General features: G+C 39.3%; 1 protein-coding gene and 3 pseudogenes across 2 annotated transcripts; all 4 read left to right on the plus strand.

Annotated features, from left to right (window-relative positions):
* Positions 1 to 49,908: 49,908 nt before the first annotated feature.
* LOC100975933 (histone-arginine methyltransferase CARM1-like) lies at positions 49,909 to 157,298 on the plus strand (annotated as a pseudogene).
* Positions 157,299 to 163,550: 6,252 nt separating this feature from the next.
* Positions 163,551 to 166,192, plus strand: LOC100973797 (ATP synthase subunit d, mitochondrial-like; annotated as a pseudogene).
* Positions 166,193 to 187,880: 21,688 nt separating this feature from the next.
* Positions 187,881 to 188,968, plus strand: LOC100973454 (G protein pathway suppressor 2-like; annotated as a pseudogene).
* A 29,804-nt stretch (positions 188,969 to 218,772) lies between these two features.
* PUM3 (pumilio RNA binding family member 3) lies at positions 218,773 to 261,106 on the plus strand. Of its 2 annotated transcripts, none has more exons than XM_008976992.4 (18): positions 218,773 to 221,676; positions 226,734 to 226,833; positions 227,858 to 228,079; positions 231,094 to 231,229; positions 231,828 to 231,903; positions 233,914 to 234,007; positions 234,230 to 234,296; positions 235,315 to 235,489; positions 236,486 to 236,589; positions 238,118 to 238,196; positions 240,460 to 240,558; positions 241,436 to 241,489; positions 245,172 to 245,252; positions 252,911 to 253,053; positions 253,687 to 253,909; positions 254,849 to 254,936; positions 257,364 to 257,454; positions 260,806 to 261,106. In XM_008976992.4, exons 2-18 carry the CDS (start codon positions 226,752 to 226,754, stop codon positions 260,936 to 260,938), a joined length of 1,947 nt encoding a protein of 648 aa, XP_008975240.1. In that variant the 5' UTR covers positions 218,773 to 221,676; positions 226,734 to 226,751; the 3' UTR covers positions 260,939 to 261,106. The 2 variants fall into 2 exon arrangements, with proteins under 2 accessions (XP_008975240.1, XP_008975241.1); XM_008976993.4 differs by having other exon boundaries at positions 221,631 to 221,988.
* The last annotated feature ends 27,252 nt before the right edge of the window (positions 261,107 to 288,358 follow it).

The raw sequence follows: 288,358 nt of genomic DNA on the forward strand, positions 1-288,358 counted from the left end.
ACAATCTGCTGTTGAACCCATGCCCCTGGTCCAGACTCTCCCTTTCCTCATGGTGAATTTCTCATTGGAGAATTCACTGGCTTTTCCTGTCAAAGGAATCTGCCCACCTTCGTCCAGCAAATCATTATGGTAATATAGCATTTCAAAAAGAATAGAGTCTGGGGGTTCAAGGCTTTTCTCTTCAAAATGCATCTTGACCTCTATGCAAACACATCCACTTAATTCTCTACCTTCTCTCCCTATACTTCAAAGCTGGAGGCATCACACTACCTGACTTCAAACTATACTACCAGGCTACAGTAACCAAAACAGCATGGTACTGGTACCAAAACAGAGATATAGATCAATGGAACAGAACAGAGCCCTCAGAAATAACACCGCATATCTACAACAATCTGATCTTTGACAAACCTGAGAAAAACAAGCAATGGGGAAAGGATTCCCTATTTAATAAATGGTGCTGGGAAAACTGGCTAGCCATATGTAGAAAGCTGAAACTGGATCCCTTCCTTACACCTTATACAAAAATTAATTCAAGATGGATTGAAGACTTAAACGTTAGACCTAAAACCATAAAAACCCTAGAAGAAAACCTAGGCATTACCATTCAGGACATAGGCATGGGCAAGGACTTCATGTCTAAAACACCAAAAGCAATGGCAACAAAAGCCAAAATTGACAAATGGGATCTCATTAAACTAAAGAGCTTCTGCACAGCAAAAGAAACTACCATCAGAGTGAACAGGCAACCTACAAAATGGGAGAAAATTTTCGCAACCTACTCATCTGACAAAGGGCTAATATCCAGAATCTACAATGAACTCAAACAAATTTACAAGAAGAAAACAAACAACCCCATCAAAAAGTGGGCAAAGGATATGAACAGACACTTCTCAAAAGAAGACATTTATGCAGCCAAAACACACATGAAAAAATGCTCATCATCACTGGCCATCAGAGAAATGCAAATCAAAACCACAATGAGATACCATCTCACACCAGTTAGAATGGCAATCATTAAAAAGTCAGGAAACAACAGGTGCTGGAGAGGATGTGGAGAAATAGGGACACTTTTACAGTGTTGGTGGGACTGTAAACTAGTTCAACCATTGTGGAAGTCAGTGTGGCGATTCCTCAGGGATCTAGAACTGGAAATACCATTTGACCCAGCCATCCCATTACTGGGTATATACCCAAAGGACTATAAATCATGCTGCTATAAAGACACATGCACACATATGTTTATTGCGGCACTATTCACAATAGCAAAGATTTGGAACCCAGCCAAATGTCCAACAATGATAGACTGGATTAAGAAACTGTGGCACATATACACCATGGAATACTATGCAGCCATAAAAAATGATGAGTTCATGTCCTTTGTAGGGACATGGATGAAATTGGAAACCATCATTCTCAGTAAACTATCGCAAGAACAAAAAACCAAACACCGCATATTCTCACTCATAGGTGGGGACTGAACAATGAGATCACATGGACACAGGAAGGGGAATATCACACTCTGGGGACTGCTGTGGGGTGGGGGGAGGGCGGAGGGATAGCATTGGGAGATATATCTAATGCTAGATGACAAGTTAGTGGGTGCAGTGCACCAGCATGGCACATGTATACATATGTAGCTAACCTGCACAATGTTCACATGTACCCTAAAACTTAAAGTATAAAAAAAAAAAAAAAAAAAGAATGTGGCCTCTGGAGTGAAGCTTCCTGGGTTTAAATCATGGATCCACTAGCAGCTGTGTAATTCCGGGCTGGGAGATTAATCTCTGGATACTTGAGATCCACAGTCTATAAAAAAATGGAGTAACATTTCCCATTTCAGAGGGTTTTCAGGATTACATGAGATTATGTACATGAAGGGTCTTGCACTGTGTTTAGCATAAAGTAAGCACTAAGTAGATGTTATTTATTATTAATTTAAATTGTTTTTTCAAAATAACACATACATGAAATTAAAAATCAAATAGGACTTTAGAGCTTATAATGAAAAATGGAAGTTCTTTGAACCATCACTTCTCCTGAGTTCACTCACTAGAGGCAACCATTTTTAGCTAAACTAGCTGTTTTCTTTTTTTCTAGTGTTGACTCCATTTTCTAAAGAATATGATGATATTTGTTGATTTATCAGTGTTGGACATTCCCTAATGACTCTGGTGGGTGAAAATTCAACACCCTCACAGAATCCTCATAGCCTCACTTCTCTTCCTGCCCCTTTCCAGTATGTTTTTATTGTAATATTTGTGCACTTATGCAGATATCCTTCATTGCAGCTGCGAAATTTCCTATCTTGCAAACATTTTTTGTTTAAAGCTTCGACCTGTGACATGGCTGTCATCAGGATACTTTCCATTATTCATTCCTCATACTGGATATTAGAGAAAAACCTTCTCTCTGTTTTTTCCACTTACTTCTCTGTATTGGTTATTATTACTGGGATGTTCTCCAGCAGTTTCCTAATAAAAGGTTCTTGGGAGGTAAACCATTTGAATTATTTTATGCCTGGAAATATATTATCCTACCTTTGCATGATTGATTGGCTAATTAGGTATAGAAAATTATTTTACCCTATGATTTTAAAGAAATTCTTCAATTTACCTCAAGCCTCCAGGGTCACTATAGAAGTCTGCTGTCACTCTATTTCATTTCTTTCATCTGTGCCCTATTTTCTTTTTTCTTTCTCTGGAGGCTTTTAGGATTTTAATTTTATCTCTGATGCTCTGAACTTCACAACAATTTGCCTTGGTATATGTAATTTTTCATTCACTGATCTAGATACTTGAGGAGTCTTTATCATATGGAGACATGTGTCCTTGATTTCTGAAAAATTCCTGGTTTCTTTGCTAAATTCTTCCCCTCTGCTTTGTCTGTTCATTCATTCTGAATGAATGAATGAACTTCTATTGGTTGAATAATGGAACATCAAAAGTAAGTCTTTAATATTCTTCTCTTTTCTCTCATCTTTTTTTGTCATTTTTCTTCTTGTTCTATTACTTTTTAGGTGATTTTCTTGACTTACCATTTAATTCTTCTATTGAATGTTTTATTTCAGCTACATTTAAAAATTCACTGTTTTTCTTGTGCTTTGTTTCTTTTTCATAGCATTCTGTCGATAGTTTATTAACACAATATTTTTTCCTGATTTCTTAGCTTCTAAAATGCTACCTGACACTTAGCAGGTGCTTAATAAACAACTGTTGAACGAAAAAGGCTTCTATATTAATTATATTAAATTTTCTCTACTGTTTTCTGTTTGATCCTGTCTCCTTGAAGTTCTGTTTCTGCTTTTGCTTTTCTTTTCATTTTGGAGGCTTTCCTCAAAGAGGTAGTATACTTTGGTTGATCATTCATTTTGATGTGAGGTTCTAAGAAGCAGTTTTGAAGTTTTGATTATTGGTATGACTTCTAGGCTTCACTGTAAGGTAATCTGGTGACTAGCTGCCTGTACCAGATTTTTACTGCTGCTTAACAAACTACCCCAATCTTAGTGGCTTAAAATAATACCCCAATATTAGCTCACAGTTTCAGTAAGTCAGAAGTCTAGCAAAATGTAGCTGAATTCTCTGCAGGGTTTCAGAAGGCTGAATTCAATGTTCTGGCTGGATTGAACTCTAGTCTGGAGGTTCTGAGAAAAAAGAAATCTGCTTCCCAGCTCATCTTGTGCTTAGCTGAATTCAGTTCCTTGTGATTATCAGACTGAAGTTCCATTTCCTTTCTGGGTGTTAGCTGGGGTTGCTGTCACCATCTAAATGCCACCCACATTCCTTGTTCCCTCCGTCTTCAAGCCTGCAACAACAAGCTGAATTCTTCTCATGCTTGAAATCTCTGACTTCCTGTATTTAACCTATAGACTCAGATTTAAAGGACTCATGAGTTTACCTCAAACTCACCTAAATAATCTCCCAAACCAAACTAATAACAAAGCCAAACAACCATTTCAGTACTCGTAATTGGTGGCGATATTATTACTATCTGTATTTTGAGATTGACGTATGCTCTTTAAAAGCCCTCTTTCCATCTCTTGTGGTAATCTCATATTTGGCTCAACCTCTTGTCTCAACTCTAAAACCTCTTCCAAATCTTTCTTTTCTGGTTTATTTTTCCATTCTCTTCATTTCTCGTCTGCTATTAACTTTTGGCCCCTTTCAATCCATTTTCAGTTTTTCTTCACTATCATCACTTCAGCAAAAAAACAAACAAAAAAACCTAAAATCTAATCTTAGAAACAAAATTCTGCTTACTAGGTAGAGGAGTGAAAGAAGCTGTGAATATGCAATTTATTACTCTTTTTGTCGCCTCTCATAAAAAACTGTGTAATATGATTAGTATTGATAGCTAATTTTAATATTAGGATTTTTGGGAGTTGAATCATGCATTATGGAAGTTTCTTTCTTTTTGGATTATGGAACAAATCTTTCTTTTCATTCATTTTCTGTGGTTGTTTATTAAAAATAATAACTGCACAGTTATCTATATACTTTAATCCATCTGTATAAGTACTGCCTATGTAATTATTTTTAGTTACCCATTTCTAGGAAATACAGTCCTTAGGTAGACTAACTTCCTATTTCTAGATAGGGAAATATTAAAAGGGTCACTTAGCATAGCGTTTGCATCTATACCGTGTTATTAGGTAATGAATTCTGTTTTGTATAATAATTTATGAATAAAAATATTCTGTAGAACCCCTGTTCTAGACTTTGCCTGATATCTAATATTCTTGGTCAACTAGTGTTGTAGTTTTCCTATGAAGATTGGACTTTTGCATTTGTATAGGCTGAAAGGAAAGGAGTATATATTTAAAAAGTAGAGAAATGTTGGTTAAGAGAAGCAAGGACAATACTCTTGACCTTACCCCGTGGCATTTTCTGTGGTTACTCATCTGCACTTGTAAAATGAGTGAATCCTGGATTTCTTGGTGTGCCTTTGGAAGTTTTGTAAGATGAGACTGAGGGAGAGGGTAGAGTAAGGGGTCTGGAGTCACCATCATTATAATTTTCTTTGAGAGACCTCTGGGCAAATGTGATTTTTCATCAAGGCTCTGGGCTTTCCTGAAGCTGACTAAGTTCTGTGCACATGGACTTTTTCTGCTTGTTCCTTTCCTGCTACTTGGCAGCTCAGGCCTTGCCCTTTGAAGAAGTAGCAGAGTGCTGCTGATGGAAGCAAAGTTCAAAAGTAAAATGATAGTAAATATACAGAGGCAGTCAGCCAGTTGGGCCACCGAAAAGATGAAATGAGATGATTGTGAAAGGGAGTCAGAGTGTTCTGCAAATGTAGTTATTCATAGTTATTCATACTAGTAGAAGCAATAATACAGTCATAGAAAGATAGTTGCCCTGAGCCTCAGCCTAAGACACCTGGGAGAGAGTCCCCACCACTTCATTCTCCATCAGGGTTGTGGCGTGTCTTGTTGCTGGATTTATGTGTGTTCTGCAATAATTTTTAAATCATATTTCATTTTTCTAATGTAAATTTTTTACACTAAAGAAGATACATTTCTCATTTGATAATATATTTTCCCTTAAAATAGCTGCACTTTAATCTTGATTCCATTAGTTACCAGAAATCATTTAGAATGTTTGTTTTATGTATTAACCTGGTTAGTACAGGACAGAAAAAAATATATAACACAAGAAGTTAAATGATTAGCAAAAGACATGGGAAGGGGTTCATTCTTAGGGAGAATTAAAAATGGGAATTAGGCCAGGCATGGTGGCTCACACCTGTATTCCCAGTACTTTGAGAGGTTGGGGTAGGCCGATCACTTGAGCCCAGGAGTTGGAGAGCAGCCCGGGCAACATGGTGAAACCCCATCTCTGCCAAAACAAAAAACAAAAAACAAAAAAAAAACAATTAGCCAGACAGGGCGATGTGTGCCTGTAGTCCAGCTACTCAGGAGGCTGAGGTAGGAGGATGGCTTCAGCACAGGAATGGGAGGTGCAGTGAGCTGTGATCCTGCTACCACACTTCAGAGTAATAGTAATATTGGATGCAGTAATTCCTTAATAAATATGTTTAAGTGAAGTACCAATGAATATCTAATAAACGAAAAAATTAAAAGAATGAGACTGGTGAAATGCCCTAAATGGTAGTTTGTTTTTTGTTTGATTGCTTTTTACCAAATGAAAATAGTTTTCTCATCTTTTTTTCTGATTGTAAAAATAAGTAGTCACTTAGAAATTTCAAACAAGACAGAACTGTATAGAAGGAAAAATTAAAATGACCCCAAATCTCTCCATCAAGAGGGAACCACTGTTGACATTTTGGTCAGTATCTTTTTTATTATTACTATTATACTTTAAGTTCTGGGGTACATGTGCAGAACGTGCAGGTTTGTTACATAGGCAAACATGTGCCATGGTGGTTTGCTGCACCCATCAACCCATCATCCACATTAGGTATTTCTCCTAATGATATCCCTTCCCTAGTCTCCCACCCCCTGACAGGCCCTGGTGTGTGATATTCCTCTCCCTGTGTCCATGTGTTTTCACTGTTCAAGTCCCACTTTGGTGAGTATCTTTTTAAACAGCTTTCTTTTCTTTTCTTTTTTTCCTTTTCGAGACAGAATCTCGCTCTGACGCCCAGGCTGGAGTTCAATCAATGGCTCGATCTCGGCTCACTGCAACCTCCGCCTCCCATATTCAAGCGATTTCCTGCCTCAGCCTCCCGAGTGGCTGGGACTACAGGCACCCACCATCATGTCCGGCTAATTTTTGCATTTTTATAGAGACAGGGTTTCGCCATGTTGGCCAGTCTGGTCTTGAACTCCTGATCTCAGGTGATCCGCCTGCCTCGGCCTCCCAAAATGCTGAGGTTACAGGTGTGAGCCATGGTGCCTGGCCTTAAACAGCTTTCTGTGAAGATAAACACAAAATTAAATTGTTACTAAGATAGATAAATGCTGTCTGCAACCTGAACATGGAGGTATACTGTATTTGATTTAACCAACTGTGTTAAGTGATGGACTCAGCTTCTTTGAATTTTCTAGTAGTAAACAACTCTAAGAACATCCTTGAATATGCATCCATCCACACTTGAAAAAGTAAAGCCTGGAAGAAATAATGATAAGTAGAATGTCTAGCAAAGAATATATAAATTTTAAATTTTGATTCATAAGGGCAGAATACATTCCAGAAATACAGAAATGTACAGTTCCAATAATAGTCATTCACTGTTTTCTTATATCCTCTCCAACATTTGATATTATCAATATATTTTTAAAATTTTAATGAGATAAAAAGACTTCATTTTTAAAATTTATTATTACTGAGATTGTTTTTTCACTGTTTTTGCTATTAGCATTTTTCTAGTTGCTAATGCCTCTTACTAACTTTTATTCTATTTGTATTTTTACTTTTTTGAGACAGGGTTTCATTCTCTTGCCGAGGCTGGAGGGCAGTGCCCAATCACAGCTCACTGCAGCCTCCACCTCCCAAGGCTCAGGTGATCCTCTCACCTCAGCCCCCACGGGCCACCACACTCAGTTATTTTTTGTATTTTTAGTAGAGATGGGGTTTCAATGTGTTGCCCAGGCTGGTCTTGAACTCCTGGGCTCAAAAGATCCACCAGCCTTGGCCTCCCAAAGTGCTGAGATTACAGGAGTGAGCCACTGCACCCAGCCTCTTACTGACTTTTCAATAGGGATGCTTGCTTCTTATTTTTTACAGCTAATCGCATATTGGGAATATTAAGTCTTTATATATGTTGCAAATATTTTCCCAGCTTATCACTGTTTTTCAATTTTGTTTAAAGTATTTAAATTTTTTTTACCTAAGTATATTTTAAATTTTTGAGTAGTTACTTGTATTTTCTGGATTTTTTGGCATGCTTGAAAATACCTTCTCCACCCATATGTTAACAGAGGACAGGGACAGGTGAAAAAAGAGAATAATATATAGACAGACATTTTACAATTTATAAAAATAGGGAAAAAACTCAATTTATATTTTAATCAAATCACAACAAAACAAACAACTCCAAAACAAAAATTCTGAGCCTTTCTGGATAAAGAAAATTGAACCAGATAAATTTTGAAGGTTTTTATCTCTTCTGGGATGGTACCAATACCTGGAGAAATGCTTTTACTGATTCAACAAATATCTGTTAAGTATCAGGCACTGTGCTTTAGTTTTGACTCAGAAAAAAAAGCGTTGATTCTGAAAATAAAGTAAAATTACTACTGCCAGCAAAGAGCTTACAGACTACAATAGTCATGTATGTACAAGGCACAGTAGGAGCCTAGAACCCGCCTCCCTTCTTTATCTTATTCTACTTCTAAAACATAGGAGGAACAGTTGGCAAAATGCTAAAAATTCTAATTTCTTGAAAAATATTTCTTATGATTTCAAGAGAACATACTTAGAAGAGCCCCAAAGTCCCTTCTTCTGCATTTGCATCCACGGTTACTTCCCTGAGAGGAGGCGATGTTGCCTTTGAGACATTGACTGGGCTGTAATACTTAAACCTGTAATCATGTTTGATGCCAGGAAAATGTTTTCAAAACTCTGCACTATTTAACCAGCCAAGACATTTTGTGAAAAGTATTTGTGAATGATTTCATCAAGAGATACTCATTCACTTGAAGTAACAGATGAAAGCATTTGAAAATATTTGGTCATCTTAACTCTGTGTATGTGCGTGTGTGTTGAGTGTGTGTGCATGAAGGTGCATATGCTCACGTGTAGCAGTAGAATTTTACATATAATCATGTTATGAAGTTAATACACTTTCTGTATTTGATTTTATAAGAAAGAATGAAAGGACTTAAGAATCTATCTTGGTAGCCGGGCGCGGTGGCTCATGCCTGTAATCCCAGCACTTTGGGAGGCTGAGGCAGGTGGATCACCTGAGGTCAGGAGTTTGAGACCAGCCTGGCCAACATGGAGAAACCCTGTCTCTACTAAAAATACAAAAAAATTAGCTGGGTGTAGTGGTACATGCCTGTAATCCCAGCTACTTGGGAGACTGAGGCAGGAGAATCACTTGAACCTGGGAGGTGGAGGTTGTGGTGAGCCAAGATCGCGCCACCGCACTGCAGCCTGGGCAACGAGAGCAAAACTCTGTCTCAAAAGAAAAAAAAAAAGAATCTATCTTAAAAATGAATGAAATAATAATAATCCCTTATTATTTTAATAGTTGTTTAGAAATTATTTTACCTTCATTATTCAGTATTCACCAAAGCCTATGAAATAAGCACCAATATTTTCATTTTACATGATTGATTAAAAAATATGACTCAGTGTGATTAGGTAACTGAAGTTCCTGTTTGCTTTCAAAGGTAAAAGTAAAGCCCCAAGATCATTGCTGTTTCTACCACGCTACATCACACTATGCTAAACGCCTGTCTAACCTGTAAAAGGAGGTTTAGCAAGTTAGTTCTCAGCTATCTAAGCTCCGTCTTTATCATGATTTCATCGGCACATTGTGGTAGAAGGAACATGAACTTTGGAGTCAAATACTGTTCAGTTTAGCCTAAAGCTACCTCCTTGTAAATTCAGCCTAAAGGTTTCTCTGGACATAGTGAATTGTAACATAATGGGATGTGTGAACAGACTGTAATCTACTCTTGTACCAATCACCAAGTTTCAGCCAGTCACAGGCGACCAACTATTCAGATAAAACCAAAGCCAAGCTCGAATCAATCCAGCTGTTGCTGCACCTCACTTCGTTCCTTTCTCTGTACATCACTTTGCTATTTTCTGTCAGTAAATCCTGCCCAACCACATCACAGAGCCACAGTGGCTCTGAACCTATTCTAGTTTGGGAGTTGTCTGATTCATGAAGGATTCTTTGCTTAATTAAACACTGTTGGATTTAATTTGTTTAAAGTTTTTCTTTTAACAATACCTAGGTTTGAATTCCAGTTCTGCCACTTACTAGCTGTGCATATTTGGGCCTAAACTCTCTGCCTTGCCTTCACTAGGAACCTTGGCAATGATAACACAATGGAGATTTGTTGTGATAGCTCTGGCAAATAACAGGTGATCGAGAATGTCTTCGAGACATAGACTGAACTCTCCTGGGATGCTGTCAAGAGACACACAATTGACTTGGGCAATGTAAGAATTGTGGGCAATGGGGCCCTGGACATATAGGCAAGAGCCAATAAATAGGAGTCAGTGTTGAGCTTTGCACTGATCCACATGCAGAGAATTGGTATTTGGCCATGATTAGATTTTTCTCATCTCTGATTCTCATATTCACATATGTCTAGGAGGCATTATATCAAGAAGACGGAAGTGGAATCTTGGGAACATGAGAGAAAAGTAGGAATGACACTTGTGAATACTTTTTACGAAGGCCAAAGTGAGTTTATCTAATCCTTTTTTTTTTTTTTTTTTTTTTTTTTTACTCTTTATAGCCAGTGGCGTCTGTGTCTTTAAATGCTTACTCAACAGAGACACTGAATGTTGCTGTGTGTGGAAGGAGTCCATCTTGATTACTCTGGGGTACAGCAGTGCTTTACTGAAGTTTGAGTCTCATGCTGGTAAGTTTTGTGCATATCCAGACCCTCTGTCTTATCCAAAGAAGAATCTCCTGATTCTTCTCACTTTCAGTGGTTACTGATTAGTTGGCTTTTGAAGCATGTTTCCTGTTCTCATGCATTGATGAAATGATTTTAAGCTGGTCTTGGTACTTACTTGATACCATAGCTAGAGAAAAATCAATCTTTTCCTAGAATATGAGAATATTTTTATTCTTTTATTATTATTATTATTATTATAATACTTTGAGTTTTAGGGTACATGTGCACAATGTGCAGGTTAGTTACATATGTATACATGTGCCATGCTGGTGTGCTGCACCCATTAACTCGTCATTTAGCATTAGGTATATCTCCTAATGCTATCCCTCCCCCCTCCCCCCACCCCACAACAGTCCCTTTCCTGTGTCTATGTGTTCTCATTCTTCAATTGCCATCTATGAGTGAGAACATGCGGTGTTTGGTTTTTTGTCCTTGCAATAGTTTACTGAGAATGATGATTTCCAATTTCATCCCTGTCCCTACAAAGGACATGAATTCATCATTTTTTATGGCTGCATAGTATTCCATGGTGTATATGTGCCACATTTTCTTAATCCAGTCTATCATTGTTGGACATTTGGCTTGTTTCCAAGTCTTTGCTATTGTGAATAGTGCCTCAATAAACATATGTGTGCATGTGTCTTTATAGCAGCATGATTTATAGTCCTTTGGGTATATACCCAGTAATGGGATGGCTGGGTCAAATGGTATTTCTAGTTCTAGATCCCTGAGGAATCGCCACACTGACTTCCACAATGGTTGAACTAGTTTACAGTCCCACCAACAGTGTAAAAGTGTTCCTATTTCTCCACATCCTCTCCAGCACCTGTTGTTTCCTGACTTTTTAATGATTGCCATTCTAACTGGTGTGACATGGTATCTCATTGTGGTTTTGATTTGCCTTTCTCTGATTGCCAGTGATGATGAGCATTTTTTCATGTGTGTTTTGGCTGCATAAATGTCTTCTTTTGAGAAGTGTCTGTTCATGTCCTTTGCCCACTTTTTGATGGGGTTGTTTGTTTTTTTCTTGTAAATTTGTTTGAGTTCATTGTAGATCCTGGATATTAGCCCTTTGTCAGATGAGTAGGTTGTGAAAATTTTCTCCCATTTTGTAGGTTGCCTGTTCACTCTGATGGTAGTTTCTTTTGCTGTGCAAAAGCTCTTTAGTTTAATGAGATCCCATTTGTCAATTTTGGCTTTTGTTGCCATTGCTTTTGGTGTTTTAGACATGAAGTCCTTGCCCATGCCTATGTCCTGAATGGTAACGCCTAGGTTTTCTTCTAGGGTTTTTATGGTTTTAGGTCTAACGTTTAAGTCTTCAATCCATCTTGAATTAATTTTTGTGTAAGGTGTAAGGAAGGGATCCAGTTTCAGCTTTCTACATATGGCTAGCCAGTTTTCCCAGCACCATTTATTAAATAGGGAATCCTTTCCCCATTGCTTGTTTTTCTCAGATTTGTCAAAGATCAGATAGTTGTAGATATGCAGCATTATTTCTGAGGGCTCTGTTCTGTTCCATGGATCTATATCTCTGTTTTGGTACCAGTACCATGCTGTTTTGGTTACCGTAGCCTTGTAGTATAGTTTGAAGTCAGGTAGCGTGATGCCTCCAGCTTTGTTCTTTTGGCTTAGGATTGACTTGGCGATGCAGGCTCTTTTTTGGTTCCGTATGAACTTTAAAGTAGTTTTTTCCAGTTCTGTGAAGAAAGTCATTAGTAGCTTGATGGGGATGGCACTGAATCTATAAATTACCTTGGGCAGTATGGCCATTTTCACGATATTGATTCTTCCTACCCACGAGCATGGAATGTTCTTCCATTTGTTTGTATCCTCTTTTATTTCATTGAGCAGTGGTTTGTAGTTCTCCTTGAAGAGGTCCTTCACATCCCTTGTAAGTTGGATTCCTAAGTATTTTATTCTCTTTGAAGCAATTGTGAATGGGAGTTCACTCATGATTTGGCTCTCTGTTTGTCTGTTATTGGTGTATAAGAATGCTTGTGATTTGTGTACATTGATTATGTATCCTGAGACTTTGCTGAAGTTGCTTATCAGCTTAAGGAGATTTTGGGCTGAGACAATGGGGTTTTCTAGATATACAATCATGTCATCTGCAAACAAGGACAATTTGACTTCCTCTTTTCCTAATTGAATAATGTTTTTATTCTTAGCCCTCCTTTTGGTCTTCCTTCATCCTAAGCTGCAGGAGAGACTACCAAAGGTTGTCCAGATCTTCACCACTGTTGTCAATTCTCCTTGAAGATGAGGTTGTTTGCAGAATTGCGACTTTCAGTTTGAGTGTTGGTCAGAATGATTTCATCCTGTTTTTGTCTTTGAATCATTTACTGAGCATTTTTTGACTCTGGGCAATAAAAATCAAGCAACAGAGAAGTAAATTAAAGTGTAACTAGAAGTATTTTAAGAAAGTACTGAACCACCCTCTGAAAGATTTCCAGCCTGATAAAGAAAATTAGAACTAACAGTGCCTTGGGTCAACCTTGGATGGTTGAGTGTCATTTCTTTAACTTAGATATAAGTTGTTCCATCTCACATATGGTGTTAATCCACATGCAGTGTAAAATGCTAGCAATGGTATGGATTCTTCTCTGGTTAACTAAAATATCCAAGGCTCTTTTATTATTAACTATCTTGGGATAAAGAAGTTAAACTGATTTCTAAACTGACTCTGGAGTCAGCCAGAGTGAGGAACTTTCTTTATCATATATCTATCCATACATCTGTCTGTGTATCCATCAGTCTACCTTATCTTTAATCATGAATTTCAGAGTAAATTTTAATAGTCAGCATGTTTCACCCCCGTATATTGTGCATATCATTAATTAGAATTCAAAATTTGTTGATGATTTTTATTTGTTTCTATTGAGGTTAAATTTACAAATTGTCCGTTGAAGTACACAAATCTTAAGATACTATCGTTCCTGAAAATTACCTCATGCCCTTTCCCAGTCATTCCCCACTGCCATTCTGCCAGGGGTAATCATCACTCTTCTGATATTTTTCCCACCATACAGTGGCTTTGTCTTTTCTAGAACTTCCTATAAATGAAATAATTCAATATATACTCTCTTTATTAAGGTCACTCAGCATAGTGTTTTCAGGCTCGTCTGTGTTGTTACAAGTATTAGCAATTTGTTCATCTTTCTTGCTAAGTAATAGTCACAATTTGTTTATTCTCATTTTGATGGATATTGAGGCTGTTTCCAGATTTTGTCTATTATGAATATGGCTGCTATAAATATTCTCATTCCAATATATTTCTATACATATTTTTTTCATTTCTTGAGTCAAAAATCTAAGAGTAAAATTCCTGGGTCATAGAGTAAGTGCATGATGAGTTTTACAGGAAATAGCCAGAATTTTTTTCCAAAGTGGTTATACCATTTTACACTCCCAGCAACAAATAATGAATGAGAGTTCTGGTTGTTCCACGTTCTTGCTAACATTTGGTCTTGCATGAGATATGAGTTATATCTCATTACAGTTTCAATTTACATTTTCCTGATGTCTAATGATGTTAAGCACTTTTTCATGTGCTTATGAGTTCAAATTGTTTGCCTGTTACTAATTGGCTGTGTGTCCATAGAGTAGTTGTTCTGTATATATCCAGGATACCACGCTTGTATCAGATATGTAATTTATGGATGCTTTGTAGTTGCTTATTCATTACCATAATGTTGTCTTATGTTGAGCAGAAGTTTTAAAATTTGAAGTCTAATTAATCATTCTTCTTCTTTGTTTATTGCTCTCTGTGTCCTAAGAACCCTTTGCTACTTTCAATACTGAATGATTTGTCCTATATTTCCTTCTAGAAGTTTCCTAGATTTAGCTTTTATATTTTAGGTATGTAATTCATCTAAATTATTTTTCATATGATATGAAGTATGAGGCCAAGAATTATTTTTAGTTCATACAGATATCCCACTATTCTAATAATGTTTACTGAAAAGATATTTTCAAGTCAAATGACCATATAAAAGTCTTGAACACTTTATTCTGTTCCTTTGATTATCCTTATACCAATATCGCATTGTCTGGATTACCTTTAAAGTAACTCTTGAGGTCAGATAGTCTATGTCCTTGAACTTAGTTCTTCTTTGACATGATTGTTCTGGATCTTTTGGTCCTTTGCATTTCTGTATACATTTATAATTAAGTTGTCAATTTCTACAAAAATGCTTGATCCAATTATATTTGAGATTGATCAATTTGGTGAGAATTGTACTTTTAACAATTTATTGAATGTATTGAGCAATTTATTGAAAAGGCAAAAGAGAGCAACTGTCCCTGACAGTTTCCAAATTATAGATAAAAGTCCAGTATGCTACCATGAAGTTTAATATTTGTTGTATTTTTTTGTGGATGATCTTTCTCAGATTCAGGAAATTCCCTTCTATCCTTAGTTTGCAGAAAGTTTTTATCATTATTAGGCATTGGATTTTGTCAAACTTTTTTAAAACTATTGATATGATAATCTTCTATAACTTTGGTTAATAGCTTTGAATTATGTGCTTTGTGTAGAATTGATATTATTTGTCTGTTAAATGTTTGATAGAATTCACCTGTGAATTTATTGAGGCTTGAAATTTTATTCATGGGAATATTCATGGCAATTCTTTAATAGATATGGGGCTCTTCAGATTTTCTTCTTGTTTCAATTTGATATTTTATATCCTTTCATGGAATTTTCCATTTCATCGAAGATGTCAGATTCATTGGCAAAATTGTTCATAATTTGCATGTTATCCTTTTAATTTTGTAAAATTTGTAATAATTTCTACTATTTGTTTTCTGATAGCTGTTATTAATGTTTCCTCTTTTTTTCTTTGATCAGTGTAGGTAGGGGTTTATCAATTTTATTAGTTTCTCAACAAATCAAATTTGGCTGTATTCGTTTCTCTATAGTTTTTCTATTTTTTATTTCATTGATTTCTAGTCTTATTTTTATTATTTTCTTCATTCTGCATTCTTTGGGCTTACTTTGCTCTTTTGTTACAGCTTCTTATAGTGAAAACCTAGGTCACTAACTTCATTCTTTTACTTTTTCTAATACAATTTCTTAAAACCATTAGGTTTCCACTAAGCATGGATTATCTATATAACCAAATTTTGGTATGTTGCATCATCATTATTATTCAGTTCAAAATATATACTACTTTCTATTGTAATTACTTCTTTGACCCCTGGGATAATGAGAAGTGGTTTAATTTCCATGTACTTGGGAATTTTTCATATATTTTTTGATTATCGAAGCTGGACATTCTAAATGTTGTGCATCAAGTGTCTGGATTTTGTAACCTTCCTTTAAGGAATATTGAGGTTTGCTCAGGTAGGCAGATTACCTAGTATAGGTCAGCTTCATTATTCTGAGGCTTATTTTTAGTTTTGCTATGGCTAAGAAATCTTTATTCCAGGTCTAGTTTAGATATGCTACTAAAGTGTGAACAAACTGTGTTTTCTGATGTATGTCTGAAGTGTTCAAGGTCTTTTCACACTGACTGGTTGGAACTATAAACTTTCTCCATGTTATATTATCTCTGGGAATTGTTCAGCTTAGAAAAATTAGAGCTCCTTAAAGTTATTCTTTTCCCGTAGAGGTTTTTGTCCACTTGCGGAAACTTACCATATATATGTGCTGCTTAGAATTTATCAAGCTAGAAACGTAAGGGGAGCCTCTTGTAGATATTTTGAGCTCCTTTTTGATATAACTCCTTTCTGTTTGATGATCCACTGTGGAAATTCCAGCAGCAGCTTCAGCCTCCCTGAATGCCATTCTTTGTATTTTTAACTCAGCAAGACCATTTTGCTCTATTTCGCTTCCCACACCCTACGCTGAAGTCTGGATAGTGCCTCAAGGCAGAAAACCAAGTTAATCATAGCACTGACCTTATTGGTTTAGCTTCTTTTAAAGATCACAGTTTGGCATGGACTGTTCTCCATTGTGTGACAGCTATTGTTTCACATATTTTGCTTAGTTTTCTTATGGCAATGGGTGGGAAGTTATGGTAGCAGTTAATGTCATGATTATGAGTAGAAGTCCCCCATATTTTTTGAAGAAAAAGAAATTCATACACTTAGAACCCTTTAGATTTGGATGAAAAGCCAGAGTTGATCAACATTTCCATTCCTCTGTATTCTCATTCTGACACACATTCTTGCCCGTTCATGCAATTGAACAGAGTCAGAAACTTCTGCTCTCTGAGCCAGGCAAAACAGTCTTCAACTCAAAATATTTGCAAATGCTTCCTTCCAATTAATGATAGATCAGCCTTTTTGACTTCAATATTCCTATAATGTATGCAAATGACACGTTTCTATTATCTTCAGGAATCTTCCTGTGATCTTAAAGTGTGCCTCCAAAATACTGACCACTGATACGTAGGGCTACCATTACAGACCATATCGAAAAGCCAATTTTTTTTGGATCAAGATTTGTGAAGAATCTCAGATTTTATCCTATTTGCAAGGTAACAAGTTACATAGCCGCTGTTTCATGGTTGCTGACAAAGGACATAGGGATCCTGGTTCAGAGATAAAGACTTTATTACTCAGAGAAAGAGCATTAGCCAGAGTGTCAGCACATTGTCAGTTCTGTGAGCTCCAGTTCCCACAGGCAGATGCAGAGGCCAGGTGGTTACCTATAGATGTAGTCAGTTGCATTATAGGAGAGGACCACTGAACTTGGAGAACCTGCTATTTTATAGCAAGAAGTAAGAAAGCCTGCTGTTTATTCCAGAGGAAGATGTCACTTCATCCCTTGAGGTTGCTTGCTGCATACATAACTCTGAGAAATAGCCCAGACAAAGAGTGGTCGAAGTCTTGCATTCTTGGCATACTCAGCAAGACAGGTATGAACCCCAGTATGAGACTGACGGAGGAACGTCTCCCAACATTTTTGTTCCATGTGGAGGAGGGAAAAGATACTCTTATGTATAGACACAAACACTGAGACAATGGTAGTATAGGAAGCTTAATTCATAGATCAGATCAAACTAGACACAAACACATACATGAACAATCTTTGTAGGAAATACAGACATGGTTGAGGCAATTTAGAATTTCTTCTACAGCTAAGATAAAATGATATTTGTAGTATAAGATATTCCATGGTATACCTCTCTTAATAATTCAATTGTGACAAGCCCCACATCTTGAAAAATTATGCCCCCACCAGCCTGGTTATAGAGAAGTAGGTGCTTCAGTCATTCAAGATATCCTGAAAACTATAGAGAAACAACACTGAATGAGGATAAATACCAGCCTCAGGGCTTTTCACTTATTTGAGGGGACCAGATAGCCATTAGATAAAAATAATTTAAGTAGGCTTGAGACAGAAATACAACCAGGTATTCGGATAGCAATAAACCAGAAATAATTTAGAAACAGACTCAGTGAGAGCAAAATCACTCTCTCGGTTCAGTTAAATGCACCCCAGAAGCCAAGGAAGACAGGCCTAGTTATAAGGGGTTTGTAAGTTGTGCTTCTTGGGCAGTGCAGCTTGGTAAGCCCTGGTGGATCAGTCCATGTGGACATCTTGGTGGGTCCTTTATGTTAAAAGTCAAAAAAATAAAAAACAGTTTTTGAATACTGAGTTTTATCTGCAACAATAAAACATATATGAAGGAATTCTGCCTTCACAACAAATGGCTCCCAGATAAAGAGAGCCATGTTTACTTACATTTATAGGTCAAATATAACATCTTGCAATCCTGATTGGATTACATTTGGGTCAGTTTTAATAAAAGCAAGAAATTCCTATCTTCCGTAATGAAAATCAGGATACGCCTTATCTCAGGATGTGACTTAGAAGTTCCCAGATGGCCCAGATCCCAGGTGGCAGTGGATCTTGATTGTCATTTGTCAGCCTGGGTGTTGACAGAAGGCTGTCTACTTATATCACTGCCTATCAGATACAATCACTGAGTTTTCAAGATGTGTGCTGATTTCCTGGAATAAGAGGATGTGGAGTTTGAAATGCAAGGCTTTTGTTTTATATTTAGAAATGAGTGAACAGCTGCCAAGTATGTGTAACTTGGGTAAAAAATAAATCCACCTTCACTGGGGGGTTGACCTGTGTTGATAATTAGGAGGTGCTACTAGGAAAGAAATGGTCAAATATACAAATATGACAGTGTGAGGACTATTTCTTCCCTCTCTTCCTTCTTCAGAATTGTGACTCAGTGATTTCCAAGCCTGATTTGGTCATATGTCATTATGTCATATGTCAGATAATCTCCAGTAATCTCAAATACTGGTACGAAATCCTAAAAATAAAATATATTTTAATTCAGTGTATTTTGGAAGCAGTGGGAATATTTAATGAGTGTCATAAAAAAAAAGAGTCTCACTCTGTCACCCAGGCTGGAGTGCAAAGGCACAATCTCGCTCAGTGCAACCTCTGCCTCCCGGGTTCAAGTGGTTCTTGTGCCTCAGTCGCCTGAGTAGCTGGGATTACAGGCACGTGCCACCACACCCAGCTAATTTTTGTGTTTTTAGTAGAGATGGGGTTTTATCATGTAGTCCAAACTGGTCTTGAACTCCTGATCTCAGGTGATCCACTTGCCTTGGCCTCCTAAAGTGCTGGGATTATAGGTGTGAGTCACCGCACCTGGCCAAGTGTCAAAAATTTTTTTAAGTTTTTTTTTTTTAAGTTTAATTAATGGACTTACAGTAATATCTGTGAAGCATTGACTATGTACTAACAAGATATCTGCAAGGTTAATTCCTGTTCATCTATCCATTCATCCAGTCATTCAACAAATACTTATTGAGAGTCAGTTATGTGCCAAGTACTTCTTTATGTGCTGAAGATACAGCACTGAAGAAATAGAAGTTCTTACAATTACAAAGCTGACATTTTAAGGAAGGGACACAGACAATAAACAAATAAGCATATAGTGGGTTATGTGCGATAAGTGTGGAAAAGACAAACCAGAATAAGAAACAGAGAATAGCTGGGAATTAAATGAATGTACTATATATAGGTAATTTTGGAGGGGGTAGCCTCATAATAAGATGACATCTAAGTAGAAGACTACAATGGGGATGGGGAGGAGCCGTGTGCATCTGTGCTAAGGGTGGTCCAGACAGAGGGAGCAGAACTACAAAGCCCTTGAAGCAAGATGTGTTCAAAGGATGGAGAAGAAGGCAGGAGACAGGATCAGATTGCTAGAGGCCTGGTCAGGTGAGACACTAGGGACCATAATGAGGACTTTAGCTATGTTTTGAGGAAGATGAGAAGCTTTGGAGAACTTGTAGCAGGGGCTTGACATGGTCTGGGAATTATATCATTTTTATATACTTTTTAAAGGTATGCATTTATACCCTCTCTCACTGTAATTCTCATAGCAGACCCATGAGGTTGGTATATTTCATTATTCCCATTTTTCAGCAAAGACACTAAGGCTCACAAATATTAAGAAAATTGCCTAGGTGACAAAAATAAAATACAAGGCCCCTTCTCTTTCTATGTCCTCCAGACTTCCCCTTCACCTTTCATTGCATTGGCTGCTGCCATCTAACGTAGAAAACTCATGTCATTATATGGGATGATATCAAGAACATGGGAAAACCAACTTTTATCAACATTTCACTAACTGACAAAAACAAATAGAGACACCAGCAGACTTCATTCTGGGGATTTATGAGTCATGGAAAGGTTTCTTCAGGAATTTGAAAAATTTTCAAACTTACAGAACAGTTACATAAACATAACAGAGAACTTATGAATACCCTTTAAATAGATTCATTAATGTGTAGTGTTTTGTCACATTGGGTTTATCTCTTTCCCTGTATGTGTGTGTGCATATATATAATCACATAATTTTATTTCTGAACCTTTTGAGAATAATTTGCATATGACACATTCCTTTACCCTTTGTACTTCATTGGGCATTGCCTGTGAAAAAGAATATTCTCTTACATAATCATAGTCATAGTAGAGTTATCAAATTCAGGAATTTAACATTTATATAATATTTGCTTGATCTATAGCCCATAGACCAATTTCATAAATGGTCCCAATTTATGCCTTTATAGCATATTTTCCCCTCTCCATTACTGGATCTGGCCCAGGACCAAGTCTTGCATTTAGTTGTCATGTTTCTTTAGTCTCCTTTAATTTGAAACAGTTCTTCAGCCTTTTCTTTCTTTTATGACATTGAGATATTCAAAGAATATGGACCAGTTATGTTATAGAATATTCCCCATTTGTGTTTCTTTTCTGGTTTCCTCATGAAAAGATTAGTTTACACATCCCCAGGCAGAAAACTACCCAAGTTCTATTGTGTCCTTCTCAGGATATCACATCAGGGAGCACCGAAGCCCATCTACCCCTCATTGGTTTTGATCACCAGATCAGGATGTTTTCCAGTTCCTCCACTGCAAAGTTACTCTTCTTTCCCTGTTAGCCATAACTCATAAGCAATCTGTGCAAAAGCACTTTGAGATCCCACAAATATCCTGTTCCTCGTCATATAGCCTCCTACCTCAAATTTAGTATCCAATTGTTATCCATTGCTTTGGAAAGACAGTTGATCTTTTTGTGTGTTAGCCTTGTATCCTGCAACCTTGCTAAGTCACTTAGTTCTTACATGATTTTTTGGATAGATTCCTAGAAGTTTCTACATAAGTGGTTATATCAGCTGTGATTAGAGACAGTTTTACTTTCTTCCTATCCTGTCTGTATGTCTTGCCTTCCTTCCTTTTTTTTCTTTTTTTTGCCTTATTGCATCAGCTAGGTGCTCTAGTACAATGTACAATGTTGTATAGAAGACAGTGAACATCCTTGCCTCGTTCATGAACTCAAGAGTATTTACTTTTCCTCATGTTAGCTGTAGATTTTTTTTTAAATAGATGCCCTTTATTAAGCTGAAAAAGGTCTATTCTATTTCTAATTTGCCGAGAGTTTCTACTTTGAATGTATGTTTCATGAAATGCTTTTTCTGAATCTACAGAGATGATTATATCATTTTTATTTTAGTCTGTTAATATATGGATTTTTCAATGCTAAAACAACCTTGAATTTCTGAGTGAAACCTCATTGTCATTGTCATGATGTATGACCCTTTTAACATATTGCTAGATTAAGTTTGCTAGAATTTTATAAATGATTTTTGTGTCTGTGTTTATTTGGTATTGCTTTGTAGTTTTCTTAATGCCTTTGTGGGGCTTGGGTATCAGAGTAATATTGGCCTTATAAAATGAGCTGGGACATGCTCCCTAATCTTTGGGGAACTGTATAGAATTGGTGTCATTTCTTCAAATATCTCATGTTTCATATTGATAATAGGTCTTATCTTTTTATTTTCTTGATTAGCCTAACAAGAGGCTTATCAATTTTGTTGATCTTTTCAATGAAACAGCTTTTGGTTTCATTCATTTTTCTCTATTTTGCCCATTTTCTATTTTATTGATTCTTTCTCTCATCTTTGTTATTTTCTTTTCTCTGATTACTTTGTTTCTCTGATTACACTTCTCTAACTTAAGCTTAGATTGTTAAATTCTTTCCTTTGTTGTAATGCACTCCGTTAATGCTGGACATTTCTTTCTACACTCTGCTCTGGCAACATCTCCTAAATTTGGGTATGTTGTGGTTTCCTTGCTATGCAGTTCAATATATTTTCTAATTTTTATTGTTATTTTCTCTTTGACCTATGGATTTATTTTTTGATCCATGGATTATTTGGGGATGTTTAATTTCCAATCATTTGGGGATTTTCCAGATATCTCTTGGTTATGATTTCTAGTTGAATTCTTTCTTGATCTGGGAAAATGCTCTGTACGATATTAATGGTTTCACATTTGTTGGAGTCTGTTTTATGGCCCACAATATGGTCCATGTTGGTGAATGTTCCATGAGCACTCAAAAAGAATGTGTGTTTTGTTCTTGTTGGGTGGCGTTTTCTCTAAATATCAGTTGGGTCAAGTTGGTTGATCCCTAATGGTTCTTGGTCTACTTGTTCTATTAATTATTGAGGGAGGAGAATTGGGATTACAATCTATAACTGTTTATGTTTTATGTCCCTTTCCCATATCATAGATGATATTTCATTGAGTATATGTGAAGTTATGCTTCAGACGATTACAAAAGAAGGCAAAAAGTAAAAACTCCAACTTTCTACCAGTTGTTTTTCAATTTTTTTCTTCTAGCAGCTGTTTTTCTATTTTTTTCTCTTATAGGGAAAAGTCATACTTCATTTAAACCCAGCTGGAGCATGACTGCTCTATGCCTCTCTGCTCTCAGTATTTATTATAGCAACCGTCTTCTCTGGTCCCTGTTTCCTGCTGAGCAAGTGCACAAAATATGCATTCTACTGAAAGATTTATGGGTAAAATAACATGATGTCTGGAATTAGCTTTAAAATGTACAGCCAAAAAAAAAAAAATTCCCCAAAAGGCATGGCAGTACAGATGAATTAAGATGAAAAAAATCTTAACAAATTTTAAATCTTGGGAATAGGATTCTGTATATTAATCTAAATATGTACATTTGAGATTTTTCATAACAAAAGTTGAAAAAACTCATAATGTTTGAAAAGTTCACAAAAACATGACTTGGGGTATGAGGAGCTACAAAGAAAGGATGTCACTCATCTACAAGTTGATTAATCTGCTGGTCGTCTAAAGTGTAATGATCAAAAGTATTGGAGCTGCCTTGAAATACTCTCTTAACAATTACAGTAGCAAGAGCAGGAGGCTGGGGTGGCTGACTAGTGGAACTTGAGAATCTTTATAGTTTGGAATTTGCTGCATTTGACTATTAGCTTCCAGGTGAAGTAGAACATAGTTATTTGTTATAGGACACAATGTGCTCAGCATTAACATTTGTATCCCCCTCTTTCTTCTTCAAAATGCATTCAAATCTCTCAGCTCTCTTAGGAGCATGAAAGGAATAAATATCATTTAATAAATTAACACAAAAGAAAATGTGCTGGCAGCGTGCCGTGGCTCACGCCTTTGATCCCAGCACTCTGAGAAGCCAAGATGGGAGAATTGCTTGAGGCTGGGAGTTTGAGACCAGCCTGGGCAACACAGGCAGACCCTGACTGTACCAAAAAAAAAAAAATTAAAAGTGATCCGGGCATAGTGGTAGTCCCCTATGCCCCAAATATAATGTGTATATATATTAAATATATTATATATTATATATTTTACATATATAATAAATTATTTATATTATATATTATATATTTTACATATATAATAAATTATTTATATTATATATTATATATGTTAAATATATAATATATTATTTATATTATATATTATATGTAACATATAATATATATTATTTATATTATATATTATATGTAACATATATAATATATATTTATATTATATATTATATGTAACATATATAATATATATTTATATTATATATTATATGTAACATATAATATATATTTATATTATATATTATATGTAACATATAATATATATTTATATTATATATTATATGTAACATATATAATATATATTTATATTATATATTATATGTAACATATATAATATATATTTATATTATATATTATATGTAACATATATAATATATATTTATATTATATATTATATGTAACATATATAATATATATTTATATTATATGTAACATATATAATATATATTTATATTATATATTATATGTAACATATATAATATATATTTTATATGTAACATATTATATATTATTCATAATATATATGTTACATATAATATAATTTATATTATATATTATATGTAACATATAATATATATTATTTACATTATATATTACATGTAACATATATTATATATTATTTACATTATATATTACATGTAACATATATAATATATATTATTTATATTATATATTATATATGTAACATATAATATATATTATTCATGTTACATATAATATATATTATTCATAATATATAATACATAATGTATAATATATATTATTCATATTATATATTATACGTAACGTATAATATATATTGTTCATAATATATATTATATGTAACGTATAATATATATTATTCATATTATATGTAACGTATAATATATATTATTCATATTATATATTATATGTAACATATTATATTATTTATATTATATATTATATTACATATTTTATATATAAAAATAACATATATAATATAACATATATGTTACATATATAATATATGTTATATATGTTACATATATAAATTACATATGGGGCATAGGGGAATACCACTATGCCTAGCTCATTTTTAATTTTATATATATATATATAGAGAGAGAGAGAGAGACAGACAGACAGACAGAGAGACAGACAGACAGACAGAGACAGAGTCTCACTCTGTTGCCCAGGCTGGAGTGCAATAGTGTGATCTTGTCTCACTGCAACCACCACCTCTGGGGCATAAGTGATTCTCCTGCCTCAGCCTCCTGAGTAACTGGGATTAGAGGCACCTGCCACCACACTTGGCTAATTTTTGTATACTTAGTAGAAATGGAGGCTTTACCACGTTGGCCAAACTGGTTTCGAACTCCTGACCTAAGTGATCCGCCCACATCAGCCTCCCAAAGTGTTGGGATTACAGGTGTGAGCCACTGCACCTGGCTGGCAATATATTTTACAACAACAAAAAAATATATATTTATACACATATATATATGTATGTCTTTTGATCTGATTTCTAGGAATTTAACCTAAATATATTCATAAATGAGCAAAATGAAATTTAAGAAACTATTAACATTAAATCATTATTCGTAATAGCAATATACTGAAAACAACAAAAGTGTTCATCTTCAGGCAATGGGTGGTTTGGAATACCATACAGCTATTTAAAAAATTTTTACTTATGAAAAGAACTTCTAGTTCAATTAAAATTTTCTGTTCTTGGCTAAAATTAAAGCAAGTTTATTAAGAAAGCAAAGGAATAATAAAAAAAAGTCTAATCCATAGGCAGAGCAGCGGCATGAGCTGCTTGACTGAGTATACTTATAGTTACTTCTTGAGTATATGCTAAACGGGGTGGATTATTCATGAGTTTTCTGGGAAAGGGGTGGATATTTCCTGGAACTGAGGGTCCTTCTCTTTTTTAGACTTAACTAGGGGACACTGTTTATACTGTCTGTTACTCAGTTTAAGAAATATTTTTTCAGTGTTTAGAACTCCCAGCCCTTCAGGTACTGTGCTGGGTGCTAAGGATGTAATATTTTATTTTATTGATTTTCCATTTTTTGAGCACTTTGTCACCAGATAAGTGCCTCCCACAACTCTCTCAACTTCTCTTTGTAAGAGAAACCTCCCTATGCTTCCCAGATAAGGTAGTGATACCTCCAAACCAGTTTGATTCATGGAATCTCAGGAGATTATATTGCATCCTATGGGCCCACTGACCATGTATGAAGAGGCAGTGTGCTATATTAAACCCACCTTGGGGAAGGAAACTCTTTATTAATAATTTATTGATGAGACAATATATTGTTTGTCCACTTATAGAATTTCCATATTGGGAAATTTCCATATTGTGCCCTCCAATGTAGCTTTTTACAACCCTCCCTACTTTCTAAAGATACACATACTTGGCCTTCTTCACCTATTTATGGCACCTGTGTGACCGTGAAGGACTTGAGTATGCCACCCCTTTCCAGGGTAGACCATGGAAGAACAGGCAAGGACTAATCTGTGTGCTCAAGGACTATCATAGTCCACATGGCACCTTGTCCAAATTGGGAAGAAAAAAACCAACCTTCTTTAAGACAGGTTTTTTCTTTCTTCTGTCATAAAGTTATGATATACTGATTTTGTTAGAAAAATGAATTCTCTGCCATTTGCTAAAGAATTTATAATAAATAAATCTGTGATGCTTTTGATAAAAAAAAACATGGTCCCAGGGTTGTGCAATGCACATCCTGCACATCTGTACATGGCTGTCTTGTATATTTAAATTAAGTAAGGTCTGTATTTCATAAGGAAACTTATGGAAAACTTACAGGCTTTCCTGGGCATTCCATTAAGTGATCTGAGTTTGGAGCAGATCATTAAAAGAACAAGGAAGATCACAGAGTGACAGTAAGATCACCCTTATCTCATTTTCTCTTTGGTTAAGAGAAAACACCTTGTTCTTTCTAACAGGCAGCTTTTCAGCTCAAACTCTGTTCTGGACCAGTCTTGGGGGTAGGAGGAGCAAAATCCAGGGAGGAATGGTTGAATGGGAGAAGGAAACCAAAGTGGAGGAGATTTTTGAGAGGTAATGTCAAGGAGGTAAAGAGTTTTTTCCATTTGGTTTGTGGCCGCTAGACTTTCTTGCCCATACAGAACTGACCCTGGGAAGCTGTTCTTTCTGGGCCTGAAAATGACTTCTCTCATTAGTGATTAATGTTACCTATTCAGGGGTCTTAAGAGAGATGGCCCTTCGACTTTCATGTTCTCAGCTCAACATTCATTTATTCCTTTTCTAATTTTTCTTTATTCATCTTTTTCCTTTTATTTATACAATAACTGTTTTTGAGCACCTACTAAGAAAAGGCACTATTACAGATCCCTGTTCTCATGGACAGACCATGTTCTAAACAGAGCTTCTGCCCAAGCTACAGATCCCTGTTCTCATGGACAGACCATGTTCTAAACAGAGCTTCTGCCCAAGCTACAGATCCCTGTTCTCATGGACAGACCATGTTCTAAACAGAGCTTCTGCCCACGCAGCTGCTTCAGAGAACCCCTCTCAACTGGACAACTGGAGTTACATTTTAGTTTGTTCCGATTCCATGTTAAAGTTTATTTTTCATTATTATATTTGAGATAAAAATAAGGCTAATATATCACTGTTAGCATTTTGGTTTAATTATTTTCAGCATTTTTGTTTTGTATCCATTTATGAATAGTTGTGATCATTATTTAAATGTTATTTTATATTCACCATCTTCATTTAGTGCTCTATAATAAGAATATTTTCATGTTTGTTAGACTTTATGACTTCAAAAATATATAAATAATATTCCACATGAGAATTCCTGTAATTTGCTTAACCAATCGCCTATAGTAGAACATTTAAATAGTTTCTGCTTTTTTCTATCATAAATAACATTTTTTCTATTATAATTAGTAGTAGCAACTTTGAAAATTATAAATAAATAGACGTCTTTGGGTGGGTAGCTTTTGGATGGTTTCATTCAGATCAATCCTAAGAGGTTGGACAACTCTGCCAAACGATATGAACTTCTTGTTTTTTGCTCTGCTACATGCTGCCAAATTGCTTCCCAAAACACATGTTCTGTTTTGTGATTTATGATGATTCCAGCAGTGTTTGAATGTATCATTTCACTGAAACCTCATAAAAATTGGACATTGGAAGTTTTTAAATACTGCCTAATTCAGTTGTTCTAAAAAAAAAAAAGTAGATCCTTTAAATTTGTATTCTTTATATTCTATTGATGTGAAATTGAGGAGGATTTTGTTAACATACCAGAATTTGATCTTGGGACGCTGGGTGGCATCATCTCTCTGCCATCGTGAAACCATCTACTCAGGCAGTGGCGGTCATCAGAGCTGTTCATGGGCATTCATTCTTGTCTCCTTCTTCTAGTCACATGATGAGATTACACTTCCCCACTCCCTCAAGTTAGGCGCGGACATATGGCTTGCTTTGTCTAATGAGTGTGAGTGAGAGCACCGTGTCATTTCTGGCTGAAGATTTTACACATCATTGTGAGAATCACCATGTTCCTGTTTTCTTGCGTCCATGATCCCAGGCACTTTCTAGCCTGGGTTTTTGGGTGAGGATAACATGAAGCAAAGGCCCTACAGTGGTCTGTGATGGACAGGCAGAATAACTGAGAAGTAAATTTGTTCTAGGCCACTGAGATTTGAAGATTGTGTGTTACAAAGCACAGCCACCTGTCCTGACTGATTTGGCCAACATGAACAGTTCAGTTGCCTGCATTGCCATGCCACAGCACTAGGGTGCCAGGCCGTTGCAACACTACAGAGCACTGCAGCAGATCTTGGAGTCAGGTGCTTTTCCAAACAAGGAAAGAGTTCAGTGGTATTTATGTATAATCCATTCAATTCCAAGCAACAAAGTGGGTGACAACACTATGCCATCTGCCAGCTCAAATTATTTTTGTCATCTCAGATTAAAAATTCTGTTTTAATATTCAGCAGGGAAATGACTTAATGCTGGTTGGCTTCGGGCAACTTTTTAAAAATGGCTTTTCTTTTACAACAGGCCCATAAAAGCTAATAAAAAGAGCCAGCATGTATTGATCATTCGTTATGCTTCAGGGGTCATGCCAAGCATCCTGCCAACATAATCCCCTTCATTTCTTTTCAAAAGGTCATGGGGTCAGTGCTATAATCATTGCTGGTTTACAGATGAAGAGGGAGGCTCAGAGTCAGTATCTCTTGTCAAGGTCATTTGCTGGTTAATGGAAGTGCCAGGATTTGAACAAAGCCACTTGTAATTCCAGGGGCTGTGTAGCAGCCACTGCACAATAGGGGACACACTGGTTCTTCTGAAGCTTTCTCAAGGCCTCTTGTGTGGCCCATTTGATTCTGCCAGGTTGTTGTCCTTTGCTGCTATCTTCTTTCCCTATTTCCTGCCTTTGCTACATTGGCACCAAGACTTTTTTCCTATGCATGATTTCATCCATCCAACACTCACCAAACGGAAACCATGCAGATGCTAGAGACACAAAAATCAATAGAACCTAGTTCCTGCCCTCTAGGAGCTTACACTCCAACCAACAGAAATACAACATAAGCCATACATGCAAGCCGCAGAAGTACATGTTAAAATAACCAAAAGAAACAGGTGACCTTCATTTAACTAATATATTTCATTTAACCCAGTATCTCTAAAGTGTTATCATTTAAATATGAAAGCAGTATAGAAAATTATTAATGAGACATTTTACATTGTTTTTCTTTTTACTATGTTTTTGAAATCTAGTACATTTTATTTTGTACTTAACACCCCATGTGAATTTTGACTAGCCCCATTTCAAGGGCTCCGTCACCTCCTGTGACTACTGGCTATCGTAGTGCTCAGTGCAGGTCTTGAGGGAAAGATAAAGGCATAGATGGTTATTTCAAAGTAATGGGGAGAGTGATGGGACAGAAGTCCAGCGGGCATTGTGAGACCACAGCAAAGGGACACTTAGCCCAACCTGGAACTCCAGGGAAGCTTCCAGAGGAAGACACCTGGGCTGAGTAAAAGCAGAATGAGGCTCAGTCATGAAGGGCCTTGTAGGAGGAGCCAAGGAGTGTGATTTTCTGTGCATGACCCTCTTCAGCTTCACAGTGTTCTTCCATGTACACTAGGACATTTGGGAAGAGCAGCGGCCCTCAAAGTAGGCATTTGTGGTGACCAAGACTGCTAGTTGTCTCCCCGTTCTATTCTCTCCTTCCACACTAACAGAAGTCCTATATTTTTAGGTGTGGCAATGGGTGGAGTTAAAAATCTGCACCTCCCAGTGAGCCTTGCAAGTAAAGACAGTAGCTAAAGTTGGGTAGGGTTTCTGCAAAATTTCCTTAACACAGGCTAACTCAGAGAAAAGGTGTGTCATTTCTTCATTGCCTCTTCCTGCTGCTTGCTGCCGGGAATGTAGACATGATTTCCAGAGCTGCAGCAGTCACTTCGTGACTTCCAGGCACACTCAGGTGGAAAGTGTGCTCTAAGCACATCAGAGAAGTATGCCTTTGCCTTGTCCTTCCTTGTGTCTGCGTAACTGTGGAACTGCTGAACTGTCTAATTCTGGACTTCTGTTATGAGAGAGAAAAATAAATTACTAATTCATGTAATCTACTATAATTTTGGGGAGCTTTTTGTTGTTATATGCATACAAATCTAATCTTGACTCATATACAATACATAACTCACAAATGAGCTAATATTAACTATATTAACTCATTTTATAGGGAAGTTCATAATATTAACTATCTTAGCTCATTTTGCAGGGAAGTTCACCAAAAATCTGAAAAATTAAGTGACCAAACAATAATCATACAAGGAGTAGTAGTGTCAGAGGTAAAACTCAAGCCTGGGGCTTCTGGCCCCCAAAGCCTGTGTTTTACTTATTGTACCATTTTGTTTTCCAAGGAGGTGGTTTCTGCTACTCTCTTCCCTCTATTACTGCACATTTTCAGGATAGCTGTGCAGAACAGTGGCCATAGAGTACCAGATCACCATGAGTTACCCTCCTGTATGGAGCATCTGGTATGAACTAGTGTAGTGGCCACTTTGTCCCAGCCCCTACTAGGACATGCGTGGCCTTTGGCTTGACCATCGGCAGGAGGTCCATAAAATATCGGGGCAATCATGCGACCATCTCTTCCCCTTTCCTGAGCCCCCAAACCCTGGCCTTCAGGGTTCCCTTCTGCTTCCACTGGGTTATCTTGGCTGAGCAGAGAGAAGGTTCAACTGAGCCCTTCTCATCCTGCGGGTACTGGATTGTGCAGGCACCTGGCTTGTACCTCTCTCTCCCTTCCTGCTATCTGCCTCCTGGCTATGGCATTCCTCAATTACCATCCCTAGCACAGGGTGATAATACTCAAATCTGTCAATTCTGCAACTTGTCAGCTGCTCTACAGAGGGCTTGGTGGGAAAGGAGGTTGCTGACTCAAAGCTAAACGTAATTTTATATCATCTGCAGAACTCAGTCAACCGCAAGACACATATTGCTTGCAAGTTGACCACATCAGTCAATGGTTTATTGAGCATCTTCATTGACCTTCAGAACTACCATTAGCTCTATCCTCGCTGCCAAGAAATGGCCTGAGCCAACTGCCTGGTGCTGCCTGCCTCACTGGTTTCAGGTGCGGTCAGGCTGTAGCCATGGCCTTTGGGATAGGATGTAAGTAAGCTGACCTGGCACTCGTCACTCCAGGATTTCTCTAGCCTTGCATGTCAATCTGTCTTCACTTTTGGACAGAGGAGCATGTCTGCCTCTTAGTGCGTCTGGACCTAGAGCAGGGATGAAAATTTTTTTTCTGTAAAGGGTCAGACAGTAAATACTTTAGGCTCCATGGGCCATGGGCTTAGTTGCAACCACTCAGCTCTGTCATTGTAGCATGAAGGCAGCCATAGACAATATGCGTACAAATGAATGTGGCTGTGCTACCGTAACACTTTATTTATGGACACTGAAATTTGAATTTCATATGATTTTCATTTGTCACAGAATATTATTCTTACTTTGATTTTTTAAACCATGTAAAAAACATGAAAACTATTCTTGACTAATATGCTATACAGAAAGAGACAAGGGGCTGGATTTGGCCTGTGGGCTGTAATTTGCCAATCCCTGATCTAGAAGCAGAGGAATATGGTGGTTAAAAGGGATGGCCTTTTGCAAAGCCTGTGGATGTCTGCAATCAGCTGTGTAACTTAACGTCTGCTGCCTCATCTTTCTAATCTTCAGTGTCCTCATTTGTGAGATGGGAATAGTTCCAATACATACTACAGAGGGCTACTGGTTGATTAAATGAGATAATCCAGCTACTCTGGAGGATCTCCTGAGCCCAGGAGTTCAAGGCTGCAGTGAGCTGTGATTGTGCCACTGCACTGCAGCCTCGGTGACAGAGCAAGACCCTGTCTCAAAAAAAAGAAAGAAAAAGATGTATATCACTCAGGACACTGTGAGGCTCCACTGTGGACCCAGTGGTGAGCGAGGCACTCTAGGAGATCAAAAAATGAACCAGACACAGCTGCACACTCCCCAGGAACGTGGTGTCTAGCAGGGAGGTGGCCGTGTGCCCCAATAATTGTCACGCATGGCAGAGTGAGCTTGTCTGCAAGAGAGGCACAGCAGTGACAATTTGTCATCTCACTGTGTGCAGTACTGCTTCCTAGGGTTTTGGAATGCTCAGGGTGTTTGCTCAAAGAGACAGCAGACCCACCTGGGACTGCCACACAAGCTCAGTCCTTGCACTTCTGCTAATCTCCTACAGCCCACAACTGTGCTGCAGCATTCTCAATCCAGCATCACCATTGCCTTTGCCAGCACCCCTTGCCCTTTCATCTGCTCACAGTCCCTTGGCAGCCACGGGGGTAGAACTTCCACTTTCCATCATTTGTAATGTAGTCCAGTTCAGCTTATGGCAGATAGCACCTTGTCACTGATGAATTTCTATTAAATAGAAGGTATTCTAATAAAATGCATACAGTTTTTTGATAAGTCATTTACCAGTGAGGTGAGAAATATGGTAATCTATGTTTTTATGTGTTAGCATTATTTTAACTTCTACTTAGAAATGAATCATACCCTTACCTCTTTCTGTAAGATAACTTATTTCACCCAATCTGGCCACCAACCAGAATCCTAACTGGGCTATCACCTGGGGACCACCTAGACTATGTTCCTGTCTTTAGTTATAGAATTTTTAAGCTCAGCCCTTAAAGACGAAGATAACAAAGTGACTTCTTGTAAATTACTGGAACCTCCATATGGTTTTAACAGCATACAGTTCTCCAAATTGTTTTCTGTTATATTATGTATAAATCATAGGACATACTTCTGAGACTAAAATAATAAAAAGTGATATTCAGATGCTAACAGCTAATCTCACTTCCAGAAAGAATTGATAAATCCTATAATAACAGCACTGATAAATTCAGTTTGTTTGTCTCCTGAAGTCTTCCTGGATCAACATTACCCACGAATTCTTTCATGTGCTGTCTGCTCATGTCCTGTGCTGTTGCATGCCCCATTCACCTCTCAGGATCTTGAATCAGGGATTTTATAACAATCGCAGAGCTTTTTTATGTGTCTTCGACTGTAGTTACTCAAGTTCATGCTTTTAAAGTAGTGATCTCTCCATTCTTCCTTTTTGCAAACCCTTTAGGAGAGTTCTTTTCTTCCAATACACTTTTAAAATGCTGCTGCAGCTACCAGTTACCCTGGGAATTACTTCTCTCATTTTTGCACTGTTATAGTTTCTTTCTGCTCTGTCCACTCTTTGATCTACCTTCTGCTGTGATGGCAGGAAGGGTGTTTGAGGTTATTCTAGGATGTTGAAGTATGAAAGGAGCTTCCAAGTTGGGTATGACATGAAAAGCTTGTCTGCACAGGGCTGCTGTGTAACATAATTCCAAGGAACACTATTCTCTTCATAGCCTATGTGGGTGTTGTAAACTGGAGTTGTACAGTGCACAATCTGTATGGTGATATCCAGCTGCCCTGGGATCCCAAGGGACAGGACTCATTTGAGACCATGATGAGTACTCTGTATTCTATTGGCTTACTCATGAAGAAAAAGGAGGAAGAGGAAGAGGAGGAGGAGGAGTATGCAGATAGAGAGGATAAAAGAATAGCAGTACTTTGATGGAGCTTCTTTTGTGCTAGGCACTCCGCCAAGCGCTTTATATATATATGTGATGGTTAATACTGAGTGTCAACTTGATTGGATTGAAGGATGCAAAGTATTGTTCCTGGGTGTGTCTGTGAGGCTGTTGCCAAAGAAGATTAACCTCTGAGTCAGTAGACTGGGAGAGGCAGACCCACCCTCATTCTGGGTGGGCACCATCCAATCAGCCGACAGCATAAAAGCAGGCATGGAAAGAGCAGACTTGCTGAGTCTTCGGGCCTCCATCCTTCTCCCATGCTGAATGCATCCTGCCTTCAAACATCGGACTCCAAGTTATTCAGCTTTTGGACTCTTGGGCTTACACCAGTGATTTGCCAGGGGCTCTTGGACCTTCGACCGCAGACTGAAGGCTGCACTGTCAGCTTCCCTACTTTTGAGGTTTTGGGATTCAGACAGGCTTCCTTGCCCCTCAATTTGCAGACAGCCTATTGCAGACACAATCACAATCACCTTGTGATTGTGTGAGTCAATAAAATCTCCTTCATATATACATCTATCCTATTAGTCCTGTCTCTCTACAGAACCTTTACTAATACAATATGTTAAATTTTAATTACTAAATAGGTGGCTGGTTGTGGTGGCGCACACCTGTATTCCAGCCCTTTGGGAGGCTGAGTTGGGAGAATCACTTCAGCTCGGGAGTTTGAGATCAGCCTGGGCAACATAATGAGACCTCATCTCTACTAAAAAATAAAAAATAAAAATAATTAGCTGGGTGTGATGGCACATGCTTGTAATCCCAGCTACTCTGGAAGCTGAGGCAGGAGGAGTGCTTGAGCACAGGAGGCCAAGGTTGCAATGAGCCCTGATGGTGCCACTGCACTCCAGCCTGGATGACAGAATGAGACTCCTGTCTCAATAAATAAACTAATTAATTAATTAATAGGGGATTTTTTTCTTATTCATCATGGGAATGGTTGGTTTTCTGGAGTACACCAGTTACTGACCTTGGTAATGGTGAACAACCCAGAAACAGGCTTCCTTCCCTCATGTAGGCTGCAACCTAATGAATTTTGATGGAAGTGATCATAAAGTCAGCTATGCTATTCATGGCAGGACCAAAGTTCAGCACAAAGAAAACTGCTAAAATTGCCATCAGACCCTTCTCAAAAACCCACACAGGCTACCAGTTGCATAAAATGACAAATCCAACCTTACATTTAACATTACATCACCAGCTGGACTTTCTGTTTAGCCTTTATTTTTTTCTGTAACTCTGCATCTCAGTTCTTTCACACTGGAAAATCAGGCTACACCTTTGCCTGCATAGTAACTCCAAATTTCCCCGCTGGAAGCTTTGCCTCAAGCCCTTGCCCTCCTTCCTCCTTTCTGCCTATCCAAATGTCTCCTTCTTCCTTTGGTTCACAGTTCACCTCCTCTAAGCAGCCTTCCCTGATGGAATACACAGAGCTCCGTCCCCTGGATCTTTGAATACAAATTATTCTAAAAACATTTTGTGTGTAACAATGTATTGCTTTGCAGTAGTTCTCGTGTGTGTCCGTTTCTTCTGTCTCTCTCTCTCTCTCCTCTCTCTCTCCTCGTCACATATTCCTTGATGGGGGAAGTCTCATTTCTAATTTTGTTTGTAGCCGTCCTCCATATCCCCTACTCCTGTGCCTAGCACACAGCAGGTGATCAATAAATATTTTTAGTAAGGAGCTGACTCACCGCCAGCACTCTGGCCCCCTTGGCTCAGGTTGTTCTGAGGCATGCAGCCTTCCAAGAAAAGCTGGCTTTCTTGGCTTCCTTCCATAGTGCTGGTATGAATTTCAATGCTAGATCTTCAAAGAAAAAACTCAGAAAAGGCCATCCTACCCTGGGGTAATTGTGAAAGAAACAGATCCCCAGTAGAGACCTAGGGGCCACTTGGATAAAATTCACACCTATGTCCATTTTCCTTTATCAAAATGAAACAGAATTTCCAACCTAAATTAACACTCATTTAAGTTCTTACTATATGATATCTATATGGGTGTGTGCATGCACACATGTACTCATGTATAAATAGGTATTAACATATAACACACGTACATATAATATGTATGCATGTGGATTTTATCTATCTGTCTACCTAGCAAGAGAGAGAGAGAGAGTCTGAGCTCTCTGCCTCTGCACTGAATACTTCTATACTATACCTCTTAGAATTAATTTATGTATTTGTTTGTGTGTGTTGTGTGTGTGTGTACATGTGTATATGTACCTGTGTATAGACAACACAGGGAACAATTTAAGGTGCAGTATTATATAAACATGGTGTTCTTGTTGCTTTACGGTAATAAATCACACATTGTATAATTGATAGATACCTGCTTTATAAGTACAGGAGGAGTTCAGCTAGAGTATTTTTCATAAATTTCTGGCAACACTTTACCAGCCCAGAATAATAGATAACTAGTTTTCAAATAATTATCTCCAAAGAAAAAACGTCTGCAGTTACACAGAGAAATTTTCACTGTCTTGATTTTGTAAAATTTGGGATCAGAAAACCTTTCCCTGTCTAGCCAATCTTTCTGGTTGGAGCTGAAGCCACTTCCCTGTTAGTTACGTTACATGAATATGTTACATCTTAATTTTGTGTGTATCTTTTCTTCTCAGCCATCGTCAACTGATTCACTAACAGCTTATTCCCAGGTAGAACATGCCCCTCAGTGTTGTCCTAGGTTTCAGAATTTCCCACTTTCTGGAATGCAGATATTGGTGCTGGAATGAACAGTGGCCTGGCTGGTTTGTCTCAGAGCAAACTGTGTCTGTATTTCTCTTCCATCTGTATGATGGAGATCATAATATCTCTTGGCAATGGGGATTGGATTAAGTGGCACTATGAATGTGAAAATGGTACTAAATGGAGCACTTCCTGAGTGCGTGTTTGCTTTTGACCCTGGCTGAGACTGGCAGCAGGAAGTATCTCCTCTCCACTCCCGATTGTTCTTTTGTGTTTCCCCTTGTGCTCCTTTCCCCCAGCCTCCTCCTCTTCACTTTGGTTCCTGGGCAGCTGCTACTGTGAAGACAGTGCAGCTCCCATCTGCTTTCAGCATATGGGACCAAGGCTGTTGCTTCCAAAGTCCTCATGTTTGCTGTTCAGATCAGGGTGGGTTATTGTGTGGAAAGTGAGGCAGAAAAATTGCAGCATGATTTAATCAGTCTCTGTTAAAGCTTCATGTAGTATTGATGGGATAATTGATCAGTCTTTCTACCTATCTGTTCATCTATCCATCCGTCCATTCATCCATCTATCCATCCATGTATCCATCTCCTAACTTTTACCACAGAAAGTTTGAGTTTCCTCACACATCTCTATAGTAAAATATAAACAGATAAAGTTCAAAATTAGAGAACATATAGAAAGCACAGAAGTCTGAGGCCAAGAGCAAATTAAAACACAAATCTGCATATTAGAGGACTCATAAGTATTACTGCCAACCCATGATTTTGACTCTGGGCATCTTGACATTCAAGCAAAAAGGGAAACACTGTGAATTTACATGATCTCCAGAGTCCGTAAAAGATAGAGCAGTGGCAGGAGGGCAGAATATGTCAAACAAAGCTTCTTTTGGCATTTGGATCTGAAGAAAATTTTTATATGGGTTCCCAATAGGACTTGGAATATGCCTTCATACCAGAGTGTCAAGGATTCTAGACTCAACAGTCACTCAATAGCTACATTCTCAATAAGATTTAAAATATCCCTTTTTATCAAAGTATCAAAAAATTATAGATTTGACACTCATTCTAGAGCTGGATTGCAGTTAAAGCTGAAGGTAAGCCGTATATATACAAAGATCTGCTGGTTGTGGTTATAAAAATATTGAATGATAACCAATATCCCTGGATTGAATCCTCCTGGCTTTCAGTCCATGTTATCCCCTCTTCTGTGTAAGGAAAGTGCAGATGGATGTCAACCAGGAAGCACTAATTTAACTATTGCTGGATCTATTAGTTGCTTGTCATAGAGTAGATGGTTGATCACTCTGTTAGGGAAGGATGATAAAGCGGTGGGTGGCATAGGCATCCTCTCTGAGTGGAATCACTCTTCAATATAGATGCCATACTCCAGGATCCCATGGATCATTAGTAATTATACAGGAAGGGTGGGGAAATGAATGGTTTGAGAAAAATTCGTTTTCATAGCTGAAATCAGTCAACAGTACCATATTCATATAAAAATATGTTGTTTGGGAATGATAGTGACTGACTCACCAGAACTTATCTGATAGCTCTAGATTTAAGTTTGAACCTGCCCTAATGAGTGTCTGCACAAAATGACCAATTAAGGTCATTGCCAAGAAACACAACTACTTCTCTTACACATGTAAAATAAAACTGTCAATTGATTGAAATAAGCATACAATACTATGTTTGTCTATCATTTTTCTTAGTTTTTATGATTTCGTGGTACTCAAAAATAGAAGGGAAGTACTTGATATTTTAAGTTGCAGACTTTTTGTCCATGAAGTTTTGTAATGGGGCCTTGAGTATACGGGAGGCACAGACCCAAATGCCTATACAGCCCAAGCAAGTCATGGAAATGCATGAAGTGGGCTGGTTGCAAAGAAGAGAGAATGGGGCAACTATGGCAACTGGAGATCTCATATCCATTCAAAAGGTTGCAGTAGCTACTTCCCTCATGTCAGTTGTTGCTACACAGTAATTCAGACCCTAGTGTGCCCTGTCATACTATTTAAGGTAGAAATCCTTGTTTCCTGCCACATTCTTCTGAGTTTTAAAACATATCATGGCCAAATTAAATATTCCTACAGACCAGATTTAGCCTCTGCTCATTTTGCACCCAGTTGACTATCAATATAAATATGAAAGAGAAAACAAGATAAAAGCAAAGAGATTGAGCTAAGAAGACAGATGCACATCACGCTTTTAGCCAATTATAGATTCACTTCACTGAGAACTACAGTGGGTACATTTTGCTCTCTAAAAAAATGAATACAAGATGAATTTCTTGAATAGGATTAGGTAGCACAACCATGCAGAATTATTGTTAAATGCATGTTTGAATGGGAAGAGAGCTAGATCTTAAAAATTGCATTGCAAAACTAACAAAGCAGTTACTTGTCATCCAAACTGGTCTTTTTATGTGATTTGAAATCTCAAGTCTTCCAGGTACAAAATACTTTCTTTCCTCTGTCTTGTACCAGCTATAGCATTTCTCAACTGAGTTTGTAAGTGTTTTTGTCTCATTCATTTATGGATAATATATAAAGGGAAAGCCCAGAGAGATTTTGAAGTCTACGTATTATGCAAAGTTTTCTCTTGGCAAAATAAAGTGCCCAAGCATTATGTAGTGAAGGTACAGACTGCTGTTTCAGTTTTTTAAACTGAATACTATATAGGATTACACTAATGCTTCTCCAAAGTTATTTGTTAGGGGAATGGAGGGAGTATGGCATAAGCAATCATGAAAATGTTCATTTCAGTTGTCAAATGTCATTTTTTAAACAGTGTAAATCTAATCAAATTGGAAATGTGCCTTTATGCCACCTGTCTGGTGTTTACCTGTGCTGCTTTACTTGCTGGGAGGCATGCAGAGGCCTCAGGAAGCTATGAGAACTAATTGAATAATAGCTCATGCTACAACATAAATAAATTAGTCCCTCTGTGAATACATGTTAAATGCTCCAGAGGGTGCATTCTGGCCTTACTTAGTGAGTGAAGGTACCATTTATCTTTCTACAAGTCTGGTGACCTTCAGATGACTAGGAGGTTGTCTGAAATTCCATCTTCATCCCAGGTAATATTAATATGGGGTGGTCTTCACTGGATTGGTTAAAGCACAGTGGTAGAAATAGGCCTAATTGCAAATAGACTGATTCACCTCTAGCGTTCAGAAAAGCATGGTGCAGATTTTAAAAGCACATGAAATGAGTAAGACATTAAAATATATAAAATTTTTAGTAAAAACAAATGAAAATAATACACTCTCAGCAAACTCTAGTGTCTGGCAATGACCCAGGAAAAAAATACATTATTGTAAATTGGGGGAATTTCTGTTTTAATCAAAGCTACCTATACAAAGTAGCTCAAGTCAAAAAGAAAAAGTTATCGAAGTGAAATGTCTCCTGGAATTTAAGGCATTCAGGCCCAGACAGTGTCCTGGTACCATGGTGGGGAAGGAGGTATATCGTCTCCAGCTTTCAAGTATTGCATGGTCTCCTCATAATCATCTTTCTGTTTCCCCATCTCTCTCAGTTGTGAGTGGCTACCTCCCCCAAAATTACATGAACTTATAGGCAGGACGACTCAAATCATTTATCATCCAAATCATGAATCTTTTGAATATGAAAGGCAGTAGGATTGATTATTTCTCCAGGACAGCAGGTATAAACTGAGATGTTCCGGGTGAACCAAGACATAGGATTGCCTGACTACCACCAACAACATTAGAGCCTCAGAACCTGTCCCTCTTTGGTTACAGTGCCTTAGTCTTTTGCTTCAGGCTGAGTTACCCTCTGGTCAACAGCTCATTCTTAATCTACTGGTTGGCTATGGGGTCCAATGGTGTAAACAGAACATCAGAAGCTTGGAGCAGGGCCAGCTATTCTTAGTGAGTGTGGACAGAGAAACAGTGCTGGCAACTGTGGCAGTGTCAGAGACTCAACATGTTATATAACCAGAAATTTTCCACCAATTGGCTTGTAGTAGCCTGTCACAACAACCACCTGCTGCTGGAAGCAAAATCGGGGTTTAAGCTAATGCAAGTTTCAAGATTTCAGAAGCTGATGAGCTGAGTGGGTGTTTTCCATGACTCACCTTCCTCCCATTTGCCCCTGAAGCACGCAGATTTTCTCAGTCCTGTTTCCTTTCTTTTAGCTTAGTCTATAATGTTTCTACCTCTTTTTCAGTAGTAGTTAACTGTGATTTTGCTTACCTTTAATATATGCTCCTTTCTTCTGATAATGGAAGCCCAGTCTTCCTTTTGGGTTAGATAAGGCTGGCTCAAGGCTAGTCCATTGGCATTGATCCCCTGGCCACAGAAATGGATTCAGAGATGGGTCTTTAATTTAACATGGTTCAACAAGACTCAATATGGGGCTTTTGTTGGAACACTTTGGAGGGACTGAGGTTGCTGAGCTTGTAGCACTGTTGTTTTAGAGTTGCTGGTAATCATCTTGTTCTATGAGGGGGAAGCCTGCCTAACGGGGAGGCAAAAACAGAGAAATGCAGAGCAAGAAAACAAGAAAAAACGAAAAAGAGCAAGAGAGTGACTGCACACACAAGTGAGAGAACAAGTCCTAAGAACAGCACAGGAGAGCTTGAAAATAACTATTCTTGAAAATGGAACTTTAATCCTGTATTTTTCGGTTTTTTGAGCCATAAAGCTCCTATTCAAGTTATACGTAGTTGAGTTTTCCACCACTTGTTAATAAAAGAGTTTTCACAGATATACCTTAGAATCTTGGTTCTGTTCTGGTTCAGTCAATTATTCCTCTATTTAAGGCTGACCTCCTGTTCCATCTGTTTATTGGAGACCATGAAGTTCTTACATCTTGAGCCTTCTTTGTTGATGGGTAGAGCATCAGGGCAAGTCTACCAGGATTCTACAGGGATTAGGGATCTCACTCAATGTTCAAACAAATGAACAAACTGCCCTTGCCTTTATAAATGTTTAACATTACTATTTTACTAATGTTTAGGTCACTACTTGTCATCTCAATAAGTGTTCTTTGGTTTTGAAGATATGCATGAAGATCATCTCTGATTTGAAAAAACATGATCTCAATTGTTTTGCCATAAGATTCTTGACAGTTAAAGATTTGACTAATACACAGAATACTCCCAACAATAGTCCTACCCAGTGCTTTGCACCAATCTTTTGGTTGGACAAAAATAGTGTTAGGTTAGTGTTACACAACTTATGAACTGTAGGCTTGGTTGTTAATTGTAAGGCTTTGAGTGAAGAGGAAACCCAAATAATATATTCAGTTTCTTAGAACTTATAAGTAACTTTGTTTTAAGAGAGTTTGATTCGATGGCTGCTTTTGCTGACAAATTCTTTTTAAAGAGGAGAAAAAAAGCACTAAAAGGGGGAAATTAGCTTGAAGATTGATGAAGTTGTGCATTTTTCTAGTTTTTCCATGTATCAATAGGAACATACAGTGTCTTATAATAATGCTATTTATGTTGGGCACTCAGAGAATCTGCTTTATATCTAAACGCTTTTTGCTCCTTTACTAAGTAAACAAACCCTTGTATAAAGTGTAAGAAGGGCCACCCTTATGTTGAATTTCACTCAGCAGCAGAGTCCCCTGTCTATATATACATTTGGAATGTATTCATTTTCCTATACTACTTCAACTCTTACCACCTGAGATATCTGTACCTTTCTCTGGAAAAACACACACAGCATATCTGTATAGGAAATTTCCTAAAATTTGGTTTGTGTTTATCTAACTTTGAGGGTTGGGATGAAGAAGGTTTGGGAACTGTCTTATGCAAATGTGTCCCTATCCATTGAAAAAAAGAGAAGCAAAAATATATTGTCATATTTAGGAGTTTAGGTAATAAATGGATTTTGACTTGAAAAATATGATGGATCAGATAATTTGGTTTTGCTACTGAGACACTAACTCAAAGAACTTTATGATTAGACTTTTTAAGTAAATAGATGGAGCCCAAATATTTAAGTTTACACACCTATGATTAGGGAAGAAATAAGTAAATGAGAAAATAAACTCCTTATTCTGAGGTAATTGCTTTAGAAGGCGTGAACCAGTCAAGAGGTAGAAGTCGAAATGGATCAGAAAAGGAGAAACAGGATGAGGAGGAAAAATAGAAAGAAGAATAAAAAAGGAGGAGGAGGAGGAAAAGAAGAAAAAGGAGTAGGAAGAAGAAGAAAAGAAGAGATGAGGAAGAAGAAGAGGTAGAAGAAGAAGGAGAGGAGCAGAAGCAGGAGAAAAGAAGAAGAGGAAAGGAAGGAAGAAAAAGAATGCTGTCATGAATTCATTTACTTATGCAGTCAATGATATTTATTGCACACTTACTATGTGCCAGGTATCAGAACTTCATCTAGGATTTGATGGTGAATGAATCTTTGTACTCTCTAAATCTTTTAAGCTTACATTCCATGGAGCAAGATAGAAAAAACTAAGTAACTAGACAAAATAGTAATTATTATCCTATATGTTATACAAAGAACTAATAAGAGGCAGACACAGAGAAAAAGACCAGTATTCCAGCTGTAGATATCACATCCATCCTGCTTGAATGATGTTCTGAGTGTAATTCCACTTCTCTCAGCACTGACCAGGTCAGGAGATCGAGACCATCCTGGTTAACACGTTGAAATCCCGTCTCTACTAAAAATACAAAAACAAAATTAGCCGGGCCTGGTGGCGGACGCCTGTAGTCCCAGCTGCTCGGGAGGCTGAGGTGGGAGAACGGTGTGAACCCGGGAGGCAGAGCTTGCAGTGAGCCGAGATCACACCACTGCACTCCAGCCTGGGCGACAGAGCCAGACTCCGTCTCAAAAAAAAAAAAAAAAATGGGGGAAGAAGAATTAAATGAAGCAAGTGGTTAGTGTTGCTCTCTTCTTTGTACACTGATTAAAATGGTATCTTTTTCTTCCTTGAGTGTCCAGTAAAGAGAGCTTAATTGGGGAAGCTCAATCTGATGGACTAGAGAGAACTGAAATGAGCTGTCGGCAAATTCTTCCAGATAGCCCAGAATCAGTTTTGCAGCAATGTCTAGAGTTTGACATTATTTTATAAAAATCCACACCATGACTATTCTATTGTCAGTTGTATATTTTCTGGTATAATGTTGGGACATGTGGCCAGAACAGCTGGGGTAGTCAGACAGGTATTACCCCTTCCTGGCACGGAAAGAAGCTAGTGTCTTGGTAAATAAACTCTTTGTATGGAAAGCACCACAGACAGTGTGACTTGTAAATAGCAGCTATTTAAGAGAAGCAAGCAAACAAAAACAGATCCCTTCAATCTGGTCTTTTAGGAGTAGCAGAACAGAAAGAAAATGGTACATCTGAGTAGTCTGTATTGATTCGTGAGTAGAAATACATACTAAAATTGAAAAGTAATGATTTGTTATGGAGAAGCCTAAATCAAGCCTGAGAAGGGAAGGAAAGTAATTGGAATCATGGCTGTAGCATGGAGCTGTTATGTCCTTGGTAAAATATCTACATGATAGAGAAAATTACATCTGTGTATTTGTGATCAAAAAAATTACAAGACACAATGCTTTACAGCCTGAGAGTTTATAATAGTCATTCCACCAGGTCATTCCTTTTAGAAACAGTGTGGGTAGATGTGTCCTTTGAAAGGAGTTCTCATTTTACTCATGATGTGTGCTCTAGACATAGGAACTGGGCTTTTACGAATAACTGAGGGCAGTTCCCCAGCCTTATATACTCAGCCCACTGCCCTCAGGCTTCTAGACAATATCCCCATAGGGACCTCTTTATTCCAGAGCAGCAATTCTAATCCATGTCTTCCCACCTCTCTACCCTGAGCAGCTGAAGGAGCCACTGTGCAAATGTGGACATCCATTTTGACTTTCTTATACTCTAAATAGCTGGCCTTTCTTCCCTCTCCTCTGGTAAACATTCCAGCTCTACAGAATTAACAGCGTTCTTCAAACAAATGGTACCTGCAGATCAAAAGCCTCCTCCACATCAAAAAAAAAAAAAAAAAAAAAAAAAAGCACTCCTTGCCAAAATCTTCTCCAAAGGCAAAATTACCTGCTGGATTTAAGGAGCCCTTCACTTCTCTTACCCCAAATTCTGTCCGCCAGTTTGGAGAACTGAGGAGGAGAGGAGGATAGGCTATCACTGCTCCTTTCCTTTTCGGTTCTCCAAAGTCGCTGAGGAGAGGGGAGAAATCAACAATTAAGTTTCTTTTCCTTTTTACAGAGGTTTTTTTATTTATTAATTTTTTTGACTCTTTACACACCGTGTGGAAACATAGACACTTTTCTTTATTTATACACATTTATTTAACCATTAAAATAAAAGTGAGGGTAAATTGTAAAAAAACAAAAACAAAAACAAAAACCTTTTGACAGAATTCCCCACGGGGAGGAATTAGCTGATGATGGTTCCTGGACTGGCCAGGATATTCCTGATTTTCTAAATCCCATGAATCCCATAAATACATCTTAAACTTGTCAAACAAGAGGCTGCGATTTTTGGTTTGTTAAATGTGGCCCCTGTATTAAGATTATAAATAGCTGTGACTGTAGTGTCTGCCGTGGACTGAATTGTGTCCCGTCCAGATTCACATGTTGAAATCCTAACCCCAGTGTGGCTGTATTTGGAGTAAGGAAGCAATTAAGTTGAAACGAGGTCATGAGGTGGAGCCTTGGTTCTGCAGAATTCATGTCCTTATAAAAAGAGACATCAGAGAGCTCAATAGCTTGCTGTCTCTGCCATGCGAGGATGCAGTGGAAAAGGCAGAAAACTGCAAGCCAGGAAGGGAACCCTTGCCAGGAACCTAACCATCTGGCACCTTGACCTTGGACTTCCCAGTCTCCAAAACTTTGAGAAAATAAATTTCTGTTGTTTAAGCCACCCAATCTGTGGCATTTTATTATGGCAGCCTAAGCAGACTAACACTGTTAATAATATAATAAAATTGGATTTTTAAAATATCAAACACAATAGAACTGACACATCCAGCTCAGTACTTACTTTGTAGGCTATTTACGTAGTGCATGGATGCTCGTGTAACACAAAACTTTGTTGGAGCTTCTCTTTTACATTTTCTTTTTGGAGATAATTGGCGAGCCATACAAGACCAGCTGCGTAACTTTATAGTCAAAATCTTGTTTTTTAACCAAAAATGATATTTTTCAACTTGCCATATATCCTATTAACTTAATTGGGCAGCCATTATTTTGGGTTGTATTAAGGTCTCAAATTTTCCCCAAAGGATAGAGACTTGCAACTGTTGAGAATATTCAAAAGATTATTTGTTAAACAAATTAATTTACCGTAGGCTTTGAAAGCCCAAGCAACAGAGACTCAAAGAACTCACAGATGGGTGACAAAAACCACTGCTGGCAATCTCTGAGAACTCAGAGAGAATTGGAGAGGTGCCAGGAAACTAGAGCTGGGTAAATATTGTCCAATATCTTTTTAAAAGAGAAAAACGCAAATATAGGAAATTGTAGCTTAACAGACTTGATATTTTTGACTCCCAATCAAATTTTATAAGCAAATAGTTGGGTCCAGAATTTAAGGGAACATAGTCAAAAAACATTGTTGAAATTAAGATAAATTAAGATCTACTTAGTCTCTGATGTTGCCTCTGAGAACAAATTGGAGAAATGAGCAAAATGACATGACAATTAAAGAGCTTTGAAGCTTTATGTGTAGTTGAGTGAATCTCTATGAAAAGTGTTGACACAGAAAAAAGCTGACAGTGTATTGTTAATAGTGAAAAAGCAGGTTGTAAACCAATGGAGTACAATACTATTGTTGTATATATTATAGAGATAGATGTGAAAATGTAAAGAAAAATTCCTGGGAAAATCCCCAAATGTTATCAGTGATTATATCTGGGAATTATTTTTCCTTTTTGACTTTTCTGCATTTCTAAATTTTATACGGTTAAGTAAGAGACAAATTTTTTCAATTGCAAAAGAAAATGGTTAAGGCCGGGTGTGGTGGCTCACACCTGTAATCCCAGCACTTTGGGAGGCTGAGAAGGATGGATCATTTGAGGTCAGGAGTTCAAGACCAGCCTGTCCAACATGGTGAAACCCTGTCTCTACTAAAAATACAAAAATTAGCCAGGCGGTAGTGGCACACACCCATAATCCCAGCTACTTGGGAGGCTGAAGCAGGAGAATTGCTTGAACCTAGGAGGCAGAGGTTGTGGTGAGCTGAGATCGTGCCACTGCACTCCAGTCTGGGGGACAGAGTGAGACCGTATCTCAAAAAAAAAAAAAAAAAAAAAAAAAAAAAAAAACAGAAAAGAAAAGAAAAGGTCAAAAGAAAAAATATAATGTGAGAACAGAAATATCAACCAATACACTGATTTTTATGTGTAGGAAGATGCTGTGAAGAAATGGCATTGCTTTTACTGTAATAGGATATTCTTACTATATGAATGTTGCCATACTTTATTGGCTGAAACTCTCTTGTTACCAGAATCACCGGGAATACAGATTCTGGGTTTTATCATTCTGATACAATAGACTTGGAGTGAGGCTTGGAAATTTAGCCACAGGGAATTGGTCAAATTATGGCACATTACTGAGTTGAAATCATATATCCATTAGCAATGAGGTGGAGAAGACTAGTTAATGGCCTAGGACGTTATTCATAGCATCTTAAATAAAAAGTGCTGGTTATAAAATAATACAATGTAATTTTATAAGTAAGAGGAATTTTTACATACACACAAAGGTACCCAGAATGTTAAGCATAATTAGTCACTTGTATAATGGAATTATTCTTTTTATTGTATTCTTTTTGATTTGTGGCATTTTTCTAAATTTTTTATACTTTTCATTTGTTGGTTTTGTAGTTATTTTTAAACCATCATTTGCATCCTTTCCTTTATAGGGATATAACTGCAAAAGATAGAGTTGAGAGAAATTTTATAATGAAGATACATTTTTAACCAAAGAATCCTTCTGTTTTCGTTTAAAAAAATCCACATGGAAACATTAGCTAGGTGAGGTTAATTATTTGGGATGAGCCCTTACAAACTGGTGAAATAGTGATTGTTCAGGGTATACTGTAAATTTAATCCTGATCTACATTTCCACCTAGAACTGCTCCCTTTATCCCTTTCCTGGTCCTTTGGAGGAGATGGCATTCCCTTGTGCAGGAGGGGCAGTGGTTATATGTGTTTGCATGTTTATTTTCCAACAAGGTCTTTTTTCAAACTATCTGTCCTTACATGGGATGGACCCAGGGCCTTACAGGGCTGCTTCTCAAATTAAATAGTTTCACCAAGTTCATTAGTCATTTTTCCAAATGTATTGAATTTACATTTCAGACTTATTTATTGGGATGGCTGCTACATTAGCACTGTGTTCTAGAGACTAGCGATAAATGAGGCTTAAACTTCTGCTACGGTTTAAGTGTCACCTGCAAAACTCATATTAAAATTTAATTGCCGTTGTGACAGTATTAATAAGTGTGACTTTGGCTAGGCATGGTGGCTCATGCCTATAAACCCAGCACTTTGGGAAACCGAGGTGGGTGGATCATCTGAGGTCAGGAGTTCAAGACCAGCCTGGCCAACATGGTGAAAACCCATCTCTACTAAAAACACAAAAATTAGCTGGGCATGGTGGTAGGCGCTTGTAATCCCAGCTACTTGGGAGGCTGAGGCAGGAGAATTGCTTGAAACCAGGAGGTGGAGGTTGCAGTGAGCTGAGATGGTGCCATTGCACTCTATCCTGAGTGACAAGAGTGAACTTCGACTCAAAAAAATAAATAAAAAAAAGAAGTATGACTTTTAAGAAGTGAGTAAGCCGTGAGGGCTCCACTCGCATGAAATGGTTAATGTCAACAGAGTGGGTTGTTATAAAAGTGGCCCTCTCTGTCTCTTGCTCTTGCACTTGCTTGCCCTCTGCCTTCTGCCGTGGAAAGACACAGCAAGAAGGTCCTCACCAGATGTAGTTCCTCAGCCTTGGACTTCCCAGACTCCAGAACTGTAAGAAATTAATTACTGTTGTTTATAAATTACCCAGTCTGTGGTATTCTGATATAGCAACACAAAATGGACTAAGACACCCCCTAAACAGTTTCCCAAAAACTTGATTTATGTAGAGAAATGGAGATTTTTTTTAAAAAAACTATAAGTTCAGTATAACATGAATGATGATGGTAAGCTTAGAACATGAGGTTGGAGGGATATTTGTCATCCTTGGCTCCACAGGAGAATTTACTCTGGAGGCTTTTTTAAAAATAGAGATGCCTTGTCTCTACCACTAGAACATTTAATTACTAGATGTAGGGTGAGGGCCCATTATCCATAGGTTAAAAACACTTCCCAGGTGATTCGGATCTAGAGCTGAGTTTGAGATCCACTCTATTACAGCAACTAATTTTGTCTATGATGTTCCAGAATATAGCAGTGAAGAAATGCTAGTTGAATAGAATCTGGGAGGATGAATAGAAGTTTGACATCAAAAGATAATCTAACAGAAAAAAATAGGGGGATTCAAAATCAAGATGCCTGGCCAGGACTGGGTTGATGTGGGAATTTGTAAGTGTTCAGCATGGTGGAAGCATGGAGGTCATAGGGCAGGTCTCCTGTGTGCAGGAAGAGAGCACAGAGAGGGTTCTGGAAAGTGCATACAGGTTACTGGACAAGATCATCTAGAACACTAGGTTGGGTCTAGAATGTGAGGGGCCAGAGCTTATCATGAACCAAGAGTGTGTGGGCATTAGGGATCCAGCCAAGGCTGTAATATAAGGGAGAGACCGGGTCACAGTGCCTGTGGTGGAGTGGAAAGAGGCCACAGACAGTAGAGACTACTGGGCAGTATTCAGGAGACATCTCTGAGGCAGAAGTCACAGGAACTGGCCACTGTGAACACTGTGTTATCTATCAGCAATATCACTTCTGGAATTTTTTGAGCTTTCACTTCTATATTCTTTTCTCAAATGACAGAGCATTTCTTTGTATTCACATATCCCCAGTTATTTTACCTTTTCTCTATAAATCTAGATAATACTAAATGAGAGAGAAAAAACTGTCATGACAATAGAATGAGATTACATGAATGTATATATAAAATATATGTGAGTATATGTATGTATATATTCTATTTTTTGGTATTCACATATATGTTTTTTTTTCTTATCATCAACAATCACCTTCCCTAGAGCACTTTCTGAGTATAAATCTACGAGCTTTGTAAGCACAGCACTGGGAGAATTTCTGGAGCCCAGTCTCTGCCTGTGTTTCTTTGTGCTCTCTCACTTGACATTTCTGAATGCAAATATGTCTGACAAGTGTAAATAAGGGTGTCACAGCTCGGAATAGTACCCATTTCCACCTTGCCATCTCTTATCATGTATGTGTTCAGGGATGAATGTGCCATTTTCATCTTCTAATATTTTCACAGTTGGAATTTTTTACAAAGTGCAATGGTGAGCTCTATGGTTTCCAAGGTGAAGAAATGGATCTACTTTTTATCCTTGCAGAATTCAGTGCATTTGCAAATACTTTGAAAATATGCCAAAATAAAAAAAAGGAATACTCAGTGTTCAGCCAGCGGACAGAAGAAGCGTCTGCTGCACAGTACTTCCAGGTCAGGAGGGTTATCCTGGGTGGAATAAATTGATTTGTTTCAAGGTGTGCCTCTGAACACATCTAGGCAGGGTGGGTGGAGAGGAGATAATTAATATTCTGTTGCAGTGGTTCTCAAAATGTGGTCACCAGGCCAGCAGCATCAGCCTTACATAGATTTATATCCCCGTTCTGCCACTTATTACATTGTCAGGACTTGGGCAAGTTGCTGGATCTTTCTGAGCCTCAGCTTCCTCATCTGAGGAACATAATTCACCTGATTGTCATGATGCTTTAATTTAATTAGATGAAACTGTGAAGCACTTAGCATGGTACCTGGGCCATAGAAAGCTCCACAAAATGGTGGCAATTACAACAATATTTCTTACCAGCGTTCAGCGCTGGATTTATATGCACCACATCACCCAACTGGCTTGCCTCTGTTTCCATCAGGATTACCACAATCATTGCCTTCTGCCCCACTTCCACCTCCACCAGGATTTCTATCCAAGTTCTGTTTTCCTGTCGAGGCTAATGGGGCTCATCAGGGCAGGCCATCCCTTTTGGTCCTGGCTATTTTCTCTCTTGACTCTTTTCTTTTTTTTTTGACAGAGTCTCGCTCTTTTGCCTAGGCTGGATCACACTTGTGTGATTATAGCTCACTGCAGCCTCCAACTCTTGGGCTCAAGCGATCCTCCTACTTTAACCTCCCGAAGTTCTGGGATTGCAGGTGTCAACCATCCCAACTTGTCTATTATTCTCAATTTTTGCTCTCTCACAACCTCTGATTTAGGAAGGGACCTTGAGTACTTATCTCATCAATATCTAGGTCCAAATCTATTGAATCTATGTAGTCAGAAGTCTGGGATCTACTTAGAATTCTATGCTTTACATATAGGGCCAACGTGGCCAGGTCACAATGTCTCTCAGAGCCTCAGCTTCTCTGTTTGTGAAAGATCATGTCTTCCCTGACCAAAGTGCCTGTCAGAACCAGATGCTGATGATCGTGCTGACTTTGTGGGTTGTTTACTCCCCCTCTTTTCTCTTTCCCTTATAGTTTTATGGCTGCATTTCTCAACAGCAGAACATGATGCAAGATTTTGTGAGGACAGCCACTTACCACAGAGCCATCCTCCAGAATCACATTGACTTTAGAGACAAGGTAATGCCGGCAGCAGGTTATGAATCTCATGCATTTCAGAAATCTTTTCAAGACCAGAATCAAAATGAAGCTTTAGTAGAATTACCATATGACCCAACAATTCCCCTCCTAGCTATACACCCAAAAGAATTGAAACAGGCATTCAAACAAATACTTGTACACAAATGTTCATAACAGCGCTATTCAAAATAGCCAGAAAGTGGAAACAATCCAAATGCCCATCAACTGATGAATATATAAGCAAAATGTGGTATATTTACACATGGAATATTATGAGTATTATTCACATTTGTATTATTCATAAGAAGGGATGCAGTGCTGATACATGCATCACCATGGATGAACCCCAAAAAAATGCTGAGTGAAAGAAGTCAGTCACAAAAGATCATGTGATTCCATTTATGTGAAGCATCAGAATAGATAAATTTATAGAGATAGAAAGTGCTCTAGTGGTTGCCAGGGATGAGGGAGAAAGGGAAATAGGAAGTGACTGCTTAATGGGGACAGAATTTCCTTTTGGGGTGATAAAAATATCTTATAACCAGATAAAGGTAATGGTCGCCCAATGTAATGAACGTATTAAATGACACCATACTGTATACTTTAAAATAGTTAATGGTTAATTTGATGTTATGTGAATTTATCTCACTAAAATTATTAACCTTTGAGTGCCAGGAACTCGAGAGACTGAATGCACTGTTTTGGTGCATCGAACAGTTTAGGAGCTTTATTGCTACATAATAAATAGCTCTTCATGAGACATTCTATTTCAATTTTTTCATAGACTCCACAAGTACATGCGTTTATTTCCTTAATGAAATGGATATGAATGATGAATGGTTGCCAGCACATTATACACCTGTTGTCCAGGGTTATTCTACCTGTTAAAGAGACAAACTGTTCAGAACACTCAACAGCTTATCTCTCAGGCAACAGTACTAATCCAAAGACTCGGCAGTATGGGATCTAGTTTCATATTTTCTCCTTAACTAGCTGTGTGATCTTAGGCAAAATGCTGAAGTTCTCTAAGCCTCACAGTCTAGTCTACTGATATAACAATTGTAGATCCATGGTCCTTTAGCTTTGCAGCATTACTTCCCAGGAAGGTTGTGGTAGAATATTGAAATAATTATTCCAATAATCATGCCTCCCTGTATCCACACATACATAGTCATGTAGCTGCTTCTGTCATCAAGAGCATTCTAATTTTTTGGCCCTTATCTCTGTGCTGGCTTTGTGACTTGCTTTGACCAATAGAATATGACAGTGGTGATGTTGTGTGAGTTCCAGAGCCTAGGCCCTAATGAGCCTTATAGCTTTTGCTCTCCATTTCTTGGAACCCAGTGATTACCATACTGTGAAGGAGTCTAGCCTGCTAGAGTTCAGAGGTCACAGGGAGAACTGAAGCACCTCAGCCAACAGCCATCACCAACAACTGCCAGACCTGTGAGCGAGGCCATCTTGGGTCTTCCAGTCCAACCGACCCTCCTGCTGGATGCAGAGGAATGAACAAATCCAAGCAAGACCAGGAGAGAAACTGCCCAGCCCTCCCACAGAATTGAGAGAATTCATAAATTGTTTCTGGTTTAAGTCACTAAATATTCTTGCATCTTTCCCTCTGTTTTCACTAACTATTGTTGCATAACAGTAGTTATAGTTGTATACAATGCAATTATACAACCGCATACAAGTATATACAACTGTATAGTATTATTATACAACAATATTTAATGAAAACAGAGGGAAAGATGCGTGAAAGGTAGTGATAAATAGGCCCCCAGCTAGAAGCTGGTTTGCACATGGCTTTCTATTCTTTGTCATGTCCATTCTGCTATTGAGCCCATCAGTGAAGTTTTTATTTTGGTTATCATATTTTTCAGTGCCAAAATTTCCATTTGGCACTTTGTTATATCATCTGTTTCTTGGCTGACACTTTCTATTTTCCATTGGTTTTAGTGGTATTCATGATTGCCGGTTGGAACTTTTTAAATAATAGCTGCTTTAAAAGTCTTTGTCAGATTGTTCTGACCTCTATGTCATGGCAGTGTTAGTTTCAGCTGATTATCTTTTCCCATAGGAATTGAGGTTTTCCCAATTCTTCTTGATTGGGTTTGGGCTGCAAGTTCCTTCCCCATAGTTGGTCTTCTGAGGGCTATGTTTCCTATGTCAGTTCATTTTTCAAAGCCTTGGTGGTGCTATTTGGATCTGTCCTCTGTGTATGTCACCCAGTGGTCAGCCTGGCACCTGGGCAGAGTTCTCAAAGTTTTGGTATGCTAATTAGTACCAGATCCATGCATGCACAGGCTGAGGATGACCCCAGGAATTTATAAAAGAAACTGTATGGAGCTGCTTTGCCAAGCTCCTTCCTCTCTGTGATACTTTTTGGTTCCCTGTGACCACTTTTCAGTCTCTTGCCAACAAGTTTACTCTGCCATGTACTTCCATGACTTTGCCTGCATATTGGCCAAGCAGAGAGAGACCGAGAGAGAAAAAAAAGCACTGGGGGTCAGCCCAGGCTTGGGAATGACAGCTCCACTGAATGGGGAGAAAGGTTTCCTTCCCTTATAGTTTTGGTTAATGCAGGCTGATGTTGCCAATACCACAAGATTCTTGGGGACGGGAGTGTGGAAGAAGGAAGGAAAAGGAAGGGAAATAGAGGGAAGAGAGGAGGGGGAGAAGAGAGAAACACAGAGAATTTTCACACCCTGACTATTAGAAATTTACTTTTCTGCTGCTAAAGCCAGAACTACAGGGTGTCTCAGGAGCTCTCTTTGTACCCTGGTGCTCATTTCTGCTGTGTGGACTTTAGGCCAGGGTTTACTGGGGGAAGAAAGGAGTTAACTCACTGTTGGTTGGGTAATATTTCAAATCCCAGTCTTATTTCCTGATATGGTTTGGCTGTGTCCCTACCCAAATCTCATCTTGAATTGTAGTTCCCATAATCCCCACATGTCCTGGGAGGGACCCAGTGGAGGTAATTTAATCATGAGGTGGCTACCCTCATGCTGTTCTTGGGATAGTGAATGAATTATCATGAGATGTGATGGTTTTATAAGAGGCTTTTCCCCTTTTGCTCGGCACTTCTCCTTCCTGCCATCATGTGAAGAAGGATGTGTTTGCTTCCCCTTCTGCCATGATTACAAGTTTCCTGAGGCCTCCCTAGCCATGTTGAATTGTGAGTCAATTAAACCTCTTTCCTTTGTAAATTACCCAGTCTCAGGTATGTCTTTAGTAGCAGCGTGAGAACGGACTAATGCATTTCCTAATCTGCCTGACGTTCTTAACTCTTCGGAGTCCTCAAGTAGTTGCTCTAGGCATTCTGTCCAGGTGTTACAGCTGTATTCAATTCAGTGCGAGAGAGAGAGAGAGAGAGAGAGAGAAAGAGAGGGTGAAGTGGGCCTCGTCCAACCCACCTAGGACTGGACTCTATCTAAAAGCCACCTCTATGTGCTCTGATGGGTGAGAGTAATGGGTAAAAGGCAAAGGTGAGACCAGAAATGGCGGGGTTTAGCCAAAGAGTCTTATATATCATACGTCTTGAGGTGCCCAGCAAACAACCTTACTTTGCCAGTGGGACAAGCCTGTTAACAGTTACGAAGTAAACATTCCCAGTGAAGAGGATCTGCTAGGATAGATGGGCAGGATGAAGACTAAGGAGAAAAACTAGTTCATTTTTGAGCTTATCTGGCCTTTAAGGTTGTAAGTAAGCAATCTTGTCAACCTAAGGTAGGTTTTTTCCAATTAAAATAAAATTTAGCTCTGAATTGCTGATTTCTTCTTCACGGTTTGAGCATGTTTCCTGGAGGTATTAGTTTTATTTAGGGAATATTCTCTTTCTGTATAGGGACTTAGTTTTAATCTACAATCTATTTGCTATGTTATCTATGATCTATTTTAAATTCTGGTTACAATTTTAAAGACCACTCCCTAAACTACTAATGACACTGATAACTTACATTATAAAAGTCTTTCACAGACTTTTCACATGGATCGTATCACTTGGCTATTTCATTTTTGTATCTTTTCATCTATAACAATGAAGATATTGGGCTAGATTATCTTTAAGGTCACTCCCAGCTCTAACTTCCTTTGATTTTACAAAATACCCTTTCCCTGCCTGCCTGAAATAGTTTCATCTGCCAATGAAATGAAATAGGCATCCATCTGTTAGGGGTTATGAAGGTGATAATTAATCACATGGTTGATAATTAATTATATCCCTTTCCTTCTTTGAGTTCTGAACCAATTTAGAAATAGACACAGATGTCATGAAGAAATCACAATATCAATGTTATTGTTGCTGTTTGGAGAACAGGGTTCAGACCTATTGCCAAATGCAGTTTCCTAAATCTTCTGCTCCGAAACCGAACTTTTCCACTCACTTACATGCTGAACTACTGGTCTCCCAAACAAATCCAGAGCCTGCCCCATAAGGTTCTCACATGGGGGACTCAAGGGCACACACTTGGTTTGGAGTGGGCAGGCCGACCCCTCCCAAGCGCATGCGCTATGCTTGCTCCATCCTATTTCCCAGTGTCACCATCAAGGTGAATCATTCCTGCTAAGGGGAAAAAAGAGGGAGGGTAAATGACCACTCTTAATTCCATTACCGCCCTCTCCTGGGAGTAAATATTTCCTCCATTCTGAAAATGAAGGAGAAAACTGACCCACTTTAGTGTCCCAGGAATCCTCTGGTTCTGAACAAACCAGGATGGTTGGGACCCCTCACTCCAAATCCACCAAATCCATCACAAATGCAAAATCTTTTTTAGTCCTTTTTTTGTTTGCTTACATCATACTGAAAAGCATTCTGGAATAACGCCTGGGGGTCTGTGGAGGATGCTCCTTTTTCACTAAATCCTTGTATTCTTCCTCATTGAAATTGACTATTTAAAAGGGCATTGAAATTGACTGCCTAAAAGCACAGGGGTTTAGAATGATCAATAACAATAGCTATTATTTATTGAGGAGCTTAGTATGGGCAAGCACCATGCTAAGGGCTTTCCACACACCGTTTCTTTTAATCTTCATCACAACTTTATGAGATAAATACTAATATTATTGCCCTTTTACAGATGAGAGAATAAGGGCCCAGGAAGGTTGATAATTTACCTGATTTTATACAACTAGAAATAAAAAGGCCAGAGTAAGACCCACTTAGTCTAACTTTGGAGCCTGTACACATAATCCCTGAAAGGCATTGCCCATGGGAAGGTTGGCTAAAATTGCTAAGGAAGATTTTTGTTTCTCCAGGCCTAAGGATGGGATAAAAACATTTTGGTTACTTAAACATTCCCATGAATACATGAGGTTGCCTTGCACAACGGTTACATTCATGAGTTCTGGAGCCGGAGAGCTGAGTTGAAACTCCTGCTTGACCACTTACCATATACCTGCCATAGACCTTTGTCCTGTTTGTCTTGAGATCTTGGGCAGGTTGTCTACAGTTTCTGGGCTTTGGCTTCTTTGTCTATAAAAGTAGGAAAATGATAAGAGTAGTAGCTACTTTCTAGAGCTCTTACAAGTTCAAGATGATATAGTGTCTATGAACTCTATATTAGCAAGGATTGTTATTATTGATGGTCACGGGTTTCCACCTCTGCTATAACTTTAAAGCTTCCAAATCTTGATTTTTCATTCTGCCTCCTCCATGTAGTTTTAATGAAAATCATTTCTTGGCCAGAGCACACTGCTGGCTGAGAACTCCATTTGGAATCCTTCCAGGAAACTGACCCCACTAGAATCCAACCCATCTCCCCTTCTTGGAGTTTCTGTTAATTGCCATCTGGCTATTTTTAGTTTCTTTAAGTGTGCACTGGGCACAAGCAGGGAAAGTCCATCCTGCTGAGGGTTTGGGGCTGTGTGAGCTGTGGGGTTTTAATTTGAAAATGTTTTGACACTTCATTTGTCAGGGCACCAGTTGCTGGAAACTTGTGAGAGTGAGCAGGAGCTGAGAGCTTATTATTTTTTTAAATCAGTGTTTTCACAGAGGAGAGAATCCCCAGTTGCAACAGCTGCTTAGTGCATCCAAATGTGAGTTTGGCTTAGGCAGAAGGGATTTAGGGATTTGAAAGCTTAAAAGAAAACATAAATAACAACAAACATGGAAAGCAACCTGTTCAGACTGTCAGCTGATATTCAGATTTGCAGAGCCTGAGCTTTGGTTCTTCTGATGTGAGTTTTCTGTGGTGTGGGCTTATCATCAGTTTGGTCAAAGGCCTTTGAGTCCATTTCTAATTCTGTTCTGAAATGATCCCTCACTTTAACACACCGCACACACTAATGAGGCCTGACCTTCATCACTGACTGGAATAAAGGCTATAGCCTAGATCTGCCACATAGGGCTGTCTGTAAGTGCTTGCTTCCCTCCATTTCTACTGACCCTCTACTTCTTGACCAGCATAGATGTTAACCCTGTGGTGGCAGAATCCTTGTACAGAGCCTGTGGGTAGGAGTAGAAAGAAAAGGAAATTACTTATGATTCCTGCTAGGGGCTTCACATATCCTATCTAATTTAATATTTGCGTGTTAGTCAAGGTTCTTAGTTGCCAACATCAGAAACTAATTCTATTAATTTAAGGTGGGGTGAGAGGATTTCTTTAAATGTTACAGGAACATCAGATAATGAGTCTTAGAAGCTAAGTATCTGGAATAATTTTCAAAATCATGTTGCAGAATTGATCTCAGGAAGACAGCAATGCAGCCAGACATAGACACTGCAACGTGCACAGCTTTCACTAAATACCAATCTTGAGTGTTGTCCTAAGAACTTTGCCTCTGATGCTCTAGGGTCTGGAGGTTACTGTGACCTCACCATAGTGGACTCCATATAGTCCCTACATCTTCACCGTCTGAGCTCACATGCAAAGCGCGTCTTCCTGGCAGAGCCTGGCTCATGCTTGTGCTTTAGCTGACACCTTTGCTTCCCTAGCAAGAGGCTGGTGCTGCCTTAGAATGTGGGGCATTCCCCAAACATAGGAAGGGAGTTCTGACGCTGAGAGGCACCAAAGAATGGCAAATGCCCACTGCACTGTACAACAAACAAATGCAATACATATTGTTAGGCTAATAGTATAGACAAAGAGATTGGAGCTACAGAAAGCTAACTAACTTGCTTTAGCGTAAACAACTGCTATGTGGCAGAGCTACATGCAAACTCAGGTCTGTCTGTATGCAAAGACTGTACTGCAGGATGATTTTAGGGGTGACAGAAAGTCATTTGTTTTGTGTTCTAGGTTGATAAACTGACATTTCACTATGTGATTTTTGGAATGTGAGGGGAGCAGGCTGTGATGGTAAAAAACAGTATCTGCTTACATATATATATATATATATATATATATATATATATATAATTTTTTTCTATAGCTTGGGATTTTAAGTCTGATTCAGTTTTCCAGGGCTACCATAACAAATTACCACAAAGTTAGTAGCTAAGTGCAACTGAAATTTGTTCTCTCATTGTTCTGGAGGCTAGAAGTCTGAAATCAAGATGTCTGCAGGGCCATGCTCCCTCTTAAGGCTTTAGGAGAGGATCCTTCCTTACCTCTTCCTGGCTTCTGCTGGTTGCTGGCAGTCTTTGGTGCTCCTTGGCTTATAGATGCATCATTCCAAGTGCTGCCTCTGTTGTTACATGGCATTCTCCCAGTACGTGTTCCTGTGTAAATTTCTCTCCTCTCATAGTGACACCAGCCATATGGGATTTAGGGCCCACCCTAATTCATTATAACCTTATCTTAACTTGGTTACATCTGTAAAGACCCTATTTCCACATAAGGTCACATTCTCAGGTTCTGGATAGACATGAATTTTGGGGAGGTAGACACTATTCAGTGCAGTATAGAGACTAGTTTCATTAAGTTAGATATCACAGTAACTCATTTCTGAGACTAATTCTCTGTAATAAAGGTAAAGAGAAAGTGATAGAAAATGAGTCTAGGTTTAACTGATCTCTTTGGTCCCTTAAGCCCAAAGGGGACCCTCTGAACAGATCTCCTGCCTGTGAGTGAAGCAGGAGTATATCTGTGCCAGCATCCTGAGCTTGAGTAGATTTGCTTCCTGAAAGGTTACTAGAGAAAGATGCCAGAGTCAGCAAAAGGAAATGCTTTCATTTGGTATGAAAGCAAAGTGCAGCTCTCCAGGAGAGCCAAGAAGACTGTGAATAAGCATTGGTCACAGACTGATTTTTAGGGTAATTGTGAAAAAGGAAGCTGAGGGCTTTAGGGTACAATGCAATAGGTGGCTTTCTAACCAAGATATTTGCACTCAAAGCACATCTCTGGTCCTTTCAAGATGGCGACATGTGACCTTGATCTTTTTGAGGTTAATTTTAAATTGCGGTAAAAACACTTAATCACATGGTGGCTGGAAAAATTTAGTAAGCAACTTCTTGGAGAGTCTCAGCACAGCTCTGGAATGCTGCACACACAACCGGGGAATCAGAATCAGAAATCATGAAATCATCGGACCCTCAAAGATACAGCTTATCCAGGCTTGTGAGTCAGGGCTATGCTGCTGTAACAATCAACTCCTAAATGTCAGCGGCTTAATCCAACAGAGCTTTATTTCTCTAATCTGTATCATTCTCACTCCAGGACCCAGGTTGATGGAACAGCCTCCACGAAAAGCACTACTAGTTCCTGTTGTAGAGGAAAGGAGGACCTAGCACATCACACAGCTAGTTCTTAAATCTTCCACCTGAAAATGGCCAGTGTTACTTATAACTACATTACGTTGGCCAAAGCAAGTCATATGGTCACTCCTAATTTCAACAAAGCAGGGAAATGCAAATCTACATCTGCCCATAAGAAGAAACAGAAATATTTGGTAAATGGCACTATATATTACCTTTGCAAACTCATTAAGGTAGGGACAGGTTGATAAGGTGATATTCTCAGTGCACCAGCTGTGCGTGGGAGGGGGTTAGAAAAAAGAGGCACTTGATGGATTAATACTTCACTTATAGGATTTCATTGAAATTAACTTCTGCCTGGTGGATTGCCTAGCCACTGAACACAAAGCATTTTAGAAAGTTCCTAGAGTTGAATTTCCAACACTTTCACTCTTCCTCTAAGACAGTGCCATGAAGTGCCAATTTGGGGCAACTACTGACTTTCTAAAGGCTTATATAGAAGGCTCTGTATGACATAGTGATATCTAATATAGATGACTTTGTTTTAACGTCTGCTTGCAGGCTAAGAATGTAAGTAAATAAAGAGGATAAAATCATTAAAAAGCAGTTCAATTGGATGAAGCAACCAACTAATAAGCTCTTTAAAATATTGTATTTTCATCCCTTGGTATCCGTGGGAGGTTCTAGGATACACACATACCCCCCAAATTAAAATTTGTGGGTGCTCAAGTTTCTTGTATAAAATGGCATGATATTTGCATACAATCTATGCACATCCTCCTGTATGCTTTAAGTCATCTCTAGATTAATATCTAATACAGTGTAAATGCTATATGAATAATTTTTACTGTATTTTTATTTGTATTATTTTAATTGTTGTATTGTTATTTTTATGGGGTGTTTTGTTTTTACTATTTTCGATGTATTGGTTGAATCCTTGGATGCAGAACTCACAGATGCTGAGGGCTGAGTGTACTAGACCCTGGTCTTTTTTGGCACTGAACCAGAAAAATTCTGATGAATTTACAGCTTCTGCCTAAATCCTCTTTTCACTTAATTTCCTGAGTCTGTAGTATTGGCATGTCCACTTTAACTTCAGAGTGGTGGCTTAGCTTTGGAATTGAGAAGTTCCAGAAACCCAGAAAAAGACAGAATCACAGGGAAATGTCAATAAACATGTTGATTTTCCTGTAACTACCGCCAGCTTCTTAGCCTAGATTCCCTAAATTGCAGAGCATGAGGCAAAGGCTTCTGGGCTGGCACTTTATCAGGGAGTATTAATCTCAGGAAAACAGGAGTAGGAGAAAGGAGAGTGAGGCAGAGAAGGAGGGAGAGCAAGTGGAAGGCACTACATTACTGAGCAGGCCACAGCTTTATGAAAAACTGATTGCTTGGTGTCATAGGACATCTTCAAAGGGGCGACATGAAGCTACTTCTTCATCCTCAAATAGTTCTTCCAAGGGGAGAAAGGGAAAATGATTTATTCATTAGCTGCCATCTCCCATTGGTCAAAGTATTCCCTCACTGGGTATTAACTCCCTTACACTTCAAGGGTACACATGCATGAGCGTCAAGTAGGTGCTGCAGTGCTTTCTCTGCCTTGACAGAAACAAGGGAATTCCACTATAGGAAGCACATGGCACAAACGAATTGTGCACTGTTTTTTGTGCTAATGAACGATATGAGGACCTAGAAGAAACCATTGCAACAAGTTCCTCAGGCAGTAGTGAATATAGCAGCAACAGCAGCAGCAGCAGCAGCAGCCATAAAACCCAGCTCCAGGATTCAAAGATCAGTGCAAGCGATTTCTAGGACCCCTCTGCTAAATAGCAAGGCAAGTGTTCTCTTCTGGCATGAGGCAAAACCAGAAGGCATTATAACCAGCCACTCAAGCCAGGAACCTAGGAGTCAATCTATACTTTTAGTCTCCTTTCAAGTCTAAATCCCTTAGATTCAATGGTCTCAGCATTTCTGCAACCTTTTCACTTCTCCTGTCCCACAGCAAGTCCCTAGCTCTCATTCTTATTGTATCTTTCCTGGAGTATTGCAAAAGTTTTGCAACTACTTTTCCTGCTTGTACCAGTTAAGATATCTTTGACTCGAAATAGGAAAAATCCCTACTGGAATTGGCTAAAACAGTCAAAGGTAATGCGACTTCATGGTGTTTTAATCCATGAAGTCACATTACCTTTGACTGTTTTAACCAATTACTTTGAGCTTTGAGCATCACATCCAAATTTAACCACATTCAGGAAATAGGAGGCATCTTTTCTGTGCGTCTCTTTAAGAGGGAGGAAATCTTTCCCAAGAAGTCTTTCTCAGTAGACTCATAAGGAAAGTCATATCACATCTCCAAGCCTAAACCCATCACTGGCAACAGGAATAGAACCACTTACGATTGCCCTAAACCAATCAAGATCCCCTCCCTGGATCTGCAGATGGTTAACCACATACAGGAGGGTAAATAATAAAACTGAAGTTCTGATTGGAAGGAGGAAGGGAGAGGGGACTGATGCTGGTTAGGAATTACTAGGTTCTGTTACCTTTGATGTTGTGGCCCTCCAATCCATGCCATTAGTATGATGTTGCTGAAATGCAACTATGACATAATCCTATGAAATAATACTTCTATTTAAAACTTCCTGATGATTCTTCTTTGCTGAAGAATCAAGCCAAGTCTTGCACAAAAGACTATTTATGATCAAGCATCTGCCAGTTTCTCCAGATTTTGCTCTTGCCATGTTCATGTCTTAACCATGCCCCACTTCTACCTCTAATACTCACATCATGCTCCTGATGCAATTTACTGCCTTCCTTATGCAACTGGCTCTATCATTCTTAGATGCCTTTGTCCATACTTCCTGGAGCTCCTGCATTTCCCATCATTTAAATGGCACAATATTGACTCACTTTTCAATTTCCAGTACCCAGGTCACCTCAATGAAATCTTTCCAGACCCTGCGGTAAAGTAGCCTCTTTGTCCTTCTGCTCACACTGTGCCCTTATATAATTCTATTATTGCCACTGTAGCACATGATTGTACTTCTTTATTAATGCCTATTCCTCCTCCCAGACAGTCCTGCTCTATTCATCTTTGCATTCTCAGCACCTGGCAGTGCTTGGCACATTGGTGAATGAATGAAGGAGTGTTTAAGGATCTAGAGCTGAGTGATCATGCTCAGGTCTAAAGCAGGGTTAATTGTGAGGAGATAAGCTAAGCATGATCACATGTTTTGAATATTCCCTAATTAGAGAGGAAAATAGTTATAGAACTGGTAGAAGGGTGGTTAAAAGGTTGCTAATAAGTTTTTCTGTCCTCTGCCAGAAGACCAAGCAAAATGTGCTCATAAGCATTAATTCTGCATTATTTAAATACAGGCAACCCTCTGGGTGCAAGCAAGTTTCACTGCACAGCAGATGTAGAGTTCTGTCTTAGGAGGAGCTATCACTGCAGAATTTTCCCGCCATAATGAAAGTGCTAAGTATCTGAACAAGATTTAAGTCCAAGCTGCAAAGGCCATAAGAGGATGTCTTCTGTAGTCCTTGAGATGCTTTGGACATTTTCTTCTCTGATAAAAGCTGGAGTAGGAGATGCGATGCACTGCAAAAGTCTGTGCAGCCTCCTCTTTCTGTTACTGCCCAGAAGTTGCTCAGTTAACCTGTCAGTCCATAGTTCGGATATTGGAAGATCTGGATACTGGATGCAGTCTATGGGGGTTGGCAACCTGTGGCAGCCAACAGTGATGATGAAGCACATGATACTGGGCCCGAGCCTGAGCCACATGTGGTTTTGGGCTGTCTAGTGAGCTGACTAAAGATGGAATAAAATGAGGGCAGGAAGGAGTGATGGCTGTGGAAGTAGGACACAGAACATAGGAATATGAGGCATACAACAATAACAGGTATTGCAATTCAGAGCAGCCACTGATGTGCTCAAAAAATAAAGAAGAATTAGTAAATAATAACTGATATCACTTGAGGAACCAGTTGTGGGATAATCAAAACCTTCATATTTGAAGACAATTATAAAAAGCCGGAGTGAAAAATAAGACTAAATGTGGCCAGTATTACTCTAGTCTGAATAGAACAAATAATAATTTAGAATTGAAGTTGAGACAACGATAGACTGGATTAAGAAAATGTGGCACATATACACCATGGAATACTATGCAGCCATAAAAAATGATGAGTTCATGTCCTTTGTAGGGACATGGATGAAATGGAAATCATCATTCTCAGTAAACTATCGCAAGGACAAAAAACCAAACACCGCACGTTCTCACTCATAGGTGGGAATTGAACAATGAGAACACATGGACACAGGAAGGGGAACATCACACTCTGGGGACTGTTGTGGGGTGGGGGGAGGGGGGAGGGATAGCATTAGGAGATATACCTAATGCTAAATGACGAGTTAATGGGTGCAGTACACCAACATGGCACATGTATACATATGTAACAAGCCTGCACATTGTGCACATGTACCCTAAAACTTAAAGTATAATAATAATAAAATAAAATAAAAAAATAATTGAAGTTGAGAGAGTGGCTAATAGTTTAGGATTCAACTTAGATAATTAAAAAAATCTCATCTCTGATTCTCAGCCTCCTTATCTACAAAATGGAGAAAATAATCATTGTTATCACAAATTTAAAAGGTAATGCCTACACAGTACTCAACAGGCATAGCATATAATAAGTATACAAGAAGTAGTAGATACAATAGGTCCTCCATATTCGTGTGCTCTGTTTCTGTGGGTTCTACGTCATGGATACAGCCAACTGTGGAACAAAAATACTTGGAAAAAAGATGGGTTGTTGTGTCTGTACTGAACATGTATGGACACTTTTTTCTTGTCATTATTCCCTAAACAATATAGTACAACAACTATTTACATAGCACTTACATTGCACTAGGTATTATAAGTAATCTAGAGACTCCTTAAGGTATTCAGGAGGATGTGCATATGTCATATGCAAATACCACACTATTTTATATAAGGGACTTGAGCATCCAAGGATTTGGGTATCCAAGGGGATTCCTGGAACAAATTCCCCATGTATACCAACAGATGACTGTATTTATTTTTGCTCTTTTATTCAAGGGTAATTTTGTTTCATGCTTTCATAAGGATCTATATATTCCTTGTTAATTTTAACCTACTAAATCCAAATGAATAGTTTTGAATCTACTTGGAGCTATGTAAGCCCTGTCCAAGTACTTTGCAGGATTTCTTTGCCCAGGAAGCCACAAGAACATGTAATTAAAATAATTCAGAAAGCAAAATGATAACTCTTTCTTTCTAATATTTTTAAAACTTTTCTTACCAATAAATTCCCAGGACATTTGGCCACGATTACATGGACCAGTTGTTGACTTTTCCCAGTTAGTCCTGCCAGGGATTTCGTACTATTTTCGGGTGCCACTATGTATAAGCCAAAAAAGAGCCATGTCTACCATCACTGCCTGTGTATCCAACAGGGAGCTGAGGATGAATTCCCTCTCTGGAAGGTAATTGTCCACAAGACGTAACTGGATGGTAATATAGGGAGAATATGGCAAGGTCAAAAGAAAGTCATCCTTTGAAAGATTCTTAATTTAACTAGGTTGGAGAGGACTTATGCTGGTATAAGGTGGCTTCTCAGCAAGGTAACAGATTTTTACCATGTTTTCTGGATCATGAATCTGTCCTCTATTTGTGGTAGTGAGGGATATTTTCATTCCTCAGTTTGTTCAATAAAGATTTAGTGAGTGTCTCTACTGTGCACCAGATCCTGTACTACATTCAGATTCAATAGTGAGAAACAGATGGGGTCTCTCCTTTAATGAAGATTACTATCCAGGAGAGAGAGCAGATATTAATCAAATAATCACTCATTACATGAAAAATTATAATTCTGGTGAATTTATGAAGAAAGAGTATGAAGAGATGCTGATAAGAAAGTATACAACAGGAGGACCTAGCATGGTGGGACAGCAAAGACCAGGGGAGATGTTTGTGACTTAGCCAAGACGACATCTCCCCACCTCCTTGCACCTACATGCATGGCCAATGGAACGTAAGAGGAAGTGATGAGTGTCACTTCTGGGCCAAGGTGGTTAATGGTCCAGCATACTTTCCCTACACTGATGATTAAAAGATGGAGGTGTTTGTGACCTTAAGGATGAGTTGGTTTAACAGCCAGGGTCCCTGCAGGAGACAGACAGCACACATGACAGGGTGTATTAGGGTTCTCTGAGAGGGACAGAGCTAATTGGAAATATATCCATATCTATATCTATATAATCTACCTATGTATCTATGCATCTATCTATCTATGTATCTATCTATGTATCTATCTATCTAAAAGGGAGTTTATTAAGTATTAACTTACATGATCACAAGGTCCCACAATAGGCTGTCTGCAAGCTGAGGAGCAAGGAGAGCCAGTCTGAGTCCCAAAACTGAAGAACTGGGAGTCTGATGTCCAAGGGCAGGAAGCATCCAGCACAGGAGAAAGACGTAGGCTGGGGGGCTAGGCCAGTCTCTCCTTTTCAAGTTTTTCTGGCTACTTTATATTTGCTGGAAGCTGATTAGATTGTGCCTACCAGATTAGGGGTGAATCCACCTTCACCAGACCACTGACTCAAATGTTAATATCTTTTGGCAAAACCCACACAGACACACCCAGGATGAATACTTTGTATTCTTCAAGCAAGTTCACACTCAGTGTTAACCATCACACAGGGTGTTTTATGAGAGTTAAAAATAACATGACTATTTACAAAGATGTAGGCAGAGTTAGGAGAATAAAGGAGGGATAGTGAAGCACTCTGTTACCAGCAAGAATGTGGACCTGTTATTCTATCTGGACCTAAAGGTAGTTACTGGAAATGTGACATAATATCAGAGCTGTAAGACATGGGAGCCCAACAGGAACTGTGACTTCAGTAAACTCACAATCCATGGAGACACAGAAGAAAGGGAGCCAAAAGAATAAATAATCTGACCTCACTGTCCTCACCCCCTCTGATCTCCTATTGTCATTTCTCTTGACGTATCCCAACTAGAATCCAGTGGCAAGGAAGGCCATTGTAACAGTCTATATAGATCAGGCTCCTGCCAAAGACCAGGATGAGAAGAGTGGAGGATAGATCTGGAGAAGCAAATAGAAAATATCCAGCACAATAGTCACTGAGTAGGTGAAAGAAAATGACCGCAGACTGAAAGCAGATTGGGCGTAATGGAGAGCATAGCAAGCAAAAGGAACAGTATGTACTAAGGCCTGTGGCAGGAATGAGCCTAAAGTCTTCTAAGAAGGCCTGTGTTCAGGCACGAAGAACTGGCGGAAGGCTACCTCAGCTAGTCAGAAGGGTGATCGTGTTCCAATGATAGTCAAGGAAGAAGAGTAGAGATCATGAAGATCAAGAGTGAAAAGTGTCAGATGCATGGGGTGACTTGGAGGCCAAGAAATAAGAAAGAGGCCCGAATGCAGAAGACATGGAAGGTTGAGTGAAACATCATAGGCTGTGAATCTTGAATAAGGCAAGGGCATCCTGAGCTCAACCTCTTTGGGTGCTGCCTTGTGATGCAAGAGCATTCCCGGAGTCCAAATGTTAGACAAAAGTCATAGGCCTTTTCCAAAGATATTTCAAAGTGATGTTGGAATTAAAAGACTGCTATCTTGGGCCATCCCATTCAGCCATTTAGGCAACAAGTATTTATTAATGGTTTTTATATTTCCTACTGTGCTCACTAGGTTCTGAGAGGTGATGTGATTCCTGTCTTTGGTAAGCTCACAGGCTAAGCAGGAAAGACAACCATGTAAAGAACTACTTGTCATATCCTGTGATAAGTGCTGTTAGAGAGTGACATGCAAAGGTGCCAGAGGGCCCAGCCTACCCTGACTGGGGAATCAGGGAACGCATCCCTGAGTTATGAGATTGAGCTAGGTCTGGAAGGATGTTTCCCAGGTAGAAAAATGAGAGGAGGGAATGTTATCTAAGGGAAATGTATTGATCAGTGGATGCCAACTACTACTAAAATGATCCCCAAATTTCAGTTGTTTATCATAATAAAATTTATTTCTTGCTCATGACATGTCCAGTGCGTTCTGAGTGGCTCTTCCCAAAGTGGTGATCCAGAGATTCAGGCTGTTTTCATCTTCAGTGCAGGGAATGTATGCCGGAACTTTAGCCACCTTGGTCCAGAAGTGACACTCATCACTTTGCCTCACATTCCACTGGCCATGCAAGTAGATGCAAAGGGGTGGAGAGATGTAGTCTTGGGTAGGCAGCTGCTTCCCGGCAGCTGCATTCTGAGAGAGCGTGAACATTTGGTATGGGGTAATGGCTCCCACTGCCACAGAGAATTGCTCATGAGGGAGCACAGAATGAAGTAAAGGGACATGATTCCTAGCCCAGGGTGTGTGTGGAAGAAGGGAGAGAAGTACAAAAGAAGAGGCCAGAAAGGTCAGTCATTACTGGATGGCTCAGGACTATGGACAACGTACCAGAGAGACCTTCTCCTTCTTCTCCTCCGGATGTGTGGAACTATTAGAAGTGTGACATGGCCAGATATGCATCTCTTCACAGTCCACTCATTTCTTTTTTTTTTTCTGCACAAAAAGAGAGCAAGAGTGGTGCAAAGAGCTAAACGCTGGATTTTCATCCCAATTCTGCCAATGCTACCTACTTGGGCTGGCTACTTAGTGTCTCTGAGCCTCAGCTTATCAATAAAATGGGCACAAAACTATATGTACTCTGTATTCCCGAGAGGCATGAGGATCTGATAGATAATGTCAGGCAAACATCCTTTGGAAACTGTAAACTGCTCTACATATACAAGGATATTTAGTTACTCTATTTTGCCTCTGCCTGAGGGGAGGTATTTTTTCCCAGAGCATGAAAGTATAACTTAATGTCTGCCAAGTTCCTGAAATATATCCACTTCTGTGATGATCTACCAATGGTAGAATAAGAAATGAGCTCAATATTATCTCTATAAGAACAAATAAATACAATTAGATGCAGCTCCAATGCTTCCTAAGGTGCTACGTAAGAAAGCATAATGGAATTACCCATGTTAATGACTTTTCTTCTTCCACAGTCTTGGAAACCACAGGTGGAAAGGGCTGAGGTGGTGTATTTCCATTACAGCCTAAATATTTGCTTTGACTATTAGTTTTTTTTTTCCCACAGAATTTATCCCTGGTCCTCCAAGGCTTTGTTTTCCAAAGCTGCACGGCTTATGTAGAGAAGGGGAAATGTCCCTCTACCTCCTCACTGTCTCTTCCCATTGCATGACTGAAAATTTACTTGTCAAGATTTTTTAATATCCACATAAGTGGGCAGCAGATGGACTTATCTGGACAGTGCTAGCAAAGGATTGGATTCTTTTTCAAGGCCTAACTCTGTTTTGAAATAGCCAAATGATTAAAGTTACTTTGGCTTTTGCATTTTTAGAAAATTTTCTCAACTTATAATTTGTCACTACTTCTCTAGATATGACCTGGGTCTGTTGAAGTATCTTTTTACCAAATGGACCAATTTTCCAAAAGCCTAACTCACCACATAAGGCTCCCTCCCATCTCTGTCTCTTTTTCTTTCTCCCTGTTTCCTTTCCCCCATCTCTCTGCTAATGGTAAGATGTTCCTTTAGTTTTTAGTCTGCAGCATCACGAGAACTGGAAAACACTGCTCTAAGATGTGCTTCGTGCCATTTTAATACATTAGATAAAGAACTTCATTTACACATTCCAGGGCACCTGTTCCCAGGGCATCCAGGTGCAATTTCCATTGTCTCTTAACTTTGCATCATACCTTGGGCTGAACTTGAAATCTAAGGTGTTGTACTTGTAATTGAAGAAAGTTCTAGAAAGTTTCTTCTGAATGTAGTACATTTTTCTTTGGGACCGTGGATTGCATTCTCCAACTTAACAGCCTCCATTTCTTCAATGGCAGTTGTGAGTGTTCTTGTAACAGACCGTGGCCACATGAAGATGATGTATTTCCTGGGGAGGATGAGGAAAAGAGAATACTAAAATTTCTAGAAGTATGGACAGCCTGATAGCCAATTTTGGAGCCTGGATGACATTTTAAATTGGTAATGCTCCTAATTACCCAAACCCTAGGAAACTGTATGGAATACAGCCACAGCTCCAGATTAATATAAGTGAGCACTGTGAACCCATTACTAACAGCATGTTCTCTTAGAATAATGGCACAGTATCTGTGTCATCACAGTGTGATATTGCAGTTAAAATGCACACACACACACACACACACACACAACCCTTAATATTTCTTGTTTTTTGGCAAATTTTTCCTGCTATAATTTTTTTAACTTTTCTGAATTTTCCAACAAAACATATTACTTTGTTTCCTTGTCAACCGTTGTCTAATTGGTATTGCTGTGTTGAAATGTCAGTTTTATAGAAGATGAATGTCAGCAAGCGATGTATTATAATACAAAACATGAGCATGAAGGCAGACATGTTCAGAGTCAACTCTTAGCCTCCCTATTTATTGCCAGCTGAACTTGAGGTGATTGTTCGATGTCTCCGATTTTCAGGGTTTATTTCTTTTCCTATTACATCAGCATAATAATGTTGTCTATTCATATTGTTATTGTGAGGAGGTAAAGCCAAGGAAAATGTCTTGTTCAAAGCTAGTGCCAAAAGATGCTGAGACTAAAAGGCATCAATGAGACAGAAATACAGTAACTTGAAATTTCAATGATCAGGCTGAGATTCAGGCCTTAGCTCCAGCAGTGCTTGCGGAGGGGGTTTGACCACATACCATCCACCCCTTGCATGCAGGGTTAAGTGTTGGCCTTTTTATGCCAGTAAATGGTGGTTTTCTTGATCTAAGATCCAGGTCTGAACACAGAGAGTGGAAGACAAATTTCATCACTTCACTACCTTCATCTGCTCCTACCCTCCATAGAAACCTCCCCAGCTTTATGGAGAGGGCCTGGTACAAAAGCGCACCCTTCATTTTTGAATTTTTCAAGACTATCTTCAGTGATTTCTAAACCTAGGTATATCATTCCAAAAGTTATTTGCCACAGTTTTCATTTGTTTATGCTGATAGAATTGGTGGAGCAAGCCCATTTGTGACACTACTTCTCTTGGCCCTAAGCATCCTCAAAGGAATCCATGTTACAAAGAAACTATAATAATAGCAATAATTTGTGAAACACCAATTATGTGCCAAGTGCTTTGCATACTTTCATATTATTTAATCTCTATATCCAATTCTAAGAGTGTTTGTTATTAACCCCATTTAACATGTGAGAAAAACAAGTCTCACAAAGATTCATAACCTTGCCAAGGTAAGGCCACTAGAAACATCAAAGCTAGTGTTATTATAATAAGTCTGACCTCAACACCCAAAGCTGGCTTTGTGCCAGTAGCCAAGCCCTTGTTTGTGTTTTCACACTTTTTTTTTTTTGTCTTCTTTCCTTTTAGGTGGTTCTAGATGTTGGTTGTGGATCAGGAATCCTGTCATTTTTTGCTGTACAGGCTGGAGCTAGGAGAGTTTATGCAGTTGAAGCCAGTTCAGTACAGTAGCACAGTATGCTGAGGTAAGTGGTTGTATTTTTTTTTTTTTTTTTTTTTTTGAGACGGAGTCTGGCTCTGTCACCCAGGCTGGACTGCAGTGGCGCGATCTAGGCTCACTGCAAGTTCCACCTCCTGGGTTCATGCCATTCTCCTGCCTCAGCCTCCCGAGTAGCTGGGACTACAGGGGCCCACCACTACGCCCGGCTAATTTTTTGTATTTTTTTTTTTTTTTTAGTAGAGACAGGGTTTCACTGTGTTAGCCAGGATGGTCGCGATCTCCTGACCTCGTGATCCACCCGCCTCAGCCTCCCAGAGTGCTGGGATTACAGGCGTGAGCCACGGTGCCCAGCCAGTGGTTGTATTTTTAAGGCAGTTACCAAGTGGGTCTTTAGTATACCTCAGGGTACCCAGTGATGGAGTCTTCCAGGTAGGTCATTTAGAATAATTTTTTTTTTTAACCAGTGATATGGTTTGGCTATGTCTACACCCCAATCTCATCTTGAATTGTAGTTCCCTTTATTGCCATGTGTTGTAGGAGGGACCCGGTGGGAGATAACTGAGTCATGGGAGCAGTTTTCTCCATACTGTTTCATGGTAGTGAATAAGTCTCACAAGAGCTGATGATTTTATAACGGGAAACCCCTTTTGCTTGGCTCTCGTTCTCTCTTGTCTGCCACCATGTAAGACGTGCTTTTTGCCTTCCACCATGATTGTGAGGCCTCCCCAGCTACATGGAACTGTGAGTCCATTAAACCCCTTTTTCTTTATAAATTATGCAGGCTTAGGTATGTCTTTATCAGCAGTGTGAAAATGGACTAATAAAACCAGTTTCTAATTTTTGCTGTATTGGAATGTTACTGCCAATCAAGCCTGATTTCCCTGTAGTGATTGATATGAAAAAATTAATTTTTTTAATTGTCATGATACTGAAATTGTAGCAAAACCTTCTCCCTTCCCATCCACTGGGTGGCAGATGGTGCTGGGGCAGAGGAAGGGAGACATGAATGTTTTCTTTAATTATCCGGGTGAGGAGTAATGTTTCACTGCAGCTAGATTTATTTTTTTCTTTTTAAGTGCTGTAATGACAATAGCTGCACCATTCACTTTAAATTTTGCTTTTGGTTTAAGGGGCTGTTGCTACATGGTTGTAGTAAGAGGAAGAGGCAGGTGTCTGTGTTTCGAGGAGCTTTTTAAGATTTCAGGTTCTGATTGGAGGAGAGGGAGAAGATTTGTTTTAAATGTAGTGCTCTATTATCATTATGAAATGTGTACAAATATTATAAAATAAATCAAAGTCAAGAGTCAGGTAATAATGGCTTTCAGTAATATTTGGATGTAATAATAACCCAAACTGCAGAAATTGGATATGTGTGCACCCGTGTGAACAGGGTAATGCGCTTGTCATTCATACCTGGAGGAGGCCTGAATTTTAATGAGGGATAGGATGACAGGTAGAGAGAAAAGCTTGGCTGCTGCTTCAGATGAGCATCATGAAACCCTCCTCCAGGCCCGGACAACTGGTACCTCTGAGTGATGGTTGGTTTTGACGTAAGTGAGCAAAGAGGAACCAAGAGACAAGTAGACAACTCTGGCATGTTTGGAGGGAAAGATTGTCAGAGCCTAATGGATGGGTAGGTTGTTGTATTCTCTTTTCTGCTTCCAGCAAGTCCTGAAGAAAATATTTTCAGTCATTTGTTTCTTTACTAATTCTTAAATGTCATTTTTATTAAATATTGACTACACTGCAAATAATATTTGTAAATATATATAGTGTAAAGAATAACAATACAAAGAATGTGTGCTTACTTCCTGTTTTAAGAAATAGACCATCAGCATTTTCTTTAAAGGCCCGTGTACCTTGTCCTGATCGCATTACTTTTTTGCCCTGAACAGAGGTAGTCACTACTGTGAATTTTTCTTTATTGTTCTCTTATTCTTTATACTTTTACCACATATATTTCTATTCCTAAAAACATATCACTTATGAACTTTCCATGAATGGGCTCATAATGTATGCATTCTCCTGCAATTTGCTTTTTTTTCACCCAACATCGTGTTCCTGAGGGCCATATTTGTTGATGCATACAGCTGTTGTTTATACATTTTCAGTGCTATAGAGTGTCTCGTGATATGATATGCCTCAAGTTTTTAGTTCTGTTGGCAGACTTTGGATGGCTTCCATTATAAAAGTATTATTATGAATATTTTTGCACACAGTCTCCACTGCGTCTCTGCTGAAGTTTCTCAGGCATACACAGGAGTGGAATTGTTGGGTCATAGGGTGTGCATACCTTCGACTTTGCTATATAATGCCAAATTGTTTTCCAAAGTGGCTGTGCCAGTTTTTATTCCCTCCAGCAGTATATGGGTGCCATTGTTCCATGTCTTTGTTAGCACTTTGATATTGTCAGACTTTGAAATTTTTGCCAATCTGGTGGTTATGACAGGATCTTTGTGGTTTTGTTTTTTCCACTTGCTTATGACTTTGAACATATTTGCAAGTATTTTGGCCATTTGTGCTTCTCTTCAGTAAAATGCCTATTCAGGTTTTTGACAATTTTTCTTTTGAATTGTTTGTCTAATTCTAATTTATTTGTAGGAACGAATTCTATTTTCTAGATATTAATCCTATGTCAGTTATGTATGTAGCAAATAGCTTCTCCCATTTTGTACCTTACGTTTTCACTGTCCTAATGGCCCTAGTAAGCTTTAGATAGAGAGGTCTAAAAAAGAATAGAGAAGAGGAGGATAAAAATATGTATAGAGAACTTCATAGATAACAACGCCTCTGCTTAGATATTAGTAGATTTTAAAATGAATTTTTAAGGTGAGGGGTTGTTTAGAACTTTGTTTTTGGTGCTGCTTATTCATTTATTCATATCTTTACTCAATTGCACTCTACATTTCTGTTGTTGGGCAATACAGGAGAAACAGTAATAATCAAGGTCTCTTCCTATATTCAAAGAGATTTGATTTTTAATAAGGTATTGATCCTGTTGTATCTTATACAAGAGACCAAAAAATAAAATAAAAGAGTGGAGTAAATAATTTGGGAGTTTTCTTTCCTTCATATAGTTTGTTTTTCATATATTTTAAAGTGGTTGGAGATACTTTAGTTACTTTTACAACCTTAAACATCTAATATCCTTGGATATAGTACTTTAAGGAAAAAGAGGAAGAAATTAGCTAGAGATATTCTCACCTTTCTGAGCCATAATCCTGTCTCCAGCCATAGCAGGTGCAAGTACACTGTGACTGTGCCTGTGAATAGCCCCTGTACTCCAGCGTCAGCAACATAGCAAATCCCTATCTCTAATAAGCAAATAAAGAAATAAAAATAGCTCAAAGACTACTCAAATTCCCTTTCCCTGGCTTCACCTATTGTTTACATTTCACCCCGTTTGCTTTATCATTTGTTCTAGTTTGTCTTCCCACCACATGCAAACATACATTAATATTAATATGTATACATATATGTATATGATCACACACGTTTATGAACATATACACACATTTATATGAACATGAATGTATATATGAAAAATACACACATGTATATGAACACATGAGCACACGTGTATGTATATGAACACACATGTAAGTATATGAACATATATACATGTATGTATATGAAAACATACATATATGTCCAGAGATATAGAGACACACGCTTTTTCTACGGGTCAGTTATATATATCATAGCCATAGCCCTTTATCATTAAGCATTTCAGTGTGTATTTCCTAAAAACGAGGCTTTTCTCTTATATAACCAAAAGAGAACTTGATTTAAAGCTGAAAAAGAAGCTATATGATGACTTGCTCATTGAGTCTTTCAGTTTTGGTGGTAAAAGGTGTTTGGGGTGGTCCCAGCATGAGCAGGGAGACTGTCACCATGGTGCTGAGGTGAAAGGAGTCTATACTTAACTGCCTCTTCCCTTCCCTCACCTAGTATTTCTAGGAAGGCTTGATTTTTTGGGTAGGGGCAGTGGGGGGATGGAGTCTTGCTCTTTCACCCAGGTTGGAGTGCAGTGGCGCGATCTTGGCTCACTGCAAACTCTGCCTCCCAGGTTCAAGCGATTCTCCTGCCTCAGTCTCCTGGAGGCTTGATTTTTAAAACATTAAAACCAAAGTTCTAATGAATTCCAAAGCATCGTAGTTTATCTTTGGTTTTAGCCTCTGTAGAGGATGTGTGTGTTACAGTAATCTTTCTTTTCTATGTACAACTGGGGCAGGTTGGGGACAGGGGTGGCTTTCCAAATGCTGTCAGGGACTGCTGGGAGCCCTTGAAATCCTCGCTCGCAAGTCTGTTTTGCTCCCGAGGCTTCCCCTGCATGTGGTCCTAAGAACAGGCTGGTTAAAAATGTATTCGGCACCAAGGATGATTAGAATCTTCTCAGAGTGTGGATTTAACAACAGACTGGTCCCTCCTGAAATCCATGGCCTCTACTCTGCCCATCACTCCTGCGTGGGTGTCATGAGATGCTCCCCAGGGACCAAGACCCTTTCACCTTGTGGAGGACGATCTGTACCAGCTCGTGGTTTTTGCTTCTCACACCAACACTCATCTGTACAGTTTGTGGGTGGCAAAATGCGACTGTGAACAGCACGGAAAAGAATTTTACTCTAAGAATAGGCTGATCTAGCAGCACAGCACACAGTGCATGGTGCTCCTTTCGACCTTTTCATTATTTGGTAATTGAACCAGCAGACATTTAATTCTTTTCTCTGGAGTCTTCATTAAATTTCTCGGAAAAGATAAAATTGCAACAAGAAAGAAAAATGTACAAATTTAACAACCATCTCCTGTCCCTGGATTCTTCTTCACACACCAGCCTTCTAGGCTTTAAGTAAATAAAATATTTTCAAATTGCATTGAATTCAACTTCAGTTTCACTTAGTAGAACAGCCTGATTTTGTAAGGGTTGGTCCTTGGTAGGCAGGCTGATGCCAACGACTTCTTATCTATACGGTATGCACGTACATGTTTTTGCAGGAGTGGTCACAAGGTTGGCAAGGTGTGGCTACGTGCTCTCACTGTGGGTCCCATGTGACATTTCTGGGTCAGTAAAAAGATATCATTCCTGTTTAAGGAACAGGGCAGGACTAAAGGTCTCCCGTGGGTCTCCAAGCTGTGAACCTTCCCACCTCAAGCTGGAAGCTATCTCTTGCTCCTTTTTTCCTTTTCTTATATACAAAACATAAAGCAAAGTCCCCGAGATTATAGAGAGCAAATGGAAAAGAAGTAAGCATTCATCAAATCTATACAAGTATAAAATCGAGAAAAGGGAATTCCTTAATTTAAATTTATACACAGATAGATGTTACATCTCTCTACCTAAATGAGAAACTCCTTTAAGGGCCACCAGGGTAATAGAAATTAAAGTGAGTGATTATTACTAGATTTTTGCGCTGTAATCAACTTAAACTTACAACAGAGTTCTCTGGCACTCAGATTTAACAATGTTCAGAATCATTATTGGGCCAGTTTATAATTAGACATCACTAGTACACAGTTCCTAGATATGCCTCATTAGAATGATTTTTAAGGGTCAGACCAAGTGTTTCCAGATCATGGGGTGGTGGAAGTAAAGGCATATGGAAATGGAGCTGTTGTGACATTCCCTCTGTAAAGCAGCCCATCATCTTAAGCTGCTCTGTGCAATATGGTAGCCATCACACACATGTGGCTATTTAAATATAAATTAATTAACAATAAAATTTAAATTCCTAGCTGGGTGTAGTGGCTCATGCCTGTAATCTCAGCACTCTGGGAGGCTAAGGCGGGTGGATCACTTTAGGTCAGGCATTTGAGACCATCCTGGCCAACATGGCAAAACCTTGTCTCTACTACAAATACAAAAAATCAGGCGGATTGCCTGAGGTCAGGAGGTCGAGACCAATCTGGCCAACGTGGTAAAACCCTGTCTGCACTAAAAATACAAAAAATTAGCTGGATGTGGTGGCATGTGGCTGCAATCCCAGCTACTTGGGAGGCTGAGGCAGGGGAATTGCTTGAATTAGGGAGGTGGAGGTTGCAGTGACCCGAGATCATGCCACTGTACTCCAGCCTGGGTGCAGAGTGAGACTCCACCTCAAAAAAAAAAAAAAAAAAGCGCCATGTATGGTGGCAAGCACTTGCAGTCCCAGCTACTCGGGAGACTGAGGCATGAGAATCACTTGAACCCAGGAAGTAGGGGTTGCAGTGAGCCGAGATCACACCACTGCCCTCCAGTCTGGTCAACAAAGTGAGACTAAAATAAAATAAAAATGAAAGTAAAAAATTAAATTCCTTAGTCACCATAGCATTTCTAGTGCTCAGTAGCCACAAGTAGCTATTGGTTATTGCATTGGACAGGAAAGATGTAGAATACGTTTCCATTGGCACAGAAACTTCTACTGGGCAGTAATGATGGCGACCAGGAGTAGCCAAACTTCACCTTTCTGGCATGTGATGGCCAGGATGATGGCTGTGTTCACTGCGAGGAATTGGTAGCTGTGGCCAGATTGGTCTGGCTTGACTTTAGGTGAGGCAGGCCTCCAACAATCCTCACTGGTGTGGACACTGTTTGTCTTCTCATTTATACATAAGATCTGTCATAGAGCAGCTTCTCTAGGAAACAGACTCAACGGGGAGGTTTGTAAGCAGGAAGTATATTGGGAAGAGCTCTCAGGAGCCTCACTTCTGGGGAAGTGAAGGAAGCAGGATAGATTGGCCGAGGGGGGAGTTAAGCTGCAATATAGTCATACTAAAGTACTCAGCCAATCGCACAGGGAGTTCTTGAGCTGGGGTGGCCCTTCAGAGTTGAACCACCTTGAGGCGGGGGACTTTATGTTCCACATTTTTTTAATGCACACACACTGAGGAAGAAGTGTGACCTTGGGTAAGGTGGCTCTCCTGAGCAGCACTTAGAACATGACTCTCCTGAGAGCCATTATCTGCCAATATTCCCAGCAGTTGGGGAAATGGGTGCCTTGGTCCAGAAGCAAGGATTTGTCTGGTATGCCACAGCGTGTGCTTCAAGATCCAGGATTCTGACTTTGGGCTACCAACAGGAAGCTGATAGAGGATAAAGAAAAAATGACAGTAAATCAAAGGAAAAGAGTTAGAATGAGGGAGCCAGCAGGATGATACCAAAAGCTTAGGAAAAGCCACAAGGCGACAGGTTGTGAGTCCTTTAGTTGTAAGCAAAAGCTTTCTAGAAATTGAATACATCACCTGATCCAATGTAGTCTGTATTATTCTAAGCCCTGGGAGGACATAGAGCACACAGCTTAAAATCCAGTTGGTTTTCAAACAATAAAATTCCTGACACACAGTGAATGCCAAGTGCCCATGAATGGCAGAGATGAAACATGGCATGTCTACACAATGAAACATTCCCATGAGCTGGGGTGGTTAGGGAATCCTTCAGAAAGGATATGTGACTTCAATTAGATCCTGAAGGATGAGAAGAAATTAAATGTTCCTCTTTTCATTTTTCACATCTTACTGCCAGCAATGAGATTTTTGAAAATGCTTAGGTTCCCATGGGGTTCCCCATCTTAAATGTGTTGATAATGTCTTCATAAATGCTTTGAAGGCCAATTATTGGAAAGGTACTTCTCATTTTCAATCTTGAACACTAGAAAAAGCATATACTTTGAAGTTTTTCTGTATGAATTTATCCTGATTTCAACTCCTTGAGCTAGGGTTTTTCTCCAATTTCTTAAGTGTCTCCAATTGCTAACTTCTCCTTCCTCCTCACTCTCCCACAGACACCAAATGCCTGAGTCACAAGATTCCATCCAGCCTGTCAACACTTTTTATTTTTGCACTGACAATGAAGTTAAAAGGTGGCAATAAGGAATCTGTTAAGGAAACAATAATAAGCATTTGGCAGAGCTGAAGTTTTTGAGTTTTGAAAGCATTTCCACATCTATAAACTCATAGATCTTCAGGAAGAGTCTGTGTGGTGCTTGGAGCAAACAATACCATCCCCACATTACAGTTAAGAAAGAACCTCAGAGAAGATAGCCATGAAGGTGGGACATGACTTGTGAAAACAATTCCTTGCTGCTTCCTTCTAGAATGTTCAGGTAAGCAGGAACTGGTGGTTCCCTTGAAAGTGAAGAAGTGAATGTGTTTGACTAGCACCTACCCCTGTAGATTGTTCATTCAGGAAGCAAGAGAAAAACCATCTTTCACTTAGCAAGCAACCTATTGTGAAGCACTTAAACATGGAGACAGTTCTACTACCCAAAGAGGAATCCTGCTCCATTGGCAAATTCAGCTAGTAACACATTTAGAGGAGGAGTTAAAGTAATCCATGTGGAATGTCCCCCTGTTTGCCATAAAGCCTTATCCAAGAAATAAAGAGCCTTCTCATAGCTAGATTGGTGATTGATGAGGAAAGAAGACAACTTGGGAGAGAATATCCATGTGTCTTCATCTCACTTGACATTCACATCCCTGTAGGGTAGATCCTGAATACCTTTGCAAGGATTCAAATTGAGGGTGGGTTCTGGAATCAGACAGTGTGAGGTTATATCCCTGCCCCTATGACCTAACGGCTGTGTGACCTTGACAAATGTATTACGTTTCCTATTGCTGCTGTAAAAAATTAATGCAAACAGTAGCTTAAAAAAATACAGTTTTTTTACAACTCTGGAGGTCAGAAGTCAAAAATGGGTCTCATGTGGCTAAAATGAAGGTGTTGCAGAAATCTGTTCTTTCTGGACGCTGTAGGGGAGAATCAGCTTCTTGCCTTTTCCAGCCTTTAGAGGTTGCCCACATTACTTGGACTGTGGCTACATCACTCTGACTTTTGCTTCCATTATCATATCTCCTTCTCTGATTCTGACCCTCCTGCCTCCCTCTTACAAGGACTCTTGTGACTGTTTTGGACCCTTCTAGATAATCTAAGATAATCTCCCCATTTCACCGTTTTTAATAACATCTGCAAAGTCCCTTTGATATGTAATATAACAATTCACAGTTTTCAGGAATCAGGATGTGGGCATCTTTGGGAAGCCATTATTTTGCCTGCTACACAAGTTACTTGACCTTTCCCAACCTTGTTTTTTTTAACCTATAAAACTGTAGATAACAATAGTCCCTCATAAAGATATTATAAGGATTGAATAAGAAAACCCATATAAAATTAGCACAGTGCCTGCCATTCTCTAGCTAGTGCTATTATTGTCATCACAGTTATCATCGACATTATTATGGGGCCCCATTTCATCCATATCTCTGTATAAATTAACCAAACAAATATCATGGAAGGGGGATCACTAGGCAACAGTGGGGAGGACAGGGCCAGGCAGGGCACATTTTTTTCAAGAGCATGTTGTTTCAATTGCATGTTGAAATGTCCTTTGTCACTGCTTTTTAAAACCCAGACATTACAGATGCTGAGGATGTACTTGTTTCCCAACTCTTCTTATAGGATCTAAAGACTTGGCAGGGCAGTGTCTTGAGCAGCTCTCTGGTATCCGATTCTCAGGAGAAATTCACAGTTGTTCCTAAGTTCTTTCTCCACTTGCTTCTTCCTTTGCTCACCCCAGTCTACTCAGTTCTCTTTGGTTGGTCTCAGTATTGGCAACTGTTCGGAAGGAACACAGCTCTTTAGCATCAGGGAGCAATACAATGGCTCTCAAAGAGGTGTACTACAATCCCCTGAGGGGCTTTTAAAACACAGATTGCTGGGGCCCATCCCCAGAGTGTCTGACTCATTAAGTATGAGGAGTCACTTGAAAATTTGCATGTCTAATAATGATGCTTCTGGGATCACACTTTGAGAACCACTAGGATTATATAACATTGAAACTGAAACAACCCCTAAAAATGATTTACCACAGTGCTATTGAAAGATGCACCAAGAAGTCCCTTCTGGGACTAAGTCAGAGAGGTAAAGGAGCTTGAACTTCAACAGCAAGCCTACCTCCCCAAAAACCTCTATCATGAGAACAACACCCCTTCTATCTGTTTTACTTTTTGGGCTTCTGGATTAACTTTTGCTTGCAGAAGGAGATCAAGAAAAACTTTAGAAGCTGAGACCCGATTTCCTCAATTAACAGAGGGAGCCTAGAGAAGTTAAGTGGTTTGTCCAAACCCACAGTTGCTTTTCCTTTTTCTATAGTATCAGTGCCCCCAATATTCACTATTGAAACTTAATCTCCATTGTGATGGTATTAAGAGGTGGGAAAGACCTTTTAGGCAGTGATCAAGTCATGAGGGGTCTGCCTTTATGAACGTATTTGTACCCTAGAAAAGGGCTGGGGATAACTAGTTTAGGGTGTTCCCTTTTGCCCTTTCATTTCTTTGATGCATGAGGACGCTGTTCATCCCCTTTTGCCCCTATCCATCCCTTCCACCATACGAGGACACCTAGACAGAGCTATCTTTGTAAAATGGGCCTTCACCAGACACCAAACCTGCAGCACCTGGATCTTGGACTCCCCAGACTCCAGAACTGGGAGCAATAAGTTTCTTTATACTCAGTTTCAGGTATTTTGTACAAGCAGCACAAACAGACTAAGACACCTCTGCCAAGGGAAGTTGTTCTTGTTTCCAACATTGACATACCTGTTATTTCAGTATTTAAACCACAATTCAAGAGACTTCCTTAGCTCACTTTGTAGCTTCTGAAATCTACTTTTCTTAAGCCAAAGTCTTTCTCTTAGCCACCTACCTTCTTCTTTTAGTTCTCTCCTTACCCATCTGCTCCTAGAAGCCACTATTGTGCATTGCTGTCATGGGGGCCTATTTAAGGACCCATTTCATTCTAGGCATTAGAGGAGAGAAGCAGCGTGTTTAGAGAAAATGCTTGTTGATCTACAGCATTTTTCTACTGCAGCAGCCACACATTCTAGGGGGATTGTGATTAGGCCACATGTTTTCTTGGCAAGAAAAGAAGGAACGTTGGGACGGACTATAATTTAAGTACACTAAATAACTGATATGGCTTCAATGACTGGAGGAATACTAGGGTCCTTGGTCTCACGCCAATTTAGATAAAATAACACAACATGGATACACATGGAGTGGTTTCAAGGAGCAGAGAGTTTATTAGGCAAGAAGAAGGAAGGAAGAAGAAAACAGCTTCCCTGTACAGAGACAGAGAGAGGGGAGACTCGAGTAAAGAGAAACCTCATGTGCGGTGGAAAAGTGATTGCTTATACTGGGATGCTGTAGGAGGCGGTGTCTGGTTTGCACAGGGCCCAGGGGATTGGTTTTGATGAGGTGTGTCATTTATGTAGCCCGTGAAAAACCTGGCCCTCCTACCTTACCCTTTTAATACGCAAATATGAGTCACCGTGATGTTCTGAACACACGGTGTTATTTGGAGGTGGCCATGACTCCTTGGCACACCTGGTGACAAGAAGAAGAAGGCAGGAGTCGCCATATTGGGTGGACCATTTCTAATGGCCAGGATTTGCGTATCAAATCTTGCCAGCCTGGCCCTTCAAGCCATTTTCTGTTAGAAAATAAATGGTTTGGGGATTGGTTTATTAAAAGAAAAAGCCTTTAAAGGAATTCCTTTTGCCCTTTCTATCTGCCTAAAAATTATTTCTTAATAATTCCTGTATTATAATGAAACTAAAAAGCGTTCAGATGGTTGATCACTAATTATTGCTAACAATGTCTTGGAACTCTTTTCACCCTAGCAGGGAACTGGCCTCACATCCCCTCAACTTTTCCTTTTCCAGCTGGGTACCTCAAGAGTTTTATCCTATATGTACAAGGTGCTGCAAGAGAGAGAAAAACAGGATCAGTGAGTTTGGGTGTATGAGACTTTTCAAGACTAGATCAACATCTGAAAAGCAAAATCAGTCAAATCAACAGGTTGGCACCTGCACAATGCCAAGTAATCACGTTGACTCCATATTTTCCACGGAATTGATGAACCCTCTTTTGCTCTGGGCTGATGGTTTTGCCATCATGTAGCCACAGATTGGTGTCCAATCTTGCTCTTTTATCTACTGCAGCTGAGAAAATGATAACTGGTTTTGCCACCTGGGTCACTTTTTAATGATCTGAAAGACCACAAGGAGCCAGCATTTCTTTTGTGCAGTTCCTCATTCAACAACCTAATAGCTATCTGAAAAGCGCTTTCTTGAAAAGAAAAAAGTCTCTTCCTCTGAGGCAGAAGCAATAATACCACATGATTCTCTGATTAAACTATCACACTGAGCATATTACAGGGCATCTGACCTGCTTGAAACTGACTTACTGCTGAGGTTTCTTGGTATTTGCACTGTTGTTTTTCTGCCAACAAGCTGTCAAATGACAGATGAGTGTCCCTAAACTTTAGTGTGAATGGCAAGTAAAGTGCCCAAGAAACTGCTGGGGCCCAGCTGCCTCCTGGGCAATGCTGGAAGGGGAAATGTGTTTTTCTTCAGGGGCACCCTCTGTGCAAATGAACTTCAATCACAGGTGAAACCAAAGCTGTCACTACAGGGTGCAACTCTGGAGCAAAAACACGCTGCATAGTCTCCTCACTACCCCAGTGGACAGGCAGCCTCTGCTAGCACCTACCAAAGTTAGAAGTAAAACCAAGAAAATCATTCTTTCTCCTCCCTAAACTCCTTAAAAATATAATATTTTAAACTCTAAAACCTTCATGCTGTAGTATCTGAAAAAACAAATTCGTAAGTGGTGTGGTAGCTGGCACTTAAGGCAGTGACCTGGACATTACTGCGTATATCTCCAAGGGTTTTGTTGTGTATCATGACCAGTGAACATTTGGGGCGATCCTGCCAATATATATATAGTGATTTATTTTGGAAGCTATATGTGTATTACCGTATTCACACTTTATGTATGTTAGAAACATTCATCATTTTAACATCAAAGTTAAAATGATGAGATGCCACTGTATACCCACAAATGGCTAAAATTTAAAAGAATGACAACAAGCAAGTAGACAAGGATGTGGGGCCAGTGGAAGCCTCATATATTGCTGGTAGAAATAGAAAATGACACACTTTCAAAAACAACTGGGCAGTTTCTCACAAAATTAAACATCCACTCCCCTGTGACCCAGCAATTCTACTCCTTTGTGTTTCCCTAAGAGAAATGAACATTTATGTCCATACAAAGATTTGTACTTGAAAACATGGAAACAACCCAAATGCCTATTAACAAATGAAAGAATAAACCAGTTGAGGTGAATCTAAATAATGGAATATTGTTAAGCAACACAAGTGAACTATCTATGCACATAACAATATAGATGAATCTTAAAAACATGATGCCAGTCGAAAGAAGCGTATATTGTATGGGAATCATTTGTATTAAATTCTAAAACAGGGAAAACTAATCCACAGTGACAGAAAGCAGATCAGTGGTGGCTGAGGGATGGTGGATGGGTAAAGGGGGGTGGGATGAACTGTGAAGAGGCATGTAGGAAGTTTGAGGGGGACAGGTATTTTCTATATCTTGATTGTGGTGGTGGTTACATGGATATATATAGTTATTAAAATATTGAACTATACACTTAAAATTAGTGTTTCATTATATGTAAATCATACCTCATAAACATGATTTGAAAAAACAAAAGTAAACTTCTGGTCAACATGTACTTCTAGTCATCCATGTTGTAGCCTGTGTCAGTATTAGTGCAATAATATAAAAAATTAAAGGATTTAAAGAGGGAGAAAATATAAGAATAAAATGACAATATTTTAAAAATCTATAGATTTCACTAATGGCACACAAAAACCTATAGTGTTATGTAATTTAACATATTGATCGACTGGTGATATTATGATTTAAAGATCTGGTTGCATGTTAAGTTTATTTTGACACTTGGTTATAAGGGCTGTTGCAGCTGTTAAAAAACAAACATCAGATATACAAATTCAAATGGAAGAAAAGTAAAATAGTTTGAGCTAAGTAAATAATAATATTCACTTTTCAACCCATCCACCATTATGCAAAGCATGTGAAATTCAGTTAATACATTTCTCTTTGCCCTGATGTCAGTCAGAAGCTCTTACAAATGAATCAGGATATGTGGCATTTTTACATTTTTAAGAAATAGATTTAAAATTATTTATTCTTTTGGAAGATTGTTTTAAGTTATAAAATTATATTGCCAAGTTTTTAAAATTTGCAGATATAAGGTTTTTATATCATTTTTAGCAACAAAACCGTATAACAGTGAAATATTCCAATGAGCCACTTTCAAAATGTTCTTTCCACAGCATGAGTTTCTTTTGAAAAATAGTTCCTCTTGCATTCATTACTAAAAAATCATCATTTCAGAATGGCAGAAGAAGTTTATTTTTTCAAAAATACTTCCTGGATGGGATAATTTTGACAGCTACTTGTCATTACAGAAACTTTCAACTCTTATCTTTAACAAGAAAATTCCATGATTGATTTGTAAGTGGAGCAACTCTCCTAAATACTTTGCTATTAAACAGCCAGTAAAGGCCCATTCCTGAAAAGATTTTCAAGGACATCTACACGTTAAAGTACTGTAAACAGTCTACTATCTCTTAAAGGCCATTTTTTTCAGCATTCTTGTTGTGATAAAGCACACACACCATAAAATTTACCATCTTAACCATTTTTAAGTGTACAGTTCGGTGATAATTACTACATTCATGTTGTTATGCAACCATCACCACCATCCATCCACAGAACTTTTTTCATCTCACAAAATGAAACCTCTCTGTCCATTAAACAGTAAGTCACTATTCCTCTTCCTCTCAGCCCCTAGTAACCACTGTCTCTATCATTTTGACTACTGTAGGTACTTCATATATGTGGTATCATACAGTATTTTTCTTTTTGTGATTAATTTATTTCACTTAGAATAATGTTCTCAAAGTTCATCCATGTTGTAGCATGTGTCAGAATTTCCTTGCTTTTTAAGGCTAAGCAATAATCCATTTTAGGTATATGCCACGTTTTGCCTATTCATGCATCTGTTGGTGAACACTTAGGTTGCATCTTAGTCCATTTTATGCTGCTGAGGTACTTTCTGCTCAACATATGGAGACTAGGTAATTTATAAAGGACAAATTTATTTCTCATAGGCCTGGAGCCTGGTAAGTCCAAGATAAAGGTGCCAGTCTGTTTGGTTGTCTGGTGAAGGCTACATCCTCTGGAGGGGAGAAACACTGTGTTCTCACATGGTGGAAGGCAGGTGGAAGGACACATGAGCTGAATACTGTGTGAAATCTCTTTTATAAAGGCCTTAATCCCATTCACAAGGGAAAGGGAAGTATTTTTGAAAAAATAAACTTCTTTTGCCATTCTGAAATGATGATTTTTTAGTAATGAATGCAAGAGGAACTATTTTTCAAAAGAAACTCATGCTGTGGAAAGAACATTTGGAAAGTGGCTCATTGGAATATTTCACTGTTATATGGTTTTGTTGCTAAAACCTCATGGCCTAATCACCTTGTAAAGGGCCCGCCTGTTAATACCATCCCAACTGAATTATAGAGGGCACACATTCAAGTCATAGCAGGTTTTTTCACTGTTTCACCTATAGGAATAATGCTGCTATGAACATGGGGGTACAAATATATCTTCAAGATTGTGCTTTCAGTTCTTTTGGGCATATACTCAGATATGGAATTGCTGGATCATATGGTAATTCTACATTTAACTTTTTGAGGAACTGCCATATTGCCTTCAACAACAGCTGTATCATTCCCACCAACAGTGCACAAGGGTTCCAATTTTCCCACATCTTCACCAACACTTGTTATTTTCTTTTTTATATATATATCCATTCTAATTGTGGTTTTGATTTGAATTTCTCTAATGACTGGTAATGTTGAGCATCTTTTTATATGCTTAGTTGCCATTCATATATCTTCTTGGGAGAAATGTCTATTCAAGTCCCTTGACTTTGCTGAATATGTTCATTAGTTTTAACGGGTTTTTGTAGAATACTTAAGATTTCTACATAGAAAGTCATATTTTCTGTGAACAGAGATCATTTTGCTTTTTTATTTCCAATTTGGATGTCTTTTGTTTCTTTTTATTGCCAAATTACTTGTTAGGACTCCTAGTACTACATCGAATAGAAATGATGAAAATGGGCATCCTTGCCCTGTTCCTTGTCTTAGAAGAAAACCTTTCCATCTTTCACCATTGAGTATGATGTTTGCTATGGGATGTTGATATATGGCTTCCATTATGCTGAGGCACTCTCCTTCTATTCCTGTTTTCTTGAGTGTTTTGATCATAAAAGAGTGTTGAATTTTGTCAAATATTGTTTCTGCATCAATTGAGATGATCACATGGGTTTTCTCCCTTTTATTCTTTTAAAATAATATGGTGAATTATTATACGTTGATCGGTTTTCTTATGTTGAACCATCCTTCCATTCAAGGAATAAAGCTCACTTGGTTGTGGTGTATAGTACTTTTAATATGCTGGTGAATTTTGTTTGCTAGTATTTCGTGTTGTTGTATCAGACCAGGATCAATGTTCATGATACTGGTTTATTTTTCTTGTTTTATTTTCTTGTGGTTTCTTTGTCAGGCTTTGGCATTCAGATAATAGTAGCTTCATAAACTGTGTTATGAAGTGTTTCCTCCTCTTTAGTGTTTTGGAAAACTTTGAGAAAGATTGCTGTTAGTTCACTAGTGAAGCCATCTGGTCCAGGGCACATTTTTGTTCAACGATTTTTTATTGCTAATTCAATCTCCTAACTAGTTACAGGTCTACTCAGATTTTCTATTCCTTCATGATTCTGTCCTTGTAGGTTTTATGTTTGTAGGAATTTGTCTATTTCATCTAGGTTATCCAATTTGTTGCCATATGTTTGCTCATACTATTCTCTTATAATACTTTATATTTCTATAAATTCAGTAGTAATATACCAATTTCATTTCTGATTATAATAACTTGAGACTTCTCCTTTTCTTTTTCTTAGTCAGCGTGATGGTTATTATTGAGTGTCAACTTGATTGGATTGAAGGATGCAAAGTATTGTTCCTGGGTGTGTCTGTGAGGGTGTTGCCAAAAGAGATTAACATTTGAGTCAGTGCGGTGGGAAAGGCAGACTCACCCTCAATTTAGGTGGGCACTTTAATCAGCTGCCAGCATGGCTAGAATAAAGCAGGCAGAAGAAATTGGAAAGAGCAGACTTGCTGAGTCTTCTGGCCTTCATCTTTCTCCCATGCTGGATGCTTCCTGCCCTCGAACATTGGACTCCAAGTTCTTCAGCTTTTGGACTCTTGGACTTACACCAGTGGTTTGCCAGGGTTCTCAGGTCTTTCGCCACTGAAGGCTGTACTGTCAGCATCCATATTTTTGAGGTTTGGGGACTCAGACTGGCTTCCTTGACAGCCTATTGTGGGACTTCACCTTGTGATTATGTGAGTCAATATTCTTTAATAAACTCCCCATCATATATACATCTATCCTATTAGTCCTGTCCCTAATAGGATAGATGCTATTGCTCTCCAGACTGGGTGACAGAGTGAGACCCTGTCTTAAAAATAATTCTGTCTTTGGCTTTGATTTTCCACAGCTTGATTATAATGTGTCTCAGTGTGGGTTTCTTTGAGTTCATCTTATTTGGAGATGAACCCTGACTAATACAGTCAGTCTAGATAACAATTTGTCAATTTTGTTTATCTTTTTAAAGAATCAAATTTTTTATTTTGTTGATTGTCCTCTATTGTTTTTCTATTATCTGTTTCATTTATCTCTGCTATAATCTTTATTGTTTTTTATTTTACTTTTATTTTTTGCTAGCTTTAAGGCTAGTCCTTCTTTTTCTAGTTCCTTGTCATTAAGGTAGGTTGTTGATTTGAGATTTTGATTGTTTTTAATGTAAGAATATATAGCTATAAATTTTCCATCAGCATTGGTTTCACTGTATTTCATAAGTTTTGGTATGTCGTGTTTTCATTTTCTTTCAACTCTGATTGTTTTCTGCTTTTCCTTCTGACTTTTTAAAAATCCATTGGTTGTTTAAGATGGTGTTCTTCAATTTGCTCAAATTTGTGATTTTATTGTTTTCCTTTGATTATTGATTTCTAACTTTGTATCATTGTGGTTGGAGAAGAAGCTTTGTATAATATCTCTATTTTTAAATGTTTGAGACTTAATTTGTGACATAACATCTGGTGTATACTGGAGAATGTCTCATCTCCACTAAAGAATAATATGTATTCTGTTGGTGGGTAGAGTGTTCTGTATATGTATGTTAGAGCTAGTTGGATTATTGTGTTGTTCAAATGCTCTATTTCCAGCTTTGTCTCCACTCCTTTTGATTCATTGATGTCACTAAATTACATCCTTGTTATATTAATTTGCTTGATTATGACAATAACTCACAATGTATACACATATTAAGCCATCATGTTGTATACATTAAATACCTGCAATTTTTATTTGTCAATCATACCTCAATAAAGCTGAAGGGGATGATTGCATCCCCTTCCCATTTATTGTAATTGTAATGATTACGATTACATTATTGTGCGTCCAAAAACATAAATTAGGCCAGGCGTGGTGGCTCATGCCTATTATCCCAGCACTTTGGGAGGCCAATGTTGGCAGACTGCTTGAGCTCAGGAATTCAAGACCAGGCTGACCAATGTGGTGAAACCCCATCTCTACTAAAAATACAAAAATTAGCCAGGCATGGTGGCAGGCACCTGTAATCCCAGCTTCTTGGGAGGCTGAGGCAGGAGAATCACTTGAGCCTGGGAGGTGGATGCTGCAGTGAGCCAAGATCATGCCAGTGCACTCTAGGCTGGGTGAAAGAGCAAGACTCCATCTTAAAAAACAACAACAACAAAACATAAACTAGAAATTATTTTTTTAAGTTAATTATCCTCTTAAATCATGTAGAAAATGAAAAGTAGAGTTACAACTATTGTTAAAACAACGCTGGATTTTATAAATCTCCGTGTATTTACCTACATTGATATGTTTTTCTTCATACGACTTTGTGCCCCTGTCTAATATCTTTTCATTTTAACCTGCAAGACCCCCTTTGGATTTCTTGTAGGACATGTCTAGTGGTAACAAATTCCTTCAGCTTTTGTTTATCTGAGAATGTCTTAATTTCTCCCTGATATTTGAAGGACAGATTTTTTGGGTATAAAATTCTTGGTTAACAATTTTATTTTATTTTTAATTTTAGCACATTAAATGTATCCACCAATGCCTTCTGGCCTGCAAAGTTTCTGATGATAAATCTACTTGTAATCTTATTGATGATCTATTGTATGTAATGAGTCACTTCTGTCTTGCTTTCTTTTCTTTTTTGTTTTTTGTTTGTTTGTTTGTTTGAGACAGAGTCTTGCTCTGTCACCCAGGCTAGAGTGCAGGGGTGCCATCTCAGCTCACTGCAACCTCCACCTCCCAGGTTCAAGCGATTCTCCTGCCTCAGCCTCCCAAGTGGCTGGGATTACAGGCATGCACCAGCAGGCTTGGCTAATTTTTGTATTTTTAGTAGAGATGGGGTTTCACCGTGTAGGCCAGGTTGGTTTCAAACTCCTGGCCTCAAGTGATACACCCACGTTGGCTTCCCAAAGTGCTGGGATTACAGGCGTGAGCCACCATGCCTGTACCCTCTTGCTGCTTTCAAGACTTTCTCTTTGAGACTGGATGCAGTGGCTTACATCTGTAATACCAGCATTTTGGGAAGCTGAGGTGAGTGGATCACCTGAGACCTAGTCTCTACAAAAAATACAATAATTAGGCATATGTGGTGGCACATGCCTGTAGTCCCAGCTACTTGAAAGTCTGAGGTGGGAGGATTGACTGAGCCTGGGAGTTCAAGGCTGCAGTTAGCTGTGATCGTGCCATTGCCCTCCAGCCTGGGTGACAGGGTGAGACCCTGTCTTAAAAAAATTCTCTCTTTGTCTTTGATTTTCCACAGTTTGATTATAATGTGTCTCAGTGTGGGTCTCTTTGAGTTCATCTTATTTGGAGTTTGTTGAGCTTCTTGGATATTTATATTCATATCTTTCATCAAATTTGGAAAGTTTTCTATGATTTTTTTTTAATTTTTCATTTGTTTAATATTAAGGTTATGGCAAATTGTATGGGAAGAAAAGGATTGATTATAAAAAAACAAAAAACAAAAAAAATTTAGCCTTGTTATTTTACAGCTGGCTACATATAATAGTAATATGATTGTATAAAGTTGTAGCTTCTCTTTTGCTGTCCCTGGAAGAGTTTCAGACAGCTGTAATTATGATTTTTTTTTCAGATAATCTCTCCATCCATTTCTGTTTCTCTTTCTGAACTCCATCAGTGCCCACGTTGGTCTGCTTGAGGGTGCTGTATAGGTCCCTTAGGCTTTATTTTTGTTCAATCTTTTTCCATTTTGTTCTTTAAACTTGATAATTTCAGTTGTCCTATCTTCAAGTTTGCCGATTCTTTCTTTGGCTTGCTTCAATCTGCTTTGAATCCCTCTAACAAATTTTTTATTTCAATTGTTGTGCTGTTGAGTTCTAAAAATTTTTTTGGTTTCTTCTTGGTTCCCCCATCATTTTACTGATATCTCAGTTTTTTTCATACTTTTTTTTACTTTCTCAATTTCTTCTTTAGTTTTTTGAGCATCTTTAAGACAGTTGCTGTAAAGTCTTTGTCTTGTATGTCTGTTTCTAGTTTTTCTTGGGGACAATTTCTGTCCCCAAGAAACTGAACATTTGAATTTAATAGTGTGGTAGTAGGAAATCAGATTACGCTCTTTCCCCAGGGTTTGCCGTTTTTAAAATTTGTGTTTTTTATTATTTTAATCTGTCTCCATACCAAGAATCAGCCTGAAGTGTAAACTTTCACTGGGCATATGCAGTAACTTACTAATTTCCCCTATGTATGCAGATGCTTTTGAATGCCCTAGCCTTTAATGTCTGACTCCCAAAAGGGGAAAATAGAAAAATGATAGAAATCAGGGTGACAACCTTTGAAATCTCCTGGAAGTTTTGGAGAGAGAAGCTTATGAAAATTGGAAGGAAGGGGCCACAGTGACTGCCTGCCTCTGTGTCTGCACCTCCATAATCAGAAGCAAAAATCAATTATCAGAACATAGAACCCTGATATTTGGAGGACAGAGTTTCTATTGCTCACCCTTCCTCCCACATGCTGCATAAAAGCTTCTTCAGTAACACTTGCACAGCTGCCTGCTACTAGGCTGGAGGTAGGGAATGGATAGCTGTTGCTGAGCTAAAAGTTCCAACTGACCAAAATTAACCACAATTTACCATCTAAGCCTTCTCCTGGAAATTGCAAGCCTTCAATTTACACCAGAATTTTAATATAGTTACATAAAGCAGATTTTGCCTGTGCAATTATTTTCTAGGTGGGAATGTTGGATTCATGGTGCTTCCTACTTCTCCATCTTTCAAAAATTCTCTTGAATATAAAACTAACCACATCACATAGTCCCCTATGGACTTGTAACCTTAAATTCTTATCTCTAATAACATGATGCTGTGAATAAATATCACATGTAGAGCTATCTCTACAACTTTCTCTTTGTGTGAGTTTTTCAAAATTTCCATCAAAGTCATTGCTCTATCAGTAGTTATGGTTATACAGTTTTCCCATGAAACACTGAGTTTATTAAAGCTCATGAGATCTTCTTCCAGAACTCCTTCATTTAGTTGAGTCACAAAAGAGCAGTTGTTCTTATATTTGTTATTGAAACACATTTTTCTTAAGAAGATCTATACTAAATACAAATATACATATCAAACCTCCCACATAACATATATCTGAGTTTTTCTAAAATCATCAGTAATGCTTTCTCTGCATCATCAATAATATTTGCTGACAAATGAATTTATTTCTGTTTTTTGCCACATTGATTCCATGTATTATTTTAGCCATTTTTACTGCAAGGAGAACAAGTATTTCTCATTGATATTCGGCTTGTTATCTTTTTTTCTTATGTAAGGAATATCAAAACTGGCTTATAAAGTTTGGGGAAATTTTATGAAGAATTGAACTGAGTAATACAAAACTTTCAACATTGCTTTAAAATCGTAAGTTTGTCTTCATATCTCAGATGATAAGTTGTTTAAATGTCTTGCAAATTCTGATGATTTTTAATGGCACAATATATACGCTTAAGCTAAGATTTGTTGTTAATGATATTTAGTGTAAATATATATTTCAAATAAGTTTTTTTATAATAACGAATATTTTCAACTGTATTCTTGTGACAGATATCCATGACCTTTGGATCAAAATGGGCCTAAGAGCCAATAATGAAAAGGGTCAACTCTGCCATTTTTTTATTGTTGCTTACTTTTGTATTATGACTATATAGATAATGTCTTAGATGTCTTTGAGCCGGAAAGTGGGTGAATAAAGTGCTATATAAGAGGAAAATAGGTGCCTAGAGCACCTCAATTTGCTTTGTTCCCCCACCTAGGCTGCCAGCTTTTTATTGGCACTATAATATAGACATGAAGAGTATAAGCTTGAAATAAGTGTCTGGGTATCATTTACTAGCTCTGTGGTCCTACAAAACTGCTTAAACTCTTGCTCTTTGGTTTCCTCATCTGTAAAATGAGGACAATAATAGTGCAGCCTTATCATCAACTCCTTTTCCTCTTTCTCCATATTCAACACATCAAATCTAACAAACTCTACCTTTAAAACATACCCAGAATTCAGCCACTTCTCAAGCCCTCTACCATTCCCCTTCAGGCTAAGTCATCTCCTACCTAAAATACTAGAGGAGCCTCCTAACTAGTCTACTTGCTTCATTCCTTGTTCCTCTTATTCTGTTTTCCACAAAACAGCCAGATAAATTCTTTAAAATATAAGTTAGGACCTGACACTTTTGTTCTGGAACTTTCTGGTGGTTTCCCATTCTAATCTGGATAAAATCCAGAGTCCTTGCTATAGCCTGCAAAGCCACTCATGGTTGACCATCCATTCCTTCTGTTTACTCTCATGCTTCCCTCACTCACTCTGCTCCAGCATTTCTGGCCTTATTGCTCTTCTCAAACACAGCAAGGACACTTCTACCACATGGACCTTGCTCTAACTGTTCCCTTTTCTAGAAAAATTCTTCCCCCAGGTAGCCACAAGGCTAGCATTTACTCTATTCAGTTCCCTTCAAATGTTCACTTAGAAGGTCTTCTCTAATCACTCTATGTAAAGAAGAATCTCCCTTTGGATCATTCTCTTTTCCTTTATCCTGCTTTATTTTTATTAATGGCACTTTTATATCAAACACATTTCAAATCAATACTCTGCTTATCTGTCTCCTACCACTAGCCCACTGGTTCTCAATTTTGGATGACTTTGCCTCCTGGAAGACATTTGGTAATGCCTGGAAACATTTTTGTCTGTCACACTGAGGGAAGGAGTAGAGGCCAGACATGCGGTTAAGCACCTAAAATGCTCAGAGAAGTTCCCTACAGCAAAAAAAAAAAAATTATCTGGTCCAAAATATCAATATTGAGAAGGCCAGCTGTAGGGTTCAGCAGCATGAGAGCAGGAACCTGGTCTATGTTGTCCCTGGTATTTACAACCTGGCACATAGGAGGTCTACAATACATTTCTGTTAAGTAGCTGAATCAGATGAGAATATGGTAAAGAATTTAGTAAAAAATCTGGCAAATAGTAACTATTTCTTTTAACACTGAACAAATATTTATTGAGTTTTACTATGTGCCAGACACTGCACTAACTTCTTAGGACAAAACATTAAGCAAAATATCCTAGGCCCCTGTTCACATAAAGGTTGCCTCTTACTGGATGTTAATATTAGTTGTTATTAACAGTGTTATCACTTTAATTTACATCAGTCATCCTAGCTCTACCCAGGATTTGCCATGAGACCAGGGTTTTTTGTTTTATTTTGCTTTGTGTTTTGATAGGATTCTTATTTTTCAGAGATGCACTGGAAGACTTGGAGAGTAGGTTTGCCAGTAGCAGCTTGGTATGGTGTAAATAAGAACTGGAGAATTTGAAATCCAATAAGCTAGGTCAATATTGGGGTAGCACTTAGTATAGGTGTTATCAGTCAGGATAGGCAAGATCTGCTACATATCAAAGGTCTTCAACTTCTTAGGCCTAAAGCCCATTTTTTGCTCACATACATGTCCATGCCTATGGCTTATTTTACTGACTAAAGCAAGTCATGTGGCTCAGGCTGATGTGAATGGGGCAAGAATGTATGATTTTACCTGGGGGAAGGGAAGAGAATATTTTTAGATGATGGGAAAACCCTCTGGTTTTTTCATCTTCAAAAATCTGTCTGATTTTCTAAAATCCATTGGCTAGATATTTGGTTGCAAGTCACAGAAAGGTATATTGGCGTAGAAAAAACAAAATGCACTGGGTCATGTAACCAGGCAGTCTAGAGAGGGAGTGGTTAGCAACTCAAATGAGTTTTTCTCCCCAGCCCCGCATCTCTCCCCCGACCTTGTTGTTGAGGAAGAGGCTTGCTGCCCAACACACATAGAAGCCACTACTGCAGCACTGACTTTCAAGAAAAAGAAAGGTTGGGGGGTTGTATTGCAAGCTGACTAGCAAGGAAAGAGGAGGGAAGAGTCAAATCTGTCTCCCTAATCTAAGGGTGGGTCAAGCTTTTATGGCATTTCTAACTAGTTCTAGATAATACCAATGTACCAATCTGCCAGGCTGATGGTGTTAGCAATCAGAAGGCATGTGCCCAGGCAATTTTGGCTCTGTATCATCTGTAACAACTTAAGCAATGGTTAATTGGTTTGAGCTGGTCCTGTGGTTACAACCTTAGCTCTGTCTCCTTCTCTCTCTGTTGGATTCATTCTTTTACTACAGACAGTCCATCTACATGTGGAGGAGATGACTGACAATCTCTGAATAACATCCTTTCAGATCCATGACTCAGAAAACAAGTCATCTTCTCCTCCACATCTACAATGAAAAAAATCTGGGGAAGGATTTTGATTAGCCTGGCTGCCTACCCTCCCAGTCATTATTCTGGGAGGAATGGGAGTACAGTGATTGCCTGGACCTGAATCACATGTCCATTTCTGTGGCCAGGGTAAGGGAAGTTGTCTGTAATTAGCAGCCTCCTCAGCATCATATGATCAGAATAGGGGAGAAAGAATTTACCAGAATTTACCAGTGGAAGAACAGATCCTGTACAGGTGAAGTTAGCTGCAACATTGAACACATACCTACCCTACTCTAAATACAATGAAGCACGTAAAAGCCTTTTTTTTTTTAAGCTTTAAAGCATTGTTCACATGCTAATTGCTGTTATTATTCTTTTCAGGTTGAATAAAAAGCCACATTATTTACTAGGGTAAATTAATGTTGGTGGCAGCCAACTATTGTTCTATACACTTAGTTAGTTGGAAGTAAAGCTGTAATAAATAGGCAAGAGGTTACCAGCAAATGGAGTAAGTCAATGACAAAAGCTGTTTAGTATTAAATCTAGAAGTGGTGCTTGTTACTTAGGAATGACACTACATCTGCAAGACTGTACCTATACAGCTGTAATGTGAAAAATTCTGCGGTATGTATTTTCTGAGTGCTATTATGTTTCTGGCTTGGTGCTAGGGGATATTCAAGAAGAGTAATACACAGCCCTTCTCTTGGAGCAATGTTCAACTCCAGTCAGATCCCAATAGCTCCGAATATGCAGATTATGTCAAGGAAGGATCAGGACAAATTGACTGAATTTTTCACTTTTCCTCCTGATGCCTTGACAGCCTGTTTCTCATACTTACTGAATGATGTTTAATTTAATTCATGTGCTCGAGGCAGCACGCTCTGTGTTGCAGCTGTGCACAGTTTGTTTGAAAGGGCTTTCACGGCAAGGCCAAAGGCAGGAAGCACACTGCCGTGATGCCTTGATGAATAGACCCCTTGGGAAAGAAGCGCCTTTATAATGAAGTCACAAAAGAAATCTTCATAAATCCTCAGAAGCCCAGCGGCTTGCATGTGTGAGTGCAACTAAAATACTTCCAAAACGACCCTGCCAAAGGTAAATAAGGCCAATAGTAGGCAGAATTTTTATAAATCTGACTGCTGTGTCTCCAGGCACCATTCCTATAGTCATTTCTCTGTACACAGCCACACATGCACACACATGGACATGCATAAAAACATATGTGCATGCACACACACTGTATCCATCACTGTTATGAACCCTGCTCCCATTTCTAGCTCCCAATGCCTCCTGCTTTTCCAATCAAAACAGAGAAAAAGAAATAATTGTCACTCTCCCTTGTTGATTGATCAACTGGGTTACTCTTGTGTTAATGAATTTGACCTTCTCAATCAGTGTTGCAATTTTAGGCCTTGAACTCTAACTGTGATAGATGACAGCCTCTGAGAAAAGGAGAGAGGTGGGTTGATGGGAATCATACTTAACAATATCATGACAACAGTCCTGAAGGTGAAACTGATTCAGTCTTTTTAGCAAGAGTGGGGTACAGTGATACGGGATCCATCTCTCTGTGAGCCCATATCACTTAGATATATTCCTTGTAGATGCCCAGTTCCAGGAAAATGTCCCCAGCCTTACTTAGCTGAAGTCCTCAGGTGCTAACATTTAGACTTATTAGCTGGAGGCTTTTTCCTGAAACCGGCATCAAAAGGGCACTGTCTCTTGATCTTCACTCCAGGAACTGGAGCTGCCTCAGAGGTAGTGAGGCTGCACTGATGAACAGCTTCCTTTCCTGTCCTTTATCACTGTGGGTTAGTTTGCCGGGCCTGCCATAACCAAGTACCACAGGGTGGTGGCTTAGACAACAGAAATTTATTTTCTCTCAATTCTGGAGGCTGGGAGTCCAAGCTTAAGGCATCAGCAGGGTTCGTTTCTTCAGAGGCCTCTCTCCTTGGCTTGAAGATTGCCTTCTTTTCTCTGTGTCTTCCCATAAGCTGTCCTCTGTAGTTGTCTGTGTCCTGATCTCCTCTTCTTATAAGGACACGAGTCATATTGAATTGGGGCCCACTCTAATGACTTTATTTTAACTTAATCTCTTTAAAGACCCTGTCTCTAAATTCAGTCACATTCTGAGCCACCAGGGGTTAGAACTTCAGCATATGAATTTGGGGAACTGCAATTCAACCCATACTGACCTGCCACTCTCTCCTTACCCTGACTGGTGGCCTGGGTACTGGTGGACTGGTTCCCTTCAGCTGCCCTAACTGCCTCATGCAGGGCAGGTTTGGCTGACCCAGGCTCCGTGCAACCCAAGAGAAGAATTGAAAGGTGTCCCCCTGAAAAAAGCCAAGGGACAAAGCCAAGAAGCCTTCCAAAGCAGGAGGTAAGAAACTTGGCAAGCTGGAGAGGGTCCTCAGGTGCTAACACTTAGCTGGAAAGAGGCTGCCAGAGGGTGGAAGAGGGAGAAGGTTAAATCGAAATGACAAAAGAGGGTGGTCTGGGTCAGCGCCAGAGCTGGCAGGCTCCAGTCCCTGGCTGCTTTCTCGATGTTTGTGGCAGCAAAACACTAAGATCACATGGACCCAAAGGAGGAAACAGCAGACACCAAGGCCTGTGTGAGGTTGAAGGCTGGGAGGAGGGAGAAGATCAAAAACTACCTGTTGGATACTATGTTCGCTTCCTGGGTGATGAAATAATCTGTACACCAAACTCCCACCACACACAGTTTACCTATGTAACAAGCCTGCACGTGTGCCCTGAACCTAAAATAAACGTTTTTGTAAAAAGAGAACCTGAGAGAGCATAGGCATTAACCCAGCCTTACACAATTTATTCAAAATCTGGTCATTCCCATCTTTGCCTTGCTGTCTCTAGCTCGTGATTCTGTAACGTTACACACTTTGCTTTCTCTGTCCAACCTTCTTTCTCCCCATAGTTACCGAGTGAGCTCGTCATCCTTCCAGATTTTACTAACATGTCACTTCTGGTGTAAAGGTTTCTTGACTCCATATATTTTAGTAGTTCAGAGATCCAACTAAATTTTCATGAGAATAGAGACATGTCTTTGCACTTTGAGTCCCCACATTTGTAAATTATCAACAAATGTTTATTCAGTGAATGTTTTCAATTGGGAAGATTAAAATCTTTGAACTCAGTTTATGGGCTCCTTCCTGTGTCTCCCGTCTTTATATGTAGGGAAGTGCTTGTTATAATACATAGGTCGATGCCTTCAGCAGTGTGAGCAGTTTAATGATTGCGAAGGCAGATTCTGGTGCCTCATTGCTTGAACTTGAATACTGATTTCACTGTTTCTTGGCTTGGTGACCGTTTCAGTTTGCTAGGGCTGCCAAAAGAAAGTAGTACAGACTGAGTGGCTTCAAGAGACCTTTATTGTCTCACAGTTCAGGAGGTGAGAAGTCCAAGACTAAGGGGTCAGCAGGTTGGTTCCCTCTGAGGACTGTGATGGAGAATCCGTTCCAGGCCTCCCTCCCAGCTACTGGAAGATTGCTGGAATCTTTGGCATTCCTCGGCTTCTGCTGTATCACACTGAACCCTGCCTTCGTCTTCACATGATGCATTCACTGTGTGTGTAGCTATCTCCAAATTTCCGCTTTTTGTAAAGACAAGAGGTATATTGTATTAGGGGCCCACCAGACCCCAGTACAACTTAACTAATTACATATAAAACAACCGTATATTCAGATAAGGTCACATTCTACAGTCCTGGGGGTTAGGACTTCAACATATGAATTTTGGGGGAACACAATTCAACCCAGTAATGGTGACCTTTGACACACTGCCTAGTTTCAGTTCCCATATTAGTAAAATAGAATAATAATATATCCTACCTTATGAGGTTGTTGAGCAATTAAGTGAATTAATATATATAAAGCACTTAAGACAGTACAAGGCACAAGTAAGCCCTACTTGGCATTAGCTGTTATTTCTGGTGTGTATATGTCTGTCTGTTCCACTAACCTATCATAGGTAGAGACTATGCTTGGTCCTACGGACAACGATATTGCATCACATATAGTACAACACATAGCAGAGCACTTTGTGCCTGATACACAATCTTTGATTAAATGTAAGGCGGAGATAGTTCAGAGTGATACTGGGGCAGGAACTGAAAGTCTGTCTGCATGTATGAGACAGTATATTTGCTATATTAGGCTTTGTCATCCCATTTATATAGTTAGATCTCAAAGCCTTCCCCTAGGAGGAATTTGAAACTGCTCCTCTTTCTTGGTCTCTCCCTGAGGTTTCCTTGCTTTCTTAAAAATGTGTAGGGAATTTGGTACTGCATACACAAATGCTGTTTTGTCTTCAGGTATAGAGAGATAATTCAGCTTGAACATCTTACCTTTAGTTATTGGCATAATTGAATGCGGCAGTTATGTGGTGCTTTCTCAATTGTGATATTATCAGTGCAAGGCAGGATAAAGAAGGGAAGAGCAATGTGATATTTCTTCCTCAGAGGCCTGGGTGGGCCATCTGGCAATCTTTAAATCTGGGTGCCAGATTGAATAACATGCTTTGGGTGACTTTTTAAATGCATTATTCAGGGGAGATGTTGTTTTAACCTCTGCACTTCACACAGCTTTCTAGCTGATGGAAATCTTTTCTCCCCTTTGCTTGAAAATTACATGGAATGTAGCCCAGTAGAGACTAATAAATCAGCAGGAGAATTCCTCAGCTGGTCTGAATAGTACCTAATGATGGAAAAGGTGGTTGAATCAAGCTACCTAAAGCAAGAGCAAGGAAACGATGTGCAATTGTTCATTCCCCAAATATATGAGACACAGTCTGGTTCTTGATTCGGCAACTCCTCTTGTTCCAAAAATAGGGGAGGTCATCTCCACTTGGGAATCCAAGTAGTGGAATGAGAAAATAGCTGCACGGGGCACAGTGGGTTTGGCTTCTAGCCTTGACCGGATTGCTCATTGGTTTCTTGAAATCAATAAGATGTATCACTTCTCTAGGTGTCAGTTTTCCTTTTTGTACAATGCGATTGTTGAACTATGACTGCAATCTTTGAGGTCCTGCCTCTGCTTTTACTTCCTCTATAACATTGTGCAAACCTATAGATTCTCGGTCTTCTGGCTCCAAGGTAAATACTTTTACTCTAGTTTCTGACAGCCCACCACTTAATTACTCTCTTGAAGCTCAGTACCAATACCTGTGTTTTCTAATTTTATTGTCTCAAACTGAACTCTAGGTTTGAATGAGACTCTGATCTTGCTTTACAAGTAAATGAAACAAAGGACAGGTGGGGTCAACCCTATTTCTTAATTCTGAGAAATTGTCTTAATGACTCAGGAAAGAAGCATTTCTACATGAAAGATAGAGGACTATTCATCATCATTATGCATGTGTGTTTTTTGTGAGGTCTTGGCATGAAACAGAAACTGATAGAAGGAAATATAAAAAGTGAAAAGCATGCCTGGACCTTCCCTTTAACTTAAGGCATCCTAGCCGGAAGGCTAAGGTCACTGATAACTGACTGAAACAGAAGAAGGGACTGTCAGAAATACATCAGCTGCTCACTTTTCAAGTACAGATCTTGTTTAAATGCTTTGAGGTGGTAACAAGTCAGTTAAGGGACTAACTGGCTAGGGATGAAATGATCTTTGGCACACTTAACCAAGACAATGTGTTTTGATTATCTTGGAAGAAAGATGCTTTGTAAGGGTGCAGTGATCTGGGTCACTCTACCCAAATCATCACCAAATATTTCTCTGAAGCAAGAGGGGATATGGATGTGGAGGAAATTCTGAAACCTCTAGTCTTGCTGAACAATCCCTGTAACACAAGTGGGGTGGCATGGAGAAGGAGGACGAACACATACCAAGATCCAGATTCTAAAAGCCCATGATTTTTGAGACTTGTAGTAAGTGTATTTTCATTCAGACCTAGTTTCTTATTAGAGCCTTGCTGCCCTAGTGTGTTTATTCTATTAATCCTAATGATATTTACTTCATAATGGAGTTCCACCTGAGTTAACCCTTCCTTAGGTGGGTTTTCTCTTACCGTGAATATTTCCAACCATTCATAGCACTACTTGCTTGACCTTTCAGAAAAATGATTTTTTCATGAGCAGCTCTCTTATACTAGGTACTCTTTTTCTTAAGAAGGGCCTAGAGAAAAGAAAATTCAGAATGCCTTAGTTATGTTTTTGTGGTATATGCATTTTATCAGCCCTTACTGTGGAGGAGCAATTCCATTTATTTAGCTGTGGCCTCCTCAAAGCTTCATAGAACTGGTTGCAGATTGGACTTCTAGATATTTGTGTCACTGGTGGCCATTAAAGCCAGGGTTGGGCTAATTAGCTGAATTGTACATTTGAGGAGAAATCATTTAAGAAGATGAAACATGTGAGGTTTGATAAAAACCAAAGACAGTTTTTATACTTACATAACGTTTGATGGAAAATAAAATCCAGATAATCCCAATTTCTTCATATTTAAATTGTCAAAATATTGCTTTGTCAGAATTGTTTCATAGACATACAGTTTTTTTTTTCCAACAAAGCTCCTCATTTTGTTTGGTCCTATCACCAGTACTTTATTATTTGTATAAAAGTTTGAAACTAGCAGGGTCAAACATATAATTTAGCAGTCATTTATATTATCAAAACTCCAACTAGTCCTTTGGTAAAAATTTTATATTCACATTAGCTATAAAAAAACCCAGATGAGTCAAGAGCTTTGTAAAGTGACTCATTGCTATAAAGAAACTGAGTAACCTTAATAGAATTGATTTGAATTTCAGTTTTCCTATCTAAAAAATGAAGATAATAATAATGCATCTCCCATAGTGTCGTGGGGTAGACATGAGATAATTAAGGGAACACATTTTGTGAAAGGTAAAAGTCTAATATTATCATTGATTTTTAACCAAAAGCAAATCTACCAACTATAATTATGTAACTAAACTCTAATATGATTGATTTTATCAAAAGCAAAGCCACTAAAATATCATATAACTGTAAAATCACATAACCTAACTATAACTCTGGTTATATAATTATATAATTACATACTGATTTATCTGCCCAGAGGAGGCAAATCAGAAATTTTTTTATGTATTAATATTTAGCATTTCTCTAAACTCCATAGTTATACTGGTTACTCACAGTCCTCTACGCCTTGAAAATTGCTCTTGGGTGGAAAAAAATCTCCAGTGGGGAAATTTACACATTTGTGTCAAAGGGGGCTGTAGGTAGAAGAGACTCTCCGCTCTTTAAGACAAAGTTCTCTAGCACTGCACATTCTCTTGAAGCCCTAAGGTAACACAGCTACAGATGGCAAAAGGGTAGAAATTGGGGCATGCGTGGGGGCTCACACCTGTAATCCCAAAAACTTTGGGAGGCCAAGGCAGGAAGATTGCTTGAGTACAGGAGTTTGAGACCAGTCCAGGCAACATGGCAAGACCCCATCTCTACAAAAAATACAAAAATTATCCTGGTGTAGTGGTGTGTGCCTGTAATCCCAGCCACTTGGGAGGCTGAGGCAGGAAGATGGCTTGAGCCCCAGGAGGTCAAGGCTGCAGTGAGCTGTGACTGTGCCACTGCACTCCAACCTGGGTGATAGAGTGAGTCCGTGTCTCCAAAAAAAAAAAAAAAAAGTCGGTCTGAGTTCTGAGTTCTCAGATCATATGGTTCTGTTATGACTACCATGGGTAAGAGGCTCCTTTGGTTAAATAAGACACCCAGCATCTGTCCATTGGTTCAGCTGTATCTAACAGAAAACCCAAATTAACACTGGCTTAAATGCACAAGGACTTTTTTTTTTTATCTCTTGCAAAAGAAATCTGTAGGAGGGAGCCTAAGGCAATGTGGCAGCCCCACAAAATTCATAGAGCCCCAGCTTCCTGTTATGTTTTCCTGGTGTACGGTATATGGCTTATCTGAAGGTCAGTCACCTCAAGGTTCAAGATGGCTCTTGGAACTTCAGTCAACGAATTCATGTTCTGGAAAATAGGATAAAGAAAGGGAGGACCCAAAAATGTCTTCCCTTAGCTTTTTTTCCTCCTTTTAAGTAACCTTCCTGGAAGCCCCTCCCAACAATGTATGCTATCTTGAAGGCCAGAACTGACTAAATAGATATACTTAGCTGCAGAGGAGGCTAGGAATGTAATATTTTAGTTAGTGCATTTTTGCCCCCAGTAATATAGGCATTTTATTAATAAGATAAAAGGCAAGAATAGGTGTTGGATGGGCAACTAGTAGCAGCTGCCACACAAGGTATAAATTATTTTGGACTCTGGGTAAAGTGCAGAAAGGAGAACCTACGGTCAAGGAGAATTGCTGCCAGTGGCTTGACCAACAGTCTACGTCCACACTCCCGTTTCTGCTGGGAACTGATCACTAATAACCTGGCTCGCCTACCATAGGAAAAAAGAAGGAGTAATAGCTCATATCTATTGTGTGCTTACTATTTGACAAGCAATGCGTAATCATTTTGCATGCATTATTTCATTAAAGCCTCAGGTCAAGCCATAAAGTAGGTACTAGCACTATTCCTATTTTACATATATGGGAACTGAGGCTCTGTGGTTAATTAACTTGACCAAGATTACTAGGAAGTGTGAAAGTAGAGACTTGAACTCAGGTTCTTTCGTCTTAGAAGCAAGTGCTCTACCACTGCACTGTGCTATACACACACACACACACACACACACAAAAGGGGAAAGGAAGAAAAAAAGAGTTATAAAGAGGTAACAGAATAAATCCCTGAACTAAAATGAAAAATTGTATATTAAAATGCTAAAAGTTAATTTTTAAAAGGTAAAATGATGACTTATACAAACATAAAATTAACATGTGTCAAATATTTTAATTAACTGAGTGAACCAATAGGATGTCAAACATGTTCAAAAGGGAATTCAATGAAATGCAGATATATAGGCAATGAGGAATGCTGGGAAGAATTTTCAAATAGATACAAGACTGGTCTATTCATTGGGCAATAATCAATTGCATTCCTCCAGGCACAATTTCTTTCCATTTCTAAGGATGAGAATGACTTTCTATTATCTGTTTTACATACAGAGTAAAGGAACCAAAAGATAAAAAATAACCTGGAAAGGTGTGCTAGAAAGGACACTCAGTAACTTTTTGTCTAGTTCAAAGTTTTTCATAATTTAAAAGTTTTTCTAGTGAACCTAGATTATCTTCTCCCCATTACCTGATATACCAGTGTTTAGGGGGATGTAAAGAATATCTCAGAGATTCCTTTTTCCTACCTACCCTCCAATTTATCCACTACTAGATGTCCAGCAGAGACAGAGGGAAGGTCAAAGAATGATCTTTTCTCTTTGAACTGTCCTAGTGTGTTGGTAATAACTTTCCAAACTAAGATGGAAAATTGGATTCCAGTGGCTGTCATGTCATCTTTCGTGAAGTAATTAGCAAATGTATGTTGGATGCCTTCAATGTGCCAGAGACTCTGCTAGATGGACAAAGTAGGCATGGTTCCTGCTGTCAGATACTTACAGTATACAGGGGAAAACTTACCTTCCAATAGAGGGCAAATATGCTGTCCAATATAACCTACAAATGTGCACTCCACCCAACCCTGTGAATTGCTTCTATGCACATTATGTATTTTTTAGGTCTTACATTATAACTTGTTCAAAACATCCTTTCCAAGCCTGGACAGCTTGTCTGCCTCCTTGTTCTTCCCCAATTGTCGAGTAGTTTGTAGCATCATCAGAGGAAAAACACTATTGCATTAAAATTGCCAGTGTGGTTTTTTGCTGACAGCCAAACTATGGGTTTGGCAGCATTTCCCTCTTAAAAGCTTCACATGACTTCCTTCTGTCACCTTTAGAGTTTCTGCAGTGATAAAGAGGCATCAACTTGCTCAGTACAGGGAAGCCTTCTGGACTCCTCAAATTCTGTCCTTAAATCGGCTCAAAGACAAACAGGGAAGGATGTTTCTGTCTTTGCCTCTCTTCCCCTCCCTTCCACTCTCTCATCTGTCATCCTCTGTCTGTGTGTTGTCCTCATTGCCCTGCCTACTAAGTCTCATTTGCAAAGGTTTTTTTGTTTTGTTTTGTTTTGTTTTGTTTTTTTACACTCAGATCTCAGGCTGCTTCCTCCAGGGATTCATTTACTCTTTCTTGGCAGCAGATTTCGGAGGGCCCTGCCTTCTGCACACTGATAATTAAGAACCAGTGGGCCAAGAGGCATCTTGCGCAGTGCTGAGCAATTCCCCTGAATTCCAGGCAGGAGGCAGGTGTACACTGAGGGAGAGAAAGGAAAGAGAGAGACAGCGACCACGACCACATCTATTTATTCCTTCGACCTTTCTCAGAAAGGAGCCAAGCCATAATGTTACTGTTGCCAGTTAATTGTCATGAGCTCAACTGATGTAAACACTGATGATAGTCACTTTCCTTCAAGTCTGCCACTGCCTATAGTATTTCCTTGTTTTGAACACTGACCTCTCTAGGACTCAGTTTCCTGATTTATAAAATGACAACATCGGAACAGGTAGTTAGGAAAGAGCTTCAGCTTAAGCATTCTGTTTAACTAAAATAAAGCTGTTGAGTTTTTTTGACAGTAAAGTTAATGTTGCTTTTTATAAATGTTCAAGCAGATGTTCAGAATTGCCTATTAAGGAGTGGGATTTGAAAGGAGAGAATAAAAGGATTGGTTAGGTGTTCCATTGTTTGGGGAGCTTCTGACTTTTTTCTTTTAAATGAAAGTAAACACCTGTACATGGGGAAGAGAATCAAACAACATAGGAAGGTCTAAAATTTAAAAATAAATCGTCCCCCACCTACCCCACTCCTGCCTGTCCACATTCTCCAGTGTTAACCATTCTGAGCTTATGTCTTTTTAGTTCTTCCATTGATTAGTATGACTTTATGTCATAATGTATGTATTTCTGTTTTCTGAATTACCAACTTTGGATATATTGTTGACTCCCAAAAGAGAAACTTCCCTCTTCTGGTGTGACTCCCAATTTTGTTTGGTTATATTATTTCTAGGTTGTGAAGATATGGAATACATCACTGTCTTTGATGCTTTGTCTATAGATTGCTTCTGAAAATCTAAGCCCCTAAAAAGTCATATTAAATATAATGATTATATAAATACCCTTCACTATGGAATGAAGTTGATTCCTTGGACCCATAGAAAAGGAAATGGGATCCTTTGTCACTGAACTCTTGCCACTCCAAGAGGAATGTTCTAGAGCTGGGTGCGGTGGCTTATGCCTGTAATCCCAGCATTTTGGGAGGCTGAGGCAGGTGGGTCATCTGAGGTCAGGAGTTCAAGACTAGCCTGGCCAACAAGATGAAACCCAATCTCTACTAAAAATATAAAAATTAGCTGGGTGTGGTGTTGCACGCCTGTTACCCAAGTACTCGGAGGCTGAGGCAGGAGAATCGCTTGAAACCAGGAGGCAGAGGCTGCAGTAAGCCGATATTGCGCCACTGCACTCCAGCCTGGGTGACAGAGTGGGACTCTCTCAAAAAAAAGAAAAAAAAAGTTCTATATATCAAAAACAGATAAAACTTTTCCCTGTCAGATTGCATCCCTTCTTTCCCTTCATAGTCTGGTTGCCACTGTTTCTTTTATATTTCTCTTTTCCTTATATTTTTCCTTGTATGTTGTCATTTGTCTTATATGATTTTAAAATCTTTGAGGTTTTTCATGTGTGAAAATGTTTTATATTCCTTTATGATTTACAAGTTTTTGACTGGGTATAGAATTCAAGCCTCAAAATCGTTTTCCTTCAGAAGTTGCTTCATTATCTGCTAATATCCTGAGATGCTGATGAGATTTCTGGGATTAGTGTGATTTTAGTTCACCCAAAGCTTAGTGTAACTTTTTTTTAACCATGTAAGATTTAAGGACTTTTCTCTTTATCTCTAGGGTTGTCCAGTTTTGCCGTGATGTATTTAGATGTGGACTAAGGAAGTTTATCCTCTCTGCTTCATATTTAGTGGGCCCTTTCCATCTAAAGACGAGTATCTTTCTTGATTTCTGGGAATTGTTTAATATTATTTATTTATCTATTATGTACATGTCAACTTGACTGTTTCTTTTACGGTTTTGGTTGCTACATTCTCAGATTTTCTCAAATTTACCTTCTCTATTAGTGTCTTAGCCTTAAGCTTTGACAATTCACCAAATAAGAGTTTTGTTCACAGGACTGAAACTTTAGGTGGTGCTGTTTGATAGTTTTCTTCTCTCAGAGTCTGAAACTAGACTCTAAAGTTACCCCAAGCTCTACTCTGTTAACGTTTCTGGCTTCAGTATCCTAAGATCTCTTCTAAGGCATTTCATCAAAAAAACAGTGCCAAGAGCTTTAGCCAGGGGACAAAACCCAGTGATATCAGCCTCACATACTCCAAAGACCCAAGGTGAGGGAACTGGAACATGTCAGCCCCAATGATAGTCCTGGGGGTTTCTTCTGCTCCTGGAATTTGATGATTCAAAATTTCCATTTTACTCCCAAACTCCATTACAGGGAATCTTTCTTAGCTCTGATATTTAGGAGTTCAGAATAATATGTTCTGGTTTTTTCCATCAATCCAATTCAGTCTGCTTTCTGTCTTTCAGAGTTCCCTCAAAATTTCTCCTCTTATGCTAGCTTTTTAAATATACATGCATATTAAGGTTTTCTTCTGATTTATAACATTTCCTACATTGCTGGGCAATATAAGAAAAGAGAGGAGGTAGATACATTTGCTTAGACCTCTGCTTTTACTAATATTTTTTAAAGAAAAATAAATTTGCTATTTTCATAAAATAATATCTTATTATAAAGAAAGTAAGCAATTCAGAAATTTAATAAAGAAGAAAAAATGTAAACCAACCATAATAATCATTATTAATATTGGTGAACAGCACTGCAGACATTTCTAATGCAAATATAGAGAAGAACAGATAGAGAGAAGTACTTGTAGGAAATTTAACAGAAGGAAAAGAAACTGAGATAAAAGAAGAGAAATTGCTAAACTTTAAATAAATGCTTCTTCACCATAAAAGAAATCACTTTCTAAAGGATTCCTCTAAAGTTATGGAAAACATTAGGGAATTTGAATTATTTTTTCTACTTTATGATAAAAATGTTATTTTCTATGAAAGAGATGAAGTCATGAACACTCTCATATATTTCCCTTCCTCCTCTCCCTTTTGTTAGCTATATATCATTTTTATATTGTCAAAGTGTAAGGTAATTCCCATTGAAATATGACCAAATATAACAAAACTCCATGTAATTGTTTAGTATTTGTTCTATAATTTGATAGGTTAATTTATAACCATTAGTTTTTAAATTATAGCTTCTTTATTACTAATTTCTTTAGATTCATCTCTTATTTATGTAGATTTTTTTGCCACTTTGGTTCAGCATTTTTTAAAGGAGGTCTCATGTGTGCTACATGTCCTGAGTTCTTTCATGTTGACAATGTCCATTTATTATCTTTATAGGTGAATAACACCTTCTCTGGATTTAATCTTTTGGCCACACTTTTGTTTTTTCTAAATATTGTAAACGTTGTTTTATTGCCTTCACAGAAGAGGCTAATGACAGCCTGATTTTCTTTCAGTTTTTAGGTGATTTATTTTTCTGCCTGGGTGCTCAAGGAATTAATTCTTTATTCCTTAAACCCAAAATCTTTAGCAGAATATATTTTCATAATGCATAGGAACATTACTGTATGAAATGTTCTTATGGCCCTTATGTATTTTGTCTATCAGCAAATTGCTTTTTTATTTTAATAAAACTTTCTTTTAATATATCAAGTTATTTTTCTATTCTATTTTTCTGTCACTCTGAGACATTAACTTTATGCTACCTCATTTTAATCTACATTTTGTCTCTTAATTTCTTGTTACAGAAATCAGTTTGCTTTTTTAAAATCTGCACTCCTTATGATTATCTCAAACTTTTCTATTAACAGCATAGTTTAAAATTTTCAAGTATTCATACATACACAGAGGAAGTGAGTCTAAATATAAGAAACAAAGAGTAATAACTAAATGAACTCCCATATCTCTACAACCCAGCCTAAGAACTAGAATAATATTACTATATATTAAAATTCCTATATATGAATACCTCTCCTAGATTCCGTGCTCCTCTGTTTATTCCCCAAAGTTACTAACATCTTAAGTTTTATCTTTAGCATAAGAGTTTTAAAAAATTATACCCTAATTAATAGTTTACTTTTGAATACGTTTGACCATTTTTATAAAATAAATCACACTATATATTCTTCAGCAACCTGTCTTTCTTCTCCTTAAAATTCTGCTTGTGAAATTTATTTATATTAATACATGTGCCTTTAGTTATTTCTTTATCACTGTTAAATACTATTCGTAGACAGGGTGTGTGGTTCACGCCTGTAATCCCAACACTTTGGGAGGCTGAGGTGAGAGGATTATTTGAGGCCAGGAGTTCAAGACTAGCCTGAGCAACATAACAAGACCCCATCTCTAATTTTCAAAAAATAAGTTAAAAATAATATTCATAGGATGGATACAGTATCATTTATGCATTCATTTCCCTATTAATGACTTCTAGTTTGTTTCAACATTTTATTATTATCAATATTATATATATTTTATTATATATTATCTAGTACACATGTTCAAATTTTTTCTAGAATGTATGCTTCTGAGGGGTGATATTTCCAAATTATAAGTACATCTTTAACTTGACAATAATGCCAAGTGATTTTCTAAAATAGTTACATATATTTGAATGTAATATATTCTCTACCTGGTTGATGGCTATTATTCTTTTATTATGTCACTTTGCTTCTTGATTTGTTTCCTTGAGTCAAATCTTCCTTTTAATCTGAGTTCTATTGCTTTATCATCTTTTCTTGAAATTTTTGTTTTATTTCATCTATATTCTTTGACTTACGTATTCCTTTGCACTTTCTCATTTGATTTGATCCTTGAAATAACACTGAAGAATCGGTACTATTATGATTCCCATTTTATAGGTAAAGAAATGGACTCCCAGGAAATTATGCATCTTGGCCACAGGCCGCAGCTAGTAAATGGAGGATCTAAACTAGCAACCGAGGCCTTCACCTCCAAAATGCTTGCTTTTTTTCATACTTTGAGACAGACTATAATTAGGTGCTATATTGTGCAGTACAGCCTCTAAGACTAATTCAGCTTCTAAACTGAACAGGAATAAGTAAACAACCATCTATAGTACATGTAAGTTATTGAAAACCCTTCTAAATGAGACAAGAACAGCAGCATACCAGGTGGAATTACTGCCCTGATCTCTCTTGGAACTTACCCTTGTACCTAAAAGGATGAATTCTGCTGCTGCCACCTGAAGTGTGTTTGTGTGTGTACGTGTGTGTGTATGTGTACGTTTATGTGTATGCATACGTGTATGTGCGTGTGTGTGTTTTAAGCAGCTGATACAAGTGACAGTACTATTGACATAGACTTTAGAAACCCAATTTAATCACAAGGAAACAGGATTAAAACAAGAATATGATGTGGGTTTGCTTGGGCCTCGATGATGTCTGAGAAGAGCCTTTATTTGGAATATCCCTCCATCCTGAGCTCTTAGAAAAAAACCAGGTCACACAGGGTAAACGTGTGCAGCAATTAATGTGGTGGATGGTAGAAGTTTGCCCTGTGTTAGGGGACTTTTCTAGCACTTGGAGGGGCATAGTGAAGTTCATTTATTCCTGGAAAGGATATCTCTCTTGAGTTACAGTTTTAGAAGAATGGCATATGAAATGACAGGCTACCCAAAGATAATCTATACTGAGAATGTTGTAAACCAAAGATGAGGGGAGACAGCAAGACTGACTCAAAGAACAGTCATGCATCTAGACTTAGCTGCCCTTCTGTATTAGATCAATTGCTGGTTGAGTTTATGTCCTATTTTCAAATATCTTTGTCAAGGAATTGTAATCAAACCTAGGATAATCAAATAATTATTTTCATTGTTTCCTAAAGATTGATCTAAGGAGACGCATGTATATCTGGTGGGGAAAAAATACCTGCAAAGTATTCAAATAAGTTTGGGTGTTTTTAATTTAACCAAGCCAAGAGTTTTCTCTTCTGTAGAATTTCTCAAAGCTATTAATATGCTAATGTACTCTGAATTTGTAAGAGGGATATATATTACAAAGGAATTCTAAGTTATTTGATCATGAAGCCCTTGTATTCATGGACTCCTGGAACATATTTCAAGAAATTTTGCTTTCTTCTAATCATAAAATATTCAAACTAGAACATGCCTCAAAACAACTCCAGTTTTAAACCCTAATTTTACAAGAAGGGAAACTAAATTTTAGAGGCTTTAAGTGACTTCCCCAAGGTCACATAGCTCTTTGGTGATAAAGGTAGAACTAAAATTTTTATCTTCAGATTCCTGATCTTGTGTGAAACTGATCAAAAATAGATTAAGTCACAAGATGCAGTGACCTGAAGGCAGGCCTATTTGCTCCCTTCCAGGCATGTGATATGTCCTTCTTTGCCAGTGAGAATAATGAGACCTAAAATTATTTTCTGTGGACCCAAAATTGCACTTCTGACAGCTCATGAAATCCTCTCTCTGAAACCTTATTACATCTCTGCTCTCCCTAAAGATTCAAGAGTCTAGGGATGTCCTCTCTAAATTCTGCATATAAGGCCTACCTCACAGATATTCACCTGAATATCTTATTATGTTGTGCCCTCCAGCAACACTTAGAGAGCACCTCCCCTTCCAGCATCCTGTTCCAAGTTGACAAGTCTGTGGCAAGAGGCAATTTCTTATCCTGAGGTTATCTGGACAGCCTCAGACCCCATAAGCAGAATTTAGAGAGGGCTTGAAATTTAGAAAAGGGACCACCTTTCTGGTAAGCAGTGGGGCAGTGTATATCAAAAACCCTTACCAGCTTCATACCCTTTAACTTTGAAGGAAATAGCAGAAAGTGTATTTTCAGATTTAATTGCACTAGTATTTGTCAATGCACTATTTTAATAGAAATTTGAAATAACCTGAGTATCCAATAATAGGAGATACCAAACAAATCAATATACATCTATTAAATACTATATAGCCAATAAATGTATGTTATAGAACCACTCATGGAAAGATGTGTAGAACAGAGCTTCCCAACAACTTTGCTAGGTATGGAAATTTTGATGTCCTTTGCCCTCATGGCAGGTAGTCAGGGTCTAGTGTGGCCAGAGTCCCCCACTCAAATGTCTCAAAATGCAAGCAGGCTCTTCTTTCACCCAAGTGTACCGTAAAATTATTTGGTTTTAAAAATGTGTGCCATAATGTAAAAATGTTCAGAAAACTGATCTAAAACATATTGCTGGGAAAAAATTATAAAGTATTATTACATTGAGTTTTGAGATATACTCCAATGTGTGATTGAAAACATACCTTGCCTATATCTGGAATACTAGTAATTTTTATGTTTTTGTTTATTTGTTAATTTACATTTCTTTTTTTAAGTAAAAAGGTTTTTTTTTTCTTGACAGAGTCTCACTCTGTCACCTAGGCTGGAGTGCAGTGACAAGATCTCAGCTCACTACAACCTCCCTCCCCTGAGTTCAAGGGATCCTCCCACCTCAGCCTCCTGAGTAGCTGATTACAGGTGTGCTCCACCACGTCCGACTAACTTTTTTTGTATATTTAGTAGAATCGAGTTTCACCATGTTAGCCAGGCTAGTCTCAAACTCCTGACCTCAAGTGATCTGCCCACCTCAGCTTCCCAAAGTGCTGGGATTACAGGTGTAAGCCACCACACCTGGCCAAAAGTATTATTTAATAAGAATAATATAATAATAATTTTAATGCTTACATAGCTCTTAATATATTTTATTTGGTTTGATCCTCAAACTTATGAAGTAGTCACGGCCATCATTGTTTTCATTATATAAATGTCATTTTTTAAGTCCATATTTGAAGCTAGTAGGAACTGGACAAGTTGATGCTGGCAGAAGAAGGTAGAAACAAAATATATCTGAAAGGTAGAAATAAGAAAATATAATAACTAATTACCTGTGGGAACTAAGTACACCTCCAGGACATTGGGGATTGTGGTATTAATGACCAAAACAGAATCATGGAAATGCAGTATTTTACAAAGGTTTTAAGGGCAAACTCAGGGAATGATTCATGTTCAAGAAGCTGCTGAGTTTTGCTGTTTACTTGTTATTTAGGAGGTGCAAAACTCACTGGTGAAAATGTCCAAGTTATTGTTGAAACTTAGCTGAGAGGACAAAACAAAAGATGCAATCTGGATAGTCATTCACAATGGAGCCACAGTCAGAGCTGTGCAGGAGAATTGATTCTCCTGGGAAGAGTGTAGAGAGAAAAGCAGGACACCAAAAGCTCGAACCTTTAGTCTTTGTCTCTGCAGAACTCCCAGGGCCTTGACTTCTATGTGTGGAATGATGATAGAATAGCATTCCAAGAGTCGTTGGCCATGGATGAATACTGACAATGGATGACATGTTCAAATAGTTTTCTTCGTTATTCCTCCATAGATCAGAGATTACTTGATTTTAAAAAACAAAGGAAGAAAGACATTTTGTATGCTCACAGGGGATTTGTTGGTGAGCAGCACCCTAGAAGATAGGATTAATGTGAAAGGTATCCTAGCCATTTGAAGAAGTGATCAGAAATTAAGAAGGTGCCACTGAATTATAACAAGTGCATAGTACATTGCACTTAGGATGGGCAAAGGGATTAAGCTACAAAAATGCAAAATGGAAGGACTCTGACAGGCTGTAAATACAATGAGCAAAGATCTACAAGTCTCAGAGAGGAACAACTCTCTGAGTTGTTTATATATTTATGCTGGCAAATATGTTTACTAGAAAATATGTTTTCAGGCAGTAGAAAGACATAAATATAATAATTCTATCACCCTGTCATATTTGGCATTCAGAAGAAGTACATGAGAAACATAATAAATGTATTTCTCTTCAGGGTGCCTCTTTTAAAAGAGTTTAAATTTATTAAATAAAATATCAAGGACATCAAAAAATTAATACATGACTGTAAAAATGTATTCCTAAAGAAAGGTCAGTAATCATGGTATTTATTTTTGACATCAAAAGACCAAGGAAAAATTTAATAAGGATCAAGATCATTGGCCTGCGTGCAGTGGCTCACACCTGTAATCCCAGCACTTTGGGAGGCTGAGGTGGCAAGATCACTCGAGCTCAGGAGGTTGAGGCTGCAGTGAGCCATGATCACACCACTGCACTCCAGTCTAGGCTACAAACTGAGACCCTATCTCAAAACCAAGCAAAATAAAAAAGATCATTAACCTGTGGAAGATTATTGTACAGAGTTGTTTGGCATCTCTATTGCAAGTAGAACAATGGGAAATAAACTGAAGCCATGAATTTTAAAAATCCCCCCAAATATATATTTATATGTATACACTCACACACAGACCACACATACTGGCATACATACACATATATGTGTATGTTTGTGTAAAGAGTCTAGAAGAGAATGCAGCAAAATATTAATAGTTATTATTTCTATGCAATAGGGTTGTAGGTGTTTTATATCTGTATCTTTTCCAAAATTATCTATATTAAACATGCAATTTCTGTGTAGTAAGACAAATAAGTTCTTTTTCTTTAGAACTGTTTCTAGAAACAAATGTTACTTCTTTCTCCTTCCTGTCACATTCTCAGCCCTTAATCGATAAAACTCATTTTTCATAAGATCCTGAATAACAACAGTTCTGGCACCCCATTTTATCTTTTTCAGATGCTAGTGAAAAACAATCACCTTTCAGACAAGATCATTGTTTTGCCAGGAAAAATTGAAGATGTCTCACTTCCTGAGGCTGTAGATATGATCATTTCCGAACCAATGGGATACATGCTGTTCAATGAACGGATGCTAGAGAGTTATCTTCGTTCCAAAAACTGGCTAAAATCAAATGGTAAGTTGGCCCATTCTTGGTTTAAAAAACAGTCTAACTTCTCTGTAAAATTTTGCCACTCTCTGTCCCCTACATCTGGTTCTGTACAGAAAGAAGGAGAGAGCATTTCTGTTATACTCAATTATTTGTTTTTCTCATCTCATTCTTCCATAACAAATTAACTCGTCTCCAATCGTAAGAACACAGGTATGCTGCACAGTATTCAACATGGTGTAGAGAGCCAGGTCTCAGTTCTGTGTTTTTTGTCCTAGTTCAATCCCTTCATTCCTTAATTAACTTGGGCTAACACTTGACCGTTTGGCCTTGGTTTCCTCATCTGTGTAATGACATTATTACACATAATCTCTAATGTCCTTTCAAGTGTTGGCCTTCTGTAATTGAGGAACTGTCTGGGGTCTGCTTGTTCTTTCTGGTATATTTTTCCCTACTGTATTTCTCTCTCTGTCTATGATCACTACACATAGTCAAGATAATATTAAATCTAATATGCTTTTTGTGCTTTCCAAGTGACTGCATGTGCTAAGCAATTTGAATAAATTATTTTATAAAATCCTTATAAAGTCTGAATGATGAAGGTTTTCAATTTATTTGAGGGGTTAGCCTTGAAGCTAATTTTGCAACCTTCCCCAGGGACATTTGACAATGTCTGGAGACATTTTGGTTGTCACAGTGGCAGCAGGGGCTGGGATCCTAGCATCTAGTGAATAGGGGCAAAGATGCTGTGAAGCATCCTTCGATGCACAAGGCAGTCCCCTACATCAAAGAATTATCTAGCCCAAAATGTCAATAGTATACGATTGAGATCTGGGTTAGCGGGGGACGTTGTTATCATCCCATTTTATAAAGAGAAAACTGAGACTCAATGAGGAAAAGTAACATGGCGAGAACAAACATCTAACAATTGGCAGGCCAAGAATTTCAGCCTACATCCATCTGACACTGAAGCCTACACTCATAACTTGGGCACACACACTTGCTTTCCACTCTTCACCAGAGAAAGTTGGCACATTCCAACAGCAGGTGTTTTCAATTAAAGCATGGCGGATAACTTGCCAATTTTAAGTTGCATCTCATGAGAATTTCAGCTCCTTCCCCAGTTGTATTTACTTAAATTACCAATGTTGTAGCTCCGTACCTTGATATTCAATGAAAACGAAATAGTGAACAACCATGCAACTCATACATACCAACATGCATATAAGTGAAGTTTGAAGTTTATAATTTCCTACATGCTTCAAACTTCAGAAATAGGCACTAAAAGAAAACTCATGTATAAATAAATAAATAAGCTCAGGCAAAGTATACCTAACATCAAGACCTTCATTAGCAATCTTGCTGTAAAACAGCTCAGGATGCTCTTGGAAGCCTTGTGTGTATGCAATAAAATTGAACTGTGGGAGATGAAAGTGAAGGTACAAAGTGGCTTGGATTTCCTCCTCAATGCCCCCAGGAAGAATTTGTATGTTTTTTTCCTGGACATTTTCAGATGGTTAGGTGCTTCTGTATGATGAGATTTGTAATGTAGTTAATTAACGTGCATCACCTGAACCCCTCTTAAACTGAGTATTTAGATAATATCTAGGTATCTTTTCTCCCCGGATATTTGAAATGAATATGACATTTTATACTGGGCTATATATCTTTAGGCAAATAGAAATGAATACTGATTTTATTGGCTTTCTAGGCTGTGTATTCCTCAGGGAAGGGTGATTGATTTTTTTCTAATTATTTATATATTCCATCAAAATAAGACATAGTTGAAAACATCAATTAATAATAAAAAGGCTTATAATGAAAAATAGTAGCCTTCTGCCACACCTCTTTCTATCATCAGACTGCTCCCCAAAGGCAACTGCTTTCAACTCTATCTATTGTTTCTTCTATTATTTACCTACATATTCCTATCTAAGATGATTACATTGCTATTCTCGTCACTCTCTGCTTGAGAATTTATTTTTCCTGAGTAGCAGCTCCTTCCTTCCTGATGCACCTACCCCACCCCCATCCTCTCAATATATTTAGATAGGTCCTCAGTTCCTTTACCCCAACCCTTGGGGCCAGATATGTTTCAGAATTCAGAAGAAGGACTTTCGAAAGTTAATATCACATACCGTGCATTACTTAATTCTCCCCAGTTGGATCTGAGGCAACACTCTGTAATGAAACACATTATATTGCTGCAACAAAACATAAGAATATTGATACAAAGTGGAATAAATAAAGACTACAAATAAACTGTCCTGTCAGTTCAGGTCAGGTTTTGCCATGAAATGATGCTGCTGAAAACTTATAAAAATCTGTTGCTTTTCAGATCTCAGAATTTAGCATAAAGAAATATAGGCCTAGATCATTATTTGGTTAAATTAAGAATCAGCGTTTCCAGTGTTATGATGTAATGTAACTATTGTCGAATGCTGAGTCAGATGGTATAGTAGATGCTCTATGCTTATGTGTGTTTTCTCATATAGTCTTTTGTTTTTCCTGGAGTTAATTGTCTTGGTTTCTTTCATTAGCTTAGCTTTTATATATTCGTGGCTAAATGTTTCTACGCTCCAGTAGATCTGACAGATGCCAATCAATATGTGTTCCTCTGATGCTCCCCTCTATTCAGTAGTCCTCTGGCCTTCCCTAGCAACATGAACTGAGTGTTCTCCAGCCCCATCGCATGACTGTCATACATTGACTTTCTATCACCATCCTTCTTTTGTCTTCCTCTTTGTTGGTTTATGACATCACTTCGGCAAAGGATATTCTCTATCAGCTTCTGCAGAAAAGGAGCTTGAGAAGTTACTTTTTATCGAGCCCTTGTATTATTTGGTCAAGAATATAACTTAAAAACAATTTTTACTCAATATTTTTAAAGCTTGGTGTTTTGGTTTTTGTGTTTTGTTTCTGTCTGCAAATCTTGCTATTGAGAAGTCCAATGCCATTCTGACTCCTGCTCCTTTAGAGTAACAAAGTTTTCCCCTCTAGATGCTTTTAGTATCTTCTCTTTATTTCTAGTGTTCTAATGAGAATCTTTTTTAAGTTCTTGTGCTGGAAATTCAGTGAACATGTTTAATCAGGAGTCTGATTTTCTTCTGCTCTCAGAATTTTCAAAATATTTTACATTTGATTTTCTCCCCTCCATTTTATCTGACATTCTTGGAATTCCTATTAGGTTGAGGCTTATAACATCATCCTCTAAAACTTCCCAAGTTTACACAAGCAGAGATACATATTACTTCTCTGAGGTTATTTAATATCCTTCTATCATCTCGAAATTGAAAAACCACCAAGCAATCATTATTGTTTTGATACCAATGCCTGAGATTTAGATGGGGACGTACTAATGAGGTTATGATCATGCTTTGCCCCTGACCACTTCTGAAAATACACCAAATAAAAAAGCCACATAGTTTCAGGATGGGGCACTGACTATCAGTTGAGATTCCACTCCCTGGATTTTGCTCCGCTATTTGTTAGCTCTGTGATCGTGACCAAGTAACGTAAATTTCTCTGTTTTCTTGTTTATAAAATGCACATAATAATAGAACCCACTTTATCTTAGTATGAGAATTACATAAATTAATGCATGAGAAGCCCTTGGAAAAGTACATGACAGGGTTATCATAACTGAGAAATTTTAGCTATTATTGTTGTTTTTATGACAACATCTCTGGTGTCTTAAGTCAGCCTTATTTCTGAAATATAGTTAATAGTTCCTCTTTCTTTCATGTGCAATTTAATAAATGGCTATAAAAAGATTTTCCCTAAAATTGCAAGAGTAACAATGCTGATCATCAGGTCTGCCTACTCAGAAAGGCCCGACTTCAGGCATGCCAATCTAGGTGCTCATTTGCCCACTGAAGAATCTACCTTTCCTGTGGTGATTGTGAATGCCAAGAAATAAGCACAAATGTGTATTTCCCAGCATGAAGATTGGTGAGCATCCATAAAAACATAAATCCCAACAGCACCTAAGGAGACAGGTGGTCGATCTGATTCTACATGGACAAAGTCTGAGAATGAGAATGATAATGTGATGGAAGGATGGGATTGTGATTATTTTTAAAGCTAAATTATTGTTACAATAAATAAGAGATTAAATAAATAAATAAACATATCCGGAATTCATAGGACATACAGAAAGGAAAAAAAAAAGCCAGTAGCTGAGAAGGCAACTGCCAGGTTAAACGGCTTGCCTAAGTCTCTACAAGCTTTTATCATTGTATTGCTTTCTGACTTGCTTTGATATTCTTTTCTATAGCCCCTCTACTCTTCTGCCTAATTTTTTATACTTGCATTGAGACAAAATTATATTTTATGCTGTCATGTCATAACTGAAGCAAAAGAATGGAATTAGTCTCAGGTGGCAGGTGAGTATAGCCTTCAATCAGAAAGCAATAGAAGCTGACTTCCGGGTCTGTTGTGTTTTGCTCATTAGGAATGATGTTCCTGACATTCAGCGACATCCATTTGGCCCCTTTTTCTGATGAACAGCTCTATGTGGAACACTTCTCCAGAGCCAATTTTTGGCAATGTTGTTTTCTCCTCCCTTCCTTTCCCTTCAAAGTAAACCAGAGTTTTTAAAACTATTGCTAATTGGGGTCTTATGCCCCTTGTTTGGTGGGGAGAGGGGGGGTGACGGCAGTGAGGCACCTGTCCCGTACACTGTAGAATGTTTAGCAGCATTCCTGGTTTCTACGTACTAGATATCAGGACCATCTTCCCCCCCCAGAGTTACAACAACCACAAACGCCCTCCAGACATTGCCAAATGTCCCCTTGCCGGTCAAAATCACCCCCAGTTGAGACCACTACTCATAAATCAGAGACAGGTGAATCAAGGAGCCGTTCATGCAACATCAAACATCCGGAAAGCTATCCTGCTGCTAAAACAATATCCTCCCCTGCCTGCTGTTGCTCTCTTCCCATTTTTCACCATCCACTTCTTTGACTCAGGGCAATGGCTTCTGTTAGGACTTGACTTTGTCAGAGAAGATATCAATCAGTACACCTGATAAATGAGTTGATCAAACCCTCTTGGAGTTTTAATTGGCGGTTGGCTTTTACACCCACCTCACCCCTCTGAGATTGAATTTCTTTATGTGTAGAATGGGAACTGATACAAAAGCTCCTGCCAGTTTTAAACCACCATTGTTTCTGGGATTCCTTTCTGAGAACTGGTTTTTACAAGAAGAAGGAAGGAACGAGAATGGGAGGTAGAAAGAGAGCAGATCTCATCCTTGTTGGAATGTTACATGTGTGGGAGCACAGGCATGGCATGCAGGGGGTCAGGATCCTCAAATTTAAGGTTTGATTTTGGTCTGAGGTATACAGGGCCTTATAATACAAAGAGGTCCAAAGTTGATTTCTGGGGTTTTCTCTTTGTAATCCTAGAGAAGGGACAGCAAATAGGAGGTACTTTGGTTTCCTGGGCTACTAAACTCTTTGAGGAGTGGGGTCAAATGGCTGATTTTTCTTTCCATTTTTTTTGGCAAAGTAGGCTTTCCTAGCACAGATTCAGGGCATTTTGTGGTTTTGTTGAATCTGCAATTCTGAGATTCTAAGCCACAGGCTTTCCCGTGGGGGTGAATGGCTTCTTGGTGTATATATGTGTCAGTTGGGGCAGGGGGACGGTGGGGGAGCTTTTACCTTAATAATCATTGTTCTGTGAGATTATGCTGACCGTAAATGATTACATTTTAATTATGACCTCCTGAGGAAATGCAGAGATGAAAGGGTTACGAATTTTAAGTAGCAGAATAGACCAGACCAACAAACTAGAGGTTTGTCGTCCAGGCAGTTCTTGTGTGACCTTCCAACCATACCATCTGCTGCCATCTTACTAACTTGAGGATATTAATGATCACAGTGGTTTGGCTCAGATTTCCACCACGTACCAACATACTGCTATTTATTGCATCTAAAAATGAAAAACAGAAACAAAAACGAAAACATAATCTTCTCTAGATGTTGCTTTCCCAGTCAGCCATGGCCAATTCTCTAAGCCCCTTTCAGCAAAATTCCTCAAAAGAGTTGTCTATACTCAGTGTCCAACTCCCACCTTCTGTTTCTCACTGGAGCCATTTCTCCAAAACCACTCTTTTCGAGGTCACCAGTGCCCTGACCTCCACATTGCTAATTCAACTGTCACTTCTCAACTTATTGAACTTACCGGCATCATTTGAAACACTCTTTTTGCCCCATGATCTTTTGATTTTTCTCCTCCCTTGCTGGAACTTTCTCAACCAGCTATCCCTTCGTTGTTACTTGTCTCCATAAGACCCTGATGTTGGAGTGCCCCAAGACGCAGTGTTTGGACCTTTTCTCTGTGCAGGCTCACTTGGTGAGCTCACCCATTCTCATAACTACAAATACCATCCATAGACTAATGGTTCCCAAGTGTCCCTCTCCAGTGCAGATGTATCCTCCAAACTTTGTATTTTCCTAGCCAATTGCCTCCTGGATGTTTCCCCCCTTGCAGAAATTTACCGTGTGCAAAATTCAACTTCTGATCTCCCAATTTCTACCCAAAACCTACTGTACTCACAGTTTTTCTGTCTCAGTTGATAACAACTTTATCCTCTCCATCATTCAAGCCAAGAATTTTGAAGGCCCCTCTTTCTTTATCTCCTGAATCCAAACCATCAAGTAATGATATTGGTTCTATCTTCAAAATATATCCAGAATCACACCAATTTTTATTATATTCTGTTTCCTCTTTTTCTCACCACCATCATCTCTCATCTAGATTACTGCAATAGCTTCTCACCTGTCTCTTCTCAACAGAGCCAAAGCCTCGCAGGAGCTTCTCCATCATCTGGCTCCTAGGTACTCTCTAGTCTCATTTCCTACTACCATGTTCATTTGGCTCCTGCTGCACAGGCCTGTGTGCTGATCCTCAGACACATCAGGCATGCTCCTAAGTTAGGGCCTTCGCATTTGCAGTTTTTTTTTTTTTTTTTTTTTTTTACTTTGAATACTTTTTTCTCAATGTTCACATGGTCAATTCCTTTAACCCCATGAAGTCTTTGTCAAATGCCACCTTCTCAGTGAGATCTACCCTGACCATCCTATTTTAAATTGTACCCATACCATGCCCAACCCTTCTTTTTCAATTCTGTGTTTTTCCTCGAACACTTACAGCATCCTAAAAGATATATAACCCCTTCCTATTATTATCTATGATCTGTATCCCTCTTGATAAAATGTAAGCACTGCAAGGTCAGCAGTGCTGTCAGTTTCCACTGATGTATCCCAAGCACCCAGAACAGTGCCTGCCACAGGGTAGGCTCTCAGTAAATGTTTCTGAATGAATAAAAACTTCAGTATGCCCAAACATGCATGAAAATAATTATTAAGATTGTAGGTGATATATTTCCGGTTTTTCTCTCCTTTCTTTACAAAAACAGAATCATAAGTACCATTTGATAGCTTGGTTTTGTTTTGTTTTGTTTTTTTACTTTCACAATACTTTGTTGACATGTTCTCATATCATTTACATACTTTTGGCTGAAGAGTATTTTGTTACTCATAATTTATTAACTCAAGTTTCAATGTTGAATATTAAATTATTTGAATTGCTATTTTAGTACTATAGATTCTATAACAAACCACAGCAAGGTTTCAATATTCTGTAAGAATATAGAATCCTATAGAATTCTATATCCTAAATTCTATAAGGCACAACACTAAAGTGAACCTCCTTTCATATAAATTTTGGTGTACATTCTGATTATTTCCGTATGATAAATTGCTAAAAGCAGAATTACTGGACCAAAAAATGTGAAGAAGGAACTTATAAAAAATTATTCTTATATATTGCCAAATTGCCCTCTAGAAAAGTTTTACCAATTAACACTTCCACCAGTGGTATTTGGGAATGTCTGCTAACTCTTGCCCATACGGGATATGCTTTTTAAAATGCCAATTTGATTTGCAAAAAAAATGGTGGCCAGTTTATTTTTAATCTGTATTTCTTTGATAGCTGGTGCATTTGAACGATTATTTTTAGTCAACAAACATAAAAATATTTTTAAAAATATATAGTTATCAAAATTCACAGCCTTTGCTTTCCTTCTAATTTCTCTCCCTTTGTGAGGTTTCTGCATTAGATGACTGGCATTTGAGTATCTTGCTGCTTTGATCCAGGAAACAGGTGGTGAATGCTTGCATGATTTCTGTCAGAAGAAGCAAAGAAGTGGATATGTATGCTGGGGGCGGGGTGGGGAGTGGTGCAAAAAATAAGTTTGGGTGAGATCTCTCAGCTGAGAGATTAAGGAACAACTAACTGGCTAAACCAGATCATCAGATGCAATCAGTTTTCAGTCCTCACCTGATTTTCCTATTATTTGCCCTTGACACAGTTGACTCTCTTTGCTCCACTTCTCAAGCCTGAACCTGGTTTTTCTCCTACCTTTCTGGCTCCTACTTCTCAGTCTCCTTTGCTGATTCTTCCTCATGGCCCAAATCTTTAACATTGGAGTGACTCCAGGTTTCTTTCTTACATGTCTTCCCCTTTCTGTCAACACTCACTGTCTTACTTGATCTCATTCTGTCTCTTGGCTATAAATACCATCTTTCTGTCTACAACTCACATAGTTAGAACTCCAGCCCAGACCTCTGCCCAGAACCATAGACTTGGATGTCCAACTGGCTGTTGACAACTCCACTTGGATGTCTATTGGGCATCTCAAAATTAACATGCTTAAATGCAAGCTGCTGATCCTCACCATCTCCCCACTGCCCACCTTTGCAAAACAAAACACCCCTGTTTCTACTACAGTCTTGGCAGTAGCCTTCTAACTTAAATCCTCTTTTTAAACAACAACCACGCTCTTGATGAAACATAATTCAGATTATATTATTTCACTGTGTAAAGTCTTCTAGTGGCTTCCCTGTTTCTGCATAGTGAAAGCCAAAGTTCTCATAATGGTTGGGAAGACCGCACATGATCTACTTCCTACCTTGCTACCCCTCTGACTCTGTCTCCTACTACTTCCTCTCTCACTCTGTCTCCCCTCTGGCCTCAATGGCTGGCCTCCTTGCTTTCCCTGGAACAAATCAGGCATGCTCCTGCCTCTCTGACATTCGCTCTGCCCAAGACACAGACAATCCAGTGACTTTTCTCACCTCCTGCAGGTCTTTGTTCACATGCCACCATCCCAGAGAAACCTTCTATTAATTACAAACTGCAGTCTCTTTCCTCCTGCAAGCCTGTACCACACTTCTCAATTCATTTTTCTTTATACCACGTATCACCATATACCATATTATATGTTTTTACTTATTTATTGTCTATCTCCCCCATGAGACTACAAGTTCCCTAAGTGTGGCTGCTTCATTTACTTCTGTAGCCCCATCATCCAACCTGGTTAACAGTAGTTGCTGCAGACATTTTTGATGATTAGAAGACAAATGCATTGATTTGTAAAAATTCTGTCTATATTAAGGACATTAAGACTGTCATATTTTCTTCAGAATTTCCAGCTTGCTTTGTGATTTTATTTGTGATAGTTTTGACCACAAAACAACTTAAACTTTTTATGTAGCTGGATCTACCAATAATTGTATTTTCTTGTTTCTTTATTTTCCTTTGTAATTTTTTAGCTCCCTGTCCCCCTCCCCCATGAATTGGGTATTAACTTCCTTTTTTAAAGTTTTTACTTTTCCATGTAACATTTTTAAAAATTTGCATTTAACTCTGAAATTCATCTTAGTACACAGTCTGCAATAACTATATAACTTTATCCTTTCCAAATAACCAATTATGAGGCTCTCTCTTAGTAGACCAAATTATTACATTCTGATGCTAGTAGCAGTCACCTATAAAAATAATAATTATCTTTTATATGATGATTCCTTGGACCCCATTAATTAAGGTGATGAGAATTATCTCCTGAGAGTAAGGCCCATCATAAAGAATCATCATTCCCAAATGTAATTCTTCTTAATGTGTTGGGTACCTCTGGCATTATTGAAAATAATTGGCTCAGGGGTTTTACACCAAAGCCTATAGATACAATTTTAAATGGATTCTCATATGAAGAAAAATATATACATAGGATCAATTAAGAGGTGTGCCAAGTATTGTCAAGAAGCTTGAGACTAAACTAGACTGTTTTTTTACATTTATTACAGTTATAGAACATAAAAGCATAAACAAAATAGGTAGTAGTTAAAAGCCAGATGATTCAGACTCTAGATCCAGATGGAACTATGTTTAAACCTTGGTTCTGTCAATTACCAACTGTAAAGCCTTAGCCAAGTTAATTTAATCTCCCTGAGATTAATTTCAATCCATAAATTGAAGAAGATAATTTTACCTACCTGGAGATGATGAAATTTCAAGGATGGGTCCTCTGCTTGTACTTTTCTACCATAAAAGCCCTTTCTTCATGGGCCAGGTTACCCATGGTGTAGGGTTCTTCCAGATGCTGAATATATCTTTCCCAATTACATATTCAGGGACCAGGAAAATAATCATAGGGTTTGCATGAAACAAGTGGAGACACTGGGAGATGGACTTGGTCCAAAACTCCACTTATTACCTATCCTCCACAGCCTTCACTAACCAGAGACATTCTAGATTTTTTTTGTATCAATATCGGCTCAAACTTCTCATCTAACATTTCTCAAAAAATCGAGGTATCCTTCCTTCACCACGGTTGCTTTGTCATAGAAACCCTGGTCTCTCTGGAGAAGGAGTGGGGAATGTTTTCTGTGTGTGCTTGTGGTGGCAGTGAGGGTCCTTCCTCAAGAGGACTGGGACTCTACTTAAGTCTGGACCACTTGGATCTGGCATTTGGGTGAGGGACTTAATATTTCCATTGTGACAGCTGACATCATTCTTCTGCTCATGAGCTAGCCATTTTTTGTTATACAAATTGAGCACTATCCTAGCTGACTTTCCATCTATTTTACCCCTCTAGTAACACTAGGATCTATTAACACCAAAGGTTCTTGTAGGTCAAGGTGTCCGATTGCTACTCTACCCTAGCTTTTTACACACTAATTATGCCATTATTGCCTAGGCCAGATAATTATTGCTTTCCTGCTCTGACATTCTGAAATGTCATCCAAATTGTGTTCATTCAGAGCCCAATTTAATGGCTACATCACCTACCACCATCTTTCATCTACCAAGGACAACTACTCTAAGGCTCTCAAAGATGCCACTGTTACCTAATCAGTTTTTTCCCTATTACCTTGTAAAAGGAAAGTTTCCTGTGCTCTGAGAAAATAGTCAGGTTGAATGTTCTTAGGTATTCCATAGTCAATCCATCTAGAATTTCCATGTCCCTGAGCCTTCTGACTCCTTCCTCAATGCAGCAGAAGTTCTGAAATCTCCACCTCATTGACTGCAGGCCATCATGATGACCAAGCTTTAAAGTGACATCCAGTGGATTATTAGGACTGGCTTCTGGTGTCTTGTTAGAACACTGAAACTATGAGTGCGCCATTTCAATGAGTTGCACTCTCTCCTCATTTACATTCTGCCCTCTTTATGGACTTAAAATCTAATCTAATACAATATTTCCTAGTTCTTAGCAGAAAATATTATCTGGCTTCTGCAGTTTTTTAGGTATGTAAATTATCTCCTTCTGGAATGGGAATTGTGTTTACTGCTCTGGCTGTGCTTGAGTTATTGGCCTGACAGCTATGAGGAACTATTAGCCTGAAGGCAATGAGTGATCATGAGGCAGATCTTGAAGAGAATAAAATCATCTTTCAGGGCACAGGCTCTTGGAGAAGTTGTTGCATAGCCTTTAAGCAAGGCTGTTTTCCTCTGGCAAAAGGGGAAAGAATTCTGCCTCTGCTGGCTTGAAAGATTCAGGGGAATTGGAAAGACTTCAGGCTTCTCTGCTTTGCCCACCCTATTATCCCAACCCCAGGTCTCAGGGCCATACCCTTTCCCTGTCGGGGCCACAATTTTAATACATAAGACCTGTCAAGAGTGCATGTCCAATCTCCTCTGCAGCTCTTCCACTATTACCGTTTTACTCTCTTATTTGGAGTAGGGGGATGGGACAGTTTCAGTTCCAAAGATGTGGCTTCTACTTGTCAAATTCTATACATGATTTTCAGCACAGCAGGCCTTGGGGCACCAAAGAGATAGGAATTTCTTTATGTCTGCTGGAAAGCCCCTCTGGATTTCACAGTGTGTCTTGAGTTGGGAGTTGGCTGCTCTGAGATTAAAACTTTCTTTTTGCAAAGCTTGCAATGCTGTCCACAGAGGCTTGCCTACTCCTCAATTCATGTAATTATCATTGCTCCAAAATTTCAAGCACACGGTTGCCATAAAGCCCAATGTTTCACCTTCTACCTTTACTGCATCCTAATTAACCATCGGCAAGACCATTAGAAATTGTGATGAAAGGCTCGGTGCAATGGCTCACGTCTGTAATCCCAGCACTTTGGGAGGCCAAGGTGGGTGGCTCTCAGGAGTTTGAGACCAGGCTGGCCAACGTGGTGAAACCCTGTCTCTACTAACAAAAATTAGCTGGGTGTGGTGGCAGGCACCTCTAGTACCAGCTACTTGGGAGGCTGAGGCAGAGAGAATCACTTGAACCTGGGAGACGGAGGTTGAAGTGAGCCGAGATTGCACCACTGCACTCCAGCCTGGGCAACAGAGTATATAGGTGAAGCTTATATACTACAACTTTATTAAGAAGTGTATTTCTAGTGAAACAAGAATTGGGAGAAAGAAGAATGAGGCAGGGAATGAGGGGAGTGCTGGTGCAAATGTGCATTATAATTATGAGATCTTTGGGGTGTTGCTTCGCCAGCCAGAAACCTCTGTGGCCAGTGGCACCTTTGACTGAGTTTAGCTTGGTTCTGCCTACTCAGCCTGGCAGGCTGCATTCGGCTCACACTACCAGCCTGGATCCCAGGATGCCAAGGGCAAGCCAGGTGCGGAGTGGCAAGGGGTGTGTGAGCAAGCATGGGGTCTGGTCTCTGCGCATAGCCAGGCATGCCAACTGCTGCTGCAGGACAGGCAGCTCCAGGTGCCAGCACTGGCACCGGCTCCCTGCAAGGCCACAGCTGGACCAGGTGCACTACAATCAGCTTCCACAGCTGGCACTGGGGAACACAGTAGTGCCCAGAAGCTTAGAGCCTTCCAGGAACTGCAGGGCCCCAAAGAGGGAGTCACAGACCTGGCTCAAGGAGCTCCCAGGTCTGGGATCCCCGAAGGGCTGCAGCGCTTCTCTTCTTTTTGCCTGCAAAATGGAGAGCAAAGGGTGTGTTTCAGCCATGTTTGTGTCACGGCTCTTTTAGCCCTGAATGGCGAGTCCTGAGTTCTTGTCCCGCATACAGGAAGAATGAGGTATTCAGACAAGTGGAGGGTGAGCAAAACGAAGAGGAGCTTTATTGAGCAAAAGAACAGCTCAGAGGAGACCCACAGTGGGTAGCTCCTCTCTGTAGCCAGGGTGTCCGGAAGAGGGTTAAGCTCTTAGCAGAGAGGGTAGCTCCTCTCTGCAGCTGTTCATCCAGTTGTCTCTCCATCCTCCCTTTGAGTCTGGCTGAATCCCACGTTTTTACGGGACTCAAAGGGGAGGAAGTGCGTGCTGATCGGTCCACAGGTGGCTATGGGCCCACCCAGGGAAAAGCACCACAAGTTCCCCTCAGGTCAGGGCGACTGGCGGCCCAGCCCTCAGGTTTCAGGCCCTCCCTGGCTTGAAGGTGAGGCTTCACCAGGGACCCGTCCCCTTCCGCCCAGGAGCCTGTCTGCCTCCAGCCACTGTTCATGCCTTCATGCCAAGGGGCGCCTGCAGGCCAGTGCTGGGCTGTCCTCAGCCACCCCTAAGCCTCCCTTTCATGTTTGTCAGAGCCCAGAGTCTAGAGCAGGTCGAGGTGGCAGGGGGCTGGCGTGTTGGCACTGCCGCAATCGTGTGCACACCTATCCCGACTGCAGCGGCGCCTGGACTCGGCCCCCAACTTAGCTCCAAGATCGAAGTGGACACCAACAGCGGGGAGAAGCCAGGCAGCAGCAGCAGGAACTTCCCAGCCTGCCGGGGACAAGGGGATCCTCCTGGGCCCCCAAGAGCGCAGAGACGCCTGGGTCTGCAGCCACCCTGCAGCAGCTGCAGCTGCACCCTAGAAGCTCTTGCTCCAAATTGGAAGGGGCGGGGCTCTCGCCTGTCTCCAGGTCCCACCAGCTCCGTGGAGCATGCAGCCCTGGTGGCGCCTCCTTGCAGCCTGAGGCGGGGGCTTCATGTCCTCACTGGGCCCGGGCCTACGACTGGGGCAGGGGTGATGATGTCACGAGTTCTCCCTGTGGCTCAGGGGCGGCCCCGGGGCTCCCCCTCGTCCTGCTTACTAACTCCTGCCCCCTTGAACAGTGTGTCTGGTTCACCCACTGGGCTGAAACTCTCCAATGAACAGGACACGCCCCCTGCCTCAGGACACGCCCCCTGTCTCCCTCAGGACACGCCCCCTGCCTCAGGACACGCCCCCTGTCTCCCTCAGGACACGCCCCCTGCCTCAGGACACGCCCCCTGCCTCAGGACACGCCCCCTGCCTCAGTACCGCCTCACCGGCTGACGGCCATGCCCGGGGTTAGGGGGCGTCTCCAGGAGCAGATGGCAGGCACGGGGCCTGACCATCAGGATTGTCTGGCTTAGCGGTCACCTTCATCTGGGGCAGGTCGTGGGGGTGCGGTCTCAGGCGGCCCCAAACACAGCCTCTTCCTGAGGCGCAGGAACTTGGCGCCATCGGCGGGTTGGGCGCCGTGGTCACGTCACTGGGCAGGTCCTCGAAGTGGCTGCCACTCCCACTTCTTGCCCTGGGCCCCTGAAGCGGGGCCCCAGTTCCACGTCTCGGGCCCGGCCCCCATGCTCCGCGTGCAAGCGCGGCACCGCCCTGGGCCCAGCTCTGTCTTGGGGACCCTCTCTGCCCATTTTCTGTGCCTGACCTCCCTACTCTCTCTCCAGGGTGGCTCGGCCCAGCCCTATTCCCGGGGCTCCCAGGGGTGAGTTCTCAGGGCAGCAGGTTCTGGGGGCGCTCCTAGGTGCAGGCTCCAGGGGCTGCCCACCTCAAGAGTCTGTACCTGAGGACCCGCGACCTACTCCTGTACCCCACTGCAGCCGGCGTCATGGCAGCGGCTGCTTCGCACAGGCTGCCGCTGCCATCATTACCATGCTGACCATCAGGTAGTATTAAACAGGAGATTGCTGGCTCTGTCAGGACCATCTTCAAAGATCAAATGAACTACATCCAGGACAGTTTATACAGCAGATAAATGAATTTATACACTGGCTTTTATCTCCTCATTTATCAAATACTCATCCTGCCAACATTAACTAGCCTTCTGGGTCTTATGGCATCTCATACCCAAAGTTAACAGGGATGTCCCAGGGCAGGAGGAGAGAGGCACACTGTGCAGGCCTGGGGTGAGACATTGGTGCACCGTGCCCATGCAAGGTCAGAGGAGCCCATCCTTTGGCATAGCTGGTGCAGAACACATGGCTGAGGATTCCAGAGACAGGTAAGAAAGATCTGGGATGGCACTTAAAAGGTGATATACCACCTAAGGCACCAAACGATATTTTCCAGTTCCCTTGTCAGAGTATTATGCATGGATAGTATGCATCTATCATGCTTGACCAGAGCAGAGCCAATTGAGTGATATCAGGGATCCCAGCGGTGAATGGCCTGTAGTCAGTTGTTTTTTACAGAAATCGGAGGTCCGTGCTTGCAAAGGATGAGGGAAGATAAATGTAGGTAGAATATTGCCATAGGCAATGAGAGCTCCCTTTTTGCTCCTTTCTGCTCTGAGTCCACTAAATACCTTGTTGCCCATGGTACTACTGAGAAACATTATTTTTAAAGAAATCCATTCTACTGAGTGGACAAGCTGCTGAATTCTACTGTGAAGGTAATGAACGATTTGTTCCTAGCCTAATTACGCACCAACCTAAATTTCCCACTAAAGTTTCTTTTGCATAATTAGAGTTTTAGGCCTTCTGGTCATTCCCAAAAGTATATTTGACCCTGATGGTCACTAGTTCATAGAAATACTATGTAGATCAAATAAAAATATTTCAAATTAGCATACGAGATAACCAAATTTTTTTCAGAAGCCAAGTAAACAGCGCAAAGCATCACAGAGAAAGAACTTATGTAGGAATATTACCATAACCAAAAAATCCTGTCAGTATTTTCATGTGCCCCTGTCCTTATCCCATTCATATTTCAGTGATTTCTTAGTCTCTAATCCTCTTTCAATTACCTAGCACTCATTCTTGATATATCCTCTGTATCTCTGTTTATATCTGCAGCTCTTGAACTCATCTGGCTTATGCTCTTAGGATAAGCCTTGATTTCTGTATTTATCTTGTTTCATAACGTTTGTCAAACTCATGGCTCTTTTATAATATTCTGCCTCTATCAAGCTCATGCCTCTTCTACATATCCTGACTTGTGTTGTCAGGGATATGCAGTATTCCCATCCCCTGGCCCAATTATGTGTTACAAAATTTAGTTCAGTCCTGGTAGAATTAGGACTTCACTGAACCAGGCAAAGCTATTCTCTCAGAATTATGTGTATATAGTACAGTACCTAAAGACCCATTAATTTTTTTCAATTAAGACACTTTTTGTTTTAAGTGGCCAAAAGTCCCACAAAAAGTCGCTTAAGAAAAAAGAATATTTCTGACTAATGTATCTGAAAAGTCTAAGGATAGATTCAGCTTCTCAGACACAAATGGATTTCAAGGCACTTATATTGGATTCTGGTCTCTTTCTATCACTCAGCTTGGCTCCATTCTTAGGTAGCTTTTCCCTCATGGCAGCAATGTGTTTTCTAGAGAATCCGGATTTATAGACTCATAGCTCCATCCCCACTTCTCCTTTGCCACAGTTTAAACAAAAGTCATAGGCTTGACTCTCATTGGGTCACGTGCTTAACCCTAAGTCTATCACCAAGGCTACGGTGATAAGATGCTGTTATTGGCTGAGACTGAGCCGCATGTCGAAAGCATAGTCAAGACCACCTAAACCACAAGAACTGTGAGTAAGAAAGAGATGCCTCACAGAAGAAAATCTGGTGCTGTTACTGTAAAGGCAGCCATTCACCAGGTAGAACAGACATGAGATAGCCATCATAGTTGCCTTGACTGATTCATTCTTCCCTCTGATATGGCTTTCACAGGTCCAATTCTTAGGCCAACCACTATAATATCTAGTCTTAGCTTGACACACCTGGGAATGCTCCACAGATTTCTTTACAGAATCACAGACTTTCCCTTACTTTTTGCCAAAGAACCATGGTCTGAAGTGCACCTGTTTCCCCTCTCATTTATACTTAAAAAAGCAAAAAAAAACTATTACAAATACGAAAAATATCTAACCATAGCATAAGGAAAATACAAGCCACGCTACTTTGCTGGTGTTTAAACCAGTAAAATCAGAGACATAATGAGCATGCATCTTTGCACAGATACCACTTTCCACAGTGGTTGATATGCCTGCATTCTGCTGGGGTGGAAAATTGTATCAAATCAAAATTACAGTGAGCGATCACCTCACACCTTTCAGGATGGCTATTATTGAAAAAAATAAGACAAGTGTTGGTGAGTATGTGGGGAAATTGGAACCCTCGTACCTTGTTAACAGGAATGAAAAATTATACAGCTTCTATGAAAAAATATATGTAGGTTATTCAAAAATTTAAAAATAAAACTACCATATGATTCAGCAATCCCACTTTGGGGTATTTATCCAAAAGAATTGAAATCAGGATCTTTAATAGATGTTAGTACTCCTGTATTCATTGTAGCACTATTCACAATTGCCAAGATATGGAAACAATCTAAGTGTCCATCAACAGATGAATGGATTTTAAAAATGTGGTATATACATACAGTAGAATATATTTTGCCTTAAAAAGAAGGCAGATGCAGCCGTGAAAAAGAATGAGGTCATGTGTTTTGTGGGAATATGGATGGAGCTAGAGGGTATTATCCTTAGTAAACTAATGCAGGAACAGAAAACCAAATACTGCAGATTCTCACTTATAAGTGGGAGCTAAATGATGAGAACTGATGAACACAAAGAAGGAAACGTCCGACACTGGGGTCTACTTGAGGGTGGAGGGCTGTGGGGAGAGGAGCAGAAAAGATAACTATTGGCTACTGCACTTAATTCACAAGTGATCAAATAATCTGGACAACAAACACTCACGACATGAGTCTACCTGTGTAACGAACATTCATATGTACCTCCGAACCTAAAATGAAAATTAAAAAATACAATCATACAGGAAGCATTGTCAAATATTAAAAACAGAAGGCAGAACATGACAACATGTCTGCAATGTGTGATAATATAGATGAAACTTGAGGACATTATGCTAAATGAAATAAGCCAGTCGCAGAAAGACAACTACTGCTTGATCCCATGTGTATGAGGTATTTAAAATAGTCAAGTTTATAGACTCAAAGAGTGGAATGGTGATTACCAGCAGCTGGGGGAAACATGGAGCATTACTATTCAATGAACATAAAGTTTTAGTCAAGCAAGATAAATAAGTAGAGCTCTGCTGTACAACATTGTATCTATAGTCAAAAATAATGTACCCTAACTCAAAGATTTGGTAAGAGAGTAGATTTTATAAGTGTTTTTGCTACAATTAACACATAAAATAACCACATAGAATTTAATTTTAAAAGAAATTTGTCAAAAACAACCAAGTCTCAAGTCCTGCTGTATATAAGGAACATATAAGAAATCAAAGATTCAATTTATTCCTAGACACACACCCTTCTCCTGCTAGCAACTACCAACAGTACTGTTATGCCACATTCTCAACACTCTTTGTGGCTATAGCGACATTTTTGAATCCTTGCTTTTGTTTCCTAGTTCTTGGAGTTACATATGTCTCCCATCAGGTTAGTGTACCCTTGGCTGTTAATTCTGGTAGAGCACAGCACATTAAGACACAAAAGTTGCTTAACTGTCAAACAGCACAACCTGGATTCCCCACCCCCAACACCATCCCACTTCTCTCTCTCTCTCTCTCTCATTTATCTTTCTACCTTCCTTCTTCTCTTTTTTCAAAGGAAGAAAACTTCTTAATGGGGATGAGTAGCATTTTTTTTGTCAGAATAGGATAAAGACAAAAGATTCTTCTTAAAGTGTCCGATTTATATGAACTGTATTTTCAGGCCTTTCCAGATGTTGCATGGATTATACTTGTAGTGTTGGTAAATGTGAAGGATTTCCCACGTGAAGAATGGTAGGAAATGGGAATATGAACTCAGGAGAAAAAACACCCAGACTCTTTCTCTTATGTGCTCATAAAGACACCCTAAATTAACTTAGAAAATAGAAGCCACAGCTGATGAAACAATGGAAACTATCCCTAGCTCCCCATTCAACAGATTAGTTGCCTGATCAATCTCCCCAACCCCCTGACACACACAATGTATCTCAGGAGACCCAGAGAGATGCCAGATTTTATCTGCTTTAATTATTTTATGATGCATTGCAGAAGGATATTTAAAATTTCTAAGAATTAGAAATATGAAATATGGTCCAGCCAGAAATTTTTTAAAAACCCAGGCAGTGGGCTCTTTGCCCACAGCTTTCCATCTGCCCCAGAAATGGTGCCCATCTGCACCACACTGTTTGTGGCTGCTGGGTTTTAATTGGTACTGAACATGCAAAGCAAATGGCACAGACGCATCATCCTCTTTGAGAGCTGAGGTGGTTTTCAGTGGATAGAGAGAAGTTTTCAACTCAGTCATGCCACGTGGAGGACTATCTTTGCCCTTGGGGTTTTCTTTATGGCCAAGAATCTTTTTGGCCAAGAATCTACTTGGCCAAGAATCTAGAACAACTAACTTAGTACCCAACCTTGGTTGCACTTTAGAATCACCTGTTTAGCTGTGGAAATAAACAGGCACTGGGGTTATCCCTAGATCAAATGCATCACAATTCAGAGGCATCAGCCCTTTTTAAAAATTTTCCAATAAATTCTAAAAACCATAGTTTTCTAAGCTATTGAAAAATTTTCTTTCTGTTTCTCCCTCCTTTTCCCCCTCCCTCTCCTCCCTTCATTCTTTCCTTCATTTCTCCTTTTCTCCCTCCCTCCTTCAAATGTAAGTTTGGTGCAAAAGTAATGGCAAAAACTGCAACTCCTTTTGCATTAACCTAATAATAGGCTGTTGTGACATGATTATTTCCCCAAAACACTCCCATTCTCATTCTGTTTTTAAAAAAAAGCCATTTAAATCTACAGTGTTCTATTTCCAAACATTTTCTAGGATTATAGAGGCTTGTTTTCAATATATGTATTAATAAAATGATGTGAAGCACTATTTGGCTTTACCAGTGAGATATCTTGGCTCTGGCCCTTGGTAGAAGCAGAAGATTAGGAATTGAGTGATGAAGCTGAAGAAACATGGACAAATGACTGTTCCCATTTCCTCTTCGTTGTCGTTGATGCCTGCACCCACATAAAGGGCCCTTTAGAGTACCAAGCCCTCCAGTTCACTCACTGATTAATTTATTCATTAAATAAATAATTGTAGACAGATCTTTTTCACCCTAACAATATTCCTGGCCCCATGCTAAGTGCTAAGTATACACTGATGAATAAGAAAATTCTTCTGCTTTTAAGTGAATGAAGCATAGATACTTAATCGTAACACAAGGTTTTGCATTCTTAAATGGACATATTTGAGCACAGTCTTTTTTATTATTATTATACTTTAAGTTCTGAGGTACATGTGCAGAACATGCAGGTTTGTTACATAGGTATACATGTGCCATGGTGATTTGCTGCACCCATCAACCCCCATCATCTACATAAGATATTTCTCCTAATGCTATCCCTCCCCCTACCTCCCACTCCCTGACAGGCTCCTGTGTGTGATGTTCTCCTCCCTGTGTCCATGTGTTCTCATTGTCCAACTCGCACTTATGAGAACATGCGGTGTTTGGTTTTCTGTTCTTGTGTTAGTTTGCTGAGAATGATGGTTTCCAGCTTCATCCATGTCCCTGCAAAGGACATGAACTCATCCTTTTTTATGGATGCATAGTATTCCATGGTGTATATGGTCACATTTTCTTTATCTAGTCTATCATTGATGGGCATTTGGGTCGGTTCCAAGTCTTTGCTATTGTGAACAGTGCCACAATAAACATGCATGTGCATGTGTATTTAGAGTAGAATGGTTTATAATCCTTTGGGTATATACCCAGTAATGGGATTGCTGGGTCAAATGGTATTTCTAGTTCTAGATCCTTGAGGAATCGCAATAGTGTCTTCCACAATGTTTGAACCAATTTACACTCCCACCAATAGTGTAAAAGCATTTCTGTTTCTCCACATCCTCTCCATCATCTGTTGTTTCCTGACATTTTAATGATCACCATTCTAGCTGGCATGAGATAGTATCTCATTGTGTTATTGATTTGCATTTCTCTAGTGACCAGTGATGATGAGCTTTTTTTCATATGTTTGTTGGCTGCATAAATGTCTTCTTTTGAGAAGTGTCTGTCCAGATCCTTCACCCACTTTTTGATGGGGTTGTTTTTTTTTCTTGTAAATTTATTTAAGTTCTTTGTAGATTCTGAATATTAGCCCTTTGTCAGATAGATAGATTGCAAAAATTTTCTTCCATTCTGTAGGTAGCCTGTTCACTCTGATGATAGTTTCATTTGCTGTGCAGAAGCTCTTTAGTTTAATTAGATCCCATTTGTCAATTTTGACTTTTGTTGCAATTGCTTTTGGTGTTTTAGTCATGAAGTCTTTGCCCATGCTTATGTCCTGAATGGTATTGCCTAGGTTTTCTTCTAGGATTGTTATGGTTTTAGGTCTTATGTTTAAGTCTTTAATCCATCTTGAGTTAATTTTCACGTAAGGTGTAAGGAAGGGATCCAGTTTCAGCTTTATGCATATGGCTAGCCAGTTTTCTCAACATTTATTAAATAGGGAATCCTTTCCCCATTGCTTGTTTTTGTCAGGTTTGTCAAAGATCAGATAGTTGTAGACGTGTGATGTTATTTCTGAGGCCTCTGTTCTGTTCCATTGGTCTATATGTCTGTTTTGGTGCCAGTACCATGCTGTTTTGGTTACTGTAGCCTTGTAGTATAGTTTGAAGTCAGGTAACATGATGTCCCCAGCTTTGTTCTTTTTGCTTATGATTGTCTTGGCTATGCAGGCTCCTTTTTGGTTCCATATGAAATTTAAAGTAGTTTTTTTCCAGTTCTGTGAAGAAAGTCAATGGTAGTTTGATGGGGATAGCACTGAGTCTATAAATTACTTTTGGCACCATGGCCATTTTCACGATATTGACTTTTCCTATCCATGAGCATGGAATGTTTTTCCATTTGTTTGTGTCCTCTCTTATCTCCTTGAGCAGAGGTTTGTTGTTCTCCTTGAAGAGGTCCTTCACTTCCCTTATAAGTTGTATTCCTAGGTATTTTATTCTCTTTGTAGCAATTATAAATGGGAGTTTGACAAAATTCAACAGCCCTTCATGCTAAAAACTCTTAATAAACTAGGTATTGATGGAACGTATCTCAAAATAATAAGAGATATTTATGACAAACCCACAGCCAATACCATACCGAATGGGCCATTCCCTTTGAAAACTGGCACAAGACAAGAATGCCCTTTCTCACCACTCCTATTCAACATAGTATTGGAAGTTCTGGCCAGGGCAATGAGGCAAGAGAAAGAAATAAAGAGTATTCAATTAGGAAAAGAGGACGTCAAATTGTCCCTGTTTGCAGATGACATGATTGTATATTTAGAAAACCCCATCGTTTCAGCCCAAAATCTCCTTAAGCTGATAAGCAACTTCAGCAAAGTCTCAGGAACAAAATCAATGTGCAAAAATCACAAGCATTCCTGTACATGAATAACAGACAAACAGTGAGCCGAGTCTTAAAGACTAAATAGGAATTAACAGGGCAAAAAACGAAAAGGGGCATTCCGGGTAGAGGGGAAAACAACCAAAAGCTCAGAGGTGAGAAATGGTACAATCCCTGTAAGAATGTGTGAGTGTTCAATGCGGCTCAAGTTTGGATTGCATGTTGAGGACTGGCTGCTGACTAATAACACCAGGCTGCTCTCCTCACTGCTGCCTGTGTGCGCATTTGAGGCTTTGACTTTTGATTTAGAGCCTCACTTTGAAGATCCTTTCAACAAAATCTAACTGCACCCCAATTTTTTATGTTTATTCCATGTTTCTGTGTTTTGTTTTTTTTCTTTCTTCCCTATAGGCTGGTGGGTATTGGGTTTGGGGTGGGTGAGGACTGATGAATTGAGTTCCCATTTGATTCACAGACTATATAGCACATATACAACACACCCTTATTAGGGAATCTTAATGAGGGATACAGGCTTTCTACCTCTAGTGATAAGGTTGCCAAGCCTTTCTGGAGTTTGGGCCTGGGAATCTGAATTCTTAACAGGTTCCCCCAGGTAAACCCTCAGCACAGTCAGATTGGACAGCACTTGCCTAGTGCCCAGTGCTGATGTGAGAAGGTTACATTCAGGGCATACTAGCTAACACTTATCTAGTAGTAACAAAATGCCAGGAATCATTCAAAGTGCTTTTTAAAAATTAACTCACTTAACCCTCATAAGAACCCTATAAGGCAAGCTTATAACTATGTCCATTTTAGAGATAAGGAAGCTGGGGCACAGAGTTCAAATGACTTGTCTGAATCACACGGCTAGTCAGTGGCAGAACTAGAATGATTTCATAGCCTAGATTGCTTTTCTAAATTTTTAAGGCCGTTAGCCAAGCTGATACGAAATACCTGCTATGCTCCAGGCACAGTCTATATTGCAGTGGATACATAAAGGTATTAGGTTGGTGCAAAAGTAATTGCGGTTTTTGCTATTACTTTTAATGGCAAAAACCACAATCACTTTTGCAACAGCCTAATAAAACAGAGCCAGTGGTGTGCTGGTAAACACGTTATATCTGGCTCTCTGGGTGGGGGGAGGGGTGGAGACATGATTTGTAATGTTTGTCAGTTTCTATGGTTCAGATGTCACTGACCATAGAATTGGGAAGAAATGTGCACAGTGGGCTCTGAAAAGCTGTTATGAGCTGGCTCCAGATCACCACCTGATACATCGTCTGCTCACTTGTGACTTGCTGCCTGGTGTCAGGTATCACAACAAATGCCATCATGAAGGCACCAGCCAGTGGCTAGGGAAGAACAGAGAAGGAAAATCTATTTTCTCAAACAGCAGGAGGGTCAAGCGGCTTTGGAGATCTAAAGTCGTGCTCTTGGTTGGGATAGTGGGAGGACCAAGGAAACTGAATTTCAGCACTTGGACAGCACAGCACAGAGTTGGGGGGCCATCTGTCAGGGGAGATCAAGGGTAGGAGCTCAAAGGCCTTCCTGCCAGCAAATATCCTTCTTGATAATCTCCTTGCAAGTTTATTTATTTATTTACTTATTTAGAGACAAGGTCTCACTCTGTCACCCATGCTGGAGGGCAGTGGCAAGATCTTGGCTCACTACAACCTCTGCCTCCCAGGTTCAAGCAATTCTCCTGCCTCAGCCTCCCAAGTAGCTGGGACTATAGGTGCCTGCCACCACGCATGGCTAATGTTTGTAATTTTAGTAGAGATGAGGTTTCAGCATGCTGCCTAGGCTGTTCTCAAACTCCGGAGCTCAAGTGATCCTCCCGCCACGACCTCCCAAAGTGCTGGGATTACAGGGGTGAGCCCAATTTATTTCAACTCAACTTCATTTCCCCTTCTTTCTCTCCCCACCCCAGGTCAAATACAGGTCTGCAAATTTTCTAGAGAGAATTTCCTGCCACATCCTCTAGACCAGCTGCCCTTCACATGTGCAAACATTCTCCCTAGGGCTAACGCAGAGGACCCATGAGGCAGCCTGGAAGCACATAACAGCTATGGGGGGCCTGGGGACTCAGATGACAGACAAGATGCATGGTGATTTTTTGTGCTATTTTAGGTACCAGCAATGTTTCTATGGGGTCAATCTGTCCAGTCTCCAGGGTGCTGCAGTGGATGAATACTTCAGGCAGCCAATAGTAGTAAGTGTGCTCTCTTTGCAGGCTTTCTCCCATGTTTATATATTGATTCATTCATTCACTCGCTCATTCACTGGCATGCACTGTGCTGCCAGCTTCTGTGCTAAGCCATCACAGCATAGGAGAAAGAGTTCCCTAGAGCACTATGTTTTCAAGTCTTCCAGCTCTAATCTCCTCCATCAATTAAGAAAATCATCAGACAATGATACTATGAAAGCAAGGGAATTTTTAAACTACCTTTCAGTAAGTAACTTCTAGTTCCCCACTGCCCTGACCCACCCCATACACAGCTCAGCTCTTAGGTTTGTTCAGTAATTCACATCTTCCCATTCATTCTCATGGCCCAGAACATAATAGAAGAGCAAGCATTATACAACAGCTTAGAACAGGAGCTTTGCCGTTAATCAGATTTAAATCTCAGCCATGGCCCCATTTTGCGGTATAACCTTGGAAAACTTTAAGTTTGCATCATCTGAAATTCTTTCAGTTGTAAGTGGGAGAAAAATCAAATTGGCTTAAGCTAAAATTGAATGACTGTCTTTCAAAAATTACAAAGCCTGGAGACAGAGTTTGCTTCTGGGACCTGTTGCAGGGGCTCCAAAAATGTCACCAGGACATGATTTTTCTATCCTTGTCACTTACCTCCACTTCCTCTGATTTAACTCTTTTCCTAGACAGGCTTTCCCTTCATGGTAGCAAGATGGCTACAGAAACTCCAGCCTCTGATTCTTACGACTGTAAATTCCACAGGAAAGCCTGCCTTTTCCTAATAACTTAAGCAAAGAGCTCCAGATTTAGTTTAGGTAGTTCAGTTAGGTTATCCTACCTTGGATTATGTGCTCATCTACGGATCAATCACTGTCTTCAGGGGAAAAGTAGTACTCTGACTTGCCAATCTGGGGTCATATGCCACACCTGTTACTGAGGGTAGACTAAGTTCACATGGAACTTTTTGGACAGAATGTGGAGAAGAGATAAATCCGCACTGCTAAATAAATTCTGGATAGTCAGAAAACACACACACACACACACCCCAAATGCCTGCTCCAGAGATTTTTTATAGAGTAAATGATATATCCTAGTAAAGCCCTTAGCACTTAGTAAAGCACGAAAAGCACTCAGTGCTTAACATAGTAGGTACTCATAAACGTTTTTATTGTTAACAGTATTCTCATTAAGCTCATGCTTTCTAAATCCCAACTCCTGATGACTTAAAATTACAGGAGAAAAGCTAAACTTCGAATTTCCTTGAGCTCAGTTTATCTTGGCAGAAAGGTAACATCTTTGATTTTTCCCCCTAAGGACACATTTGATGTTAGGATTTTGATGGCTCGAACAGTCAAATACACAGTAAACTTTATGGATGCAGAAGAGGAAGATCTACACAGGTGTGTGCAAATCAGTGTTGCTCTTGATGTTTAAAATCTTCCCTCTACATCTCCCACCCACAAAACTTCATTGCAGACTTTTGCTACTCACACAGGGGAGAGATTTTAGATATTGGTCACATATGGGAATGATGTGTCAATATTAGCTTCATTTATTGCTAAATAAAGATAATGATATCTCCTTCCTAGGATATTATCCCCATTTTATAGATGACACATACGAGGCAAAGTGGAATGATATGTTGCATCAAGTCACAGAATTAAAAAGTATATTAGAACTAGGATTTAAACCTTTCAGAAGGCTCCAAAGTCTGTGCTTTTAGCCACTCTGCTTTGTGCCTCTAAAGTGACAGCATATATGTGAATGCACTTAGGCCAGTGAATGTATTAAGGACAAGCAAAGAGCTACAACTTGTTAAGTGCTTTCTACTTACTAGGTACTGTGCTGTGTTTTAGAGGCACCAGGTGATTTCTAAAGAGGGCACTCGATAAATGTTCATCTGTGTCCTCTTCCCCTCCACTTTAGAAGACTCTGAAATGAGGATTCCTACCTTGACTTGGCTCCATTTATTTAGATAGTGGTATGAATCCATTTGGGGTGATTTTTCACTCGTATTTTGTCTTTTTCTCCCTTAGAAGATTAATAGTCATATTTGTTTTCTGGACAAGAAAGTTAAGACTTAGCCAGATGGTTGTTTGCCTGGAGCTACCGAGGAAGCAAGGGTGAGAATTTAGAAGGTGCATCTGGCTAATGAAAAAATCATCCATCTTGATATCATGATGCACAAAGGGTATCCTGGATGTTAGGATAGGCTAGAACATGCTGCAGAAACAAAAGAAACCTCAGCGGCTTCTAGTAACTTAGGTGTCTTGTTTTCTACACAATGTATCCATCATGCACCAGCTTTATCTCTACCATGCATTACCCACACTGGTAATTGGGCCAGTGCAGCAGCTTCTATCTGAAATGATGCTGGTCACTGAGGAGAAAGAATGAGTATGTCAAAGTATGCAAGGACAATGAAAGCTTCTGCCTGGAAACGGCACAAGTCACTTCGTTCACATTTGATCAGTTGAAGCAAATCATGTGGCAGTACCTGAGCTCAAGTGGATGGAAAACTGCAATCCTTCCATATGCTCAGAGCAAGAGAAATGGCATTTGCAAACGACTTTAATAACTATCAAAGATCCAGACAAAATCGACTTTGATTAGCTTTATTTATTGCTCTGAACTACCTCCTGAATCCTAGGGAATATTTTGAAAATTATGTCTATGTGGGTTTTCCACCGATGTCATTCATTCATTTGTGCATCAATTCAGCAAATGTTTATTGAGATCCTACTATGTGCCAGGTACTGTGGTGGTGCTAGCACATGTATGGAAAGTAATTTTTAAAGTCTCTATTCTTCAGGAGCTCATAGTTTATCTAGGGAGATGCAAAACATGAAAAGAAATAATAACAGTGAAGACCAATAAATTCACTGTGCCAAGTACGATGGAAAACTCTAGAAATATTTTATTTTCAGCAGAGTGAAGGAAGTTAAGTCTTTGGGGACACCATGAATACAAATAACATACAACCTTCTTTGAAAACTTCTAAAGCACTTCAGAAAATCCAACTCCTTGGAATGGTAATGCCCCAGCAATGAGCCAATAATATCACCTCTTAATTATGAATCACTCTAAAGTTTGCGAAGAACTCTATATACATGTTTGCAAAGAACTCTTATATACATGTTTTTCCATTTAACATACAGAAGAACCTTATGAGGAAAGTAGGAGAGAGATTTTGTTACCCTTCAACAAATGCTGATACCAAGTTTCAGGGAATTTAAGTGCCTTCCAAGGTTCCACAGCTAAAATAGGTCCAGCATCTAGATTGCATTGTGTATTTCCCAATATTCTTTCTATTCCTGCTTATTCTGCATTTGGCATAAACCATAGCCACTTCTGCATGACTCTTGTTGTAGCCTACTGGAAGTTAAATTGCCTTCCACAAAAAGAAATTAACTATGAGGATGGCCTTCTGAGCTCGATGTTTCCTTTGTGCTCCAGTCCATTTTTAGAGGCCTGAACAACCTTTCCCTTTGAGCAGCTGTGTAGGGGAACTGTCCCTGCCCATGCTTTGGCTTATTGAAGGATGGCTGCCCTCTGTGTCCTGAGTCATGCTCCTCTTCTCTAGTCAAACCCAGCTCCAGATGTTACATTCACCCTATGCAGTTCCAGGTCATTGCAGCAGAGTAGCATGGTTCTTGAAGGATTTTGTCAAGAAGTAAGCTTCTCAAATGTGCAGCATCACCCAAGCATTAATCACACACTGAGAGAACTTGGCTGCCAAGGCAAAAGTGCCCAAGAGAGAAAGAAAATATTCCTACTGACCTCACAAATGTATCTAGTACATCTGTCAACAACAACAGTAGTTTCGAGTCTTTCATTTTTTTATTTCCTTACAGAGTAGAAATTCCCTTTGTGTTTCAGATGGCAGTCTGGGCTCATCCATGGCCTGGCGTTCTGGTTTGATGTGGCATTTGTTGGATCTCTGTATGTATACCCCCCACCAACATTTTCTCAGTCTGCTCTACCCCATGCTATCTACTATTTGTAATCACAATTTTAAAGTGTTTAATAATTGATTTTAATGACACTAATTCTTGTTTCTCCAATTTTCAAGGAAATAAACACAGATGTTAATGTTAATTTTAGATTTTAGGAAAAAGTAAAAATGAGATGCTTTTCTGTGTGTCATATCAACTCTAACTAAACTACGCAAAGCCTCTTAAGCCAAATGAATTGAGCTTTGGAGGAGTGAGAGAGGGTTTGTGCTTTTTGAAACTTCTTGGTCTTTAATAGAATCGATGGGATGGTACCCCAAGCCTTTGCTTTTGTTTCTGACACACCTGGTTATACTATCTCCTGTATCTGGATGATACCTTGAATTATACTTTTCCTGATTTTGGTTTATACTCTGGAGTCCTTTGATGATCAGGCAGGTGTGTATTACTAATGCTAGTTGCAACATTAGGAAAATTCGCTATCTGTGCACCTTCCTACTGCACAAGTTTGAAAGTTGCGGGGAAAAGAGGGGAAAGACTACCTACACGTTGGCTGTCACTGTGTGGTGTTCCTCGTGTGGGCTGTACCACTCCATGGCCACCAAATCTCTGTTCTCTTCCTGACTGCCCTACTCTCTTCCCAGGCTTTCTAGTATGTTCCAACTAGCAAAGAGATCTGGTCTGGGTCACATGCCGAAGTGGAGGAAAATGTTTACCGTGTACTCTCCTCCATTCCTTGTGAGAATGCCCAGGCTTATCATTGTACCTGCTTAGAAAGAAATGCCCATGGGGCTGTCATACAGCTTGGGGGTCTGGGGGAAGACTCAAGAGAGGGGACCCCTGGAAACCTTGTCAGAGCTGACAATCTGAGAAAAATAAAATGAGGCACAAATCATCTTGACTCCATATGAACATATTTGTTCAAAGAATACATACATTTGCTCCTCTCTGTAATAACCCATGTAAATGAATTTGGTCCTGCAAGGGTGAGAGAGACAAGCTTGAAGTGGCCTACTTCAAGGGGGAAGTGTCTTTGAAGTTAAATGCTTTATCTTTTTAAAAAAATATATACAGAAAATTTGTGGGCCAGCTTGGGCAACGTAGCAAGACCCTATCTCACAAAAAATATTTTAAAAATTAGCTGGGTGTGGTGGTGAATGCGTGTAGTCCCAGCTACTCGGGAGGCTGAGGTGGGAGGATCACTTGAGCCCCTGGGCAACAGAAAAACAGGCTTCGAAACAGGGTTTCTACCCTGTTTCAAAAAAAAAAAGAAGAAGGGGAAGGAAGATTTGCATTTTATTCTATATTATATCTCAGTATATTTTGATTTAAAAGTCATTTATATTCTTAGGCAGCTAAATTACATAAAATTTTTCCCCAAATCTTCTAGTCAAAATTAACCCTCTAGGAATTTCCCCCATGCTTAATGTGCCCCTTGCTCCCCTCCAGCCAGCAACCACTGCACAACCACTGAACAGGTGACCTTGGTGTAGAAGCACAGCAAGACTTTCTCACTTTTTCATATGAACTGAGGAGACTCAATTTAACACTCAGGCAGACACACACAGGATGTCTGGGCTGGAAGCATGGTGGAGGTCATCTGCTCTAGTAGTTTTTCTTGCTTCCAGAAGCCCCTTCAAGACCCCTGAACAGGTTGGCAGGAGTCAGTAAGAGACCAGACTCTAGACATCTCCCTTTGCTACACTAGTCAAGCAAATCAGCTTCTGATTTAACCTTGTTACTTATTGGGCCTCTAATGAGCTTTGATTCAGAAATACAGGTTGCCATGGTGGCCAAGTCTATGAGTTTGAAGCATGGCTCTCCAGTTGTCCTGTGTGATGTCGGGCAAATTGTTTAACCTCTCTGGGCATACTTCATAGGACGATTGTATAGATTTACTAAAATTATATACATAAACTCTTAATTCAGTACTCAACATGTGGTACTTGCTCCATAATTTTATTTTATTTTTTTGAGATGGAGTCTTGCTCTGTCGCCCAGGCTGGAGTGCAGTGGTGTAATCTTAGTCACTGCAACTTCTGCCTCCTGGGTTCAAGCTATTCTCCTGCTTCAGCCTCCCAAGTAGCGGGGACTACAGGGGCCTGCCACCATGCCCATCTAATTTTTGTATTTTTAGTAGAGATGGTGTTTCACCATATTGGCCAGGCTGGTCTCGATCTCCTGACCTTGTGATTCGCTCACCTTGGCTTCCCAAAGTGCTGGGATTATACAGCCGTGAGCCACCACGCCCAACCTGCTCCATAAATTGAGCTATCCTTCTCATCAAAGGGCTCTATGAGTCAAAAGAACAAAAACCACTATCAACCTTAGTTTCCAATCCAACCCATTAATGTGGGTCTAGCATGTGATTGGCTTTTATCTCTTTTCTTGCCCTATGGGTAACTGTTTGGCTGTCAACAGCCCCAGCTGAGCCTCTGACTCATTGGTACCAGGTGCAGTGCCTCCTGCAGACTGCTCTCTTTGCCAAGGAAGGGAAGACACTGTCAGGGAAAGTGCTGTTTGTAGCCAATAAATGGTAAGCAGGAAAGTACAGATGTGCTTTCACCTCTGTTTCCTGGGCATTGAGGTCTGGGAGCAGGAGGAAGCTGGCAGGCCCCTGAGACTCCAGCACCTACAAATGGACAGCAGGCTTTCCAGAGGCCTGCCTGAGCACTGTGTGTGGTAACGAAGAGGAGCTTCAGATAACTTAAGGGCAGTGTTCTCCAGCTGACCATGGAGGAAGGAAGGAAATCCAGCAGCTCACAGGAGCACTTGCCAAGGCTTGAATGATCAGGTGTTTAAACCTTGTGTCAGCTTCCTGGACTGACTTACATCGGTCTGGCCACATACCCCCAAATTTAGTACAATAAAATTGATCTGTATACAGGGGAGAAAAGCATTCCAGACGCAGTATATAGTATCAGGAAGGACTCTGTGGTATTGGATTTCATGAGTTATCTGCAAGATTTACCTCGATTTATCTCTCATTTTTTCAGTGTCCTATTTCACCTTGTTGGAACTCCGCTGTGTGAATTAGAGGACAGAAGAGTAGAGAAGTAGTTCCACGACCTTCAGGGTATCAAGGGTACTCAGAGGTCATCTTATTCAGCTTTCTTTCCTCACTACCTCACACTCTTCCTTCTATTTTATCTTTTGCAGATGTAATAGTCAAATTTTTATTTCAAAACTATTAAGCAGAAAAAGGCCTGTGCTTGAAGACTCCTGTGACAAAGAGCTCACCACCTCACAGATTGACCCTTTCATTTTTAAAGTCTTTATTTCTTTAATTACAAAAACCTAACATACTCACATATAATTCAAAACTACAAAAGTGTATAGAGTCCTTTTCCACTCCCACACCTCACCCCGCACCCCTGATGTGACAGTTTGATTTGTGTACTTTCAGGTGATTTTTCCGTGATGTGCCAACAAATAACATCATGGTGGGGCTTGTTTGTACAAATTATACTAGAAGTCCGCAACTTAATTTTTACTTAGTAATAAGTCCTGAATCTGCACAGATAGATCTTTTTTGTTCTTTTTAATACATGCATAATAGTCCAGAGCATGAATGTACTATAATATTTTTTTAAAAAAATCTCTGATTGACTGATTCAGGTTGCTTTCAATTATTTTGGCATTGCAAAAAATTCTGCAGTAAACGTCTTGGAACACACAGTGTGCACGGTGACATGAGTGTTTTCAAATGAGATGCCTAGAAATGGAAATGCTGAATCACAGAGTATGTGCATGTTACGCTCTGGTAGATACTACTTTTCTCAATGGTTGCACCAATTTCCCCTTGCGCCAGCAATAAATAAACATGTTCATTTCTCTACATCTTTTCCTAAACTTCATGTTATCCATCTCTATGATTTGTGTCAGTCTGATAGACCCAAAAATAATTTTTTACGGTAGCATCTTGTTGTTTGGTTTGTATTTAATTTTTGGTAAGGTTAAGTCGCTCTTCATATGGTCCTTGGCTATTAATGTCTCCCATTTTCAACATCTCCAGTTATTAAAAAATTATCCTTGCTGTTGATTCTATATCTTACTTTCTATAAATTCTACTTATTGATCTTAGTTGTGTTTCTGAGCTCGAACAAGGTAGGTTGGCTCTAACCTCTAAATGGCAATTGTTCAAATATTTGGAGAGTTTTACCAAATGTCCTTCTAGCCTACCTGTCTTTAAGCTAGCATCCTCAACTCCTTCCTCCTATAAGAGTGATTTTGAAATAGTTTGAAATTCTAAGTTCTCCCCTCTGAAATACCCTGGTTATCAATGTCCCCTTTTAAAACGTTTCTTCAGAACTAATTACAGGACAACAGCATATGTGTTCTGATAAATGTTGGGATCAGAGCAATAGTAACTATTTCTGTTTTGAATCATAATAATATATTTTTAAGTTTGGGATCCATTTTACTTGAGTGTATAGTCAGTTAAACACAAGAAGTGTATTTTTGCATAATTGACTTTTAAATCACATTTCTCCCTTTTCCTAGTATGCAGCACGTCTTTTTCAACTTCGGTACAGGTTTTTGTATTTATTCCACTCATTCAATTATCTACTGTTTTTGGATCTTTACCAGAGCCAGTGGATTATTTCTTTTAATTTTTTTTAGCATATTAGTGATTCCTACCATTTTACCTTTTGTAGATTTAATAGGCAAATTTTTATTTAAAAAATATTAAGTAGAAAAAGGCCAAGGATGGAATCTTCCTTCAAAGTTTGCTATCCAGCTTTCTTCACAGCTTTTGGCTTTGGTCATGGAAGTAGCTCAAAATCCACTCCCTGTGTTCATTCCCAGCCCACATTTCTCCATCTAGGCCAGAATGAAATATGATATGACCTTTTTGGAATATGATATCTAAATAAGCTTTATTTCTGACTTTACTCTCATAGCCCAGTCCAATAACTCTGCCAATAAAAAGGAAATGAAACTAATTGGACATAGCTTTTATTATAGTGAAACTGAGCTAGGTCTCTAATTACCATGACTTTCTATCTCCTTAACCTCATTTGTGCCCCTCCCCTTCCCCCAACATGTAGCCTCGGTTATTATTTCTTGCATATCCTCTCAGAGTTTCATTTTAGACATAAAATTACAAAACACCGTAAAGGCAAGAATCTACTTTCTTATTTATTTCCCCCTCACTGCTTTTATACCTAAATAGTAACATTCTGTATCTGTTTTCTATGTCCTTTTTCACTCAACAATACATCTCAAAGACATTTCCATATCTGCATATCAAGATCCTTCTTGTTCTCTTCCGTCTGCATCATGATCTTCCTTCATGGAAGTTATTGCTTCCTCCATAGAGGTGAAAGCTTCATTGTGCTTTAAAAATTGTGACAAAATATTTGCTCACCTTTTTTACATGTGCCACGGCATCATTTTACTGATACATGTTTTTCATGTGTTTGTAAATTTTACTACTTTTTTTCTACTTTTGTTCCTGATCACCTCTCTCTCACTTGTTTTGATGTTCTTGTCGTTCATCAAATTATAGGACTTTCCTGGGCAGCTATTTACAGGAGGAAGTTTCTGTGGCAGAAGAAGATGAGACAGTTTTCATGCTATCGGTTTTTCTCAACTCAAACTTTTTCTCCTTCTAGGTTGCCACAGAATCACACTGCTTCCTGCAAGAATGGCCCCTCTTGTATTGTTTAGGTAGTTCCACCATGCTCCAGTTCCAGGAGCATTTCTGCCCAAAGTTCTGCTCACCACAATTCCTGCACAAGATGTTACTAACAAGGAATACACCTTTTGCATTTCAGAAAAATGCTTCTCATCTTCAGGTGGTAAGATGTGCTACCCCTGGGCTCTTTTGTCCCTCTTTGCACTTCTTTTGTACCTTTTCCCACATGACTAATAACCAGTCTTGACTGCTTTTACAACCCTTACACATATGTCAAAGGCTGCAGATTATCTCATTCTCCTAGTGTTACAGAAAATGAGGTTTGCCATCTGCAGAATATTTCGATTCTCCTTGTTTTTGGATAGCTTCCAGAAGGAAAAGTGGAAAATGCTGACTTATGCCATCTTCATCCTGAAAGTTACTACTTTCTTTCTAAATCTTTATAAACCATCTGTTTAATGACCAGTTCTAAAAAAAAAAAAAAGAAAAAAGAAAAAAAAAGAAAAAGAAAAAAAAGAAAAGTGCAAAGGAGCAATAGCCATCATCTGCCTGGAATTTTGGACTTTGCCCTTTCTGCTTTTTGCAAACCAGGATAACATTCTTTTTCTTTCCGATATTTATATTTTTACAGTTTCTTAGTATATAATTTTGTGAGTGAATTTAAATCATCTTATTCTTCTGTTACTTTTTTTCTGACACACCTTGTGTTTCATCCTTATGGGTAATATTTTTTCTACCCTTCTTTCCTTCATTTTCCCTAATAGGTAAGAAGGAGGAAAACCATCTACTTCACACACCAGCCCACAGCTCCTACAGCCCTGTAGTACCTCTGTTAGAGCACCCATTTATTGCTGTAATTTGCTATATGTGAGCTGCCTGAGAAGAGAGAGTGAGTCTTACTCTATGGTGTATCCCTCTTTACCTTATGTATTTCAGAGGCCCAGAAATATTGTGGAATTACTGAGTGAAGGTGTCATGAGCTGATATCCGCCTCTCATTAAGAACTTAGTCTAGCACAATTGAATGAAGCAGCTAAAATATGGCCATGTAATGTTTTGCAAAGGAAGAAAGGAAGGGAGGAAGTTTTTAATCTTATTAGGTTAGCACCCTTATGTAGTAAAGAGACCAGGGTTTGGAGTCTGCTATGTCCTGGTTCTGTTCAGTCTCTTCTATATACTGGTTGGTGCTGGAGTGATCTTGGGCAAGTTAATGAATCTAGCATCCCAGTTTCCTCACCTCATCCATCACCTATAAAGTAATATTTGTAATCATCGTCTCACCAGACTTTTACAAATATTAAAAGTGAGAAGATAGTATTTGTGATTAACACACAGTAAGCCCACAGTATCTTAATTCCAATTCCTCTTCCCTTATTCTCATCCTTATTCTTAATGTATCTCTTCAGATATTTTGGGTTTGAAATCCTTGTTTTCCTTGGTATTTTCTAAAAGCCTCTGCACTTCGTGAATGTCAGTGTTTTCATTCTTTTTCAGTAAGGTGCTGTCCCCTTGTACTTCTTTGGATAGAATCTCCCCCTCCCTTAGTGTCAAATATTCTTTTAAACTCTGAACTCCTAGAAGAGCTCCCTATGCAACCTCACAGGTGTGACAATAACCGCCCTTTTCTTCCCCATCAGGCCCATTTTTGATGGTACTGTTAACATTTTATTTTTTGACAGTCTCCCATCATTCTGGAGCTGTCATTCAATTTATTGCCCTGGCAATAAAATAGAACCGAGTGTTTTCATTAACTTTATGAAATTTATATCCTGAAAGTTCATAGAAGTGGTCTTTAAAGTTTCTGATCATCTGCACCTATGAATAAAAACACTTTATGTATGTCTTCCCCAAGTATACCAATATTTATCTTTTAATTATGTGCATGTACTACAGTAATAATAATAGAAAGTCCAGAACTAAGTAGTTTCTCTCTAGCTACACGCATACACACACACACACACACACAGAGAGAGATATATACAGACATGCTATATATACCTATCCACATATATATATACACACATGCATAGACAGATCTATGTGAACATATGCATATATAGAAACTCATATATTATATATTTTGTAAGACATACAAAAATAGAAATCAAAAGGATGCATTGAAAAATAAATATAGGCTGATTGTTGGATCTAGCTCAGCCACTTGTACCAAAATATTTTGAAACATTATTTAAAATTTTTGGATCCCTGTGAAGGCCTGCTATACCCAGATTTGCCAAGGGATTTGGTTTGGAGAGAGTTCGATGAGCTTTGTAGTTTATAAACCTAGAAGAAATGCTGATCAAAGAATTAAAGCATAGGAAACATCATTGCAATCATTGCTATTTCTAATGGTCACTGTTAAACTGCTTTACCTTGGACATCACATAAAATAAAACCTCTCCATAGTTATATATGTGTTCATCTGCATCAGAAGTAATTATGGAAGAAAATGTTGTGCATTACTCAGCACAGTGAAGTAATAGAATGTGCTAGTGCAGCTTTAGGTGACTTTTTTTGCTCTACAATGTTACTCATGTTCTTCTAGCTCTGACCCGTGTGCCCATCACATGGCTGGTATTTACTCACTAATGTTGCACCATATTATTTTAAATGTGATTAGAGTCTTATTGAATCTAACCATAATGATAATATATTATTTCAGCTGTTATATTCTATTTTTTCCTCTGTGTACTTACAGATGTGAATGTTTAACAAAATGATGCTTAAGTATTGCTTCATATATTCCTTCTTTTATTTGACATAAGCAAGTGTCTATCCTATATCATAATTCTTGAAAATGTAGTTTTCAATGGCATTATATGAATATATAGCACTATTTAATAATTTCCCATTGTTGAATATTCATATTTTTATAATGTATTATTACTTATAATAATGAACACTGAATTTTTGACAGAAATGCTGTAAAGTGTCAGCAGGGCCACATTTCCTCTGAAAGCTGAAAGGAAGAAGCTGCCCTTTGCTTTTCAGCTTCTTACGGTGCCTTGCAGTCCCTGGGATTCCTTGGAGCTGCATGGCTCCAGTCTCTGCTTCTGTCTTCACATGGCTGTCTTCCCTGCATGCATCTCTGTGTCCTCTCCTCTTCTTATGAGGACAGTCATAGAATTTGGAATCTACTCAAATTCAGTGTGGCCTCATGTGAACTTGGTTACAGGTGCAAAACCCTATTTCCAAACAAGGTAACATTCATAGCTACTGGTAGTTAGGCATTGAGCATATGTTTTGGAAGGACACAATTCAATCCACCATAACTAATAAAACATTTTAAAATAACAGTTTAGCATTTTCTTCCACACTCCAATGTGTCATCCCACATTCTCTCTGGGAGAAAACTCAACCCCTCTGAAGAACACTGGTCTACAGTCCATGCCTGCAGAGACTTTCATTTCTTTATATATCAGTGAATCCTCGGTGACTTGCGTAATTTTTTCCCAAGCTTCCTGCCACTTATTTCTCCATCCCATTATTCTTTGATGGTCAGAACTAAGCCTATCCCACTATTTCATCTTCTGTTTTCTGTAAGAGGAAATTATCATGAATTACCATACTCTCTGGGAAGACATGTTCTGCATATGTTGTTCCCAAGTTTCCAATTTATTCTTGGATATTGCAAAAGAAATGCTGGTATACAAAGTGATGGTTTCGTATTCAATCCTTGAACTAAGATATGTTCCCACTTAACCCACCTGCTCTGTCTCTATACAGTTTAAAATAACTAAGTGTGGCAAAGAACTAGGGTTTTAAAAAATGTACATTGCCAAATAACTAGTTCAAAAAAACTAATAGTTATTAAAAGTTCTGTAGACACAGTCTTAGACTATTCTTTATTGGTTGCTTTAGAAACATTCCATAAACATTGCACTCTAATTGTTGAGTTTGGAGTTGACCTTCTGGGTATCTTGGCATTAGCATGACACTGCCACTACAGTATATTATTTTCCTGAAATTTTAAATGAGGACACATTCTCCTTGGTCAGGTGAATCACTATCAAATCAGTGTACCTGACTATTCTTTCACTGCACCGCTCTTTCTCCCCTGCCACACACTGAAGGGCTTTAACCACAAACCTCAGCTTTTCACTGCCCAGACTGACCGCAGATTGCTCCCTCTTTTTCTTTCCATTGGAGAAGATAGGATTTTGACAGTCGGCAGAGAGGAGTGGGTTGTAAAAAGTGAGTGTGAAGTAGCTACATTGTGATACATCCTGTTCTGAAAAAGAGCCTTGCTGAAGACCCCATAACAAGAATCTATTGATTGTTCATCCCAACCACAACAAGAACCATGCAGTTCTTGTGACTAACCTGGTTCATACGTGCGTCCGTAAATACACACATCCACTCATACGTCAGAGTACTCAATTCCTACTTGGAGTTCTGTGTTAATTACTTCAGACATCATTAAGATGTCTTTCATTTGGCAAAAATTGTAGATGTGTCTTTCCCTGACTTATTTACCAGGCTGATATCTCAGTCTTTCTATGATTCCAGCAAGGTTTAAACCTCTCCTAAGGAGCTCATTGTCACAATATCTAGTTCCCCTTGAATCTACCTTCAGGTATCACAAATGTGGTGAAGTCTTGGATGTAGTTATCATGGAAGAAAAATTTTGAAACAATGTTCTGAGCCAATTAGCTGAGTTAAAAAAGGATCAAAGGATATAGTCTTGCTTTTTAAACATGCTGTAGCTATGTTTTCTTTCTAGTTTGCCTGGCCCAATCAAATCCAGAACTTGAGTTATTGGTTTTACAGGATATGACATTATATTTAAGGCTACTCAGGCTTCTATTGGCAATGACAGTGTGGAAGTGGGGATAGAGGACTTTATATCACTCATTAATTTCTGAAATTTAAAAAAGAAGCTTAATAATCAAGGAAATTAGAAATCCATAATATTTTAACTCCAAACATTTAAATATTAAGGATTTGGAAAGGCATAATAAAATTAGCAGTTTCACATCGGTCATGATGTCTCACACCTGTAGTCCCGATGTTTTGAGGAACTTAGGCAAGAGGATTGCTTGAGGCCAGGAGTTCAAAACCAGCCTGGGCAACATGAGTAGACCTGTCTCTACAAAACATAATAAAAATTGACCAGACATGGTGGCAAGTGCCTATAGTCCTATCTGTTGGGCAGGTTAGGCGGGAAGACCACGTGAGCCCAGGAGTTTCAGACTGCAGTGAGCTGTGATCATGCCACTGCGCTCCAGCCTAAGCAAGAGTGAGAGCTGTCTCTTAAAAAAAAAATAGCACTTACATGCTTTGTAGGTGAGGAAGTAATTTGGTACACTTTCTGGAAGATATTTTAGCAATTAGTTTTGGGAATTTTAAATACATTGGTATGCTTTAGCCTGGTGAGTCTACCTCTAATTTATTCCAGTAAATAATTGTAGGTAGGACATAAAGATGTATTGCAAGAATGTCCTTTACCACATTTCTGTAAAAAATTCAGTGTTTGTTATTATAAGTAATAATATATTATAAAAATATAAATATTCAACAATGGGAAGTTATTAAATAGAGCTATATATTCATATAATTACATAATTGCATGTAATTATGTAATTCATATAATTGAAAAATACATTTTCAAGAATTATATAGGATAAACACTTGCTTATGTCAAATAAAAGAAAGAATATATAAAGCAATACTTAAGCATCATTTTGTTAAACATTTACATCTATAAGTATACAGAGAGAAAAATAGGAAAATAAAATAGCTGAAAGAATCTATTATGGATTATTTTATTTTCCTTATATTTTTCTCTGTTTTTCAATTTTTCTACAGTGAATATGTAACATTTTTATAATCAGCAGAAATATATAATTAAGAATGACTAATAAAATCCTACAAACATAACTCCTTCAGATTAGTCACCAAGAATGTTATTTATTCTTAACAGCCAATTCCTCTTACTGTAATTGCATGAGCCTTCATCTGAGGCCTCTTAAAATCAATCACATCTGTTTGCTGTTACCTGTTTTACATCAGTTTGAAATTTTAGCTCACCCAATCCTTCCATGATTGAGATTGTTTTGGAACTTCAGTGATGACATATAAAGCTTCTCTGTTACTTAAAGCCATTTTCTGTCATTGATGTTGATAAAGCTTCCCTACTCCACCCCCTCACAAAAATGTGCTTTGATCAACCAGAAGTACCATTACCTTTGTAATTTTTAGATCAAGAAATTATAGCTATCAAACTCTTCTAATGAATAAACAAGACTTTGAATTGCCTCTACAAATATTAATGGCTTCCAAATAAATGCACATGTGCATATACAAGATGCCAAACACCTACACTCAAAGGCCTTATGAAGTAGGTGTATATGAAAGATGCCTTATATGTTCATGAGTAGCTGACCAGTCTTGTGAGACGTGTTTTACTCTGTAATGCAGACAGAGCTATGACATTCAGACCGTGGCGTTGGTGAACCAAACAGGCTTCAGATCTGAGAACATCCTCGACTTAAAGAATCCTTTCTTTAGGTAAGAAATCTTCTCATGCATTTTACACCTATGTTTATAAAATCTCAGTCACTCCATGACCAGGTAAAGAGGTGCAGAATAACTCTATATTTCCTAAGAGGAAAAGAAAGTATCTACTAGTTCTCTTCCTCTCTGAGAAGACTTGGTGCCTGTATGGAGTTGAATGTTTTATGATCCCTTAAATAGAATTCAGTACATAACAATCTGATACTGAAACAAAGGCACTAGAGAGTTCTACAAAGTGAGCTATCATGTCCTCCAGTTCCAAGTGAGCTCAGTCCTCCAGCTGAGCTATAATGAGCTGTGTAACCTCAGGTAAAGCCAGTTTCTTTCCCTGGCATTTGGTTTTCTCATCTGTAAAATGTGGGATTCAAAGATAATCTGGCTTTCATTCACTTTTGTAGCAGTTATTTCAATACTCCTAAAACATGAATTCATTTAAGTTACTTTTTTTGAGACTCATCGGATGTGTAGCTCACATAAGTCAGGACATTCCTCTCTTTAAGAGCTATGCAGATTTCATCTGATACAAGGAACTCGCCACAATGAGATGAATACAACAAACGTTTCCAGAAAAAAACTCCCCATCTTTAGACACCTGTTCAAATATGAGCCAATTAAAAATCCACACATGAAATCAGGCACACGAATAAAACCACTGGACACTGCTACTCTTGATTTCCTTATTAGAAAGAGGCTTTTTCCTCATATTATAATGTCTCCCAAAGGCTATTAGTCAAAGCATCATATCTCTGTAGTATTGAAAAACTTGAAGCAAAGAGGAAACTCAGGAAACCAAACCAATAATTCTTTAGCAGAGATAAGAAAATGAGAGATTTTGACCTTGAAGCAGGAGAGAAAAAAAAAAAGGGCAAAGCTACAATGTAATATATTGCATACCAGTTGTCACATATGGTGTACATCTTTGAAACTCATTGCCCATTAGAGATACAGATAATGTCTTCAATTCTGAGGGAAGGGAGGTGACCTTGCTTTCATCCGTCCTTAACACAATCATGCCATGTAAAGCAAAGCACAGGTTTGGGCCTCAGAGAGAACAAGCTGACTACTCACTAACATGCAGGCCAATTTGAGGCAAATCATTTAACCTATGTAGGCCTCAGTGTTTTTATCTGTATAATGAGATAAAAAGCATATACCTCACTAGGATTGCAAGAGTTTACATAACATGCTGAAGTACCTAACAGTTCACAGAATTAATGCTCAATAAATGCTAATTTTCTTTCTTCCTCCCTTTTCTTCCTGTTGTCTGCTTTCCAACTCTCTCAATGTGGTAAATAGATGATGATTTGTAGTTTATTCCAAACAGAATCATTTGGGATTTGAAAAAGAATATGACTACTTAGAAGGTTTTAGAAAACTCACCTTTTAAATACATGTAAACTACTAACTCTTGAGTTCCACCTCTGCTTTCTCTTACAAAAACAAGGCTTTTACCAAAAAACCACCCAGAGAGATCCTGGCCAGGGCCAACACCTGCCTTGTGTGAAGGCACAAACAGTGACCATAAGGTCATACTGAGAGATTGTAAGGTCTGAGGATAATTCAGGATGACCACAGCTCAGTCAAAACAGACTGGCTGTTGAGTGAAGGGCACATGACTTTCCTTTTCCTTTGCCTCTTACTCAGCAGCTAACAGACAGAAGCAGAGGAGGGTGCTTAATTCCCTGAGAATTCCAGATCTTGACTATATTTCTTCACCATCCCTTTCCTGATGTCTAGACTTCAGCATCCTCAGTGGAGATGGGGACTAAATGACAGAATATTAGAAAAGTGCTTAGCATACAGTAGGTGCTCAATTAGGTGTTCAACAATGGTAATGCCCTTCTCCAGACCACTCCCACCCCCAGTTCAATGTCAATTTGCTATTACAGCATCTGAGAGGAAGCACGTGTGTGTGTTGGGAAGAACTAAAATAAATTGTGTTACCCAGAGGAATTGTTGGTAATTTAGCACCAAAATAACTTTTTCTCCATTTGTTTTTTGTTCTACCATTTTTAAGACACTATAAACACTACTGATATGCAAGAGCATACCATCTGGGCATCATTAATATACTAGAAACATTTCAAGATCAGTGAATTTACTACTAAAGGCACAAACATCCACCATTGCATATAATGTGAAAGTTTCTATTTTTCCTTGGTGGGGTGGAAAACTTTATTTTGAAAATTAATTATTTTAAAGTGATTTGAAAATAAAAGAAAAGCTAACAGTTGTTCCTAAAGCTGAGCAAGAGGACAAAAACACTTCATCAGAGAGGACAAGCTCTCAGGTAACCTGGCAGATTTTACAAGAGCTTTGAGACTAGTGCTTCATCATTCAGTGGCTGGGTCACTCACTATGTCAGGCAGCAGAAATGCAGCAGAATGGGACAGATTCAATCCCTGCCTCCAGGAAACTCATATCGTAGTGGGAGGGAAGTAGGCATTAAATAGCTTGATGCATAACTAATTATCATAATTGCAATAAGTGATATGAAGGAGAGGGAAAGGGTGTTAAGGGAGCATTTAGTGGGAGACCTAGAGCAGAGTTGCAGAGTTAATCTGTAAAACAACCACCCCCAGTGACCCAAATCCAGAAACAGCTGGAGGTGCTTTAGAACACAAGAAGAAACCTGTGGTACATTGTTACAGAGTGACCCACTTGAAGGGAAGCTGGGGCTCAAAGTTTCCTATTGAAACTTGAAAACTTCGTCAAGGATGGCCTCTCCGGCAAAGCTTTTCCCAAGGCTGAGTTAGATGCCTCTCCCACATCACTCAAAGACCCCTGCACAAACATCACTTTTATGGCATCTGGATGAGGTTGGTCTCAGTTATTGTTTAACTTGTCTGGGACCCCTAAGACTTTGAGCACAAGGCCTTGTCTACTGCCCTGTGTGACACAGTGTTACACAAAGGTGCTGGATAAATGTTTGGTGAATGAGTGAATGAGTGTGGCCCCAAAGAGCTCCTCATGGGTCCTAAAAGAAGTAAGCTTATGATCAAAATATCATGGCCAAAAGAGCATTTAATCTTCCAGGCTAGCACCACAGCAAACCTCTATTATTATATTAATAGCTCTCACAAAACAATTTGATCCTTCCTTTTCCAAAATATTAAGTTCCCTTAATTTCCTCAACTTACATATTTCTTAACTTCCCTTCTTTCTTTCAACCAATTTATTAAACAATTATGGTGTGTCAGGTACTGTTCTTGGTGCTGGAGTAGAACAGAGAATGAGATAGGTACAAACTCCCTGGTCCCATGGTTCTAGAGAGTCTCATGGTTTGATGTCTCCCAACAGAAGTTTTTTTAAAAAGTAGGCTGGGCAAGGTGGCTGATGCCTGTAATCCCAGCATTTTGGGATGCCAAGGTGGGAGAATCACTTGATTTCAGGAGTTTGAGACCAGCCTGGGCAACATCCCAACCCCATCTCTACCAAAACAAAAAACAAACAAAAAAAACCCTGCCAGGCATAGTGGTGCATACTTGTAGTCCCAGCTACTCAGGAGCCTGAGGTAGGAAAATCACTTGAGCCTGGAAGATTGAGGCTGCAGTGAGCCCTGATCATACCACTGCACTCCAGCCTGGATGGCAAAGCAAGTCCCTATCTCAAAAAGGAATTAAAAAAAAAAAGAAGCTAAGCACATAGGATAATTTCAGATGATGGTAAGTTTTCTGAAAAGGATGAAGAGTAATAGCTACCTGATTGCATTACTTACTATAAAACTACAGTAATTGAGGCTGTGCAGTACTCATGAAAGGGTAGATGTGTCGGTCAATAGGAAGGATTAGATCAAAAACAGACCCTAACATACGTGGTCAATCGGTTTTTGGCAGTTGCAGATAATTCAATGGAGAAGAGTTAGTCTTTCAAAAATGCTGGAATCAATGGATATCAGTATGCGATTTAAAAAAATAAACTTTAATCCATATCTCATAGTATCTACAAAAATTAAAAGAAATCATAGATTAAAATATAAAACCTGAAAGCATAAAATTTCTAGGAAAAAAAATCAAAGAAAATCTTTGTGGCCTCGAGTTAGACAAAGATTTCTTACATATGATCTCAAAAACTCAAAAGAGAAAAATGATAAATAATACTTTAAGAACTCATAAGCTTGGAAAGACACACTAAGAAAATGAAAAAGACAAGTCACACGCTGGGTGAAACTATTTGGAAATCACAAACCTGAAAAAAACAATCTAGAATATTAAAAGAACTTGTGATATAATTCTGTCTAAAAGCCCAGTAATAAGAAAACTCAATTTAAAAAATAATGATAAAGGCAAAAGATTTGAACAACTACTTTACCAAAAAAAAAAAGAGTTCCATATAATAGCAAATAAGCACATGAAAAGATGTTTGGCATCATTAGTCAGGGAAATTTAAATTAAAACCATGATGAGATACCACTACACAACTATTAGGTGACTAAAATGTAAGAATCTAACAATGCTAAGTGCTGACAAATATGTAGAACTACTGGAATTCTCATTTATTGCTGGTGGGAATACAAAATGGCACTATCACTTGGGAAAACCGTTTCACAGCTTCTGATATAGTTAAGCATTCACTTACCATGTGACCTGGCAATCTCACTCCTTGATATTTACCTTAGCGAAATGAAAACTTGCATTAACAGTGAAAACTATATTTGAATGTTTATCGCAGGTTTATTTGTAATCACCAAACCTGGAAACAACTAAAATGTCTCTTAAATAGAGAATAAACAAACAAACTATAGTTCATCCATACAATGGAATAATAATAACAATAAGGAATGGAGTACTGATATGTGTAACAATAACACTACATTATATTCAGTGAAAGAAGCCAGATTCAAAAGGCTACATACTATTAGATTCTATTTATATGCCACTGTGGAAAAAGCAACATTATGGATAAGAAAATAGATCAGAGCTACATGGCAAAAACCCATCTCTACAAAAAATATAAAAATTAGCTGGGCATGGTGGTGTGCAACTGTAGTCCCAACTACTCAGGGTGCTGAGGCTGGAGGATCACTTGAGCCTGGGAGGTGGAGGTTGCAATGAGCTAAGATTGTGCCACTGCACTGCAGCCTGAGTGACAGAGCAAGAGCCTGTTTCAAAAGCAAACAAAAACAGAACAGAGCTGGGGTTCTGAGAAGGGTTGGCTCTAAAGAGGTATGGGAAAATTTTAGGGGTGAGCAATGGAACTTTTCCAAACTGTGATTGTAGTGGTGGCAACACATAGCTATATACTTTGTCAAAACTGAAAGAACTATACATTAAAAAGAGTGAATTTTACTGTATGTAAATTTTTCTAATTACATAAAAACCTATTTAAAGATGATTACATAAAGGAATTATAGGAAAGTGAAAAAGGAATGATAAACTAGGAAGTGTCAAGGCCAGGACTGAAGGATTGGAGGATTGGTGGAGGAGATCTGTCCCAAGAGGTGGCACCTGAGTAGAGGCCTAAATGTCAAAAAAGGAGCCAGCATGGGCAGATGCACAAGAAGAGCCTTCCAGAAGACAGAAGTAAGAGCAAGGGCCCCAGGCACGATGAGCCTATTGAGTAGCAGAAAAATAAGTCAGTGCTTAGGCTCTGCTATAAATTTACAGAAAAGAAAAAAAGTTCTTTTGATGAACAAAAATCTGGATCATCGTCTTGGATCTGAATTCAGGCTGTGCATAATCAAACATACTGAATATAGTGGGTAAATATAGATTTAAGGCTGCCCCTAAAAACTCCAGGGAAAGGCACGGGAGTGAGAATAGGAAAGGGGAAAGGGGAAAGGAGGAGAAGGAGAGGACATGAAAACAAAACTTGCTTGCTTATAGCTTTGGATCTGGCTGGAACTTAACCACTTCAGTGTCATAGAATCACTTTCTCTGTTTTAGGTTTGCTTAGAAGACAGTAACAAGTCAAGCAATAAGTAAAATGAAGGCCTGTGAAGTTTATCAGCATCCAAGTTCATACTTCACGATCTATGCATTCTAAACTTTACAAGGGTGTTTCGGTTTATTTAATTTTTTTTCTAACTCTACAATTTGCATACTAACTTTATTGAAAAGTCTATTGGTGATTCTTAGACTAGCTCTTTATAATTTTCTGCATGGGCCTGAAGATTAAATTTCTTTTAATTTTGGGTTTCTCTTTATTACTATTATAGCAAAACAAACAGCATTACTTTAATTTTAGAAGTATTTTTAAAGAAATTTAGGCTGTGGACCGTGGGCAGCCAGGATTGGTGAAGGATCCCAAGATGGTTGGGTGAAAACTTGCTCTAAAAACCACTGACTGTGTAGCTTTTGCGGAGATCATACCCCAGAACTAAAAGGCCATTGCTAATTCCCTGAAATCCTGGAATGAGACCCTCACCTCCAGGTTGGCTACTTTACCTGAGAATCCACCAGCTATCGACTAGGCTTACTACAAGGCCCATGTAGCCAAGGCAGGCTTGGTGGATGACTTTGAGAAGAAGTTTAATGCCCTGAAGTTTCTGTGCCAGAGGATAAATATACTGCCCAGCTGGATGCTGAAGAAAAAGAAGATGTGAAATCTTGTGCTAAGTGGGTGTCTCTCTCAAAGGCTGGGACTGTAGAATATGAGAAACAGAAGGAGAAGCTGAAGAACTTAATTCCATTTGATCAGATGACCATTGAGGACTTGAAAAAAACTTTCCCAGAAACCAAATTAGACAAGAAAAAGTATCCCTAATGACCTCACCAACCAATCAAGGATTTATAAAATTGAGTCCAGGAGGAAGATCTGGCCCTTATATTACACATTCTGGACATTAAAAATAAAATAATTATACAGGTAAAAAAAAGAAATTTGGGTGGAGCCAAGATGGCTGAATAGGAACAGCTCCCGTCTACAGCTCCCAGCATGAAAGACGCAGAAGATGGGTGATTTCTGCATTTCCATCTGAGGTACCGGGTTCATGTCACTAAGGAGTGCCAGACAGTGGGTGCAGGACAGTGGGTGCAGCACACCGTGCACAAGCCAAAGCAGGGTGAAGCATTGCCTCACTCGGGAAGCGCAAGGGGTCAGGGAGTTCCCTTTCCTAGTCAAAGAAAGGGGTGACAGACGGCACCTGGAAAATCGGGTCACTCCCACCCTAATACTGTGCTTTTCCAATGGGCTTAAAAAATGGCACACCAGGAGATTATGTCCCGCACCTGGCTTGGAGGGTCCTACGCCCACGGAGTCTCGCTGATTGCTAGCACAGCAGTCTGAGATCAAACTGCAAGGCGGCAGCGAGGCTGAGGGAGGGGCGCCTGCCTTTGCCCAGGCTTGATTAGGCAAACAAAGCAGCCAGGAAGCTCAAACTGGGTGGAGCCCACCACAGCTCAAGGAGGCCTGCCTGCCTCTGTAGGCTCCACCTCTGGGGGCAGGGCACAGACAAACAAAAAGACAGCAGTAACCTCTGCAGACTTAAATGTCCCTGTCTGACAGCTTTGAAGAGAGTAGTGGTTCTCCCAGCACACAGCTGGAGATCTGAGAACGGGCAGACTGCCTCCTCTAGCAGGTCCTTGACCCCTGAGCAGTCTAACTGGGAGGCACCCCACAGTAGGGGCAGACTGACACCTCACATGGCTGGGTACTCCTCTGAGACAAAACTTCCAGAGGAACAATCAGGCAGCAGCATTTGCAGTTCACCAAGATCCGCTGTTCTACAGCCACTGCTGTTCTACAGCCACCGCTGTTCTGCAGCCACCGCTGCTGATACCAGGCAAACAGCGTCTGGAGTGGACCTCTAGCAAACTGCAACAGACCTGCAGCTGAGGGTCCTGTCTGTTAGAAGGAAAACTAACAAACAGAAAGGACGTCCACACCAAAAACCCTTCTGTACGTCACCATCATCAAAGACCAAAAGTAGATAAAGCCACAGAGATGGGGAAAAAACAGAACAGAAAAACTGGAAACTCTAAAAAGCAGAGCACCTCTCCTCCTCCAAAGGAATGCAGTTCCTCACCAGCAACAGAACAAAGCTGGATGGAGAATGACTTTGACGAGCTGAGAGAAGAAGGCTTCAGACGATCAAACTACTCCGAGCTACAGGAGGAAATTCAAAGCAATGGCAAAGAAGATAAAAACTTTGAAAAAAAATTAGACGAATGGATAACTAGAATAACCAACGCAGAGAAGTCCTGAAAGGAGCTGATGGAACTGAAAGCCAAGGCTCGAGAACTACGTGAAGAATGCAGAAGCCTCAGGAGCTGATGCGATCAACTGGAAAAAAGGGTATCAGTGATGGAAGATGAAATGAATGAAATGAAGCGAGAAGGGAAGTTTAGAGAAAAAAGAATAAAAAGAAACGAACAAAGCCTCCAAGAAATATGGGACTATGTGAAAACACCAAATCTACGTCTGATTGGTGTACCTGAAAGTGACGGGGAGAATGGAACCAAGTTGGAAAACACTCTGCAGGATATTATCCAGGAGAACTTCCCCAATCTAGCAAGGCACGCCAATGTTCAGATTCAGGAAATACAGAGAACGCCACAAAGATACTCCTCAAGAATAGCAACTCCAAGACACATAATTGTCAGATTCACCAAAGTTGAAATGAAGGAAAAAATGTTAAGGGCAACTAGAGAGAAAGGTCAGGTTACCCACAAAGGGAAGCCCATCAGACTAACAGCGGATTTCTCGGCAGAAACTCTACTAGCCAGAAGAGACTGGGGGCCAATATTCAACATTCTTAAAGAAAAGAATTTTCAACCCAGAATTTCTTTTTTTCTTAATTTTATTATTATTTTACTTTAAGTTTTAGGGTTCATGTGCACAATGTGCAGGTTAGTTACATATGTATACATGTGCCATGCTGGTGTGCTGCACCCATTAACTCGTCATTTAGCATTAGGTATATCTCCTAATGCTATCCCTCCCCCCTCCCCCAACCCCACAACAGTCCCCAGAGTGTGATGTTCCCCTTCCTGTGTCCATGTGTTCTCATTGTTCAATTCCCACCTATTAGTGAGAACATGCAGTGTTTGGTTTTTTGTCCTTGTGGTAGTTTACTGAGAATGATGATTTCCAATTTCATCCCTGTCCCGACAAAGGACATGAACTCATCATTTTTTATGGCTGCATAGTATTCCATGGTGTATATATGCCATATTTTCTTAATCCAGTCTATCGTTGTTGGACATTTGGGTTGGTTCCAAGTCTTTGCTATTGTGAATAGTGCCCCAATAAACATACGTGTGAATGTGTCTTTATAGCAGCATGATTTATAGTCCTTTGGGTATATACCCAGTAATGGGATGGCTGGGTCAATGGTATTTCTAGTTCTAGATCCCTGAGGAATCGCCACACTGACTTCCACAATGGTTGAACTAGTTTACAGTCCCACCAACAGTGTAAAAGTGTTCCTATTTCTCCAGATCCTCTCCCGCACCTGTTGTTTCCTGACTTTTTAATGATTGCCATTCTAACTGGTGTGAGATGGTATCTCATTGTGGTTTTGATTTGCATTTCTCTGATGGCCAGTGATGATGAGCATTTTTTCATGTGTTTTTTGGCTGCATAAATGTCTTCTTTTGAGAAGTGTCTGTTCATGTCCTTTGCCCACTTTTTGATGGGGTTGTTTGTTTTTTTCTTGTAAATTTGTTTGAGTTCATTGTAGTTTCTGGATATTAGTCCTTTGTCAGATGAGTAGGTTGCGAAAATTTTCTCCCATTTTGCAGGTTGCCTGTTCACTCTGATGGTAGTTTCTTTGTTGTGCAGAAGCGCTTTAGTTTAATTACATCCCATTTGTCAACCCAGAATTTCATATCCAGCCAAACTAAGCTTCATAAGTGAAGGAGAAATAAAATACTTTACAGACAAGCAAATGCTGAGAGATTTTCTCACCACCAGGCCTGCCCTAAAAGAGCTCCTGAAGGAAGCACTAAACATGGAAAGGAACAACCAGTACCAGCCACTGCAAAAACATGCCAAAATGTAAGGACCATCAAGGCTAGGAAGAAAACTGCGTCAACTAACTAGCAAAATAACCAGCTAACATCATAATGACAGGATCAAATACACACATGACAATATTAACTTTAAATGTAAATGGGCTAAATGCTCCAATTAAAGGACACAGACTGGCAAATTGGATAAAGAGTCAAGACCCATCAGTGTGCTGTATTCAGGAAACCCATCTCACATGCAGAGACACACATAGGCTCAAAATAAAGGGATGGAGGATCTACCAAGCAAATGGAAAACAGAAAAAGGCAGGGGTTGCAATCCTAGTCTCTGATAAAACAGACTTTAAACCAATAAAGATCAAAAGAGACAAAGAAGGCCATTACATAATTGTAAAGGGATCAATTAAAGAAGAAGAGCTAACTATCCTAAATATATATGCACCCAATACAGGAGCACCCAGATTCATAAAGCAAGTCCTTAGTGACCTACAAAGAGACTTAGACTCCCACACAGTAATAATGGGAGACTTTAACACCCCACTGTCAACATTAGACAGATCAACAAGACAAAAAGTTAACAAGGATACCCAGGAATTGAACGCAGCTCTGCAGCAAGCAGACCTAATAGACATCTACAGATGAGGATCTACATCTCCACCCCAAATCAACAGAATATACATTTTTTTCAGCACCACACCACACCTATTCCAAAACTGGCCACATAGTTGGAAGTACAGCACTCCTCAGCAAATGTAAAAGGACAGAAATTATAACAAACTGTCTCTCAGACCACAGTGCAATCCAACTAGAGCTCAGGACTAAGAAACTCACTCAAAACCACTCAACTACACGGAAACTGAACAACCTGCTCCTGAATGACTACTGGATACATAACGAAATGAAGGCAAAAATAAAGATGTTCTTTGAAACCAGCGAGAACAAAGACACAACATACCAGAATCTCTGGGACACATTCAAAGCAGTGTGTAGAGGGAAATTTATAGCACTAAATGCCCACAAGAGAAAGCAGCAAAGATCCAAAATTGACACCCTAACTTCACAATTAAAAGAACTAGAAAAGCAAGAGCAAATACATTCAAAAGCTAGCAGAAGGCAAGAAATAACTAAAATCAGAGCAGAACTGAAGGAAATAGAGACACAAAAAACCCTTCAAAAAATTAATGAATCCAGGAGCTGGTTTTTTGAAAAGATCAACAAAATTGATAGACCACTAGCAAGACTAATAAAGAAGAAAAGAGAGAAGAATCAAATAGATGCAATAAAAAATGATAAAGGGGATATCGCCACCGATCCCACAGAAATACAAACTACCATCAGAGAATACTACAAACACCTCTACGCAAATAAACTAGAAAATCTAGAAGAAATGGATAAATTCCTCGACACATACACCCTCCCAAGACTAAACCTGGAAGAAGTTGAATCTCTGAATAGACCAATAACAGGCTCTGAAATTGTGGCAATAATCAATAGCTTACCAACCAAAAAAATTCCAGGACCAGATGGATTCACAGCCGAATTCTACCAGAGGTACAAGGAGGAGCTGGTACCATTCCTTCTGAAACTATTACAATCAATAGAAAAAGAGGGAATCCTCCCTAATTCATTTGATGAGGCCAGCATCATCCTGATACCAAAGCCAGGCAGAGACACAACCAAAAAAGAGAATTTTAGACCAATATCCTTGATGAACATTGATGCAAAAATCCTCAATAAAATACTGGCAAACCGAATCCAGCAGCACATCAAAAAGCTTATCCACCATGATCAAGTGGGCTTCATGCCTGGGATGAAAGGCTGGTTCAACATATGCAAATCAATAAATGTAATCCAGCATATAAACAGAATCAAAGATAAAAACCACATGATTATCTCAATAGATGCAGAAAATGCCTTTGACAAAATTCAACAACACTTCATGCTAAAAACTCTCAATAAATTAGGTATTGATGGGACATATCTCAAAACAATAAGAGCTATGTATGACAAACCCACATCCAATATCATGCTGAATGGGCAAAAACTGGAAACATTCCTTTTGAAAACTGGCACAGGGATGCCCTCTCTCACCACTCCTATTCAACATAGTGTTGGAATTTCTGGCCAGGGCAATTAGGCAGGAGAAGGAAATAAAGGGTATTCAATTAGGAAAAGAGGAAGTCAGATTGTCCCTGTTTGCAGATGGCATGATTGTATATCTAGAAAACCCCATCGTCTCAGCCCAAAATCTCCTTAAGCTGATAAGCAACTTCAGCAAAGTCTCAGCATACAAAATCAGTGTACAAAAATCACAAGCATTCTTATACACCAATAACAGACAAACAGAGAGCCAAATCATGAGTGAACTCCCATTCACAATTGCTTCAAAGAGAATAAAATACCTAGGAATCCAACTTACAAGGGATGTGAAAGACCTCTTCAAGGAGAACTACAAACCACTGCTCAATGAAATAAAAGAGGATACAAACAAATGGAAGAACATTCCATGCTCATGGGTAGGAAGAATCAATATCATGAAAATGGCCATACTGCCCAAGGTAATTTATAGATTCAACACCATCCCCATCAAGCTACCAATGACTTTCTTCACAGAATTGGAAAAAACTACTTTAAAGTTCATATGGAACCAAAAAAGAGCCCGCATCGCCAAGTCAATCCTAAGCCAAAAGAACAAAGCTGGAGACATCACGCTACCTGACTTCAAACTATGCTACAAGGCTACAGTAATCAAAACAGCATGGTACTGGTACCAAAACAGAGATATAGATCAATGGAACAGAACAGAGCCCTTAGAAATAATGCCACATATCTACAACTATCTGATCTTTGACAAACCTGACAAAAACAAGCAATAGGCGAAGGATTCCCTATTTAATAGATGGTGCTAGGAAAACTGGCTGGCCATATGTAGAAAGCTGAAACTGGATCCCTTCCTTACACCTTATACAAAAATTAATTCAAGATGGATTAAAGACTTACATGTTAGACCTAAAACCATAAAAACCCTAGAAGAAAACCTAGGCAATACCATTCAGGACATAGGCATGGGCAAGGACTTCATGTCTAAAACACCAAAAGCAATGGCAACAAAAGCCAAAATTGACAAATGGGATCTAATTACACTGAAGAGCTTCTGCACAGCAAAAGAAACTACCATCAGAGTGAACAGGCAACCTACAAAATGGGAGAAAATTTTCGCAACCTACTCAACTGACAAAGGACTAATATCCAGAATCTACAATGAACTCAAACAAATTTACAAGAAAAAAAAACAACCCCATCAAAAAGTGGGCAAAGGATATGAACAGATACTTCTCAAAAGAAGACATTTATGGAGCCAAAAAACACATGAGAAAATGCTCATCATCACTGGCCATCAGAGAAATGCAAATCAAAACCACAATGAGATACCATCTCACACCAGTTAGAATGGCAATCATTAAAAAGTCAGGAAACAGGTGCTGGAGAGGATCTGGAGATATAGGAACACTTTTACACTGTTGGTGGGCCTGTAAACTAGTTGAACCATTGTGGAAGTCAGTGTGGCGATTCCTCAGGGATCTAGAACTAGAAATACCATTTGACCCACCCATCCCATTACTGGGTATATACCGAAATGACTATAAATCATGCTGCTATAAAGACACATGCACACGTATGCTTATTGTGGCACTATTTACAATAGCAAAGACTTGGAACCAACCCAAATGTCCAACAACGATAGACTGGATTAAGAAAATATGGCACATATACACCATGGAATACTATGCAGCCATAAAAAATCAAGAGTTCATGTCCTTTGTAGGGACATGGATGAAACTGGAAACCATCATTCTCAGCAAACTATCACAAGGACAAAAAACCAAACACCGCATGTTCTCACTGATAGGTGGGAACTGAACAATGAGAACACATGGACACAGGAAGGGGGACATCACACTCTGGGGACTGTTGTGGGGTGGGGGAAGTGGGGAGGGATAGCATTAGGAGATATACCTAATGCTAAATGATGAGTTAATGGGTGCAGCACACCAACATGGCACATGTATACATATGTAACCTGCACATTGTGCACATGTACCCTAAAACTTAACGTATAATAATAAAAAAAAAAGAAATTTAACAAAACCCTGCCTCGTGTTTATATGTATGCCATATATATGACTGAGATAACAGCATGTTAGGAGTGATCCTCTATTTGCAATTTCAATCTATTTTTGCAAATATTTTCAACAAATCAGCTAGTTTCTAGCTCAGCAATGTGTTAAGAATTTTTTACCTTATTCATGTTATTGAATAATATGATGTCAGGAATGTTCCTCGCTGGCAATAGGTGATGAGTCTGTATGTAGTTAAGAGAATAAAGATGGAGTCTTTGTCAATTCTCTTAGGTTTACAGTAAAAATGTACAGTGTGAGACCACAGTGAGGGCTCTCCTTTAAGACATTTGTTATATGTCAGATGTCAAATGGTCATGAGAGATGATCTTTCTAAAGAGCAGGTTTTTCCCTGGCCCAAACAACTCTCATAAAAATGGATGTCACATCAGCACACCAGTCTAATGAAGCCCACCAGGCAACCTGCTCACTCTGTAGGGAGAACTCGAATAAATAGTAGCTACATATTCTCATCAGTCAGGCAGTCACCCAGAGCTTTCAGCTTTCCACTCTTGTGCTTTTGCTCATTCTGGCCACTCAGTCTGAAATAGTCTTCCCCTTCTATCCACATGAACAATCTTACATCACTACAAGGCTCACTTCTAATACACCTTCCCCAGTATGCCTTGCTGATTCCTTCCACACTCACTAAAGGTACCTTTCCCACCTTTGGCATATCCTGCAGTCCCTCCCCTTATCTAGTCCTATCTTGCAGCATTTTATCATGCACCTATCTTTCTCTTCTATCAGACTTAAGTTCTTTACTGGTTGGATCTGTGTCCAATTCATTTTTTTATTACCCAAGTTGCCTAACAGTATGTCTCATACATTGAAAGTACTCAATAAATGTACATTGATTAAATAAATAAATTGATCCTAAGAGTAACTAGAATTATAGAATCAGACATGACAATGTTCTAATTGCCTTTCAAGCATGGTAGGCAGAAAATATAAACCCTAGGTTGCAAAAATACATGATGGCTTCTGCTCCACCCACACTGAGGGCAGACATGCATAATCTATCCTAGCACTCTTTCCTGTTTAACCTTGATGAGGCCTTGCCATCCTTCTCAGCCCCATGTTCTAGGAAGCCATTATCAATATATAATAGTCTGTATAAGAGATTAAACTTATGACTTTTAAAGATCCACAGATTGCTATTATTTCCTATCTTTGAACAGTCCTGAAGATCTGTGAGGTTTATGAATTTCTAATTTTGCTGAAGCAAAAATTTGGTACAGATATATGCTACAAGGTGGGGAAATAACTGACTTTTTAATCAATCACTCAGAGGATGCACCTCCATGCAAGCAACAACTCCCCTCATATTAAAAATTGCTATTCATCATCTTCACCTTAGTTTTGAAAATTTAAGTAAGTGCTTAAGTAAATGTTACTATAAAAATGAAGTAATGTAGGGTTGTGTTTATTCCAGTTAAGGAATTTTGTAACTTTACTAATTTTTCCAACTTGTATCTATGGAATTATTAAAGAATGAAAGGAGCTTATTAAAGGGTTCGTTTATTGCATTTTGTGGGGGAAATTAAGTAACTTTAGTATTTGTAAATTAGAAAGGACCTCAAAGCATGTCCTTCGTTGAGATGGTTAATTTTATGTGTCAACTTGACAGCACTAGGGGTGTCAGAGTATACTTTATTTCTGGATGTGTCTACAAGTGTATTTCCAGATGAGATTAGCATTTGAATCAGTTGAATTTAATAAAGTAAATTGCCCTCCCCAGTGTGGGTGGGAATAATCCAATCTGTTGAGAGCTTGAAAGAACAAAAAGGTAGAGGAAGAAGGAACTTCTCCCTGCCTGCCTGCCTTCCTGCTTGAACTGGGACATGGTCTTCTCCTGCTCTTAGCCTGGGATTTACCCCATCGGTTCCCCTGGTTCTCAAGCCTTGGGAATTGAACTTGAATCACACCGCTGGGCTTTCCTGGGCCTCCAGCTTGCTGACAGTAGATTAAGGGACTTCTCAGCCTCCATGATTGTGTGTGCCAGTTTCTCGTAATCTCTTTATATATGTATATACATATATATATCTTTATATACATATACATATAAAATGAATTGGACGCAGATCCAACACACACACACACACACATATATAAACACACACACATATATATACACACACACATACACACACACACACATATATATATATACACACACACACATACACATACTGTTGGTTCTGTTTCTCTAAAGAATCCTGACTAATACATTTGTGAATATCAAGAGTAGCTTTGGACTTAAGGACACCTTGGAAATCTCAGTCTTTCGTGAACCAGTCATAATTAAAATAAGGCCAAAACTATGAAGAATTATAGCAGGAGCTGATGATGACTGATGTGAGGAACTGCGAACTGCTCGGAGGCAGCTCACATCTTGGGGTATGCAGGTGGGACATGCATAGGAGGACGTGGAAAGCACATGGGCTGAGGGACTCCAGGACACACACCAGCAAATTGCTATGGAAGTTAAATTGTGCCTTTGCCAAGAACACAAGACCCCGACTGAAAATACTTTAAACAAAGAAATTTATCATATTGTATTGCAAGAAGTCCAGAGGTACAGTGGGCTCTAGGGTTGATGAATCAGTGGCTCTGTGATTTCATCAAGGACTGAGGTTCTTTCCTTTTTTTGCTCTGCATCCAGCCCCCATTATAGGCACAAGGTGACCATGGAAGTTCCAGAGGTCACATCCAGACACCCTAACACTCAGAGTCATTAAAAGAGACTATCACTTTTGTTGATAGTCGTCAGCAAAACTGACTATCATTTTTGTTATCATAATTTTCCTCTTAAAATTATGCTAATGACATTTAACACTTCTTATGTGCCAGGCACTATGCTAAATGCTTTATAAATATAACTCTTTTTTTTTTTACCATAATTAGTTCATTTAATTGTTGTCTGGACCTGAAAATGCAAAGCTTCAATAAAAAGAATCATCATGCAAAGCAAAGATATGACCCTCTGTTAAGCGTTTGGCAAAGAAATGTACTTTGGCCAGGCATGGTGGCTCACACCTATAATCCCAACACTTTGTGAGGCTGAGATGGGATGACCTCTTGAGGACCGGATTTCAGAGAGAGACCCTATCTCTACAAAAAATTTAAAACATAGCCAGGTGTGGTGGCACAAGCCTGTGTTTCCAGCTACTGGGGAGACTGAGGTGGGAGGATCACTTGAGCCCAGGAGGTAGAGGCTGCAGAGAGCCACGATCGTGTCACTGCACCAGCCTGGGTGACAGAGTGAGACCCTGTCTTAAAAAAAGAAAAAGCACTTTTATTATTATTTTATAATTTCAACTTTTATTTTAGATTCAGGGATACATGTGCAGATTTGTTACATGAGTATATTGCCTGACGCTGAGGTTTGGGGTACAGATCCCGTCACTAAGGTAGTGAGCATAATCCCCAGTAAGTAGTTTTTCAACCCACAGCCCACTTTCTCTCTCCCCACTCTAGTAATCCACAGTGTCGATTGTTCCCATCTTTATGTTCATGTGTACTCAGTGTTTAGTGTCCACTTATAAGTGAGGACATAAAGTATCTGGTTTTCTGTTCCTGCATTAATTCTCATAGGATTCTGACTTCCAACTGCATCCATGTTGCTACAAAGGACGTGATTTCATTTTTTATGGCTGGGTGGTATTCCATGGTGTATTTGTACCATATTTTCTTTATCCAGTTCCCTTTTCTCCACAGCCTCACCAGCAGCTGTTGTTTTTTGAATTTCTAATAACAGCCATTCTGACTGGTATGAGATGGTGTCTCATTGTGGTTTTGATTTGCATTTCTCTGATGATTAGTGATGAGCATTTTTCATGTTTGTTGAAAACGTGTATGTCATCTTTTGAGAAGTGTCTGCTCAAGTGCTTTGCCCATTTTTTAATGAGTTTGTTTATTTTTATTTGTACAATTTTCTTATAGATTCTGGATATTAGACCTTTGTCGAATGCATAGCTTGTGAATATTTCCCCCATTCTGGAGTTTGTCTGATTATGGATAATTTCTTTTGCTGTGCAGAAGCCCTTCAATTTAATTAGGTCCTAATTGTCAATTTTTGCTTCTGTTGCAATTGCTTTTGGGGACTTAGCAAAATAATTTTTGGCAAGGCCAATGTTGAGAAGGCTATTTCCTAAGTTTTCTTCTAGTATTTTTATAATTTGGTCTTACATTTAAATCTTTAATCCACCTTGAGTTAATTTTTGTATATGGTGAAAGGGGGTCCAGTTTCATTCTTCTGCAATGACTACTCAGTTATCCCAGCACTGTTTATTGAATAGGGATTCCTTTCCTCATTGCTTATTATTGTTGACTTTGTCAAAGATCAGATGGTTGTAGGTGTGCAGCTTTATTTCTGGGTTCTATTCTATGTGTTTGTTTTTGTACCAGTACCCTGTTGCTTTGGTTACTGCAGCCTTATAGTATAGTTTGAAGTTGGGTGGTGTAATGCCTCTGGCTTTGTTCTTGGTTAGGATTGCTTTAGCTATTCAGGCTCTTTTTGGTTCCATATGAATTTTATAATAGTTTTTTCTAATTCCGTGAGAAATGACATTGACAATTTGACAGAAACAGTGTTGAATCTGTAAATTGCTTTGGGCAATATGGCCATTCAAACAATAGCGATTATTCTAATCCATGAACAAGGAATGTGTTTTCATTTACTTGTGTCATCTCTGATTTTTTTCACCGGTATTTTGTAGTTCTTCTTATAGAGATCTTTCAACTTCTTGGTGTATGGCTATTGTAAATTGGATCGTGTTCTTGATTTGACTCTCAGCTTGAACGTTATTGATGTATAGAAATTCTACTGATTTTTGTACATCGATTTTGTATCCTGAAACTGTACTAAAGTCTTTTATCAGTTCTAGAGGCATTTCGGCAGAGTCCTTAGGGTTTTCTAGGTATAGAATCATATCATCAGTGAAGAGAGATAGTTTGACTTCTTCTTCTCCTATTTGGATGCCTTTTATTTCTTTCTTTTGCCTGATTGCTCTGGCTAGGACTTCCAGCCCTATGTTGAATAGGAGTGGTGAGAGTAGGGATCCTTGTCTTGTTCCAGTTCTCAGGCAGAATGGTTTCAGCATTTTCCCATTCATACGATGTTAGCTGTGGGTTTGCCATAGATTGCTCTTATTATTTTGAAGTATTTTTATTTAATGCCTAGTTTGTTGAGGGTTTTTATCATGAAGGGATGTTGGATTTTACCAAAAGCTTTTTCTACATCTATTGAGATAATCAGATGGCTTTTGCTTTTAATTCTGTTTATGAGGTGAATGACATTTATTGATTTGCATGTATTGAAACAACCCTGCATCTCAGGAATAAGCCTACTTGATCATGGTGTTTTAATTTTTTGATGTGCTACTGGATTTAGTTTGGTAGTATTTAGTTAAGGATTTTTGCATCTATGTTCACCAGAAATGTTGGCCTGCAGTTTTCTTTTTTTGTTGTGTCTCTGCCAGATTTTAGTATCAGGCTGATGCTGGCTTTATAGAATGAGTTAAGAAGAAGTCCCTCCTCCTTGATTTTTTGGAATAGTTTCAGTATGACTGATAACAGTTCTTTGTTTGTCTGGTAGAATTTGGCTGAGAATCCATCTGATCTAAGGCTTTTTTTTTTTTTCTTTGTTTGTTAGGTCTTTTATTACTGATGCAAGTTCGGAACTTGTTATTGGTCTATTCAAGTTTTCACTGTCTTCCTGGTTTAATCTTTAGAGGTTGTGTGTTTCCAAGAATTTATCCATTTCCTCTAGATTTTTCAACTTGTGTGCATAGAGTTGTTCATAATAATCTCTGAGGATCTTTTGTGTTTCTGTGGGATTTGTTGTAATGTCATCTCTGTCATTTCTGATGGTATTTGGATCTTCTCTTTTTCTTTGTTAATCTAGCTAACAGTCTATCAATCTTGTTTATTCTTTCTAAAAATCAACTCTTGGTTTCATTGATCTTTTGGTTTGGTTCTTCTATAATTTTAGTTATTTCTTTTCTTCTGCTAGCTTTGCGGTTGGTTTATTCTTTATTTTCTAGTTCCTCTAGGTACAAAGTTATATTGTTAATTTGAGGTTTTTCTAACTTCTTGATGAAGGTGTTTAGCACTATAAACTTTGCTCTTAGCACTGCTTTAGCTGTATCCCAGAGATTTTGGTAAGTCATGTTTCTATCTTCATTAATTTCAAATTTTTCCATTTCTTCTTTGATTTCATTGTTCACCCGGAGTTATTCAGGAGGAAGTTGTTTGCTTTCTATGTATTTATGTAGCTTTGAGAGATTTTCTTGATATTGATTTCTGTTTTGTTGCACTGTTGTCCAAGATTGTGCTTGGTATGATTTGGTTTCTTTGAGTTTATTGAGACGTTCTTTATGACTAAGCACATTGCCAATCTTAGAATATATTCCAGTGTGGATGAGAAGAATGTATATTCTGTGGTAGGTGTCTATTAGGTTCAATTGGTCAAGCATTGAGTTTTATTCCAGAATTTCTTTGTTAGTTTTCTGCCTTGATAATCTAATGTTGTCAATGGGGTGTTATATTCTCCCACTATTATCGTGGGCTAAGTATTTTCCTAGGTCAAGAAGGACCTGTTTTATGAATCTAGGTGTCCCAATGTTGGGTATGTATATACTTAGAATAGGTAAATCTTCTTGTTGAATTGCACCCCTTATCATTATGGGATGTTTTTCTCTGTCCTTATTGTTGTTGGTTTAAACTCTGTTTTATCTGAAATAAAAATAGTGACTCCTGCTTTTTTTGTTGTTTTCTATTTGCATGGTAGATCTTTCTCCATCCCTTTACTTTGAGCTGGTGAGTCTCATTGCATGTGAGATGGGTCTCTTGAAGACAGCAGACAATTGAGTCTTTCCTTTTTATCCAGCTTGCCACTCTGTCTTTTAAGTGGGGGCATTTAGCCCCTTTCATACTGATATGTGAGATTTTGATCCTGTTATTGTTAAGTGGTTGCTCTCTAGACTTGATTGTGTAGTTCTTTTATGGTGTCTGTGGGTTATGTCCTCAAGTGTGTTTTTGTGGTAACAGGTGTCATCATTTTGTTTCCATGTTTATCACCCCCTTATGGGGCTCTTGTAAGCCTGGTCTAGTTATAATGAATTTCTTCAGCATTTGCTTGTGTGAGAAGGATTTTACTTTTCCTTTGCTTGTGAAGCTTAGTGTGCTAGGAAAGGAAATTCTTGGTTGGAGTTTCTTTTCTTTAAAGATGCTGAAAATAGGTCCCCAATCTCTTCTAGCTTGTAAGGTTTCTGCTGAGAGGTCTGCCACTAGCCTGATGGGGTTCCCTTTGTATGTAACCTGACCCTTCTCTGTAGCTGCCCTTAAGATTTTTTCTTTCACACTGACCTTGGTGAATCTGATGACTGTGTGCCTTGGGGATGATCATCTTGTATAGTATCTAGTAGGGGACCTCTGTATTTCTCGAATTTTCATGTCACCTTCTCTAGTGAGATTAGGGAAATTTTCAAAGACTGTGTCCTCAAATATATTTTCCAAGTTGCTTACTCTCTCTCCTTCTCTCTCAAGAATGCCAATGAGTTGTAGGCTTGGTCTATTTACAAAATATTCACTAACGTGATACTCACAACAACTCCATTAGGTACATATTAATCCCATTTAACAGATGAGAAAGTGGAGGCAGAAACATTAAGTGACTTATAATGACACACAGCTAGTAAGCAGTGGACCCAGGATTATAAACCAGGCGGTTCACTTCATAATCTGTGCTTTTAACTGTGAAACTCTTTCTACTACAAGAAAACCTTTCCAAAAGTAACCCAGAGATTTGACTTTATATTTCATTGGCCAGAACTGAGTCACAGGCCCACCTCTTAACTAATCACTAACAGGAGGCATGGAATTATCAAGAAAAGCATAAAGCTATCAAGATTTGTCACTGAGCTGGAGATGGACTCCTCTTTTCCAACGAAGAGGCCCTAAAAAAATAGGAGTAGGGTTTTACTCTCATAGAAAGGGAATGAACGTATGGCAAGGAACCAGCCATGCCTGCTATGAGGGGCTACCTACAAAAAGTCCAGCTTCCCTAACTCCATTTCCTCTGCTTTCATAAGTTAAGATAGCATGTGATACCGTGATCATCCGTGCATGTGTCTGTGCCTCCTTCAACTTGCTTGCAATTATCCCAAAGATAGGAAAAAAATTTCATAGATCTGCATATTCTCCACAAGGCCTGGCATAGGGCCTCACACATGGAAAATGTTCAAGAAACATTTGTTCATTGTAATTGAATTTTCATTCTCAACTCTCCTTAATTGGAGAGGTCAACAGTTGGCCATGCTCAAGGCAGGCAAGTAATGCATTTTCACATTGATCTTGCAATCAAATGAATTCTGAAAAACTTCCCTTGCCATGTGAAATAGCAAGAAATCACATATTAACATAGGTCATGCAAAAGCCCAAACTTATTAAATTGTTAGTACCTTGCACTTGGCACCCTTAGAGGTAACATTAATGTCACAATTTTATCATGACTTGACATTTCTTCTATATTCAAGAGACATTATATTCAAAGAGACACATTAGAAAGCCATAGACAGAATAGGCTACATAAGTTGCAGGGTTTAGTTCAAAAAGTAGATATGAAGCCCCAGCTGGGGTGAAGTGGGTCAATCTCCTATTTTCATGGGCCTAATGCTCCAACCCACAGTGGACAGGTAACAACCCCCAAGAGATTATAACCTCTAAATACCTGGATTAGAGTTGGGCAAGAGGGCCCCACAGAGTTGTCCACTGAACACATTGTGATATTACCAGCTCCCAACAGAGGCTGGCATTGCCTTGCCCCATCCTGCGATGCAGCAGGACACATTTATGGGCATGACCCTTCCTGGCCTGTGCCCAGGAAGGGAAGAACCCCCAACCAATGAGACCTGGTGGCTATAGTAGTCAAGGGACAGGAGTAGGGAAGAATAGGCTAGGTGGGGGCTGAGGTTTGGTACGTGGATGAAAATCCATCCCAGAGAGGCAGCAGCGAAGCAGGACAACCATGATCTGAGGCTTTAAATTCCTGGCTTATGCTCCATTTTCCTATTGTACTTTACTTACAAAACACAAATCCAAAGATATAATTATTAAGGACTTCAAGATGATGACCATAGCACATTAAATCCCAACCACTTCTGAGCTTGGGACCCTGTTTAATTATACTGATCACATGACCTGGCCATACATGTATAGTGCCTTGTTTAAATGGAATATTCTCAGTTAAATAAAGCATTAGAATTAATGAAATTTAATGTTTGGTTTTTCTTATTTTTTTAATGTAGCATAGTGGGTTGAATAGTGTCCCCTCCAAAAAAAAAAGAGAAAAAATGAATATTCATTTGTGGAGAGGATAAATGTCATTTTAAGAAATACTATCATTGACTGGATAAGGAAAATATGGTATATATACAGCATGGAATACTATATAGCCATAAAAAGGAATGAGATCATGTCCTTTGCAGGGACACAGATGGAGCTGAAAGCCATTATCCTTAGCAAACTAACGCAGGAACAGAAAACCAAACACTGCATGTTCTCACTTGTAAGTGGGAGCTGAACAATGAGAACACATGGACACACGGAAGGGAACAACACACAGTGGGGCCTGTTGGGGGAGGTTGGGTAGGGGGAGAGCACTAGGGAAAATTGTTAATGCATGCTGGGGTTAATACCTAGGTGATGTGTTGATAGGTACAGCAGACCACCATGGCACATGTTTACCTATGTAACAAACCTGCACATCCTGCACATGTACCCTGGAACTTTAAAAAATAATAATAAAATTTTTTAAAAAAGATATACTATTATTTCTTAAGAGCTGGTATTCAATAGATCAGTAGGGTTACTATAGTCATTAATCTATTTTACACTTCAAAATAGCTAAAAGAGAATAATTCAAATGTTCCAAGCCTAAACAAAAGATAAATATTTAAGGTGATGGATGTCCCAATTACCCTGATGTGATTACATGAATATATCAAATTATCATATGTACCCCTAAAATATGTACAACTATTATGTATCAATAAGAAATTTAACAAATAAATTAAAACTCAAAAAAAAGCCACACACACAAAAAGAAATGCTAACATTCCAAAAGCTTACTGAATGAATAGCTTATTTAATGGAATGGTAGAAGAAATTGGACAACAAGGGAGGTAACTGCTCACCGCACAAGTATGCATCCCATGACTTTATTTAGTCGTTTCTCCCCTCAGTGTACGCTATGTTGACTTTGGACTTTATCCGGTAATGAGGAGCTATTTAGCACTTTTTTTTTTTTTTTGAGATGGAATCTCACTCTGTCGCCAGGCTGGAGTGCAGTGGTGCGATCTCAGCTTCCCGGGTTCAAGCGATTCCCCTGCCTCAGCCTCCCGAGTAGCTGGGACTACAGGCATGCACCACCATGCCCAGCTAATTTTTTGTATTTTAGTAGAGATGGGGTTTCACCATGTTGGCCAGGATAAATTGCAGGATTTAGTTCAAAAAGAAGATATGAAGCCCCAGCTGTGGTGGAGTGGGTCAATCTCCTATTTTCATGGGCCTAATGCTCCAACCCACAGTGGACAGGTGACAACCCCAAAGAGATTGTAACCTCTAAATACCTGGATTGGAGTTGGGCAAGAGGGCCCCGCAGAGTTGTCCACTGAACACATTGTGATACTACCAGCCTCAGTCTCCTGACCTCATGATCTGCCCGCCTCTGCCTCCCAAAGTGCTGGGATTACAGGCGTGAGCCAAAGGGAAGAGTAACATAAATCCAGTTTATATCATAGATGGACTCTTTGGTGGCAGCATGAAGGAGGGATTCAAGGAAGTAGAGCTTTTAGGCACGCAAAGCAACTCAATTCTACTTCAACTATTACTGAAAATGGCATTGTAGCATGGTGGTTAAAGACGTGGGCTCTTTACTTAGATATACGTCCATTCAAATTCTTCTTCTGCCATTTATGCAGTGTATAAACTTGAGCCAGTCACTTGCCATCTCTAAGTTTCAGTTTCTTATCTACTAAAACAAAGTAATTATAACAGGTTTCTTATGAAGTTTGATCGCAAAGAGATATATGAAGCACTTACCACAGTGCCTGACTCATTAACTATAGCTATTATTGTTATTATCATATGGAATGGGTTATTTGTTTCCCTTCCCAGGTCCATGCTTATGCCCTTTCTAAAAACCACCATGCTTCCAAAACAGGGAAAGAGGGACATGTGCATGACCACCCATTTCAATCGGCCTCTCTCCCTCTGTGACCCACACTCTTTAAGAGCAGAAGGAATGGCTACTTATTCCTTCCCCTACTTTATAATCTTATTCCTCCACCTAAAGGCAACAGCCTTGTGATCTAGCTGTCAGATATGGAGTGGCAGCTTATCCACTTTACAGAAGAAACTTCTGACTGAGTCCAGAATATGTGAAAATTCAGAAAAATCCACTTTCTGTCCATAGCTTAATTTTAAACGTACTGTCTTGCTAAAGAAATAATCTCAATCATTTATTCATTCCTTCATTCTTTCATCCTCTATTACCCTGGGTCAAAAATCCTATATAAAGGAAGAACTAAAGTTTGGTCATTTAAAGGAGAAATAAGAATACATTCTTTTAATATTTGTAGTATATTGTCCTTACTGAAAAGTTACTTTGTCATTGTTATAATAATGTAAAAAGGAAGAAAATTTTTGGAAATCTCACTTATAGATTACTTATTAGGGTATAAGTGATTATGGGGGGAACAACAGAAGCACTTATATATTGGAAGCACCAAAAGTGGCTGGTGGTGTTTTCCAGATATTTGGAAATACCTAGAAATTAGAATAAAAGAAAGTATTCGTTAACACAGAAACTCCAGAACCGTGTTCTTCCAACAATGGAAGGGTTAAGACCATGAACTTTGAGTCAGGCACACCAGATTTGCATGTATGTAAAGAGTGGGAGATTTGGGGATCGAATTGATGACACCTGTAGAAGGCTATTCTGCGCACTTAGGATTGCACTGCCAGGCCCACTGAGTGATGGATGGTCAAATGAAGAGCAGGTGCAATGCTCCATGGCCTCCTTGGCCCCTAACAGTCAGTTAGAGAAGTTGGTGCTGGGCTAGAGCAGGAGATAGAGATGCAGGTGGTCTCTAGAGTGCTACTCTTCAAACTTAAACGTGCACATGAATCACCTGGAGATCTTGTTAAAATGCAGAGTCTGGTTCAATAGTCTGGAGTATGGCTTGAGATTCTGTACTTCTAATAAACTCCCTGGAGATGCCAACACTGCTGGTCATGGGTCAAACTTTGAGTAGCAAGGAGATGTGTTCTGTTTAACTCTCCTGTTGTGACTGCCATTGCAACCTCTCCACCTTCTTCTTTTGAAGCTGCTCCCTTGTTCTCTTTCCTTTTCCTCAAAGCACTGCCATATTCTTAATCCTGAGCACCAGTGCTGTAATTTCAGAAAAAAAATAGGCACACATTTTTTATCAGGTTTGACACATCATTGTATCCATTAGCACATCACTGGGTGCTCAGTGCTCTTCACTGGTCCAAGCCCTGGGAGCACACAGAAGACTTGGCCCCTACCCTCAAAGGAATAAAACACCATCAGTGACCATTCACCAGTAATCATTTATTGAGTGCCCTCTATTGATATTCTTATATCAATAAGACCAAAACAGGGAAGACCAAAACCATCAAAACCTTGTTAACCTTTCTAAGTCTCAGTTTTCTCAGATGTGGAATATGGATACTAACACATATCTCAAAGATTTAATTCAGGGTGAAATGAAATAAATGTAAAGTCCCTAGTAATCACTAGGTGGTGAATAGTTGTAATCCTTTCCTTTTAGTTCTATTAGGTTGTGGTACAGACACAGACACATGAACAGACAGAGTTTCAAAAGGGAAAATCTTAGTCTATGATCTGAGGCCATGGCTGTTCTGACAAAGGAAAGCACTCAGAATAAGGTTTTTCAGGGACTCTCAGGAACCTAAACCACTAAGAGGCACCTGGCTCTTGTGGAGCTATACCCCTCTGTAAATCACGGTTTCATATTAGCAGACCTGCCTGGTGGCCTCGGGTTCTTTAGTAAAGCCGAGTCCCTTCTCTCATTTCCAGTGAACTCTCAGGGGAAATAAGTCTTATTCTCCCAAGCGTTCTTTTTCTTTCTGTTCTGCCTCTGAAACCTACTCTATTCCTAGTTAGGGAGTATCAGGAGCCCTCGTCCAATGCACATGGTGGCTCTGCACTGACTTAGCCTTGCCGCTTGCCCTGCTCTCACCTGGTGCTCCAGTTTTCATAAACTTCTGCATTGTGCATAAAATCCAGGTCTCCACTTTGTACCCATATCTGAGAACTGGGTGTCTTTCTTTCCCATTCCATTTATAATAAATATTTATGGAGTACTTACTCTCAGCTAGGCATTGTGGTAGGTGTACGTGCTACCTGCCAATATTCCCAGTTTTCTTCCCTTTCTGGGAACATATGAGGATTTTATTTCCTAGGCCCCTTGAAATGAGACAAAGCCTTATGACTTCCATGACCCATCTACTGTGAGCAGAAGTGATGTGTGTCACCTCCATGTGGAAGCATTTGAGAGATGGTGTGAGATTCTTTGTACCTCTTCTTCCTCCTTAGTAATTGTAGGAGTCCTGTTGTGTTGACAGTGTCATGACACGGTATGGCCTCCTTCAGCCTGAGCCTCTGAATATATGTGAGGTGAGAATCTCTCCTGTCAGCCTATGTTATACATGTAGTTTGAGCAAAAAATAAACCTCTGTTGTTTAAAACCACAGAGGATTGAGAGTTTTTCTTATTGTAGAATGACCAAGCCTACCCTAGCTAATACAGCATCATCCCAAGCACCCCCCTTTTACATTTTAGTAGGAGGAATATGTGCAATAAACATATAAGCAAACAAATATGTAAAGTATTAGAAAATGATGAGTTCCATGAAGAAAATTATACTGGGAAACTGGATGCAGAGTGACTTGGAGGTTGCTGCTTACGCAGCAGTGCTCAGAGACTCCTCACAGAAGTGCTGGTAGTTGAGCTGATGAGGCGTAGCCATATAAAGATTTAGAGAAAGGAACTCTGGCAGATGGAACAGAAGTCTGAAGGTTTGAAGCAGATTGGATTGATCGTGTGTACTGTTCACTGCAGTTACTTTTGATAAGCAGACTGTATGTGAGCAAGAAAGGAAGCAAGAAAATCAGTCAGCAGGCTATTGTGATAGAACAAATGAGAGATGGGGCATTAACACTAGGCTTTTAGTAGTAAAGTTGCTGAAAAGTGACCTGACTCAGGATCTATTCTGGAGACAGCAGTAACAGAACTTGCTGACAGATTGGCTGTCGGTAGCAGAGGGAAAGAAGAATCAAAGGTCATCTCCCAGGTTTTTGGTCTGAGCAACTCAGTGTCATTTAATAAAATGGTAAAATTTAATAAAATGGTAAAGGGGAGGCCAGGAGCAGGTTTGGGAGGGAAAATCGAGAGTTTGGTTGTGAGCATATTAGGTTTGAGATGGCCACTTGCAGTCGAGTGCAGCTATTGGGCTGGCAGTTAGACACGTGCATCTGGAACTCAGGAGAAACCTTATCTGGAGACAGGGTTGGGAAAATCAGGGAGCATGCAGATGATAAAGCATAGGACCGTTTGAAGATAGCATAGAGATGAGAGGCAAGAGCAGAGAATTTGAACATTTAAAAGTTGGACAGAGAAGAAAGGGTCATCAGGCAGACTGAGAGCTTTACCCAGTAAGGTAGGAGGCATGCAGTAACATGAAAAAAATTGCTTCAAGAAGGAAAGATGACAATTTGTGTCAAATGTGGCTATAAGTTCAAATATGATGAAAAGAGAGATTTGGCCATTAGAATACCTAGCATGGAAGTTATCAGTGACCCTGATAAGAACCATTTCAGGAGTGAAGACTAAAGGGGATGTGACCAAGTAGAGAATCTAGACCGCTTTTCCCAGGAGTTTCAATGGGAAGAACAGCAGAAAAAAATGGAGTAGGAGTAGGGTCCCTGTATCTGAACCTCTGCCTTGACAACATGTATAACACCTCATGCCCTCCAATTTTGGTTAGACTTGGGCCCCCAGCTTGGTATTTGTAGACTCCATATGGGCTTGAGTCTTCTTCTGAATCATATCCCCAAGACTGGGAATGTACACCTGCCAGACAGACCACTCCGAGAACAAATTTTTCCCTGCCAGAATCTCCATATAAAGTAATAGTAAACCACATCCTCAGGAGAGACATGAACAAAAAGAGAAAGAGTAAATAAATACATCTGTTTTTCACAAACTCAGAAAGGGTTTATGCACTTGATGACAGCCGATGATAATGTTGGATCCCCCAAAAACATGGCCATCAAGATGAGTGTGATGGTGAGAAAGTCACAGCTCTCACCTCATCAGCCATCAAGGTGACAGATGATCACAGTGCTGGGGATTATTTAAATTTAACTTTTGAATTGTTAAATACAATAAATTCAAATAAATACAATAGATTCAGACGGTTCAAAATTCAAAATGTAAAAAGGATGCACAATGATGTCTCCAACTGATCACTGTTTCTTACCTTCCAGTTCACTTCCCCCAAAGAAACTAATGTTATTACTTTCTTGTCATTCCTCCATACATACATGCACAGTCTTCCCAACCTCCACCTTTTGACACAAGTGGCGTTTTACCCACATGCTATTCTGCATCTACAAAGCCAGAAATCTGCCAACGTGGAAAGAAGTAGGTTTTTGCAAATCCACTAACAGCTTCTGAATTCATAATTTTTTTTTTTAGAAAAGCAGTTATTTCTTAGGTAGTAAGCATGGTAAGTAGAGTCTAACTTGAGTTCCCATGTGTCTGGAGTGTCTGTTGAATACAGCTGACCTATGAGGAGGCAGAAGAGACCTGGGAGAATAAATATAGGAGATGTGACATTTGTGTCTAAGCATTCTGACTCAAGTTCCCAGGGATGTCATGGAACCTTGCCGTCACTGATGTATCCGCCTGCTATCATCCCCTCCCTTCCAGAACCTCTGGGGAAGCCCTGCCCTCCTGCCAGCACACCCTTGGCTGGCTCAGGTCCTTGGTTGGCTCTCTCTTAAGTTAATCAGCTGCCAGAATCACCACCTGTCCCTTGTCAAAATTGGCCTTGTATTGCAAAACGCCTCCCTCTTGGCTGGCCATTCTTGCGATGCTTCCATCAGGATTTACTGTGGAACCAGGTCCCCGTGACCCTAGTTTGATGTCCCACTCCCCACTGCTTGCCTGAGTCCCTCTCCAAGCAGGGGGCATGTGCCTTTTAAATATGAACCAATTCCAATATATAAAAACATAGAGCCCGGTTTTTAAAATGACCACCTGACACGCCAAGTGAAGAGAAGCTCGTTTTCAAATGATTCCCGGCTGTTATAATAGCACTGTGGGACTCCGGAAGGATTCAGCCCAGCCGTGGGATGTGACGCAGAGGCCAGGGCGTGCGGGAGACACGGAGAAAGCACAGAGAAGGCGGTCCCTGTTTGAGGTCTGGAGTCAGAGACAGAGCCAGACGCCCAAGGCCCGAGCGCCCACGGCAGCACCATGCCCGCAGTCTTGGAGCACCCCAAGCTTTCCAACGCCATGGCCAGAACACTGCACCAAGCACATTGTGATGGAGCAGGAGCATAAGCGACAGGAGAAAGAAGAGGTGGACAAGATGACGGAACAGAAGATGAAGGAAGAACAGGAGAGAAGGAAGAAAAAGGAGATGGAGGAGAGAATGTCACTAGAGGAGACCAAGGAACAAATTCTGAAGTTGCAGGAGAAGCTTTTGGCCCTACAGGAAGAGAAGCACCAGCTTTTCCTGCAGCTGAAGAAAGTTTTACATGAGGAAGAAAAACGGAGGCGAAAGGAACAGAGTGACCTGACCACCGTGACATCAGCTGCATACCAGCAGAGCCTGACTGTTCACACAGGTACATTACTCCTCAGCATGCAGGGGAGCCCTGGAGGACACAATCGCCCAGGCACCCTCATGGCAGCTGACAGAGCCAAACAAATGTTTGGACCCAAATTGCTTACGACCCGGCACTACGTTGGCCCAGCAACTGCTTTTGCGGAGACACCAGAGCATGGACAATTCCAAGGCAGTCCTGGTGGTGCCTATGGGACTGTTTAGCCCCCACCTCACTATAGGCACACACAGCCAGCTTATAGTCCTAGTCAGCAGCTCAGAGCTCCTTCGTCCTTCCCTGCAGTGCATTACCTATCTCAGCCACAGCCACAGCCCTGTGTCCTGCACAGCCACTTTCAGCCCACTGAGACAGATTTCCTACAGCCTGGTGGTGCCCTATCCTTGCAAAAGCAGATGGAACATGCTAACCAGCAGACTGGCTTCTCCGACTCATCTTCTTTGCGTCCCATGCACCCCCAGGCTCTGCATCCAACCCCTGGACTCCTTGCTTCCCCACAGCTCTCTGTGCAGATGCAACCAGCAGGAAAGTCAGGCTTTGCAGCTACAAGCCAACCTGGCCCTTGGCTCCCCTTCATCCAACACAGCTGGAACCTCCAATTCTACCACAAGTGACCATCAGATTATATCTTCAACACCATGCCCTTCCACCCCACCGTGGGTGAGGGTACAATAGCATTGTGCCTGAATGTTTCAGTCATCACAGAAGCAAGGAGGGCAATTTTATTTTATGTTTGACCTAGTAACAGAAATTGCGATTGGAAGTCAACTTGAGATACTTACAACAGCTACTTATAATCTTGTCAATTAACATTTGTGCATTGCATTACTCTTTATGAAGCACTTTTATGTACACTGTCATAATACATTAGGTGGTGATGGTGGCTCCAAGCAGAGAAAAAAACTTATTATTTTACTGCCTAATCTTAGAAACAGGGAGGAAACAGACAGGTTCTTAGAAAGGAGACTATCAAAGCAGACCACAGAGCTAAGCACAAAAGAAGAAGCATTATCAATGCCAAACTCAGAGAGGCTGAAAAGAAAATATTCCAATTCAAGAATTTGAGAGAGACACATTCTGGGAAGAGGGTTAAACCCAAATGAGGACCTATCACAAAATGGTCAAGACTGAGGGCTAGTGAACAACTGTGTGGCCAGAGTAGGCTTTTGGTTCTTTTATTTATAGCATAGATAATACATAGCTTTGTATTAAAATATAGCAACTGCAGCTAAACCAAAAGAAAATAAGCAGTATATTTTAGGCTTTTCTGCCCAGTATCTCTGAGGGCCACAATCTTGGGGAGAGTTGCTTGAAGTTTGTCTGCACTGATACCCCAATTTGTTGCTTCTTTCCTTTTTTCCCTGAAAAAAAAAAAAATGCTTACTGGTTCCCTGTCTGGTCTGCCCCTTCTTCCAGCGATTTGGGAATCAACATTTTCCTAGCTGTTGGTGACTCAGTAATGGACTTGACTGATGGTAACTGCCTTTCCTGGAGAGTCGGTATTCATAGTTGTCTCTTATCTCAAAGGCAACAATGTATCCATGTAAATTGTGAAAGAATCTGGCTTGATTAATGTGGTGGCAATGAATGCCAAGAACAATCATAATCCGTCGCATCTGCTGATTCTAAATCGCCAATCTGGAATAAATATTTTGCTTTTGGTGCTTTCCCTGAAGAGTCTTAAGAGACTGACTGGCACACATCTTCATGTGTCTTCCTCCACCCTCACTGCATTTGCCTATTAGGTTTCCTTGCATGCAGTAGGTACTCATTACATGTTTTCTGACTGAAAGTTCTCTTTCTTAGAGGATTGTGAGGCTCCACTTTTGAACTGGCTGATTCATTCAGCTTTATCTTGCATGAACTAATCCAGTGTGAAGCCATGTCCTGATGAGAAAGAGAGAGCTGAATAGTTGAAGACAGTTCTTCCCTTTGAGAGTAAATTTGTGGGAATGTGTGAGGGTTCGTGGCATGGCTAAAATGTGATGAATCTGATCGTGTGTGGGGTGTGTGTGTGTGTGTGTGTGTGTGTGTGTGTGCACGTGGGCACGCGTGGGCGTTATATATTCCAGAACTACAGGACATTCCCGGTATATGTCCATTCTACCAGAAGAAAGCTCTTGGGGTTCTTTCTTCTCTGACAGTTCTTGTCTCAAGACTCCTCATCCTCCAGAATTCTGATCTATTTGATGACAGTCATGCCCAAATGCCTCAAGATAAAATTGATCTCAGTCTTAGAGAAAAGCAGACTCATGCCAACCTGGGTGGGATACAAGTGGGAAATGATCTTTCTGGAATGAAGATCGGGGGGAATAAGGAAATGAAACAAGGGCAGGAAAGTAGCCAAGGAAATTAATACTGGCTTAGCACTTCTGGAACATGGTTGAGGGACTCTCTCTGGAAAGTTCTAATAGTGTTAAGCCTGCAGTCAGCCCAAACCCCATCTTGGCCCAGAGATGAGGTGAGAAGCAGGGATGGAGGCAAGAGAGGAAGATGAGTGCAAAGAGAAACTGAATTAGAGGAAGAAAAGAAGAGAGGGGAATTCTAAGTGGAAATCAATCGATGGAAACAGTAAAGATTTATCAATAACCCTTTTCCTAGGTGGCTGTAAAGAGTGCCTACCTATCTACCCACCCACCCACCCACCCACCCACCCATCTATTCATCTATCCTGCCTTTTTCCAAAAGGATTTGAGCTCGTTCCATAAAGTGTATGTAATAATATAGTATAAACTATAATTAGGCAAAATTACACAGAAACACAAGGATGGGGACAAAATGAAGCCAGGAATGGGGCTGGCCACACACGCTTACTATGGCTGGATCGTGTGCCTGTCTAAGGAACTACCTGTGACAGTGAGAAACAGTGATACCCATAACTAGAGTGAGAATCTTGCTGAACCTGTGTTCTGGCCTGTGGCATGTGTCTTCCTGTCCAGATCTGCCTCTATGATTATGTCTTGCTTAGACTCAGCCACACCCAGTTGGGCTTTGTGGGTGGCATATGCAATGGGTAGCACTGGGGGGAAGTCGGGCTAAATGGGTGTGTTTGTGAGTATCATATACGTTAAAACGCAAATACAAAAATTGCTTCATTTGCATAAGGCAAATTAACAGAAAGAATCTGTCCAACTATAGAATAAAACCTTGTCAGAGGTTATAAAACAGCAACATTACTTTTTTTCAAATCTCAAAATACAGCAGATTTTAAAACCTTTTTTTTTTTTTTTAGATAAAAAAAATCCACGATTGAAAAGTGTGTTGACAGAGGCTGTGAGGTTCTTTTCTTATCTGACGTCTCCCTCTACCGACGGTACCTTCTCTCACTTTTCCCTTGCAACACGGCAGGGAAGTCCTTTGAAAGTGACATGCCTGTGAAATGCCTTTGAGTTCTGGTTCACAGATTGGAGAAGGACCAGGTTTTGTGGGGGAAGATCATAGGTTCCTTTTGGGTCTTGGGGAATTGGAGGCTTCTAAGTTCAATCAGCAACAGGATTCATGTGTCTGGAGCTCAGAAGAGAGACCTCAGACGAAGATAGAAGTGAGAGAGTGGCCAGTAGGAGCAGATGAAAGAAAAGAGGAGGAGGAGGAGGTTGCCCTGACCTTGAGAGTCTCTCGTACATAAAGGCCAGCTAGATGGGGAGGAGCAAAACAACATAAATTCAGTCTTTCGTTCCCGTGAATGCCTTTGTAAAACATTTCCTACTAAGGGCCATCCATCTTTGACTTATACAATTGCAGTGTTGGAAAACTCACTCTTTCATTGCTGTTTGACAATTCTTATTGTTGCAAGGTTATTACTTCTGATGAGCTGGAAGAATCTGGTTCCCCACCATTTCCGTCCCTTTTTGTCATTCTGCTGTTCAGTGTGATAAAGATAGAATCTGTCATCTCACACGTTTACCCAACAAATGCTTTCCCATGAAAATCCCATGAGACAAATATGGGTAAATGTTTAAGCTGCCCAGTTCAAGGTCTTTTCCCTACCCTCTCCCACCCAATTATAAGCCCTTGAGAGCAAAGACTGTGCCTTATTCCCCTCCCCGCCAGCCTCCAGTCTATCAGACATTTCAGGGAGTATTTCTATGTAATAAGTGCTTCTTGAGCATAATCTATTTAGACATTGCATCAATTGAATGAGTAACAAACTATTATCATCCCCATTTACAGATAAGAAAACAGGTTTAGAGAGATATATAACTTGTACAGTACCTTATAGCAACTGTGTGGTAGAGCTTGGCTTGGACACCATGTCTCTCTGATATTGAGGTTTGGGGTAGTTAAATCAACGTGGTCTTTCCCCTTTTGCCAACTAGACGCCATGAGGCACAGAAAAAGCTCACAATAGCGTTCACCGGATTGAATTAATCTGTGATAATACCTACTTGGAAATTGGTAAAGTGGGTTCAAGAGCATATAGGTGAAGCAGGTAAGATTGTCTCTACACCCAAGCTTCTCCTCCACTGAAGTGACTGATTTCCTTATCTCAGCATTAGCTCCCATAAAGCAGCCCCCATCCCAGCTTGCTCCACCAGCCTCAGTCAGTTCTGACTAGAACGCTTATGTGACTCCTTCTATGGCCCAGTTTCCCTCCAGCCCTCATACCAAGCCCTCCATCCATCCAGGATTTCTATTGCCCTGACGGTTTGGTCAGTACTTTCAGCTCCCATTATTCTAGATTCCCTCAGAGGGCAACGGATTCCTGCTGGTTATATTTTGGATGTAATGGGCTTGGGCTCCCCACTGACAAGCTCTGTAACCTTGAGTAAGTTATTTACTTCCTTTGAGCCTTGAGTTTATTGTCTTTAAAATAATGGGCCAGGCCTGTAATCCCAGCACTTTGGGAGGCTGAGGTGGGAGGGTCACTTGAGGCCAGGAGGTTAAGAGGCCAGCCTGAGCAACGTAGTGAAACCCCATCTCTACAAAAAATTTTAAAACAAAAATATTAGCCAGGCATAGTGTTGTGTGCCTTGTAGTCCCAGCTACTCAGGAGGCTGAGGTGAGAGGAAGTTACAGGAGATCAAAGCTGCAGTGAGCTATGATCATGCCATGGCACTTCAGCCTGGGTGACAGAGTGAGACGCTGTCTCTATTTAAAACATAAACAAAATAAAATAGTAATGAGAACTATTACTTGATGGCATGCTGTGACTTTAACTGAAAATGTAAGTTAAATGTGTAGCAGAGTGCTTGCCCCACTGCCTATCTACTCTATGAGTCTGTAGATGGAAATTGAAAACTTTGTGATTGCTCTTTCAACTTGGAGAAGATGAATAATGAGAGGAAATAGAGACAGCAAAGAAAGAGAGAAGTTACAGGAGTAAGAAAGCAGATAAAATGCAGTATCGTGGAAGCCATAGAGAGAGTACGACCCTTAGTTCTTGTTTCCAACTGGATGGTCAAGAATTTCTGTCTTGCATTTGGCAAAGAGACAGAAGGGATTTTCAAGGCTTATTTCTATAGAGACATGGGGATAGAGACAGATGGCAGAGAAATAAAGACAGCAAGGTCTCAGGAAAGGAAGGCAGTTATTGATGACTATGGGTAAATTTTGGCAGGAAAAGAAAGTAGACGAGAGGGCAGCAATCCCAGAGCAATGGGTTTATGACAAGTAGATAATGGATAAATGCTCACAGAGTCAATGGCTGAGGGAGTAACTGAGTAAGTGAGCAAAGATGCTTGGAGTTTCGTGAAATGGTTTTGATAACATTGGTGATGTTGTTGGGTCTGTGGCATTTCTAAGCCTTTTTAGTATTAGTAGTGGGAGAAACATTGGAAGAACTATAAAACATTCTTGGCTCACACAAAAACACGTCCAAGGGCCAAGAACATAAAGTAAAAATCCTTTCACCTGCTACCATCTGTTGCTCTCTAAACTGCCAAACTTTTCCTCAGTGCCCTCCAATAGTGGAGGCTATTTCCTCAGACCCCAAATAAGGTGTTAAAGATGACCCAAGAAACCTAGTTTTTGATTGGAAGCTGATCATCAAAGATTTGGAGATGTATGATGGGCAAGTCTGAGTATATAAATCCATTCAGAAGCATCTCCTGAGATTCTTACACTCAGTTGAAGTTGACTAAAAGCTGGACAAAAACCCATTTGTCTATCTTTTTCCCTCAGCCCATTCCCTGGATCCAGACCTCCATTCCCTCAGTGCTGTAGGGTAGGCAGAAAGAGTATAAGCTCTCCAGAGATGGGATGGTGAGTATCAGGCTGGCCATTTAGTGTAGGTCAAGGCTTCTGGCATTTTAATATGCAGGCAAATCATTAGGGGATTTTGGCCAAATGCAGTCTCTTGCTAACATAATGTGGGATGGGGCCTGCATTCTCTACTTTTAGCCATCCCCAGCTGATGCAGCTGCTGTGGCTGCCAGGCATGAGTGTGATGGGCCATGCTTGAGTGGCAAGGCTATAGCATATCTAACTAACACTGATTTGCCCACACCTGCCCTTGTGACATTTGGTGGGTAACTGAGACACTTTTGTGTCAGTTCAGCTTTAGGACTGATTTCCTCCCTCTCCCACTCACCCACCCCAACCATCAACCCTGCCCAGGAAAATGCAATGAAAAAAATAATAATGGTAGCATCTGATTGGAATCCTGAAGTCACAGCTTAAAGGTATTTTTTCCCCAGTTTTCTAGGGAACAAATAATGGTTGTTTTTCTTCTTTTTTGGATCCCAGAAGCCTTGTTTTTCTGACCTTCATGGCTTAGCATGGATCCACTTTTGTTGATTTGGTGTTTCTTCTGTGGATAAACTTTCTGGCTTTGAAAAAGCCTCCTTCTTTTATGAGGCACTTTTAACCTGCAGGATCTCCATTTAGCTTAATTGGCATATTTATGTATTGAGATGGGTGCCTAGAGGGCTTGGGCCACAGCATCTTTTGTATAAATCGAAAAAAATGAAATGAGCTGTTCTCACAGTTGTGTGCCCTTCAGTCATGGAGTGCGCTAAAAGGCTCATCATTTACAGGCTGCGAAAGCTCAGGAAGATCAATAGGCATAATGCAACCCAGAGCTGTTCGGCAAAGCAAAACTCAGGGTTTTCAAAGCCCAGTGACTTCGGGAGCTTGGCCATTACTAATTCCCTTTTCAATCTTTCCTGGACCCTTCATTTCTTGTCCATGTTAAGGAATGGACTTCTCGACTCCTGATGAATCATCCTCCTAAGGTTATGCCAAGAGCCTTCTCCTGAGGGTCAGACAATTTGTAAACTCTGAGGAGCCGACTGCTCCAGGCCAGACCCCTCTGATCACAGCCCAGATGCAGACTGTCACTTTTCAGGTCACTTCTGAAGCCCAGCATCCTTTGAAAGCAAGTGTGGGAATTGATTCTTATTAGTTTAATACAGCTATGGTTAATGGCTTATAGATTTTTATAGAGTCTGGCCCTGCTAGACATGTCTATTAAGTCTCTATTATGGTTGACAGAGGAGAGAGAAGGTCAAAGGGCCTGGGACAAATGCACGGCTTTCCTCCAAGCCAGACCGAGAAATGTCTTCTTAATAAGAGTTATTATGACCTCCTGGAGACTCGAGAGAGAAAGAAGGCCCTTTTGGTGGATTCTAGGGGAATTTGGCTCCAAAGCTCAGGAATGCATGTCTCACAAGAGGCAAAGGTAGCATATCAGGTAACACAGATGCCCTGCTGGGGTGAATTAATGAAAACAAGTACAGGTGAACCAGCTGCCCTTGGAATTTTCAGCTCAACAACAGTGGATTCAATAGCCACCCCCAAAAAGCTATGTCTAACAGAGGAACAGAAAACCAAATACTGCATGTTCTCACTTATAAGTGGGAGGTAAACACTGAGTATATAAGGACTCAAAGAAGGAAACAACAGACATGAGGATAGAGGGTGGGAAGAGGATGAGGATCGAAAAGCTACCTAAGCGGTACTATGCTTCTTATCTGGGTAACAAAATAATATGTACACCAAAACCCTGCAACATGCAATTTACCTATATGACAAACCTGCACATGCACCCCTGAACCTCAAATAAAAGTTAGGCCAGGCGCGGTGGCTCACGCCTGTAATCCCAGCACTTTGGGAGGCAGAGGGTGGATCACAAGGTCAGGAGATCGAGACCATCCTGGCCAACATGGTGAAACCCTGTCTCTACTAAAAAATACAAAAAAGTTAGCTGGGTGTGGTGGCACATGCCTGTAGTCCCAGCTACTTCAGAGGCTGAGGCAGGGAAATTGCTTGAACCTGGCAGGTGGAAGTTGCAGTGAGCCGAAATCTCGCCACTGCACTCCAGCCTGGAGACAGAGCGAGACTCCGTCTCAGAAAAAAAAAACAGTTAAAAATAAATAAATAAATAAATGGGGGGGAAAATGCTATGCCCACCAGAAACTGTAAAGGTGAACTGATTTGGAGAAAGAATCTTTGCAGATGTATAAGTTAAGGACCTCAAGATGAGATCATCTTGGATTATCTGGGTGGGCCATAAATCCAACTACAAATGTCCTTATGTGAAGAGAAGACATAGACACTGCGGAAGAGGCAATGTGAAGATGGAAGCAGAGATTGGGGCAATGCATCTGCAAGCCGAGGAGCACCAAGGATTGCCAGCAAACGCCAGAAATGAGGCAAAGGCATGGAACAGATTCTCCCTTAGAGCCCCCAGAAGGAACCAATCCTGCCAACACCTGGATTTTGGACTTCTGGCCTCTCGATCTGTGAGAGAATACAATTCTGTTGTGAACCCACTCAGTTTGTGGCAATTTCCTAGCAGCCCTAGGAAACTAATAAAATGACCAACTACCCAGGCTGCTGTCTCCTTCCTCCAAAATCAATCCTGGAGAAATCCCAGAACCAAGAGGAAACAAGAACTCTGGAAACTAGTAATTTAAAAAATGCAAGGTGTCCCTAAATAGACAAGGTTGTCTTGTTTTGTGCTAGGATAGATGGGTGGCTACAGCTGAGAGGAAGGGTGACCCGAGGCAATAGTGAAAAGAGGAGTTGCAGAAAAGCTGATTAAATTCTGCACAGGCCTCTTCCCTAGGTTACTTGGGGCAACCACCAATTGACTCTTTTTCTTTTTCTTTTTATGTTTTATGTGTTCTGTTTTCTATCATCTTTTCACTTTAAAAAGAACTATGTGTACATTATGTTTAATGTAAATTAGACACTGTGTGAGAGCAACTGACTCTTTACTGCAAAAAATCCTGCAATTGTCCACACTTCCTCTGCCAGTGTCCACAGGATGGTTTGGATGCAGGCACTAAGCCTTACAGGAACAGGACATTGAATGAAAAGAGACACAAGGCTGAGTAATCCTCTGCTCTCCTTCAATCCTGGAGCTATTGCTGACAACGAAGAGGGGAGTCTCCCTTCCCGTAGGGCCCCTTCTTCCCATGTTTTTAATGGTGCAACCCTGACCAGAGAAGCTGCATAGTGAGTTGGCAGCAAATAGCACAGATCAACAGTGGTTCTGTGGGTACACAGGGCTCCACCTGGGGCTCATCCCTCCCCTCTCCTCTGACTCACCTGAACTCACACAGATGCTCCCTTCCTATTTCATCTAAAGCAGAATTGTGGAAATAAGAATAAAAAATGAATGTTAAAAAAGCTTGGCTGGGTGCGGTGGCTCATGCCTATAATCCCAGCACTTTGGGAGGCCGAGGCGGGCGGATCACGAGGTCAGGAGTTCGAGACCAGCCTGGCCACCATAGTGAAACCCTGTCTGATGGGGTTTCAAAAAATGCAAAAAAAAAAAAAAAAAAAATATATATATATATATACACACAAAAAAATTAGCCAGGTGTGGTGGTGGGGGCCTGTAATCCCAGTTACTTGGGAGGCTGAGGCAGGAGAATCGCTTGAACCCAAGAGGCAGAGGTCGCAGTGAGCCGAGATGGTGCCATTGCACTCCAGCCCAGGGGACAGTGCGAGAATCCATCTCAAAAAAAAAAAAAAAAAAAAAAAAGTTTAAGATTAAAGATGTTAGATACATGAAACAAGAGCAAGAAATCAAAAAGGAACCAAGTGAAAGCTACACTATTCTAAATAGAGAACATGAGAGATGGAATAAATAATAGGATGAATATAACTGAAGAATGAATCAGTGAGTTGGAAATCAGTGTGTAACAAATATGGTAGACAATGGACTGATATCTTTAACACATGAAGAGCCTGCGTAAATTGGAAATGAAACAAAACCCTAACACTACACATTTTAAATATGCAAAGGATATGGGCAAGAATTTCCAGCAGAAATGCAAAAGTCCAATAAATATTTTTAAAATCCACTTACTAGTAATACATTAAAATAAAATAAAGCAATGAAATATTGTTTTTAATCCCAAACTGGAAAAGAGGTAAAGCAATTACAATGGTCAATTTTGGATGTCCTCGACAACTGTTGAAATCCAAATACCATTAAAAGAGTTACAGTTTTTATCAGTGATCAGATTTTAGTGTAATACATGAAACTGAGGCTTGATAGAAAACAGGAGAGAAGGCATGAGTGCATGGGGTACATAGGGAGATGAGGGCAAGCATCACCAAGGAGCGGCAGTGAGATAGATGCTCTCATGGACTGCTGGTTTACAACCTCCCTGAAGAGCAATTTAAAAATATGAATCAAGATCCTTTCCTCTCCCTCTCCCTCTCCCTCTCCCTCTCCCCATGGTCTCCCTCTCTTTCCACGGTCTCCCTCTCATGCTGAGCCGAAGCTGGACTGTACTGCTGCCATCTCGGCTCACTGCAACCTCCCTGCCTGATTCTCCTGCCTCACCCTGCCGAGTGCCTGTTGCAGGCTCACGCCGCCACGCCTGACTGGTTTTGGTGGAGACGGGGTTTTGCTGTGTTGGCCAGGCCGGTCTCCAGCTCCTAACCGCAAGTGATCCGCCAGCCTCGGCCTCCTGAGGTGCCGGGATTGCAGACGGAGTCTCGTTCACTCAGTGCTCAATGGTGCCCAGGCTGGAGTGCAGTGGCATGATCTCGGCTCGCTACAACCTCCACCTCCCAGCCGCCTGCCTCGGCCTCCCAAAGTGCTGAGATTGCAGCCTCTGCCCGGCCGCCACCCCGTCTGGGAAGTGAGAAGCGTCTCTGCCTGGCAGCCCATTGTCTGGGATGTGAGGAGCCCCTCTGCCCGGCTGCCCAGTCTGGAAAGTGAGGAGCGTCTCTGCCCGGCCGCCATCCCATCAAGGAAGTGAGGAGCGTCTCTGCCCGGCCGCCCATCGTCTGAGATGTGGGGAGCGCCTCTGACCCGCCGCCCCTACTGGGAAGTGAGGAGCCCCTCTGCCCGGCCACCACCCCGTCTGGGAGGTGTGCCCAACAGCTCATTGAGAACGGGCCAGGATGACAATGGCGGCTTTGTGGAATAGAAAGGCTGGAAAGGTGGGGAAAACATTGGGAAATCGGATGGTTGCCGTGTCTGTGTAGAAAGAAGTAGACATGGGAGACTTTTCATTTTGTTCTGTACTAAGAAAAATTCTTCTGCCTTGGGATCCTGTTGATCTGTGACCTTACCCCCAACCCTGTGCTCTCTGAAACATGTGCTGTGTCCACTCAGGGTTAAATGGATTAAGGGCGGTGCAAGATGTGCTTTGTTAAACAGATGCTTGAAGGCAGCATGCTCGTTAAGAGTCATCACCACTCCCTAATCTCAAGTAACCAGGGACACAAACACTGCGGAAGGCCGCAGGGTCCTCTGCCTAGGAAAACCAGAGACCTTTGTTCACTTGTTTATCTGCTGACCTTCCCTCCACTATTGTCCCATGACCCTGCCAAATCCCCCTCTGTGAGAAACACCCAAGAATTATCAATAAAAAAAAATTAAAAAAAAAAAAAGATCCTTTTGATCCACTAATCATCCAGAAATCTACACAGAAATATGCACAAAATATGTGGCATCCATTGACTTCCAACCTCTTCTCTTTCAGGGGAAATATTCCTTAACTCTTCTCTCTTGTTGCCCTCAGAGGCAAAGCCTCTCCATCCTCCCACTCTGGAACTCACTGTAACTGTTCACATTGTTCAGGCTTTGCTAAACTGCAAGAAGAGTGGCTGCCTTCTGGATGGTGAGGCAGAAAGGAGGAAGATGACTGCATTCCTGATGGCAGTGGTCACCATACAAGCCTTATCCTGTCTACCTCTGTTATTTTTTTTTTAATATCAAAACATATACCCCTTATCTGTTTAAGCTTCTCCGATCAGGTCTCTGGTTACCAGCAGTAGGATGTAGTTCAGAGCTAAAAATTTTTAATAAAGCTTTTGTAGCTCTATTCACTAGCACACTGGCCATGAATTTCTTGGGTTGAAAGTCTGACAACCATTTCCTGAAATACTATGAAACTTTCCTGAATAATTGAGTAGTTAAAGTTTTGTTTAATTTCTAAAATCCAGTTGTTTGGCAACTCTGGAGCAGGTGGATGATGATGCGTAGAGAGGTCTTGTGCAAGTCACACACAAGAGTGAGCAGATGTGGGCTTTAACAGTTAAAATGGAAAGATCATCCGTAAAATATATTTTCTCCAGCTTTCCAAATGAAACTCAACCTCCTCTTAATGAAATGTATTGACCTCCAAATTTATGTGAAGGACCTGGTAAAAGATGGGCCAGACCAGCATCAGTGGCCAAACACATGGGTTACCTGAACAGAAGGGGTAAGGCAGAGCAGCCCTCAGAAGTAGGGTCGATGGGGTATGGCTTCCACAATACCAGGAAGAATCTTGCTTCCTCTAGGCCATCTCAAGCTGGTGCCTAGGCTTCCTTCCACAAATCTTTATCATTTTATTTAGATTTTTGTTAGGAAGGAGCCAGAGGGAAAAAGTTCCAATTGATAAGGATACCCAAGGTGATTAAGTTGATTACTAGAACCCACTACATAGATCTGACGAATTTAGAAGGGACTTCTAATCAAGAAGCAGCAGCTCTGAGGTTCCTGGTTACTAGCTTTACATGTCGCTCTTTTTTTATGTAACTTTTCTTTTAACTTTTAAGTTCAGGAGAAGAAGTGCAGGTTTGTTACATAGGTAAACTGTATCGTGGGGTTTTGCTGTACAGGTTATTTCTTCACCCAGGTATTAAGCCTAGTACCCATTAGTCATTTTTCCAAATCCTCTTCCTCCTCCTATCCTCTACCTTCCAAGAGGCCCCAGTGTGTGTTATTCCCCTCTAGGTGTCCATGTGTTCTCATCATTTAGCTCTCACTTATAAGTGAGAATACAATATTTAGTTTTCTGTTCCTGTTGTTAGTTTGCCAAGGATAATGGCCTCCAGTGCCATCGATGTTCCTGCAAAGGACATGATCTCATTCTTTTTTATGGCTGCATAGTATTCCATGTGGTGTATATTTACCACATTTTCTTTATACATGTTGCTCTTGATATCATCAATATATCATTAATCAAATCTTCCCTGTGTAGATCCTTTCCACTCTGTATTCATTTGTTCTTGCATTGCTATAAAGAAATACCTGAGACTGGGCAATTTATAAAGGAAAGAGGCTTAATTGGCTCACACTTCTACAGGCTGTACAGGAATCATAGCGGCTTCTCCTTTTGGGGGAGGCCTCAGGAAGCTTTCAGTCATGGCAGAAGTCAAAGGGGAAGCAGGTATCCTACATGGCAGGAGCCAGAGCAAGAAAAAGTAAGGGGGAAGGTACCACACAGTTTTAAACAACCTGGTCTTGAAAGAACTCACTCACTATAACAAAAACAGCACCAAGGGGATGGTGCTAAACCATTCATGAGAAATCCACCCCCATGGTCCAACCACCTCCCACCAGCGCCCCCCCGCCTCCCACCCCACCAACATTAGAGATTACAATTTGACATGAGATTTGGGCAGGGACACAGATCCAAGCCATATCACACTCCTGCCTCCCTGTTGTTAGAAATGTTTACAATATCAAGTGTATTAATATGATTTATATTTAAAATTTCTTTACCACTAGGCCTGGTGTGATTTCTTATGTTTAAGAGATTTCTCTCTTGTCTTTTGGGACATTGTTTGAGAGAATAAAATGATTAATCTCCATATTCTTTGTATCTATCAAGTTTTCCTTGGGGATGCTCAGCTTGTATATTTCAGTGTAGCATTCCTAAAGGTTGACTCATGGGATAGTTCTCTCTTCTGCAAAATTTACCCCATTTTTCTTAACGGTAAGTTACATCAATATTTTTATATAAAGCCTGCATATAAATACTATTTAGAGCTTATAAAATTCTGTTTGATGTTTTTGATAATTATTTAAATGCAAGTATCATTGGGAGAGATGTGGGTCTTATCATTGATACAGATTTTAGTGTAATATCCGAAATGGGGACTTGATAGAAAACTTAGAAGAAAAGGAATAAGTGTACTTGGTATATATAGAAAAGAGGCCAAATATTACCAAATAGGGGAGGAAACTTTGGGAGGAGAGAAGGAAGAGGTGACCAGTACCAGTAACGAGACTGGCATAGCTGTGATAAAGCTGAAGGCATGGTGGCACTCTGGTGCTCTCCTGGTTTAATCATCTTGTTTAAATTCACATGACATGTAAAGTTACTCTGAATGATCCATTAAGTTCATTTATTCTCCATTCTCTTTTCTACCCTGTTAAATATGTAGAAAAAAAAAACATTTTTTACTGAAAAAATGAGAGAATAATTTTTTTATAATACCAGATTTTTTGAGCCTGAAAGAAAGTAACAGGAATTACATAAGCAAGTATGCTGTTATAAAATAAATTTAGATAAAAAGACTTCCTAGTAGCAAGCAGTTAGGGGGAAGAGGAAGGAGAGAAAAGAATGAAACCAGATAAATCTATGTTTAATTGTTGAAGATTCAATACAAAAGTAAAGAGCAAAGAACAGCCAGGAGACTCCTGTGGGGACTTTTAGGGTGCTGAAAATGTTGTTTATTTCTTGACATGAGCAGTAGTTACCCAGATGGTCACCTTACACTAATTCAGTAAGCTGTATATTTTTGTACCTTTTCTGTATATGCTAGTCATTTTCCAAATAAGCATTAAAAGAAAAAAAAAACATCTGAACCCTGAAAACAAAAGAGAGAGAGAGACTGACCCAATTCAGGCAGACATATCTGAAGTAGGGGAAAATCAGCAAATTGACCTCTTCATATTTCCAACAATATACTTGATACTTTTGGATATGTGTTCCCTGGTTTTGTGAACAGGCTGAAAGAATTTCAATCATGGGTCCCTTTTGGGCAATAAGGATTGGGTCAGTCGTTGTGCATGGAAAGGATACTTGATTTTCACAAAGGTTATATTTAATATAAAATATTCTACTTATCAGTTCTTCTCTACTCTGCATGAGGGGATATGAATAAGAATGTTGGAGAAGCATTATTCAAAATAGCCAAAAGTAGAAAAGGTGTCCATCAAAGTAAAATCGATAAATGTGCTATATTCTGGCTATATTTCGCCACAAAATAAAAGCTATCCACGACAATCCAGATTGATCTTCTTTTTTCAAGTGTTGGGCAAAAAAGAACAGAAACAAAAGGACACGTTTTCTATGATTTTGTTCTTATAAAGGCCAAATACACGCAAAGCATAAATGATAGTATTTAGGGATACACACTTATGTGGTAAAAGTGTGAAGAGAAGCCAGACAGTGATGAGCATAGAAGGAGTGCGCAAGGAAGGCAGGGCCTAACATGTGCCAGCCCCACTCCAGGCTGACTGGGGAGACAAATCAAATGGAAGAGACTCTCACTCCTTAAGGATGCTGAATAATTAGTTCCTAGAATCACAGCATCTCAGGACCGAAAGGAGCCTAAAGGTCACTAAGATAAGTGACCTTTTAATTTTTTACATTTCAATTTTTATTATTATATTTCAATAAAAATTAGAGAGTTCAATAGAGTATTTCCAAACTTTATTCCAACAGGTAAGGTATATTTACAAACATACTACAATCTATCACCAACAATTATTTCATACAAAGAAAAGTCGTGTCACCCTCACAAAGTAAGAAGTAAATAATTTTAGAATAAATGATAGCCCTTTACATTGAATAAATTTAGATTTGTGAACCATGCTGCCTATTTCTTTCCAGGGACATAGTAAAAAAAAAAAAGTTTTTTTTTTTTTTTTGAGACGGAGTTTTGCTGTTGTCGCCCAGGCTGGAGTGCGATGGTGCGATCTTGGCCAACTGCAACCTCTACCTCCCGGGTTCAAGCAATTCTCCTGCCTCAGCCTCCCGAGTAGCTGGGATTGCAGGCTCCCACCACCACGCCCAGCTAATTTTTTGTATTTTTAGTAGAGACGGGGTTTCACCATGTTGGTCAGGCTGGTCTTTAACTACTGACCTCGGGTGATCCACCCACCTTGGCCTCCCAAATTGCTGGGATTACAGGCGTGAGTCACCGCACCAGCCAGTAAAAATTTTTGAATAAACTACCATCAATCCCTAGACTAGTTGGTGTATGAGAAACTTTGACCTTACCTACCACTAATCCAATACTTGAATCTTCTTCCCCAAATCCATAAAAGGTGTAACTGGGGCTTGCCTATGCTTGCATACTTCTGATGAATTAGAACTCACTACTAGAGATGCCAACATGTCTTCCTCTTAGAACATTTGTGACTGAATGCTCTTCTGCTATTAAACCTAATTATTTCCCCTTCGTTTGTGGTCTTAGACTAGTGACTGCACTTACTGTCTAAATCGTACAGTCTTCTATGTGTCAGCCCCAACCTGTGAGCAACACGCTTTATCCCCCTCCCTGTCATGACCCATGCACCTTCTCACGTTGAAACATCTCAAATCCTTTGTACTATTTCCTATACATATCCTGAATCATCAGCATCCTTAACTCTCTGCTTGAGGTGTTCCAATTTGTCTGTATCTAATTTCAAAATGTGATTTTCCAAACAGAGTACAACTTTCCAGGTTGGTTTGCCTCACCCAAAAGAGAGTAAATGCATCATCTCTTTGATTCAACACATTCAACTTCTTCCCTCAATGTAGCCCAAAATTTCCTAAATCAACTCTCCCATTCCTATTAACTCATTTGATGAAAACAAGTTCATATGCCAGTGTGAGTCTAGGAGACTGGTTTCCCACAGAAAAACGGAGAAGATGGCAGATCTTACAAACTAATAAGATATGAGAATGGCTGATTATTTATTTTTAAATGTTCTGAATTCACCTAATTTGTGCTTAGCATACATCTCTTCACTTGTGGGAAAGTATACCATTAGCAAGATCCTCAGACACCTTTCAGAGGACTCACACATCCTGTTAATATGCCACTCCAGTCTAGTAAGCTCCAGAAAAAGAGTGGAGTGACTGTGCTGGGATTTGTCTTTGGTGACTGCTTGCTGGCGCCACCTACTGGGATCAGCGTCTCTTAACAGTTTCTCCAGGTTCGTACATTCTTGGGAACGAAGACTGAGTTCCCCAATATGCAGTTTGTAGAGTTTATTTTCTTCCCATCTTAGAAAATGTAAAGGACGTGAAGTTCTTGCTTGCAGTCTCTTGTTACCCACGAGATTAAAAAAGTCCCACTAGCAGCAGTTCCATGATCTCATTTGCATATTATCTCAGTAAACTACAACTCTGATTTGCCTGGGCCATGAGACACAAAGGTAAAATGATTAATATTCTTACCCATGTTGTTCATGATGAGAAAGTAAGATAATTTACAAATAAATTAAATTATTAATAACAAAATTACTTTCATTTGTACTATTGAAAGTTAGTTAACACGTATTCTTCTCTTCCTCATATATTTATATTTATAGTTTATCCCAGTCTCTAGAGTATTTAGCTATATATATATATATAAATATTTAGCTACATATATATATAAATATGTGTATTCTATTTGATAGCAATAGAAATTTGCTAATGACCCACAACAAACATTTTGTAGAGAGACAGTATAAAATGCAGATGGTTTTGGGGGGTGGAAGTTGTTTTTTATTTTGTTTTAGATACAGGGTCTCACTCTGTTGCCCAGGCTGGATGGAGTGCAGTGGTGTGATCATGGCTTACTGTAACCTCGATCTCATGGACTTAAGCAACCCTTGTGCCTCAGCCCCTCAAGTAGCTGGAACTACAGGCATGAGCCACCACACCAGGTTAAGTTTTTAATATTTTGTAGAAACAGGGTCTGGCTATATTGGCCAGGCTGCTCTCAAACTCCTGGCCTCAAGTGATCCTCCCACCTTAGGCTCCCAAAGCACTGGAATTACAGGTGTGGGCCACTGCACCTGATCTTTTCTTTAAAAAAAATGTAACTTAAAAAAAAATCTCTTTAACCCATTTCTTCTTTGAGTGTGGCCAGCTTGAGGGAGGCTTTACTTTCTTCAGTTGGCAAAAATGTATGATACAGTCATTAAAAAGGCACTGAGCCAAAGGTTATTAACTTGGGGTCTTCCAATATTCAAGAGATTCATGGACAGAAATCAAGAGGTTCATGGACAGAAACAGTTTCTACATATATATATATTTATATATAAATATATAAATATATATATTTATATATATAAATATATATAAATATATATATTTATATATAAATATATATAAATATATATATTTATATATATAAATATATATAAATATATATATTCTAAATATATAATATATTATTATAATAATATAATCATTATATATATAATTTTTTGTTTGTTTTTGTTTGTCTTGTTTTTTTTTTTTTTTGAGACAGACTCTCTCTCTGTTGCCCAGGTTGGAGTGCAATGGCGCGATCTTGGCTCACTGCAACCTCCGCCTCCCAGGTGCAAGTGATTCTCCTGCCTCAGCCTCCCAAGTAGCTGAGATTACAGGCGCCCACCACTGCGCCTGGCCAATTTTTTGTATTTTTAGTAGGGACGGGGTTTCGCCATGTTGGCCAGGCTGGTTTCGAACTCCTGACCTCAGGTGATCTGCCCACCTCGGCCTCCCAAAGTGCTAGGACTATAGGCGTGAGTCACCATGCCTGGCCAGTGAAAATATTTTTTAAAGGAACAAAAGAAAGGAGGAAGGGAAAGAGAGAGAGAGAAGGGAAAAGAAAATACACCTTTTTTTTTTACTAACTTTTAAGTAAAATTATAGTTTATAAAATATGATTGTTAAGCCACAACATCATATTATAGTTGTTGCAGATATTTTGAAATATTGTTTTTGCTTATTGCTATTTCAAGATTACAATGGATAGGAGGCCTGCCTCTGGCTTTTATTATTTACTGCATTAATAAAAAAGCACATATATTACTATGTCTTGCGTTTGCTTAAATATTCCAGTAGCTGCATTTCAATATAACTGGCTTCCGTTGCAATCCTATGCGTCCTATTTTTTTGCATTTAAAATCACAATGCTGAGGAGGAGTTCAGAAGTCTCACCAGACTGCCATAGGGATTAAGAGCTCCTGCATTAAACTCTTTTGAGAGCTTTGTTGGGAAAAACAGAATCCTTCAGGCCATCCTGTGCCAGGGGAACCGAATTGCCTCAGAACAGACAGAACCTTTGCCTCTGTGGTTCTAGACCCTGACTTTAGAAGAGATGTTAATAATAATGAAAGACTCTCCTTTCTAGCCTGGAGAGTATTGCAGAATCCTGGAGAGTATGCCATCCTGGTGATTTTGGGGACCATTGGGTATTTCACGGAAATAGTGCCATCTGGTGGCTGATGCTCCTCCTCCGGTGCACACTTCTGTTTGTCTTGTATTAGAAACATTCATAGCGAAACACAGTGGCATTTAAAAGTATCAGCGCAGAGCTGTTCCCCATTTCCGTCCACTGCATGTGTTTAGTTTTGTCAATTCACAAATCTCACAGATTCAATGAATGATAATGCTCAGTGTTCTGTGGAATCACATTTTTGTCTCCTTTTTAGAAATGTTTAGCAGAAGACAGTGATTGGCAATTTGAATTCCAATTCTCAAGCCTTCAATAATGGTAAAGGTCCCTCTTCCCTCAAAATAGCATTTTCATGTTTTATAATGCCTGGATCATTTCAAATACAAGGTGTACAAAGAGATATCAGGGCTGTAGGGTTGTGAGTGGGGCGTGATATCTGCAGGCTTCAGGTGATGTTGATGTTAGTGGATTCCCAGGGTTTCTGACACACTGACCCTGGGTTTTCTTTCATATTTTGGTCAAGTTGCCCTTGACTCAACAGTTATGATTCTGATTCTGGCTCTGCATGTGGGCTCTGCTAGTTTTCCCCACCTTCTTTACTGCTTTTTACAACTTCCACTGCCCACTCCTTGGTCCAAGCTACCAGCCCTTTTTCTCAGATTATTGAAAGAGTCTCCTAACTGGTCTACCTTCTTCCACATTTTCCCTGCTAAGTTCATTCCCCACATGGCAGCCAGAATGATCCTGTAAAACCACAAGTTAGATCGTACCCACTCCTCTGCTCACAATCCCTTTCCTTCAGAGAAAAAATAGAAGTCTTCTCAATATCCAAGACACTGTAATCAGGCTCACAGATAACCCCCTAAACCCATCTCCTTCTCCACTTACCCTCACCAACAATATTGACCTTCTTGCCGTTCTTCAAACAAAGCATGGCTCTGCCTCAGGACATCTGCACTTGCTGTTCCCTCTGCCTAAAACACTGTTCCTCCAGTTACTAACATGGCGCATTCTGCATTCTCTTGCTTCTTTCAAGGGCCCAGAGACTGTGTGGCCCGTCCTTTATTTTTCTTCATAGTATTTATCACTATCTAAATTTTTATGTGCTTTACTTATTAATTTTTGTTGTTTTCTTCCTCTTGTTAGAACATAATCTCCATGAGTATAGAGATTGTCATCTTTGCTTCTTATTAAAGTTTCCCTAGTGTCTAAAAAAAATTGCCAGTCATGGAGCAATCAAATGCTTGTTAAATAAAAGACTCATATTTCCTGCCATGATGAGATCCCAATCTACCTGTTAGATGCACTCTGTTTTACTGTGCCTGTTGTGAGATCTGTCCCACCTGGACTCTCCTGGCCTGTGAGGGTCACTGGATGATTCTCAGGTATGTTCTGAGCTATGGCAGGTTTCTCTGCTGCTTATAGCATCAAAGCATCATTCCTGAGTTATAAACCTTAATGTTGAATGTCCTTCCTGAAAATAGCATAGGATGACTCAAAAAGTGGCTCTAGTGATAACAAAGATACTGCTGTCAAAAATGAATGTACAAAGTTTACTAAATGAAATGTCAAAGTAAGAACAAGCAATATTTATAAATTTGTGTATTATTTTTAAAGTGATTTTAAATGTGTCTGTGTCACTACATAAATTAATATTATAAGGAGACATATGGTTAGTACACTTACGGCTATAAAAATTTAGTTAACCAAATTGGCCGAAATATACTATTGGGGCTTCTTCAACTAATGGAAGAGAGGAGCTCTGTATATTCAAGCATATCTAGTATTTGCTAAGACTCTCTCCCTCCCTCCTTCACTCCCTCCCTTCCTTCCTTCTCCTCTCGCCTCCCCTCCCTTCCCCTCTCCTCCCCTCCTTTCCTTTCATTCTTTGAGACAGGGTCTTGCACTGTCGCCCAGGCTGGAATGGAGTGGCACAATTATAGCTTAATGTAGCCTCAAACTGGGCTCAAGTGATCCTCCTGCCTCAGCCTCCCAAGAATCTGTGACTACTGGCATGCACCACCACACCTGGATAATCTTTTAAAAATTTTTCGTAGAGATGGGTGGGGTCTCGCTATGTTGCCCAGGCTGGTCTTGAACTCCTGGCCTCAAGTGATTCTCCAACCTCAGCCTCCTGAACTGCCGGGATTACAGGCATGAGCCACAGCACCTGGCCTAGCCTCTCTTCCCTCTCTTCTTCCTCTGCCTTTCTACTCTTCACCTTTTCCTCCACTTCCCTTTTCCACTCTTCTCATCCTCCTCTTCTGTTTCATCTTCTTGGCTTTTGTGCTTTGCTTTCTCTTCATCCTTTCCATTATATTCAAATATATACCTTTAAAAGATCTCCATTCTCCTTGGTCATATGTACCCATTCTTGTTCACATGTCAATTTCTAGAGGATAGAAAATAATTCAGAAGAAGAGTGGGGAAAATTAAATCTTCTTAGGTTGCTGAGAATGTCTAGGCACCTACACTGATGGACAAAGTCTGAGAATAGTCATGGGGAGGATGATTCCAGCCATAAACCTGGCAAAATATCACTCATTGCCCTCCCGGGTGTGGTGCTTCTCAGTACATAATTTCAAAAAAGTGGGTTTTTTTTAAGTATAGGGTATGTCTTAGTTATTCCTTCTGTTGCAGGTATGAATTTGCTGCAAGAATCAGCTTTTTTTTTTTTTTCTAAATTGAAAAGATTTGGCTAAGCTGCTACCCACTAGAGGTGGTGGAATATTTTCAGTAGTGTCTCTAGAAGTCCCTCCCTGTCTCATGCATCATGAAGAGTCCCACAGGGCTTTAGCTGCCAGAAAAAAAATCAAGGAACAGAGTCTTTAATCTTCAGTTCATTGTGATTGTCAAAGAAATGCTCATTCCCCAAGCCCTTTGGACCCTCAGAGGCATTCCCTTCTGTTCCACCTTGTGTTCCTCTACATTGCGGGAGTCCTGCCTCCCACCCCCCACTTCCACCTCCACTGCAGTCCCATCACCACCTGCAATGCTCCCTGACGCCTGGAATGCTTTCCCTCTTGGATATCTCAGGTCCATTCTTCAAGGAGCCTGGCTTTCCTTTATCTTTCTTTTATATTCTTTTCTTTTAAAGTCTGTTCTGTCTTGCTGATGAGCCAAGGGGTGAAGAAAAGGGAAAATACCTCTCATTCTTTTTGTTACAGCTATGAGAATGAGACTGAATTAATGCCTCAGTATATTATTCGCTCATGCTTCTATTTTTTGATTATCAGACTTGGGGGAGATTTTCTCAAAAGCTCCTGCTGGAAATATTTGAACAAACTGTTAGAATGTACTTTTAATTTTTTTTCATTAATTCCTAGGTAATGTTTCTTGATTTCCATTATTTCTTATTTTTTGTTTCATCTCTATGAAAAGGACAGAATGGCTAAAACGAGCAAGTCTGGAGTTTGAGGTACAGTTGTGTGCCACTTAAAGACAAGGATACATTCTGAGAAATGTGTTGTTAGAAATGTGTTTCGGCCGGCCACAGTGGCTCACGCCTGTGATCCCAGCACTTTGGGAGGCCGAGGCGGGAGGATCATGAGGTCAGGAGATCGAGACCATCCTGGCTAACATGGTGAAACCCCATCTCTACTAAAAATACAAAACATTAGTCGGGCGTGGTGGCGGGCACCTATAGTCCCAGCTACTTGGGAGGCTGAGGCAGGAGAATGGCATGAACCCAGGAGGCGGAGCTTGCAGTGAGCCTAGATCGCGCCACTGCACTCCAGCCTGGGCAACAGAGTGAGACTCCGTCTCAAAAAAAAAAAAAAAAAAAAGAAGAAGAAATGTGTTTCATCATCGTGTGGACATCACAGTGTGCACTTACACAAACCTACATGGTACAGCCTACTATACACCTAAGCTATATGGTATGGCCTGTTGCTCCTAGGCTACACACCTGTACAGCATGGTATTCTGCTACATAACTGTAGGCAATTGCAACACAATGGTCAGTATATGTGTATTTAAACATATGTAAACAGAAAAGGTACAGTAAAAATATGATACAAAAGATAAGAAATAGTACTCCTGCCTAGGGCACTTACCATGAATTGAGTGCAAGACTGGAAATTGCTGTGGGTGAGTCACTGAGTGAGTGATGAGTGAATGGAAAGGCCTAGGACACTATGGTGTACTGCTGTAGACTTTATAAACACTGTACACTTAGGTTACATTAATTTTTTAAGTAATTGTGCTATGACATTATGGCTGCAATGACATCACTAGGTGATAGGAATTTTTAGCTCCATTATCATGTTGTAGAACCACTGTTGTATATGTGGACAGTTGTTGATTAAAATGGCATTATATGGCCCATGACTGTATGTTACACTACTATTCCATGAGTGTGTTTATTCCACCTTTCCCCAGATCCTTTTTTTAAAAAGATTGATCTTGTGAATACTTATTTTCCCTACTGTATTAAGAATAATGCATGTGGGATAACATTTCTCTTGAGGCTAACTCCGAAGTCATTAAATGGCCAAAATCCCTGGTTGCCTTATAAGACAAGGGTCTTTAAGACCAATCCCTGAAAATATTCCTTTATACAAGCTCATAAAATCTGTTCTATCTTTTCACTCCCTACTATCAGCCCATTGGTCTTCTGGTCTGCTGAGGAAACTGAAATAATCCACTGTTAATAATCCTGTAGTGGATCCTGCCAGTAGACTGTCCGAATCCCCACCCTTGCCTCTTCAGTACACATTGTCTGGCCTTCCATTGCCAGCAGATGGATCTTTTTCTGAAAGTTTCTCTGATGCCACTAGATGCCACGTTGATGCTCATATAGCAGACCAGAAATATTAGGGAAATACTACCCCCACACCCACCCTCAGAAGCAGTCGTCAACCAATGGCTGATGGGAGTTCATCTATGAATGCCCCAGCTTCTGGACCCCTTGGGTGGGCTATCTCTGAGGTATATGTACTACATTGGCTTCCAAAGTTCTCTAACAAGATGGATCTTCAGTTACCCACAATGGTAAATTGTTTGACCATGAACACTTTGTTGGTTATCTTCTGTTCCCTGCCTCACTCCCCATTCCCATACAGACATTCCCAGACTAAGCCATTTGCACTTGAATCTTTGTTTTAGGGCCTTATTAAGACCTAAACTTCCCTCCTGCAGAAAAACAACACAGAGGTCTCTTTCTGAAAGACAACTTCTGCCATCTTCCCCCACCCAGAGCTACCCCAGATGCCTCTCCTGACTGCCAGGCCAATAACTGAGGTCAAATCCCAGAGAAATACCAGGCCTGATGAGGATACAGAGAGATTGTACCCTAAAGGACCTGCAACAATTACCTACAGCATTTACTTTCAAGAGCTGGGGAGTTGTCAGGGGCAGGACTATGAGAGTTCTTGACCAAAGGGCTGGAAGACAAAAGTGAACAAGCAAGAGTGCATTGACTTGGGGTCACTTTCTTGGGATACGGTTTTTAGCACCCTGGTAAGGCCCTAGGGATGGGACAAACACACTGCTATGTGGCTTTCCAAAGCCTAGTAAAAGCAGTGCCCAGTTGCTGAGCAAAGGTGAAATGCCTGAGTTGCCACAGCAGATGGTAAAAAAGATGGAAAAAAATAGATGGAAAATAAGATCAGAAACAGTTCACATTCCTTGGAATGAACAACGATACTCATTTACAGTTTTGCACCAGGGCTATGTTAGCTCGCCCACCCTCTGTCTTAATATAGTCCGAAGAGATCTGGACCATCTGGACATCCTGTAGAATATCACATTTGATCCATTACATCAATAAAATGAAGACATGGCTGCTATGCTAGGAATCTTGGTAAGAAACATGTGTTCCAGAGGGCGGGAGAGAAATCTTACAAAAATTCAGGCACAGGCCACTTTGGTGAAGCTTCCAGGAGTCAGATGAGAATTTACACAAAGTATAAACATTTTCACGTGCTAATACCCATCAGAAAGCATCCACTAAAGGAGAAACATTGAACAATTAAGTAGACAAAATATCGTGGCCAGTTGACATTCGTCAGTCTTCAGCATTGGGCATGATGGACACATGAATAGAGTGAACACAATGGCAGAGGTGAGGGCTACAAATGTGCCCAACAGCGTGAACTTATACTCACCAAGACCAATCTAACTGCTGCTTCCTCTAAATGTAGAGTCTTCCAGCAACAAGAACAAATGCTGCACTCCTGATATGGCCCTATTTCCTAAAGAGACCAACAAGCCACTCAGTGGCAACTTGACAACATTTGGGCTCCTTTTATTCTGGAAGGGCCAACAGTTTCCCCTCAGTGGGATAGTCTTATTCCAAATATGAGTTTGCCTTTCCCACCCACAGAGCCTCAGCCAGCATCAATATCCAGACATTTATGCAGTGCATGATCCACAAGCATGTAAACCTATGTAACATAGCATCCAAACAGGGGCCACAACTCACAGCAAAGTGGGCGCGGAAGTGAGCCCATGGTCATGTGATTCCCAGATCACATCACAGATGCTCCATCAAGAGGCAATCAACCCACAATAGAACATTGCAGTGGCCTATCGAAGGCACAGCTGGAGCACCAGTTTACAGGCAATAGTCTACAAAAAGAAGGTGCTATCCTCCAGAATGCAGAATAAATAAATCAGAGATCTCTATAGAGTGCTATGCTCCTAATAAGAATACATGGGTCAAGGAACCAGGGGAAAGAAGCAGGAATCATCATTCTTACCATTATTCTCAATGGCCCTCTGGGGAAATGCATGTTTCCTGTCGCCTTAACTCTGGGCTCTGCAGGTTTAGAAGTCCTTGTCTTCAAAGGAGACACACTCTTGCCAGGGGACAGAGCAAGAGTTTCATTGAACTGCGGATGTCTCCTGGACATTTTGGACTCCTTGTGTACAAGATTAACAGGTAAGAAGGGGCGTCTCCATCTGGGCAAGTGTGATTAACTCCGATAACTAGAGGAGATAGGACTGCTTTTGGTCAACTGAGACATGGAGGAATACATATAGAACCTAGGCGATCCACTTAGGTATTTCTCAGTTCTCCTTAGCCCCCACTGTAATGGTAAATGAACATAGGAAGCAACCCTTGGCTTAGAGGCTATGATTACTAGAGTCTCAGACCCTGTAAAACCAATGGTTTAAGTCACATGACCAGGTTAGTCATCAAGACCTGCCAAGCTAATAGCCAAGGATGAGGTGAATTTAGAATGGATAGTGCTGGAATGAGATGATGAGTACTTGCTGCAGCCCCCAGGAGACTATACTTTGTCCCCCTGGTCTCTCTCTTCTAACATTCCCCTCCTGAGCAGAGGGCCATAGGAACAATGGAGGAGCCGCTCCCCAAACACACATGGAGAAATAGCCCTGTGCTGTGTGAGGGGTAGACCCTGGCAGCCATGGAGTGAACTGCTCCAATCTCCTTTCAAGAGAGAACCGGCTGCGAGAGGTGTAGTTAGCTTATGCCTCCAGCTGCCACAACTTCAGCATCCACCGCAGCATTCATGCTGAGGCCATGCACTCCCTGGGTTGCTCCCAGCCAATGACTGAGCACAGCAGGGGTACTTGAGCTGGGCCTTTCCTACTCAATTTAGCTTTCCTTTAAGGAGAAATCTGCTCTGCAGTGCCATGCTGGCCTCGCCGAGGCTTTCTCAGAGCTTTACTACAGCCTGAAGGCTTTCTACCACATCCTCTTTCTGCCTCTCTCTCGACACACGTCAGAGCTGTATCATGGTATCGGGTGCTCCCTATTTACTGCTATTTCCTCTCCCCTCAGCTTATTGTGAAGTTTTTCTCACAACATGTCTCTTGGCCTAATTCTATCTTGACATCTGCTTCCTGGAGAATTTAAATTGACATAATAGGTTTGAGCAAGTGGGTTAATTTATTTCTTCATCTTAAAAGGAAGAGGTAGGCTGGGCACAGCTGCTCATGCCCATTAATCCCAGCACTTTGGAAGACCGAGGTGGGAGGATCACTTGAGGTCAAGAGTTCAAGACCAGTCTGGGCAACATAGCAAAACCTGTCTCTCCAAAAAAGAAAAAAAAAAATAAAGGAAGAGAGGAATATTGGGTAGGTAAGTAGAGCTAGATCATTATTCTAAGTACCAACATGAAATTTCTATAGTTTTAAGAAGTGGGAGGAATAATTAGAAAATTCTTTTTTTCTATTTTTAATTTTTTATTATACTTTAAGTTCTAGGGTACATGTGCACAACGTGCAGGTTACATATGCATACATGTGCCACGTTGGTGTGCTGCACCCGTTAACTCGTCATTTACATTAGGTGTATCTCCTAATGATATTCCTCCCCCCTCCCCCCAGCCCATGACAGGCCCCAGTGTGTGATGCTCCCCACCCTGTGTCCAAGTGTTCTCATTGTTCAATTCCCATCTATGAGTGAGAACATGCGGTGTTTGGTTTTTTGTCCTTGTGATAGTTTGCTGAGAATGATGGTTTCCAGCTTCATCCATGTCCCTACCAAGGACATGAACTCATCCTTTTTTACGGCTGCATAGTATTCCATGGTGTATATGTGCCACATTTGCTTAATCCAGTCTATCATTGATGGACATTTGGCTTGGTTCCAAGTCTTTGCTATTGTGAATAGTGCCGCAATAAACATACGTGTGCATGTGTCTTTACAGCAGCATGATTTATAATCCTTTGGGTATATGTCCAGTAATGGGATGGGTGGGTCAAATATTTCTAGTTCTAGGTCCTTGAGGAATTGCCACACTGTCTTCCACAATGGTTGAACTAGTTTACGGTCCCATCAACAGTGTAAAGTGTTCCTGTTTCTCCACATCCTCTCCAGCACCTGTTGTTTCCTGACTTTTTAATGATCGCCATTCTAACTGGTGTGACATGGTATCTCATTGTGGTTTTGATTTGCAAGAAAATTATTCTTTATTCATATTTGAAACAAACAATTTTCTTATTTGTTCACCTAATAAAATATATGCTTGGTTATCTTTATTGCTCACAAATTAGGGAAATCACACGAAAAAACTAATTGATACTTTCCAAAGGAAATAACTTTTATCAAGCCTGAAAGCAGAATTTTAAAAACTTAAAATGCCAACATATTAATTGTTCTTATCCTAGACAAAAAACTGAAGCTAGTATGTGTTGCTTGAGGAGTTTTGTTTGACAAAACCATAGTGCATTATAAATGCACTGTGTGTAAGTGACAATTCTTGGGCTTTAAGTGATATTACCTACTTTTTATTTCATTTCTCCATCATGTGCTGACACAAGCTTTTATTAAGGTGAGACTACTACAATCAGATAAACTTACATCTTAGCCATGTAATTTTCTGCTGCTCCAAAGTTTGTCATCAAAGAAAGCAAAATAGGACAAGGTTAATACTGTGTTTACTAGACAGCAACTACAGCATTATGAATGCTCAATTAATGTTTAGACTACATTAGTGCACTTTGTAGCAAATGTACGATATTGGAAAACATAATGCACACTATTCAGAAGCAGTTCTTTTTCACTAAAGAAAAATGTGTTGGCAACTGCTCCGTTTCCATGGATTTATGATTCTAATAGGTCCTGAAAATAAAGCCCAATCCTTGCCAAGATATCACTTATGCTTTATATCAGTAACATGCCCTGTATCTCTGCTTATGCATTTGAGAAACAGAAAAACAACACAATTCGTTAAAAATCCACTAATTAGAACTCCAGAGAACTGATTTTGGGAAGAGGAAGATGTATGGGAGCTGACACCTAACCTATTTTATTTTTATGGAAAAAAGAAAATTGCACAAAATTGTGTGAAATTGAAAAAAGAAGCAAACATTTTCCAGAGTATGTTTGAAAGTGTATAGTTCAAATTTAAATCATTTTTTAACATCTAATAGTATTAAATCACTTTAGGAGAACTCAATCAGCAAGAAAGATACAATTCTCTCCAATGTTCTACTTACAGAGAGAAGCATATTGTATATTTAATTCTTAAATTCTGGTGCCTGCAATACAAAGAGGAACCAGGAGATTTAACCCCTAGTTAACTAAAAGATCAAATCAACAGGCCCGGAGCAGTGGCTCACACCTGTAATCCCAGCACTTTGGGAGGCCAAGGCAGGTGGATCACCTGAGGTCAGGAGTCCAAGACCATCCTGGCCAACACTGTCTCTACTAAAAATACAAAAATTAGCCGGGCCTGGTGGCGCATGCCTGTAGTCCCAGCTACTTGGGAGGCTGAGGCAGGAGAACTGCCTGAACCCGGGAGGCGGAGGTTGCAGTGAGCTGAGATCGTACCACTGCACTCCAGCCTGGGTGACAGAGCAAGACTCTGTCTCAAACAGACAAACAAAACTTGAACCCCATTCCTTAAATAACTGGGTCTTAACCTTAGCTGCATGTTAGCATGATCTAGGCATCAAATTCTCAATGCTCAGGTCCCATTCCAGACCAATTAAATCAGAATTACTGCTACTTAAAGAAACAAAAACAAAAACTCCACAGGTGATTCGATGCGCTGCCCAGATTGCTATCCACCACCTGGGATACTATAGTTATTTTAAGTTTTAAACCAGATTAGCTTAAGTCACAAATTAAATCTCTACTGCTGGATAAAAGCATATTTGCTAAGTGATCTTTAATTTTACCAGAGTACTAGAAAAAGAATGAAATCCAAATGCCTGGTTAACATTATATCTGATGGTCTTTCAATTCTGGGGTGGCCGTGTATTCCAGTTCTTGGCACTGAAATAGAAGGGAGACTCCTGTTGGGTCTTTTCCTTCTGGGATAAAAGGACAGAGCCCCACTGGGAGGAAAAAGTGCATTTCATTTCTTTCTCCACTTTCACTAGCCCTGAACTCTTAGATAAATATGGAAACTGAGGAGTTCATCTTGCAATCCAAAAGCAGTAAATGGGACAATAAAAAGTCAACGTTGAGGATGGTGGTAGAAGAGAGACTGGAAGAGCGTGGGTCTTTGATGACATTGTGTCATTGAACCACAACAACCAAGTACCTTCCAAATTTTTATGTTAAGAAAATGATTGCTTAAGCCACCATTAGCTGAACTTTCCGTTATGTGAAGTCAAATGGATTTCTTTTTTTCTTTTTTTTTTTGAGGCAGAGTCTCACTCTGTCGCCCAGGCTGGAGTACAGTGGCACAATCTCCACTCACTGCACCTCCGCCTCGCCAGTTCAAGCGATTCTCCGTGCTTCAGCCTCCGGAGTAGCAGGGAGTACAGGCATGCACCACCACACCTGGCTAATTTTTGTATTTTTGTAGAGATGGGGTTTCGCCATGTTAGCCAGGCTGGCCTCGAATTCCTGGCCTCAGGTGATCCACCTGCCTTGGCCTCCCAAACTGCTGGGATTACAGGTGTGAGCCACAGCGCCCGGCCCCAAAGTATTTCAAATGGGTACACCTTGGTTCTCTCTTAAGCTACGAATCACTCAACATTTACTATTGGCTAAGAACTTTAAGATATTATCACTTTAAAGCCTCACAGCAACTCCAGAAACAAGTGTTGTTATTCCCATTTTACATATGCAGAAACTGAGGCCCATACAAGTTAACTATCTAGTCCTTGGCCATACAGAATTTAGATTGTAAGCCAGGTTCCTTTGATTCTAATCTCAATGCTCTTCATTGCATTGCTATAGTACTGTTATTAACCTCTTGGATGTGTGCAAGTCTAGTTGCTCTGATTAAATTGTGTATCACGCAAGAAGAGCATCTTAGGCTTGTAGGAGTACACCTAGTGGTCTACATTTAGATCATTAGATATTCGAAGAATTAATGGGTTTGCTTGACAAAAAAAAAATTACAGGATAAACTTTTTTTGTGCTGTTCTGCAAAACCACACGATGCTTTCAATTCACTCCAAAAAAAAAAAAAATCCAAATCAATCCACTTTCACAGAAGACTTGATAAAAAAGTTTTTAATAATAATCAAGGGCTTTGATATGTGATAACATTTTTTTTTTTCCTCCCTGGTGAAAAGGCAAATGAATAGCAGGGTTTTGGTGTAGATGCTTAAGGCAACTGCATGGACCTGTCTTCAAGGATATGGGGTGCTGCTGTCTGTCAAGTTGAAAACACAAACGTATCCCTTCCCAGGGTTGTGTGATAGGGTGTATTTTGCGATTTTTCTTTCTTTTTGGCCAGCATTTACTTGTCAGGTGTTTCAAGGTGTCTAATATCCCCACTACTATGCTATTTGCCCAAAAGGCACAGCTGATGGGCCTCCTGCAATTCCTGTTCCATATTCTCTTCTCTTAGCATTTACTGAATTATTGAAAGCAGTACGGAGGCAGCCACGTTGAGTTTAGAGTCAGGCTCACTGGACCAAAGCTACTATGTTTTGCCTTTCTCTGTAAAATGAGAAAAGACCTATTTAAAACGTTCTTATGAGATTTAAATGAGCTGAAATGTAAACTAGTAACAGTTAAGGTAGACAACAAGAACTTACCAAGTATCTATGTGCTGCATAGTGAGATAAGTGCCTGGAAAGTAATGATGGCCCCTGTCATCAAGAAGCATACAGTCTGCTAAATTACCAGTTTCAACTCTAACTCCTTAGTGGCCAGAAAACGGAGTAAGTTGGAAGACAGTAAAATCTGAAGTCTGGCACCAGGGATCAAGTGCCAGTTCCTCAACTTTACAGATGCAGTGGGTTGAATAGTCTCCAAAAGATATGTCTATGTCCTAACTCCCAGGACATGTGAAAGTGACCTTATTTGGGAAAAGGGCCTTTGCAGATGTGATTAAGGACCTCCAGATGAGATGATCTTGGATTATCCCCGTGGACTCTAAATTCAATGTTCAGTGTCCTAAAAACACACAGAGAAGTGGCACAGGCACAGGAGAAGGCCATTAGAAGACAGGCCGAGATTGGAGTCATGCAACAAGAAGCCACGGACCGCCTGGAACCATTAGAAGCTGAAGAAGCAAAGCATTCTCCCCTAGAGCCTTCAAAAGGTGCAGGGCTCTGCCAACAGCTTGATTTTGGAATTCTTGCCTCTAGAACAGTTAAAGAATAAAATTCTGTTGCTTGACACGAGCAAGTTTGTGGTGTCAGTTTCTTCATCTGGAAAATGGGGCATATATCCTAACCACAATCTTATTTCCTGAAGTATAAAATGGAATAACAGCAGTTTCCAGGCACGAGCAGACACTAAAAATGGCAAACATTTATTGAGAGCGTTCCATGCTAAGCGCTTTGCACGTATAACTTAATTATTTCTATTTTATTGATCAGGAAGCCAAAGCTCATAAAAACTGTAATTTTCCCAGAGCCACACAGCTAGCAAGGGAAAAAAACGGGATTACAATTCAAATCGACTCACAAGATACCCCTTTTATCCTCCACGCTGGACTGCTGAGGAATATGCAAATTAACACACTTTAGAAACTTTAGCTACTTCAATATTTGTTCAGGCTACGGGATGCAGGCCTCTTATTAACCGCGCCAGCCAAGTCTCTCCCTCAGCAGCCTGTCCTGCCTCGCAGGAGCTCTCCCTCTCTTTCCAGCACGGAAGCCACAGGGTTAATGACGTCATTTCCCGTGGCCGTTGTCGCGTCCTCTGCCCGACGGATTCTTTCAAGGGCCAAAATCTTCGCGCCTCAAGAGGAAGCATAACAGCAGCGGACCAATAGAAATTCCGAATTTTTGTACTGTCTGGTAAGCTCCACCTCTTAGTCCCTGATCCGCCGCGGAAGATGAAAAAAAGCGGCCCGGGGGCGGAGCAAGGCAAGGAAGCGGAAGCGGAAGCGGAGAGGCGGTCGGGATCCGCTGCGCGAGCTGTCTCTGTCCCACGTGTGCGGTGAGTGTGGCAGGCTCAGCGGTCGCTCTTGGGAGGGGTTCGCACCCTGCCGGGCGCTGGAAGTCGGGAAGGTCTCTCGGGGCTGTTGTCCACTGGGCAGTCTCCTCTGGCCTCTTTCTGGGCTAGGAGTTTGGGACTGACTGGAGCCTGGCAAGAAGGGCGGGACTCCGACCTCTCTCCCACCGCGTTGCCCCGCGTGCCGGGTTAGATTGGACTAGCTTCACTCTAGAATCCCAGCCCGTGCTCGGCCTGATCAGCCTGTCTGTGCTGCTTCACAAACACCAACTCCAGTGCTAGGTGGTGTGCCTGAAGGTACGCAGATTATAAGTGCTGGGAGGAAACGAACTGGATGCTGAGTTGGGAGATAGTGGAGGCTGAAGAAGTGATCTTTAAGCGGAGATCTGGAAGCTCAGGGAGTACTTCAAGCAGAGGCGATAATGGGCTAAGTTCCTGAGATGGGAGCTAGGAAAGAGTATAGTTGGAGTACAAGATAAAGTTAGCCGGATAGAGTGGAACTAGGTTCTGTAGGGCCTTGAAGGTCACGATGGGGAATTTTTTTTTCTGTACAATAGGAAAACATTTCTGTTCCTATTACCATGTGTAGAAAACATTGAAGACTTATAAGCAAGTGAGAATCATGAATAGGCCCTGGTTCTCTTTAGAAAATGTATTACATTTGGAAGCTCAAGAGATTGTATTGGTAATAGTTTGCATTAGGGTGGTGACTTAAGGGGCATTTAAGAGAACTAACTTACGGTTCAGCGTGGTAGAGTAGAGAGGAAAATGTCAAGGGTAACTCAGATTTCTTACTTGAGCAGTAAAGTAGATGATGTGCCGTTGGCTGAGATGGAGGACGATAGGGCAGGGAAAAATAGTATATTGTTGTTTGTGGGGCAGACAACAATAACATAAAGAACAACATAGAGAATTATGTTTTGGACATATTAAGGGTAAGGTTCCTGGTAGACACATAATTAGAGGTATCAGATAAGCAGTTATACACAAGTTTGGACCCCAAGGAGAAGTTCATAATGGAGACATGATTTGGGAGTACTCAGCATAAAAAGCCAGGAGATTGGATGAGACCACCTAGGGAGAAGTGTGGAGAGAGAAGGGAAGTTCCCTAGGACAAAGATTTGAGGAATGCTAACATGTAGAGGTTGGTCTATAAGAAAATGTCATTTAAACTGAATTTGAAGGATGGGTAGAAATTGTGTTGGTAGAGAGAATGGCTTTAAACTTCACTATTCTGATAAGAATAGTGGCTCCTGTGTGGTGGTGATGAGTGGGGTGAATTAAGACCACATTTTGAATGGCTGTGAATGCCTGAGTTGGAACTTTTTCCTGAAGGCAGTGGGAAAGCTTTGAAGCTATTGGAGCGTGGAAATGACATGAAATAGGTGTGCTACTGGAAGGTTAATCAGGCAGCGGAAAGTGGATCAAAGCAGATAGGGTCTCAACAAAACTGAGCAAGAGGTGACAGCAGCCTGAATGGGTAATAGAGGGAAAGGAAAAAGGGGGGCGAATTCCAAGAGACACTATGGAATGTGATGATTCATTACGAAGGTACAGGGTTCCCAAGCAAAGCAAATTGCACTTTGCCCAGTGCAAAAAGCAAGACTCAAAAAGTTACATATTGTATGATTCCATGTATAAGAATGCCATTCTGGAAAAGACAAAACAGGAGTGAAAACCTAATCATTGGCAGTCAGGAAAGAGGGAAGGAGTTGAATACAAAGGAGCTGTACCAGGGGACTTTTTAGAGTGACAGGACTTTTCTGTAAGATACTGTGGTAGTGGATGCATGAGTCTTAGCCATTTGTTGAAGCCCGTGGAATTATACACCAGAAAGAGTAAACTTGACTATATGCACATTTAATAAATCTGCCAGCATTTCTGGGGATGGAATGCAGACTGTGACAAATTAGTTAAACTATATTATAAACATGTAACTTCACTAAAGAGGGTGAGGGGCCGAAGGGCTGATCTAAGTAGCTTTTTTTTTTTTTTTTGGCCTGCAGCAGTAACTGCTGCAGGCAGAATACACTGACTTGAATGCTAAAGTTAGCAAGTAAAACTTAAGAGGAGGTAGGATGTATACATATTCTCCAAACATCTTGTCTGAAATGTTTATTAATTGCTATGGTAGTTTAACATTTGAAATAGAGTCTCACTCTGTTGCCCAGGCTGGAGTGTAGTGGCACAATCTCAGCTCGCTGCAGCCTCTGTCTCCTGGGTTCAGGTGATTTTCCTGCCTCAGCCCCCTGAGTAGCTGGGATTATATGTGTGCACCACCACCATGCCCAGCTAAATTTTGTATTTTTAGTAGAGATGGGGTTTGGTCTTGAACTGCTGACCTCAGGTAATCCACCTGCCTCAGCCTCCCAAAGTGCTGGGATTACAGGTGTGAGCCACCATGCAAGCCTCTAAGTAACTTTGGAAAAGTATTTTGAATGGATACAAAAAAGAATTGTACACCAACACTGTACTGTCATTGTAAATTTATTTCTCATGGGGTACAGGTTAGCAATTCTGAAACTATGCATGTATAGTAGGGTGGAACATGTGTATAAATAAATTGTAGATGGTGGGAAGCAGGTTGCTCACTGTCAGAGAAAGAAGTTACAAATGAGCAAGAGGAGATGCCTAGAGGAAAATATGTGGTGCTTGATTAGATTTGGAAACATCAGTATGAGCTTCGTGTTATTTTAATAGATATAAAAATAAATATAGGTATGTGCATATGCATAAGTTAATATACATATATGTGTTTCCTGAATCTGTCTGCTGAAAGGACATAGAAACAGGGACACCTCAGTGACAACAAGTGCACCTAGCACTCAGATCTTGGTTTTTAAATACCATTCTTAATGAAAGGAACCAGGATTCCTTGGAGAAGTGGCTGATTTCAGGGCTAGGTTAAGGAAAATACAGAATGAACCTGGAGCTAGTGCCAGGAAATAAGGGTGTGCTTTAAAAAACAAAACAAAACAGTTGGGCCATGTCAAAAGGACACAGAAGCAACCTGAAAAACTCCCACTGGCTGGAGCTAGAATTATTTGAGCAACAAAATAACAATGGTATTGGATTATAACCAAGGAATGAAATGAATATCTGAGACTATATGATACAAGTAAATAGATGGAAAAGATGGGACAAGTCTTCCCTACAGAAAAGTTGAGAATAACAAAGTAATAAGAGAAATAGAAGATCACCATTTAAATGCAGTAATTGCTGCAGGCGAAATCCACCGACAAATGCTAAAGTTAGCAGGTAAAACTTAGGAGGACATAGGATGTCTACATATTCTCCAAACATCTTGTCTAAAATGTTTATTAATTGCTGTGGTAGTTTAACATATGCCTGGATTCTTTAGTACCCCTCCTTCTGGGAAGTGGAGCTTCATTTTCCTCTGACTTTGGGCTGGACTTGGTGGCTTGGATCTAATACAGATGGAAAGGTTAAAGTGGCACCTTTACAGTGGAGAAACCTGGAAAACACTACTTTGACCAAGTGAACACGGTTAACATAAACAGTAATGAGTCATGTTAATGTCATGACTTGATGGCCAGATTCAGTGTATCCTGGTACAGAAAGAGGATGTTAGTGGAAAAACTGGTAAACTCCAACTCAACTCTGTAGCTTAGTTAATTGTATGTTAACATTAGGGGAAGCTGGGGAAAGGGTATATGTGAACTGTGTATCTTTTCAACTCTCTTGTAAAGCTAAAATTATTTCAATATAAAAATTAGAACAAACATACAGAGAAAACATGTAAATGAGTGGATTCTTAGAAAACTACAGATGTAGAAGAGCTGAGAGATGCAGGTATGGTTATGATGGCCATAGCCAAGTAATAATGTGACCCTTCAGTTCTAAATGCCCTGAGGAAGCTGAGTAATTCAGGGGCTGTCCATTTTTCAAAATCATTAGAAAAGTCTAGATGAGGACAGCACTTTCCAGAGTACTCCTTGGAACTCTGCTGTTCCCTTGTGATGTTCCAGGAAAAAGTGGTTCAACTGGAGTTGGAAAATCCTGCATCCTTTAGCCTTTGCTTGACAATTGATTGTATATATTAGCAAATTAAAGAATCCGAAAAGCCTTTTCTTACGGGCTGATTCTTGTCATTTAACTTACTGTTTCCCAAATATATTTTATCCCAGAACCCTTCTTTTCTCTTATGGTAATATCCTGAGAAATTAGTTCTTGAATGGGCAATTCTAATCTAGAAATATCTGGTGTTGTCTAGGGATCCCTAACATCTGTTGTTTACAGTCAGCTTTCAAATGAGTTGATCGTCCAACTTTGGAAAGTGGAGAAATGAGCCAAATGGCTTTCTCTCTTGATCTGTTCTGCTGCTTTCAGGGACCTTGGGTAGGTGATGGGTTATAACTTGTTTATCCTGTGCACCATGGTGTCTCAGTAGCCTATAAAGCGCCTATTAGACAGATTCCTTTCAATGAAATATTAACTGTTTCAACATCTTATTTTGGAGTTCACTGCCAATTACTTGGCTGCGTCTAAAACAATCACAAATTAAACACTGGATGCTAATCTTTGTTTTAGCTGTGTTGGATTGCATAGGAATCTTTCAGATAATCCTTTATTTTCTTATATTAAATGCATGTAGTGGTACATGCAGCCTATTTATTCCTGGCTTTTTAGGCTCCAAGAAATCAAGCGATAATTTTGTCAGTTATTCATCCCCTAGTCTTCCCAGGTTACAAAATGCAAACTCTGATGCTTATTATACTTAGTGTCAATAGTGGTCTATTTTTAGCCAGTACTATTGTGGAAGTGAAGTGATGCCTCCAGAGATATCAAACACTGGCCAGGGTGTGTGTTGTTCTTAGTTTTTTTATTGATACCTTGTTCATTTTCAGTTTTAAAGTTTGAGTCAGTGATTGCAAAATTGCTGGATTTAAGTAGTTGTCCATTCTATATCTGACTGATTTGTATTGTATTTGTAGACTGAAGGACTAAATGTGGCAATGACTATGAAACAGCTCTTATTTGATGAAGAGAACTGCAGTGATTGTTTTTGGTTTTGGTTTTAGTTTTCCAGAGTTGCTACGATGGAAGTCAAAGGGAAAAAGCAATTCACAGGAAAGAGTACAAAGACAGCACAAGAAAAAAACAGATTTCATAAAAATAGTGGTAAGATATGCTTCCCATGTGGGTGTTTGGCTATTATAATTGGGGGATGGGAGGGCATGTAGTAAATTTCAATCTGTATTCATTAGCTAGGATTAGGATTAAAATAGTAGGAAGAAGTATGTGTTATTGTGTATGAGTTAACATGTTGCTCATGACATTTAGACCCTTAAGAAATTGCAAGAATGATTGAGGAATGCCTTATTCATGAAAGACTCCTTATCTCAGTTGTTGCTGCTGTTGCCTCATTTTATTCACACTAGTTCACCATATATTTTATTTTAACATTTGATAAACTAGGACTATTTAATACATACTGCTCATAAGCCAAATACTTTTAGGTTCAGAATTTATAATGGTGATGTCTTTATTATTCCATCAGGTGTCAGTATTGTAAAACAGAAAAGTCAAGGAACTATACAAATGATTAATGTTTCCTTAATGTTAGCCATTACTGTTTGCATCTCATTTGTTAGGTACTAATTTTTAAGCCTTCTTGATCAAAAGTTTTTGTTAAATAATTTTAATATAGGCTTTAAAATTTTCTTAAAACTAGAAAATTTTAAAATTAACATTTTAGATGTCCTTATGATATACTTTCCAAATTTCAAGAATGTTCAAGAAGTCATTTCTTAAGACTTCTTTTGTTATTGAACTCTTGAAAATTCTGTGTAGACCATCATTAAAGCAGAATACAAAGGTATATAAATAATAGCTCTGCTGTATGCTTAAAACTAGAGAAACATACCAAACTGACATCAGTGTTTATCTTTAGTGGTAGAATCATGGGTAGCTTTTATTTTACATTTCTCTACTCTCTAGGTGGTTTTATAATCAAGGAAAGAATTTTTTATTTTTGTTTTGATTGTTTAAATCCAGTTCTACTCAAAAGGCTCTATGTTGCATATTTGAGAGTAAGACATGGTATTAGGATTAAAAAGTATAATTTTCTGTAATGAATATAATCCAATAGATAAAAGAGATTTGGGCCCAGAATCATTGAACTTATAATTATTATTGTCACTAGATTCTGGTTCTTCAAAGACATTTCCAACAAGGAAAGTTGCTAAAGAAGGTGGACCTAAAGTCACATCTAGGAACTTTGAGAAAAGTATCACAAAACTTGGGAAAAAGGGTGTGAAGCAGTTCAAGAATAAGCAGCAAGGGGACAAATCACCAAAGAACAAATTCCAGCAGGCAAATAAATTCAACAAGAAGAGAAAATTCCAGCCAGATGGTAAAAGCGATGGTAAGTACTGATTCCTTCATGCCTGAACTAGCGCCTGAACGATTGTGCACAGGGACTCTGGAGGTGTGTTAGAAACCTCACATTCTTATTCCTTGGCAGGTAACATTTTGGGACAGGTAGATGGCTTAAATAAACAACAAAGCATCTTTCATGCTCACAATTTTCCTCTGGTGCTTAGAGTTTCTTATTTCTTAGCCCTTTTCTGAATTACCTTAGCCATGGAGTTAAGTTGAATTATAATGGCTTTATACAGTGGAACCTCAATAAAACATTTCTTTTTATAAGCTAAAATTTATTCGTTCATCGAACGAGTATTTGAGTTTTCTATGCATTGTACCAGGAGATAGGGCAAAACACACACACACACACGCACACACACAAAAATAATCAGTAAGGATACAGGCCCCAACTAATCATAGAGTCTGGCTTTAAAGAATGAGTCTGTCCCCAGTTAAGTGTCAGCCGTGGTTAAGGATGCTTTGGTGAGTAAGAAACATACAGACCCTGCCTTCACAGAGCTTAGGCCAGTCTGATACAATAAACCCATCTGATGGCGCAGATCCATAGTAGTTCCAGAGAAGGTGTTGTGCACACATGACAGATTTGATTTTAATTGGTTCAGGACAAGTTGCTCACTGATTGGAAGTATTGGCAGGTCTCGTGCTTGTCTGTTGAAACAAACTGCCCATCTCTGTCAACGATGTTCAGTGGGTCATTTCTAACCCAGAGCTTTGCTCTCTATTTTATAACATTCCGCTGTCGTGCTTTGTCCTGCATTGATCTCAAACAAGCAGTTTCCAGGTTATGTGGATTGTCATATCATTACTTTCTTTGCAACCTCCTGAGAATTTTTCTGGTGCCTTTTATTCTCTTTTTCTCCAGCACAGCGTGTCTTAACACTGCTCCTTTGTTGCCAGCTGAGACCACTGGGGATGGTTTTCTCAGTGCCATCCCCTCGTCCTGGTGCTTGCTTTTTACCCTGCCCAAGGGCTGCTTACCAGAGGGACCGCAGCCTTAAGACAAGGAGGTAGGGAGAGAGGAAGGAGGGGAAATGCCGTCGTTTCCCACTAGGGCTGCAGGGCCTCTTCATGCTCCAGTCTTGATCTTCGCTTGTCATTTTTTCTTCCTCCTTCATCTTCCTCCTCCCCAGTTGCCAGCAGTTTCTCTTCCAGCTCTCTTTTCTACTTTCTCTTTCCTAGCCTCTCCACTAGATCCCAAATCTTTCTTTCTCTACTGGAGTTTTGATGCCTGCATTTTAAACACGTATACATTAATTTCTCACATTGATATGAGGAAAGTTACGATTTCTTTGGCTATGGGAGATATGTTCCTGATATCTCAAAATGGGACTCTTGATTTCATTTTCTCATATTTTTGTATCAGTAACTAGACTGATAAAATAACATGAGAGATTGGTTACTAGACAACCCCCACATTGATAAATGTACTGCAGCCTAGCATGACATATGTCAAGGGTACCCAAATCTTTATGGAATTAAATTAGCCCTGGATCAGTTCCTATCCGCTATTGTATAGTAGAGGATACCATATTAATATAATGGTAAATATGCGCTCTGTTGCCTATAATCTTTTGTATTACCAGACAGGGAATATATAAGTAAACAATAAAGGAATAATAAATACATTGTAGTATATTGGATAGCCATTAAAAATTATGTTCTTGAGGAATGTTAATTTCATGAGCAAACATAATCTAATCATATTGAGTGAAGGCAGATTCTGAATTTTTTTCTTTTTTGAGGGTCTCACTTTGTTGCCCAGACTGTGAAGTGCAATGGCGTGATGATGGCTCGCTGCATCCTCAACCTCCTGGACTCAAGTGATCCTCCTGCCTCAGCCTCCCAAGTAGCTGGGACTGCAGGCATGTACCACCACACCCGGCTAATTTTTTAATTTAATTTTTTGTGGAGACGGGGTCTCACTATTTCGCCCAGGCTGATCTCAATCTCCTGGCCTCAAATGATTCTTCTTCCTCAGCCTTCCAAAGTGCTAGGATTATAGGCGTGAGCCACTGCACCTGGCCACTTTTTGAGTTTTTAAAGATTAAAACATGTATGGAGAAAAAGCAAGAGGAAAATTATCAGTGGCTATAGCTAGGTTTTGGTTTTACAGGGTTTTTCTTTTCTTTTTTTTTTTTTTTTTGCATTTTTCCCAGTTTTTTATAGAGACAGGGAGATAGTTAGAAGTGACTAATTCCCCCAAAAGATTCTGTGCCAGATACTCATGTAAATAATACCCATTTTAGTAAGTTGTTCTTTGTTTGGCATCATTAGTTCAATTGGTAAGTTACTTGGATTTTGAAGACAAAAAAGTGGTAATAGAAAGATATTCGACTTCTTTAGTATCACTCTGTTTGTGGCGAACTTGGAAATTTTGGTTGTTCATTGTCATGACTAAGACAGCAGAGGGTTGTTTCTAGGTTTGAGTCCTAATTCTACCATTGCAGGTTGTGTGGCCTCAGATAGAGAGCTCAACTGCTTTGTTCTTTTTCCCCACCATGGAAGAGAGGGTAATATTAATACCTACCTCTTGGAGTTGTTGTAAGAAATAAGTGACTTAATATACAGCAGCACTCAGAACAGTGAATTTTCGAAGTTGTTTTTCTTGTTTTCATTTGGGCTAATTTTTGTTTTCATTGGAAGTTAATTATACCTAAAGTCCAATGATCTTAATCTTAAAAAGTAGAATTTTATTTCACAATTGAAAAAGATATTTAAAATATTTTAGTTACTTTTGTAATTCTTTTAGTGTCCTTTTCTCTTAATAGGTATCCTGTTAGAAGAATTAATGAAGATTTAAATTTAACCAAATGTAAAATGTACAAACTGCTCAGAAAGCAAAGTAAAGTATATATGGGGGATGGTATGTTCCCCTTTTTAGCTTCCAGAATGAGCATTGATCCTGATTAGTGATTGCCCTTTTTACCTAATTTGTATTGGTTTATGACACTTAGAATGTTAAATGTAATTGAAAATAATTTCTATAATAACTAGAATCAGCAGCCAAGAAGCCCAAATGGGATGACTTCAAAAAGAAGAAGAAAGAACTGAAGCAAAGCAGACAACTCAGTGATAAAACCAACTATGACATTGTTGTTCGGGCAAAGCAGATTTGGGAGATTTTAAGAAGGTAATTCTACCTAAAGATGCCTTTGTTAGTCCCTTTGCAACAGTAGAGAAGTCAGTGTACCTTGTAAATAGTGAGATGTCCTAAAATAAATGACATAGCACTTGGGTTATTGAGGGGGTCCTCATGACACCCCATTAGAGACATCAGTACTTGGAAGTCTGCCCGTCACAGAAGTGTGTAGAATCATTATGATGGCATCGGATATGCTTATGAAAATGTATGAGGTTGAAATAAATTTGACATTCTTCCTGAGAGATTTCTGAGAAAATGAAGGACAATTTCTTATCAGCTAGATTTTGAGATACTTCAGTATTTGTTATCTTAGATTTGTTTTATTATTTTTTTTACTTCTGAAGTTCTGGCTGTTAAGATTTGGATTGATACCTAAAATTATACCTTTTGAAATGAGTTTCTGCCTTTGAGAAAATTACTTTTGTCTGGCTGCTCTGGAATAGTAATTTTAATGGCAGAGGTTTGCTGCCTTAGAAAAGAAAATCATGCTGAACTTGGAGAACATATACTGGTACAGTTTTTAATTTTGTGTGTTTAAAATAACTTCTTTATTTCAACTGTGTTTGCTTCCTCTCCTCATTTGTAGAAAAGACTGTGACAAAGAAAAAAGAGTAAAGTTAATGAGTGATTTGCAGAAGTTGATTCAAGGGAAAATTAAAACTGTAAGTAGCATATACTCATTGTTGCAATTTTAAACAGTTGAAGTTGCCTCACTCTCAGGAGTAGCTGACCATTCATGACAGATGATCTTGTCATTGTTTCCAGTGTATTTGGCCAAAAGTTTTAAATATCTTCCATAACACTAAACTACATAAAAATTTAAAAGTGAGGGACCTTACTGCTAGGGAGTTTTGAAAAGATTATCAGTCTTTTCAGTCATTTTAAAATAATTCTTAAAATAAGCCAGTGTTCCCTTAAAGTTATCTTGAGAAGTTTATTAGTTCAGTAGTATTTTATAAATGTGTTGTTCTAAACTCCATATAATTTAGTATGTTCTCAATTGCCAACTTTTTTATATTTGTGATGTGAACATATTACTTCATTCTTTTCCTCCATGCTTTTGTAAACATCATGCGAAGATCTTTAACTAAAATATAATCATTTGAGAATTCTAAAGTAGTTTTCATTGTTGCTGCTTAATCCTGTTTTGTAATAAATTTCCTGTGACTCTTGTGTATTTGGATTAATACATAATGGCTTGGAAGACAACAGATTCTCATAGTTTTACGGCACCTGGAGGGGCAGCCTTTGTCAAGTCAGATGCATAGGTCTAACCAGATGCTATATTACAGTTTGAAGGAAAGTAGCAAGTCATCAGCTGCTGCTTTCTTATAAATTCAGCAGGATCTTTTTACGATAGGACTGCCCCCTCAGCTCCGACAATTTATAAATATTTCACTCAGGATTCTTTCTCAACTACCCTGAGGTCACAGCTGTATGACCATGGTCTTAGAAGTGAGTTTGGTATTCAAATCCTGGCTGGGCTGCTTAAAATATGTGTGCCTTTAAACAATAACAATAACTTATTTATTGATTATTTACTATAGGCTAGGAATTGTGTTAACCAGCACATGCATTGTGTCGTTTACTGTATGTCATCATCCGTGTTGTATATTTGATGTATCTGGGACTCAGAGAAGTAAGATTCTTCCTCGGGGTAATAGAGATAGCGAGTTCCTTCTCATAACCTTACTTCCCTCATCTGTAAAGTGGGAATAGTAACAGCTCATTCTTATTGTTGCTTTGAGTTATAAATAAGAACACTATGTTTAAGGCATTTATGTTGATTATATAATAGGTGCTCAATATATGCACAAAAACAGCCTTATTTTTTTAAGAGATACTTCAGAGATGTCTTACAAATCTTGAAATTTATGACTTTGATGGAAGTATACACTCACCTGATTTGTTGGAATTCAAAAACTTTAGAGTGAGCAACAAATAAGCACTTTTGAAGTAGACTGGTACTGTAGCGTAGTACAAATAATTGTGCATGATGGGTGATTAGTGGAGGGCGCTCTGGAAAATTGATCAGTGGGTCCTTCCAACAGTCATGAGGAGGAATGGGTTAGAGAATCAGATTCAAAACACAACAACTCTTCTAGAGATATAACTGGATATATGTGCAGGAATTATAATGAAATGTGACAAATGGATGATTAACTTATTATATAATTGCCAGTGTTTATGGATATAGTTGTATTTATTTCTTTAGGAAGACTTTTAGATTGATCTTACAGGTATACTTCTGGTTGCCAAAGCCAAACATTCTTAGATCACTTATATAAAAATCATACAGTAATAGACCTTTTAAACAGAAATATTTCCCTTTTGGGGACGGTAACTTATCAAAGAAATGAGAAGTATAGTCTGTATAATCATCAGATGGTTTGGTTTGCTTTGGTTTTAATTACAATGAGAGGAGTCTTGCAAAATGGTTAAATTTATCCTTGCCTCAATGTCATTATTGTACCTATCAAATATGGTAGGCCTCAAAACAAAAGAATGATGTTTTGTATAATTAAAACAAGTAGTTCTCAGTAATCTAGGTTTGATTTTATTCATGAAGACTACCTTTTTTCTAACAAGAAATTCCAGAAGAGGTCACAATAAATGAATGAGAAACATAAGTCTCAAAAGAGAATTAGTCTAACTCAAACTTTTTCCTGCAGATTGCATTTGCACATGATTCAACTCGTGTGATCCAGTGTTACATTCAGTATGGTAATGAAGAACAGAGAAAACAGGCCTTTGAAGAATTGCGAGGTATTTATTACATACTAAAGATTATGTTATCATTTGCAATAAGTCACTTGTTTTCTCTTAAAATACCCAAGAGTGTCCTAGAAAACAATTTTTGTTTAGATGTGTCTTCTCCAGATCCTTTTTTGTTTTTATTTTTTTCTTGCCTGGGACAAATTTCCTCCCTTTGTTTCCAGAGAACTGAAATGAGATCTGAAGTCATTGTAATGTATTTTTGTTTTTCAGATGATTTGGTTGAGTTAAGTAAAGCCAAATATTCGAGAAATATTGTTAAGAAATTTCTCATGTATGGGTAAGTTGTTTTATGTATAAAATACATTTTTTCTTTGTCTTTTGAAGACATGGTTTCCAACTGTGCTCAGATGCGAGATGGGAAGTCTGTGGTCTTTATAAGTAATAGTAATGGCTCTCAGCAGATGCTTGTGTTGTTTTTAGAGAGTATCATCTTAAATACAATTATCGAAATTAATGTAAAATTATGGTGCTGCCTTCATTCCTAAAAAGACACATGAGAGATGTCCTGCAAATCTCCTTGAAATTTATGACTTTGATGGAGGTATACCCTCACCTTCTGATTTGTTGGCATTCAAAAGTTTTAAAGACAGAGTGAGCAACAGATAAGCACTTTTGAAGTAGACTGGTATTGTAGCATAGTAAAAATAATTTTACATGATGGATGATTTGTGAATGTTTATCTTGAACCTCTGGAAGAAGAGAAATAGAATAATTAACTTATAATTAGCCACCAGTATTAAGAGGGTAGAGACTGGGGAGGGACAGGTGAGTAAACTGATAGAGGGTCAGTGGGTTAGAAAATGTCAACATGGGAGAATTCCCTAAATTAAGTGGAATTAGTACTTGTCTTGACCAGTCTTTTTGAGTGTATTAATGTGCTAGAATATGATAATCAACAACAAAAAGTGTAATATATGCAGTTGACAAAATTTTCAAAAATGTATTCCTAGCTGTAGTTTCCAGCTGTTTGATTCTTTTAGGATATAGTTAAAATACTTGTGATTAAGTCCATCTTCAAAAAGAATCTTAGAATATGATTTTCTATTTCCTTGAATCTTTTACTTTTATCTTTTTTCCTGCCCTACTGTTTTTTTCGAGCAGAACAGTTTAATAGGAAATGACACGTATTGAGCATTTACTATGTGCTGGCCACAGCTTCTCAATGCATGCTAGCTCATTTACTCCTCAGAGTGACACAGATTGATGAGTTGGTCTTGGGAGAAGTAAGTTGTGTTTTATTGTCACCCAGCTTTCTCCTTCTATCATTTATTTTTCCATGATTGTGTTGCGTTTAGAAGTAAACCACAGATTGCAGAGATAATCAGAAGTTTTAAAGGCCACGTGAGGAAGATGCTGCGGCATGCGGAAGCATCAGCCATCGTGGAGTATGCATACAATGACAAAGCCATTTTGGAGCAGAGGAACATGCTGACGGAAGAGCTGTATGGGAACACGTTTCAGCTTTACAAGGTGACGTCTCCAGAAGTCTTTTTCTAGTATTTTTACTTTTTCGATATGCTCTTCCTTAACTTCCGCTGCCCTATATATCTTTTGAATGTATTTTTACTGTGGCTGGTTCTTTAAGAGACCATCTTATGCCCTTGATTTTCCCTCATGCTTTATTTTGTTTCTGGTATAGTGAGCAAGTTTCTCTTTCTCCAGAGCATTGGCTTTAAATCCCCTTCAATTCAAACTTTGTTCCTCTCCTGAGTGCTCTGTGTGTAGCACTTCAATACTTCTATTTTTACAGTCAGACTGAAGGAGAAGACTCCCAATAGTTACCAAAGTTGTGTGACCACCCCCAACCAGCTCTGGCTGAAGTGTATTGGGCTCTCTGTTGCTAGCTTCTCCTGTGTTTTTTCATGTGCATGCATTGCCCTTCTTCAGATTGTATCTGGAGATGAAGGGGAACAGAGAGACCTAACCTTGGATAGAGTACAGGGATTGAATCTGAGAATAGTTAGCAGTGGGACTAGCTAGTTAAAGAATCTATTTCAAACCTTGGAACATAAATGCACACATTTGTCTGAAGGGATATGGATTGATTCCCGGGTTGCCTCCATTAGCCAGGTTCGATTCTTGGGTTGAATTTGTTGCTGTACTAATTTTGTTAACAGTTCGTTATATTTAATAGGAATAGCCAACTAATTATAAAACATATGGTGGCAAGAATTTGTGAAATGACTACTTGATCTCATAATTGGGCAAGAGCTAGGTGCTTGGCAAGTAACTGTTAGCTGGTTAACTTGGTTGGCCTGGCTCTTTAAATGCACTGATAGATACACAGACTGAGAATCAGCTAATCAGGTTACTCCACAAGGATATACAGCAGAGCTTTCATTATGTAAATATGGGAAATCTTAAATTTGTTAAAACTTACTTTAAAATGACTAATTACTTTTCTTTTTCCTGAAGTGAAAAAGTTGATTAAATTTAGAGGGGTTTGATTGTTTTGTTTTGTTGCAGTCAGCAGATCACCCAACTCTGGACAAAGTGTTAGAGGTACAGCCAGAAAAATTAGAGCTTATTATGGATGAAATGAAACAGATTCTAACTCCAATGGCCCAAAAGTAAGAAAGTTGTTTTTGTTTTGTTCTTAAGAAATGACATTCAAAGGAGGAAGGTTTTCCATAACTGTTGCCCAGAAGAGGTAGCTATTTCCTGCTTACAAGTATTAATCTGTCCTAAATAAGAGTGCAAAAGTGTTGGTTTGAAACCATTCTTGGTGCAAAAGGAGATTTCTTTTTCTGATATTGTACCCTATAAAATGATAACTAACATGCATTCGTGATTTATGAGCTTTTTTAAGCAATGAAACATTCTTTCCCCAAATAAAATGTTACATGGAAGCCATGTATACTAAACAGTTTCACAAATATAATCTGTTACTCAAATTTGGTTGTAGGCAAGGTACAGTGGCTCACGCCTATAATTCTAGCACTTTGGGGAACCAAGCTGGGAGAATCACTTGAGGCCAAGAGTTCAAGACCATCTGGGGCAATAGCAAGACCCCATCTCTACGAAAAAATAAGAAAATTAGCCAGGCTTTATGGCATGTGTGTATAGTCTTGGCTACTTGGGAGGCTGAGAGGCAGGAGGCTCACTGGAGCCCAGGAGGTCATGGCTGCAGTGAGCCATGGTTGTGCCACTGCATTCCAGCCTAGGCAACAGAGTGAGACCTTGCCTTAAAAAAATAAAAAAAAATTAAAAAATGGATTGTAAGACTTGGAAGCCTGTGTCTGTGCCCTTCATGGCATCTGTCCAGTAGTGGAGTGGCTGAGCATAGCCTTTGGGACACGACTGCCTGGGTACGGCTCCTGGTTCCCCACTCCCCCCACTATTACTAACTGCAATCTTTGGCACCTTAACCTCCCTGTGCCTCAATTACCATATTTGTAAAATTGGGATGATAATAATAGTACAGACTTCATAGGAATTTTATGAAGATTAAATGGGTTGGTTGTTCCAAAACACTCAGAACAGTGCTTTGCCCATAAAGGCAGTGTTAGTTTTTGCTGTCTACTTGGGTATCACCTGTGAACTTTGTAGGTCTTTTATGCCTGACCATCGGCCTCCACTGTACACCTGGATCCACCAAGTGTCACACTAGGGGGTTTGGATTAAGTAGGTGTTGTTGCAATTGCTGACAATGTTTGGTTCATTCAGGTTTTAATTCTGCTAAAATTATTTTGTGAAACAGACGGATTGTGAAGGGTGTTAACAGAAATAAAACAACTATTAAAAAAATACGTCCACATGTGGATTTCTAATCATTATGTCCAGTGCTGGGGGAAAAAATGTAGGTGTCCTTATTTAATAGAGCAGAGCATATTTCAAATGTTGATTTTATGTTTGCCGATTAAATACTAGAAATTTATACTCTGGTCTTGGTTGTAGATGGCACTAAATCAATTTTACCATCTAAATTTTTGTTTAAGTTTTAGTATTTCTGAAAAATACAGTCTATTTTATGACAAATTGTATTCAGTAAAACCATTTCACTTGTTTAGATTACTTTAGGACTTCTGAGATTACCTGTCTTTGTATGACTGCAGTGCCAGATCTGTTGTGTCTTTTTGCTTTTTTTTCTGTTTTCAGGGAAGCTGTGATTAAGCACTCATTGGTGCATAAAGTATTCTTGGACTTTTTTACCTATGCACCCCCCAAACTCAGATCAGTAAGTTCTTGGTTTTTGTTTTTAAACTAAAACATGGAGGAGGGGCGGTGTAGAAATTTGAAAAACTGCTTTGATGTACGTTGTCTTTTGGAAATTTTAGAGTTGCTTCCTTATTTAGGGAAGATAATTTACTCAACTCCCTTTGAACACGTTTGCTAATTCCATTTAGGTTTTATTTCAGTAAACAATAGAATTGACCCTAGTTTTACTAATCATATTAAATTTTTATATCTTAATTATAATCCAGAGAGTATCTGCTGGCTAACCTAATCTGAAAATTAACTAACTCGTGGAGGAATATTCAGGCATTCGGATAGTTTTAAATTCAACTGTGCTAATACAAAAAAAAAAAATTAGCTGGCATTAAAAGGTTAGAGGAGGATACGTTTGTAAAACTAAATGGACCATGAAAACCTGGACTTTATATCATAGAAGAACAGAGTGAAGGTAAATTGCACTGCCCTTCAAGTCAGTCATGGGAATACAAATGAGAATTCATCATTTAGTTCCCTGAACTTTGCTTGCCTCATCATACAGTGAGCTCATTGTCCATTTGTCCTCATTTTCCAATCACAAGGGATAATGAAAATAATGAGACTGACTTAACAAATACGCCAGACTATACATTCATTGGAGTTTTGACCCTCTTAAAATTGGCATGCAAAATAATTTCCTGATGGTAGCCACCCACGTAAGCTTATGGTTTGATGACCATAGCAGCACCTTCTCTTTTGGAGATTTTTCTTATTTCCTGAAAAATACAGTATCCCACGGTTCTGAGGCAGGACTATATGCTCAGAAATGACACAATGATTCTTTGAATATATTCAGTGGTAGAAAGTATCTTTTTAGTGTTGAATGTTTCAGTAACAGCAAAAAATCTTTTGGAACTTAGCATGCGTGTAAAGTAATGAGACAAATTGTCTTTTCTGGTATTGGGGGCATTTTCAAAAGAGACTTAAAAAAAAAAACCTTCGGGGAAAATGGAAGCATAATTGGAATATATGCATGGCTTTCCATCTGGGTAGCTCTGAAGAGATTCCTAAGTTCAGATATGTTAGTTGAAACTGCTCTTGAGAGTCATCTTGGGAAGGGATTGTTAGATACTTGAGGCTGAAATTGTTTGTTCCTTATTGATGAAATTAGGCACCTACCCTCTCTTTCGTGGCATGAGGCTTTGTATTTATTTAATGTACATTTTTAAATTGGGAATAGACTAAAATGGAGCTCTGCACTTGTTAGTTGCCAGAACTCGTTTACATCCTACATGCTTAGACTTTGAAAATATAGGGCCAGGCATGGTGGCTCACGCCTGTAATCCCAGCACTTTGGGAACCCGAGGCGGGCAGATCACAAGATCAGTAGTTTGAGACCAGCCTGGCCAATATGGTGAAACCCCATCTCTACTAAAATACAAAAATTAGCCGGGGGTGGTGGCGGGCACCTGTAGCCCCAGCTACTCCGGAGGCTGAGGCAGGAGAATTGCTTGAACCTGGGAGGCGGAGGTTGCAGTGAGCCAAGATGGCACCACTGCACTCCAGCCTGGGCAGCAGAGCGAGACTCCGTCTCCAAAAAAAAAAAAAAAAAAAGAAAATGTAAATAAGAAATTATATACATGGAAAATGAAGGCTAAAGTTTAAATTAAGCTAAGCTACCTAGTGAGAAATTAAATGTTTTTTACTAAAGGGTCATTTTATCGGTGAGGTCTTAGTCTAAATGTTAGTATAGACATTTTTCATGAGGAAATGTTATGTAAGCGTGTTTATGGTAAAGAATGTGATTTTTGGAGATAATCCAGTTATGAACTAAAAAGGGAAGCTTTTCAGTCAAAATGAGTGTTTTGATTCTGTTTATGGCGTACAGGTCTCTTTTGGGGAAGAGCATTTTCTTTAACTCGCTATTCTGTTAAAAGCTCCCTTCTTATCACCACCACCTCCTAGGCTTCTTTTTCTTGGAAAATTATTTAGAACATATTATACTACACATATAGCTTGACCTTTTTTTTAACAGACATTGGTAAAAGTCGGGTATTGTTTTTAATAGAAATTGTCTGCCAGCAGTATTTACTGCTCTTGATGGAAAAGAACACTTCTAGAAAGAGCTCGTGTTTCTGTTTGATTGTCTACACAATGAAATTGTTTGCTACCTGGCACTCTCTTCCTTTCCTTCTCTCTGCATAACTGCCCCCTGTAGACAGACAGATAAAACAGCAGAAAGAAGAAAATAAAGCAAAGCCCTGTTCCTGACAGCATTTGTTCCCTAGGAAATGATTGAAGCCATCCGCGAAGCGGTGGTCTACCTGGCACACACACACGATGGCGCCAGAGTGGCCATGCACTGCCTGTGGCATGGCACGCCCAAGGTAAGTGTGACAGCACTTGCGCATTTAAACTGTACAAGTCAGGGCCGTGCTTTATCTGCAGGCTTGACTTAGCTGTCCTTAGACTTTTAACCCCCTTTGGTCTTTGCCCTGTTGTGCATAGCAGCATTATCTTCCAAAGGTTGTGCCTTAGAGCCTGATGGGAATGAGCCATCTTCTTTAGGCGTAGTGTTTCTTCTTTTCTCTGCTTTAATAGAAACCTTGAAGTTTCATTAAAGGATGGGAAGAGATCTATCAAGCAAGTAAACATCATATGTATTTAAGCTTTAGTTTATAGAGGTTTTGGTACCTCCTCTTTTAATGATCATACTGTGGCAGGGGAAAATGGGAAGGGATAACAAACAGCTGGCGACACACATTTGCTCCCATAGGTGTTAAGTACTTGAGGGAAAAGGTAAAGATCCTTATTAATCACAGAAGTTTAACAGAAATTATCATTATTTCCTTGGTCAGCATAATTCTGCCTTTAAAAGATAGTTGTACTATATCTACTTTTTTAATGCAAATTTAATTTTGTTCAACAAATGCAGATGAGTGCTAACTGTTTGCTAGACTCTGCATTTGAGGACAGTTTAGAGCTTGGAAGAAGGATCTGTGTGGTCTCACTGTGAAAGGTGGCTTGCAAACCCTAACCCTAACCCTAACCCTATCACATACACATCTAAGCTTGTAATAGCTCTAAGCCAACTTCTTTGGTATATTACAGTTTTTTCGTTCTGGCTGCATAACTATTATTTTTACTAATTAAAACATATGCCACTCAAATGAAAACTTAATAAATATTATATTAAAATGTTTAACTACAAAATACCCTTAATACATAACTGCAAGTTCAGTGAGACAATCTTTCCTTTTTAAGGACAGGAAAGTGATTGTGAAAACAATGAAGACTTATGTTGAAAAGGTGGCTAATGTAAGTATAATAAAACTACATATTCTAATTATTTTTGATAGTAAGATGAATTCATGTCTATTATAGAAAATTTGGAAAAATTCAGAAAATTACCAAGCAGAAAATTATTGTTTTATTATATTTTTCTTTGCGTCTACATGTATTTTCATATTTTATCTACACAAAATGGAAATCGTGTCACATGCATTCTTTTCTCCTTTTTTAATTTAACATTGTATTGTGATAGTTCTCTACTTTTATTAGATATTCTTTGAAAACCTGATATTTACTAGCTTTTTTGGTGAATTTGTCCAGTCATGTTAATTAAATATGGGAATTACTGCCTGGATACAGTATGTACATATTTTAGTCTCTGGGTAAATGATGCCAGATTGCACTTCAGAAACTTGATACTAGTTTTCCTTATGACCAAAACCATAAAAGAAATTAAAATGTATCTTTTTTTTTTAGAATAAATTTGCAGTGTGGTTATGGAAATTTTTAGTTGTTAAATTTTATAGCTCTTTAGAAATGCAGTAACAATTTTCCTAATGAAATTCATAGGTACAAAAGTTTTTTCTGGGGGATTTGTTGCTTCAAAAATAGTGTTTATATGTTTTTAGATATTAAATAATTTTTCATGCTGTTACTATGGTGTACTGTAACTAGAATATATGTAGTGAATACAATTTTAATTTTTGAGTTATACTTTATATATTTGATGGATAACAAATTTCTGATTTATTGATGAACTAAAATTATGTAGTAATCAACTACTTTATCCTTTGAAAAAATCCAGTGAGAACTACTAGCATCTGGTGAATACTTCAGCTTGCTTGAAATACTAAATCAAACAAGTTAAAATTAATGCTGTGTGATTGTGTACTTGACTATTGTCTTCTGTTGGGCTAGAAATTAGAAGAATTCAGAAGGCAGCTAACGTTCCTATAATAAAGTGAAATATGGAATTCTCATATTTTTTATAATTCATAATTCAATATTCATATATATTTCATAATTCATTATTATAATATGAATTATAATTATAATGTTATATATTATATAACATTATATTATTATATTAGAAATATAAATATAATTCATAATTATAATTCATAATTCAATATTAAGTAAATTTTTTTGCGTGACATTCTAATTTGAATACCTTACATTAAAATGAGTAAAAACTAGAATGTTAATAGAAAATTCACAAAGGTATTAAGAGTATAACATTTTAAAATAATAAAATTATATTGTTTTAGTTCTACAGTTTGTTTATGTCAGGTAATTTAACACTAAGTACATATCTTTTTAAATCTCGAAGAGTTACTTCTAAAGGGGTGGTAAGCTAACGTTACCCATGGATTTGATCCATGGATTATTTGGAATTATTAATTTCCAAATATTGGGGGTTTCTGGATATATTCTATATTCTTTTGTTCCTTTTAAATTTACTGAGACCTGTTTTATGGCCTAACATATGGTCTAAGTATTTTGAAAATAATATATTGTAGAGTTGTTTGGTGGGGTATTCTATATTTGTCAATTAGATCAAAGTAGTTGACAGTGTTCATACCATCATTGTTTTTACTGACTTATTATTTTCTAGTTCTATCAGTTGCTGAGAGAAACATGTTAAAATTTCCAACTATACTTGTGGATTTGTCTGTTTCTCACTTACATTCAATTCTGTACCACCTTCTGTCGTATTCACCTAGAAATATTTTATGCTTGGTTTTGCTTATGTGTGTCCGAGTTAAGAGAACTGAAACCAGTGATTTTGTACTAGGCACATTGTTCTATAATTTGTTTCCTTCACTTAATTCATATTATGGGTCATTTTATTTCAATATACATACATCTGTCTACCTCACTTTTCTTAGTGACTGTAATATTTCATCGTATGCCTATACCATAATTTATTTAACCAGTCCCCACTGTTGGGCATTTTGGTAGTTTCTAGAATTTTTAAAATTACAATTAGTACTCCAGTGAATATATTCATATGTAAGTCTTTGTACTTACATGGAAACACATCTGCAAGATAAATCCCTAGAACTAGAATTACTGGATCAGCTCATACCTGCATTTTAAATTTGTATAGGTGTTGTCAATTGCTCTTCAAAGAAGTTGAACCACTTTACATTCTCATCAACATAAAAGTGTGCCTGCTTTTCCCTAAACCTTTGATAAATTAGTCTATTGTCAGAGGTTTTCACCATCGCCTATAGGAAAAATGGCATTTCATTGTTTTAATTATTGTCCTTAATTAGTTCATAAAGCATTATTTCATACATTTAAAGACATTTGTACTTCTGTTTTTGTGATCTGACTCTTCACGTTCTTTTTTTTTTTTTTTTTTGAGACAGAGTCTTGCTCTGTCGCCCAGGCTGGAGTGCCATGGCGCGATCTGGGCTCACTGCAAGCTCCGCCTCCCAGGTTCACGCCATTCTCCTGCCTCAGCCTCCTGAGTAGCTGGGACTACAGGCGCCCGCCACCATGCCCAGCTAATGTTTTGTATTAGTAGTAGAGACGGGGTTTCACCCTGTTAGCCAGGATGGTCTCGATCTCCTGACCTCGTGATCCACCAGCCTCAGCTTTCCAAAGTGCTGGGATTACAGGCGTGAGCCACCGCACCTGGCTTTGCCCATTTTTAGTTGGTTGTTGGTCTTTGTATAGTAAGACCTTTGTTGTTTATCTTCAGTTTGTCTTTTTGACTTTACAGTTAGCAACTTCGTTATTGTTTCTAATTGAAATTGTATTACCTGTGATATTCATCAGATCTGGCTCTGAATGATTGTGGGCTATTATCAAAAATCAAATTCCTATCAGAGTTTGAAACAATTATATCAACATCCAGGATACTCATGCCACAAGCTCTGGAAACAGGTTTTTGTTTTCTTTTGTTTTTGTTCTTAACATAAAGTAGGTGTTCTTTAAATGTTTGGAACAGTATTAGCATCATGGAAATAATTTTATTTCAAAAGATGAGTGTTGTGAAAGCCACATGTGTATTTCTGTGATCTCATGCAGCTATACTTTTTTAAAGTAATGATTTTTATATCATTCTCATTCAGTGTATAATTATACTCTTCTAGTTTATTTTTTCATATTTATATTCTAATTTTGTGAGATCACTTTAAAGAAATTGAGCAATATAGAAAAGAAAATTAAAAATCATTTGTATAACCCAGAGATGACTATTACAATGCCTTGCCTTCCAGGATTTTCTGTGTACATGTATTATGTATATCGTGTGTGTGTGTATGTGTGTAAAATTGTGTGAGTTTATATTTTCTTTTTCATGATTGGAGTATCATATATGTGTTTATATATGTAGGTTTTTTTGAAGTTAATCTTACAACTTGAACTTTTAAGTATAATTTTCAAGTAGCTATTCATTAACAGTAACCTATGTAAATAGGTATTAGTTTTAGACTATTTGGTAATGAATAATGTGCTTTAAAAAAAAAATCAACCTTACGTCTAGAATATAATTAATGAGGTCATGATAACAGAGGAAGTTCATTAAAATGGCTTTTATTCATCTTGTTATGTTAGACAAGTTGTCAATGTAGGTAACTTTTTTTTTTTTTTTTTGAGCAGAGTCTCGCTCTACCTTTATGAAGATATTCCATGTGTGAAATAAGAGGGAAGATCTATGCACTTGTTTTTAACCTTTGCTGGCTTCCAATTCTTGCAGGGCCAATACTCCCATTTGGTTTTACTGGCGGCATTTGATTGTATTGATGATACTAAGCTTGTGAAGCAGATAATCATATCAGTAAGTAATCCTGATGGTCTTGAATTTAAGTTACATCGATAAACCAGTTGTGGATGTGTAAGCTTGATTTCACCATGCATGTGTAAAGATAGAAGGCAGCTGTGCCTTCTATCAGTATTTTTGCTTACTTTTAAGTTAATTATGTTTTATTTTGGAGGTTTGTTTTATTCCTGTATAAATCTTAACCTTGTAACTTGATATTAATACTGTTTTAAATATTTAAGACTGGTCAAATTAAGATTTAACACTTTTATTTTGGATTAGGATAACATGGTACTTTAGAACATATGTGATTCTAAACTATGGAAAATTAGCAAAGTGATATTTAGATATGATCAGAAACTAGCATAGTAATTCCTTAGTTATTCCAGAACTCAAATACAAGCAGAGAGTATCTGTGACCTATTAAATTATCTCTCTCCCCGTGGAGAAATAATTACCTCTGCACAGTTACCCGGTTAATCAATGCATCTGTGCTGGATTGAGCTGATGGAGAAGAAAAATGTACAAAACTCACTCAGTTGTGATGCTTCTTAGAGCTTTTGTAGGGTCAGATTAAAAGTTATTACTAAAATTAAAACTCTAGCTTCCTTTTTACATTTCAGAAATTCCTTCTAGTCCAGTGTAATGACCATAAAGTGGTAATACTTGAATGTAGTGTATTTATCGCTAACCTTGCCTTCAGAAAAACCAATTGTCCTCTTAGGGGAAGTGCTCCAAAGTAAAAATTGCATTCTAAACTATTTGTTTTCTTCATTCTGCATCAATAGTCTCTTTTTCTGATTCTACGATTGTCTTTTCTTTTGTTTTTAGTGTATGAGTGGTGTTGAGTATATGGTAGAGGTTGCAGCAGGGTGGGGATAAGAAAATACTAGTTTGATAGTAGTGACCAAACTTGGAAACATCTGGAAAACCACATAATCTGTATAGACATAGGTTATTCATCTGAAAATTACACAAGCCTTTCTGTTTGATATACATAAATGGGATCCTTGGAGAAATCTTAGTGATGACATGTGGTACTTTCACATCTGCAAGAAAGAAGAATATGATGATTCAAAAAGAGAATTTACCTGTTGTCAGGTGGTGGTGCTGTGGTCTCTCTTTGTAGCCTCCTGGGATCAGTAGAGCTGAGTGTAGTAGAAAAAGTATACCAGCTAGTGGAGGGGAAGATTGTTTTCTTAGATGCCAGCTGTAGGTCCCAGTGTGTGTGAATTTCTCATGCCCTTGCTGTCATTTTCCAACTTTACCCTTGACTGTTTTAAGATTGTGATGACTTTCTTTGGGATAGGATTGTGGGAAGAAACAAGTTGGCAAGACTTTCATGTTACAAACTGAGTATTTTGACATGTTCCTTGTGACTTTATTACCCTTTTGACTCCAATCAATAATGATTGTTTTTCATTCTTGTGACAGAGATGTGAGGCCATAGAATTGGCTGATGAATAAAGTTGTTTCACAGGAATGGAAACAGGCTGGGATATTGAAAGTTTGCTTTTGTTTAATATTTTCACGACAACTAAAATGTGCATAGCTGTTCCAAATGGATTTCAAGAGAAACCAAATTTCCTTCATGATTTGCCAGAATTGTCTGTTAATTGTTTTCCAAAGATGTATGCCACTTAAAGTTGCTGTTGAAAAAGTCTTAATTCCTTCTGCTTATCACTTTGATTCCCACAACTGCTTAACCCACATTCTTAATGACTTTCTCATACTTAGGGCAGCTTTCCCTGACTGGCCTGATTTGCTGATCTCTTGCCTGTAACTGACAAACGTTCAACAGGTTCTGTGTATTATTAAACTGTGTAGCTCGTGATAAAATTCTGGAATGCTAATTGCCCTTGGATTTTTCCCATCACTCATCTACCACAAAAACAGTTGAAGTATGCAGTGCTTTTTAAAAATAACCAGGAAAGCTTAGTGTTGCTAAGCACTCTGTTCAGGGCGCCAGACTTCCCAAAATGTCAGGTTGAAATCACAGCCTGGTCAGCTGAGCTCTTCGCCTTTCAAAATGGATACGAGCTCTTTCTTACTACTTTCCTAAATAAACATAAAGTTTCATCCAGTTTACCTTTGCAGTCAATTGATATGCAGGCGGTTTGACAGCAGTGGTCGCTGGAAAGTAAATAAGTACACTAGCCAATTGCTGTTTGAGGGTGAATAAATATTGATGCATATTTTTAAAGCCATTGTCTTTAAAATATACAGAAAGGTATGAATAATACAGTGAACATCCAGCCTCCCACCACCTGACATGAAATAAAACTTGACAAATACAGTTCAAGTTCAAGCCCTTTGTGTACCCATCCCTGATATCGTATCATCGCCCCATATCTACTATGATAAATTTGGTATTTATTATTCATATGCATTTCCTTATCCTTTCACTATATGTGGACATTTTTTATTTTGTAAAACATGTATCTAATTTTATTTTACATGTTTACAAGTTCTGTATAAATGATGTCTTACATGTATTTTTCTGCATCTTGCTTTTTTTCTTTTCTCATGTTTGTGAGATTTATTGTCAGGGGTCAGCAAGCCTTTTTATAAAGGGCCATTTAATAATTATTTTAGCCTTTGTGGGGTATATATGGTCCTATAATGTATTCTTGTGCATTTTGTTTTTGTTTTTTAAAACCCTTTTGAAATGTGAAAACCATTATTAGCTTGCAAGATGGACAAAAACAGACTATAGGCTGAATTTGACCAATGGGCCATAGTTTACCCATCCCTATTCTAAATCATTTATTTTTCACTGCCAAATAGTATTCTATTACATGTGACTATACTGCGATTTATTTTCTGTTTTCCTGGTGATGGATGTTTAGGTTGTTTACAATTTTAAAAACTAACTTTAATTCTTAATTTTTGCTAATCCAAATCCACGAACATTCTTGTGTATGTTTCCTTGGGTACATGTTAAGTTTCTCTAAGGCACTTAGCAGAATTGCTGGGCTGCCAAATTTGCTGCATGTATGTTTATATAGAGAGTCACGTGTTCCTGTTTCCCACTCAGCCACTACGAAACCATTGCATTACGCAGTGCTTTTAAAAATAGCCAAGAAAGCTTAGTGTGTTGCTAAGCATTCCATTTAGAGTAACTAGATTTCCCAAAATGTCAAGTTGAAATCATAGCCCGATAATCACTGCTTGTTTTCTGTTAAGACTAAGCTCTAGTGTAATCAGCAGATAGTGATCTTCTAGTCAGATGTGGTCTCCCCACCCACTCAACTACTATAGTCTTTTTCTTTGCCATCCTTTCCTTGAGCAGTTAATCATGATCTCACCCAGGGCTCACAAACCTGCAAACCTTCATTGACCAGATAGGTACATGAGTGGCCAGGCCAGGTGTGAGACAAGGAGATGTGGGAGGGACTGTAGGAAATGGCGAGAGCACACGCCCTCTGCAAGGTGGTGGGCACCATTCAGCTCCAGTCCCTGGCAGTGTGAGCTCCATGGCGATAGATCTTCACATTTGTTTTCTTTTTAATTGAGGTAAACTACATATAACAAAATTTACCATGTTAACCATTTTGAAGGATACAGTTAAGTAGTATTAAATATGCTCATTGTTAGGCAATCTCCAGGACGTTTTTTATTTTGCAAAACTGAATGAAGCAGTGTACCCACTAAACTAGACCTTCCAGTTTTTTTAGTGCAGCTGAAAAGGTAGACTTTTGGAAACAGTCACCCTGTTTTCAGAACAAAATACTTGGAAAGCTGCCTGATGATCTAACCTGCCCTCTATATTTCTGTTATCCATTAGTTAAATCTCTTAGTTTTAACTTTTTATTAACTCTCTTCCCTCTTCACTAGATTTTAGGTTCTATACAGTAGTCTGCATTTCTTTTTGTCCTCATAGCAAACTACCGTAAGAGTGGACACCACAGGCTCAGTCTTCAGCACCATGGATGGGTTGATTTTTACATTTCTACCCTCAACCAAAAATGCACACGCTTTAACCCTACTTCATTGTGCATCTTTATTTTGACCTTTACCCTTCCTCTTTAAAAGCGCTTTGGCAAAACAGGAGTGCCAAGGTATCTAGCTAGAGTTCAGCACAAGGCAGTCAGAACTGGCCAAAGATGTCTTCAGAAGGGAAGTCTTTTGTAATTCCCATGCTTTCTTTGTTTACATGCCTACTTTAGAGCTTAAGAAGAAATTACAGTAAATGGGCCTTTGTGAATTTTCTGTAAGTTAACTCTTGTTAGGAGTAAGCTAAGCCGAAACCTTTTGAATTAAACAATTTTTGGTATTCTTTCTCTTGAGGGTAAAAACTCATGATTCAGCTAGCTTTATTTAATCTCCATAGTTAAGGAGGCTATACATATTGAAAGGTATGTTTTTAATATCAAATAATTATTTTATGGCAGCTTTCACTTTGCAGTGTGACTTTTTCTGATTTGCTCCTGGTAATAGCCCATGAGTTAGGCAGGTGTATCATTTCCTTTTAAATGTAAGGGAATTAATATGCAAAGAGTTTAATGGATTTGCCAAAGGCTACACAGCTTGAACTTAAGACCCCAGAGATTAAATTCTGCACAAAATCAACTATGCCTTAGCTGTCTCTTACCTATTTATGCATGTTACTGGAATTGTTAGTACACACCATGTGATAATCTAGAACTTCCTCCCCATTTTCTCTGTAACCCAAGTTAAAGAGAAATGGAGTAGTACTCTTTCAAAGATGTATGTTTTTGATGGTAGGGGAAAGCTGTAACGAGGGTGAGCTGGGGAAGGATTAAATGATACTACATTTTTTTTGCTGATCAATAAGGTGGGTTGAAAAAATGATACTACATTTTGAAGAAATGTTTTTTAGTTTTTTGTAAAATTGTTATTTATAAACATGCATTCTTTTAAAAGCCTTAATTAAATATGAATTTAGATTCTAAATTCCTTAATTACAAACCAAAAGGGAGTAAAGTTCAATGAATTTGGGGACTGGTCTGAGTAGTATTTAAGCACAGGTTTTATGCATATCATGAAGTCCCAGTTTCTCATTTTATAAAACCATTTCTGCCCAAGCCATATGTGTTGGATTAGTCCCTAAGCATGGAAGCTGTGGAGAAAGCTCAGTGTATTGAGGAATACATTGCCGGCTTCATGCCTCCTCCCTATACCAAGGAAAAAAATGTTAACTAAAAGTGTAGAGTAGCCATTATAGTTGTTCACTACATACTGCCCAGTTTTTTTGTTTTGTTTTGTTTTTGTTCTCAAAAAGACAAATTTTTAAAGGTGTTATATTTCAGAGTCATTTTGTTAAGGGCAGCGAAATTTTGTTTTTGTTTTTGTTTTTTTTTTTAAACTGTAGAAATTGGCCCAGGCTATGTATTATTCTCACCTCTTTCTTTCAACAAATTAACAAAATATATAACAAAGCATTTGTCCTCTCTCATGAGTTGGTTAAAGCTTAATATAGGTACCTAAAGGTACAGTAAAGGCACACTCAGGGTATGCCATATTTGGGGCACTAAACACTTCATTATCTGCAACACATAGATTGGCCTGGTGTGGTGGCTCATGCCTATAATCCCAGCAGTTTGGGAGGCTGAGGTGGGTGGATCACCTAAGGTTAGGAGTTCGAGACCAGCCTGGCCAACATGGCGAAACCCCATCTCTACTAAAAATACAAAAATAAGCTGGGTGTCATAGTGCAGCCTATAGTCCCAGCTACTCCGGAGGCTGAGGCAGGAGAATTGCTTGAACCCAGGAGGCAGAGATGGCAGCGAGCCAAGATAACGCCACTGCACTCCAGCCTGGGCAACAGAGTGAGATTCTGTCTCAAAAAAAAAAAAAAAAATAGTTTGAGTTCACTTTGGAGCTTGTTTTCCTTGAGAGAGTTCCCTACCTTGTAACAAGTTCTGTATGTTTTTTGTGTGTTTTCCCGTTTGTTACTGAAATTTTAAGTTCGTTTTCCCTGAGTGGTTGTAATTAGTTATTCATTTTGAGGTGGTTAGACCTATTGAATTTTTCAGCTCTCTGAAAACTGTTATGTGTTACACGGGAATCTTTATACTGTGATCTTAAACTTCAGAAGTAGTTAGGAGAGCATAATGGGGATTGGACTGGTAGAAACAGGACATAGTGGTCAGAAGATTACGTTAGATGATCAGTGTGCAGCTCTCAGTAGTGCTTGACTCCTAGTAAGCACTTAACGAGTGTTAGCTACTGTTATCAGAAGCATGCTTTACTTTTGTGCAAAAAATGAGGGAAGGTTGAGATTTTAAAAAGAGAAACATGGTATTTGGAACCTGGAGCAGCATCATCAGCCATAGGATCATGATGCAGTGAGATTCATGGTCCCATCGTTGATGGCTGACTTGATTTTGAGCTTGGTTCCTCACACTAAAATTACTAATCTCATCATAATAAATAGGCCCTTTTAAGAAGAGCAGATCTGAATATATCATCTCAGAGAGAATTCCCTTCCTTAAGAGGAGGTTTTATGTTTTCTTTGAAAGAGACTAGATTTGGAGTTGGAGGACCAGGACACTGCCACTGTGAGTCCCCTGGCAGATCCTTTCCTCTTTCTGGATGCCTCATCTGTAAACCTGGCCAGTTGGACAGAACTCTTTCCGAGGCCCAGCCAGTTCTGAAGAATATGGGGTGCTCAAACATGCATTGAATATTTATAAAGTTTGTTACAAGAAATAGGAGTGTTAGAGGTGGGGAAACAAATTGATGACTCTTCTGTTGCATCTTCTCTATTAAGAATAAAGGAATTTTAAAAATTTTCAAGTGACTTTTCTATCTTTGAAAACATCAGATTTACACAGGAGTTTAGTTAGGGTGGGGATGACATTGCTTTTGTCCCTTAAATTCGAACAGCTAGAAAAGGAGGTTACTGTTCTTGGGTATGTTGATTGGAAATGTCATATAGTGTAATTTGTAACTGCTTAGTCGAGGCTTTCTGGATTTGGTTTCCCCTCCTCCTCTGTTTTTGTTTTTCATTGCGGTGGCTAAACAGCCTTCATTTGCCATGAATAAGCAACCTAACTTTAAAAGCCTTTATCCACTTGTTCGATTTAACAGAGTTTCTTTATCCCCTTTCACATACATCTCAGCAGGGAAATTCTAATAGAAATGTTCTTCATTCATGCCGATGCTACATTTAAATGCAGCTGCAAGTTAACTGCCTCTACTCAGTGACCTCAGCAAGTGATGTCCCTAGTAATAGTGGCCCAAGAAATACTGGCCATAATGAATGAAGATAACACCTTTAAATATTTTTTAAGTCCTTGAGCTTGGTCAGTTAATGCAAATGAGTTGTTCAGTAATGCTAGTCACAAAAGAGAATTGATTCTGTGTTCTAAATGTAAATCTCTGTGTGCTTTAATGACACAATTTCAGAACTAGCTCCACATTTTCCATGAAGTACGCTGGGAAAAATAGTAGTTAAGTATGTATTCTTCACCATTGAAATTCTAGGCATACTTTATTTTAAGAATGTAGATATCAATTCATTTTTTTGTTGTTGTTTATAATTTTATAGGACATTGTGCTCACTTTGGCAGCACATATACTATAATTTTATGGGAAATTATCAGTTCCTTGCTTAGCATAGTAAATGGCAAATATGGAAGAAAGGTCCTGTGGTACTTTGTTTTGAGAATGCAGATATTGATTCTTTTTTTTTGTTTATAATTTTATAGGAAATTATCAGTTCATTGCCTAGCATAGTAAATGACAAATATGGAAGGAAGGTCCTATTGTACTTACTAAGCCCCAGAGATCCTGCACATACAGTACGAGAAATCATTGAAGTTCTGCAAAAAGGAGATGGAAATGCACACAGGTAAAACCAAGTAAATGGCTTGACTTCTTTATTCCTCTGTTAATGTTGAGTAGTGCATGCTTCCAGAAATCCACTTACCAATCCATACCCTCTCTAAAACTGCTGAAAAGGTGAATTCCATTTTCAAGCCTATATTTTTGACAGATTCTAAAGTTTTTATCTTGAAAAGGAAATAAAAGTGTCGTGCCAAAAGAACACCTGAGCACCTGGCACATAGTAGGCATTCAAGTGCGTGGTTTGGCTTTTATTTTGCTTTATTTTCAAAGCTACTGATACCACATATTTGAGCACCCTAGAGTATGGTGTCCATACAGCAGTGTAAATGTGTTGTTTTCTGGGTCTGTTATTTGGTTTTTGGATTTTTTTTTTTTTTTTTGGTATTACACAAGCCAGACTCCCTTTATTGAGCCCTTGTTCTGTGCCAGGCACTATTCAGATCGTGGGACACAAACATTTTTAAAAACAGAACACATACTCATATCACTCATTGTCTACATGCTTATCAGAAAGATAGACAATAATAATAGAGTGCGATACAGTCTGTGATAAGCTCTTAGAGGTTTTTGTGATAATATCACCACATTTCCTTTGCGATTTATCTTACCTTAACACCCCATTCAACATATTCAACAGTAAGAAAGATACAGAGGTCCGCAGACGGGAGCTCCTAGAATCCATTTCTCCAGCTTTGTTAAGCTACCTGCAAGAACACGCCCAAGAAGTGGTGCTAGATAAGTCTGCGTGTGTGTTGGTGTCTGACATTCTGGGATCTGCCACTGGAGACGTTCAGCGTACCATGAATGCCATCGCCAGCTTGGCAGCAACAGGACTGCATCCTGGTGGCAAGGACGGAGAGGTAATGTGCCATTAAAGCACATTAAAGCACAGGCAGGAAAGCTGCAAAGGCCACAAAAACTTCGTTTTTGGAGGATGTGGGGTATCAGTAAGAAAGCTGGGGAGGGAGATACCTTTTGAATAAACAACCAAGAACCTCTCACAGCAGCAATTACATTCATCTTTAATTTTCTCTAACCATCTGGGTCAGAGCCTGGCACTCGGGAATGTTTTACAGATGTGAATTTGCTTATGAATGAAATCATTGCCAAGTATTGAGTGCCCAAGGTGCTTCTGACATCTGAGATTGGGGAAGAGAAGTGGGCCATGGATCTTAGAGAAGCCCCGGCTTCTGACCATATTAACAAACGGGAAAGATGAATGTACCTTGAAAGTTTCTCTATAAGGAGACTGAGCCGGTTGCCTCCCATACTTGCTAAGGAGTAGCCCAAATAACTGGGAACGCTTGGTATTGCTCTTGAAGAGGAGTAAGGTTGAGCTGAAAAGATGCTTTCTTGATTCGCTCATCAGGTAATCCCCTTAGGTGGTCATGTGTACTTAAACAGCATGCAGCATTGGGTTTTGATGTTTGTGCTATAGTGTTCTGTCCTGTAGGTTTATTTGTGTCTGAAAATGAAATATTTCAATCCAAGACGTGATTAGCATTAAGATGAGCCTTGTGCTGCTACTGTTCAGAGCAGATTTCATGAAGCTGAGACTGAAGCACTGTGCAGTGGCTGTGTTATCTGGCATAACTGTCTTTCAGTCTGGGGATTAGAATAGATCTGTGGTCCCCCCAAGTATGATGGTTGTCCTAGATAAAGACCTCTTAAGCCTGTGGAACTTTAAAAGTGGCTGAGTCCTTATCTGTATGTGGTGGCATAAATTGTATGTATTCATTCAAATGTATTTGCATGAATGAAAACAACTTTTAAAATTAACTGTTCTTGACCCTTCATAGCTTCACATTGCAGAACATCCTGCAGGACATCTAGTTCTGAAGTGGTTAATAGAGCAAGATAAAAAGATGAAAGAAAATGGGAGAGAAGGTAGGCTATGAAATTTGACCTTTTCTTGTATCTCATGTGGAATTCCAGTAACTCCTGGCATCCCTGAACTTTATACCGGCCATTTAAGCTCAAATGAAGTTTGTCAAGTGTCTAGAAATGGTGTCTGTGAATAAGAAATGATTCAGTGGTTGCTGGTAATTTTTTTTTCCCCTAGAAATATTTGCGCCTGAGAACTCTTTTAATTTTCTTTCTTTTTTCCACCCCGCCGCCCCCTCACTCTCTCTGTTTTCCTTCCTCTGCTGCTGCAGGCTTCTAACCTGGCTTGGTCAATGCCTTAAAATGCCATTCTAATGAGGAGGGTGAGAGAGGGGGTAGGGGGCCCCAATTGTTGAGTATCATTACCTCAGTAGAAAGGCATGACATTTATCTCTATGTTTGAAGAAAGAATAAGCAGAAGAAGATTATCCTCGTAAGAGAATTTTGGACTAGTGCCTGTTTATTTGGCATTGAAATACATGTGACCAAAGAGTAAGCCAGTCTTTGGCGCTTTCTGGTTTTTTGTAAGCCTTACAGCTGCTCTGTAGAAACTCAGCTCTCTAGAGAAGGACAGCATTAGCATTTGCATGCCATTCCCCTCTCAGTCCTATCTCCAACCAGACCTTCACTTACAAAATCCAAATTCCATCTGGTATTTAAACCACTGGAGAGATTTTTTTCCCCTACTGAGTTAAAACAGTTTGGGCTTTTCATTACAATGTCTGGAAAAAAGTGACAGATCGTGAATTCATGTCTTGCGGCAAGTGGCAGCTCTAATGGCTAGTGAGGCAATCAGTATAGCAGTAGAGCTGTCACTTCTCACTTTACCTTTAAGAATGGGGACCTGGGGCTATTTTTCACTAAATTTTTTTGTAAAAGAGAAGCCTTGTGATAAATATTAAAGAAAAAAATAACATATGGAATAATCTTTTTCATTATTAAAAAGTTGATGTATAGTTGAGTTTATGCCAGAAAAGTAGTCTGGCTTAATGTCCAGTGGTTTTTCTCCCTCTTAATTAAAATGTGCTGAGACCCCTAAAATCTGCCTGTTTGGGTCTGATGTGTTTGTCTTGTCGTATTCAGCACCAAATGAGTTTGTCCTCCTGCACGTCTAGCTGTTTTGATTCTCTTTTACTGGATAGTAGCCACCTTAAAACTTAGTAGTTTTCAAAACAATGACTTGATCAGGGTCTGGTGGAGCTTGCCCCTCTATGCTCAGAGTCAGAGTCATCTAGGGCTGCTCGGTTTGTGGTTGGAGTGTCCACTTTTCGCTTAACTCACTCACATGGCTGGCAAGTGAGTACTGACTGTTGGCTGGGGACCAACAGCCTCAGTTTCCCTTTCTAGGCTGCTTGGGCTCCTTCACGAGGTGGTGGTTGCTTTTTTAAGAGTGAGCATCCCAAGAGAACAAAGTAAATGCGTGGCACTTCCATGATTTATCCTTAGCAGTCATTTAATGCCACTTTCATCATACTGTCTTGGTGAAGTCAATCACAGAGGCCCACTGTGATTCAAAAGAAGACATGGATTCCCCCTATAGATGGGGGAGTGGCTGCATTCTAGAAGAGCACACAGGACAGGAGATATTATTGTGGTCAGCTTTGGAAAACAATTTGCCTCACTAGCTGAACTCTGTCCCTCTTTAGCAGGTACCATGAAAGGCTGAATAGCCATAGGCCTCTTGGCTTTTAAAGAGTCCTTACATTCAGGTATCTTTGAATGAATTATATAGTACATGCTACCTGACTATGATGTTTGCCTTCAAGATAGGTTGTCCCTACCTCCATCTGCACTAAATCTTAGCTATCGGAATTTCTCCTTTGTCCAAGCATTAATTGCAAAGTGAAAAAGATAATACCAAGACCTTGGGAATCAAATACTAGAATAACGGGAGACAAATGATATTTTTGATTTGTGAGTATGTAAGCGTTGTAAAGAGAAATGCCAAGTTTAAGCTAGAACAGTCATTTATCAACCACTGTTGAACACGTGAACACTGTGTTATGTTCATGGCACCTTCTGAGTGAGCATTTCTCCATGAGGAAGAACTTGATTTCAACCAAGCATGAGGTGCTACTGTGAAACATTTATTTCCTGAATAGCTTTCAGGTCAAAGTTAAATCATTAAATAATACAAAGAAATGCAGACATAACCAAGTGAGTGTTTTATTAGAATTCATAGTTTATCTTGAGTAATTACTGCTAAACATAGCTTAGGTTTTGGATCAGAGTTAAAAGAAATGGCTCTTTTAGAAATGCATTAGATAAACCTGCAGTGGAATTGTTTGTGTTAAAAGGGAGATTGGGTGAAAGCTACTTTTGTTAGCTTTTTTATTTAAAAATATTTGCAGATTTAAGGGCAGTAGAGAAGGGGGTAGGGAGTATATATCTTATTATGTGATGTTCACTAAGCTTCAGTATATTTTACAGGTTGTTTTGCAAAAACACTTGTAGAGCATGTTGGTATGAAGAACCTGAAGTCCTGGGCTAGTGTAAATCGAGGTGCCATTATTCTTTCTAGGTATGTATAACATGTGCCCTTCTCTGAGCAGGGCCTGGTCATGCAAAAGACACACTTCCTTCACATTGATTTCTCAGTTCTAATATTTGTTCTCAATAGTCTAATATTACTCCCAGTCACTCATGGTCTAGACAAGCATACCAAATATTAGAAAGCAAATGTAACTCTTTCAGTCAGTCCTTAGGAATTTTTTTTTTTTTTTTTTGAGACGGAGTCTCACTGTCACCCAGGCTGGAGTGCAGTGTCAACGATCTCAGCTCACTGCAGCCTCAACCTCCTGGGCTCAAGTTTTCCTCCCATCTCAGCCTCCTGTGTAGCTGAGACTACAGATGCATGCCACCACACCCAACTAATTTTTATTTTTTTATTTTTTGTAGAGATGGGGGTCTCCCTGTGTTGGCCAGGCTGATCTCAGACTCTTAGGCTCAAGTAGTCCTCCCATCTTGACCTCCCAAAGTGCTGGGATTACAGGCATAGCCATTGTGCTTGGCCCTTAGGATTTTTAAACTACCATCTTTTTGACAAATTATAACATTCACAAGGTATCAGGTGGCTTCACCACATTTATGGTTTTGACCAAAACATAATTGTTTTTTTTTTTTTTTTGAGATGGAGTCTCACACTGTCGCCCAGGCTGGAGTGCAGTGGTGCGATCTCAGCTCACTGCAAGCTCTGCCTCCTGGGTTCATGCCATTCTCCTGCCTCAGCCTCCTGAGTAGCTGGAACGGCAGGTGCCCGCCACCACGCCCAGCTAATTTTTTTTATTTTTAGTAGTGACCTGGTTTCACCGTGTTAGCCAGGATGGTCTTGATCTCCTGACCTCGTGATCTGCCCACCTTGGGCTCCCAAAGTGCTGGGATTACAGGCATGAGCCACTGTGCCCAGCCTGTATTTTTTTTAATGAATAACTTACATCCCTGTGAAAAGTGTGACAATGTTGACTTTTAAATCATGCCTAATTCTACATGTAATTTCCTTCATTGTTTTAAAAGATTGTAAAAGGACTGGAAGAGCATTTGCTACTGAAGTGTGTGTGCTATTTGTTGATATCTGACTTAAAATGAGAAAAAAACAGTGATGAACTATGGCCTCTTTTGTATTATTCTCTGAACTTAGTTGAGTTTATAATCAATCCACAAATCACTGAAATTTTCCATACATTCTCTGTGCAGATGAAAACCTTCTGTTAAGAGCATTCATTTAAAAAAAGATTTGTATGTTGCTTTGAAGCAATTACTGTTGATTTTTCCCCTGCTGTGTTATTAAGGTTTGGGAAAACAGATACCAACCCTAGTTTGAATTTCTCAAGATACTTTACTTGCAACATGCTATGCAACTTAATCTATGTTGTTTGTAAATGTTATTTTAAGTGTTTCTTCAACATATACGTGATCTGGTACACATAATACTCACACAGGAGCATTCATAGCTTCAGGTATGTCAGTGTCTCCAAATATATAAGTGTTACAGATCATTTTGTTCATTTCTGCTTAAAATTAGTTAATTTTCCAGTTGATGTTAAACAGTCAGAATTCGTTAGCTGATACATGAACTTTTTCATTACAAATTTTTTTTACCAGGCATTTGGAGTGTTAACACCTACTGACACATTCTTTCATTACACTCAATTAACTGGAAATTTCAGCAATGCCATGAAATTAATTTATAAAGGTTGTTCATCAATCAGAACTCCCATTAGGTGGATTTCAAACATAGGAAGGATACTATAGGTTTATTATGGAGCACTACTCAGAATTGGAACAGGAGCAGAGGAAATATTTGAAGTTCTAAATGGAAGTTGAGCTATATATAACAATAATACAAAAAAATTGTTTTTGTAAATTTTGGGTGAAAAGAAAATCAGCCTTGTATGTTGGCTGAAAAGTAACTCAGAGAAGCAGAATTCTCTAACATTTGGGAGCATTGGCACTTGACAGACTGCCTGGGTTCTAGCTTAGTGCATAGCCTTGGGAAAATTATTCAGCTTTTCTGGGCCTTAATTTTCTTGGTGGTAAAAAAAATGAGATTAATGATAACCCTATGGTCGTTATGAAAACTAGATTGGATGATGCATATAAAATGCCTAGCATTATGTCTAATATGTGGCATATGCTCAGTGAGCAATAACTTACTATTATGTGTTGTATAACTGTGTGTTTAGCCAAGATGTATGAAATAAAAACACCTAGTGAGTCACAAATTCATTACAAGGGAACTTTACTTTTTAGCATCGTAGGTGGCAAGCTGAATTGTTTCTTATCTCCCGTAAGCGGTAGAATATTGCTTGGTGCTGATAATTTATCCTCCTCTTTATTGACATATTGGAAGTTACTGGGACCAGGGACTTTGGAAAATACCAAGTACCTCATTTCTAGAATGTGTTTCAGAGGTCCGTATTTACAAAGGGTCCCGAAAAAGAAGAGAACAGGAAATTCAGGACTGGTACTCTGCGGTCAGAGCTGTAGGTCCTATTCACAGAGAAATGGGCCTGCTGTTACCAGCCTCTATGGCTCCTTTCACTTCTGATAGAGTACTCGGGCAGGGTTTCAGAAAGCAGAGGTCGGGCTTATTTTGTTGAATGGCTAACATTTATTAAGTGCTTACTAAGTGTCAGGCTCTGGCTGGGTGCTTTAGATAGAAGGCCATTTGAGCCTCAGAAAACAACTCTGTGAGGTGGAAGGTGGACTCTGTTGTGAATCCCATTCTACAATTCGGGAAACTGAGTCTTAAGAGAGTTTAAATAGCATGCTCTTGGTTGTACAGTTACTGAGTGGTAGAGGCAGGTTTCCCACCCAAGCAGTGAAGCTCCACAGTGAAGCTCTTCGCCCTTTCACTCAAAGTTAGTGCTGTGGAGTTCAGTGAGAAGGCCTGCTAACTCTGACCTCTCTGGGCCTCTGTTCACACATTTTCATTCAGCCACGTGGTGGGCATATTTTGGCTGTCTGCTCTGTAAATGTAGCATCATGAAATAAATAAAATACGGTCCCTGCTCTTGAGCTTATAGTCCTGAGATGGGGAAGGGAAGATAGAATACATGTAGAATCATTTTAAGACAGGATGTAAGTAAGTCCTAAGATAATGTGAAGGTAGAACCAACTCTGTATGGAATGGTGTTGGTCCTACAAATGTCTTTGCTTGGGTGACTCCACCAGCAAGATTCTAAAACGTTTTTTTCCGTGGTGTTATAATATAGGCTACTGGTCTCATCATTCATCCTTTGAATGAAAAATAATGTGTATATAGTTACAAGGCTTGTGTCACAGTTAACAAAGTCTTTTATACTGTTGGTACAGGTAGTGTTGGAGATGATCTAGGAATGCTTATGAAATTTAATTTTTTTCCTCTCTTCAGCCTCCTCCAGAGTTGTGACCTGGAAGTTGCAAACAAAGTCAAAGCTGCACTGAAAAGCTTGATTCCTACATTGGAAAAAACCAAAAGCACCAGCAAAGGAATAGAAATTCTACTTGAAAAACTGAGCACATAGGTGGAAAGAGTTAAGAGCAAGATGGAATGATTTTTTCTGTTCTCTGTTCTGTTTCCCAATGCAGAAAAGAAGGGGTAGGGTCCACCATAGTGGTAATTGGGGTACTCTGTATATGTGTTTCTTCTTTGTATACGAATCTATTTATATAAATTGTTTTTTTAAATGGTCTTTTTTAAAAATCTCAGCTGCCTCCTCTGTTACACTGAGTAGTAAGCATATCAGTGTGAGGCAATTAATGTGGAAGGTTTACCAATCATATGTGGTGGGACCAACCAGATATATAAAGTGTAGTTGAATGAGTTGATTCAGGGGAGAAGACATCTTCAGTGAGCATAGTCTGAGAAGGCTTCCTGGAGAAGGTGGGACTTGAGAGGGCTTTCATCCTGTCAAAGGAAGGCAGGATGTGGAAAAGAAGAGCCAGGGGGAGTCCTGGGCACAGTAAAGTGGAATTTGATGAGTACCGGGGCAGTGGGAGGTTCACAGCTGCCTACCTAGCTGTTTTATGGATTAGATTCCATGCTAGATTTTGTTTGAAAGCCACTCAGGTAAGTTAAGCTCATAGGAGGAAATGTGCTAAATGAATTAGGGGATCACTGTGGACTGCAGTGTTAAAGTCAGGGTCACTGGGAAGTTCTCCTTGTCTCTGATTTTGGGCCTTCCAAGTAAATAGCTCCTTGTGATTAGACTTTCTCCCTTGAGACTGGCCCTAAAATGTCAAAGCCTATGGAGTTTGAATAAGAAGGAAGAAGGTGGAAATTTGTTACAGTGCAGAAGTTTAACTACAGCTAGGATGTTTGAATTTTAAAACTGCAGTTGTTTGAGCAAACAAAGCTTAGAAGGATTGGTAGCTCAATCAGGCTCATGTAGTCATGCCTGTGAGTATCTGGCTGCTTTGTCAAAGTAGTCTAATGGGGTACTCACTCAGGTCTGTCACTGCAGTTACACCTGCTGAGGAATTGGCTGTGCCTTTCCTGTCCAGACCATGGGGTCCCAGGACTACTCCAGCCTACCGACTACCAGGACCCCTCCTGCCACGGTGTATTGAATCTTTCCCAAACTGCAAAAGCGCTGATGGCTGTAACTTTTGACATGGATTCTCCCATCACCCAATATAAGGGTGTGGGTGGAGAGCTGGAGGAACTGCGATGGAATAAGGAGGTGAATGGGGAAAAGGCAACAGTGGAGCTTGCATTTGTTTGGCTAATACATTGTGATCTGTGTTCTCTGTATAAAGAAGCCATTCAGAGAAAGGGGGAAAGAACCCCTGCTCTTTGTTTCATCTTTGAAACTAAGATAATGTGTACATAATTTGAGGAGTACTTTTATAAAGCTTATAGCAGAAGCAGCAATCTACCCCATTCCCCTGCACCCCTGCCTCACCCTCTCCAGAACTACTGATTATTCTTCGCTCTGCTAAATGTCTAAATGCAGTGTGTATAATTTTTTTAATCTGTCAGTTGCAGGTGTTTTCTTTTGATTTCCTATTACAGGAAATGCAGATTAAGAACTTTTACCATCACTGTTCCCCACTCCTCTTCCCTCCCTTCCCAGTAGAATTGCATCATGTATGATGAAATCAGTGTTCAGGGTTTACCTTATTATACCTACATAAATGTTGTTAAATATTGATTCAAGCAGTGAGCAGCCATTACATTTCCTCTACTATTTTAATTTTTCTGGAATTAGTCATTTATTTTCATTTGCTTAGTTTCTACATCTCTGTTGATTTTTCGTAAACTTTACGTCAGAATTGCTTAAATTCTTCTCTTGAAGGCACCCTTAGCAATTACTCAACAGCCATTTTCCTCTTTTTTTTTTTTTTAGCCCACCAAGGCTTCTGTGTTATTCTGGTGTCTGCTCCTTTCCACGTGGCTTAAATATCCTAACTGATATAATTCAGTGTTTCTCTAGTTGGTTGTGAATGTGTTGGGATTTTGACAACCTCATCCATTACCCCACCCAGCTGTACACCTGATTCGCTTGTGTGTCCTATGCAGAAGAGCACTGGTATGACCGAGTCCTGAGGGCCCATTTCTTAAATCAGTGATGGATTTAGGAAGGAGCCTGACCAGTGAAAGTTGGAAGAGAGATGGTATTCCTGGGAGGGTTTCTTAGGTCTCTTGGGTTGTAGAGAGTCCCCTTCCTGCCCGTCAGCTTTGGTATGTGCAGGACTAGGCCCAGCCTGCAAGCTAGAAGCCTGACAGGAAATAGCAAATATGCCGAGGATGGCTGAGCAAAGGTTTGTGAAAAGAGTCTGGAACTTTGATGATGTTGAGCTGTTGAATAAGTTAACTCCTGGAGCTGCGCTAGCCGTGGACTTCTGGTTATGTGAGAGAATAAACCCCAATTTTTCATTTTAGGTCAGTTTTGAGTTGGATCTTTTGCAACTTGCAGCCAAAAGTATGCTAACCTGGCTGTCTCTAAATACCAATTTCCACAGTATCCAACATGTCAAGTCGGCAAGCATTTCCACCTTCTCCTGGAGACACCCCTCCTGGCTTTCGGGATGTCCTGAAGAACTGCTGCTCCTTCACCATCATCATCGTCTGCCTTCCCTTAGTTTCTCTCCTATGAAAAGTCCATTTCTCAGATCCCATGCATCTCTCTTGCTTAACACCCTTTTCTCAACACGGCACATCCTCTAGTAGCTTCCTGAGAAAGAATACATTCTAAAGACCTTGCAAGTCCGAATGTCTTTATTCTACTCTCAAACCCAGATGTCTAGTTTAGCTGGACATAGAATTCTAGTTTAAAATTAATTTTGCCTCAGAATTTGAAGATGCTCATCAATATTGTCTTTAGATTGCAAAGTTGTAGAAGTTTAATGTCCAGTGCCATCCTTATTCTCCATCTTTATATGCGGCCTTTAAGTCTCCAGCTTTCTCGTGTTTCAGGATCGTGTGCATTGGAATGTGTGATGTATATTTTCTTTTCATTCTTTATGCTAGGCACTTGGTGAACCATTTTAGTCAGAAGAGCCAAATCCTTTCATCCTGCGAGATGTTTTTCCATGGTTTTTTTTCCGATTTTTTTAATGTACCCCCTGCCCCCTGTTTTCTCTATTCTTTCTCTTTGGAGCTATTACTGAGAGTTGAAATGATTTGAGCCTCTAATCTTCTTTCTTTTCCCTATTTTTATTATTTTTGTTTTTTTGCTTTGCTTTCTGAGTGAGATATTTTCTCTACCTTCTCTGCCAGCCTTTTGTGTTTTGGGTTTTTTGTTTGTTTGTTTTTTGAGACAGGGTCTTGTCACCTAGGCTGGAGTGGCAGCTGTGCAACTTGAGCTCACTGCAACCTCTGCCTCCTTGGCTCAAGTGATCCTCCCACCTCAGCCTGTCAGGCATCAGGAAATACAGGCATGTACCACCATGCCTGGCTAATTTTTGCATTTTTTGTGAGACGGGGTTTTGACATGTTGCCTAGGCTACTCCTGAACGCCTGAGCTACCATGCCTAGCCACTCCCAGCCTTTTCATTAAAGTGTCCTTTTCTTATTTCTTGTATGCATTATCTCATGTTTCCTGGTGATATTCAATTTTTTGGTTGGTTGTTTTGTTTTACTTTCTTTTCTGTCATCTGCTCTTTCTGTTTGGGCTCTGTTTGAGACTTTCTTGGAGAGGTCTTTAGCTCTCATATATTTAAGACATTTAAAATCTTAAAACCGATGAGAAAGAGGGCATTCTTTTCTAATGTTGACCTTACTGTACCAGTGGTTAGTTGTGGATCCTGCTGTTTCACTGGGGTCCTCCAGATGTCAGTATCTGTAGGCCTTTCCTCTGGGCCATTCAGTGCCTCCAGAGAGAAATCCACCTGCAGCCAGCATTCAGTTGCTCAATAGTCAGTGTGCAGATTTTAATTAACCTACCTGCTTTCAGCACAGTGCCTCTCCCTCATGCCCTCTCATATCTGGGGCCCCCTAGTCTTGAGAAAATGAGTCAACATAAGTTCACAAAGCACATCCTCAGCCTGCTGCCAGGGTTGGGAGTGGTAGTCAAGCAGTTTGGGCCAATCCCCCTGTTTTCCATTCCAAGGCTTACCCCAGCATTCTCCTCTAGCTGCTGGAATTTTCTGGTCCCTCATGGTGAGAATTGACTCGCTCCTCTCCATGCACTAGGTATTCCGCTTTCACAGTTCTGTCGCCTTCTCTACTGCTTCCTGTTCTTCCAGATACTTGGTGCTATCTCTCACCCACTGTGGCTTCTCCTCTGTTTACTTTGTTCCTGTGAATTTATACAATTTTATTTTTCTAGTCTTATCTTACTCTTTCTGAAAGGAACAGAGATAAACTCAACAATGCACCATTTTTAAGCAGAAATCCACAAATGGCTTTAAACAAACTGAAAACAACCTACCTGGCTTCATGGTGGTCTTCTTTTCCATGGATGAACTTAGCAGATCTGAGAATGTCTTTTATTTGAAAATTCAGCTTATTGTATTTTCAATTTGCATCAAACCCTGCTTCTCCTAGGAATTAGCTGATGTTAGAAGGAAGGAGAACTCCATTTTCCCTTTATGTCTGGTGTAATAAGCACTTGCATAACAGAATAAAGGCCTCTTAGAGGAAATGGCTTCCTACCTGACCAAACTCAAAAGATTTGCTCTTGAAAACATGAGATGGCACTTCCGTTTCTATATCAGTGAGAATTTGAAAAAGTTACATCTTAATTTTAGCAGATTAGTCACTTTTAAGTCTGGCAAATTTATGGATATATGTATTTAGAATAATGGTTAAGAGAACACAAGATCACAAAACAGCAGCAGTTAGTAGGGAGCCCATAATCAAACTATTTCTGCCAAAATTAATGACCTAAACAAACATAAAAATTTGAGACTTGAGCTCGTCTTACCTTTTGATAGTGCTTAACGTAAGGAAACTAAGTTTATGATCATCTTCATCTTTTCTGAACCTAAAAACACCACCATCCAAGTGCCCCAAGTCCCCTAACTTCTTCCCCAGATGCATTAGTAAATTTTTTTTTGGAGACGGAGTCTTGCTCTGTCGCCCAGGCTGGAGTGCAGTGGCGCCATCTTGGCTCACTGCAAGCTCCGCCTCCTGGGTTCACGCCATTCTCTTGCCTCCGCCTCCTGAGTAGCTGGGACTATAGGCGCCCACCACCACGCCTGGCTAATCTTTTTTTATTTTTGGTAGAGACGGGGTTTCACCGTGTTAGCCAGGATGGTCTTGATCTGACCTCGTGATCCCCCCGCCTCAGCCTCCCAAAGTGCTGGGATTACAGGCGTGAGCCACCGCGCCTGGCCGCATTAGTAAATTTTTTAATGAATGGCCTTAACCAGGAGATACAGTATGCCCTTTGGATTGTGTGTCTTTTATGAATAGTAACTAAATGGCTGCTCTGCATTCCATAGTGTGCAGACAGACACTGATTGCTATGTATGTTTGTACCGATGATGATGCCCTGGATGATACCACAGATAACAGCCTATGAAAGAACAGTGTTTGGAATATTTTTCATCAAAATGTTTTATCCAGTTTTTAAACATGGGCTCATGCCCATGGCTGAATGTAAGTGGACAGACAGAGCTGCAAAAATGTGGGAATGAGAAATTTTGGTCTGTGCTCTTTTTCTTAGGGAGTTAATTGTACCTTGGGAGGAAATGATTAGCTCTTAGTTGTGCTTGATATGTGATAACTACTTGAGGGAAAGGTGAGAGGAGTCTGGTAAGGTCATGGGAATCATCTGACTTTGAGCTCTTGATGACTATAATTAAACATAATGACTAATTTAGATATCTTAAAATGACTTCCAGATGCTTGACAACAGACTTTCCTTTTAGATGAAAATCCTCTTGCATTTAAAACTTAGGTTCTTATTGATATATCTACCAGTAAGCACATACTGACTTGATGTTATCACATTCAGCAGTAGGCAGTGATAGAGAAACTGTGAATCTTAAAGATCTGTAACAGCAGGAATATCCTTTTGAAGAAACAGACAAGACATGGGTTCAGTTGTTCTTACCAGATCAACTATTTGGCCCCATTGTATAACTCGATATCTAAGTCTGGTTCTAAATATCTGTTGGAATCCGCTCTTTTGGTAATAATACCCTGCCCGGCACCTTTCTGGAGGTTCCCCTCCTCCTACATTTTAGTCGCCTTTTTGGGTGGCGTCGAATTATGATTTGCCTTGACCAGTGGCATGTGACTCTGGCCTCTGAACCACAACACTCCCTTGGCCACCGTGATTAGTTAATGAAGTATACATGTCCCGTGGTAAGTTGAAGAGAATTCTGAGTTCATATCACTTTGCTTCATCATTTTGACTTTTGCACAGTTGAAAAATCGTAAGTAGGCTGGCTCACACCTGTAATCCCAGCACTTTGGGAGGCCGAGGTGGGCGGATCACTTGAGGGCAGGAGTTCAAAACCAATCTGGCCAACACAGTGAAACCTCATCTCTACCAAAAATACAAAAATTAGCTGGGAGTGGTAGCAGGCACCTGTAATCTCAGCTACTTGGGAGGCTGAGGCAGGAAAATTGCTTGAATCTGGAAGGCCGAGGTTGCAGTGAGCTGAGATCGCACCCCTGCACTCCATCCTGGGTGACAGAATAAGACTCTGTCTCAGAAGAAAAAGAAATCCTAAGTTGATCTATTATAAGTCAGGGACAGTCTGTACTTTTTTTTTTTTTTTTTTTTTTTTTTTTTTTGAGACGGAGTCTCGCTGTCGCCCAGGCTGGAGTGCGGTGGCGCCATCTCGGCTCACTGCAGGCTCCGCCCCCGGTGTTCACACCATTCTCCTGCCTCAGCCTCTCGAGTAGCTGGGACTACAGGCGCCCGCCACCTTGCCTGGCTAATTTTTTGTATTTTTAGTAGAGACGGGGTTTCACTGTGTTAGCCAGGTTGGTTTCGATCTCCTAACCTCGTGATCCGCCCGCCTCAGCCTTCCAAAGTGCTGGGATTACAGGCGTGAGCCACCACGCCCAGCCTCTGTACTCTTAATACTAAGAGTAGCACCATATCAGGAACTGGCATGAGACTGAAACCAGAGCACTTACAGTTCTCTGGCTAAAACATCTGCTGCCTACTGTTGAATGTAATAACATCAAGTCAGTTTCCGGAAGAAAAATCGTAAAAGATGCTCTCACTTCTTCTGGGATCTCAAACTTAGACCATGGCCTGGGCTGCCTGCCTGCGTGTTACTATATTTCATCAATTCTAAAAATGTACATTTTTATTTTGCATTTAACAAATCTTTCAGGGTGTCACTTATAGTCAGTGGCATATTGGCATGACCGTTGATAGGCAGCTTTTTTTCTGAGTGATAGATAAAATAATGGTACGTCTTAGAGTCAAAGTGTTAACAGTTGGTAAAATACAGTTCATCTTTTCCTCTCTCAAATGTTTCTCAGTCTCCATAAGCCTGGTTTGCTTTTCTATAGTAGCTTTTCAACCCTCAAAAGTTTTCTTTATTGCTGGACCCTCCTACAGATGATCAGGGTTAGGATGGGGTGTTTTCTGCTGCATACTTGTATATAAGTCACACCCTTTTGGAAAATGAAAATCAGGTAAAATTAAAGGCAATATAAAATAGTGGTTGGGAGCACAGGCCTGGAACTGCATTTGAAGCTTGGCTCTGTAGCTGGATGATCTTTGTAAGTTACATATCCTCTCTGTTTCATTTTCATCATTTTTAAAATGAAGATAATCATACTTCACTGTGTCTTTGTGAGCTTTAGGTTCCCCTCCTTGAGATTTTCCCATAAAACATTTCAGCAGCTTCTGCCCCTACACATAGTCACAGTTACACTTTTAAACATATATTGGCTAAGAAGTCACGTAAGAACACCCATAAATTCATTACCACTTTAAAATATATTTACAATTTTAAACATCAGTAATGTACATTTGAAAAATAGTCAAAACATGAGCCTTCATTCCCTTGGCAGCTGGTGCTTCGGCTAAGGTTGGGTTTGCAGGCTCCTTGTAATCATTTCTGCCAACATAGATTAGGAAGCAAAAGGTGAAAGTAATTATACCAAAATGGGCTTCTTTTAAAATACAAATAACCCTGGTGGAATAGCACCACTAGCTGTTGCCTGTCAATAACACCTTCCTGTGAAGAAGTCTGTCAACTTGCTGAGGTAGAGGGCAGACAGCTAGGCAGGTTAACAAGGGAGTTTGTTTCTTGGGGCAGGAGAAAGGGGTGAATTGAACTCACATACCTGGTCTGATAGGTGGAGGTCCAGCAGAGAAGTGGGGGATTCAAGTTGTTTGGTGGTCTTGGTGTCCAGAGATGAGATTTGGGTCAGTGCCGAGGGACAAAGTGGATTAACTCCAGGTGATTGTTTTGTGGAGGAACTAGCCTTTGACTTGTTGGGGAACTTGGACATGATTTGGCTTCTGTCACTTGCTAGGCAGGTGATCATGGTCCTCATTTTCCCCGTCTGTAAAACAAAACCACCTGCTTCATGCGTCCTCAATTTGTCAAAGTTTTTTTTGGGTTTTTTTTTTTTTTTTTTTTTTTGAGACGGAGTCTTGCTCTGTCACCTAGGCTGGAGTGCAGTGGCCTGATCTCGGCTCATTGCATCCTCCGCCTCCCAGGTTCACACCATTCTCCTGCCTCAGCCTCCGGAGTAGCTGGGACTATAGGCGCCCCCCACCACGCTCGGCTAATTTTTTGTATTTTTAGTAGGGACGGGGTTTCACCGTGTTAGCCAGGATGGTCTTGATCTCCTGATCTTATGATCCACCTGCCTCGGCCTCCCAAAGTTCTGGGATTACGGGCGTGAGCCACTGCACCCAGCCTGCCAAGGGCTTTTTAAACCATAAGCTTCTCTACGATGTGAGGGGTTGTTGAGAGCAGCACCACAGTGAAAGCCCTTGGTGTGTGTTTTCAGAAGATCTGGCTTTGTAGATTGGCCCTGGTTCTGACCAGGAATGTGGGCAAGTCACAATCTTTAGGTACCTCTCTTTTCTTATTTGTGAAAATAGGGATCATACCTGAACATCTCAGGAAGCTGGGGTCAGAATCAAATAAGACCATATGTGAAGATGCCTTGTAAAACTTTGTGTTTATGACTCCCCAGATGGTTCCAAATATTCCTTACCTCGTTTGGTTCCCAAGTCACAGGGTTGTAGTTTACAGATTATAAAGGAAAAAAAAAACAGACAAAAACAAAAAAACCTCTACTACCATTAAGTAAAATTATCCAAAGTGTAGAAATAAAGCAAGAAGGTTTGTCCCATTTTAAGACATACTAGGGCATGGTCTGCAAAACCACAAGGTTATTTGACTTTCTAGAGGGGTGTGATTTTGTCTGACATGCTATTATTCTATTAGGGCCCAGACTCTGGGAAGGTGGATAATGCTGAGTAGAATATCAGTAAGTTGCAAATGATTTCTGCCCTATAGTAGAGACAGCTCCAAAAATTACAGTTTTATTGCCCTATTTATTACCAGATGTTAATCTAACTGCAATCTTATTCCAGTAGACTTCCTTTTCCTGAAATGGACATACAGAAAAATGTACATATATAACTCAGTCCACTGTATCCTCCTTTGAACTAGTTTTACCTGCTTGTTTTCTCATTAATGAGTTACATAAATCTTTGACATATATTTTTGTGAGAATCGTGTTTTTAATATTCTAACATCACGAAGTAGCCTTTTGTTTCTTTATTGCACTTTAGAGGTAATTGTTATTTTGCTGCCTTTTTGTACAACTGATATGGTTTGGCTTTGTGTCCCCACCCAAATCTCAGCTCGAATTGTAATCCTCACGTGTGGAGTGGGGGACCTGTAATCCCCACGTGTTGAAGGAGGGATTGGATCATGGGGGTGGTTTCCCCCATGCTGTTCTTGTGATAGTGAGTGAATTCTCATGAGATCTGATGGTTTTATAAGGGGCTCTTCCCCTTTTGCTTTCTCCTCTCTCTCCTGCCACCGTGTAAGACATGCCTACTTCCCCTTCTGCCATGATTGTAAGTTTCCTGAGGCCTCCCCAGCCATGCAGAGCTGTGAGTCAATTAAACCTCTTTCCTTTATAATTCACCTAGTCTCAGGTAGTGTCTTTAAAGCAGTGTGAAAACTGACTAATACAAAACAAAACCTAAGAGATATATTCACTCCTTTTAAAAGTTAGCCAGTTGATGCCCATTTCCCAAGTAGAAGAACAAACTGTTTCCAGTTACCATTTGCTGTCAACTGTGGTCATGATGTGACTGTTCTGTGGAAAACGATTCTGTTACATTCAGATTGCATTTTAGGTTTCTTTTGTTTTAAAGAAAGCTTTAGAGATTTATAATTTTAGTTACTGAATAGCATTAAGTCTTCTTACTGGTTTGAGATTTTTAAGTGAAATTTTATAATTGAGGAAGGCATGGGACTGATGGAAGAATTTTTCCTTTCTAATTAGAAGACCCAAATAAAGTAATTTTGCCCACTGAGAACTTACTTGAGAATTGTTTGAATCAAGGAAAGCTCTGAAAGAAAAAGCAGACAACCCTGTGAGAAAGTTTATTGTAAGACCTAGGTGGGCAAAAACCAGTGATACTTCCATGAAAATGAGCATCGAGTTAAAATACCTCTGGAGAAATTCCTTAAGGCAAAGTTTTGCCAGGACTAGAAGCATAGTCAGAAAAAAACATGAAATTCCAGCAAGTGAGGAGGATTAAATTTGCAGCCCATATTTAAGTCAGTCAGCAATAAAAATCAAAGATGGAAAAGAAAATAGCCATGCGCCTATGTGTAATATTTCATTGCATGTCTGTTTCCTTTTTTCATACAAGAAGGTAGCTTCTCTCTATACACAGCTTATAAATTTTATGTTCCCATGACCCAAGGGATTCTTGCTTTTTCCCTCTCAGTGGTACAAATGCTACCCACTGGTTCCATTCTCTGCCTCTTGCCTTCCCTGGGGTGTGCCAGGGACTTGGCTAGTGATGCAGGGTGAAACAAGGGGAGAAAGAAGAACAGCAGTTCAGGGGAAAAACCTCTAGTGACTTAAGCTGAGAGAGTACCCACCCCTTCTGTACTAAGGCTGCAGCTGGGGAGACATTTTCTGACTTTTCCCATAGAAATGGGTAATACCTTGTGGTTTGATTCTATCATATACTACAAATGCTGTATTTGGGATAGGGCAAGAGATAGCTCAATAAAAGGCTTTTGAAGGCTGGCCTAGAAATCAAAGGATTTTTAAAGTATAGTGAAAAGATCTGTGGATAGATCACAGTTGTAGTCGCCACCCTGCCTGTAACCAGCTGATGACCTAGGCTGAGTTATTTAGTCTTCCTGGGTCTTTGTTCTCTCCCCTATAAGAAGAGGGGCTTAGAATACATCAGGTGATTTTCAGATAGGTTCCTTGAGGCCCCAAGATGCCTCTGGAGCTGCAACTGAAGCCACCTTTGCAAAGATGACAGCGAGAGAAGTCTAGCATGGCTGACTCCATCTTGCTTATAGCCTCACAGGCTGGCTGTCCTCCCTGCTTCCTGAGCGTAGCCCAAGCTAACTGTATTAGGGTTCTCTAGAGGGACAGAACTAATGGTATATGTGTGTGTGTGTATATATCCACGTATATATACACACACACACACATATCCATGTATATATACATACACATGTATGTGTACACATACATGTATACATATATGTGTATATATGTGTGTATATACACATATGTGTGTGTATATATACACACATATATATACATATACACATATATGTGTGTGTGTATATATACATCCACGTATGTGGATACATATACACACACACATATATATGTGTATGTGTATTTGTATATATACGTGGATATATGTATACATACTTTGTATCCTTCAATCCAATCAAGTTGATACTTATTATTAACCTCACAGTAACCATAGGAGGAATTTAGTGTGTGTATATACGTGTATATATATATAAAATGTTATGATATGAAGGTTATATATATACATGTGTGTATATACGTGTGTGTGTGTGTGTGTGTGTATAAAGGGGAGTTTATTAAGTATTAACTTACAAGATCACAAGGTCCCACAATAGGCCATCTGTAAGCTGAGGAGCAAGGAGAGCCAGTCTGAGTCCCAAAACTGAAGAACTTGGAGTCCAATGTTGAAGGGCAGGAAGCATCCAGCACAGGAGAAAGATACAGTCTGGGAGGCTAGGCCAGGGTCTCCTTTAACATTTTTCTGCCTGCTTATATTCTAGCTGTGCTGGCAGCTGATTAGATTGTGCCCACTCAGGTTAAGGGTGGGTCTGCCTTTCTCAGCCCACTGACTCAAATGTTAATCTCCTTTGGCAGCACCCTCACAGACACACCCAGGTTCAATACTTTGTATCCTTCAATCCAATCAAGTTGATACTCATTATTAACCATCACACTAACCATGGGAGGAATTCAGTTTATAGTTTAGCTTTAAAGCAAGGATGATAATAGTCCCTCCCTAAAGCTGGCCCCTTCCTCCTTATTCAGGGACTGAAGTTGTCCGTGTAAAACTAATGAAAGGCCATAAGATTAGGATTATAGAAGGGGCCTGAATTCTGCTAAAATGTAGGTGTACTTTCTATAACCCCTTACTGCTCAGCAGTTACGTGGCCAGAGGTCACAAGGTTTGTGACTTCCCCGAGTGCTCCAGTAGGTAACATCACTATTGTAGAACTTAAGAGTGGTCATTTGAGATGTTTTTCAGATTTTTTGCATCCTGGCAATTAACTGACCCCACCTGGACCTATGACTCATGACTCAAACAGCAGTCCTGTGGCCCCCACCCCGAGATGGACTCAGCACACAAGGACCATTTCCCACATGATTTCATCCCCCAACCAATCAGCAGCACCCATTCCCTAGCCCCTTGCCCATCAAATTATCTGTTAAAACCCTAGCCTCCAAATTCTCAGGGAGACTGATTTGAGTAATAACTCCAGTCCTTATTCTTGGCCAGCCTTGCATTAATTAAACTACTTCTTTACTGCAATAATGCTGTGTCAGTGAATTGGGTTTATCTGTGCAGCAGGGAAGAATAACTCATTTGGAGATTACATTATGGGCAAGAGCAGATGGGACTTTTGACCTACTACCACCTGGTCTCCAGCCAGAGCAGCCACACTTGTATCTGTTCAATGTGTTCAGATTCAGAGTGAGATTTCTTTTTGTAACAGGATTCTGCCATTAAGAACAAACAAATCAAAGTTAGAAGACCACTGATCAATGTCATCTCCATTATTTCTTCTACAGTTGGTGATTGCTGGATTGCAGTGACCTGCATTGTGTCCTCCATGCTACAGGCAAGCAGTGCTGGGAAAGGAAGCATTAGGCTGGAGGTAGATTTCCCATTAAGCCAATGAGGCTTAAGTATCACTGCCCCTCACTTGCTGGGCATTCCAAAGCCCACTACCTAATTGTGTATTCACAATTTAATGGTTTTTTTTCTTAACAGGGGATCCTAAGTTGTACAAGCCTCAGGTCCCATGAGCCCTGGATTCTCCCTAGTGTTAGCCCCAATGCTTCTTAATGTGCAGACACCACTGCAGACCTGTCCTAAGTGACCTGAAAACACAGTCTTAGAACATATCAGCCATTTGGAGTGGGGTGGGAGTTGCTTTGCAAGCTCAACCTAATCAAATGATGGTAAAACCAACATTATATTATTCCTGCAAATGAGGAACAGATATAAGGTGTCAGTTATTACTCATTTTTCATCTCCACCAAAACTTTTTATCAGAGTAGCATATCTTAGAGGCTAAGAATGCATGCTTTGCAGATAAACCACCTGGGTTGAAATTCTGCTTTATCACTTCCTGGTTAGTGACATCAAGCACATTAACCAATCTCTAAAAACCCGTTTTTGTTTGTTTGTTTTCTGTTTGTTTTTTTACTCTACAAGATGAGAAAAACAATTCCACATAGAGTTATGAAGGTTAAATAAGATACTGTCATAAGGAATGTAACACAATACCTGGACATATTAGCACTAAGTTTTAGTTTTCTTTATTACCACTGTTGAGTAATAATTTAAGGCAGAAACAACTAGATTACTGTCTTAGCACCTCATGAATAGAACCTTAATTTTTAGGGGTGTGGTCATGTGCCCAGCTAAAAGATAACATTTTCTGGTGTTCTTCACAGAAAAGTTTTTGTGCCAATGAGATCTAAGAGGACAAGAAGTCCTTTCAGGAAGTCATGTGAAAGAAGAGTGAGTGCTCTTCTCTAGGTTTTTCTCCATCCTTCTCCTTTGAGCTTGAATGCGATGGCTGGAACTCCAGCAGCCATATCATATCATGTGGACAAGGTTTGTGCCTTAGGGGTGAAGGAATGGTGAGCAGAGAGTCCAGGTCCCAACTTCATGGAATTGCTATACTAATCTTGCACTACCTCCCTCTCAAATTCTTCTATGGCAGTGGTTCTTAAATCACCTGGAGGGCTTCTTAAACAGATTTCTGTGCCACACCCCACAGTTCCTATTTTAGTAGGTCTGGTTTGGAGCCCAAGAGTTTACATTTCTAACAATTTCCCAGGTGATATGGATCATCCTGGTTCAAGGACCATATTTTGAAAGCCAACGTTTTATGTGTTAGAGAAATAAACTTCTCTTTTGTTTAAGCTACTGCTATTTTGTGCTATTCTGTTATTAAAGATGAATTTAATACATTATTTAAAATTTGTAACTCATATGTTACTCATTTTGCCACCCAAAATGAAGCAGAAAGGGTGAACTGCAAATTGAATTGTTGCCCTCTGAACCATTCATTTATCAAATGAGTACTGAGCGCCTAGGATGTGCCAGGCATTTACGAAAATAACCAAGACATGGCCCATGGTTTAACAGCAGTTACTGCCTGGCTGATATCACGTGGAGTACTCAGTTGAGTCAGACTCCTAATAACCAATGTCTGCGAGGGAGTGATGAAGTAAGCCAATAATTTTTCATCTCTCAATTAGTCTGGAAATGGGCATGGTCCTTAGGGACCATCAAATGCAGTAGTAATCAACCCCACCTTCACATTGGAATCACCTGAGGAGCTTTAAAATTCTTATGCCTAGGCCCCACCTCCAGGGACTCATATTTAATTGGTTTAGGTGGGGAATCTGGATTAAAAATTCCCTCGGCGATTCTAATGTGCATCAAGATTTAAAACCACTGATCTAACGCAGCCCAAAGAGGTGAGGTGACTGCCCCAAGGTAACTGGCAGAGAGGGTCACAGGCAGGTCTGCTGTGCAGTCGAGTGCTCTTTAGATGCCTGGCTGGCCCCCAAACCTGCCCGAGGCCAGGTGTACTGCCAGGTTAATTCTCTCTCAGTCTTAATTGTCAATGGCACAGGATGTATGATGTTGTAAGCACCCATCTGCTCTCAGCTCAGTACCAGAGAGCTCGCTGTAACTCATCAGTTTCCCTAACAAGATTTTCCTTGGTGACAGTGAAACAGATCATTTTAATTAGCATTAGATAATGAATTTAAACGGCATTGCAGTAATTCTAAAAGCTCTCTTAACTGCGCTAAATAACGTCATGCCGCTAGGTATTCTAGTGGGATTTATTGTTGAAGAATATTTGTGGTAAGAACACAGCTGAGAAAGCTCCTAAAGTGAGAATATTTTCCCTGGTTTTTCTTTGAATCTACAGTCAGGTTAGAACTAGACTGTCAGAACTACAGGGATCTAGATATCATCTGGTGTCTTTGCTCCCTCTCTGTGTGCATCCTCATCCACTCGTCCCCAGGATATGGCTGTGGCCCTCAGGTTAGATCCTGCTGGTAACACGGTATTTGTTCTATATCTCCTGAGGATTCCTCTCCACCGGAAAGTTCTTCTTTACAGTCAGCTGCGAAGGCCCCCTGTAACTTCCACCCTTGTTCCCAGTTCTGCTCTCTGGGAATTCATTCTCTGCCCTTCTGTGCCAAGGGAACAGGGCAGCGTCTCTGGGGTCATCGTAAGGGATTTGAATAGATATGTTTGGGATGAATACTGCTACTGTTAGGCTCTGACTGAAGGGACTGGGAAAATAATGCATTGTCCTTCTGGCCCCAAAAGACCTTGCAAATAGATTTCCCCTCCCTCTACATTAATATTAGCAGCAGGTATTTTTGACTCACATTTCTCTGAAAGAGAAGAAAAGAAATATCTTGGCAACCCTTAAGCCATTAGGCTGTAGGCATGCTTATCTTGTTATTAGAATATTGGTGTCTTTCAGGCCATATTCTGATTTAGAAACAGGGGCTCTGCCTTCTCTTCCTAACTGGCCTAGCCTCACTGTGGACAAGCTGTTGTTCCATCATTAGACCTTAGCTTCTTTAAGCTGAGATTTTATGAGTTAAAAGACTCCTACATTCCATTTTTCTTGCATTTTTTTGGAACTCACATCTCATAAAGCGAGATAGTGAAAGAGACAATTGCTTAATCACTTCTCTATGGGCCAGAATAAAAATATTAATTTTGTTTGGTTCTTTGCCTTAAAAGAATCTTAGAATCACAAGGCTCTTTGGAGGTACTGTGCAGCCACCTTCTTATTTCTTTAAGACATGCTCTGACACCAACTGATGTACTGCCAAGCAATTTCTATGCTAATCACCCAGAGTTGATGTCAGACTTCACAGGTTTAAGGGCATAGTCACCAACAAGACTGCTTTTATTTCAAGTGCCAGCCATACTTCAGGGGTCCCTAGCCCACCCACACTTATGACCACTAGCTACAAATTCAGAGATTCCCACAACACCCTTAAGTTTGATAATTCACTAAAACAACTTAGAAAACTCAGGAAAGTACTGTATATACAATTACAGTTTTATAAAAGATATAAATCAGGACCAGCCAAATAAAGAGATGACAGGGCAAGGTCTGGGAGGGTCCTGAATGCAAAGCTTCCATGTCCTATTCCTGTAGAACCAGCATGCACCACCCTCTGGCACATTGATGGGCTCAAAAACCAGGAAGTTTCCCCACTCAGCTCAATGTCCAGAGTTTTTGTTGGGGTCTCACTATGTAGACATGATTGATTGAATCCTTGACCATGGATGGACTCAATCTCTAGCCCCTCTACCCTTTCTGGAGGTCAGGCTGGCGCAAAGTCCCAAAGCTCTCCTCATATAGTAGATTTTTCTGGTGACCAACCCCCATCCTGAGTCATCTCATCTCTTACCATAAACTCAGATGTGATCCAAGAGGTTCATGAATAACAAAGACACTGCTATTAATTGGGAAACTCTAAGGATTTAGTCTCCCTCCCAGGAACCAGGGACAAAAGCTAGTCAAATTCTTTATTATACAATAGGATGATTCAACTAAATATGCTTGTTAGTGAGAGCAAAGAGTGAGGTGTTTACAGCAATGCACCTACTATTATACCCCATCAGTGTGTGCCCCAAAGTGAACGTGAAATAGGATACTTGAATCAGTGATTGCAATGGTTGCTTTATTTAGTTCCTACACATCTACAAAAAACCTCTCACAGGTTTTTAAGCACTGTGATGCCAGTGCTTAAAAAATTGCATTCTTTATTATATTGTGCATTATTAAATATATAATACATTTGTACATATATATCACATGTCCTAAAACCATGATTCATATACCATATTTCACAGGTAATTCTCAAGGCAATTTTGGCATATGTGATTTTTGCCTTACTGACTTTAGAGCCTAACTTTGAAGTAAAATGCTATTCCACTATGCAATATCCCCAGCAGACTTCAATAGCCTTCCAGAAGTTTGATTGGCCAAACCCTGTTTGAACATTTCTAATGACAAGGAGTCCTCCCAGACTTAAGAGTCAACCCATTATTGTTGGGCAGCCTTCATTGTTAGAGGGTAGTTTCTTATCTGCAACCTAAATCTTCCGCCTGATCCTGTGATTGTACCTTCTAGAGCCACACAGAGGACATTCTCTGTCAGAGGTAAGGGCTTTAAATATTTGGAGACAGGGATCCTGTATCCCCTAAGTCTTCTTTTCTCCAAAACAAACATTTCCTGGTTTCTTCAACTATTTTTTGTAAATCTTTCTACATATGTTTTTAGGACAACCTCATCTGCCTTCTCTTGAGTATTTAATGTCCCCTATAAAGTAAAATGTCAAGTACTGTATACAATACTACAAGAGTAGTTAAGCAGTTATAGCTCTACATTTCATAACTTGATATTCGATTTTCATTAATTCAGTGATCCTAAGATTACACCTTTTTGAGGTGAATTAGAATTTCTTACTCTTTTTCACAGATCAAGTGGTGTGTGTTAGTGGGCATGTGTTGTCTTTGGATGCCCACCATTGATTTCTCTTTCTCCTGGTAACTGCATCATGATTTTTCCTTGGCCAGCGCTTTTCTACCCTCAGTCTCTGTACCCGGAGATAGAAATAATAACCCAGGACTAAACAATCGTGTTCCAATCCCTGTCACCAAAGTGACCGGATCTTTTGCTTAAGCTATTGGGGTTGCAAGTGTTGATATGATAAACGCCTTAAATTACTACTGAAGGAAGCCAACATGGAGGAAAGCGGAACTGAGCAACACGGGGAGAAAAATGAAGTCTTTGTGACATCATTTGAGTCCAGCTTCCTTGTGCCTAAACCTGGCTTTAACCTGTACTTTTCAGTTTGACAAAAATAAAACCAGATCAAGTTGGAACAATTTAGAAGTTTTTAAAGTACAGGCTATGATCTGGGGAACTTCAAACTGAAAGCATTAAGAAGCTCAGCCCACAGCAGTTACAGCACAGTTTATTAAGTGAGAATGAGAAAGAACATTATTCCCTATCATGATGGGCTACTTGAAACTTATCTTTTCAAGCCGCTGGGCTCTATAAGCTTACCTATTGATAGCTAATTAGCTGGAAATTGTAAGGTCATGCTGACCTGGGAAAGCTTAAATTGTGTTTATGGTTACAGCTAGTATTACAGGGGAATCAGGACAGTTTTAATTTTCACTCGTGGCTATCGATGTCTGTTTTAAGGGGATAATCAAACTGTGGCCTCTAAAAAGTATATCTTTAACATTTTCCCCTCTTTGGTCACACACTCAGTTAACTGGGAGTGTGGCCAACTATTAAGCGTTACTCTCAGTCACCACATACTGTTTTCGTCTCCCACGCTCATCTAAAGTTTGCATACTGAAATTATCATAGGTTATTTTCTTATGATTTGAGTTCATATAGTTTCTGCCCTTCAATTCTCATGGAGATCATCCAATGATTTAGTGGCTGCTGACAAGCATGTAAGCCTCTTGAAAGAATATAATGTACAGGGGATATTGTCAGTATGACTAATAGGAGGGTAATACCAGGAGTTTGAGAAATACCCCAAAGCCAAGGTCCCCCAGAGTCAAGTTTTAACCACTAACGGATAAACTGATTGGGCTTTCCCAATTAGGTGGAATACTTGGATTTTATCTTTTAGGTCTCCAGTTTCTGGGCTTACAATTCCTTGTTTATGGACATAAAAACAGCATCTTTCTCCAATAAGCGCACAAGCTCTTCCTTGTTGAGTAGTTAGGGTATCAAGAACTTTTCTGTTTTGAAGTACAGAAGGTCCTCAACTTATGATGGTTGGACTCATGACTTTTCCACTTAATGATGGTGCAAAAGAGATGTGTTTCACTAGGCTCCTTGACTTAAGATAGGATTATGTCCCAGTAAGCCCGTGGTAAATTAAAACTACAAGTCTAGAATGTGCTGTCAACTTAAGATTTTTTTTTTTACTTATGATGGCCTTATCCAGATGTAGCCGCATTATAGGTTGGGGAGCATCTGCACTACTGAGGCTAAACTGCTCATTTTAGATTTTATCAGTTGAAGAGAATTTAAGGTACCATTAAATTATTTTACAAGAGTTGCAGAAACATTGATAAGTGATTTTTGTAGTTCAAACACTCCCATTTGAGGGCAGAATTCTCTAGTAAGAGAATAAGATCCAGAACTTCTTCATATAATGAGGTTTTGAGACTAATGAGAAACTTATGGGGGCGGGAGGGTTCTGTGTACAAATGATCCTGTTAAGAATTTGACTATCATTTAGAAGTTGTATTTAGTTAATTGGGGTGAGAACCCAAATCACAGTGTCCAGATCATTCGAGTGGAAAACATTTATAGATCTTATTACCACAGAGAATGAAAAAGCCAGTATTACCGAGATAAAGTATTAAGACAGATCCCACTACCCACAAATCAGGAGTGAGATGAATGTCGTGATTATTTTTTGGCATGTTGGCGTGTGCACATTGTCAGTTTGAATGATTGTGGTTTAAACCAGGATAGGAGCAAAAAACACTTCTTTGAATTGGATAAATAATCTATGCATTCAGTCATAAATTAAATATGATTAACTCCCTTTCTTGATATGTCCTGTGTATTGATCTATCCAGCATCCAAAACTGTTATCTACCTTACATAGTGGTACATTTGAGGCATTCCATTTACCTACAGTTTCCATTGAGCCAATGTATGGGTTTCAGTAGGTTCCTTAATGATGTAACATTGTCAATTTTTAATGATGTTATGTTATTATGTATAGAAGTCCAGTCTTCATCATCTGAATCAAACCAAAGGATTTAATTACAGAGTGAATCTGGGACCTTACCTAAGTTAGATCTAGTACCATTAAGGCTTTCTGTGCATACAGATAAGTCACCAGTAATAAAACTTACAGTAACTAGAAGCTATCCCGTGGCTTCCAGTGCTTCTTCCCAATGCCAAACCAGCTGGCCCTGAGTATTAGTCAGATGACTTATGTTAAACCTTTTTGTAAAGTCATTTTCCTGAATGGGTCAACAAATCATTTATAGGAGCTGGTTCTAGTATTAATTGAAATTCTTCCCAAGTTTTTGTTTGTTTGTTTGTTTGTTTGTTTGTTTTAACAGAGACAGGGTCTAGCTCTGTTGCCCAAGCTGGAATGCTGTGGTAGGATCATAGCGCACTACAACCTCCAACTTCTAGGCTCAAGTGATCCTCTTACCTCAGCCTCATGGACTACAGGTGCCTGCAACCATTTCTGGCTATTTAAAAAAAAAAAAAATTGTGGAGACAGAGTCTTGCTGTATTGTCCAGGCTAGTCCTGAACTCCTGGGCTCAAATGATCCTCCTGCCTTGGCTTCCTAAAGTGTTGGAATTACAGGCATGAACCACTGCATCCAGCCTTCCGAAGCATTTAGATGGCTACAAAACCATCAATTATTTGGGTTAGTGAGGGAGGCTATGTGTTGGAGAGTAGACCTTAGTACATGTTCAGCTTGTGTGGTGTATGTTCGTAACAGAAATAAAAGTGTGAGTTTAAACACTGTGTATTAGTTTGCAAAGTAGTAGGATCACAGTCATCTTACTATGATTATTTTGGAAGTTAAGAGCAAATTCTGGAAAGATAAAGGGAATACAAGGGGGCACTGTTCCGTGTTCTTGGGCAGAAGCTGTCCACCTCATTTTGTCATCTGTTTCTGGGGAAAACTTTTCCTTCAATATACTTAATTTTAAGTCAACTGTGGCTTGACATGTCCAGTAGTCTGAGGAAGCTCTTTTCGGTTGAGAGATATGGACCCAAGTTTTGATGCCCTCTAATTTAACTACTGTATGAGACATACAAGAATGTGATAGGATTATTTTTTTTTTTTTCAGTGAGGCTCAAGTGCAGTTTTTCATTGATGTCTTTTTCAGAACATCCAGTCATCAAGTTCCAATGTGTTGGGCATGAAGTCATCATTAGACAGTGAGTCTCTGAAGACTTATTTTACCTGTTGTAAATATACTTTGGAATATTGAATTAATGCTTTATAATATTGATTGTGTCAGAGTTTATAAGTACTGGATGAACATGGGGTTCTGTCATTAAAAGCATGGATAATCAAGTAACAATTTCATAAGGAGTCAATTTATGTTTTCTAAAAGGTGTAGATCATAAGAGCTAAAGGCAACACCTTAGGCCAGTGTAATCCTGTGGTTTCAGTTAGTTTTGCTGGTTCTAATTTTAGAATGCCATTGGTTCATTCAACCTTTGCTGAAGATTGGGGATACTGGGAATAATAATAATACCATAATGTTTGAATAATCTTGTTTAGTTGTTTTACAGTTTATACAGTAAAGTGAGTCTCTCTATTACTAGAAATTTTATTTGCAATTCCCCAAAGTGGAAAAACATTTTCTAATAATTTTTTGATAATAGTAATTGCCTCAGCCTTTTAACAGGGAAAATCTTCCATACATCCAAAAACCATACAGATTGTTTTACACACATATTGATAACCCATAAAAATGGATAATTGAATGAAACATCTGCAAATGTTCAAATGGTTCTGATGGCTGGGGAGTTGTTCCTGGGGCCACTTGAATGGTCTTTCCAGGATTATGAGTTTGACAAGTCAGACGTTGATTATATCCCCATCTAGCCACCTTGGAGCAATCTCTCCATCAATATTCTTCCATAATTTGTGTCATCTTATTAATATCATTATGATTTGCTGAATGCAAGGCTTTCAGCAAAGGAAGTTTTAAAGACTCTGAAAGTACCAAGCATCCGTATAGGTCCTCCATGAGTCCCTTTTTTTTCCTGTTTTTTTGTTTTTGTTTTTGTTTTTTTAATTATATTTGCATCTGTTATCATGCCAGTCTTGTTTCATTTCAGGAGCATACCATTGTTTATTAACAAATCATCATAAATTATTTGATTTGGATCAACCTTAGGGAGCTCATTCAAGTTACAGAGCCTTAGTATGTTAGGTGTCTCTGTAGTTGCAGCTTTAGCATGAACATTGGCCACAGTATTTCCTTGATATTCAGAGTCAGATTTGTAGATATGAGATTCAGCTCTTATTATAACAACTTGTGAAGGTAGCAGTAATGCAGAAAGATTGGCAACTTGAGGTTCACTTTTCATAGCATGCTATTTGGTATCATAAACCTCTCGTGTTTTCATAACATAGCAAAATTATGGATGATGCTAAAAGCTTATTGCTATCAGCATAGATATTTACAGTCTTACCTTTGGCTAATTCACAGGCTCAAGTGAGGGCAAATAATTCTGCAGGTTCAGCTGAATTAAGCTGAGGAAGCACTTTTCTTTCTAATAATTCATACTGAGTTGTGATGGCTTACTCAGCTTGGTATTTTCTTTTAGAATTTTTGGTACAGGAGCCATCAACATTGAGTACCAATTCTGATTCATCAGTGGTGTTTCTTGTAAATCTAGGCTAAGAGTCAAATTTTGGGAAACCACTTTGACTCAATTGTGAGCCTCTCCTTCATTAGGCAAACTAAGAGGGTTAACAGGGTTCAGCGAGTTACAGTGAAGAATATGTTGGTCTGAGGGAGAAAGAAGCATAGTCTCATAAAACCGGTTAGTCACCCAGGACCTGCAATTTCCTGCAAGTCTGAAGAATCCTCTGAATTGTCTTTTAGTCACTGGTTTAGGATAATTTGGGATAATATTTATTATTTCTAGAGATATAAAACATCCTTTTGTGGATAAATATCAATTCCCACAAGAAATAGTGCATTAAATCTTATGAGAAATAAAATTTATTCAGGAAGCATTATGGTCTTGCAAGCCAATCGTTACAGTAATATATCAAATCAATTTCTGAGGTCTCTTTGGATACAAAGCAAAAAAGCAAATCATCTACATATTGAATCATGGTAGAATTTCTGGGAAATAGTAAGGTTTTAAAATCCTGATGTAAAACCTGAGAAGAGTATGAGGGAGCCTTAGTACATCTCTGAGGCATTCCTGTCTAAGTATATTGCTAAATTTTCTAAGTGTTTTCAAGGGGAATGCTTCCAGCTTTTACCCATTCAGTATGATATTGGCTGTGGGTTTGTCATAAATGGATCTTACTATTTTGAGGTATGTTCCATCAATTACCTAGTTGATTGAGAGTTTTTAACATGAAGGGATGCTAAATTATATTGAAGGCCTTTTCTGCATCTATTGAGATAATCATGTAGTTTTTGTTTTATTTTATGTGATGGAATACATTTGTTGATTTGTGTATGTTGAACCAGCCTTGTATCCTGGGGATGAAGCCTACTTGATTGTGGTGGATAAGCTTTTTGATGTGCTGCTGGATTCAGTTTGTGAGTATTTTTTGAGGATTTTTGCATCAATGTCCATCGGGGATATTGGCCTGAAATTTTTGTTGTTGTTGTTCTATCCCTGCCATTTTGATATCAGGATGATGCTGGCCTCATAAAATGAGTTAGGGAGAAGTTCTTCCTTTTCAATTGTTTGGAATAGTTTCAGAAGAAATGGTACCAGCTCCTCTTTGTGCCTCTGGTAGAATTCAGCAGTAAATCCATCTTGTCCTGGGCTTTCTTTGATTGATAGGCTATTTATTACTGCCTCAATTTCAGAATTTGTTATTGGTTTATTCAGGGATTCAACTTCTTCCTGGTTCAGTCTTGGGAGGATGTATGTGTTCAGGAATTTATCAGTTTCTTCTGGATATTCTAGTCTATTTGCATAGAAGTGTTTACAGTATTCTCTGATGGTTGTTTGTATTTCTGTGTGGTCAGTGGTGATATCTCCTTTATCATTTTTTAATTGTGTCTATTTTATTATTCTCTTTTTTATTCTTTATTAGTTTAGCTAGTGGTCTATGAATTTTATTACTTTTTCCAAAAAAAAAACCAGTTCCTGGTTTCATTGATTTTTTGAAGGGTTCTTCATGTCTCTGCCTCCTTCAGTTCTGCTCTGATCCTGGTTATTTCTTGTCTTCTGCTGGCTTTGGGGTTTGTTTGCTCTTTGTTCTCTAGTTCTTTTAGTTGTGATGTTAAGATGTCAATTTGAGATCTTTCTTGTTTTTTGATATGGGCATTTTAGTGCTATAAATTTTCCTCTTAACACTGCTTTAGATGCATCCCCAAGATTCTGGTACATTGTCTCTTTGTTCTCATTGGATTCGAAGAACTTCTTGATTTCTGCCTTAATTTCATTATTTACCTAGGAGTCATACAGGAGCAAATTGTTCAATTTCCATGTAGTTGTGTGGTTTTGAGTAAGTCTCTTAATCTTGAGTTCTAATTTGATTGCACTGTTGCGTGAGAGACTGTTATGATTTCAGTTTCTTTGCATTTGCTGAGGAGTGTTTTACTTCCAATTATGTGATCGATTTTAGAGCAAGCGCCATGTGACACCCAGAAGAATGTATACTCTGTTGTTTTGGGGTAAAGAGTTCTATAGATATTGTATTCGTTCATTTTCATGCTGCTGATAAAGACATACTGGGCAATTTACGAAAGAAAGAGGTTTAATTAAACTTACAATTCCACGTGGCTGGGGAAGCCTCACAATCATGGTAGAAGGCTTTCACAAGCCAGCTGCAGCACACCACTGTGTCTGTATTTTTGCTCAAGTTTTTAATAAAATTTTTAATCAAGACCATGCCCAGGACCAAGGCCAATAGCACCAATTAAAGTCTCCTTTGTTGTCAAGCTGACATGGATGCATCAATCAATACTCTTTGGGCAAGTCCAAAAAGCTACAAGTTTAACTCTTTGTGCTAGTATCCAGCCCATTTGTTTACTTTGTCCAATGTCAAGAAAGAATGTCAGAAATGTTGCTAATGCAAGTTATCTGAATCCTTCTGCTCTGTCAGTCCTGCTACCATGTCAGGAGAAATTAGGTTACTTTGTCATGCTTGCACTTCAGACCCCATGGTGGCTTCTGACGATCACTGCTTTCCATTCTAAATGGAAAACCATCTGCTAAATACCCGATGCTGGAATTTTTATTGCATAGCAATGGTTTGTTGTTTTTGGAATCCGTCTTGCACCCCTCCCTGGAAACCTTAACATGGCTTGTGTCCAGTCTTCTCTTTCACAGATTATTTTACATATATGCCATGGGAGAAAAAAATAATTGAAGTTGGAATTTTGTCTTACTTTTTTTTATTTTTCGTAATTTTGCCAACATCTGTTTTTCCTCCAACAGATCTGCAAGTATGGGTCTAGAAGTCTGCTTATTTAAAGAAACGTGGGTTCTTTTCTGGTCTGTTGTTCAATCTTGAGATTTGTGCCTCTCTTAATAATGTTCGCTGTAGGATTTTTTATAAGAAGCATACCCCCACAGGTAGAATTCCTGTTTCTCTCTCTTTTTTCTTCACCCAAATACTCTTTCTTGTGAGTCTATTTCAGTCTATGGCTTTCCAGCTAACGTCACACCCTCTTAACATTCCATATGACTCCCTTTTCCCTTCTGCTAAATATTTCTCTTGGATGATTCAACTTTTCTTTTGGTCATATGAGGTGAGATCCTCAACCACCACATCTCCTTGATACCTGTGAGACTGTAGTTCCCTACTTGGATGAAAATTTCATGTTTAGTGTGTTCATTCCTACTCTTTGTGCAGAACTATATAGACTTCTGAGATCATAAGTGCTGTAGTTGAATCCATTCTCAATGAATTCCTAGGGGGAATTACTGTCATTTTCTCTAGTCGTTCTTCTTTCTTGCTTTTACGTTTCAGTGTAAGGAACTCTTTCTCAGGTTATAAATCATGAGCAGGCAAAGGCATTCTTCTTGTCCCCGATGTTTTATCCATATCCCTGGCCTAGGATGCCACAGCCCTGATAGTCAAAATCCTATTCTTGGGTATCATCAATGCAGCTGGCTCTTCACTTCCAAAATCTTCCTTATTTCAGCTGTCCCTGGGGGAAAACTAAGAAAATAAGATGCAACTACATCCCTGAGTTGCCAAACCATGCAGCGGGATGACATAATGGCTATCTCATTCAAAGAGGAATCATTATTCTTACATTCTAGTGTCACCTTGGCTACTTGCTAACTCTGTGACCTAGAACAAGCCACTTTAACCCTCTGGGCTCTGCTTTTGTCCTCTAATAAGCAGAAATAATAATGCCTTGACTGCCTGTATCTCAGAGTTATGTTCACAATGAAATGAGATGATGTACATAAAAGTGTTTGTGCACTAGTCATTACATACAGGTGAGATACTGTTAGTAACATTACCAAGGCTTCTTGTGAAATGTGGGATGTGAAATTGAGGAAGATATATAGACTCAACATCAGAATAGAAGGAGAAAAAAGACTAATCCACTTGCTGAACTCATTAATCTTCATTTGATGTTTAGCTGATGTCTGTACTCATAAAGGTACTCAGCTAAACACAGCAAAGGAGCTTGTAGGACTAGTGAGATTTTTTTTCTTAAGCACGCCTTAATGAAACCATGCTGGCTGATAAGTACTGTAATTAACTGCTTTGCTATCACTTTTAAACAAACCTTTCTCTCCATTTTTGTCCCTGGGGGAGATAAGAAGGAGGAGGTGGAGAGATAAAAATATTGGCTTGTTTTCATGTTGGTAATTTACAGCTGATAAACTGAATTGCTGCCCTTATCAGTGGGTTGTCTGGAAGGTTTGTTTAGAATTCACTGGTTACTCCTAAAGTCTCAAATAAGGGAGAGGTGCCAGATTTGGGCCTGGCCTATGCCATAATTTCTCCCCAGTTGGAGATACTGTCAGAAATACGGTTTTACAG

Source organism: Pan paniscus, chromosome 11 (genome assembly GCF_029289425.2).
Source record: "Pan paniscus chromosome 11, NHGRI_mPanPan1-v2.0_pri, whole genome shotgun sequence".
Classification (NCBI taxonomy): Eukaryota; Metazoa; Chordata; class Mammalia; order Primates; family Hominidae; genus Pan; species Pan paniscus.

Excerpts from the sequence above, each read along its gene's own strand:
- PUM3 (XM_008976992.4), top strand. The coding sequence starts at position 226,752 with ATGGAAGTCAAAGGGAAAAAGCAATTCACAGGAAAGAGTACAAAGACA. Across the intron at positions 241,490-245,171 it reads ATGTTGAAAAGGTGGCTAAT|GGCCAATACTCCCATTTGGT; the intron begins GTAAGTATAATA and ends CAATTCTTGCAG. Across the intron at positions 253,910-254,848 it reads CTGGTGGCAAGGACGGAGAG|CTTCACATTGCAGAACATCC; the intron begins GTAATGTGCCAT and ends GACCCTTCATAG.